The following is a 243,793-nucleotide window of genomic DNA, read 5'->3' as shown; positions in this document are numbered from 1 at the left end:
GAAGGTTTATTGTCCTCTTTCCAAAAATGTATCTGCTTTAGTCTCTTGAAAGAAAAAGTAACATGCTGCACTTACATTTTCCCAATCAAAATTGCATAGTTGAGGCAAATTCGTTTGTGCTTTGTAGCGGAACTCACAGTAGGTGTTCATATCTAAAAACTGATTTGTAAATGCAAAGTCATGGTCAAGCTCACCTTTGTCTGGAGTGTATGCTAATGATATGTTCTGCCAATACACTTCCCAAGATTTCATTAACCAGGCGCCTCTCAGCCTTATACCACCCTGGAGCACGAGCATGAAATTCACATAGCGGAAATGGTAACAAATCTGTCTAAACTCCTCCTTCTTGGAGAGAAGGGGGTAAAGGCTCTCAGTCTTGTTGAGGTATCCAGCCCTCACTCAATAGTGGCTGTGTATACTGAGTTTTGTTGGTTTGAGGATTGTGTCTTTAGACGTTAAAAAAAGAAAGAAAGAAAAGAAGGCACGGGTGTTTCTCAAGTTGCCATATTCAACTCAACCAACAAAACTAAAGTCTTCCGTTTTCAAGCTTCAGGAGGGAGGCTACATGGCAGTAGGGCTCTCTTCCAGCCCCGGGTCCGGGGAGGAGCTTATTGCTTCGGGGAAGGGCCCCGGATAGGTCTGTGCTGTGTACTGGATCCCTTTCTGCAGACCAGTCTCTTCGCGGAAATCCCCCTGGCTGCTGAAAGCTGGACATGATCTAGTCCGGGCATACTTATCCGCGTTGTCGGTGTGACCCACCACCTCACTCACAGTGCTCAGAGGGAATTCTCTCCACCGCTGCCTCTGCAGCTCGTCCTCCTTGTACTTAATGGAGTACCAGGCCAGGAAAATGAAAATAAAGCCGACAAATTTGAGGCCCGCCGCCAAACCGAAATAGACAAAACGAAACGATGTCACGTTGTACTCCCAGCAAGAGCCTTGCACTCCACATTCCTGTTGCCAGAGCATGCAGGTGGTGTCGATGACGGCGCCAAAGTAAATTGGCGTAGGAATGTATGCTAGAGCGGGAGAGAAGAAGACAAAGAATGGTATTTAGCCCATCTTTTTTTTTTTTTTTTAGCCCATCTTTTTAATTTTTTTTTTTTTAATTTTTTTTTTTTTTTTTTTTTTTTAGATTTTATTTACTTATTTGACAGACAGAGATCACAAGTAGGAAGAGAAGCAGGCAGAGAGAGAGAGGAGGAAGCAGGCTCCCTGCCGAGCAGAGAGCCCGACGCGGGGCTCGACCCCAGGACCCTGGGATCTTGACCTGAGCCGAAGGCAGAGGCCTAACCCACTGAGCCACCCAGGCGCCCCGGTATTTAGCCCATCTTATCAGAGAAAACAGATCTGTAGATGAGCAAGGTGCTTGTTTGCTCTAGGACCAGTTGAGGACAGTGGTTTTCTTGCATTAAGTGACTGTTTTAACTATGGCACATCTTATTATAATATAATATTATAATATCTTATTAAAATGTAATAAGCTATAATAAGCTATCTTATTATAATATAAGATATAGAATTATAATATAATATAATACCTATATTTTAATATAGGTATTATAAAAACATTCACCGAGTTATAAATACTTTAAATCTTCCAGTTTGCCACTCAGTCAGAATACGTTATTGATTTTTAAGACTGTAAAAATGTCGATTGTTAAAAAATTCAATCAGGCGATCCTTTTAAACTTAAAAATCAGATTTTGCCATTAAATACTTAAGAGGCTATACTAAGACCCTTATGAACCACTAAAATGCAGTACACTTAGTTCTTACGGGGTTGGGTTCTAGCCCTCGGGTGCGGGAAGAGTATGAGGAAAACACTATCCCCTATAAGCCAGAAACCACATCAAATGGCAAACTGTATAAAGACATCTGGGGCATAGAAATCACTAAGGCATAAAATTCATCTTTGAAGCTTGGGAACGTCTGTGATGAATAGTAGCTTCGTTGCTTGGGCAATGAGACAGACATTCTTCACTCTTCTAAGAAAGAAAGTCAACCCAAGTAGACTTCCTTCACCAGATGTCATTCCCTTTGCTGAAATGTGCCCCATCCCCAAATTGTTCACCTTAACAATCATCTAACCCTCCTTTAAACTCCTCACTCACTCAGGTGCCACTGTATTCCCACTGCTTTTTGTATACACCTTCATTGCACCAACTATCATGTAGCAATGAAAGTGTTTGCGGATTTGTGTCCCATAATTTCCTTGATGGCAGAGGCCAGGTCTTTTATTCCTTGAGTCCCAAGGACCCCTCAGGACAGCCCATGGATCCTCGATGAGTTTATAAAAGGAAGTGATTGGAAGGAGCAGGGGAGAAAAGGGGTAGAAAAGAGAGAAGAGAGGAAGGAAGGGAAGACGGTGGACTAAGTGATGTATTTTTAAATATATTATATTTATTTCAAATGATGTATGTTCATTACAATTAAAATGTAACATTACTAAAATACTTAAAATTCTCTTTTTGCTTTGGAATTTTAGGGAATGGAAATTGGTTTGTTGGCCCAACTATAGCTTTTTCATAATCAATAGAACTTAAGTCAAGTCTGAATTAAATAGATGCCGGAAATGTCCTCCTTTCACTTATTTCTGGCACAGCGACAACCCTCTATTGACTTACCTTTACCTCCAATTCCATATGAAACTACCCCCGCTCCATGACATCAAAGACAAGCAGAGCAAAAAGGAGGACCTATTTTTTTTTCTTTCCCTGTTCAACTACTCCTTCACTAAACAAATTTCCTTCTTTGAAAACAACTTTTTAGTTTTCAACAGGAAGTATAAGGCAAGCTTCTTAACTAAATCAAAGCATGCCAGAATTTCCTTTCGCCAGCTGGCTTTGAAAAATGGAACCTTCAAAGTTTTATCAGTACCAAAAAAAATAAGCTACCCACTCAATGCAACCAGAAACCTCTGAGGGTGACTGGAGAAAACTCCCTACTCCCAGACTGGGCCACCAACCACAGCGTAATGATAAATTGAGAATTCCAGAGAAGATTAATGTTTCAGAGGGTCAAATGATACCATTTTAAACTGTTTCACCCTTCAAAATGGAAATTAAAAATTTAAATCAAAAAACCTATTTCTTTTTCTTTGCTTTTCTTTTCTTTTTCTGTCCTGTGGACAATGATACTGATTACTGGGAGAAACAACAGCTGAAGAAAATGACAGACTGCCACTCGTGAAAGAAAAAATATGCTTGATGGTGGGGAACTCAATAATAATACATTGAAACTGATCAAGGCAATGGGCTACTTCACAAGATATTTCCCATGCATTGTCCCAAAACACGACAGAGTGAGACGGTGTTTGTCAAAATCAGAACGAGAAGGTGTTTGTCAAAATCAGAACGATGTTCTTCACGCCCTAATGCATTCTGCCATATACAGACCATGCTAATGACCTTCTCTTGTTAATAAGTAAAGGGGACTCCTGATGTATCAATTTGGGGATATTTCTTTTTTCTTTTCAGAACTTTTAATTTCTTTTCCCAGAAAACTCAATAGGTATCTTTTTTGCCTGGGGGACAAAAAAGGGGACTCCTGATGTATCAATTTGGGGATATTTCTTTTTTCTTTTCAGAACTTTTAATTTCTTTTCTCAGAAAACTCAATAGGTATCTTTTTTGCCTGGCCCAATAAAATTATTGTAAAGAAGTAAGAAATTAAAATCTTCACAAAGGATACGAGTACCAATTTCCATCACTTTCATGTGAAAAAAGTCATGAAGAGACAAAAATGCCCATTGTAATTGCTTGGTTCAATATTTCCTACGGTACCAAAAACGCTCTAGGGAATTTAGCCCACATTTATGCTTATGGTGAGAAAGAAACTGTTCTAAAGTCCGTTGTATTCTGTTTCATCAAACAACAGGACTGGGTAGCTTCTAGTTCAAATCAGAAAATAAGGAAGTTGTGCCCTCGCCACTAACCCACAAAATCCTAGCTACTACTAAGGGTAACAAATGATCGACTTGCCATTTTTTAAAAGACCATCAGAATTTGCCATCTGTAAAGAGGAACTAAGAGGCCCACGTGGAAATTCAGGAACGTACCAAGTGTTCGCAGTAAAACAAACTGCATTCCCAGTGCGAAAGGTCTCTCCTCATCTTCTACTGACCTATGGTGAAGGGAAAGAAAGAAATGTTTTATAACACTGGCCTCAAGAAAACGAACATCAAATCAAGCCTGCTTAGTACAGAGCCAGAGAGCAAGAGCGGCTGTGCCAAAATATTTATTTCCTAGAATTTATTAACAACAGCCAAACAAGACTGCTGAGGTAGCTAAATCGGTGAATGAGTTCTCCCCATCGAAGACTCAAAGAAGTCCTGATTAACTCTGTTTCTGGGTAATACTGGTGGAGGGCCAAAGGTTCATGGTTGAAGGGGCACAATCAGCTCTGAGCTTCTAAAATCATTCTGTAAGGGACGCCTGAGTGGTTCGGTGGATTAAGCCTCTGCCTTCGGCTCAGGTCATGATCTCAGGGTCCTGAAATCGAGCCCCACATCAGGTTCTCTGCTCAGCAGGGAGCCTGCTTCCCTCTCTCTCTCTCTCTCTCTGCCTGCCTCTCTGCCTCCTTGTTACCTCTGTCTGTCAAATAAATAAATGAAATCTTTTTTAAAAAATAAATAAATAAGAGACTATGGACTCTGAAAAACAACCTGAGGGTTTTGAAGGGTCAGGGGTGGGAGGTTGGGGGAACAGGTGGTGGGTGATGGGGAGGGCACGTTTTGCATGGAGCACTGGGTGTTGTGCAAAAAGAATGAATACTGTTACGCTGAAAAAAAATAAATAAATAAAAAGGGAAAAAAAAAAACAAAATAAATAAATAAATAAATAAATAAATAAATAAATAAAATCAGTTCCATGAAAAAAATAGATACAATAATTTATCCTAACTACTGCATTCTTTTTTTTTTCTATTTGCCTACACTTTCCAGAGGGCAAGTGTGTTGACTGAAAGTTATTCCCGTAATTTCTCAAGGGAAAGTATAGAGGAAAGAACTTAAAGAAAGAAGCAGAGTCCCAAGAAAGGATGCAAAACAAGTCAAACGTTAGAAAAAGGTGAATCCCTCCCACCACCTCGTGTTTTTCTTCTTTTCCCAAAACGTAGGCTCCAAGTAATTCCTATATGGCAGGAAGGCTCGTGTCTATTGATATGTAATTAGCAAAGATTAAAGGGCTCTTTTTCTGAAGTTTTGGGTTAGAAGCCAGCTGGTGATTTGCCATGACATGGGCAGCCCTGATCTGGGTTATTTAACATCTCTTGCAGAATTAAAGTTTAAAGAATGAGATTATTAAGGATTCGTTTTTTAAAATGATGAAGTGCTGATCTTTTCTGTGCTATACGCGTTGAGTTCTAGGTAAAGCATGTCCACTTCCCCGGGACCCACGCACCTGCCGTCTTCTCCCCGCCTTCCTTATCTTCTCCTAGCAAGTTGCCCCATGCTGCACACACCACTGTCACTCTGTAAGTATCCGTTGTTGGAGGAATTGAGAGATTCAACCAACGGGCCTTCCCACCCGGTGCTGTTATCATACATCTACTCAGCATCCCATAAAGAAAAGAAGCCAAAATGTGCAGAAGCAGCAGCAAACAGCCCAACTGTCCTGCTAAGAATGACATCCTAGCAAGTATGACCACCAGGTGCCCAGCGTTGGGGGGGCTGCTGAGAAGCCAGGGCAGAGGTAAAAGGAGAATGAGGACTGATTCCCTTTCCTCCTCATTCCTTCGTTTCACTGCCTCCACTGGTCCCCTGAAGCTGCTTCTGGGGGCATGCGTTTCCGTCACCATGGTGTCCCCTTCCCTCCTTTGCCCACTGCAGCCTTTACTGCAAATGCCAACACACTGATCTGAGTGGGTCCGTGTCAACATTTTTAACAGGACTTTCCATCAAAGCAATGCCTGTGTTCTCTTATAAGCAAAAAACCACAAACGGGATACCTAATAAAACACAGCATGAACAGCTGGAAAATGACATCTCCCAGTCTGTCCTTTCCTTGGCTCAACTCCAAAACTTTATATGATCGTAAAATTCACGAAATCTGCATTCTGAACTGCAGGCCCAGCGTGAAACGTCACTGATCCTGGAGGCACTACCTACCTACCAGGTTGGTGATAATATTCTTAGCTGTACGCGAGACTTAGAGACTTCGACAAATGACTTCCTGCCCCATCTGGAGTCAGGCTTCTTGTGGCTAACATGGTGAAAGCTTTCAGCTCCTGAACTTGAACCATTTAGGGCACAGACTTCAGGAACCAAAGCACCCCAAAGAAGTTTCACTAAACTGCAAACCTAGAACCCATCTGAATAAAGAACATTCTGGGGTATGAAACATTACAACCTTCCATTCCCTTCCTGATGTGGGAAAACACTTCTCTTAATAAATTCAACAAGCAAAGGTCTGAGTGCTTCCCCGTACAATCTAACTGTGCTTTCCTCTCCACCTTACTACACCAGTCCCAGCTTGGAACATGTACTCTGGCCATTCTCAGTGTACACCCCTGCCCGCCGCCACCAGGCAAGCAGAGTGCTGTTCTCACCTGAGTGTCACTATGATGGCTGATGGTTGGGCGCATGCTGTGATGAAGGTGACGATGAAGAGAAAAATTAAGAATGGAATAAGGGTATTGCAGGCTCGTTTGCACTTCCCGGACACAGCATAGCCGTTCTCGTTGAGATAGGTTTTGACAATAACCACACGGAGCTGACCGCGCTGTCCCACCGTGGGTGGAGTGATCACTTGCCGGCTTTGGACACAGGTGCATTCTGTGTAATTCCTTATCTAAGGGATAGCAAAGATGGGTTGTGAGCCAACCTAAAGCATAGGAAAATTAGGACAAAGTCAAATGTTCTAAAATAGCTCTAGTATTTAAGGATGGGTAGTATTTGCTGAGCGAAGTAAGTCAAACAGAGACAATTATCATATGGCCTCACTCATATATGGAACATGAGAAACACAACAGAGGCTCATAGGGGAAGGGAGGGAAAGCTGAATGGGAAGAAATCAGAGAGGGAGACAAGCCATGAGAGACCCTTAACTCTAGGAAACAAACTGAGGGTTGCTGGAGGGGAGGTGGGTGGGTGCCAGTGGGGTAATTGGGAGATGGGCACGTGATGTGATGAGCACTGGGTATCACACCCAACTGCTGGGTCACTGAACTCTGCGTCGGAAACTAATGATGTACTATATGTTGGCTAACTGAATTTAAATTTTAAAAAATATGCATAATATTTAACTGAAAATACAGCCTCATTGCTAACCATAACGATCTAAAGTGTGCCTCCAACAGTGTCTGCTGGCCAAATCGTTTAAACCTAAACTTTTATAAGGAGCTTTCAGCACTCTATTCTACAGCGTTCACATTCCATATGCTCATTTTGGTCACAACTCTATCCTGCTTCCACTGCTGTGCAATTCTTGGGCTGTCTGATTAGAGAAGCCCCTCGAAAACAGGAACCAAGCTTTCTGTTTACTTGTGCCCACTAGAGCACCTGGCATCAGCCTGGACACAGCATAGGACCTAACGTAAATATTTGTTAAATAAATGGAGAGAACATGCGATGCAGCCGTGATGACTCCAAGGCCAAGACCAGGGAACATATCATTGACTGTTTCATTTGAAAAAAGCTAATTCAAGGAACTAAAAAGGTATTTCAAATAAAAGCAACCACTTAATCTTTCTGCCTCTTATGTTGTTTTTACTGAACAGACATCAGCTTGAACTCCCTGTCACTGTGAGCTCTCAGCCACTTAGAGAAGCAGTAGCAACAAATATGAGAATGGGATGCCATTTGGCCATCTGTGCTCCAGGGACTGCTGGTCTCTTTTTAAGAATGAGGACTGTGCCTTAGAGGACTCCCTCGCTCACTCCCAGGGAAGGACTTAGCCACTGAGAACAGATCTTGTTGTCTCTTCCAACTTGGCACTCACCATTATATAATGGGGAGCCAGCAACAGGATTTCTCCATTTATCAGTATAGCTTAAAACTCAGAAATCAAATATGACAAACCCAAAACATACAGTCAATGGTCTAATCCCTTAACACCTACACAATACAAGCCAATGCACCTTAACTTCTTAATTAAAGCAGCCTCCTACCATCTGTTCTTATGCAAAGAATGAAATCAGGCTCAGTAGAGAACTGAGTAGAATATGAAAACCTCCTACAGTATTACAGCCTATTTATAATTCACAGGGAAGGGAATTCTCAAAATAGCCTATTCTTGAACTGACAGAAATAATCTTTACTCTGAAAGTGAAAGAAAGAGAGAGAGAGAAAGAAAGTAAGTTTGAACTCATATTTTATGAAAAACAGCCATTGCCCATCTTCGCAGACTCTGATCAGAGAAGGTGCTCGCCTATTCTCTTCTGCCAGCACCAAATGTGGTCATCTTGACCTTCAAATGCATCGCAAGGGCCCTGGCAGAGTAAGAAATGAGAGGCCAGCATTCAACCTTATCACATTTCACTGAGTTGGCACAGAATGTGAAGTGGGAGAGGGCTTATGTGGATACAAGTCACCGCACCCACATGCTCCCTTCATCCCTGGAAAAAAGAAAATCATAGCATTGCATAATTTTCTTTCCTCTGGCTTTTTGTCAAGACGTATTTTGTAGGTTAATCGAAATTTCTTGAAAAGAGGAATGGAAGCCACGTGTTAGCCTGTGAATCCTAACATGTCCTTGTCACAGGATGTTGGATCAACAACAGGAACTTGTGAAAAATACTCACCCCAGTACTAAGATTACCACTGTTAACACAGCCAGCCAGACAAGGGTTAAAATATGTAATTCCATCTGATCCGCAGACTGGCTCATACTCGTGTATCTTACAACCACAATTAACATTGCAGCTTCCTGTCAGGTTCCTGTGAGGCATGGTGAGAGAAGGTCTAGAGAGGAAAAAGCAGGTCATGAGCAACATTTACTAAAATAAAACTCTAAAGAAAGTTCTCGACGTTAAGTAGTTTGTCCATTTTAGAGAAGCTAGTCCCATTAAATCAAAGCTTGGTATTGTAAAGTAACCACCTTGGATTATTTATTATCATTTTAAACAAAGCACCAAAAAAAGTTTCAATCTTCTGGTACCATAAAATTAAGATTTCTGTATCAAATTATCTATCATGCCTCAATTCTGCCTTCCATCTTGGTGCCACAGATCTGGGCTCAGCTGTTCTAACCCCTGTATAACTACTCGCTTATTGTGGACATTAAGTTCTCTGTCTGAACAAACCCAGGCCTTGATTTCTTTAACTGTAAAAGAGAGGAAACACTTTCCTTTGCCAGATCAATAACACCATTAGGAGGCACAAGCAAAATCCATCCACCACAGTTGTCGACACAGGGTCCTCTGACCAAAAACTTGAATTATTCTGGAAGAAATTATCAAAGAAAGACATGGGACTCTAGAAATTGAGTCATAAGTGACTTTCAAAGAAGAATGGGAATCACATCACTAGTTTTGATTCAGACAACCAGAGAGGAATGAATGATTCTGTCCTTCCTTCAGAATGCCCAGATATGGATTCCCAGTCAAAGTGGTAGGTTTTGTTTTCTCATAAGATCATGATGTCTGATTCAAAAAAATGATACAATATGAAAAGTTCCAATACAATCGATCTAGGCAACAAATATAAAAGACAGGGGGAGCAAGTAAGGATACAGGGCTGGGGAGAGAAGTAGAAGAAAATGCTGTGAAGAGCAGAGGCAGGCAGGGACCCAGGAGGGACCCATGGAAGAATGAAAGGGGCTCTCCAGTGACCTCTTTCCTTGGCTTCTATGACCACTATTTTTATCACTGATGAAATATTGTTCCCAAAACCACATGAGTAATAGCAGATCCATCATTTGTCCACCCATCCAACAATATTCTAGAATGTCTCTTACATGCCAGAACTTATCTTTAATGCCTATGTTGAGTAACCACTCCTCATCCCAACTCTGTGTGCTAGTCTACACACATAAAGCATTATTTGTTCAAAGGTGTCTCTCCTGTGTCCTCTTTTACACGTTGATAACTGAGTCCTCAAACTTTAATTAAAGGAAAAAATTCATAGCCGTATTCAAACCTTATCAAGAGGGTCACCTGGGTGACTCAGTGGTAAGTGTCTGCCTTTGGCTCAGGTCATGATTCCAGGGCCCTGGGACTGAGTCCCACATAGGGGTCTCTGCTCACAGGGAGCCTACTCCCTGCAATCCTTCTCCCTCTGCTCCCCTGCTCCTGCTCTCTCTCTCTATCATAAATAAATAAATAAATAAATAAATAAATAAATAAATAAATCAAATCTTCTTAAAACCTTATGAAGAAAGGCTTCTAAGGAGGCAAAGTGAAATAAACTCTTCTTCATTTATGTGACGCTCAGAAGAAATTTTGTCATAAAACTTTGATGATTATGCTCACAAACTCTTGGATTCATATTATTTTGTTGTATGCTTTTAAAAATATGTGATTCTAGGCCAGTAATTCTCCACAGGGGCAATCTTGTTCCCTAGGGGACATTTTTGGTTGTCACAACTAAGGGAGTGCTACTCACTGGGTAGGGGCCAGAGATGCTTCTAGACATGCTCCAATACACAGAACCACTCCACACCACCCCCACATACAACAACCCTGATGACTACATTTGTGCCCCTATGCACAATTTAAACCCTCACACAACCCCCACACGACTCCCATTGCCCAAGTCTTAGTGGTCTTGAGGATGGGGTGAGAAAGCCTATTCCAGACCTACTACTACATCCCACAAATGACTAAATGGAGGTCCAGAGAGGTCAAATGATTCACTTTAATGCTGATTAGTGCTGTCTTAACTGGTACCATATGATAAGTGTTCTGTGTCCATTACTGTTCTCTTCGCTAGTTCTTTAAGAGCTACATTGCAAGCCATGACCAAATAAAAGGGGTTTTATATGTCTGCATGTTTCATCACTAAAAATGACAGGCTCCAAATCCGTACACTATCGTTCTTACTATTGCTATTAAGAAGTTATAAGGAATTTCTTATTAAGAGCATGATTCATATTCATTTATGACCACCACAAGCTTCCAAACACCTCTCTTTCATAGGTATGTCCACTCGAGAGAAAGGAATATAAACAGATGCTCAAAACCCACTGATGATAGGAAGAAAAAGCTTTCCTGAGTTCCAGAAACAGAGGCCCAGTCCCAGGTCACATTGGGTATGTTTGCTTTTCTCATGAGAACATGATGTCTGAAACAAAGAAATGATCCAATAAGGCTCTAAGAAAATCAAAACAGGTAACAAATATAAATAGCAGTGAAAAGAAGTGGGTATTCATGAGAAAGTCATTAGGGGACAAGGCCAGAGCGGCACAAAAAAGGAAAGATACCAACACGGTTAAGACTCTACACAGTGCGGATTTTACAAAAGAAATACATTTTAAAGAGTAATAATGTAAATAAAGTAATAATGTCTTGTTTGACTATCACTCGCTTTCCAGAAAACAGGCTGGGTTATAATAAGGGTATAAGTGTGTAAACATGAATAACACTAAGCAACAGCTCATGAGCCTGAAGGGAACCCACCACGGGAGGAGAAATGCACAAGGGCGGTGGGACACCACACCTCTGCTGTGCAAAGGGACGGTGCATCACGTTTCCAATAACTAAAGCAGTTCTGATAAGTTAGCTTTACAAGTAAAAGGCTCCTGGCAGCTCAGAGGCAAGGTAAGTGCTCATTTCCAAGTGAAGACAAAGGCCTCACGGGGATGCCTGGGTGGCTCAGTCAGTTAGTTAGATGTCTGCCTTCAGCTCAGGCCATGATCCCAGCACCCTGGGATTGAGTCCCGCACCGGGCTCCCTGCGCAGGGAGGAGTCTGCTTCTCCTTCTGCCTGCCGCTCCCCCTGCTTATGCATCCTCTCTCCCTCTTTGACCAATAAATAAATAACATCTTAAAAGAGAGGGCGGGGGTAGTAAAAGGCTTCACTAACAAGTGGACCAACGAACAACCGCGGGGTCCAAGATGCAAGCCTGAGAGTCACACATGAGATCTTACCTGTAAGAATCGCAGAATTACAGAACTAGACAGATGCGAGCAGTCTCTGAGATCATCGAGTACCACTTGCTGGTTTTAAAGAAAAAGAGACTATAAGAGATGTAACGACATGCCTGCCATCATTGAGGCTTCAAGAAAACCAGCCACAGGGAGACCAAGTGAACAAAAAAGGGAAAATGAGCAAGTTTGTCGCCCAGTCTTTATCAAATCAATGGCTTGAGGATCAACATTTATTTAAAGTAATATAGTAATATATAAAAATCAAACAGATCATGGTTTAACACAAGTCATAATGTCCACCATGGGGCCATTACAGCTGGGTAAGTAAGGACGCAGTTGCTCTCAAATTTATCTCCCCGTCTCTGTCTCAATCCCTCTCTTTCTCTCACTAGTGTGGGCACAAGCACACATACACACACACACACGGTATGTCAAGTCACTACACCACAAGACCTAAAGAATACTTGGACCTCCCCATCTGACATACGTCTATAGGTCACTGCAAATCAAAGAGGAGCCCCCAAACCATCTTTCTGCCTCCCCTTAAGTGTCTCCCTATTAAGAAACTTGACAGGGGCGCCTGGGTGGCTCAGTGGGTTAAAGCCTCTGCCTTCAGCTCAGGTCATGATCCCAGGGTCCTGGGATCGAGCCCCGCATCGGGCTCTCTGCTCAGCAGGGAGCCTGCTTCCTCCTCTCTCTCTCTGCCTGCCTCTCTGCCTACTTGAAATCTCTGTCAAATAAATAAATAAAATATTTAAAAAAAGAAAAAAAAGAAAAGAAACTTGACAAGTGGGCATCCATGCATCTTATGCTCAAGTCACATGGATTAGAAGAATATGATTCATGTAGCAAACACTCTTTTAGCACAATATACTAATCACTAAGAAAAAATTGATGTCTTTCTCATAATATCTTAATTGCTATCAATTTATCTCAACCTTCAAGAAGATTTCAATTAGAATGTTTCCTTTTGGTTCCACTTTATTTTTGGCTTCCTATTAAAATGCTTCCCTGGCTATATATAGCTGTTCAATTTCAGGTTTATAATTATTATTATCATCATAATCAAAGTTATCATTTAAAACTAACATTTACATAGCCCTATTTTTACTCCAGGAATTGTGTACCAAGATCTCTATATAAATTACCTCATTTATTCCTCATGAGAATTAAAATTATTATGACTGTGCCTTCATCTTTTAGATGAGGAAATTGAATATTGGAGAGGATAAATATTGTCAAAGTTCACAAAGCTAGTAAGAGCCAAAAACAGATCGAATCATATACATATAACCTGCAGCTTTTTGTTTGTTTATTGTGTTTTTTCTTTTCTTTCTTCTCTTTTTTTTTTAGAGAGGGGGAGGGTGCCGGGAGGGGAGAGGGAGAGAAAGAATCTCTAGTAGGCTCCACACCCAACATGGACATGGAGTCTGATGCAGGGCTCGATCTCACAACCCTGAGATCATGGCCTGAACCATATCAAGAGGCGGATGCTTAACCCACTGAGCCACCCGGTTTTCGGTGCCCCTTCCTACAGTTGGAATTAGGAAGTGTGCTTGGCTTCACTTGTGTGTCTATATTTCACACAGGCATGTCGGAATCATCTCAGAACTGTAAGAGTCAGGATTTACTGTGAACACTGTGGCTTAAATAAGACTTTATATAAACACATTGCATAATGTGAATTCCTTGCTCTTTACCTTTTCTTCAAGTAATTTTTTTTAAAAATGGAGTTAAATCTGATTTCCATGTACAGAATTGTTCAACGGTACCGAGTCTTGATAAATCATTTAATAATGCTAGCTTTATTATCTTTCATTTATCAAGTGTCATCTCTTTGAACTTAAAACTAAGATCTATTATATCATCTTCTGGTTGAATTACTTTGGACTTGAATTATTGGGCCAGAACTTTTCCAAGGATGATTTCTTGAGCTGTGAAGTGACAAGGAAACATTTTCTCAGTTTCCTGTGTTTGGCAGTGACTGCTGGATGGAGAGATCCACCAAGTTCAACCAAAGTCCAAAATCTCAAAGGTAGGGATTTCTCCCTGAAGTTACTTCTCTCAATATAGTTTTATTGAGCCAAAGTGCTAAGACTACAGAAATTCAATAGAGCCTGCTAATTCAGACCTTTGTTGCAACTTTTCCAAAATGCATTTCATCCTCTTTGTCATCACTCCTGCTCCTGCCATATGGTGTATATAGGTAGTACTCCACTACCAGCTCTCCAGATACCTAGCATGTCTGGCCAACCACTTCTAAATTTGCTAACGAAACCCTTCATCTCCTGTGTCTGTGTCAAACTGTGTCTCACAGACAGTTTAACCTCCTGAAGTTTTCTCCTATTATTTAAAGCTTTGGGTGCCACTCATGACCTCTTATTTATTATAGGATATTTAGAATATAGAATTCTAATATATATTAGAAATAAGAATTAGAATTAAAAAATAGAATGTATTTAGAATATAGGTTATTTAAAATATAGAATATAGAACTATTATAAAATATATATTATATATATTTATTATTATAGACATTATTAATTTTAAAAGATTTCTTTTAAAGTACTACTTAAAGTACTTTTTCTCTTTTAAAGTACTTTTAAAGTACTACTTTTTTAAATTTTTTTAAAAGATTTTATTTATTTATTTGACAGACAGAGATCACAAGTAGGCAGAGAGGTAGGCAGAGGGAGAGGGAGAAGCAGGCTCCCCGCTGAGCGGAGAGCTCGATGCGGGGCTCGATCCCAGGACCCTGAAACCATGACCTGAGCTGAAGGCAGAGGCTTAACCCACTGAGCCACCCAGGCACCCCTAAAGTACTACTTTTAAAGTACTACTACTTAAAGTACTACTGAAAAGTAGAGGACAGTTTACAAGAGATGTTAAGTAGGTGTGTCTCTGGATTATCCTAGCTACTTTTATTAGTAAGCTTATAAGTTCATTTATATATATATATATATATATAGAAAGAGAGAGAGAATATATAGACACACACACATATACATATATACATAAATTTATCTGACATACGTCTACAGTTCACTGTAAATCAAAGAGGAGCCCCTTAACCATCTTTCTGCCTCCCCTTAAACGTTTCCCTATTGAGAAACATGACAAGTGGGCATCCATGCATCAACCACTCAAGTGGGTGCTGGGAATGTAACTGAGTTGGGAATGGGCCAGGATATTAACCAGAGTGCCTAGGATCTTTCATTATGAAAATCATCAAATTCTCAAATCTGAATTTCTTTCTTTCAATTTTATTTTATTGTGATTAGAACACTGACCATGAGTTCTACCTTCTTGCAATTTTTAAGTGTACAATACAGTGGTGTACAGCAGATCCCTAGGGCTTATTCCTCTTAATTGACTGAAACCTGATGTCCATTGACTAGTAACTCCCCATATTCCACTTCCCCAAGGGACTGTCCTGCCTTAACTATTTTAGATAACTCATAGAAACAGAATCATTCTTTATCTGTCATTCTGTAACTGGCTTATTTCACCTAGCATGATGTCCTCAGGGTTCATCCATTTTGCCACATATTACAAAATTTCTTTCTTTTTTAAGCCTAAATCATATCCCATTGGATGTATACACCACATTCTCTTTACCCATTTACCCATCTATGGACGCTTAGGTTGTTTCTACATCTTGGTTGTCAAATCTGAATTTTCTAGGGGAACCACCAACAACATGTCAGGTTTGTTCCGCAAAAAGACTGTGATTCCACCTTGGCTCGACAGGAACATTTCATTTTTCTAAAACATCTCAACCCCACAGCTGGTATTCAGGTGCCTCTTGAGCATTTGATACTAATTGAAAGATGGATCATCATGAAGATTCACCCTGCTGGTGAACACAGAGCTTCTCATACAAGCTTTAATAAATGGAGGTGGCCTATACACTGAGCTTGCTTCTTTGCGTTGCTTTTTCTTCTTTCAGAACATTTTAATAATGAAAAGCACTGCATTCAGGATCAGAGAAACCTGGCTTCAAATTCTAGTTCTCCCATTTTCTGACTGTGTGACTCAACAAGTTGTTTAATCCTTCTGAGTTTCTTTCTCTTATTCCAAATGATAAAAAAAAATATATCATTTTAAATAGCTATTTATCAGGCCCCTGGGTGGTTCAGTTGGTTAAGCAACTTCTTCGGCTCAGGTTATGATCCTGGAGTCCCAGGATCAATTCCCGCATCAGGCTCAATTCTGCTTCTCCATCTAACCCTCCCCCCACCATGCTCTCTCTCATTCTCTTTCTCTCAAACTAATAAAATCTTTATTAATAAAATCGTTATTTATCAATTGCTTATTATGTATGGGTTTTCTCCCATTTTATCCTTTCTATATTTCTGAGAGATTGGTACTGTTATTAACCCATCTTAATGATGAGGGAATAGAGGCAGAGAGAGTAAGGAATGTGCCAACTACTTTATTCAGTCCCTGCAGCAGTTCAATAAAATTGTATCTGCCAGTATTTTCACCTCAAACAGGTGGAAACCAAGCACAGAAAATTAACTAATGCGCCCATCCTCACTCAGCTGGGTTTCATTCAGTCCTCCTCCTTATTAACCGAGGACTGTGGTCCAATCACTTCATCTCTAAGCCCAGTTTCTTTAATTAAAACATGGCTAGGGGCGCCTGGGTGGCTCAGTGGGTTAAGCCGCTGCCTTCGGCTCAGGTCATGATCTCGGGGTCCTAGGATCGAGTCCCGCATCGGGCTCTCTGCTCAGCAGGGAGCCTGCTTCCCTCTCTCTCTCTCTCTCTGCCTGCCTCTCTATCTACTTGTGATCTCTCTCTGTCAAATAAATAAAATAAAATCTTTAAAAAAATTATTAAAAAAACATGGATAATCATGCACATAGTAATGTTGTAAGCATTATATAAAAAAGATATACATAAATAGGTGCCAATTACCACACCTGAGTCAAACAGATGCCTAAAGACTCCCCTTTTCAGTGCCACTCCCTTCATCTCTCTCTTTTTTGGCTTTAAAGGAGAAAAAAAAGTCCCATATGAAGCCTCAAAAATCATACAGAACAGAAAACAGTTTTTACTTAACAGGCCAACTCTTACTAATGAGCAGGTTGTACACTGCACAAGAGGACCCAGCCACAGGAACAAGTAGAGACTGAAATATAGCCCACACCCTCCTTGGGTCCCCTTATTCCTCACACAAACAGAACTGCTACTCTAGAAGTGCCAAAGCCTGTTCACCTACACCATCTACCAAGTGTTTATACTAATTCCATTTTACTATATCATCGGTATTAGTATATTCTATCTTCCTAGAAGTATTTGGGAACCCAGAGGAATTTTCCAAGGAAATTGGGTTTTTTATTTTGCTGATTTATAAACTTTGCTTGAAGTCAGGCTGCAAATACTGGAATGAGTGGATCCTTGAAACAGCCTTCAGAACACCGAATCAAGTTTTTCTTCATTAAATACAATTAAATGAGAAGAAGTATACCATAAATCATGGATTTAGATGTGGAGGTAGACATTTATTCTCAAGTTCTTACAAGTTTAGCATCACTAGATGAATAACATCCCTGCATAGAGGTAGATGACAGATATTCATTCATCTTTTAAAGAAGAAAAGGGAGTTTAAAGAAGAAAAGCTTCATATGATCTAGAAGAAAAGGGAGAAGAGAGAAGAAACTAACGTTTTTGGGGCGCCTGGGTGGCTCAGTAGGTTAAGCCTCTGCCTTTGGCTCAGGTCATGATCTCAAGGTCCTGGGATGGAGCCCCACATTGGGCTCCCTGCTCAGCAGGGAGCCTGCTTCCCACTCCCCCTCTGCCTGCCTCTCTGCCTACTTGTGCTCTCTCTTTCTCTGTCAAATAAATAAATAAAATCTTTAAAAAAGAAAACTAACATTTTCAGCACATACTATGTGCTGGACACTGCACTAGGAAATATCAGAAAACCTCCTTAATACAATCCTCAAAACCAAAACTACAAACATTTGTTTAAAATATTGGAATGCTACAAACTAGAGATTGAGGATGGAGAAAAGAGATGCTGACTTCTCATTTTTTTACCCTTCTGAAGTATTTTGATTTCTCAACCACATATGTTTTACTTTAATTATGCTTGCAACTCGGTGGTACTGACATTATCACCAATTTAATAATGAGGAAGCCAATACTCAACACTATTCGGCAGTTTTCTTGCAAGGCCACACAGCTAGAAAATGGATGGCTCTGGTCCTTTTCTTTGAAAACAAACCCACCTTTGACAAAGGAGTTTGGGGGGGAAAGTGGAGATGAGGTCAAGAAGTTCTTTACTGGAACCTCTGTTTTCTCACTAACACAGAATCTGGGATGCCCAACAAGAAAATGAAGACTAAGATAGAACACTTCAAGAAAAGAATTTTTTTAAATGCAGCCATCCTGGGGCATAGGAAAGGAAGCTGAGTAGGGCCAAGAAATGGATTGCTCAGCAAAGATGAGGGCCTGCTAAGATTGGAACTCATAAATTTGTAATGGCGCCAATCAGCACAATTACATAATTTTTGCCCATGGTGCTGGAGAGCCCAGAGTCAGTTGATTCAGGATTGGCAAGACAGATACAGTGCGAAGCAAGGGCTTCACAGTCTTGAGGGGACTTGCAGTTTAAAAGCAGGTAAGTCAGTGAGTCTGCCTTCCCTCCCTGCTGAGCATGAACTGAAAATTAAAGCAAGAAAGATTAAAAGGAATAAAGCTAGCAAGGAGGAATGGAAAGTGACACCAAATTTCATGAAAATAGCAAGTGGATAGGCATAAGTTTATGTAATGAGCAGATCCCCTGCCTTGGAGGAGAGCCAGCCTGCCCCATGAACCCTCCACAAGGCTCCAGAAGGTTCTGAGCTTAAAGTCACCAGGTGTGGCAGAAGCCAAAGGTGAGGATGAAGCTGAGGCTTGAGGGACAGAAAATTGTATTGTTGGGCCCTTCCTTTCTCATATTTACTTACCTCCACTCCCACATCAGAGCCCAGACATTCTCCACAAAGCTCTTCTCTAAAGATATCGAAAAAAATTTAAAAAGCTAAAATTCCCTCATTTTTGTAGGGGGGGGTGAGGGTGGGACACATAACCTGAAGGGTGATAGACTGAGTCTTGTTGACCTGTAAAGTCCAGAATAAACAAACAGAAAAACTCACCCTTAACATTAAATGGCAAAATGTGAGGCATAAAAACAAAGTAAAGAGAAAAATCTAATTATATATACAGATCTGAGAAGATACTACTCCTTAAAAGGACTGAAAATGTTATGAAAAGGGCATACTCAGAATACAACAAAGAAAAAAGTTCTCGAAATAAAGAAAATTTACATAAAGAATAGAAGACAAAGTATGGAAGAATCTCTCATAGCAAAGGACAGAGGAAAGATGAGAGAGCAAACCACACATCCAGGCAACCAGGCTGTACGTCCCAGCATTGGATTAGCAGGAGTCCTGGTGAGTGCACAGAAAATGGAGAGAGTGAGTAAAGCTATAGCAAAAGAAAACTTCTCTGGGGTAAAGAAGACAGACGTGTTAGCGTACGATGGCTCGGAGGGTGCCTAACGTAATGAACAAAGCCCTGGACCAAAACATTCATTTGTTCATACCTTCCCTCATGCAACAAAGGTCCTGCATTGCTTCAGATGGTGGGGCTGCAACTATTATGGAGACCACTATGGTAACTGTTCTCGAGGAGCTCATAGTTTAGAAACAGGAGGCATGAGCAGAACAAATAATTAAATGAGGGAATTTCAGTAGTGGTAAGGGCTACAAGGAGACTAAGGAGGAATGATGGGATAAAGAATGAGGGGAGAGGGCACCTGGGTGGCTCACTCAAATAAATAAAATCTTAAAGAAAAAAAAAAAAAGAATGGGAGGTGAGTGGGCTCCCTTAGATTGGGCAGGGAGGGGCAGCCTCTTTGAAAAAGTGACAAGGGAAGGGCCCAGCCAAGGCAGAATCAGAGGGAGAAGCATTCCTTATGAAGTTTCAGAATACCCTGAATAAAAAATTTCCTAAAAACTTTCAAATAAAGTTGGCCACAGACAAATGAGGAGTAATATTTCTTATCTGCAACATTAGATGCTAGAAGACAAAATAAGGGCTTTGAAGTTCCCAGAAAAGCATTTTTTAACCTATAATTTATACCCACTCAAACCATCACGAAATGTGAGAGAAGACTGAAGACACTAATACACTGATGGGCTCAGAAAGTTTTACTCCCACATACTCTTTCCTCCAGCAGCATCTGGGTATTTTTCTCCAGCAAAACAAGGAGTCAACAAATAAACAAATAGTTGATACAATTGAGATCTATGAAAGGAAATCCCAGGATATAATTTATGTCCAGAGAGCAATTAGTCCAATTCAAGCAAGATCATGGAAAAAGAAAAATTCAATAAAACAAAGGATATGTTGAAAACTTTAAAAAATATACATGAGCATGGGAAAGGCCAGTAGTCAGGGAAAGAAGGGGTCTTTAGAACTCAAGGACAGACAACACAAGAAATAGGGTGGGGGCGCCTGGGTGGCTCAGCGGGTTAAAGCCTCTGCCTTCAGTTCAGGTCATGATCACAGGGTCCTGGAATCCAGCCCCGCATTGGGCTCTCTGCTCCGCAGGGAGCCTGCTTCCTCCTCTCTCTCTCTCTGCCTGCCTCTCTGCCTACTTGTAATCTCTATCTGTAAAATAAATAAATCTTTAAAAAAAAAAAAAAGAAATAGGGTGGTCCAAATATGATACAACTTTAAGCAGATTCCCACCCCCACCCTAGATAGTAGATGACTACTCTTCCCTCAACCTCTTTATTTTCTGGAGAAAATGAACCAAAGTCTATGGACTTAGGAGCCTCATACATAAAGGAGACCTTTGGTGAGGTACTAGAATGGTAGCAAGGGAATTAGGTAAAAGTCTGCAGAGTGAACAGAAGGACCCAGGCACTTTCCCATCACCACCCCACACTCCCAGCTCTAGAATGACAGCAGGTAAGCTTACAACCCTGAACCCACCCTAACAAAGCTATGGCCAGAGACAGGAGAATCCTGTGCTTAAGGAGCCAAAGCAACCCAGAGCTAAGACCTTGGGTTCTGATACAAGCACCCCAAAGAAAATGCCACCTCCTGCCCTCCTGCTACCCAACAGTGAGATCCACCAAATGGCAAGCTCTGCTGTCAGACACAGAGCACCTACGCAGCTTTTTAAATGCGTGTTCTTCCATACTAAGAGAAAGCCAAGGGTCACCAGAAATGTAAGGGAAACTTCCAACATAACTGAGACAGCAAAATAAATAGACAGCAGGTATTCAGAGGACATGGACAACCCAGGAAGGAAAAGAAACGCTCAATCATGTTGGAAAAGTAACAGAACATATTCCACCTCTGAAGCAAGAAACAATCAAAAATCAGGAAAGAAACTTGGAGTTAAAAGTACAATATCCAAAATAAAGATTTAGCAGAAGACTGAAAAAATAAAGCGTAAGAAAACTTTCCAAAAAGTAGGACAAAAGAATGAGATAAAATAGGTGATAAAGAATAAGTAGAGGACCAAAGAATGAGAGAGAAGAGAAAAAGTGGTGAGAAAAGAGTAATGGAATTTAAATTAAAAAAAAGAAAGAAAGAAAGAAAAGAAACTGAACTGAAGGACACAGTTTCCAGACAATAAAGACAAGTGCTCAGGAGGAGATAGAAAAAAAACCCATTCCAAAGTATATCATGGTGAAATTCAGAAATACCAGGAGTAAACTGAAAGCTCCTAAAAGGGAACAATAGGGCACATATGAATGACTGACAAAAACAAAGGCCAGATTTCCCACAATAGCATGAAAAATCAGATGATAAGGGAATAATAACCTCAAAATTCTGAGTGAAAATGATTCATCCAATCAAAGATTCTTTACCTAGCCAACTTGACAATCAAATATAATAGTTGCTTTTTTTTTTTTTTTAGCTATTTCATGAAAAACCTTCAAAAACAAAAAAGTGACAGCCTGCCTAGCCTTCCTGTAGCTACTGGAGGAATGTGTTCTCACGAAATGAGGAGGGAGCCAAAAAACAGACATCCACAGAGCCCAAGGAACAAAGGATCGATACAGACAGAAGCCAATGGGATTCCCGGGGTTATAGCTGGGCAGCAGGCCCAGAGATCCTTGTCTCCATATTGGAGCATGGCACTAGGGCTCCGATTTAGATGACTCCAAGGGGTGGGAAGTGGAATCAGGAGCTCATCAGACAGGTGAAAAATCACAGCAAGATATTTTGAGCCCTCAGAGAGTATGGGGAGCCAGACACACATTCAGAGAAGACAAAGATAATAAAAATAAGACAATTACAAATTCCGGGAAAATCAATGCTCTACAAAATAGGAAAGCTCATCATGACACACCCCTTGTGCCTTAGCAGTTAATAATACTGTCATAATCAAACACGAGAAATATCAAAGGAGGATTTGACCACAGTATATGAAGGGAAAACAGCACTCCTCATTTACTAAGATAGGAAGTCATAAATAATGTCCCAATTTGGTTAATTTATAGAGGTGAATACCAGAAGAGACAGCTAAAAAGAATTTTAAAATTACGGCCCTAGGAAGCAGGGTTGGTCAGGAGACTGTTAATTTTTTGCTTCTAACTTCTTAATTCTATTTGTTTTCCAGTTGTAATAAAAATAATTCAATCAAAGTAGAAATTATTCTTGATTTATTAGTGATGACTGATAACAAGAGCTAACTTTCAGGGAGCACTTGCTGTGGGCCAGGCTTCGAGCTGAGAGCTTTACACATGTTATCTATACTATCCTTGCCTGTAGCCTTGAAAGTGAGTCCCATTGCTGGAGACTAAATATTTGGGTCCCTGCAACATTCATAGGTTGAAAACGAACTTCCAATGTGATGGTATTTGGAGGTTGGGCCTTTGGGAAATATTTAGATCATGAGGGTGCAGCCCTCATGAATGGGATTGGTGCCATTATAAGAGAGACTCTAGAGAGATGCCTCACCCCTTCCACCATGTGAGGACACAGAGAAAATGACAGCCACTTATGAACCAGAAAGTGGAGCCTCCCAACACACCAAATCTACAGGTACCTTGATCCTAAACTACAGAACTGTGAGTAATAAGCTTCTGTTGTTTCCAAGCCACGCAGTCAACGCTATTCTATTTCAGTAGCCCGATGGGATGAAGACACTATTATCATCACCCTATTTTACAGATGAGGATACTGAGGCTTACAGTTAAGCAACTGGCCAAGCAAAGTGAAATGCAAATTCAGATTTAACTCAGGAACCAGGACTCCTATCTTACACTACCCTTAAATTTTTAAACACTTTATTTCCTATGCCATTCTAATAGGCACTAAAAGAAGCTATGTGTCAGTAAATGCATTACCCAGACACACATCTCCTGATGAAAAAAAGATTCTTGAGACAAGTGAACATATTCTGTCCTCTACATAAGCTCTGATTGGCAGTTCCTCTTTTTTTTTCTTTTCCTAATACTCTAGGTTAGCTAAGTGAAATTAAAGCTTTTCTTATTCAAATTTCAAGTGGAACATTTTAAAAAATAAAACACCACTAAAAATCAAAAGGGAATGGGGCTTGTTGGCAGCAAGCACCAAAATCTAGGCACTAGAGCTCTGTCCAATGAGCAGATCCTAACAAACCCAAATGTACTCAGGAAATAAAAGTTATAGTTTTCATAACTCCCCAAGAAAAATTTTCCACCCTTTTTTAGAAAGGGTGTAGGAAATCGATCCTCAGATCCACTGCTGGTAAAGGGGCAAATTGATACAACACCTGAGGAGTAAATTTGGTAACATTCATTGCAATCTCATTTCTGGGAATTTATCCCACAAACACATGGCACACAGAAGAAGTGATTATGCATGAAGTTATTTATTGCAGCATGATTTTTAATGACAAATGATAGGAAACTGCCTTTCAAATGGGGACTGGTTAAATTACAAAACAGAACTAAATGGAATATTACATGGCAGTTAAAAGGAGTGTTTAAAGCAATGTCCACAACAGCCACACAATGGAAAGAGCCCAGATGTCCGTCAACAGATGAATGGATAAAGAAGATGTATGATGACTAACATAACATAAAAAATAAATAAATAAATAAAAATAAATCGCTCACAAAATTTAAAAAAAGAAGATATGGTATATATATATATATATATATACACACACACAATGGGATATTACTTAGCCATCAAAAATGAAATCTTACCATTTGCAATGACATGGATGGAACTAGAAAATATTATACTAAACAAAACAATTCAATCAGAGAAAGACAAGTATCATACGGTTTCACTCCAATGTGGAATTTAAGAAACAAAACAGGATCACAGGGGAAGGAAGGGAAAAATAAAACAAGACAAAATCAGAGAGGGAGAGAAACCATGAGAGGGTCTTACTCATAGGAAACAAACAGAGGGTTGCCGGAGGGGAGGGGGTTGGGGGATGGGGTATCTGGTTGATAGACATTAAGGAAGGCATGTGATGTAATGAGCACTGGGTGTTATACACAACTGATGAACACTGAACTCTACCTCTGAACCTAATATTACACTATATGCTAATTAATTGTATTTAAGTAAAATAATTAAAAAAAAATAAAAAAGGAGTGCTTAGGGCACCTGGTGGCTCGGTTGGTTGAATGACTATCCTCAGCTCAGGTCATGATCCCGGAGTTCCAGGACTGAGTCCCACATTAGGCATCCCGCTCATCAGGGAGTTTTCTTCTCCCTTTGACCTAAACCTCCCCCTTCTCATGTTCCCTCTCTCACTTTCTCAAATAAATAAATAAAATCTTTTTATTTTTTTAAGAGTGCTTAAAGGTATGGACTCTGAATTGTTTGGGGTTAAGTCTGGATTAAGTCCTATGTAACAAGTATCACAGCCATCTTAGGTCACAAAATCCTCAGTTTTCAAGGATTTTGTCAACTGTTTGTTTAGCACAGCCATTATTAAAAATTAAATTATATAAACTTACAATTAAATAAATGTTACAAACAAAGATAGTAAATACTCAATTCATCACCTCCTAGCTATTTTACCATACTGTTATCTATGTCTTGACTAGGCTATTTAGGTCTAAATACCTGTATGAGAGAAATATCATATAATGGTATGTGACTGGGCATCTCCTAGCATGGTGTTCATCATCTTTACGTTGTTAGCTTGAAATCAGCCATGGTGGGGATATTTACACCTCTGAAATTGTCAAATGCTACAGATGGGAACTTTTTTCTTAGCCATGTGTTACATATTATCAGCACACCATCGATATGTGTGTTCTTTTTTTTTTTTAATAAAGATTTTATTTATTTTTTTGACAGACAGAGATCACAAGTAGGCAGAGAGGCAGGCAGAGAGAGAGAGGGAAGCAGGCTCCCTGCTGAGCAGGGAGCCCGATGTGGCACTCGCTCCCAGGACCCTGAGATCGTGACCTGAGCCAAAGACAGAGGCTTTAACCCACTGAGCCAGCCAGGTGCCCCTGGTATGTGTATTCTGTACCTCAGTTTTGCCATCTGTAAAATCAAGATAATAATAGAACCTTCCTGATAGGGTTGTTGTGAGGATTAATGAGTTAATATATGTAAAGCATTAGACGAGTGTCAATATAAGGGTTAACTATACTTTTTATTATTGTTGTTGTTGTTGTTGTTGTTGTTGTTGTTGGCGCAGAAAAATCTCCGAGCTATGTTGCTACATTTTTTTAAGCTGGGAAAAGTGTGTATGAGCTACCTTTTGGATATTAAACAGGGAAAATTTTAAATACGTATTCATAGGTTCTTATAGAAAGAAGCCTTGGTGGAAGGCACAAGAAATGAATCCAAGTGGTTACCTGGTTTGTCCTTGATTGGAGAAATGAGTTTGAGGACTTTGGTAAAAGCACAACTTTTCACTGTACATTGTATTTTCATTGACTTTTATGTTCTTAAACTATGTGAATGTATCATCTATTTAAAATGTTGCCTTTTAAAAAAAAAAAAAGAAGAAGAACAATTTTCATTCACCCAACAAGCATTTCCTCCTCATCTGCTGTAACCAAAAAACCATGGGAGATACTCTGTGAGGCTCGAAAGGGGACATGGACAAAGGAGAGACCATGGTCCCTGCCCTCCACACGTGCATGCTCCACCTGGGGGAGATGAAACGTGCACAGGAGAACACTGATGTTCTCCGCACCGGCAGGGGGGAACACTCATCCGACCCTGGGGTACAAACACTACAGTGCTTTGCACTTCTTTCACAATTAGAATGACATGAAATGGCTCTTTGAAGCTACTTACCCTGTTGTATACGGGATGTTTATGCCTCCTAGATTAATACTTTCACACCCAACAATAAATAGGGTTGAAAAACACAGTAAAGACACACCACTGCAGATCATGGCAAGTTTAGCAGATTCTCTTGCACCAAGTTTCAATTTCTTTATAATGTAGCCTCCGAGGACAATGCCAACACCAGCACTGGGGACAATAATTACGCCTAGAGAGAAGAAGGGAAGGACAGGATTAAGTGAAGTCCCATATACTACAATTTGTTTTCTAATTACTCTGTTTCTACTTACTTATTAGTATTAAAGTACAAAATAAAAAATACCGTAATCAACAAATCTTCAATGTGTATGATTTTATAGTATAATTTCTTTTCAAAGGACTCATAGCCAAAATGTAAAATAACTTTTACAAAGCAATAAAATAAAGACAAGCCACCCACTAAGAAAGTGAACAGAACTTGAATGGGCCCCTTACTGGAGAGGAAAGCCAGCTGGCCAATAAACACCAGAAGATGTTCACTCTCTTTGCTAAGAGGGAAATACAGATTAAAACATAGTAAAATACTACTCTACACTGTCTGTGTTCATAAAAATTTAGAAGTCCGATATTACCACATGCTGGCAAAGATACCAAGCAATGGGCGCTCTCCACGGCTGGTGGGACGTAAATCATGAGACCTACTTTGAGAAACAGTTTGCCCTTATCTGGTAGAGTTGAAGATATACATATCCTGTGACAGGTAATTCTATTTCTGGATCTATACCTTGAAGAAACCCAAGCACGTGGGGACCAAAAGAAGTGCACAAGATACTTGAAGCCTCATAATAGCCAAAAACTGGAAATAAACCAAAAATCCATCACTAGATATATTGCCTGTTGTAGCAAAATTCCACTACACAGCAATAAACAGGAGGGAATATAATAACATACAACCATGAGCATGGATCATACAAATACAATGTCCAATGAAAGAAGCAAACCAGAACAGAACACATGACATGATGGCATTCGTAAAATATTCAAGTGCAGGTACCACTAAATGATCTGTTTAGGAATGCATATCCAGGCAGTGCAACTATGAAGGAAACCCAGGAAGTAAGTGTCATAAACCCAAGATAGTAGGGGAATAGGTGGGGTCAGGAAAGGATACAGGGGGCTCCTCGACTACTGAAAACACTCCATGCCACGACCTGGGTAACAGTTACACAAATGTTCACATCATGATTATTCATTAGCTCTGAGTTTTGATTAATGTATTTCTGTGTGCATTATATTTCACAGTTTTAAAAAACTAAAAAAGCCTGCCGCAAGAACCTTATAATCTAAAACAGAAATATACAAATTAGAGTACAATAAAACAATTATACAAAAGACAGGGAGAATACGCCGATAAAAACCGTCTGAGCCCTACCTGGGAGAAATCAAGGAGGGCTTCACAGAAGTAGCAGTATTTGTACTGAACGAAGTATGAAGAGAAAAATAAGGTGAAGACTGAAATGATACAACTACATCACTAGAGATCTTGGCAAGAGCAATGTTAAGGATAGATATCATGAAGGAAGAACCCAGACTCCAATAGGTTGAGATGAGGATTTAGAGATTAGAATTCAGACTCCTTCTAGAACTTAGGCTATAAGAGGAAAAATGGGTATGGGTCTAGAGTAAGAGTAGAGTCAAGGTAGAGTTGGAGCTTGGGGAGTTCATTTGTTAAGACAGGAGGGGACTAAGTGTATTTATATACGGACAAAAATAGACTAAAAAGGAATGGGAGCTTGAATGTGGAGAGAAAAGATTATCTAATGCCAATGCAAGATCCTCGAGGAGTCAAGAGAATATGGAATTAACAGTACAGATAATCAGATTAGCACTGGATGGGGAGAGAGACCCCTTCATTCAGGCTGGGAACAGGAGAGGGGAGAATATGGTGGGGCATAAGTCAACAGGTGGGTGGTAGCTCCTCAAATTAGAGCTTTTCTGTTTCATTTTTTCCTCCTTATTTTGCAAACATCATGTAATACATGTTGTAAGAGAACCTGGAAAAACACAGAGAAGTATGACGGAACAAAAATCCACTGCTTTCCTTCTGGCCTATTTCACTCCAGTCTTTTTTCCGTGCTTCTCTCCTTCAAGAATTGATAACATGCGGGGCACCTGGGTGGCTCAGTGGGTTAAGCCTCTGCCTTCAGCTCAGGTCATGGTCTCAGGGTCCTGGGATCAAGCCCCACATTGGGCTCTCTGCTCATCAGGGAGCCTGCTTCCCCCTCTCTCTCTGCCTGCCTCTCTGCCTACTTGTGATCTCTGTCAAATAAATAAATAAAATCTTTTAAAAAAAGAATTGATAACATACTATAAATTCTTTTTTAGCTTTGGTTTTTATTTCTGGGTGGGTTTTTTTTTTTTTTCTGTATAACTGAAAACAAAACTAACTCTTAGAGGAAAGGGATATGGAGAACTTTAAATATAGCCAAGGATTAGAATAATCATCATAGGAAAGCAAAGTGAGTGCTAAATGAGAATATGTAATAGGCTTTGCAAATGGAGAGTCCAGTGGGTCCAGATGATACTAGATTTCAGAAGTCCGCAGCTGCCCGGGGAGCACGGTTGAATGGTTCACTCCAGCGTGTTCAGCAACCCACGTAACAGAGCAGAGAAGGATTAGATTAATCTAAAAATCTGAGCTTTGCCTGGCAACGAGTGTTCATTTTATAATCCTCACCAGAGTCCTGATTTTATAAAATCAGTAATGGCCTTTTTACAGATGAGGAAATTGACAGCTCAGAGACGTGACTGGCCAGCAGTGCACACAAGGGAGAGAGAGTCTAAGGGAAACCGAGATCTCTCATCCCCAGCCCAGCGCTCTGTCCACATCACCACAGATGTCTCCTAGAACCGACAGGTCCCTGGAATCTTTTAGGTAAATTGACCAGAGCTCTGGGCTCAAATGAGCTGGTTAATAAAGTATCATCATTATTAAGGAAAAAGTACACATGTTATCTATATGAATAAATAGGCAAAGTTTTCCTCTAAGGTGAAAGCGATACATCTATGAAATTCTTATTTCGACTGAAAAATTTATACAGTTCTAGACCCCCAGGGTAACAAACAAAACAAATCTCCATGCTCATAGCTCAAGTCTTAATTTAAAAGCAATATAATTTACTTGACTATCCATCCTAATTGGTATTCAACTCTTAAAAACAGGAAATTCGGGGCGCCTGGGTGGCTCAGTGGGTTAAAGCCTCTGCCTTCAGCTCAGGTCATGATCCCAAGGTCTTGGGATCGAGCCCCACATCGAGCTCTCTGCTCGCTAGGGAGTCTGCTTCCTCCTCCTCTCTCTCTCTCTCTCTCTCTCTCTCTGCCTACTTGTGATCTCTCTGTGTCAAATAAATAAAATCTTTAAGAAAACAACAGGAAATTCGTCATCAGTAAATATGAGGTTATATCAAACAGAGTGAAGATCCCCTTAAAATTTTCTCCTAATGTCCTCTGCCATCTAAATCTCACTGCACCATCCAAACATAATTTCTGACCATTCACCATGCTGATCTATACATCGCTCAGAGCTCCAGCTTAAGAGACCCAAACATTCCATTGTTAGAATATTAGGCATATGGGATGGTGCTGGGGAAGGGCACAGGGGACAAGAGTAGAGCCTTCTCACTCTCCCTTCTGAAAGCCCCCAGCTCTGGGGAAACCAGACTGTACAGAGCATGGAGGGGCTAGAAGTTGGTTTCCCCACCCACCACCACGCTGTTCTCTAGTCCTTTCCAGTTCCCCTCCCCCTTGGGGGGAGAGGGAAACACAGGCATCCCCTGCTTTTCCAAGTTCACATCACACCACTTCGCATTTATGGAAGACCTAAGTACTTGTGTTTGCTAACTAAAATAAACCAAAAGAAGATTTTCATTTTGGGGGGGGGGGCACAAAGGTGAGCACTGAAAATAGCACTCAGCATTTGCTTCGCAGAAGGCGTTACAGAGCCAGTGAGAGTGGCCCCGCCAAGCTCCTTCCCTGGCAACTACCTTCAGCATCTCAGCATCAGGACCTGAACTTGATTTAAGTCCGCATATTGTTAGGAAGATGTTCCAGAGGTATCCGGAACACCTAGAAGAGGTTGTTTCTTGAGTCTGGGAATGCTCAAAAATTTTTTCCATCTAAATTAACTGTAATTGCGTCTCCACTTTATGCCATTTCAGCTTAGGAAAGGTTTCATTGGAACACTCGACTCAGATAGCAAGGGCAACCTGTAAATATCTAAGATGGGCTCTCCCAGCAGAAGCTGCCCCCCTGCTACTCACCATGTCTGAGTGCAAACTCGCCTCAGTGGCTTGTGCACATCCCTTCCCTCAGTCCCCAGAGGACACCCCCTCCTAATGCCTCTACTCCTCTGAGCTTCTGCGCCCTCTCCAGCTCCTTTCCCAGCCCTGGCAGGATGGTTCCGCAGTCCCTGAGTTTCTATTCCTCGCTCCCTCTAGTGGCCAAGACATGAATGGGACCCGCGGGGTACAAAGGATGGGTGGGACAGAAGCATCAGGGACTTGAGTACCAGGGGAGAGGGAGAAGGACTGAATGTGGAAAGACGGAAATACCTGGACCAAGCCCAGGGGCCCAGCCTAAGGTACAGGGAGTAGAGGATAGAAGCCAAAGCCGTTGCAGATGTCTAAGAGACAAATGCAGGTGAGATTGCAGGCCACATGGACAAATTTCCTGAGTTCAAATCTCAACTCTGCCACCTACAAACTGTGTGTCCTTGGACAAATCTCTGAATATTCCCAGGCCTCGGATTTTCTCATCTGTAAAACGTGGGTAAGAATAGTATCTTCCTGGGGTGTCTGTGTGGCTCAGTCAGTTAAGCGTCTGCCTTCAGTTCCGGTCGTGATCCCAGGGTCCTGGGATCCAGCCACACACCAGGCTCCCTGCTCAGCAGAGAGTCTGCTTCTCCCTCTCCTTCTGCCCTTCATTCATGCTTGCCCAGTCTCTCTAGTGCTCACTGTCTTTCAAATAAATAAATAAAATCTTTAAAAATAGTATCTTCCTTACAGGTTGTTAGGTGTAAATGCGTTAAGACACATGAAGTGCTTAAAACAGGGGCACCTGCCTGGCTCAGTCAGAGGAACTATGACTCTTGATTTTGGGGATCGTGAGTTCAAGCCCCATGTTGGGTGTAGAAATTACTTAAATAAATACATAAAAACTTTAAAAATTAAATGCTTAAAACAGTATCTGACCCCCTGGTTTACACTTAATAAATGTTGGTGATCGGCATCATCAGAAGTATGAACATCATTATTATCTGTCTAATATGAATGAGCTTAACATTTGCACAAATAAATATATTGGAATTAGGCAAATTTTCTACATGCTATTTTATCTATAGGAGTGAATTTAAACTACTCCTAATGGTCCAACTAAACTTCTATGTGTTCTTTTTATATAGACCTTTATTTGATATTTAGTTACAATGTGTTAAGCACATAAACCTCTGTTAGCTGTTTAGTTACTGTGTGTATATATCTGAATCTAAAGAACTCACAGATGCATGGATTAACTGCTCACAAAGCAGAGGCTCCTGCTTTACTTCCAAAAAGGTCTGCAAACAACCTACTGGTTCCCAGTTGGAATTTATATTGGATAAATATTTATCCAACTGGATCCAATTTATCTAGTTGGATAAATATCTACTTATTTATCCAAGCAAATTGACATGTTAATTGGCCTACTTCCTTTCTTTCTCTTCTATCAAACACTGTTCCATAACATTCAGTTTTGAAGTTTTTACCCCAAGTTGCAATACTGCTTGCCCCTATAATGTATAGCTCTATGAAGCCAAAAAGTCTTTATGAAAAATGATATTCACTGAGTTATCAAATATTAAAGCTACTGGTGGAATTTTTCCTCTGTACTCTAGTTTTTGTCACTATGTAGAGATGATCTGTATTGAAAATAGACATATAGGGCTGGGCGCTTGGGTAGCTCAGTCGTTAAGCCTCTGCCTTCGGCTCGGGGCATGATCCCAGGGTCCTGGGATGGAACCCCACATTAGGCTCCCTGCTCTGCGGGAAGCCCGCTTCTCCCTCTCTCACTCCCCTTGTTTGTGTTCCCTCTCTCATTGTGTGTCTCTCTGTCAAATAAATAAATAAAATCTTTTTTTAAAAATAGACATACAAAATATACCTGTGCTTAATGCATGATTTGGGACACCAAAAAAACTTGAACTGAAAAGGGGAGGATGAGATTAGGTGACCCACTCATCATCAACAATGTTCTAGGCTCAGGGAAGGGAACTTCTATTATGCAACAATTGCTATTGTTAAGAACGATAATTTACTTTCATGGTACCCAGGGCTGACCCCTGTCATGGGCCTGCCACTGTCTGTTGTGTTTACCTCTTTCTTTCCTGTGTGACTGTAAAATTTTTGTGCATGGTGGGGACTATATCTTTATTATCTTCATACCTTTCTAGCACTTACCAGGACCTGGAAATGTAAGGATGAAAGAGCAAACTTTGTTATTTAGAATTTATTATATAAAATTATATAACAAATGTTAAAATTTATATTAAAATTATATAAGTTATATAAAATTATATTTAAAAATTATATAAAAACTTCAAATGACAGTCTTCAATTATTCCTAAACTAGGCTGTATCTTATTTTACAAAGAAGAAATCTAAAATCTAACGGGACCAAAAAAGCTGCTAATACCAGTTTAAAACTGGCAGGCACTAAATGATATCTGGAAAATTTCACTGTTATCAAAATTCTGAATTGAACATTATTAGCAAAAATTTAACTCCCAGGCCACTAACGGTGACAAAGCACGTAATGTCAGCAGCCCTCTGAGAACTCTTCTCTCTGTGAAATCACTGTGAAGTCACAGTGGTGCAGAATGCAGTGAACTAAGAACTCAAAATCTTAGATGTCCTCAACGCTCTTTTCTCTAAGTTCACCGATCCCTTTTATGTATTTCACATCCAGAGTTCTCTTTACTTAAGCTGAAAAAGAAATGGCTTGTAAACGTAAGACTATGAACAGTCAGTAAAAATATAATTGTAAGCTATTATGACTTGGAGGTTCTGCTGCTACCTTGGGGAAAGGCAGCTGGGCATGGGGGAGAGGAAGAGAAAGCAGCATAGACATCCAGAAAAGAAGGAAGTCCAGGCAGGTTCATTCTCATTCATTCATTTTCTCTTTCTCCCTCTCTCCCTCTCTTTTTACACACACACACACACAAACACACACACAGGTATAGACTATATGCCACACACTGACATTGAGTATGCCATCTCATTCGCAGAACTGCATGGATTTCAAATTGCTTTGAAACAGAACTGTCTCACAATCAAAAGTATCTCACTCTTATGTCATAATCTAATTAAAAGCATTTTCCTTTCATAATAACTCAAAATCATGGAGCATCTTATAATTAATGGTGTCTTAGATTGGAAGGAATGCAGCTTTTTTCCACATCACAGAAATATCTAATGAGTGATAGAACAGGGAAACAAACTCAAGTTTATTTAGCTTTTTCAAAGACTATGCTTGTAATCGTATACAAAATAAAGGTTTTTCCGATCACCAAGGGTAAATTATTTAACCCTTTTAAGCTTCTATTTTTCCTTGCAAACATTTTCTTATGGGAAATAAATATCAAGGAATAAAAGAACAAAAGGGGACTAAAAGAAAAGAATATTTTAAAAATGCAAACCTTTAAAATGATAGCAAATTTTAAATGCCCTGAGAATATAAGCAGACATTTTCACAAGCTATACATAAGTCCACAAAGTATCACAAAAGCACAATTCATCTCTTTCTCTTTAGTATCTCAATACTACTCTTGTGAAAAATGTCAGAAATCCCTTCATAAACCATGATTAGGTGTATCATTATATATATTATATACATATTATATATATTATCATTATATATTATATTATATATATTATAACGAATATATATATCATTATATATTATAACGAATATACATATTATAGTTCAGTGGCCGTTTTAAGGCAGAGAACAGTTTTTCATTAAATCCATAGTATTTCATAGCCTAACATCTAGTCAAATTATAAAGTAGGGGTACCATGCCCCATTTGGCTAGATTAGGAAAAGCAGCCCACGTGTATGAAACTGTTCAGTTCCCGAAGAGAAGCCTACGGGCCGGAAGGAAGCAGTTCTTTTAAGAATTCTCCGGAGGCAGATAAGCTGGCAGCATAGCTAGCCTTACACAAGGCTGCTGCAGATAGCCTGTCTCATGTTTTGCCCGTCTGTAGCTTCAGTTAGAGGACAAGGTGCCAGAAGCCGACCTCTCCGACCACAGCTTCCTCTTCAAGTACCTGGTGACAGCCACGGTGTGGCGCAGATGGGACCCCCTGCAGCCAACCAATAGAGAATGTTCTGAAATTTCTAGCCCAGCCTTGCTGGAATTACCAATAAAGGCTTTCAATGGGATACATGCTTCCAAAGGCCTCCGCCTCCATGACTTCCTCATGGAGACACCAATATAAAGCTCATATTTAATTCCCACTAAGGCGAAGGGGGTTCATTCACCCAGAATAACACTTTCTTCAATTCTGCCAACACAGGGAGACTGTGTATGGTAACTGGAGGGAAATATGAGATTCCCAATCTCGGGGATTCAAGGTCTCGAGAGCACTGACTGAAGGAAAGGTAGAAAAAAGGTACATTCAGGAGAGAAAACAACCACACTTTTCATTTCAGGTTTTTGCAAAGCTCTGGCTACAATAGTACATAAAAGCCAATGCCAAGCTGCATCATGAAAGGGATTCGAAAATCAAATCAAATTAATATTTCATCTTTTATGGCTTAGAAACCTAAGTGTTTTCTGCATCTAGGCAATAAAACCACAGAGGGCTAAAACAACTTGAAATGATGAAATGCAAAAATCAGATGTTTACTTCCATTTTTCACCAGTTCTGGGTAACTTAACGGCGAAATAGCGAAAGCTTGAACCAAATTACTGCAAAGGAAGAAAAGCCTCTTGCAGAGGAAATTTCACAGGAGAATAATAAAGTCTTGGTGACTTTTTCAGTTATCAAAATAAGCCTCAAGCAAAGACCCTGGTGTTGAGTTACTGCACTTAGTTTCCGTTCACAGAGGCAAAGCCTACAGATGTGGGCTGGTGCCAAACGCAAAGCCTCTTCAGAGGCCCTGTGGGCAAGATCCATTTTCTGTCAGCAGTTTTCAACTTCTTCTTTCCATTGTTGTCCAAACCCAGCAGCTCTTGGAGTTTTCCCATTGAGGATGGTTGACCGTCATTTCGCCCACTAATAGCTGAGCCACAAAAGTCTGACAAAGCTATCCCTCCCCTGGGAGAAGCAAGCAGATTTTTTAAAACTCTATTTATATGACATTTTGAGACAAACTTCTAAACACCTAACCGTACTTATTAGAATGCCCTTACCCCCAGGGGGCTGAGTGAAGATTTGCTCCTTAGAAACTGTTTTAATCTTACCAATTTTTTGAGGAGGACCAGAACAGCCTTTTGATAAACACAGTCAACTCACTAATCTGAATATTCTGTTCCTCTTTTTTTTTTAATTTACACTTCCTTGAGCTATAATTAACATACCATGCAATTCATCTATTTAAGTGTACAATTCAATAATATGGGATATACAACCAATCTCACAATCATGGTGAGAACATTTTCATCACCCCCCAAAAGAAATTCTGCATGCATTAGCTATCACATCCATTTCCTCCTTCAGCCCTAGACAACCACTAGTCCACTTTCAGTCTCCATGGATTTGCCTATCCTAGCCATTTCATATAAATGGAGTCATACAATACTTCTGTCTGGCTTCTGTCACTTAGCCTAATGTTTTCAAGGTTCATCCGTATTATAGCATGTATCAATACTTCATTCCTATTTATGGCCAAATAATCCATTGCACTGATATATCACATTTGATTTATCCATTCATTAATCGATGGTCATTTGGGTTGTTCCTATTTTGGGCTATTATAAATAATATTGCTATGAATATTCATGTTCAAGTTTTAATGCAAACATATGTTTCATTTCTCCTGGATATATGCCTAGAAATGGAATTTCTGAATCATATGGTGACTCTAGCATGAGGAAGTGCCAAACTGTTTTCCAAAGTGGGTACACCATTTGACATTTCTACCAGCAGTGTGTGAGAGTGTCAATTTCTCCCAATCTTCAATTGTTAATATCACAGATAATATTGACAATAGTCATCTGAGTGGGTTTAAAGCTGTATCTCATTGTGGTTTCGACTTTCATTTCTCTGATAACTAAGGAGGTAGAGCATCTTTTCATGTGACCATTTGTATATCGTTTTTGGAGAAATGTCTATTCAGATCCTTTGCCCAATTTTCAATTAGTTTATTTTTCTTTTATTATTGAGTTGTATGAATTCTTTTGTGTTTTTTTTTTAAGATTTTGTTTATTTATTTGACAGACAGAGATCACAAGTAGGCAGAGAGGCAGGCAGAGAGAGAGAGGGAAGCAGGCTCCCCGCTGAGCAGAGAGCCCAATGCGGGGCTTGATCCCAGGACCCTGGGATCATAACCTGGGCCAAAGGCAGAGGCTTTAATCCACTGAGCCACTCAGGCGCCCCGAGTTGTATGAATTCTTTATATATTCTAGATATCGGTCCCTTATCAGATATATATTTTACAAATATTTCCCCCATTTTGTGGATCTTTTTTTACTTTTTTGATAGTGTCCTTTGATGTACAGAAGTTTTAAATTTTGATGAAATCCAGTTTACCTATTTTTTCCTTTGGTTGTATTGTCTAATCCAAGGTTACAAAGATTTATGCCTATGTTTATTTCTAAGAGTATTATAATTTTATCTTCTATGTTAAGGCCTTTGATCCATTTTGAGTTTATTTTTTATATATGGTGTGAGGTAGGGGTCCAACCTCATTCCTCTGCATGTGACCAGTTATCCCAGCACCATTTTTTGAAAAGACTATTCTTTCCTCATTGAATGGTCTTGGCATCATTGTCAAAAAATCAGTTGATCATAGATGTATGGGTTTGCTTCTGGACTCTCAAATCTATTCAATTGATATTTATGTTTGCTTTAACTCAGTACCATACTGTCTTGGTTATTATTGCTTTTTACTGAGTTTTGGAATCAAAAAGTCTAGGTCCTCCAACCTGTCTTTATCAAGATTGTTTTGGCTGTTCTGTGTTGTTTACATTTCAGGGGTGCCTGAGTGGCTCAGAGGGTTAAGCCTCTGCCTTCAGCTTGGGTCATGATCTCAGAGTCCTGGGATCGAGTCCCACATTGGGCTCCCTGCTCTGCAGAGAGCCTGTTTCCCCTCTCTCTCTCTGCCTGCCTCTCTGCCTACTTGTGATCTCTCTCTGTGTGTCAAATAAATAAATAAAATCTTAAAAAAAAAGAGGGAAGAGAAACAATCAGTATAATATATACTGTACTTTTCACCAAAAGATGTTTTGTTTCAAAAGACATGCATAATTCCACTAGGTAATAATACCCACAAAATAAGTTTTATAAATAGAAACATACTCTCGTAATCTAAAGGTCTGAGCAGCTTTGGAGGACACAAAACCTACTGTCTACCAGAACTCAGGCTCCAGAAATCCATAAATTAATCAACTTTTTTAAAGGAGGCATTGGGTAGAAAGCACTAGAAAACAAACAGATGACATGGTTCTCATGTGCCTTCCTAATGCGACGACAAGAACCACCAACTGATCCATCTTAAAATCTCTCAGCAAAACACCAATAGTCTCTTTCCCTTATTGTTCAGACCTTATCTACTCTTAGTTTTGAATAATAAAATCACACATTTGCAAATAAAATTTCTTTTAGGTAGACACTAATATATCTTGAAAAGCTAAAAGAGGGGCCCCTGGGTACCTCCATTGGTTAAGCATCCAACTCTTGGCTCCGACTCGGGTCATGAGCTCAAGGTCACGAGATCAAGCCCTGAGGCCAGCTCCAGGCTCAGTATGGAGTCTGCCTGAGATTCTTGCCCTCTCCTTCTCCCTCTGCCCCTCCCTCCACTCACACTCTCTCTCTCAAATAAATAAATAAACTCTTTTAAAATAAAAAAGAAGAAAAGCTAAAAGAATAAGAAAATGCAATAAATATTTTAAGTTGCACCCAAATGACATTTGAACCAGCAAAAGAAAAAATGACAGTGTAGCAACAGTCAATGCAATGTACCTCCCAACTAATTGCTATGGACCCCTCTCACAGTGATGGTCACTCGTTCACTATCAGATCCAGATATTACACTGGGGGGTGGGGGAGCTTCACCAGGATCAAAGGTAGCCCTTTATCTTTTTGCATTTTTATTTTCACCAAGATGAAGGTTATGCAAGATACCTACCTAATAAAGTAAATTTTTACTCAAAGCTGGAGAGGAGTAGCCAACATCTTAGACAACTGGGCTGGAGATGAAAGCAACCACTATAAGATGTGGAAGTGGACAGAATAAAAAAGAAGGCAATTTAACAGGTTAAACTCAAGTTTCAACCTGTTACAGCAAGAAAGAACTTTGTGTTTCAATATTTACTAATATGTTTTAGCAACTAATGTGTTTATTAACATTTTCAAAATTATTCCTATATTATATGAAATTGATTGTTTGGTTTCCTATTTGTTTATCATAGAATCACAGAATTTGTGAGCTATGACAGAGATTCCTACTTATTCCTTGACTACCTTTTCTTCTTCTAGAAACACTAGTAGTCCCCTATTGGTGGCAAGCTTTATTTATTTATCTATTTTTATAAAAGACCAGGTCATAAATGTTTTCCACTCTATGGGTCAGACGGTGCCTGTTACAGTTAATGTTGGGGTGCTAAAGTAGTCACAGTCTTGTGTAAACAAACAAGCACTGCTATGTTTCAAAAAAATGTTATTCACAAGCAAACAAACAAAAAAACAGCAGGCTGCATGTGACCCAAGACGCTTATTCTAAAGTAAAAGTGAGGGTTATGGCTGTCTGGAATACAGACTACATTTCCCAGACTCCCTTGCCACTGGATATGGCTGTGTGATAAGTTCTGGCCACTGTGAGGAAAACAAAAGTAGTACCTTTCTTCCCCTCTCCTACCACCCCGCTGTTATGAATGTAGAGTTGATAGCTAGAGCTCTCCGTTGGACCAGGAGGGCAAGAGTCCAGATGGAACAGAAATTGGAAACGGTCTCAGTGACTGTAGTCACTACACCAACCCTGAGCTGCCTATGTCCAGATTTTTTTTTTTTTGTGAGAGTGAAATAAAAATCTATTTTGCTTAAACTTCTGTTATTTTGAGTCTCTGATATTGTCTGAAAAATTTAATCCTAACTTAATACAGGAGCTCGGAGATCATCTCTTTCTTCAACTCCTTCATTTTATGGATGACTAAAGAGAGAGAAAGAGAGAAAGAAGAGAAGATGCATGACTTTGGTCAATGGCTTGTTACTGCCGAAGCAAGGCCTAAGCTTGTTTGATTCTAAATCCAATGCCTTTTCTAAATTTATATGAGGTTAACACTCCCATAAATACACATTTAAATTACAGAGGTTTTGGTGCCTGGGTGGCTCTGTCAGTTAAGCATCTGCCTTCAGCTTAGGTCATGATCCCAGGGTCCTGGGATCAAATCCCACAATGGCTCCTTGCTTGGCGGAGAACCTGCTTCTCCCTCTGCCTGCCACTCCCAGGCTTGTGCTCGCTCTCTCTCTCCCCCTCTCTCTGACAAATAATTTTTTTTTAAAAAAGTAGTTCCCATATTTTCTAATTACCTGTTGCTCTAAAAATTCCTCTACCAGAGACTCAAAGGTCTCGATAATATGGAACCATTGCACACAATTTCTTCTATTTTATTTCCACTATTAATTATATTATTTCCTTTTATTCATCTTCATATGCATCGTAATGCCCATCAGAGTAGTTTGCTAAATGGTAGGCACTCAAAACTACTCAGTGACTTCACAGTGACTACTCTCCCTAGGTCATGATCCTGAGATAGGCTGGGAGCACATACCATAAAGCAAAATCCTCCCCAGGCAGATATTTTATCTGAACACAAAATTTCCACTGGCACCTTTTTTTGAGATTCTTAGAAATATGATCTAAAGACAAACAAGATTTATCTTTTTTACTAGTTGTCAGCACTGAAAATGTGCTTGATGCTTCTGTGGTACTTGGGAAAACTTGTAAAGTTGTCTTTAACATTTTAAACATTCTCCCGAATATTCTTCAATTAACGTGCAGAATGTTTTGCTTAGCAAAGTTAAGGTTGATGACTCTGTTCTCTCTCTCTCTCTCTCTCTCTCTCTCTCTATATATATATATATATAGAATGTCAATGTATGTGTGTGTGTGTGTGTGTGGTGTGTGTCTGTGTGTGTATGGTGTGTGTGTGTGTCTGTGTATGCGTGTAAAATCTTGTAACTATAACCACCAACACACTGATTACATGAGTAACTGTATCAGAGAGCAAGGCTGCAGTAGGAACAAAGAAGAATTTGTAATGTCGTACAGAGGTTCTATTGGAAAATCTATGGATATTTATTTATATAGCTGCCCTACTCTATCTACTTCATTACTGGATAATTCCACCAAGCTCAATTGCATTTCCACAAGAGGTTTATTTATACAGAATATATTTCAAACACATTGAAGGAAGATGTTACAAAACAATACTGAACTACTCAACATAAAACGATAATACATAAATTATTCCTTGCATAGGTAAGAGAAACATGCACCTATAATGTTTCTAAATATCCACTTTAGTCAAAACACCAACACAAATTACTCTCATCTTTATTGTAAATAGAGATATAAAAAATGTTTAATACAATGACTTGAAAACATTAACTATTGGTAACAAACCCAAATAACCCCATGTTTTACCTTCTAACCAATGAGCAGATGCCAAAAGGGGAAGCTGAGCCTGAGAGTGAGGTAAATTTTCTGTGGAACATCATGAGATGGTTCAGGTTACTAAAGGACATTACTTCAACTTCTAATAATGTTTAAGCTCCTGTTTTACTGTTTAGTTGAAAAAGGTAAGGTATTTCCTTGTCTGTGTGGTAATAACCATATCCTGACCATCCTCAAGGGCTAAGATCTTCTTTGACTCTGGGTGTGATTTTTATGACAGACAGCATCTCTGAGGAAATGAGAGCTGGTGGCATGAGCTGGGAGTCAGAATGGTTCATCTCTAGCCCCAGGATGTCACTACCTGTGGGCCAAGAATCCTTCAATTAGTGCTTCTACCTCTACTTATCTATCTATAAAACTGGGATAATATTACACTCTGTGTCCTCTCTTCCTCATCTCTTTCCATAATAGTCCTGATTCTCCTGTCCTATTATAGAGGATGGAATATTTGATGAGGAGAGAGAGGAGAGCCAAGGTCATTCTCATTAATATTGATGTTGTTCTTTACACTTAAGTATTTTTTAAAATTTTTACTTAAGCATAGTTGACACACAATGAGACATTAGTTTTAAGTGTACAACTTAGTGTTTTGGCAAGTTTACACACTATGCTATGTTTACCACAAGTGTGGCTACCATCTGTCCCATTACAATGCTATTACAATATCATTAACTGAATTCCTTAGGCTGTGCCTTTTATTTAATGAGTAATTTTTAAACTTTTTCAAACTTCAACAACCCTACAAAATGGATATGACTACATCATTTCACAACTAGTAAAACTGAGGCCAAAGGAAGTACCTAACTCACGCAGTTACACAGCTAATAAGTGGCAGAGGCGGATCTTGAACCCAGACCCTCTGACTTCAAAATCCCTATCCTTTCTCTTATAATAATTGGCCCACTACAAAGCATTTGGGGATGACCTCACTTTAGCAGGGTATGGACCTGCCAAAATGGGATCATGCCTGGTAAAAAGTTTCTGAGTTCTCAAAAGGAGAATAATTAATCTTCAAGCTACCTTACTCCTTGATAGTTCTCCCCCCAAAAAGCAAAAAGGGTAGCAATTCAACCTCAGTTCCATCACACGCAACAAAGGAGAAAAAGAAAAATAAAATGTTATATGATTTTAACTTTAACAGCCAGGAAATTCATCTTACAACACCTTACATATACCAAAGCAAAACAGTAAAACATTGACGAACTTGAATGTCTAGAAAAAGAAGTTTTCACAAAAATCAGAGGATTTTTCAGGGTTGGCTGGGGGGGGGGGTGGATGCGTTGAGATGGTGGGATGTTTGCTAGTTGATCTTTGAAGAAAGGTTGTCTAATTCAATCCTTCACTCAAGGAGAGGACCGAGGGCCAGAGAAATTAATATTTACAGTCATTCATTCATCAAATCTATTGGGTGTAGCAGCAGAAAGGCACTTACATCTGCTCCAGACATTTCACTCTCTCCCATGGGTTTTCAGTCCTTTTCAAAAGCTCCCTAATCTTTCTCAACTTTTGTACATAAATAAATCCTGCTCTGTGAATGAAATATATTAGTTTTGATGGCTAAGGCTCTCAAGGGGCTTCTGGGCCATTCTGAACATCAGTGATCATCAAGGGACAATGAATGTAGACACAAAAATGTGGAGAAAACTGGACTGAATGTCCTCTGAGCCCAGAAAAGCCCTTGTAAGTGATGTCTGTCCTCATTTTTCTCCGTTTATGAACACACAGGTGGGTATGCATGGGAAACAAATCCAAGACATAAGGACCAGTAATCATCAAAAATAAGTGAAATAAACATTTCATTTAGTTGAGAGATTTGGTCATCTGACATTTCCCTGCACCATGTTCAAATATATGACATTAAAACACTTAAAATGTCTTTTCCCTCACTAAGAGTTGTGAAAAATAGACATATTTGAGGTTGAACAATAAATGGAGACTAAATCACAGATATCAAGATTTACTGCTAGCTCAACACTGACTCAGCTGAAATCAGTTTCCTGTTCCATGTGTTACACTCGGAAAGCAATTGTACTTTAAGAATTACATTGTGTCTCAAGGCGCCTGGGTGGCTCCGTGGGTTAAAGAATTACATTGTGTCTCTAAGCTTCCCTCAGTTCAGATGAAATAATCCCTCAGCCATCACGTTAGTATCAAATCTCTTGCCTTCTCTTTCATCTTCCAGCTACCTGTTATTTTTTGTTAAGATTTTATTTATTTGTCAGAGAAAAAGAGAGGTTGAGAGAGTGAGACACAAGCTGCGGGAGCAGCAGGCAGAGGGAGAAGCAGGCTCCCTGTGAGCAAGGAGCCCGATGCGGGACTCGATTACAGACGCGTGGGATCGTGACCTGAGCCGAAGGCAGACACTTAACCGACTGAGCCAACCAGGCATCTCATCCAGTTACCTGTTAGTCACACTTTGTACCTCTCTTTTTACTCTTTGAATCCATGTCCCCCAGATAACCTCTGCTATTAATGCTTTTCCAACTGTCCTAAGTCCTGCCTTCACTCTTGTGCCCTAGATATCCCTCCCAAGAGTATGTCATAAAGCCGGTATTCAGTTATCCCTACTGGCTACTTCCCAAACACTGCACAAGCACACAATCTACATTCCCTCACTTAATCCTCACAATCTCTAACACTCATAGGCTTAATGAGCTTGTCCAGGGACATGGGCAGCCTTATGGGGTCACTACACTGCAAGATCCTTGAGGGCAGAATACCTCTGTGTTCTCCTCATGGCTTTTCTAGACCTTGCACAGTGCCAAGTCCATAGCAGAAGCTTTATAAATATTTGTGGATGGATGGATGGATGGATGGATGGATGGATATGGATGGATGGATGAATGAAAAAGATGAGCAAGAATTTCAACAAGATCTGTCTCCCTCTAAAACTGATCCTCTTAACCACCATACTGTATGTCTTACCCAATGCATAAAAAGTTGGAAGAGAGATAATTTGTACAATAAAAATTCTAAAATGTGAGCAGCTTCTCTGAGGACTAGCTCAATCTCTATATTACGGACCTGTATTAAGGCCTGCTGGGTGTACAGCTTACAAAAACTGTTCTATCTACCTGTTTGATCCACTATAAACTGCACAAAGTAGTACTGCAGCAAGAGCAGCCAACAATGCATCGAAGGGCCCCTTTGTATTGCTGCACCTCGTGAAGAGGGGAAACCCAACAAAAGCCCCGCTTTCACCCTCATAGCAAAGACGCACACTGAAGAAAAGACTCCAATTTCATTTGGAGTCCCAAAAGCTACATGGATTTCTCAAAGAACTTTCAGCAAAATTCTCTCTTTAGATCATTGTAGCAACCTGAGGGAAAATGCTAAGCCTTTCTGGGGGAAGCGGGGGGGGGGGGGCGATGGGGTGAGGGGGCGGTGGTGAAGACTGACAAACAGATCCACCAGCTCTGTTTCCCTCTCCTGTCTGGAATCAGCTTCTCCATGGGGATAAAGGCTAACTGAAAGATGGACAATTACATTAAATGGTCAAAAAGAAAATAAGTATATTGGACAAAGGGTTATTAGTATGAAATTACTTATACAGATCATGATATGTGTCATTATAGTAAAAGAATGGGAAAAAACCCCAGTGTCCTCAAATAAGGGGCCAAATAGACTATGATACTTCCATACAGTGGGACTCCTGCTGCTACACTACAGGATACCTACCCCGGGGGAAGAAAGGGGAGATACTAATACAAAATACTGATGCGTGTATTACTGCATTATTTAATTAATTAAATTATTTAATTTTATTTATTTATTTATTTATTTTTAAAGATTTTATTTATTTTTCTGAAAGAGAGAGAGACACAGCACAAGTGGGGAAGTGGGGCAGACGGAGAGGGAGAGGGACAAGCAGACTTCCACCGAGCGTGGAGCCAGGCACAGGGCTCAGTTCTACAATCCAGAGATCACAACCTCACAACTGGAGCCAACGTCAGACACTTAACTGACTGAGCCACCCTCGTGCCTCCACATACTTACTTACCTATTCAAAAAGAAGCAAGAAGGATAAACTAAGAAAGTACTGCCTATAGAAGGAGAGAGAGAACTGGATGGGAGCAGGGCCTCTTTGAATGTTCTTTATTTTATGGTTCTGACGTTCAAATCACATAAATGCGTTACATGTTTTTTTTAATTAACGTAAAAATACAAAAATAATCCCTAAAAACTGAAAACAAATTAAAGCAAATAAATTCCACTGTTTATCCAGTGGCTGGCATAACCAGATTAGAATCATTTCAAATAACTTTAGGTCACAGGATTTTGCATAGCCATAAGAGAAAGCCTGCAGACAAAAGAACTGCTTAGTCTAAAAGTGCATTTCACATTTCATGGTTGGTAATAATACTGATACTTGGTTTGAACTCATACACACTCATACATGCACACTTGGATAAATTATTTTATAGTCATTAGGAAAAAAATTAACAGAATTAGAGCAAAGAGATACAATATAATACCAAAGAAGTTAATAAACTGCAGTCTTAAGTTTGAAGAAAAATATCAGTATAACTTCATAATCTGTTTTTCTCTTTTTATTAAAAAAAAAAAAAAGATCTAGCATCCATGACAACCTTGTAGCAATGAGAGACCCTCCTGTCTGGATGGTGATCTCCAAATACCATTTTCCTCTGAAAGGAAACACAGTTGCTTGCAGTAATAACTGATCCCAAGTCTAGGGCAGGAAACATAAGATAAGTGAGTCATCTTTTGTCCTGTGGGAAACCAAGACTACCAACATGGGTGCCAAAGGACACAGGTGCTGACTTGAAAGGGCTCCCAGTGACCAGACAGTGGACAACTGCAGCATCAAACAGAAAAATCATCGCTAAAGATGAAAGGACATCAAAGATAAGTAGCCACGAGTTCATGGTAACATATTTTTAAATTTACTGGTGACTTTACAAATTTCATAGAATATAAATTTTTATTCTGAAAATTAGTAAACAAAAGGAAAGAATTAAAAGAAATAATGGGCATTTGGAGAACTGGCCAAACAGGAGGCTGATCACTTGGTGAGTTGATTTAGAGCAACTGAGAGAGATTCAGTGAGAGAGACAGAGAGAGACAGAGGTCCATGATGCATTGTGATATGAATATCCTTTCCAGCACCTTCTGGCTTTCTCTAGCTCCAGAAAGTTTACACTATTTTACTCTTATGATCAAGACTAAAAAAGAGCCTCCTTGATGAACCATGAGAGACTATGGACTCTGAAAAACAACGAGAGTGTTTTGAAGGGGCAGGGGGGTGGGAGGTTGAGAAACCAGGTGGTGGGTAATAGGGAGGGCACGTACTGCATGGAGCACTGGGTGTGATGCCAAAACTATGAACACTGTTATGCTGTAAATAAACAAACAAAAAAAAAGAGCCTCCTTATAATTTCATTTGAACGTGTTACTTTTTGTAACAGGTGGAATGTAACAAAACACCTTTGAGTTACCACTCTAAATTAGACTAATGCAAAATTTGTTTTAAATCAGAAAACCCAACGAAACTATTGAACATGAATTTAACACTGTTTCACAACAGATAAATTTTTATTGAGCATCTACCAGATACCAAATTCTTTAAAATAGAATTATCTCATTTTTTTTTTCAGTAGCCCTGGGATATGATCACTCACATTTTACAGACGAGAAACAGAGTGGTGAAATGACTTGGCTAAAATCACACATTTAGTTAAATGACAGATCTGGGATTCAAAAGAGGTCTGTCTGTGGATTACATCAGGACACCAACAGAAAGAAAAACAGATCATGCTGATGCTAGACATGGCCAAAGTTGGTGGTGATGCAACATTACCAAAAATATCACAGAAAATTAATTGGTTAATAATTAATCCTCTTCTAAGAAAATAATACAACTCTATGGGGAATGTAAGAATAAGTTTATTTGGTGCATGTGGCTTTAGGAAAAAAATGACTTAATCTAAGACTTCAGAAAAGGAAGAAATCATAGAGTTCCTTCCAGTCCAAATTATTGTTTTCTAGGGAGCCTGGTTGGCTCAGTCGGTTAAGTGTCTGCCTTCAGCTCAGATCATGACCCCAGGGTTCTGGAATCGAGTCCATATCGGGCTTCCTGTTCAGCCGGGAGTCTGCTTCTCCCTCTACCCCTCCCCTCTGCTTGTGATTTCTCTTTCCTCGGGGGTGGGAGGGATATATATATATGTATATATGTTTGGGCTCTTTGCTCAGCAGGGAACCTGATTCTCCCTCTGCCTCTCCCCCTGCTCATGCTCTCACTCTCTTTCTCTCTCAGATAAATAAAATCTTTAAAAATATATTTTAAAATATAAAAAGTATTACAAAAGTACTTTGTAACACCCATTGAGACTCCACTTTGAGCTCTGCTTCCTGGGTATTCCCAATACCTGTCAGTCGTCCCGGATATAAGAGAGGACATGGGTCCTGCCATGCCCTTCAGAGATGGTCTGTGACCGGGAAGTACATTCTCCCTTGAGTGCTGTTGTCACAGAGTACGCACAAGTACGCACTGTCATTCTGGGGCCTCTGAGCCTTCTTAAGCAATTAAACCCTGTTTAACCATCACCATCAGTGCACTGGCTTAGAACCTGCCACATGGTAGGCACTCAAACATGCCTTAAATTAGCTAGCTAATCAACAAATACAAAGAATCTAAGCATCTTGACTTAATGTCCACTATAACCTTCTACAAAAGTTCTAATTAGCACCAAAGAAAAACACATGTAGTTTAGTGTAATAAATACCTTTCTGCCCAAAAGACAAAGAGCCTATAATTGTCACTCTTAGGTCCTAATAGCCTCTCTTTATCTCAAGATTGTTAAAAGTATAGAAGTGAGAAGATGCTAGCAGCTGCTGCAGGATGTTGGTTTGTAAGGACCTTCCTCTCCTCTCCCAAAGCACATCATGTTCAGTGCCCGCTCACGCCTTCTGGAGTCCAAGGTCACTGCTTGACCTTGGAAGTGGGCAGTGATGCCAAGTGTAGCCATAGTTAATATGGTCTATTTGCACTTAAAAGTTTAATGTTAATGTTTTAAAAAATCTACGTATACATTTACAAAATTAGTACAAAAATGTATTTTAAAAAAACTCTTCTTATAAAATTAAAGAACTGTACAGAAAAGCAGAAGAATGGAGCGAATCAAAGCATGTGCATGTCTCTCTGGCTTCCAAGTATGCAGTGACTCCCAGAGGCTGAAGTCTGAGTTCAGGGGTACTACTTTGAACCTCATCAAAAAAACCCTGAAATCAGCAGCTGAAGACAGATGGCAAATATTCGGTTAAGTGGACAATCATTTTTTAAAATCACACCCCAACCTAATCCCCTTACCAAAGAAATAAGTATTTTGATTATTCTCCAATGAAAAGCAAAATAGAATTCTCCAAGACAAACTCCAAAGACAAACTATCATCTAAACCTTTATAATTCTGTACACACCAGGGCGGGACCCCAAGAAAGCAAAGGTGGTGCTGAAAGAATGCTGGTGCTCTGAAAATGAGTGTTCTTGACCATGGCTCAGTGGTGTGCGAGTGTGTGTGTGTGTGTGTGTGTGTGTGTGTGTGTGTGTGTGTGTGTGATGGAGGTTGAATCTTAGAATACTGTTTCTCCGAAATAGTAAAAAAAAAAAAAAAAAAAGCACAGACCTATAATAATATTTCAATAAAAATCACATATGGATTTTTATATACTCCGAGATACCAGCCTCCAGGTTCTAACGATTTGCATGTCTTTAACCAAGTTGTTTAACACTCCCCAGACTTTTGTTTCCTCATCTGAAAAATGGGCATAATCAAGAACACCTACTACATAGCCATTGGTTCATGGATTAAGTCATGTCCATATGAAAGAGCATGGGTAGAGTCTTCTACTTAGTAAGCACTCAGTAAAGTCAGCAACTATTTTATTATCACCATTATTATCATAGAGGTTTCAGTCTCAGACCTGTTCAAGCACCACGAATTCAAATGTAAGAGGCTACCAGCAACATCTTCAATGATAATTCCCTTTCCTATAATATATGATTAAGCTGTGTTTTTCAATTTATATTGTTGTGCCCATTTGAAGTTAGGAAAGATTCAAAACAAATCACTCCTCACTACTTCACTGGATCCTCACAACAACACTGACACGTAAAGACAGGGGAGCTCTTGTCCTCATGACACAGGTAAGCTTCCGTTTTAGCTGAAGTGCAGGAAGTAAAAGGACTTGCCAAAGTCACACAGCTAGTAACCAGCAGTGGCAGGATTCAAGGCTGTTCTGCCTCCTCCTTCAGGGCTCTTGCCATCATTTCAGCCTTTTCCAAAACATCAACCTTCAAATAGTTCATTTTGGTCAACAAATGTGACCCTAAATGGGTTAGAGGAAATAGCACAAATGGGAAGGTGTAACGTGAACTTGGATTTACAGTTACATAGATATGAACACGGGCAGATCTGTAAAACAACTTATGGTTCTGGTTTGAGTATAACACACACACACACGCACACACACACACACCACTCACACACCCCACTCACACACACACAGGGCACAGCTCTGTGAGAGCTGGTGCTCAAGGGCTAGGGGAGAGAAAGTGAGCACAGGCCTGTGTCCTGATATGTCTGGAGCTTCCTCCCTATCATATGACACAGTACAAGCAAATGGCTCTGGAGGGTCAAAGTATTTATTCAAATAATCCTTTTAAATAAAAAAAAAAGAACTTTAACTCAAAAATTTTCTCAGATGAGAAATTAAAACTATGTTAAAATTCTGGGGCACCTGGGTGGCTCAGTCGGTTAAGTGTCTGACTTGATTTCTTTTCGGCTCAGGTCATGATCTCAGGATCATGGGATCCTGGGATCTAGCCAGTGTCAGCGGGGAGTCTGCTTGTCTCCCTCTCCCTTTGCCCCTCCCCCTGCCTGTGATCACTGTCTTAAATAAATAAATCTTTTTAAAAAAACTTTATTAAAATTCTTGTTCAGATAAATTTCTTAATTCTCCAAGTCACTTACATGCATAGAAAGAGAACCAAAGACTCAATTAAACTAAGTAAGTCCTTTAAAAACACAAATCTCTGCTCACGGGGTAAGAAGGATTCAATTAATAAAAATTCAAAAAAATCAAGGCGAGCTTTCAAAGAGATTATCATCCCTGTTCATTTTACTGTAATATGACAGGCAACCTTCTACTCTTAATCAATCTGAATATCTTTGACGATTATTATTTATCTATTTAGAAAGAAAGGAAAAGGTATGAGCTGGAAATAAAAAAGCATTTTATCAGAACACAAGAGACTATCAAACATAGTATAAAAATTGCACTGACAGGGCGCCTGGGTGGCTCAGCTGGTTAAGCCACTGTCTTCGGCTCAAGTCATGATCCTAGAGTCCTGGGATCAAGCCCCAGGTCCTGGGGATCAAGCTCTGCAGGGAGCCTGCTTCTCTCTCTCCCTCTGCCTCTCCCCGTGCTTGTGCTCTCTCTCTCTCTATCAAATAAATAAATAAAATCTTTTTTTTTAAATTGCACTGACAATATTAAAAAAAAAACCTACAATGACAAAATCAGAATGGAATTGGCACTGTGTGATGCTGTTTTTTTAATCCTGATGTTGGAACATAAAATGAACAAATTCCATGAGCTAGTTTTATTCAAACCTGTATCCCCTTTAGCCAAGGGGGCCATATTCAGTGACGACTGCCTTGACCACACCACTGTGGAACTCTGTGGCCTAACAGTCCAGCTGAACATTTTGCTCTATTTTTCCACAAAGAGTCTTATGTCTAGCTGCTGCCTCTATCATAATTAAATGATGGCCTTAGTCAATATGATTCAATATGCATAAAGTCCTACCTAGCTCAGTTCTGTACCACAGCCCCAGCAACTGTTGCTTAGTCAAAATGGCACCTTTGGGGGTGGGGGTGGGGGATGGGATGATCCAGACAGCTCTGCTCCCTAGTCTGGCTGGAACAGGGACACACAGGATGGAACAACAGTGTTTCTTGATGTGCGTCCTGAAGAAAATCTCTCCTGAAGAGAGATGCCATTTAAAAGCTGGATTTCACAGTCAAGTCAATTTGGGAAAGACAGTACCTTGAGCCTGTGTCTGGGAACTTCACAATGCACACTGGCATGGTAAGGGTTGTGAAGAGTCCTACAGCAAACACCTCTGTAACATTTCAACTCAGCAAGTCCCAGATTTATTTGACTATGACTCTTCTTGACAGTAACACTTACTAATACGGAAACTTAGTTAGGGAAATGCTTGAGACTACTCTACATTTATCAGCTGTGTATCTTCATATCTAGCTACAAGACAACTCTTGGTTTCCCTGACCAAGAATAGTCACTCAAACAAAGAGTTAGTGTAAGAATTAAACTAGAAATGTGTCGTTCAGATTTTCTGGCAACCAAACTGTTAAGTAATTTGTAAATTTTACCTTAATATAAGGAAAACATATATTTTTGAAAAACAAATGGAGAAAAACATATATTTGGGTGACCATTACAATGATCCAAAGCAGTATACTCTTTACGAAAATATTTGCAATCATGGACCCACAACCCCAATGTATGTCTTTTTATGTGCAAAGTGAATGGAGAGAACAAAGTGATTACCCAAATATTTCAACTCAACTTCTCTTTTCATAATAATAATATAACTTTGCCTGTTAATTTTCAGACAATTCAAGCTTCCTAAGATTGAATGTGGATGTAGAAGATAAAGTAGGAGCCAGAGTCATCAGAAAAGTTATCATCAATCTCCACTTAACTATTTAAGTAATATTTTATTAATAAATTAAACCTTGGGTAGATACAGGCATTTGACCATCTTTGAAACCATTAAGGATATATCCAAAATATAATGATATAATGCACTGGAAATTCCCCCAATATCTGAGAATTAAGGGTCCCGCATTTCAGAACACCCAATTTACTATGAAAAAAGATTTGAGTACTGCATACAATGAGTACCTGTATCATAGTCTCCAAAAATCATTTTCCCAGACATAAAACATCTTCTAAAACAAAATTCATAGATTTCCTTTATAAGGTCAAGCATCTTCTCTAATTCAATCAAAAATCTGTTTACATTCATGAAGGGGAAATCCTGATACCATGCACCTAATCTATAGTTCAGATTATCCATTTAAAATTTTTAATTCTTTTTTTAACTTAACTCGTGCCACCCATAAAAAGATGTATTCAGATCTCAATTTGAATGCCATTGCCTATTTCCTTCTTTTTAACTGAGAACCATAAAAACATAATTATGCAAAGTTCTTCCTTTCCAAAAGACAGTTGGTAAAAATGTCACACAGTAACACAATCCAAGTCAACACGAAAACATTCAAAGACCTTCTCCTCCTAAAATGGGGGCGGGGGGGGGGCGGTGAGGGAAAGCAGGTAGCTGTTAATGAATTTATTTAACACTTTGATGTTAGAAGGAACTTTCTCTTCACTCATTGCATTTTAGTTTAGTGGTCAAAAATGATCATGTTTTCAAGGAGCTCTAACGGCAGTGCCTTACCAGTGTAGATGCTGGCATTGGAAGCTGGGATACCAAACTGTGACTCGATGAACTTGGGAATGAAGGTAATGAAAGCAGTTACAATGGCACTCTCAGCTGTGTATGACAAACTCACAAAAAGGAATGTCATGTTGCTTAAGATCCTGACAGCTGCTCTTGGTAGGTCTACAAAATGACAAAAATGACAAATGAATGTTATAAATAAGGGATGGAAATAAAATAAAATTGAATTGTTTTTGAAATGAACTGGAAATAGCCATTCAGCAATATTCAAGACTATTGAACAGAGAATAAAACCAGAACAACCTGATGACTGATTAGAAATCATCCCCTTCAAAACAGATTTGGGGTTGTTAAAAATTTTTCAACTAGGAGGAGGAAATTTTAAAAAGTAGTAAAAAAACATATCCAAACACAAATAACCTTACAAAAATAATCCAATCTATGACTCCTGTTCTAAAAACTGCTTAAGATAAATTATTCACATTTTTTATTGATTAAAACAATGTTGTTCTTTGTTAAAACCCAAGAGTCTACTAAATGGGCAAAAAACTTGCAGTACAATCCTACATTATAGTTCCCATGACATTCAACTAGCATTTCCCTAGGAAAATGCACTTCTGAAGTGTCATGTCCCTGACCCCGCACTGAAGACACCCACAGCAGGGGTACCGGTACATGATTCTGGTCATTTGATCTTCCAGCCTCATTATGAAATAGGAAATGGTGCAGCTAAAAGGGCTTAAGAGTCACATCACCAGCTCAGATACTCCCAGGGACTTTGGACTGGGGAAGGAAGAGAAATGCTCTCCAAAAGGAGGAGACCCCAGAGGTGGGGGGGCTCAGGACCGTCCAAGCTGCCTCTCAAGGAAGAGAGAAAAGTCTCGTCTTCAAGTCTTTGCATTTATTTTACAGAACTTGCCATATAGATATGTTTCAAGACGTATGCCTAGGTATCTTCATTTCAGCATTATTTACAATGGCAAAAATTTAAGGAAAAAGACTAAATGTCCATCACTGGAAAATGTTTAAATAAATTATGGCACAGCCCCATAATGAAATACTATGCAGTAGCTAAAAACAATATAGAGCTCTATGGGCTGGCATAAAAGGAACTCCAAGAAATATTTTTATAAATGAACAAAGCAAGCTGCTGCAGAAACATACATATACATGAGTACATAAATATATATACATATACGTAATATCAAAGTAAAAAACAAACCAAAACAACATATTTATATGTGGTTGAATATATACTTCCCAATATACACAACACCAAGAAATTCTGTAAGTGGAAATAAGATTGGGAAAGAGGAATAAAAGGAGATTCTTGTGCATTTTTCACGTTTATAATGTGAATTAACTCACATTAATTAAGTTTTGGAATATAGGTGAGGTTTAGTGGGATGAAGTCCAGAGCCAATGACCAAGAAAGGATCCTCGAGACGTCTTTGGTGCAAAATGGTGGTTTATTAAAGCATAGGGACAGGACCCATGGGCAGAAAGAGCTGCTGCCCCAGGATTGTGAGGGGTGGCTGATTATATACTATGGGGTTGGGGGAGATAAGGAAAAGGGAGAGTTTGAAAGAACTTTCATGTATTAAAGAAGACACACAGGATACCAGAGGCTTTGCTATTTCTCAAGTTAAGGTGGTTTTCCTTTTAGTAAGGCATTCACAGTAAGATAGTTGGGAGTTCCCTGGAGGAATGTCACACTCCTCCTATCACATGTCCTTGCCAATGAGCTTTATGGGTTTAAAAGAAATTCAACTTTATTTACATTTCCCTCTGCCTCAGCCTCCCTCATTTTATGGAGGGAAAGGTGATGTTAGTGCTTCAGGAACAGAGTTGTCTCTGGAAGTTAGGCTACTGATAAGAAAGCTTCTTCCTTATAAATCACTAGGACATTTATAAACTGAGGGAGACTCAGGTCTTGCAGGATTGTGTCTCTACAAGTTAACTGTTTTTCCTTTCGGGCAGCCAGGAGTGCCTGAGGAATGTCACATATATCCCATGGTTGGGGGTGTGGTTCGCCGGGTGTCGGCTTCCGCTTTACCCTCAGCTTGCCTTCTGTTCCCTCATCAACATTTATGTGATCTTTACATATCTTGGAATGTATCATGGAAAAAGATAAGCTGCATTATTTCTGTACCGTCATCGCAGTTATCAAAATGGTTATTCTCTAGGGTGTCTGGGTGGCTTAGTCAATCAAGCATTCCCATCTTGATTTTTGACTTAGGTCATGACCTCGGGGTGGTGAGATTGAGCCCCATGTTGAGCTCCAGGCTCAGCTGGGACTCTGCTTAAGATTCTCCTTCTCCCGGGGCGCCTGGGTGGCTCAGTGGGTTAAAGCCTCTGCCTTCGGCTGGGGTCATGATCTCAGGGTCCTGGGATCAGGCCCCATGTAGGGCTCTCTGCTTGGTGGGGAACTTGCTTTCCCCTCTCTCTCTGCCTGCCTCTCTGCCTACTTGTGATTTCTGTCTGTCAAATAAATAAATACAATCCTTAAAAAATTTTTAAAAAAAGATTCTCCTCCTCCGTCTCCCTTTGCCCCTCCCCCTGCTTGAGTGTGTACTCTTTCTCTCCCTCTGTAAAATAAATAAATCTTAAAAAAAAAAGAATAGCTATCACCTTATGCTACAACATAGTAAAATCAATTCATAAAAATTAAGCAAAACTTGTTACTAAAGCTATAATTTATAGCCTATTCACCAGAATTTAAAACTTAGGAAGTCAAGACTATTTGCTAATCATTTTAAAATGTAAATTAATGTTAATGTTCTATATCTTAATTTAATCATTAAAGCTTAAATGAACATTTAAAATAAAAATTAAGATGCATACTTCATTTTTTAACATGGAAAAACATACCATAAAAAATATATAATTCAAGTACTTCATAAAATTAACCAATATTCTCTTGTAAGTATGCAAATCAGAAGGTCATATCTAAGATTTAAAAATTAGAGCAGTGCCTGGCTGGCTCAGTCGATAGAGCATGGGACTCTTAATCTTGCAGTCATGAGTTCAAGCTCCACAGTGTGCAGCCTACTTAAAAAAAAATAAAATAAAATATTAAATAAATAAATAAAATTTAAAAATTAGAAAATTAGAAGATTTTTTATCAACATTTGGAGACTCAAATTAAGTCTATTTGGTATATTAAATCTAAATATTGTTGAATCTAAACTATCTGGTGAAATTATACAACAAATTTTTTTAATCCAAGAAGATAACATATGTATCAAATAAACATTTTAAAAGATACTAGTTATAGGGGCACCTGGCTAGCTCAGTCAGAAGAGTGGAAAGGCATGTAACTTTTGACTGAGGTCAAAAGTTAGTCGGACTGAGTTCCAGTCCCACACTGGGTGTAGAGATTACTTAAATAAATAACTTTAAAAAGAAGAAAAGATACTTGTTACAGAAAACTGATTTTTCTCTTATACCAATTTCGTGTGCTAAAATAGGCCTCTAATTTCAATGCTAACTCAAAATATATGTCATATTTGTTCTTCTCTTTCATAAATAAATAAAACAAAACCCCCCCAAAAAACCTGGTGTTATTTAAGAAGAATTTAGCAAAAGTTGAAATTCAAAAACTTTAAGTTAGCTTCCTCCTTTCTTCCACCTTCCTACTTCCCTTTGTTGGAGCTAAATCTTCACCATACATGCCCTGCGGGAACAAAGGGCCAGATATACAGACTTGGGTCTTTAGCTGGTGGGGCTGGGAGTTTGTTTAAATACAAGAAGAGTGAGTAAGTCCATTAAGATTAATGGCAGTCAGCCTTCTAATGGCCAGAGAAGGGAGTTTATAATATGTTATAAATATGGACAGTTTATAAATATGGACAGGGGATAGTTAGATATCAGATTGGAATTGAAGGTAATGGTATGAAGTCATGGGATGGATGGACAGATAGACAGATGGGTAGATAGAAGATGATGGATAGATATAATGATAGACGATAGATAAAGATGACAGATGATAGATACATGTGTGTGAATGTGTGTACACACACATTTTTCCTTATTCTGTCAACTACATGGCTTAGAAGTTTTAACACAAAGAGTACACCTAACACCCAGTGTGTGGTCTCTAAGGGCCATTTTCCACTCAATGGAGAGCTCCTTGGAGAAATGTCTAACTTCAGAGCTGAGACAGAAAATACAAGACGAGCCTGGAAAATCTTGTTTAACAAGAAAGTAAAGTGCTCAGAGAATGACGGGGACATGTCAGAAGGACACCAAAGAGAGTTCGAAGGATTCCAAATAGTCAAATATGAAGCAATTTAAGGTCAATGGATGCTAAAAGTGGTAAGTGAAAGTTTAACAGAAACAAGATACAGTCAATCTTCATTATTTACAGATCTAGTATTTTCAAATTTGCCCACTTGCTACAATTTATGTGTAACTCCCAAATCAAAACTCTCGGGGGTGGCCATTCAAGGACATGCACCAAGTGGCAAAAAAAAAATTGAGTTGTAGGACACACACTTTCTTGGCAAAGACTGCATGAGGCCTCTCCCTCTGTCTTCCTGGGTCAGCTCTCAGGCTGCAAGCAAGTGTCCTTTTCATAAGATACTGTCAAATTTTTAGCATTTTTATGTTTTTGGTGATTTCCCTGTTTCAAATGCCCCCAGACATAGTGCTGAAATGCTGTCTAGCATTCCTAAGAGGCTGTGATGTGCCATGTAGAGAAAATGCATGTGCTAGATACACTCCCCTCAGGCATGAGTCATACTGCTGTTGGTGGTGGATTCAATGTTAAGGAATCAACAATATATATTGAGTAAGGTGTCTTTGAACAGAAACATACATGAAACAAGGTTATATATTGATTGGTTGATGATTATATTGTGACAGGAATCCAGCCCTGTGTTTCTCCTAGAGCAATGCCTCCGTGTTCACCAACTCAATGTTCACATGACTTTATAGAACACAACTAGCACGAATGAGAATCAGCGGGATTTGGATAGCTTCAAAGTACTTCCCCACAGCATGCCTACAAATTACTTATTGATTTAGAACTGCAAAATATTTATTAACTTTAGAGTACAGAAACCTGGTCGATACAATCTTCTCTAAGAGATAAAAGTTCATGGGGACAGTAGCGTTACATAGCTTCTGGTACAAGGCACTGGAACAGAGCATGGTTTCAGTGGTCTGCCCACCAAGGGCATCAGTCAGGAGGCGACATTATCAAACCCAAACTGAGGGACATTCTATAATGTTATCAGCTTATACTTTTTAAAAAGATCAAGGTCATAAAAATAAGGAAATACTGAGGAACTAATTCAGATTGAAGAAGCCTAAAATACACCCCAAAGAAACACAATGTGTGATCTGTGAATTGAATTTGGACATAAAGGTCATTGTTGAAATCACTGATGAAGTTTGAATAGGGCTTGTGGTCTAGGTGGTAGCACTGGATCAATGTTAATTTCCAGGTTTTGATGGCTGCCCTGTGGTCATGCAGGACAATGTCCTTGTACTTATGAAACACACACTGAGGAAGACAGGGCAGTAGAGCACCACGTCTGCAACTTCTCCGATGGGTCAGAAACGTTAACAACTGGAGAACTGAGTACAGGACACACAGAGTTCTGTGCACTCTTTCTGCGGCTTTTATGTAAATTCAAAATAATTTCAAACACACAAGAAAAATCACACACGCAAAAAAAAATCTAAGCTGAATCCATACATTTGCAGTCCAATACCTAACGTTTATGCTGCAGAATATATTTTAGATAAATTTCTTCATGCCATTTATAACTGTCATTGTAAAATCAAAAATACAGGGAAAAGCCTCATGAAGAGAGCTAAAATAATGGTAACGAACATCATTTTTTTTCTCATTTAATGCTATGAAATCTTACAAATTCAATGATAAGGGCAAATTGACATTAAAACCACAAACTCCTTAAACATTAGTAAAGTGGGAATAGAATTCAATGCAAAGTACCAAAATTCAATAGAATGTAATATAAGAGATAGGCTACACATAGAAATCAGTTTTAAAAGAGGTGTTACTTAAGGAGTGCATTTGTGATGAGCAAGTTGTGTGTTGTACATATGTGTTGTACATAAGTGTTGTATGTAAGTGTTGCATCACTGGGTTGTACACCTGAAACTAATAATGCACTGTATGTTGGCTAGCTGGAATGTAAAAGCTTTAAAAAAAAGAAAAAGTGTTGCTGTCACTGGCAGATCCCTTACTCTTTCCCACATGCACAACCACGGCAGGGCTGGTGACCCAAGACAGCCGGCACTGCCATCAGACCAGATGGTGAGTTGCACACCCATCAAAACGGGGCTACGGTACAATAAATTTGATGTTGTCCCCCTGCCTCCTCCACTTGACCTTGCAAACCTTGAGTCAAAGTTTCAGAAAATCTGAGATGTGCGGTATGACTGGCTTCCCGTGGAAGCTGATTAAGGACAGTCTCAGCAAGGGCAGAGACCAGAGTTTCTCATTCTCCAAAGCCTTGTAGCTGACTGCCTAAGAGGAGGCAGCAGGTATGGGTATGGGGGTAAGTTTCTGCCCATCAGGTAAGCATGCTCCAGTATATGTGAATGTTTTATGCTCATTCTTTTTTTTTTTTTTAAGATTTTATTTATTTATTTGACAGAGAGAGAGATCACAAGTAGGCAGAGAGGCAGACAGAGAGAGAGAGAGAGGGAAGCAGGCTCACTGCCGAGCAGAGAGCCCGATGCGGGACTCGATCCCAGCACCCTGGGATCATGACCTGAGCCGAAGGCAGCGGCTTAACCCACTGAGCCACCCAGGCGCCCCTTTTATGCTCATTCTTAAAAAAAACTCTACAACTTGAAGGATCTATTTAGAGTAAAGTTTCTGTTTGGAAGAGTAAAGCTTTAAGTAAGCCTGGGTCTCAAAGAACCTGAAAGGCGTCAGTCATCTTTGAGAGTAGGGCAAAGGGAGAAGCACATTGGTAATACATTTAGTCTGGCATATAATGGATCCCATTCTGAAGAAAGGTCTGCGTGGCCCTGCCACACTGAAAGTCCCCTTTTCAGTGGCTCCTTATGCCAACATAGTAAGGTTTAGAGCATATGACCTGATACCCCGAAACAAGCTGGTTGTAGCAGGAAAGGAGGCTGGACTCAAAGGTGCTTCCAGAAGGCAGCCCTGCAGCCCTAAGAGGCCTGGGACACCATGCATGAACACAGACTGGCCAAGCCCTTTACTTCATGCCCCTTACTGTTGGCACCTGCCACACAATGAATTAGGCTGTGCGTATGAAGATCTGAGTGAGAACATAAGTAAGGAAAAGGAACTGAACATCAGCCTGAAGCTGAATATCCAGAGTGACTGTGGGTCCAAAGCAAGGAACGCATTCCCAGAGCTGCTGGAGGCCCCACAAGAGAGCCTTATGCTAGAACCCCAGTATCTCAGGGGGCTTCAACTTGCTTCTGTCCTTTACAAACTGAAAGCACCTGTCATGCCTATTTGTTGTCTTAAACTACTGAAATAGACTTTTTTACATAATGATATGCTTGAAAAAGATATGCCAACAGAGCGAATGAGCAAGAAAATGGGAAGGCCCAGCTGCCCAGAACTTGGCCTCACTCGGAAGGCCCTCCAGACAGGATTGCTGTCCACCCTTCCAGTTCTGAAAGTCCTATGATTCCCACCAGAAGCCTCCCTACATGGCCATGGTCTTTCTTCTCTCTACTATTTACTATATTCCCCTGCAAGTCTGCTCAGCAAATGTCAAGCTCGTCCACTGATTCTGTAAGAGATAGCTCCTTCAGACCCACAGGTGCTTCTCCTCTGTGCTCCCACAGCATGCTGTTCATACTGCTACTCATCAAGCCTTCAATAGCTGCATGTGTTTACCTGTTTGTTTCTTTCAAGAGAGTGTAAATGCTATGAAAGCAGGACTTGGTAAATCTGTATAACTTCAGCTCCCAGCATACATCTGGCATTTTGCAGGCACTCAAAAAATATATCTGGGGGCGCCTGGGTGGCTCAGTGGGTTAAGCCTCTGCCTTTGGCTCAGTAGGGAGCCTGCTTCCCCCTGTCTCTCTCTGCCCGCTTCTCTGCCTACCTGTGATCTCTCTCTCTGTCAAATAAATAAAAATTTTTCTCAGAAAAAAAAAATTTAAATATATATATTTGGAATGTGTTTATTAACATTCATTATAACATCAAAGCAACAATTTGTACTAAAACAATATCCATATACATGTGAGAAAATGAAATCTTTTCCAAAGATGCCTAATTTCCTCCTGGGTAGTTAATTATTTATTAAGAAAGTATAAGTCATAAGATAAAGGGCAGTGCATATAGTGGTGGGCTTAACAAGACCACAGAAAAATGTGAAGGACCAAATAGATAATCCTTTTTAAAATATGGCTTTCTGGAGCTAAAGAATCCTAAAAAGATTTAGATCAGATTATAAACCAAAAATTCCATTAAAGAAATAATAAAATACTAACCAGAGAAGGAGGAAATAGACAATATTTCATCCATTCAGCACATCTGGGGAAAAGAGGTGTTTGGAATGCTTGAATTTTTCAGATAACGGGGCAATTGCCTCTTAAAGCAACAAAACTTTAAGCATTTTATTTGTGTTAACTGGTATTACTAGAAAATCCATAGCATAATTTGACATTCTCTTCAAGATTCAAAGTCACAATTATGAATAAAAATATCTATGGATATTTTTAGTATATTTTTAAGCCTTCTATTTATTTTCTGATCTTTTTAAAGATTTTATTTATTTATTTGACGCACAGAGAGAGATCACAAGTAGGCAGAGAGGCAGGCAGAGAGAGAGAGAGGGGGGAGCAGGTTCCCTGCTGAGCAGAGAGCCCAATGCAGGGCTCGATCCCAGGACCCTGAGATCATGACCTGATCCAAAGACAGAGACTTAACCCACTGAGCCACCCAGGTGCCCCTATTTTCTGATCTTTTTTGGTTGCAGGGACATTCCTTCTCTGTGATGTGTTGTGGTGTTTGTTTTTGTCTGCTGACATTCTACTTCTACAACAGCTTTTTTCTTTTTTTTTAATTAAGATTATTTATTTATTTGAGAGAGAGAGAGAGAATGAGAGAGAGAGAGCATTAGAGGAGAGAGGTCAGTGGGAGAAGCAGACTCCCCGCCAAGCAGGGAGCCCGATGTGGGACCCGATCCTGGGACTCCAGGATCATGATCTGAGCCAAAGGCAGTTGCTTAACCAACTGAGCCACCCAGGCGCCCCTACAACAGCTTTTTTCTGTTATGTTCTTTTGAAGGGCCTCTGTGAAGTAGACAGAGATTTCAATTTTGTTCTTTTGGACATCAATTTTTTGAATTTAAATTGGGGGTGGGATGAGGAGTGGTGGTTTATTATTATAAAAAATAGATGAATTATTCTAACTATCGAGTTGTTGACTAAATTTTATTACCTGGAAACTAACATTATTTCCAGATATACATGATAAAAATTAAATGCCAGATAAGGGGGTGCCTGGGTGGCTCAGTGTGTTAAAGCCTCGCCTTCAGCTCAGGTCATGATCTCAGCATCCTGGGATCAAGCCCCGCTTTGGGCTCTCTGCTCAGCAGGGAGCCCGCCTCCTCCTCTCTCTCTGCCTGCCTCTCTGCCTACTTGTGATCTCTGTCTGTCAAATAAATAAATAAAATCTTTAAAAAAAAATAAATGTGAAATAAACATACTGACCGCTCTTAAAACTTTCATAATTTTTCTGATGTAGAAATTTTTGGACATAATATTTCTTCTTATGGAAAAAAAAAGATTTATCTGAAGATTATAGCCTATTCAGTTTATTTTCCTTATGTCTAAATTCAAGTAAAGTAAATATCTTTTCAAAAATAATTTGTTGAGGTCAAATTTACATAACATAAAATTATTTTAAGATGAACAATTCAGGGGCATTCAGTACCTTCATAATGGTGTGCAATCCCAATGGTACGCAACATCTATCTAGTTTCAAAACATACTTTCTGTTATAAAAATAATGTAAGCTTCTGTGTTCAGGAATGCTGTTGGAATGCACTTTTATTTTATTCTTTATATCCTTATGTACTTTCTAAATTTTCTACAACAAACATTTATTATTTTTATATTCTAAAAAAATTAATGAAACACTCTGTAATTTTAACCACTGAGCCACCCAGGCGCCGAAACACTCTGTAATTTTAAAAGAACCCAACAATATGTCATCTTCCAAGATAAGTCTCCCTGACTCAGTCAGCTAACTTAGGAATTCCTTCCTCCTCCTCCTTCAATCTTCCTTAGAATGTACATACCTCCATTTAAAGACTTATATTTTATTATGTCAATTTTCCTTTCTACCTTCTAGTTCTTTGTCCCATAGCTGTTGCTCAATAAAGATATTTGTGGAAGAGAAAAACAAAGAAAGAGATACATTTTCTTAAGAGAGATACTGTCAGCCATCTATGAATAATTAGAAGGATTTGGGAGGGTAATTGGGAGGGGGGTACAGTTGGTTAAGCATCAGACTCTTGGTTTCTCTTCAGGTCATGATCTCAGGGTCGTGAGACAGAGCCTACATCTGGCTCCACACTTAGCATGGAGTCTGCTTAAGGACTCTCTCTCTCTCCCTTTCCCTCTACCCTCCTCTCTCTCTCATATAAATAAATAAAGCTTTGAGGGTTAAAAAAAAAAAAAAAAAAAAGGAAGGACTTGGGGAGAAGAGTCTAATCCTTTCCCAAACACTTAGATGACACAGATTTCTTAAATGAAAGTAAAATTTGAGGAAAGTATCAACTGAAGAAGCAGATCTAGACAGCTTAAACAGACTAAGTCAAACAAGACACAGAATTCACCCTAGGCACAAACAAAGTGACCAAGAGTAAAAATGGGAACACCAGAGTCGGGGGGTCATTGTTATATAAAAGGTTGGGATTATAAAATAATAAATTATGTGCCAAAATACAGAGTGCTTTTCAAAGTACATGGGCAGGATCCAAAGCCTCAGCCTCGAGAGCTCCAGAAAAGCCCCACAAAGGTGGGGAGAAGGAGCGTAAAGAAAGGTGGAGAAAACACTATATGATAATAGTAGTGGAGTCAGGCCAGGTGAGTGTATGCTTTGGCTGTAACATATAAGCTTTTATATTAATCATACATTTTCATTTTTCAGTATTTTATAATGTTTGACTCTTAAAAGTCTTGCTGGCTGGGAAGAGACAAGACTACCAAGTTTTAGAGACAGCATGCATCAGCTGGGAGCTCATCTTTTACACGTGGCCTATCTGGTCCTGAGTGTATAGTCCCAACCACCTCTTTACTGTGCTCTCACCCACCCACCAGTGTTGTCCCCACCCTACATCCCCCAGGGCCAGGTACCACACAACCAGACCACCCCCACAGGCCAAAGCCCACCGAAATGACACAGACAAGCCAGTTGTAAACTATTGACTCTGCCCTGCCTTTTCTTTCCTACAGAAACCCCCACAGGGGTCTGGCCTTGGCTTTACCCTCACTCTTGTCTTTTGTTTCCTGATGAAAACCTGGTGTTTCCCTTGCAGCCCTGTGTGCCTCCTTCTCTTGGGAAATGCAAGTAATAAATCCTCCTTTCATGTCATGATTCCATCGTGATCCCATCACCCCCATAAATTAACATGCTGTGGGTATAAATTAGAGAGCCACTTCTTTTAACTCCTCTACATAAAAGTCCTTGATTCCCTTCTTCTGGAACTGCTTTTTAAAAGCATTTAATTTGTCCTTCCACCCCTAATATTTTTGAGCTATTTGTACACAGCCCAAGTATCGCCATTATCTGCTCATTCTCTTTGAAACTAATGACCACCCCCTGTACTCCCTACCCACAATTCTCCATAAAAGTGTTGCAATTTTCCTCTCCCCTCCAGGACACACTGGCAAATGGCATTCCCTGCTTGCCAATAAAAGAACAGAAGGAGCCAGATGGTCTTGCACACCACAGTCACCTCTGCCCCTGCACACGAAGCCCCTGAGCCACTTACCTACAGGCAGGGGACAGAAACAGCAGCTGTCGAGACCCCAAATACATCATTTATAGTTGCTGGCCAAGTACTATTCGCTTGCTGAAATCTAGCACAAGTGAGTATTTTCATATATAACTTTCTAAGTAGATACTACTCTGATGAGTTGATGAGTAACCTCACAGTTTGCACTGAATATAAAGAAACTGCTTTCTTTTTCAGGAATTCTCTGCCAGGCATGTTAGCATTTCCCTCCTAAGCTGGAAGTCCAAATCTAAAGGTTCAGCTTCCCACAAGGTAACATATGCACAACAAAATCAGTGTAATAGGAGAATGAAACAAAGAACCAGAGCCAGAGAAGACGTAAACAGAGCACGACGTCAAAACCAGGAAAAAAGAATCAAGTACGTCTATAAGAATCCTTGCTGGGCTTCAGATTTGGCTCAGGTCCCTGGCCACCAAAGCAAAAAGTTGTATAATCGTGATTAGCAGAAACAATCAAATTGCTTTTCCTCTGTGTGTTCCAGAGCAACGGTTCTCACAGTGTGGTCCCTGACCTACCAGCATCAGTATCACCTGAGGTGTTAAGGATGCAAATACCAAATAAATAAATAAATACAAACAAATAAAATAAAATTAATTAATTTAAATTTAAATTTAAATTTAAATTTAAAAAGAGCACCTGGGGGTGCCTGGGTGGCTCAGTGGGTTAAAGCCTCTGCCTTCAGCTCAGGTCATGATCCCAGGGTCCTGGGATCGAGCCCCTCATCGGGCTTTCTGCTCAGCCAGGAGCTTGCTTCCTCCTCTCTCTCTCTCTGCCTGCCTCTCTGCCTACTTGTGATCTCTGTCAAATTAATTAATTAATTAAATTTTTTTTTTTTTAAAAAGGGCACCTGGGTAGCTCAGTCAGTTAAGCATCCAACTCTTGATTTCGTCCTAGGCCTGGAGCCTGCTTAGGATTATCTCTTGGCCTTTGTTCCTCCCCCGTCCTCTCTAAACTTTAATTAATTAATTAATTTTTAAAATGCAAATACTCAGGCTACTCAAGGCCTCCTGACTTGAACACTGTGGGCCAGGGCACAGCTCTCTGGGTTTTGAGAAGCCCTTGTGGTGCTTCCCAGGTAGCCGAAGTTTGAGAACCACTGTTCTCACAAAATAGGGTTTTATATAAAGGATAGTGAGCATGCTCCTATGGCAAATATGGGGAGTTCAAGCAAGAGGTCAATAAAAGCTGTAAACATAAAACTAAACTGTAGTTCAGCAAGGGAGCAAAGGCAATATGCAGTGGAACTAAGACAGCATGGACCAAGCACGGCCTTGGCGATCCCTCTTTGCTGAGTCAAGGATTGACCCCAACCCATTCCACACTCTACCAGTTTTAAAATACCCAGCAAAGGGCCCCATGCAATAGTTTTGGATATTCTCGGGCAACTCAAATTTGGAATTTATTCCTTCTGTCCTTCTCAACTAGCTCTTTCCGCATTACCTAAGGTTGAAATCCTGAAACCACCTTTGATACCTACCTCCCCATCATCCCATCAGTGGCCGCATCCTACAGACACAACCTTTCCTTCCTCAATAATTCATGCATCAAATATTGACTATCTATAAGGTGGTATAAATTCATCAGGGAACATGGTGGACATGGGACACTTGCCTTCATGGGGCCTACTTTCTCAATGTGGAGACAACAATAAGATAAATAAAATATATGGCATGTTAGATAATGATATACTAAGGAGAAAAATAGAGAAGGGCAGGAGATATGATACTTTGGAGAGGGGCACCTGGATGGTTCAGTGTCTGCCTTCGGCTCAGGTTATGATCCCAGGATTCTGGGATTGAGCCCCCTGTTGGGCTCCCTGTTTGGCGGGGAGTCTGCTTCTCCCTCTCCCTCTGCCCTTCCCCCTGCTCGTATTCTCTTTCTCTCTCTCTCAAATAAATAAAATCTTTAAAAAAAAAAAAAGCTTTGGAGGAAGTTGGAGATTTTTGAATAGGGCAGCCAAGCAAGGCCTCCCTGAGAAGGGACTCTGAGTAATACCCTGCAGGAAGTGAGGGGATCTGGGGAACAGCATTCCCAGCAGAGGAATAGCAAATGCCAAGGCCATGAGGTGAGAGTACGGCTGACAGGTTTGAGGACCAGCAATAAGCCCAATGTGGCTGAAGTGGAATAAACAAATGGGGCTGCAAGAGAGAGATGGGGTTAAACAGATAAGCAGGGACCAGATGCTACCCCCTAGGAAGTCATACAGGAAAGAGACTTTTCTCTGAGTGAGACAAGAGACCACAAAAGCTGTGAGCAGAGGAGTGGCATTTTAAAAGGATCCTTCTGGCTGCAGAGTTGAAAACAACCCAGAGGGGACACGGATAGAAGTAGGGAGCCTAGTTTCACAGACTACTGTCCTCTCCTTGTTTGCCAGTCAAAACCATCATTGCCTCTCACTGGGACTCTGCAGACCCTTTACCTGGGCCCCCTCCTCCCTTCCTACCCCTTTCCCTCCCTATTCTTCCAAAAGGAGTGTGGCCAAATGCCTGCTAAAACCTCCCCACTGCCTTCTAGGGACAGAGTCAGTTAAAAGCTCCTAGAACTCAAGCTCTCTATGCACAACGGGGCCCTGCTTTACTTGTCCAACCTCATCTCCCAGGCCTCTCCACACACAACCAACACACCAACCGCAATACACTTGCTCAGCATTCTCAAATACATCTACACAGCCTGACCTTGTCTTTGCTCTCTAACTGGAACTCTCCCTCCTCCACTTACTGAAACTTTCCAAATCTGCCAAGGTTCTCCACAAATCCCACCTCCTCCATGAAACCTCTTTTGACCCCTAAACTCGATGTGCCCTTGACTGCCATTGAACATCATACCGTTGCATCTGTCCTCGTTTATGGTCTTTCCATCTGTACTCGTCCTGTCTCCCTCCATGGACTACAAGCTCCCTGAGGGCAAACCATGGCTCACACTCATCTTCATCTCCACCAAAGCATAAAGTAGCTCTTCTATAGAGTGACCAGTCATCAAATTAAATAATGACAACACAAACACAATCCAAAATTCCATAACTTCAAGTGGCCTCTTTAAATCAGTTCATCTTTTCAGAGTAACTATTTTGTTCAGTTAGAATTATAAACATATTGCAGTCTAACAGACAAAAGTCTAGCAGAGAAAAATCTGTTACATTTTATGCTAACTAGTCATGCTAAGTAGCTAAAAGATTAAAAGTGGACACAAAAATAAAATGTTTCTTATGATTAACTGCCACCAAAAGTTTTCTATTTAGGAAGTTACCCAGCTAAATTTGGAAGACTTTAAAATGCTGGACCTCAAACCTCAAGAAAATTGATCCAGTTAAATATTTTAAGGGTTTATTTTTATTGGTAAGATTTGATGCAATCAATGCTAATCTCTTTATGGAAAGGTGATTCAGACCCACTAAAAATTCTACTTTCTCCTTTGTGGTGTTTTAAAACAGCCTTATTCCTGCATAATTTATAATAAGAATCTAGAAACACTGAGTCAGATTTTCCCAATGTCTATCATTAAAATGTGGAGGCAGAGAGTGGATTTGTATGGCCCAAATCATTTTTTCAAGGAAGTATGAGTTATTAACTTAGATATTCTGCCACCTCCTCTCTGAAGAAGCTAATACTGGTATCCAAATTTCAAATATGAAATAAAGACTTAAACGAGCCCTCCTCCAGAAAGCAGGACAAGGGAAAAGAGGATCTGAGAATCAAACTCAAACTTAATTCAAAATGAAATCTTAGCAACCATTCTTTAATTCAAGGCCTTACTGATGGATGAATCTCAATTTTGTAATAAAAAGTTATGTCAACAATTGAATGACCCCAGAGATTTAATTTATCCTTTTGAAAACCAGATTAAATACTAGAGTGTCATTTCCTATAGGTGATAGGTATTATGTATTCAGGAGGAAATCAATAAGTATAAGATAAATATGAATTAATTTTAAATAATCTAATTGAATATTGTTTCTACATCACCAACATCATTTGAATCATTTTCAACAAAACATTTGCACGATATACTCCGATTAAAACAGGATTCCTTTCTAACAGGAGAAAGTGGTTCTTGAAATTCCAGACTAGATGCAATTAGAGAATTCAGTGCAAGTGAAAGTAAAAAATAAACCAGCTCTGTGTCCTAATGAGGAGATTTAGAAGCAGAAGTGAGATCAGTCATCACAATGAAGGCATAGGATGAAAAAGTTGAGAATATATCAGAAACACTGACAGGAAAATCAGAAAGGAAGCCAACCCCCATCACTGATAAAAGATTCCTCTTATTCTTTCCTTTAGAAGAAAACATCCTAATCTATTATAATGGGCGTTAAAAAAAAAAAGATGGAGAAGAGAAATTCTTAGCAGTACAAGATGATATACAATAAAATAGTATGTAGATTCAATTTGGAAAAACAATCTTAAAATTCCACGTGCCTAAAATTCCACGTGCTTTTTGAACCCACGTGCCTAAGTGTGCTTCCCCCCACAAGTAGGTCCTGAGTCAAAGATTCAAGTCCACACAATTTATCTGGGAGGCTCAGCAAACACTGCTTAGGGCGTGCGATACAGGGGATGAAGAAAGAGACCTCAGAACTGTCTCATCCCTCAAGTGGGAAGCTGGGGTGTCCATCAGCCAGTGGATAAGACTGTTGTCCATGGGGGTGAGAGAGTGTTAATTCCTTGGCACCTGATGGCAGCCTCGAGCAGAAGCCAAGAGGTTTCCCAGCCCAGAAAGAAAAAACAGACAAAAGGAGACCTTCAGGCAAGGAAGACCTACAGACCCTCAGGCAGGTACCAGTGGTCAGCAGCCCTCCACCCCAAGACAGTAAGATCTCAGAGGTAGACAGGGCATTAACATCATTGTCTACACTTTACCCTCCAAAGAAACACCATCCACATTTATAGTCGTATCTGTGGTTGGTGTCTGATATCAGTCTTCTCTTCCTTTTCTCAACTATCCAAGAGAGCATATATTTCACATTCAAGTCATCTACCCCTAAGCTATAAAGTATACAATTTTAGCTTACCTAGTCTGTATTTCTCTCCTTGAGCCTACTTTATATTCTTCATAAAGTAAGACTCTAAGTCTACTCCTGTGTGGTAAATTCTTCAATATCAATCTACTCTTAATCGACTTGTAAAAAAAAAAAAATACTTCTTTGGTAATAGACTTTATGATCCATAAGACATCCAAGAAAAATAGTGGTCCATGTGTTAAGAGCTCAGGTCACACTAGCATCCAAGGAATCCTTGATGGTATTAGAGCAGAAGTAATTTTTATAGTTCCAAAAGTACACATTGTCACAAAATAATGGGTGGGGGAGGACGAGTGCGGGAGGCAGATCTAAAACTTAGCTGGGAAGGAGCATTTTCAAAGAAAAGTGACTTCGCGTGCTTTGAACAAATATAGTCTTAAAAATAGTCCAATCTGGGCACCTGGGTGGCTCAGTTGGTTGAGCGACTGCCTTTGGCTCAGGTCATGATCCTGGACTTCCAGGATGGAGTCCCACATCGGGCTCCCAGCTCCTTGGGGAGTCTGCTTCTCCCTCTGACCTTCTCCTCTCTCATGCTCTCTCTCACTCATTCTCTCTCAAATGAATAAATAAAATCTTCAAAAAAATTTAAAAAAAAATAGTCCAATCTAACCATTATTTTTCTTTGGTTGCAGGGATAGTTCCATAATATATTAGTAACTTCCTTCTAGGCCTGAAAGGTTCCTCTTTGGCTTCAGTGTTTATATAGTCAAAGTGAGATGATAATGTGCCTAGGTAAATTTTACCTAAAACAACCCTGACTGATGTAAGCAGTTGATAAATATTATGCTTCAGAATTTAAAAAAAAAAAATCAATTCAGGGAATTTAGGAAATAGGCTGAAATTAATGGGAGCATAGCATTATAGGCTTCTTGGATTAGACAGACTTATTGTCACTCAATAGATATATTGAACACAGAACAAATATTGCCTGGTTAAAATTGTTTAGGTTTGAGATTGCCTAACCTAGTTTTAATAAAGTCCTTGTTTTTTGTTTGTTTTTCATTTCATTTTATTTTATTTTATTTCTTTCCAGTGTTCCAGAATTCACTGTTTATGAGACAAATAAAAATGAAAAAGTAGACAAGTACACATTACTGAAACTTTCTAGATGTTTAGAGGCCCATTCCTTGGCTACTCCTCTCTATGGCCACTGACAAGCCTTTGGCAGACACTGTTGGATGAGACTGCTGTCTAGTGGTAGGCTTTTTATTTAGGCAAGGATCTGGCCACACTACCAAACCCACCATGCCCCTGAAACAAATCATTCATTACAGAATGCAGTATTTTCAAAATCAGACATCTCTCATTACAGTAAACGACATACATAAAAATCTGTATCTTTAGGATCTCAATCAGTGCTTTTCAAACAATCTGTAATGAAGAACCATTTTTTTTTTTTTTTTGGAAGAACCATTTTTAAATTAAGATTTCCCGGTTATCGTGTACTGATATTTTTGTAAAATATATTAAAAGTGAATTGTAAGAAAATTAGTTTTTTTAAATATACAAAATGGAAGTCCAATTATTATTATTATTATTATTATTATATTCAGTAGGCATAAAATTACTGCCAAATTTCTTGAAAAGATTCTCAACGCTTACTCAAATTATCAGTACTTATCCTGTCACAGGTCAGTAACATTTGGTGGGGTAGCACTGACCGGGGTCCACACTTTGAGTAGCACTGATCTAAAATACTGTGCGCAAAAATAAAATAAAATACTGTGCACATATTCACTCAAAAGATATACGTTACCTCTGACATTCTTTCCAAATCCCATAGAAGAAACTTTTTTGTCCACTTGTTCACTATTGTTTGATTTCTCCTTCATAACGTCATCGTCACTAACAACATCAGCAGAAAATTTTTTCTTTTTCTTTTTCTTGTGTCGAGGAGGAAGCTTTTTTGGAAAAGTAAACATTGGGAATATCACAAGAAACATTGCAATGGCGCAAAGGAGGAATCCACTCCACCTAAAAAATCGGGAAACGTGAGCAGCATTTATGGCTTTTGCATTAGGAATGAGAACAAATTTGCAAAGTAGAAGCTCATGGTAATAAAATTCTCCAGCAAAAACTTTTGTAAAGCAAGGCAATGGTAAAGCAGTAGGACATTGGACAAACTAAGAAAACATAGGACTCCTCCCCATGTTATAAATGAGATACCTGCCCGAAAATTATACCAGTACTATAGTGAACATTGTAATTAGCAACCTGACTAGAATTTTACTGAAATATTTGTTAGCTCTGCTATAATGTGCATTTCATAATAAATCAAAAAACAAATGACTCATAACCATACAACAGAAAAATAATATAGACCCTATAGCATGCTTTGCGGACCAAAATAAACATATTTTTCTTAGAAGCAAACAATTCATATCTCATGTGAAGTGTATTTTAAATTGTTAATGGCATTCCAATATTTTTCTGCAGGCACTTAAGAATATTTTGACCCTCTTAGTTAGCTAGCCCTTACAACACTTAACCAGGAGGGCCACTGAAGATGTTTATATTTGATTGTTGCCTTCAGGAACTTACAACCTACTTGTAAGGGAGCTAAAAATACAGGAAACAATCCAAGAAACACAAGCATGTGCACAATTAAGTCTCCGATCATGTGGTACAGGCTGTGAATGCTATAAAAGTTCAGGTAAAGGAAATGTGTGTCAGAAAGCTTCCTGGGAGAAGCAGACCGTGAGCTCTGTTGAACTAAGAGTCTGTCTTTGAACCCATCTGAGGTTGCCAAGCTGCAGAGACTCAGAAGCAAATACAGAGGTAGTATTCAAATTCTAGTCCTACTCTAGAGTCCTGTGTTAAAGCCTTGGGCTTCTTGCCTGTGTAATTCCTCAAGGGCAATCTCTCAGTCCCCATTCAATCCTTTCTTAGCAAGGAGAGGCCCCTGATCCCACAGAACAGTATTGCCACTTCTTACTAGGACTCCTCAGCTCTCATCTCTGTCCTTCAAGCTTGCAAGTTCTTGATGCTCAGACTCTGTTCTCTGTCTCAGCACATTCCCATCAGCTGTAACCTGAACGCAAGCAGCATTCTAAGCATCAATGTCAAATTCAACCCATTAGGAATACAGATCAATTGCAAAGTGAAAATTCATTTTTAAAAAAATAGCGATCCTATTAAAGTACCATTATCAGCTGTTAAAGGTCACAGTTTCACTGACAGAATAATTTCATGAACCAGTCATTAATAATCCAGTGTGCTATTTTCAAAGATACTTAGAGTTACATCAAATAAAGATTTTTAAACAATTGGGGGAAAAGGGCTTTATTTTGAGAAGATTGCTCGGGGCAGACTTCTAGCAATTTTAATTATTCAGTATATAACCAAGAACCCAGTAACTGAATAAATAAACTGAATGAGATAGATTTAAAAAAAAAATTCTTTAAATGTCTGCAGAGAACGCTATGACCATATCTGGCCCCTGTAGTACTTGGCTGCTTATAAGGCCTTTACTAATCAATTGCCCCTGCTTATCTACCACCTGTGAATCCCTTTCTACAATTCTGCATTCAAGGCCCTTTGTCTCCTCCAGTTCCCAAAGCAGAACAGGACAAACAGCACAATATAGGGGACAGTTCTTGAGCTGTGGCTTCAGACAAATGTGGTATTTTTTGTCTTGTCTTTATGACTTACTGGCTATAAGATCCTGGGAAAATTATTATTTCACTTTCCCAAACCAACCTTCTCATCGGAAAGGGAAATAATGTGAACTGCTTTTTGGAGTCATCAAAATTTATAAGACAATGTATATAACAGACCTCAAAAAATACCTGCCTCCAAATCAACAATCACTTCATGGTAGCTAGTTTTGTGTTTGTTTTCTTGTGGATCTGTACTCGGCCCCCCTACACCTCCACTCAGAGCCACCAACTTAAAATTAGATGCAAACATTAAAGATACACTTATGGTAGGCCAGAGTAAGAGTAAATAACAGAAGGAGGGGAGGAATTATAGCAAATAAACAAAAATAATACAAAAACAGTATAAAAGTTTGGGGGGTTTTCAAAGCCAAGCAAACTGGCCCACATTCTTCAATGGTCTTCAGTAGCATTGACAATAATGACAATGATGAGGCCAAAAAGACCCTGAGAGAAGCTGAGGAAGACAGGAAGAGCCTGGGTGGCTCAATGGGTTAAGTGTCTGCCTTCTGCTCAGGTCCTGGTCCCAGGGTCCCAGGATCAAGTCCCAAGTCAGGCTAGGCTCCCCACTCAGCAGGGAGTCTGCTTCTCCCTCTGCCTCACCCCTCCCCACTCTTGTGCGCGCACTGTCTCTCTCAAATAAATAAATAAAAATCTTTAAAAAAAAAGAAAGAAAGAAAGTGTGAGTAATGTTAGGAAAAGACCCATCAGTAAGAGCTGAAATTGAAAAACCAGGGTCCCTAAGTCCCTTGTACAAACCACCCCTCAGAGTCTATGCACAAAGTAGGGCCAGTTAAGTAAACTAAGAGCTTTGCCCTGTACTCGGTTTCTTATCCCAGCTCTCACTGCCTCTGAGGCTTTGGGCAAGTTGTTCAAATCACAGGGCATCAATTTCCTCATCTGTAAAATGGAACTATAGTGAGTATATATCGTCGTTATATATGTAGGCTTAAGCATAAGAAGCTGAAATAAAAATGTTTGTGAAGCTCTTAGTAGAATGCTTGACACATAGTAAGTACCCAATAAATGTTAGCATTATTCATTCTTTCCTTCAATCTTTCAGCACATGTTTATGAAAAAATCCATCATTACTGCTAGGCATTGGATTAAATAATATTGCATCAAATAATTCTGTGTTTGGTCAAGGTAGAAGTCTGTTACAAACAGACCTGCTCAGTAAATAAAATTCAATTTTTAATATTAGAACATTAAAATAAATAAGAGTTCCTGAACATGGATTAAATTCAAAGGACTTAATAATAGCTAACACACAGTAGGGAGCAAGAACTATTTAAAGCCCCACCTATATAGACTCATTTATTCCTCACAACAGCCCTATGAAGTAGATACTGTAATTACTTCCATTTTATGGATTCTTTTCAAACCAACAACTGAGGCACAGAGAGGTTAAGTAACTTACCTCAGGGTCACACAGCTATTAGGTGGCAGACAGAGACTTAAACCCTGGATGGTATGGTTTTGGGGTCTGCACTTTTAACACTCTACTTTGTTACCAATTAGATCGATGTCTAGAAAATTTTTGAAAGTCAGCATAAAATACTTGTAAGCCTAAAGTTCCTGTCTCCTCCCTTCTCCCTGCCCCCAATCTCGTCCTCCTCCCCTTTCTCCCTCCCTCTAGATGTTCCCTTATTGCCATGTTCTTTTCATGGACTTCTATATAGAACACAAAATGTACACTGAATGTTCATATACATATTGTCTTTTCTATTGTCCTGCCTAATCTCCTTTTTGAGAATCAAAAAAAAAAAAAAAAATCCTTACTCTGATTTATTTCAGAACTGCAAAGAAAACAGTAGTTGAGGCCAAAAATTTCACTATTAGTCAAGAACTTAAAACTCCTGTGTTATTCCCCTAACGCTGACAAGGGAACTTCCTTTTGTTCGATTGGAAAAATTCTACAAGCCCAGGTTCATCTAGATCTCAGCACATCCATCCTCAAAAAGCATTACTTATAAAAATAAGGAGCATTATGTAACTTAATTAATATTTCTTAACTGCTTTGAAAATAGACAGTATTAAGCATTATTCCCACATATTTCAGAGTTATAAGGCTATTTTACAATGAAATGCAGAGATAACACAAGTGCTCTAAGAAACTCCTTTGAACATAATCAGTTGACACCAATTTCTAATACTGAACTATTCTCTTTGCTATAAGATGAACGTGTCTTATCAATGTATGCCTATTACTAATCTGTGTTAAATGAATTCAGGAAGCCAATACTTGTCGGTTAGTGCTTGCTATCATGAAGAAATAACTCATGTTCAAGTCGAGGATTATGAAGAACTGAAACACAGCCCTGGCTATGAGGATAAATAACATAACATCCAAAGTTGGATCCAAAGTCATTCTAAGTCCCCAAAATTACTTATTTAGCAAGACAATTAAGGGCTAGCAAGTGAGAGAACAGCTAAATCTCCAGCACTCTGTTGGAAAAACAATTACCAAGTGAAAAGATTCACTAAGAGTGTGACAGTGGGGGGGGGGGGGGGGCTGTGCTGGAGTTTTGGGCTGTAGGGGAGGGCTGACAAAGTAGAAATGCAGATATAATAAGGAAGTGGGAGAAAATATTTTTTAAAAGGCACAGGAAAGATAATGAAAGCTAGGACTCAAGTCCACAGGGAAGCCCCCACGCAGCCACCTTCTCCTCCTCTACTCTGCTATTTGTAGCAAAAAGCGCCTCAACCCTCAAGAAGGCTGATTAAGCCGATGTTCCCAAGCCCTTGGCATTAGTTTTTCGTTGCTGCTATAACAAACCACCCCACACTTAGTGGCTTCAAACAACACAGATGTGTTATCTTCCAGCGCTGGAGGTCAGAAGTCTCATGTGCGTTGGCAAGGCCGCATTCCTTCTAGCCTATTTTTCTAGGGCTTCCTAGAGCCTAGAGTCCCGAGTGTGTTTCTTGGTTCACGATACCTTCCCCCATATACAAAGAATGTCGCTTCAACCTCTGCTTCAATCACCATATCTCTTTCTTACTCTGACCCTCCTATCTCCCTGTTTCCCTAATAGGGACTCTTGTGATTATACAGGGCCCATTCCCCTCTGACATCAGGAAAACCTTCCTATCTCGAGATCCCTAGCTTAATCACATCTGCAAAGTCTCCTTTGCCATGTAAGCCAACAACATTCATAGGTTCTGGGATTAGGACAGATACCTCTGGAAGATTACTATTCTGTCCTCCACTCCCTTCTAGGCGACTTTAGCTGGTTTTCATATTCCCATGGGGGAAATTTTTATTTTAACTACAGGGATACTATGACTTGAACTATCACTAATAACAAATGAAATGAAAAATTTAGTAAACAATTCTTACCAGTTTCCAATGAAACGAGGGTCATTCTGGTCAAGGTTAACAGGATTTCTGGGATCGACATAAAAACCAATAAGAAGTCCACCTAGTAAATATCCCACTGCAGGACCAAGGGCTCCCATGACATACATGATGGCTGAGAAGACAGAAGGGGAAGCATGAAATGCAGAAATGTTACTTAAGTTTCAAGAGTTGTCTAATTTCAGTCATACCACATATACATGTCACAGTTAAACCCAGCTAACGGCATCCAAAACCAGAGAACTTCAGAGATGTGTCTATATTTATATTTGGGTTTCAAATCATGCCCTTTATTTAGCTGCTACCTGTTGTCCTTTTAGAACATCAAAATTATCTTTGGACAGCTTTTCAGTTGCCTTTGTTTTTGTTTTTTAATGTAAGTGCACACACCCTACCCCAGACCTACTAAATTTGAATTTTTGAAAGTGCTAGTCAATGAGCAGTCACTGGATAACCCAGAGAAGATAAAAGGCCATCTCAAGATTGAAAAATCAATAAATAAAAGGTCATCTCAAGATAAGAAAAAGAGGAAAAAGTAGATATAACTTGTCACAGTTGGAAGATCCCAACAGAATGAAGGAAGTCAAGGCCAGATTCTGCCATGAAGCTGGATTTAACTGAGTTGGCAAAGACGCTTAAGCACCTCAGATCATGAGTATTTTTCAAACCACCTCTTCAGTATCAAAGAAGAGCTCACAATGCATTTGGTGTATTGCTAATTGAGGAATCTTACTTAAAGATTAATAGATCTCCTTAAATGGCATCAATGAAAAGATCCAAACAATTAGCACCAACCCACAGCTGAATTAGAAAATAATTTTTTTATGACCAAAGCAGGAGAGGAGAACAACCCCTGTTGGTTGTGTCAGTAGATCAGAAAGTGTGTCATTCTACTAAAAAAAAAAAAAAAAAAAAAAAAAATTGGCCATCCAAAATGGGCTTATGGCAAAAAAATAACAATAAATTCACTTTGATTCCTTTATACTGTTTTCACGGCTGTGATTTCAAATAAAAAAAATATTTTTGTCAAATTTTAAATTTTAAGGTAGGATATGAAATTCTTTGGAAGTCAGAGAAAAATCTAGAGTGTGGCTAACATTCCAAACTTACTTTTTTTCCCCCTGTTAAAACTTATTTGGAGAGAAATCTATAAACACTGTTAAGATGTTCCTGTGTTTAAGGCATGCTGAACTCCAGTGTAACTTCTCATTTCTACTGCCATCATGCATTTAAACCACTGAACAAGTAACTGGCTTGCCATACCCTTTAAACAGTACTATATTTACCAAAAAGCAAAGTGAACTAGTCAGAATAGCTTCACCTTACTTTATCTTCTGCACCTCAATAAACTTTGAATAAACTTGTACCTCTTGTTACTTATAACTACAGACAGTAATTTAACACCTGCTCTCACTTTTCACACTATTTCAAAAGAGAAAGCACAGTGTTTATTTATCTTACAGAATCGTCTGCTTGTGACAATAAGACATTAGGTGCTTCGACTTCTCCATCTGTGTTCGGAAATGGAGAACGGAAGGAAGCAGGGCCACAAGTAATCGGTATTCTTTCAGAAGCACGATTTTTGGCATTCTTTTGGCAGCGTGCTCTCAATAAAATAAAATGAGAATTTTGATAATCATCGTGTTCACCTCTCTGTTTGTAGCCTGACACAGAACTCAAGAAGAAAAAGTGCTTTTTCAGTCCCAGGTTTTCCCATATGCATATGGAGATAAAATTTATGTTTACACCTCCGGGCAAACCAGCACCATTTCCAACTTAAAACTGTAATGAGGCCAAAATGTGACATGAATCATCTTCCCAAAATAATTCTTCTGGCATGAAAGAGACTGTCTTACAAACACAGACAGGGAAAAGGGTATTTCCGCCATACTGTTTATGCCTGGGGCACTTGGGTGCAGCATCTTGGAACGCCGAGCAGCAATGTGCGGGATGGGCGCTGGCAAGACCTCGCAATGACACAGTGCATGGAAAACCAATTAAGTAAATTCACCCGAAAACCTTAACTACTTTGTAAAGTACAGAGAAAGCTTTCTAAAATGCAGCTACATGATCAGAAGAAAAGTATTTGTAATGTGTAGCACAAACTGAGGCCAACTGAGTCATTCTCATAAATAAGTATATACATAGATCAATATAGTTGTACTGTGTGTTATACTATATATAGTGTCCTAACTATACTGCATATGCTGTATCTGTGAATCGGCACTATAGAGAGAGATAGAGAATAACTTGTTGACATAGTCCCATATCTAAATAAATCATTCTGGCCACTGAGCTAACATTTATTAATTGATTAACCAATGGCACTCATTCGGAGCTTATTAGAGGAGCAAATTGTTCATTCAGATTCCTATCACTCACTCTCCCCACTCTCTCAGGCCAAAATTCCCAATCTCTCTCTCTGTCTCTCTCTCTCTCACACACACACACACACGAACACACATGCGCGCGCACACACACACACACACACACACACACTGCCTAAAGAAAGTCTAAACTCCTCCATCCGGAGTTCAAGGGTAGGCCAAGTTGGCCTCCTGCTTCCATCTCAATCTTAAAACCTACTGCCTGTACTCAGGGCTCCACACAGACTAACTCTCAAACAGGCCTGGACAGAGCCACCTCCCTTTCTGTAAGGAGCCACAGTGCCCCCAGCTCTTCCTGTATGTGTGTGAATGCTGCCCCTTCTTCAAGGCCCAACCAAGTCCAGCACTGCCCGTCCTCCCCTGAGTGGTCTCTGTCTCCTCAGAATTCCTGATCATCTATTCCAGTAGCCTCCACCCCTTTTCATCATGCATCCCTATCAGAAAAAGGTTTTAAATATTTATCCACAGTGTCCTCTTCTATATGAATCATGTGTATTTACCACCAGCCTCATTCTCACAGCTCACACCTAATATATCAGTAAACCCTGCTGCTGCTACCATCAAATCATATCCAATAGGCAACTCCTTCTCCGTGACTCTACCTTGACCCAAGCCACCAAGCTTCCTCATCTGGAAGACTGCTCCAGGCCTTCCAACCCATATCCCTGCTTCTGCCCTTCCTTCCCTACAATCCATTTTCTAACACGGCAGCTCTAACAATCCTCTAGAAACTTGAGCCACATCATGTCACTTCTTGGTTCACACCTTCCAGTGACTTCCCACCTCACGCACAATAAAAGCCCAAGTCCTTTGATGTGGCTACCAGGACCTGCCCTCAGACTGGCCTCACCCACTAGCATCTCTCTGCTCCTCCTCCTATCCTCCTCCTTGTTCACTCAGCTCCAGTCAAATTGACCTTCTCCCTCTTCTTCACCCTGCCAGGCTCCTTCCCACCTGAGGGTGTTAGCACTTACTCGGTGTGGGTGTGGGTGTGAGCGTGTAAAGCTCTCCCCTCAGGTAGCCTCGTGGTGCACCCCCTTACTTCCTCCAGGTAGTTATTCAAACTGTCCCTTCTCACTGTGGCCTTGTGGGCCATCCTACCTAAAAATTCAAAACTTTGCCCCCAATTCTTCCCACTCTTTCTCTGCTTTCTTTTTCTCCTTAGTGTATGTTGGCACCCAACACACTCTACATTTCCTTTGTTCCTCTTGTGTATCGTCTGTCCTCCTCAACAAGAACATAAGCTCCAGGAGGACAGGGATCTTGCCAGTGGTGTTCACTGACAAAGCAGTGCAGGAGGCACTCGACCCAGTTTGCTCCCGTTATCATTACCTTCATCACAGTCAGTCCGTGAACGTGCTGCCGTTAGTAACAACAGACGTCAGTGACAAAGGTCGTCTTCCGTGTATATCAGCTCTGGAAATATTAGATAATCACTATCCAGTGGATAGTTTCATGTTTTTTTTTACTATGTGCCATCAGATCTGAGTACAACTGTCACTGGTTTTCTCTCATGATGAGGAGCTTATACTAGGAGCCCAGGCTATGCAAAGCACCAGCAACAGAAAGAGAACTAGAAGTTCCAAGTTTCAAGAGCGGTCAAATTTCAGTCATATTACGTACATATGTCACAGGTAAACCTAGGGAACAGCGTCCCAAAACAAAGAACTTTAGAGATTGTGTCTGTGTTCATATTTGGGATTCGAATTGTGCCCTTTATTTAGCTGTGGCTGTTGTCTTTTAGAACATCAGACGCATCTGGAGAATTTTCTCTTGTACCCAAAAGGACTGTCCTATATCCCCCCTGGATTGTACACAATTCAGCTTCATAACCCTTTCAGAGAACCCTAGACCATTCCATTCATTTGAAACTGAGTGTGCCCTGCTCTTCACTTCTACTTCTTTCTTCAAATGTTTCATTCATTTGAAACTGAGTGTGCCCTGCTCTTCACTTCTACTTCTTTCTTCAAATGTTTCATTCATTTGAAACTGAGTGTGCCCTGCTCTTCACTTCTACTTCTTTCTTCAAATGTTTATGTCTTACCTTTTGAAGTAGCTCTTTACCTTCGAGAGCAGGAGCCATTTTGTACACAGGTCTATGCAGGGGTTAAATCCCAGACTACAAACTCCCAGGTCTGAATCCCTGCTTCCATCACACATATGAAGTGCTTAGCATATAACAAACATGAAGAAATATTAAGTGGGCGTTTTTATATGTTGAATGCTCACCTATTCATTCTCTAACAAGTATTATTAAATATTAACTTTATATAGGCCAAATACATGCATTATTTAACAGAAGACATACTTATTTTTATATTACCTTAATAAATTATCTTTTCTGGAGTCACTATTTTTGATCCAGGAGTTAGTTTTGATAGAGGCCTGGGCAAATGGGAGTGGGAAAGAGATTACCCAGACCTTTCTTTCTTCACACAAAGGCCAGTATAGACTCCTCCCAAAGCTAAAAATATGCCTGTGGCTATTATTCTTTTTTTAACCTTCAGGTTTTTCCTAATGATTACAAAATACGATATGAATTATTTGTAGAGAAAACTCTTAAGAGCACAAAAACTTAAAAAAAAAAATCACCAACAATCCTTACCATCCAGATAATGATGGTAATAACAGTAATAAATACTTTTTACTATTCATACACTGTGTAAGTCTTTTAAGTAGGTAGAATTATACAGTAGTTATTGTTCTATATTACGTTTCCCCATAATACCTCAAACATTTCTTCTGTCAATAAATTCTTCTGGAACATTTGTTATAGCTAAATGATGTGTCATCACGTGGCTATGATGTACGTCCTTTAATAATACCTTACTAGAACCAGCTGTCCTATCACCAATATCTGATTGGGCCTATTCTTCTGAAGATTACATCAACCCTTTGTTACTACACATGATGCACGGAACTAGACCCCAACCTGAGGATTATAACCTCCCACCCCAAACCAACCTCAGCTGGGTGAGCTTTTGTAGGGTAGAGCTATGAAGTCACTATTATGTGAAGGGGGCTGAGGGGCATCTGGGTGGTTCAGTCAGGTAAGTGTCTGCCGTCGGCTCAGACCATGATCCCAGGGTCCTGGGATAGAGCCCTCATTGGGCTCAGCGGGGAGTCTGCTTCTTTCCCTCTGCCCCCCCCCCACCCCGCACCATGCATGCTCTCTCAGATAAATAAGTGAAATCTTTAAAAAATAAAAAATAAATAAATGAATGGGGCTACATGGCCCCCTCACCAGGATGGGGCCAGTTCTTGTCCTTCACCTTGGACATCACGGCCGGTTTGACGATGAAACAACCTCTGAGGAAGGCTGACCCACCAACAACTTCGTCACTGTCTCTACACCTGCTTCCAGCATCCAATCCTCCACCTTCCTTTCCCCAAGTCGTTTTACCTTTAGACTTTCCATTTCAATGTTCTTCTTAAATTATTTTTCACCCTGTTTTGTGATCATTTATGCTTCTTTACATTAAAGCACACTAACATCTATTTTTAATCCAATTTACCTTCACATTTTTAACTTTTCTCCTGTAGATTTAACCTTTATTCTAATCTAATATTTCTTTTTACTTTTACATCATGAACTGTTTTAAGATTTTTTTTTTTTTTTTGACCTCTCTTACTTTACTTTGTAATACATTTTATCTTTTTAAAAATTACTTTTCAGGGGTGCCTGGGTGGCTCAGTCCTTAAGCGTCTGCCTTCAGCTCAGGTCATGATCCCTGGATCCGGGGATCGAGCCCTGCATCAGGCTCTCTGCTCCACGGGAAGCCTGCTTCCCCTTCCTGCACTCCCTCTGCTGTGTTCCCTCTCTCGCTGTGTCTCTCTCTGTCAGATAAATAAATAAAATCTTTTAAAAGAATTAAAAATAAGTAAATTAAATAAATAAATAAAAATAAAAACCTTTTTCATAAGAATTTCGATCTAAAATTAACTATCAAGTTTTCTTTCAAATCATTTGTTACCTTCTATTTCTCATAACTTAAGTTTGCTTACATTTTTAGCCCTAATTATATTAATTTTTTTGAAGATTTTATTTATTTATCTATTTGAAAGAGAGAAAGTGTGAAAGAAGAGAGCACACAAGCACATGCACATCCACAAGCATCGGGAGGGGCAGAGGGAAAGGGAGAAGCAGACTCCCCACTGAGCAGGGAGCCCAGCCCAGGGCTCAAACCCAAGGATCCTGGGATCATGACCTGAGCTAAGGCAGACACTTACCTGACTGAGCCACCAGGTGCCCCTAGGCTAATATTTTAATTTTATAAACTCTCTTGATTTTAAACTTTGAATCTTTATTATACTCCTGGATTTTATGTTATTTTTCATATTCAGGGCTTTCTCTTTCCTTTCGTATCCTTCAGACAACAGCTTCTTTTAACATTCTTTATCTTAGTCTTCTCTTATATTTTGCTTGTTTTGTGATCGGTTTTGGCCCCGGCTCACTGGAAGCCGTGCCTGGCCTCATAGCTCAGCCAGGCCCATCTCCTCCACCATCTCTGCAGTCCTGCTCAGCTGCCCTGAGTGGCTTTTCCAGCCAGTTCAGGATGGTCGTTTGACAAAGTGAGGGTTAATTCTCCCCTGGGCTCAAGGCTCACATGGCCCGTGGCATATCTGATCAGCCGGACGCCTTGACGGCTGTCTCACATGAGCCAATCATGACAAAACGTGAGTTCTAAACCCCAGGTCTCTGATGAGTAAGCACTGACTCTAAAACAAGCCAGGCCCACAGCGTGAAACAAACATGCCAGAGAGTTCTTCCTCAGCTGCAGCTTGGCCGGGGGAAGGTCCTAGAGATTGACCTTCCCAATGGCCATCCGAGAGAGGAGACATAATAGCACCCTTCAGAGCTTGCCTGCACCCGCTTCACCCCTTCTTGAAGCTGACACCTCCATTTCTGGCAGAGTTAAAAGACACTCCTCTTCCCTTATCACAAAACCCCAACTTGACTCCACTGGTATTATCTCAAATAGGGTTGTTCTGTGGGTCAGCAGCAACCAGGCAACAGCTCTCTGAACTCTACCGAGTCCATGTTGAATAACTCAACCTGCTCCTGAACCATAAGAAATGATTCCAGAGCTCCCAATAGGGACCAGCCTGCCACGAGCCTTGCTGGACTTGGGAAACCAGGGGCCCAATCAAAATCAGCCAAGATCTTCCTGTCACAGATCACTGGAGTCACCTCCTTCCTTGCCTCACCCCAAATAGTGAGTAGGGCTCCACATTCCCAGATCAGAGGTAAGTCACTCATCCCAGGTGCTGTATGACACCAGGCCCTGGGACAAGGAAGGGCTCTTGCAAAGATCCATAAGATGGATGCACAGTTGTCTAGAAGAGGAACAGGTAAAACCAACTACGATTCAAAACTCCATGAAGAAGTGCAACAAGCACAGCGATATGCCATGGACCATGGGAGAGTAATGACTCATAATAACTAGCTGATAACTTCTCTGTCTAGGACAGAGAAGCCTTCATGGAAAAGATGACTTTTGACATAAGCCTGCGAAAGTAGGTAATAGGAGTGCCTGGGTGGCTCAGTGGGTTAAGCAGAGCTCTGCCTTCAGTTCAGGTCATGATCTTAGGGTCCTGGGATCAAGCCCCGTATCGGGCTCTCTGCTTGGCGGGGAGCCTGCTTCCCCCCTCTCTCTGCCTGCCTCTCTGCCAACTTGTGATCTTTCTCTCTGTCTGTCAAATAAATAAATAAATAAATATTTTTTTAAAAAGTGTGGAATAAAGGACACTAGAGACTAAAGGGCCCATGTGGGCAAAAGTGTGCAAGTTTGGAAGTGCAAGGCCTGCTCGGGGAACTGCAAGTGCCCCAGAGAAGAGTGACCACCACTGACTCTACCCTAGTCCAGTCCAGGGGTCTAGGGACCCAGCCTTGTGCAGGCTGCCCAGTTGTTCCTCTCTGAGGACAGTGAGGATGGATGGCAGCATTGCACTAGCTTTCCCTACCATTCAGTGGCCTTTAGAAATGCTTTTGTTGTTGTTTTTCACATAGCACTAGAGGTACAAGTCACTTCCACTGTGCGATTGAGGGTAGGCCCTGACATTGAGAATGGGAAGTCAGAGCACTGGTCCTTGGGCTCACCTGAGCACCTGATTGCCTCCCCCCGCTCTCCTTTCCTCCCTCTCTCCTTCTGTATCGGTCCTGGAATGTAGTCAGAAGTCCCAGCTACCATGTTACTATCAAAGGCCTCTCCTTCCACCTCATTCCTGCTCTCCCTAGCTCTTGGGAGAATAATTCATTTCTCTTCATTTATGGGCAGAATCCAACTGGGTGGACATTTTTTTTCTTTCTATCTGTTCAGTTTCTATGTTCCATTTCTATGCCCCTTTCTCTTAGTAAAAGCAATTCAATTTTCTTTTCGGCACCACCCACCCTTCACTGCAGAGCCTCCATGGCCCTGCCCTTCATGATTCATTGGCAGATACCACCAAATACCAACAATTACGTTTGTTTGTTTGTTTGCTGATTCACTGTCTCTCCCACTGGAATGTCAGTTCCATGAGAACAAGAGTCTTTTTTTCCACTAATGCCTTATCAATGCCTGAACAGTGCTGACCATAAGCACTAATGAATCTTGTTGAACAGAGAAGGGATGAAGACATGGACTTCCAATTTGAGTGAAGTAACAAAAGCAATCGAATGAAGTGGATTCGTCCTTGCAACATGACCTTGAAGAATCATCCATTGGTTCCTGTTCCCTAGACCCCTGGGACTGTGCTATGCTTGCAAGCCATTCCCACCCACCCTCCCCATAATGTCCTTGGTTTGACAGAGCTGGCTTCTGTCATTTACAGCCACAGAGCCCTGATTCTTATTCGTAAAACACCTCCAGGCCTGACCCTTACTTCTGCCAGGCTTTCCAAGTTTAACACCCGCCCCAGCTGGGTTTCCCCAGTTCTCAGAGCCTTATTGCAATTGGCCTGGATTTGCTGTGCCCTCATTTGAACTCGGTGTCTAATTAACCAGCCCAGCTCCGTGTTGCTCCCCACTTCCCACTTTTCACCACTTGCCGTCCACCACTTTCCCCACACGCCCTCTGGCGCAGGACCCACTCTCTCAGCTGCCTTACATGGCCAGTACATGCGTTTGAGAACAGATGACAGGGTTTGGGGTTACAAGCATAATTTAGGCTCAGTCCCAAGATCAGAGATTCACCCAGGATGGTCCCATGGAGAAACATATTGCATGTGTGCCCATTAAACCCAGTCTAGGACATAGAGATAGGAAGTCACCCTTTTGAATACAGTTTGGTGGCACAGCTACGGATAAAAGAGGACATGAAAAGCAATCCACACTTCACTGTGGTATCACAGCAATGACACCAACTCCCATTCAACTTGCACAATGTCTTGAAAATTAGCCCAAGTACTTCACAGCACCAGAGCACCCTATTTAAAGAAAGCATTCCCTTGCTCGTTCCTTCCACTCACAAGCACAGGCAGATAAGAGACCTCTGCTCTCAGTTATTTGGAACAGCAACTTTTTTTTTCCTTTTAAGTGATTCAGTTATTTTGACACAGGCCTGAGAGTCAAAAACAGCTGCCACAGCAGTCAGGGAATAGTCTATCACTTTGCTAGAACATCCAGAGAGCATCTTAGGTCACAAATGAGAAGGGAAAAGGATTCAGGTGTGGTTTTTCCCCACTACCCTAGCAACCAGTAGTTGGTTTAAATTCCCTGTCTTCCTTTAGAAATATTTTCAGAGTAGTTCATTTCTAAAAGGAAACGCACAAGAACATATAGAAGCAGGTGTTTACACTGAATTAATACCTGGGCATGGGAGGGGGATTCATGAGCTATAGCTTTAAAACATCAACTTAGCCACCTATGAGTGGCCACTATCTATCAACTCAATCCAGTCCTTAGAAAGGACCGCAGGGACAGCTGCCTTGAAAAGTCAATTTTTTTAAGTTATATTTTGGGGCAAAAAAAAATTTTATTATGAGTTAAGAATGGATTCCCTGAGGAGGAGTCAAGATGGCAGAGAAGTAGCAGGCTGAGACTACATCAGGTAGCAGGAGATCAGCTCGATAGCTTATCTAAACATTGCAAACACCTACAAATCCAACGGGAGATTGAAGAGAAGAAGAACAGCAACTCTAGAAACAGAAAATCAACCATTTTCTGAAAGGTAGGACAGGCGGAGAAGTGAATCTAAAACGACGGGAAGATAGACCACGGGGGGAGGGGCCGGCTCCCGGCAAGCGGCGGAGGAACGGAGCACAAAATCAGGACTTTTAAAAGTCTGTTCCACTGAGGGACATTGCTCCAGAGGCTAAACCAGGGTGAAGCCCACGCAGGGTCAGCGTGGCCCCAGGCCCCGCAGGATCACAGAAGGATCGGGGGTGTCGGAGTGTCGCAGAGCTCGCAGGTATTAGAACGGAGAAGCCGGCTGCAGAGACAGAGCCGAGGACTGAACTCTCAGCTCGGGGTTACCTTGAACTGGTCGCGGGCTGGGTGAGCTCGGAGCGCGGCTAGAGACTGGGGATACAGGAGTGATTGGGTGCTGTCCTCTGGGGGCACACTGAGGAGTGGGGCCCCAGGCTCTCGGCTCCTCTGGGCCGGAGACTGGGAGGCCGCCACTTTCATTCCCGTCCCCCGGAACTCTACGGAAAGCGTTGAGGGAACAGAAGCTCCCAAAAGCGAACCCGAGCCGATTACTTAGTCCGGCCGCCGGTAAGGGCGGTGCAATCCCGCCTCGGGCAAAGACACTTGAGAGTCACTACAACAGGCCCCTCCCCCAGAAGATCAACAAAATATCCAGCCAGGACGAAGTTCATCTATCAAGGAAAGTAGGTTCAACTCCTAAGACAGAAGCGCAATTCCAGAGGAGGAGAAAGCAAACCACGGAACTCATGGCTTTCTCCCCATGATTCTTTAGTCTTGCGGCTACTTCAATTTTTTTTTCTTTTTTCAATTTTTTTTTCTTTTTTCTTTTTTCTTCTTCTGCTAAATTTTTTAAAACTTTTACCCTTTTCTTTTTTAACGTTTTTTGACTAGCTTATCTAAATATATATATTTTTTCTTTCTTTTTTATATTTTTTCTTTATTTGTTTTATTTTTTAAATTTTTTTCTTTTTTTTTCTGAACCTCTTTTTATCCCCTTTCTCCCCCCCACAATTTGGGGTCTCTTCTCATTTGGTTACAGCGCATTTTTCTGGGGTCTTTGCCACCCTTTTAGTATTTTATTTGATCCTTCATATCCTCTTATCTGGACAAAATGACAAGGCGGAAAAAATCACCACAAACAAAAGAACAAGAGCCAGTACCAAAGGCTAGGGACCTAATCAACACAGACATTGGTAATATGTCAGATCAAGAGTTCAGAATGACGATTCTGAACATTCTAGCCGGGCTCGAAAAAGGCATGGAAGATATTAGAGAAACCCTCTCTGGAGATATTAAAGCCCTTTCTGGAGAAATTAAAGAACTAAAATCTAATCAAGTTGAAATCAAAAAAGCTATTAATGAGGTGCAATAAAAAATGGAGTCTCTCACTGCTAGGATAAATGAGGCAGAAGAAAGAATTAGTGATATAGAAGACCAAATGACAGAGAATAAAGAAGCCGAGCAAAAGAGGAACAAACAGCTACTGGACCATGAGGGGAGAATTCGAGAGATAAGTGACACCATAAGACGAAACAACATTAGAATAATTGGGATTCCAGAAGAAGAAGAAACAGAGAGGGGAGCAGAAGGTCTATTGGAGAGAATTATTGGAGAGAATTTCCCTAATATGGCAAAGGGAACAAGCATCAAAATCCAGGAGATGCAGAGAACCCCCCTCAAAGTCAACAAGAATAGTTCCACACCCCGTCACCTAATAGTAAAATTTACAAGTCTTAGTGACAAAGAGATAATCCTGAAAGCAGCCCGAGAAAAGAAGTCTGTAACATACAATGGTAAAAATATTAGATTGGCAGCAGACTTATCCACAGAGACCTGGCAGGCCAGGAAGAGCTGGCATGATATATTCAGAGCACTAAACGAGAAAAACATGCAGCCAAGAATACTCTATCCAGCTAGACTATCATTGAAAATAGAAGGAGAGATCAAAAGCTTCCAGGACAAACAAAAACTGAAAGAATTTGCAAACACCAAACCAGCTCTACAGGAAATATTGAAAGGGGTCCTCTAAGCAAAGAGAGAGCCTAAAAGTAGTAGATCAGAAAGATACAGAGACAATATACAGTAACAGTCACCTTACAGACTAATAATGGCACTAAATTCATATCTCTCAATAGTTACCCTGAATGTTAATGGGCTAAATGCCCCAATCAAAAGACACAGGGTATCAGAATGGATAAAAAAACAAAACCCATCAGTATGTTGCCTACAAGAAACTCATTTTAGACGCGAAGACACCTCCAGATTTAAAGTGAGGGGGTGGAAAACAATTTACCATGCTAATGGGCATCAGAAGAAAGCTGGGGTGGCAATCCTTATATCAGATCAATTAGATTTTAAGCCAAAGACTATAATAAGAGATGAGGAAGGACACTATGTCCTACTCAAAGGGTCTGTCCAACAAGAAGATCTAACAATTTTAAATATCTATGCCCCTAACGTGGGAGCAGCCAACTATATCAACCAATTAATAACAAAATCAAAGAAACACATCAATAATAATACAATAATAGTAGGGGACTTGAACACTCCCCTCACTGAAATGGACAGATCATCCAAGCAAAAGATCAACAAGGAAATAAAGGCCTTAAATGACACACTGGACCAGATGGACATCACAGATATATTCAGAACATTTCATCCCAAAGCAACAGAATACACATTCTTCTCTAGTGCACATGGAACCTTCTCCAGAATAGATCACATCCTGGGTCACAAATCAGGTCTCAACCGGTATCAAAAGATTAGGATCATTCCCTGCATATTTTCAGACCACAATGCTCTGAAGCTAGAACTCAATCACAAGAGGAAAGCTGGAAAGAACCCAAATACATGGAGACTAAACAGCATCCTTCTAAAGAATGAATGGGTCAACCAGGAAATTAAAGAAGAATTGAAAAAATTCATGGAAACAAATGATAATGAAAACACAACAGTTCAAAATCTGTGGGACACAGCAAAGGCAGTCCTGAGAGGAAAATATATAGCGGTACAAGCCTTTCTCAAGAAACAAGAAAGGTCTCAAGTACACAACCTAACCCTACACGTAAAGGAGCTAGAGAAAGAACAAGAAAGAAACCCTAAACCCAGCAGGAGAAGAGAAATCATAAAGATCAGAGCAGAAATCAATGAAATAGAAACCAAAAAAACAATAGAAAAAGATCAATGAAACTAGGAGCTGGTTCTTTGAAAGAATCAATAAGATTGATAAACCCCTGGCCAGACTCATCAAAAAGAAAAGAGAAAGGACCCAAATCAATAAAATCATGAATGAAAGAGGAGAGATCACAACTAACACCAAAGAAATACAGACAATTATAAGAACATACTATGAGCAACTCTACGCCAACAAATTGGACAATCTGGAAGAAATGGATGCATTCCTAGAGACATATAAACTACCACAACTGAACCAGGAAGAAATAGAACACCTGAACAGGCCCATAACCAGTAAGGAGATTGAAACAGTCATCAAAAATCTCCAAACAAACAAAAGCCCAGGGCCAGATGGCTTCCCAGGGGAATTCTACCAAACATTCAAAGAAGAACTCATTCCTATTCTCCTGAAACTGTTCCAAAAAATAGAAATGGAAGGAAAACTTCCAAACTCATTCTATGAGGCCAGCATCACCTTGATCCCAAAACCAGACAAGGATCCCACCAAAAAAGAGAACTACAGACCAATATCCTTGATGAACACAGACGCAAAAATTCTCGCCAAAATACTAGCCAATAGGATTCAACAGTACATTAAAAGGATTATTCACCACGATCAAGTGGGATTTATTCCAGGGCTGCAGGGTTGGTTCAACATCCGCAAATCAATCAATGTGATACAACACATTAATAAAAGAAAGAACAAGAACCATATGATACTCTCAATAGATGCTGAAAAAGCATTTGACAAAGTACAGCATCCCTTCCTGATCAAAACTCTCCAAAGTGTAGGGATAGAGGGCACATACCTCAATATTATCAAAGCCATCTATGAAAAACCCACCGCAAATATCATTCTCAATGGAGAAAAACTGAAAGCTTTTCCGCTAAGGTCAGGAACACGGCAGGGATGTCCATTATCACCACTGCTATTCAACATAGTACTAGAAGTCCTAGCCTCAGCAATCAGACAACAAAAAGAAATTAAAGGCATCCAAATTGGTAAAGAAGAAGTCAAACTATCACTCTTCGCAGATCATATGATACTATATGTGGAAAACCCAAAAGACTCCACTCCAAAACTGCTAGAACTTGTCCAGGAATTCAGTAAAGTGTCAGGATATAAAATCAATGCACAGAAATCAGTTGCATTTCTGTACACCAACAACAAGACTGAAGAAAGAGAAATTAAGGAGTCAATCCCATTTACAATTGCACCCAAAACTATAAGATACCTAGGAATAAACCTAACCAAAGAGGCTAAGAATCTATACACAGAAAATTATAAAGTACTCATGAAAGAAATTGAGGAAGACACAAAGAAATGGAAAAATGTTCCATGCTCCTGGATTGGAAGAATAAATATTGTGAAAATGTCCATGCTACCTAAAGCAATCTACACATTTAATGCAATCCCTATCAAAATACCATCCATTTTTTTTCAAAGAAATGGAACAAATAATCCTAAAATTTATATGGAACCAGAAAAGACCTCGAATAGCCAAAGGAATATTGAAAAAGAAAGCCAAAGTTGGTGGCATCACAATTCCAGACTTCAAGCTCTATTACAAAGCTGTCATCATCAAGACAGCATGGTACTGGCACAAAAACAGACACATAGATCAGTGGAACAGAATAGAGAGCCCAGAAATAGACCTTCAACTCTATGGTCAACTAATCTTTGACAAAGCAGGAAAGAATGTCCAATGGAAAAAAGACAGCCTCTTCAATAAATGGTGCTGGGAAAATTGGACAGCCACATGCAGAAAAATGAAATTGGACCACTTCCTTACACCACACACGAAAATAGACTCCAAATGGATGAAGGACCTCAATGTGAGAAAGGAATCCATCAAAATCCTTGAGAAGAATGCAGGCAGCAACCTCTTCGACCTCAGCCGTAGCAACATCTTCCTAGGAACAACGGCAAAGGCAAGGGAAGCAAGGGCAAAAATGAACTATTGGGATTTCATCAAGATCAAAAGCTTTTGCACAGCAAAGGAAACAGTTAACAAAACCAAAAGACAACTGACAGAATGGGAGAAGATATTTGCAAACGACATATCAGATAAAGGGCTAGTATCCAAAATCTATAAGGAACTTAGCAAACTCAACACCCAAAGAACAAACAATCCAATCAAGAAATGGGCAGAGGACATGAACAGACATTTCTGCAAAGAAGACATCCAGATGGCCAACAGACACATGAAAAAGTGCTCCACGTCACTCGGCATCAGGGAAATACAAATCAAAACCACAATGAGATATCACCTCACACCAGTCAGAATGGCTTAAATTAACAAGTCAGGAAATGACAGATGCTGGCGAGGATGCGGAGAAAGGGGAACCCTCCTACACTGTTGGTGGGAATGCAAGCTGGTGCAACCACTCTGGAAAACAGCATGGAGGTTCCTCAAAATGTTGAAAATAGAACTACCCTATGACCCAGCAATTGCACTACTGGGTATTTACCCTAAAGATACAAACATAGTGATCCGAAGGGGCACGTGTACCCGAATGTTTATAGCAGCAATGTCTACAATAGCCAAACTATGGAAAGAATCTAGATGTCCATCAACAGATGAATGGATAAAGAAGATGTGGTATATATACACAATGGAATACTATGCAGCCATCAAAAGAAATGAAATCTTGCCATTTGCGACGACGTGGATGGAACTAGAGCGTATCATGCTTAGTGAAATAAGTCAATAGGAGAAAGACAACTATCATATGATCTCCCTGATATGAGGACATGGAGAAGCAACATGGGGGGTTAGGGGGATAGGAGAAGAATAAATGAAACAAGATGGGATTGGGAGGGAGACAAACCATAAATGACTCTTAATCTCACAAAACAAACTGGGGGTTGCTGGGGGGAGGTGGGATTGGGAGAGGGGGAGGGGGCTATGGACATTGGGGAGGGTATGTGCTATCGTGAGTGCTATGAAGTGTGTAAACCTGGCGATTCACAGACCTGTACCCCTGGAGATAAAAATACATTATATGTTATTAAAAAAAAAAAATTTGGAAGGAGAGGTGAACCATAAGAGACTATGGACTCTGAAAAACAACCTGAGGGTTTTGAAGGGTCAGGGGTGGGAGGTTGGGGGAACAGGTGGTGGGTAATAGGGAGGGCACGTTTTGCATGGAGCACTGGGTGTTGTGCAAAAACAATGAATACTGTTACGCTGAAAAAATAAATTAAATGGAAAAAAAAAAAAAGAATGGATTCCCTTACAACATAAGCAGATAATGTATACCAGAACCGTCAAAATATTCACGAACCCATGAGAAATTAATTTGACTAATTATCAAAGAAATAGAAGGTCCAAACAATGAAAGGCCATTCTACTAGAATAAACTAGCAAAGAGTAAATTCTAAGAGGACTCAGTGCAGATATAAGTCAGTGAATTCGCTCTTCTCACCCACTGCTGGTACAGAGTAACAACTTAGGAGAAGCTTCTTGATAGCAATTCACCATATACTTCACAATGACATCTATCACTGCATAGAGAAAAACAGAAATAACATTAAAAATAGTAACTAACTGGGGCACCTGGGTGGCTCAGTTAGTTAAGCCTCTGCCTCTTGATTTCAGCTCAGGTGGTGATCTCAGGGTTGTGAGATCGAGCCCCAAGTCAGGCTCTGCACCGAGCATGAAGCCTCCTTAAGATTCTATCTCTTCCTCTCCCTCTGCCCCTCCCCATCTCTCTCTCTAAAAAAATAAAAATAGGAACTAAGTACCTTTTGATTCACAACCCAACTATTAATTTTAATGTTTACAGAGAGTTTTTATACCTTGAGAAAGTATGTATTTTTAAAATTTAAATGAAAATGAAGAGTACAAAATTCTGTGGACAGTGTGATCATGTCAAAGAACATACCCTTTATTTATTTTTTTAATATTTTATTTATTTATTTGACATAGAGAGAGAGAGAGGTCACAAGTAGGCAGAGAGGCAGGCAGAGAGAGAGGGAGAAACAGGCTCCCCACTGAGCAGAGAGCCTGACGCGGGGCTCGATCCCAGGACCCTGAGATCATGACCTGAGTCGAAGGCAGAGGCTTAAACCACTGAGCCACCCAGGCTCCCCCATACCCTTTATTTTTTAAAGATTATCTATTTACTTATGTGAGAGAGAGAGAGTGAGTGAGAGAGAATACGAGCGAGATAAGGCACAGAAGGAGAAGCAGACTTCCTGCTCAGCCACCCAGGCGCTCCAAAAAACATACACTATAAAAAAGACTGTCTACAGTAGAAAAGCTACTAGAACCAATAAGTGGATTTAACAAGCAACGTTGCTTAATACAAGATCAATAATTTAAAATTTATATTTCTATATGCAAGTAACAGAAATAAATACCATTTATAATAAAACCATAAAATGTAAAATACTTAGAAATAAACCTGACAAAATACAGGAAACACCTATACGCTTAAAATTACAAAACACTGCTAAAAGAAATTAAAGACAATCTAAATTAATGGAGAGATAAGCCTTGTTTGTGGGTCAAAGACCCAATATTGTTATGATATCAATTCTCCCGGGGAACCTGGGTGGCTCAGCTGGTTAAGTGACTGCTCTTGGCTTAGGTCATGGTTCTGGCGTCCCAGGATCCAGTCCCACGTTGGGCTCCCTGCTGTCTGCTTCTCCCTCCAACTCTCCCGCCCTCATGCTGTCTCTCTCACTCTCTCATTCTCTCTCTGAAATAAATAAATAAAATCTTTTTTAAAAAAAGATATCAATTCTTCCAAAATGGATTGATAAATTCAACCCAATTCCAGTCAAAATGCTTGCAGACTTTTTTCTAGAATTGACAAACTGATTCTAAAACTCAAAGAACATATGGAAATGCAAAGGACCTAGATTAGTCAAACTAATTTTGAAAAAGAGCAAAGTTAGAATTCTACTAAAACTACCCAATTTCAAGTATTATAAAGATACTGTAATCAAGGGGCACCTGGGTGGCTCAGTCGTTAAGCGTCTGCCTTCAGCTCCGGTCATGATCCCAGGATCCAAGGATCAAGCCCTGCATCCGGCTCTCTGCTCCGCGGGAAGCCTGCTTCTCCCTCTCCCACTCCCCCTGCTTGTATTCCCTCTCTCACTCTCTCTCTCTGTCAAATAAATAAATAAAATCTTAAAAAAAAGACAATGTAGTACTGGCTTAAAGATAGACAAGTAGATAAGTGAAACAAAAAAGGAAGTCCAAAAACTAATTAGTTGATTGATTAATTGATTAATTTAGTAAAAATAAAAAGGAAAATCCAGAAACAAACCCACATTAGATATCCACGTAGAAATTAACTCAAAATGAAGCATAGACCTAAATGTAAAACCTAAACCTATAAAATTCCTATGGGGAACACAACTGAGAAAAATATTCCTCAACAGAGAGTTTACCAAGAAAGATATATGAGTAGCAAATAAGCCCATGAAACATGGTTAGCATCACGAGTCACTGGGGAAGTGCAAATTAAAACCACAAGGAGATACCACTAAAACCCCTGTTCAGATGGTTAAAGTTACAAAGACAAATTATACCAGGTATTGGTAAGGTTGTAAAGCAGCTAGAACTCCCCTACACTGCTGATGTGGAATGGAAGATGTAACAGTCACTTCTGAAAGCAGTGTGACAGTGTCTGAAGGAGATAAACCTATGCCTATCATACAACCATTTCGCTCCAAGTATTTTCACAGGAGACATGGGAGTATATGTCCATACAAAGGGTTATGTACAAATATTCCTAGCGGCTTTATTTGTCGTTAGCAAAAAAAAAAAACCTGGAGATAACCGAAATGTCCATCAAGAGGTGAATGTTAGAGAGAGAGAGGTGAGTGGATGAACAAATCGTGGTATAGTCATACAAGGAATGCTATTTAGCATCACGAAGGAATGAATTATTGTCACATGCTAAAACATGGATAAAGCTCAAAACAATGAGGCCAAGTGAGAGAAGGCAGACATAAAACAGTATATACTGTGTGGTTCCATTTATAAAATTCCAAAAACTGCAAACTAATCTAAAACAATTAAAAAAGCAGTTATGGTGACCTGGGGGTGGGAGGAGTCTCCGGAGAAGGGAGAGGTTACAAAGAGGCTCAAGGAAGATTTGGCAATGTTGGATATGTTCAGTCTCGATTGTGATGACAATTTCTGGGTGTGTATGTCTGTCAAACCTTATTAAATCATATACTTTAATTATGTGCAGTTTGTTTTCTGTCCATTTACCTCAGGATAAAAAAAGGACAATTGTTCTTAAAGTAGGTTCTGGGGACGCGTGGGTGGTTCTGTCGGTTAAGCATCTGCCTTCAGTTCAGGTCATAATCTCAGCACCCCGGGATCCAGTCCCACATCTGGCTCCATGCCTGCCGCTCGCCCTGCTTGTGCCGGCTCGCTCGCTCTCTCTTTCTCTCTGACACGTAAGTAAATAAAATCTTTAAAAAAAAAAAAAAAGTGGGTTCTGGTGATGGTTGCATAATTCTGTAAAATTACTAAAAATCATTGAATTATACATTTTAAGTGGTTGAATTTTATGGCATGTAAATTATGCATCAAAGAGCCATAAAAAAGACTAGACTGCAACATATCCTGTATTGAAAGTTGTTAACTTGGGGTAGTGAAATTACAATGGGTTTTTGGGTGTTTTCCTTATAACTTCCCAAAAGTGCTGTCAGAAAAAAAAAAAAATTAATGTATCTTCTGGAATTAGTACTCTTAGCTCTTTCAGCTACTAATATTCAACCATCAAATATATCATCTTTTTGTCAATTTATGATGAATATATATTTTTTTTTATTAATTTATTTATTTTTTCAGCGTAACAGTATTCATTGTTTTTTTTTTTTAGCTTTTCATGATGCACTTTATTTTTTTTTCCCTTTTTATTAATTTTTTCAGCGTAACAGTATTCATTCTTTTTGCACAACACCCAGTGCTCCATGCAAAACGTGCCCTCCCCATCACCCACCACCTGTTCCCCCAACCTCCCACCCCTGACCCTTCAAAACCCTCAGGTTGTTTTTCAGAGTCCATAGTCTCTTATGGCGAATATATTTTTAAAACTTGGAGGAAGTCTTGCCAGGATAAGGGGCTTGTTTTATTTGTTCTTATATCTATAGTACTTCCTGCAGAGGCAGCAAACATATCGTGGGCTCCCAGCAAACCTCCAGTGAGTGAGGACACAGTATTTGTACAGCAGTACTCCAATTTTTCTTAAGGTTGTTCTGCCCAAGGTGCCTGGGTGGCTCAGTTGTTAAGCGTTTGCCTTCGGTTCAGGTCATGATCTCAGGGTCCCGGGATCGAGTCCCGCATCGGGCTCCCTGCTCAGCAGGGAGTCTGCTTCTTCCTCTGCCCCCTCAACACTCGTTCTCCCAATAGCTATCTCTCTCTCTCATTCTCACTCTTTCTCAAATAAGTAAATAAAATTGTTAAAAAAAAAAAAAAAGGTTGGTTTGCCAAATACTCCATGGTAACTCTTCCCAGCGTAAATTTAAATTAGGGGTAGGCAAATGGCTTGCCAAACTCCATAAAATTGTATTGGAACACAGTGACATGCCTTCGTGGACATATTTGTGTGACTACTTACATCACATCACCAGAGCTGAATAGTTGCTACAAAGACAGAATGGTCCCCAGACTAAAATATTTACCAAAGCAAATCCTTTATGTAAGAACAAGTTTGCCAACCCTTAATAAATAATGACAGTTATTTACTGCATATTTACTGTTTCAAGTATCAGCTAAATGTTTGCACACACTGTTTTTTTAATTTTCGCCTCTTTTAGGTAGTTATAATTACTTAAGTTATGGCTAGAACTCACAGAGTTATGGGTGGGTTTTGTTTAGATGAATATCTGGAAAAGCCACTCTTTTATAAATGTTTTATTTCTAACAACTTAGGTAGATTTAAAATGTTTAATGTAGAAGTAAGAAATATTTGTATAAAAAATTCATTTGTGGGGGGGCGCCTGGGTGGCTCAGTGGGTTGGGCCGCTGCCTTCGGCTCAGGTCATGATCTCGGGGTCCTGGGATCGAGTCCCGCATCGGGCTCTATGCTCAGCGGGGAGCCTGCTTCCCTCTCTCTCTCTCTGCCTGCCTCTCTGCCTACTTGTGATCTCTCTGTCAAATAAATAAATAAAATCTTTAAAAAAAATTCATTTGTGAAGTTAATTTTTCCAGAATTGGCAGTTTTAAAAAGATTCCATTTATAAGAGTGTATCTCCAAGTAATATTTCAGTTGAACTATAATCCACTGTGAAGTAAAATGACATCATAATTATTGTTTACTGACAATAAACAATATAAACTAAACTACACTAGGTACTTTATAACTTTTGTAAATCTTGTTTGCTATTCAACACTAACAGCTTTCTGGGGAAAGAATATTGCCATTCCCAATTTACAGATGAGAAACCTGAGTCCCTGAGAAGTTAAGATCAGCGATTAGTAAGTGGTAGAGCCAAAATTAGAATTTGGCTCTATCTAAAACCAAAGCCTATCCTTTTTCCATTTATGGATACGTGTCTCTGAAAAAAATTAATCCCTTAAGAACTGAAAATCCCGAAGTATTTTTGGAACTGTTGGTAGCTGGAGTCTTAAAAGCATTCTAAAGTAATGAGAAATTCACTAGTTAAATTTCCATCTCTAGTCTCATCACTAATTGGCTGTCATAAGGATGGCAGAGAAATGTACATGATATGAAAAATACATTCCAAATATGTTGTATGACATTTACTTCAATAATTACAGTGAAGACTCTGAAGAAGGTACCAGCTGTTAAGAGCAGATTGAATTTACCTCCTGGGAAGAGTAAGTCTCTGCCAGGAAGCACTTTCCAGGTAAACAGACATAGGTATGACACGCCTCCAGGTGGCTTTCCAGGCACTTGAAGAAGCAGGATTCCCACAGGAAAGCCTAAAGTAATGCTCAGGCACAGGTGGAAAACGTCATGTGCAAATGTTCTTCTAGTCACTGGTATCACCATGGCCATCTATTGGATTTTACAGGCATTCAAGTGGCATAAATGTTTTAGGACACTTTTAATATTATCTCCCTTTTCCCTCATCAATACACAGGAATTGGTTCTAGTCCGTAAGACTGCTTCCACTAGGGCTCATTGCAAAGCTTATTACTGTATTTGAAGAAGTGTTAGCAGTCAAAGTCTACAGCCACTGACAGCAGAACTATTACTAAAAGGTAACCCTGAGCATTTATTACACATGAGATACTGTGTTAAATGCCTTTATACATATCTTGTACTTCATATTCACAGCAATCTTATGAGGCAGCTACTAGTGTTGCCCTAATTTAGGGCATTTTCCTTTGTAGTCACCTCACTGATGAAATAACAATCAATTCATTTGAATTAAAAATAGATAATCCCTGCTCTTTGTTATCTAACAATCACTTAAATAATCTATAAATACAAGCAGATTTACCAAGTTAATATGCTTAAACATTTTATGTTTCTTCTATCACGCAATATTTAGAGTAGTAGAATAAATTCTCATTTGGAAAGCTAGTCCACAGTCTACTTTTATAGGAAAGAAATATGGCAGGGGCATCTGGGTGGCTCAGTCTATTAAACGTCCTATTCTTGAGAGAGAAAGCCCAAATTAATAAAATTATGAATGAAAAGGTAGAGATCACAACTAACACCAAGGAAATAGAAACAATCATCAGAAATTATTACCAACAGTTATATGCCAATAAGCTAAGCAACCTAGATGAAATGGATGCATTCCTGGAAAACTACAAACTCCCAAAATTGAACCAGGAAGAAATTGACAACCTGAATAGACCGATATCTAGTAACGAGATTGAAGCAGTGATCAAAAACCTCCCCAAAAACAAGAGCCCAGGACCTGACGGATTCCCTGGAGAATTCTACCAAACTTTCAAAGAAGAAATAACACCAATTCTCCTGAAGCTGTTCCAAAAAATTGAAGCAGAAGGACAACTTCCAGACTCTTTTTATGAAGCCAGCATTACCCTGATCCCCAAACCAGGCAAAGACCCTACCAAAAAGGAGAATTTCAGACCAATATCACTGATGAATATGGATGCAAAGATTCTCAACAAGATCCTAGCAAACAGGATCCAGCAGCACATTAAAAAGATTATCCACCATGACCAGGTGGGATTCATCCCTGGGTTGCAAGGTTGGTTCAACATTCGCAAATCAATCAGTGTGATAGAACACATCAATAAGAGAAGAGAGAAGAACCACATGGTCCTCTCAATTGATGCAGAAAAAGCATTTGACAAAATCCAGCATCCGTTCCTGATGAAAATGCTTCAAAGTATAGGGATAGAGGGAACATTCCTGAAATTCATAAAATCTATCTATGAAAGACCCACAGCAAATATCATCCTCAATGGGAAAAAGCTTGCAGCCTTCCCGTTGAGATCAGGAACACGACAAGGATGCCCACTCTCACCACTCTTGTTCAACATAGTATTAGAAGTTCTAGCAACGGCAATCAGACAACAGAGAGAAATAAAAGGTATCCAAATTGGCAAGGAAGAAGTCAAACTCTCTCTCTTTGCAGATGACATGATTCTTTATATGGAAAACCGCAAAGACTCCACCCCCAAACTACTAGAACTCATACAGCAATTCAGTAACGTGGCAGGATACAAAGTCAATGTACAGAAATCAGTGGCTTTCTTATACACTAACAATGAAAATACAGAAAGGGAAATTAGAGAATCGATTCCATTTACTATAGCACCAAGAACCATAAGATACCTGGGCATAAACCTAACCAAAGAAGTAAAGGACCTGTACTCGAGGAACTACAGAACACTCATGAAAGAAATTGAAGAAGACACAAAAAGATGGAAGACTGTTCCATGCTCTTGGATTGGAAGAATAAACATTGTTAAAATGTCTATACTGCCTAGAGCAATCTATACTTTTAATGCCATTCCGATCAAAATTCGGAATTGAAAAATTCGGAATTGAAAAATATTTTTCAAAGAGCTGGAGCAAATAATCCTAAAATTTGTATGGAGTCAGAAGAGACCCCGAATTGCTAAGGAAATGTTGAAAAACAAAAACCAAACTGGCGGCATCACGTTACCCGATTTCAAGCTTTACTACAAAGCTGTGATCACCAAGACAGCGTGGTACTGGCATAAAAACAGACACATAGACGAGTGGAACAGAGTGGAGAGCCCAGATATGGACCCTCAACTCTATGGTCAAATAATCTTCGACAAAACAGGAAAAAATATTCAATGGAAAAAAGACAGTCTCTTCAATAAATGGTGCTGGGAAAACTGGACAGCGATATGTAGAAGAATGAAACTCGACCATTCTCTTACACCGTTCACAAAGATAAACTCAAAATGGATAAAAGACCTCAACGTGAGACAGGAATCTATCAGAATCCTAGAGGAGGACATAGGCAGTAACCTCTTCGATATCAGCCACAGCAACTTCTTTCAAGATAAGTCTCCAAAGGCCAAGGAAACAAAAGCAAAAATGAACTTTTGGGACTTCATCAAGATCAAAAGCTTCTGCACAGCAAAGGAAACAGTCAACAAAACAAAGAGGCAACCCACGGAATGGGAGAAGATATTTGTAAATGACAGTACAGACAAAAGGTTGATATCCAGGATCTACAAAGAACTTCTCAAACTCAACACACACAAAACAGATAATCATATCAAAAAATGGGCAGAAGATATGAATAGACACTTCTCCAACGAAGACATACAAATGGCTATCAGACACATGAAAAAATGTTCATCATCACTAGCCATCAGGGAGATTCAAATTAAAACAACATTGAGATACCACCTAACACCAGTTAGAATGGCCAAAATTAGCAAGACGGGAAACAACATGTGCTGGAGAGGATGTGGAGAAAGGGGAACCCTCTTACACTGTTGGTGGGAATGCAAGTTAGTGCAGCCACTTTGGAGAACAGTGTGGAGATTCCTGAAGAAATTAAAAATAGAGCTTCCCTATGACCCTGCAATTGCACTGCTGGGTATTTACCCCAAAGATACAGATGTAGTGAAAAGAAGGGCCATTTGTACCCCAATGTTTATTGCAGCAATGGCTACGGTCGCCAAACTGTGGAAAGAACCAAGATGCCCTTCAACGGATGAATGGATAAGGAAGATGTGGTCCATATACACAATGGAGTATTATGCCTCCATCAGAAAGGACGAATACCCAACTTTTGTAGCAACATGGACGGGACTGGAAGAAATTATGCTGAGCGAAATAAGTCAAGCAGAGAGAGTCAAGTATCATATGGTCTCACTTATTTGTGGAGCATAACAAATAACATGGAGGACATGGGGAGATGGAGAGGAGAGGGAGTTGAGGGAAACTGGAAGGGGAGATGAACCATGAGAGACTACGGACTCTGAAAAACAACCAGAGGGTTATGAAGGGGCGGCGGGAGGGGGTGGGGTGGGGTGGGAGGTTGAGGAACCAGGTGGTGGGTAATAGGGAGGGCACGTACTGCATGGAGCACTGGGTGTGATGCCAAAACAATGAACACTGTTATGCTGTAAATAAGCAAATAAAAATAAATTAATTAATTAAAAAAAACAAAACAAACAAAAAAAAAACGTCCTATTCTTGACTTCAGTTCAGGTCATGATCTCAGGGTCATGAGATCAATCCTCGCCTTCGGCTCTGAGCTGAACATGGAGCCTGTTTAAGATTCTTTCTCTCTCCTTCTCCCTCTACCCCTCTCCCCCCACCCAACTCCCCACTCAGTCTCACTCTCTAAGAAAGAAAAAAAGAAAGGGAAGAAGGGAGAAAGGGAGGGAGGGAGGACGGAAGGAAGGTGGAAAATGACTGACCGAATATCAGATGTTTTGTTTTAAAATAAACAGTATTGCTCAATGTCTCAATGTCCTGGGGGCGATTATGATTCAACTCAATATTTGAGAATATAAGAATATAAGAGCAGTGGCTTTAGGATCAGATGTCTGTGTAGGTCTCAACTGGGGACTGGCTCCATGAACTTAGACAAGATAGCTAATCCTGCTAGACATGCTTCTTCATCTATAAATAGGGTATCATAATTTATCTACTTCTGAGAGTTATTGAGGGGATAAATGAGATAATGCACATAAAACCCTTAACACTTACTAAGTGCTCAGTCAATGTCAGCTTTAACAATTATCATTATTACTTCTATTATTATATCTAACTTCATAGTTAAAATTATGATTCTGAGACAATACAAGATTTTAAAGTATCTTCAGAGCCACCAAAGGACGACAATGTTCTACTATTATTTTAGTGTTAAGTGTATTTTGTTGTTTCCAAAGCCTTCCCATATAGAATTCACAAATCTAGTAATCAGATCATCAGAATATTCAATTACTCGAACACCTTACTCCCTAATCATTAATCAATAGTTACTAGGTAGAAAAAAAAATAGTTACTAGGTGAAATTATATTGTATGAAATAACTGGTGCTAAAATTATGAGTGATAAAAGAGCCATGCCCCTTCCTTAAAGAGTATTTGTGGAACTCTTTCTTGATGAACAAAACGAGAAAAGATAATTGCCAACATAAGACATTCTAGGACAAGAGCTAAATTGTGGTTCCAAGAAGGATGATGAGAGAAGGAGAGAAATGGAAGAAGAAAACTAATACTTTTAAGTGCCTCCTCTGTGCTTTTTAAGCACAATAGCTAATTTTTTCCAAGAAAATACCTGAAAGATTAATTTAATTAGTTCCCACTTCACAGAAGGATTCTGACCTTGGGAATGTTAAGGAATATAACCAAGCCACGAAATTAGTAAAGAGAAGATTCAAGCCCAAGTCTGTCTGACTCCAGAATCCAAAACTTTACCCTCTAGCACATGGCCTCCCATGTCATTTAAATGAGGCAAAAAATTAAATCTTACTCAAAACCCAATAAATATCAAAATCAAACCATTTTTTAAAAAATCAAATTGTTATTTGTGTTCTCCCAGAAAAAAATATTTATCATCAGCCAAATAATACATAAGAAATCTCAACAGTAAGTCCTAATCTCTAACAAGAAAATCCTGAATTGTCATTGGAGCAATTGTAATTTTCAGAGCAAAGTTACCTTAGAGATGCTTTCATGAATTTACTATGTTGAATTTTTAAATTTACTCTCACGGTTTGTCAAGCTCTCAAGGACATTTCTAGAGTAATCTCATCACTTATAGAGCCTTAATCCTGAGACCTGACTAGAGATAATATAGCTATTATGCAATATTTAATAGTTCAAAATGAGAAGTTAATATACTTCTAAAAATACCAAAGAAACTAGTATATAAAAATGCCAACTGTGATCATTAAAAATTGCTTTGAGTGCTGTCTAATTCTCTCATAATCTTTTTAAAACTTCTGCATTCTTTACCAGGGATGGTCTGAATAAATAACATCATTTGATATGTGGCAACTTATATTTTAGCCCATTCTCAAAGATACTCATTTATCACTATCTTTTAAACCCCATGAACCCATCCAATCTGTCGACTTTCAACCACCTGCAGTAAATTCCAATGATAGGTAAATATGGTGAAGGAAAAAACAGATACTTCCTAAAAGTATTTTTAAAAAATAAGATTTCTAAGTTGTACCTCGTTAGCTTCAGTGCTTAAAGTATATTTAATTAATATTATATACCAAGTTTTCATAAGTATCACGCATCTTTGCCACTTAACTAATGGAGTTTTGGTAATGCTATTGATTAGTAAGGGAATTCAGAGACAATCGATTATTGATTCCCCTCAAGACAGTAAACTTTTCATGACTTAGCAAACGTACACATATGCATGCAAAACAAAAAAATGGAGAGCTAAGTCACATATCTGGCCATCTGGAACCCCTCGAAGAATCAACTTACCCAGAAGTATCTAGATAATTGAGGGAAAACGATGTTTATGTCAAATATGTGGAGAAAGTTAAGAATCCATTTCCTTGACTGCACATGATTTTGGAAGTAAGAGTAAACATTCACTTAAAAATGTTAGTAGAGGAGGGCGCCTGGGTGGCTCAGTGGGTTAAAGCCTCTGCCTTTGGCTCAGGTCGTGATCCCAGGGTCCTGGGATCGAGCCCCGCATCCCGCATCGGGCTCTCTACTCAGTGGGGACCCTGCTTCCTCCTCTCTCTCTGCCTGCCTCTCTGCCTACTTGTGATCTCTGTCTGTCAAATAAATAAAATCTTAAAAAAAAAAAAATGTTAGTAGAGGGGCGCCTGGGTGGCTCAGTGGGTTAATGCCTCTGCCTTTGGCTCAGGTCATGATCTCAGGGTCCTAGGATCGAGCCCCCAGTCGGCTCTCGGCTCAGCAGGGAGCCTGCTTCTGCCCCCCCCCCCCAATCTCTCTACCTGCCTCTCTGCCTACTTGTGATCTCTGTCAAATAAATAAATAAAATCTTTAAAAATAAAGAAATAAAAATGAAAATGTTAGTGGAGGGGTGCCTGGGTGGCTTGGTCAGGTAACTGTATGACCCATGACTTTGGCTCAGGTGGTGATCTCACCCTCATGAGATTAAACTCCACTTTGGGCTCTAAGCTCAGTGGAGAATCTGCTTGAGATTCTCTCTCTCTCCCTCTCTGCTACCCCTGTTCTCATGGGCTTTTGCTCTCTCTCTCTAAAATATATAAATCTTTAAAATGTTAGCAGACTGGGGAGAATCTGGCTGGCTCAGTCGGTAGAACATGCAAATCATAATCTCAGGGTAGTGAGTTCAAGCCCCACATCAAGTGCAGAGCTTTAAAAAAAGTTAGTAGATCGAATTGGCAAAGCTGCCTCCATGGGAGGATGCATGGGAACGCCTTCATGACCCAGGGCTGAGTTCTCTACCACGGACATGCCCTCATCTCTTCCCTACTAAGATGGCCAACACCCAAAGAATGAAATCAAAGGGCCTTATTTCATTTCAGTTTATGGCATCTAGCACTAGACACATCCACCTCTTCTTATGAACAGGAACTAATATTATCCTTTTAATTTCTAATACAATGCTGGGGTGCCTAGGTGGCTCAGTGGGTAAAAGCCTCTGCCTTCAGCTTAGGTCATGATCCCAGGGTCCTGGGATAGAGCTCAGCAGGGAGCCTGTTTCCCTCTCTCTCTTTGCCTGCCTCTCTGCCTACTTGTGATCTCTCTCTGTCAAATAAATAAATAAAATCTTTAAAAAAATTTTTTTTAATTTTTTAAAAAGGTTTAATTTCTAATACAATGCTGATAAATCAAATTTCAGACCTATACATGCCCTAAACTGACTTATCATTTCCCCCACTTTAAGTTGCTATGATTAATTTTATGTGTCAATTTAACTAGGCCCAGAGAGCTGATAAAACATTATTTCTGGGTGTGTCTGTGGTGACGGCGTTTTCACAATATTAACATTTGAGTCAGTAGACAGAGTAAATAGGTCTACCCCCACTGGAAGGGCAGGCATCATCCAATCCTATGAGGGCAAAAATAGAATGAAAAGGTGCAGGGAGGACAAAGTCTCTCTCTCCTTAAGCTGGACTATCTTTCCCTACCCTTACACATCAGAGCTCCTGGATCTTAGGTCTTCGGACTTCAGGAATTACACCAGCAGCCCCCAACATGCCAGACTTGAACTACATTATACCACAGCTTGCCTGGCTTCTAGCTTGCAGACAGCAGACTGCGGGACTTCTCGGCCCCCATAATCCTGTGCGCTAATTCCTATAATAAATCTATCCATCTAGTTACCTACCTGTCTGTCTGTCTGTCTATCTATCTATCCCCTAATGGTTTCTCTGAGGAGCACTAACACAGATTTGCTTCAAATCTCTCTTCCTTTGTCTCATGGTTACTGTGATGCAATCATATCCAGTCACTGACCTAAAAGCGTCTATTAACTTCACAGACAGCCCTCGTCATCAGCTTCTGCATCTGCTTATGCACCACCATAATTATTCAAGAGTGTCGGTGTCAGGTAATAACATCAGCTCAGGCCCACAATCCCTCAGCCAAACCCTTGAGGCTAGGTGCAATGCAGAATTAAGAATTTTTCCATTTTTCAAAAGTAAAAAGGTGAGCGATGCTCTCTATCACATAACTCCTCCCTGCGGAGTCCAGAATGGTGCTCCAAAATCAAACACACCAATGTTCTGGCAGCAAAATGAATGAATAAGTGCAATTTATTTTTTTTTAAGATTTTGTTTATTTATTTAACAGAGAGAGAGAGAGAGATCACAAGTAGGCAGAGAGGCAGGCAGAAGGGGAAGCAGGCTCCGTGCTGAGCATAGAGCCCGATGCAGGGCTCGATTCCAGGACCCTGAGATCATGACCTGAGTCAAAAGCAGAGGCTTGGGCGCCTGGGTGGCTCAGTGGGTTAAGCCGCTGCCTTCGGCTCAGGTCATGATCTCAGGGTCCTGGGATCGAGTCCCTCATCAGGCTCTCTGCTTGTCAGGGAGCCTGCTTCCCTCTCTCTCTCTCTCTGCCTGCCTCTCTGTCTACTTGTGGTCTCTCTCTGTCAAATAAATAAATAAAATATTTAAAAAAAAAAAAAAAAGAGCAGAGGCTTTTTTAACCCACTGAGCCACCCAGGTGCCCTGAATAAGTGCAATTTAAAAACCGGTCCCTGGGGCACCTGGGTGTCTCAGTGGGTTAAAGCCTCTGCCTTCGGCTCAGGTCATGATCCCGGGACCCTGGGATTGAGCCCCACGTCTGGCTCTCTGCTCAACACGGAGCCTGCTTCCTCCTCTCTCTGCCTGCCTCTCTGCCTGCTTGTGATCTCTCTGTCAAATAAATAAAATCTTTAAAAAATAAAATAAATTTAAAAAAATAAAATAAAATAAAAACCGGTCCCTGCTCGGGCCTGCTTTTGCCATGAAATGGGTTGCAAAACTAACTTTTGGATTTCAATGTGTGTAACAGAATGAAGTAATGGTCGAGTAGTAGCAGCAATAGAAAATGTTTGCAACTGTTGTTCTAAGAACTGGAGTATGAGAACAGACGTCAAGTAACAACTACACTTCCTCTCACCTAATCTCCCCAACAACTTCTATTATCTATTATCTGAATTATTATCAAGAGGGTGCTTTACTTAAACTGATTTAAAAAATACCCTCCTAAATCCTATATTAAGCCCAATATAGTTATTAGCCCTTTATTTGACTGGCCTTTTCTCTTTGAACATTACTTCTACTTCTCTTTGATTATAGGATTTTAATATCAATAGAGGTGTACAAAGAAAGTCCAGAGGTAGTTGTTTTTTTTTTTAATCACATAATTTCAAATCACTTCAGTGCCTTCAGATAGCCACAGGACAAACCCTTAGGTTATTCACTAGTTCTGCTCCTTTGACCAGAATTAACATGGTTAACAGTCATCCCTTTGAGGCAGCTTTGCTTCCTTCAGTGAATTTCTGTATGCTCATCTCATAATTCTGAAATTTGTGTTTATTCTGACTACCCTACAAGGAAAAATTTGATTTAAAAAATAATAATAATAGAAGGTTATGAAAGGGCTCCGAGTGTTCCTATTTAATTGGACAGTAATTTGCTGAGTCCAAAACCAGCATACAGGAACCTGTGCAAATCTCATTACCTGTCCTCAGCCACAGTCACCCCAAGCAGCTTAAGCGATCCAGTCTTCTTCTCTGTTCACTCCATGTTTACCCTAGTAATTTGGATTAGTTCTCAACCAGACCCCATCAGCTCAGCCTGAGAACTGCTGGCCTACATTATATCTTGTGGGATCATCATATACATGAGACTCCAAGAGTCAGAAACCTTGTAATATCTAAGACCGGAGTGACAGTGCTGATAATCCCTTATACCTCCGGTGAGCAGTTCATCTAATAAGCCTGGTATAAACTGATTACACATGTAATTATCATTTTTAATATTCATTTATCTCAAACAATGAATCAGATACTACAACAATATAATGGATGATCATTTTATTCTCTAAATAAGATGCTTCCCCACCTTGCTTCTTAATTACAGAACAAGGAAGGCATTCTAACAAAAACCACAGTCTTCATATAATCTAAAATTTACTCCTCATAAATATGAAAGTCTTTGCTGTAGCAAGTGGCTTAGTTTGGGCTCCCCCAGAGGCAGACCTTAAAACAAGGATTTGAGTGCAAGTAGTTTAGTATGATTCTGGATATATAAATACAGTTTAGGGATAGCACACCGAGTACTGACCCATCTAAACGTTCTGAAATAGACTCAAATCTATATATTTATTTGCACACATATAATAAGCTATTTCAGTTCTGTGTGTGTGTCCACCCCCCCAGAAATATGTTTTGTTTTCCAGCAGTAGAAATTGTTATGGGAAATAACACTGCCTCTTGCCCAATGGGCTTTAGGCACCATATAGCACAATCACCCTATCTGCACAGTTGTTGGCTTCTCTTCTGTCCATTTATTTTGCATTCTGTCCACAATTTTGACTCTTACTGTCCAAAAAAGAGGATGCAAGAAAGGGGTGCCTGGGTGGCTCAGTCGGTTAAGCGTCTGCCTTCGGCTCCAGTCATGATCCCAGGGTCCTGGGACCGAGCCCCACATCGGGCTCTCTGCTCAGCAGGAAGACTGCTTCTCCCTCTCTCTCTGCCTGCCTCTCTGCTACTTGTGCTCTTTCTCTCTGTCAAATAAATAAATAAAATCTTAAAAAAAAAAGAGAGAGTATGCAAGAACTAGTACTGGTCATGTGACCCTCCCAAAAAAAATTTTAGAAGGAGAATCAGCCTAGATGTTATAAGGCAAGTAAGTTTCTCTCTCTCTCTCTATTTTAAGTTTTATGTCTCTTGAGGGTCATCAAGTAAATAGTCAAGGACAACGAGAGTGAAGTCAGCAGGCACATGGGATGGGTGAAGGATGCCCTTTGATATTCTCAGGGTGTCACAGACATAACTGCGGCTCAGGAAGACTCATCAATGACTAGGAGAGTGGAACCAGAGAGAACTAAGGCCCAAGGCAGTCATGACTTTAGGGAATTTGAAGGGAACAAAGAGCCTTTGCCAAAACTGCCATTATATGACAGTGTGTTCCGTTCAGATGTCACTATCATTAAAAAAAAAAAAAAAAAAAGGAAAAGAAAAAGAGCACGGGCTGGATTTTCCTGCTCTGCAGGCCATCGAATGGTCCAGAGCTGACGCTTCCTAGCCCTGCTCCTCAATTCCCACTCCCCAGAGATTCTCTGATCACACAAACTTGCTCTTTCATTCCTTGCTTGCTGGGTCTCCATCACCACTGACCCCCTGGGAAGTTCAGAGGTGTTTGAGGGTAAGTTTCAAAGAGGCAGAAACTAGAGGTGAAGACATGCATTATCCAGCCAGCATTATCACTCTGTAGAAAGGGAGAGATGGAATTTCAAAATCTCTTGCAAAACCAGGACAGCGGCAGTCACAGTAAACTGAGAAAGTGCTATCAATCCAATACATGAATGCACTGAGTCAGGGGCGTGTTAGCTCAGGCTGCCGTAACAGAATGCCACGGACTGGCCAACTTAAACAACACACATGCATTTTCCCACAGTTCTGTGGACTAGAAGTCCAAGATCAAGGTGCTAGCAGGACTGGATTCTGGTAAGACCTCTCTCTCTGGCTTTTTACTGTGTCTTCACGTGGCCTTTCCTCTATGTCCACGTGGGAAGAGAGAGAAACCTCTGGTGTTGCTTCCTCTTATAAGCTCACCAGTCCTATTGGATTAGGGCTTTACTCTTTTGACCTCCCTTAGCCCTAATTATCTCCACGAAGGGCCTATCTCCAGACATAATCACATTGGAGGTTAGAGCTTCAACATGATGGGGGGGAGGGCAGCAGACCCAATTTAGTTCATAACAGAAAGTGACAGCTTTTTTTTGTTGTTGTTGTTGTTTGTTTTGTTAAGATTTTATTTATTTATTTGTTGGTGAGCAAGACAGCACAAGTAAGGAGAGCAACTAGGCAGAGGGAGAGGGAGAAGCAGGCTCCCCATTAAGCAGGGAGCCTGATACAGGACTCTTTCACAGGACCCCAGAATCGTGACCTGAGCTGAAGGCAGATGTTTAACGACTAAGCCACCCAGGAATTCCCAGTGAGAGCTTTCTAAAAATCATTATATTACTAAATTATGGTCACTAAAAATTGTGCTTTGTTCATTTGGAGAAAAATAAACATTCATGATAAATATTCAGTATGTTAAAAAAAATACCTGAGATGGAGGTGCCTGGGTGGCTCAGTGGGCTAAGTGTCTACCTTTGGCTCAGGTCATGATCCCAGGGTCCTGGGATCAAGTCCTGCATCAGGCCCCCTGCTCAGTGGGGAACCTGCTTCTCCCTCTCCCTTTGCCCCTCCCCCTTCTAGTCTTCACTTGCTCTCTCCGCTCGCTCTCTCTCACTCACTGTCTTTCTCTCAAATAAATAGATAAATAAATACCTGAAATGTAATTTTTCCCTCCTTGTAAACCTGCAGTGCTGCTCTGTGGTTTCATCGCTTGACACACACAGCAATCCCATGGGGCCAGACACTGTGTCGGGTCCTTTGGGTCACGCTGATGACTGAAAAGTAGTAACTCCCCTCCAGGAGCTCGCCGTTCAGTGGAATAGCATCCAGGTCATAAACATCAGGGGAATTTGCTCCCTGTCACTGAGATTTTACCAGCTGGACTTCACTGCATTTTAAAAAATCCTGCACTCAACAGTGTAATGGTTTTCTCTAATAACTGAATTACAAAAGGCTTGCTTTGGGAGATGTCCAAGCAAATATTGATCTGACCATTAAAAGAAGCTCAGACTCTCAGGATAAACAGTATAAACAGTAAAAATCAAAAACAAAGTTAATGAAGAAACAAAGCTGAAATTCTGTCTTTTCTTTCAAAAAAAAAAGAAGCTTTTTATTCCAGCATCTATTTTTATCAAATATTAAAGATATATGAATTCATCAATCAGTATCCCATATATCACCCATCTTCTGCAGAACACTGGGTGTTAGAAATGTAGGCACCCTCAGAAACATTTCAATTTAGTTGGAGAAAGGAGATAAGCACATGAAATGCTAAAAGACACAAAGATTAATACCATTTCAATACGAGAAAATCACAAGCCAGTGTGTGATTCACTGACAAATGAACCAAGCAACACTATCGCAACTTACAAAGGCAAAAATGTGAACATTTTGGGTAAGGATGTATTTAAGCAAGATCTTCCAGGATGAGTAGAATTTGGACACAAAGAGGGCAGGAGGGCAAAGGTACTCATATACAGAAATATGAAAGGAAACGACCATAAATAGGAGAAAGAATAGAATATATTTGGAGAGAATGAGTGAATGTGGAGATCCTTCAATGTCAACCAGAGAAATTGGATTTTATCCTTAATCATGGAAGTATTTGAGCAAAGGAATGATAATAAGAAAAGTGGAATTTTAAGACATTACTCTGGCATCACTATGTAAAGATTCCAAGAAACCAATGGACAAGAAAACCCGATAATCCAGGTATGAAGTAGTAAAGAACTAAAGTAGGTTGGGGCAACGAACAGTGGTGTGAGAAATTTAGGAGAAAGAATTTCTAAGACTTGGTAAATTATAAGAAACTAAGAGGTTCACTGGTCTCGACAACGTGCAGCCAAGAGAAGGAAAGAATCACTAACAAAATTTAAAAGGTCAAGGAGGAAAGCTGGCTTCAGCACAGAAGGAAACTCAAAGGAAACAGGCTCACAAAATGGTGAGGTGGAAACAGCAATCATAGGATTTGGTGTGGATACTGCTATATATTTTCTTGGAAAATAGTCATGTAAATATGTTATTTTTAAGTAGCTTTTTTCCCTAATTATAAAGCAATCAAGTTCAGGGCAAACAAATTCAGAACCAAAACAGAACCAAGAAAATGAAAAAGCACTCCGAATCCTGCTACCCAGAGATGACTAATTTAACACTGTGTCAATCCTTTCAGTATTTTTTCTATGTCAGTACTAACGAGGGGAAAGGGAGAGAAGGGTGCGGGGAGAATGACTAAGATTTGTTGACTGCCTAGTACATTCCACACACATAGTCTAAGCTCTTGGTATGCCTTGACAGTTGAATATCCTTCACAACAGTATACATTCTTCACAACAATTGTAGGAGATATATACTATATTATCTCTTCCTGCAGATGAAGAAACTAGAGACCAGAAAGCTTAAGAAACCTGTCCAAAGTAAACAGTTAGGCTCTGAACCCAGGCAATGCAGCCTGACCTGGGATCTTAACCATCATGTATACCGCCCCATTATATATTCTTATATAAGGTATATCAAGTTGAACACATATAATGGAACCTGTATTCATTTATTCATTCTTTAGCCAAGTCTGTAAGCTTTGCTGTTCATAAGAACACCAGAATTCCTTAGGAAAAGTCCATTAAAGGAGTGGTTGCTAACTGACATATGCTCTTTAAATTAATTATTTTCCAAAAGAGGGGTGCCTGGGTGGCTCAGTCAGTTAAGCATTTGTTTTTGGCTCCTGTCATGATCCTGGAGTCCCGGGATCTGGGATTGAGCCCCGCCTTGGACTCCCTGCTCAGCGGGGAGTCTGCTTCTCCCTCTCCCTCTGCCTCTCCCCCTGCCCATGCTCACTCTCTCTTACTCACTCTCAAATAAATAAATAAAATCTGAAAGGAATGAAGGAAGGGAAGGAAAGGGAAGAAAGGAAGGAGGAGGAGGAGGGAGGGAGGAAGGAAGTAGGGAAGGAGGGAGGGAAGGAAGTCATTTCTTGTTGAGACCAGTGTTTCCCAAACTGATGTGGTAACATTTCTGCCTGTGACTCTCATCAGCGTCCTCCCCTGCACTCAGATGGCTCTCCTCTTCTTTTGCTCCTTCTACTCCCAAAAGACCAGCTTCAAACACCCCAACACCTTATGACCTGGACCATTGGACCTGCTGTAGCCTTTGCCTGGAAGCCTCATCTCCCCAGTGAGATCTTCCCTGACGCCGGTCTCCTACGGTGTCCTTCCTGATGCTCTTTGACTTCACAGCCCTTATCCCTGACCAAAATGACATGATGTACCTTAGACCTTTGACACCAGGACTCTGTGTCTCACTGTAACCCCAGCACCTGAAACCCTGTGTGAGGAGAGAGGGCCGGCAGCACATAGTTCTTGAATGCATAAACTAGTGAACCAATTAACAAAGTCTACGAAACTGGTTCTAACAAATACAGGAAATTGTTGCCAGACTGGGGGCATCAGCAATCACCTGGACACTTGATAGAAATGCAAATTCTCAGCCCCCCATCCCCCTCCCCCCGCATTTACTGACCCGGATCCACTAAGGGTGGGGACCAGCAATTCGAGTTTGAACAAGCCGTCCAGGCGATTCTGATGCTGGCTAAAGTTTGAGAACCAGAGGTCTAGATTATCTTTAAGATAAAATCATCCCGTGAAATTCTGGAACTCTCTTACCTGTAAACAATTCCCTTAAGGTGCTTTGGCCGTTTTAGGGAGGAATGGACTAAATTCTCAAGTATCCTTAGGGTCTTAGAATTAGTATACATATGGCAACATACTGTTTTTCCCTCCAGTAGAACAAAAGCCCTAATTAACAGGAAATGTCCCACGGAGAATTAATCAGTTTAAGAGCTACCCCGACACACTTGAGGGCCATTTTACTGTCTGTTATAACTTAGAAAAATCAGTTACCCAGAACAATTAAAGCTCTCTCCAATAAAGGTTAAGTTCCTCCAAAATACACACACACACATACACACACACACACACTTCCTCATCATGAATTAATCCTCAGTGATAATACAGAAAACCCAATTAATTTTAATATTGAGAAACATTCCAAAGGATAATTTATGTGCTCTCATTTTTATCTATTTCCACTTTCTGTTAAGTGAAAATGGACAATGGGGTAATTTTTAATAAAACTTTTTCTAGAAGATGCCAAGTCAAGCAAGCCTTATAAAATGCAAAAAACCTGGGGTAGAAATATCATTTACAAATCACAACACGTTGAGGCCATCCAAAATCTGGCCCAAATACGCTGTCATGCTCACCTAGGAAGACTCTCTATTCTGCCACACTGAGGACTTGAAGCCTCCACATTGTGCTTTTCACACTTCTCCGTCTTCCCTGTTTCTATTATAATGCTCTTTGGTTATAAAATATATATTATTATACTATATGTAATAAATAATAATATTGCCTTATAGTATATAAATGTATACTATAATATAATATATAATATCATAAATAGTATATGTAACATATAATATAAATAATAAAACCTTGGCCCAGCCAGAACTTGTCCCTCAGTCAAGCTGACTCCTGGGCAAACCGTGCCTACCATCCTAGGGCAAAAAGCACCTCAAGCACCTCCCCTCTTGGGAGCTTGACAGCATCCAATGACAGGACAAGGCCACCAGTTCCAGAATCACATGGACCACACTACTGTCTTCTGAGACGTGTGAGCTTCATCTCCCCTTATGATTAGTTTCAGTGAAAGCCAAGAGTGGTACTAACACATTCTGCACCCTCCCTCACCAGTTCCCCTTCGAAACCTACCCTCTCAAATCTTTGGCTCATCCCTCAGTTTCAGCCACACCCAAAGCTCTAGCTAAAAGGCCTTCTCATGGGGCACCTGGAGGGCACAGTCTGTTAAGCATCTCACTATTGGTTTTGGCTCAGGGCCTGGGATACAGCCCACCCAGGGTGGAGTCTGCTTGGGAAACTTGGGATAAGCTCTCCCCTTACCCCCCCCCCCCCTAAAATAAATAAATAAATAGCCTTCCCCATGGCTCTCAAGAGATTCCACTGACAAGTGAGTCCCGCCCTCACCTCCCCATCTCCCTGTCAGGGAAAGGGATAAGAGAGGGAGAAATCTGAGTGATTAGCCAGGAAGAAATCCTGTCATCTAGGAATCTTGTCTATAGGAAAAGCTGACAGCACCTTCCTTGTAAAGCTGGTCAGAGACCAGGAGAGATATTACATCTGACCAGGTGTATGTGAGTTTTTCACTGTCCCCTGGAAGTAAATATCAGAATTCCCAAGAGAAGGTGTAGGATAAAACCAGGCCTGGCACTACAGCGTTTTTGTTAGGATCTAAAATCTGTAACTTAAAACTCAATGAGACTTTAGTCTTCTTACAGTTTCTGACTTTATTTCCCTGTTGTTCTTAGTATTTGCAGATGCCTTTTTTGAGCTGCTATTTCCAAAGGCCAAAGAAAACCAAAGGAAGGGGACCATCTGTTCTCTAGTTAGAACATCAAACGAGAGGCTACCTGCCCCACCCCAACACCTGAGGATGAGTGTAGAAATGATGTAAAAACAGAAGCACTTGGGTGACTCAGTCGTTAAGCCTCTGTCTTCGGCTCAGGTCATGATCTCAGGGTCCTGGGATTGAGCCGTGCATCAGGCTCCCTGCTTGGCAGGAAGCCTATTCTCCCTCTCCCCCTCCCCCTGCTTGTGTTCCCTCTCTGGCTGTCTCTCTCTGTGTGTCAAATAAATAAACAAAGTCTTTTAAAAAAATGATGTAAAAACAAAAGGGAGACAACCCCAGGGGAAGATGAGCAGGCGTGTCAGAGTTCTACTTTATCTGAAGGTACTCCTGCCAGAGAAGCCTGGAGGTCCTGTCTGTGCCTTCACTGAAGGAGAGGGTAAGCCCTCAATCACAGGCTGCTTTAGAAAGATAAATCTGTTCAGAGATCACATGTTAACTCCTCACCAGAGAATGACCATCATCATTCAGACCTTCATGGTCCTAAAGGCAGCAATCACTGGCTATGAAAGATGACTTTGAGTTCATACCCTGAGACTACAGAGAATCACTCTTCACAATATTCTATACTTAAAGACAAGTTATATTCCGAAAGATTGTCACTAGCCACATCCTACCAGCCACAAAACTTTACTGATCAGCTAGCAATCAATCTTTTTAAAAATATAGCTTGGAGCACAGGAAGATTTCTAAAATAAACAATTTTTGGAAAAGCCTTTCACTGGTAGTCCCAGTTCTCAAATATATTGCTACTGGCTTCCCTGAAAACCCCTAGGAAGGAGAGAGAAAAGAGGAAGAGGCTCCTGTTTCCTTTGCCCCAAGACACGAATTGAGTTGTGTCTGTCCTCAGGATCCCAACATAAGAGCAATTCCTAGTTTCCTATTTAAAATCACTCAGTTAGATGAAATATATAGAAAGATATATTAAAGTTATACTCAAACTAGGCAGAGGGATAAGTACAATGAATCCTGCTGTGAGGTATCTCCATGCTTACGTTCATAGAATTCCAAATGTTTCCGATGTGCATAAAGTTAGGAAAACTTCAGATTTCCGAAACAATACGCAACCATCTATTTAACATACAATATTACACACCAGAATTCCAATATATGTACTACAAACAGTCCTCCCTCCCCCCACTTAAATAGCATCCAGAAGCTCCCCCATGAACCACACCTGCTGGAAACGGGGACTAGCTCTACAACAGATAGAAAGCAAGATACGAAAAGACTAAGCCACAGACAATCCTTTGAAAGGCAACTGTTGTTTCTGACTAGGATTAGATGTAGAAACTCTAGGACAAGTTTCTACATCTGACAGATCAATAGGATCATCCGGGAAGTTTTTCAGAAGTACAGACTCTAAGGTCTGACCACAGTCTGACTAAATTAGGCACCCTTGGAGACAGGTCCAGAGTTTGCATTTTTAAGGGAGCTCCCTGGGTAATTATGAGGTTCAGATATGTTTAAGAATTCCATCCTAGGGTTTTTGATGACTTGTGGACTGAGATTACATTTTACGTATCACGGTTCTTAAATATCCTTTAAGCCCTAGCTTACACGTGGCTTCCTCTTAAAGATCTTACTGGCTGAGTACCTCCTCCCCAAATGTCATGCCATGCGATTTCTTGTATTTATAGCACTTGTCATGATTTGTAATTACTCATGGTTTACTTCTTTGTTGTCTCCCTTACTAAACTAAATTCCACAAAAGCAGTCCTGCTCTGTGTCATACCCCAGCCTTTGGCACAGAGTAGGTGTCTATAAACCTTTGATGAATGAAAGGACATTGTACTCATCTCATTTCTTCTTGTTGACACCTGTGGGACACAGGTGCTGTCGAAGTTAATATTCCCAAGTTAATGAGATGAACCAGAACAGCTGGGTGGCTCAAGATCCCCAGGTGATTAAGTGGTGAGACCACATCTAACACCCAGGCTCAGTTTTCAGGTTTCCCCTCTACTCTTTCCATCCTCTCATGCTGCCTCCCTTCAGTGAATATCAAAATGTGGTTCTAATTTATTAATATCAAACTTACTAAAGAGGTGGGGCCTGTGTCTCAAAGTCTTTATTTTAGCGATGACAAGCCATTGTGCAACTCAGAAACCTTGAACACATTCTGTTCACGTAACAGAGAAACAGGTACATGAAGTAGTGGGGAAATGTAAGTTCCTTGGGAAACACCGGCATAATAAAATCTAGTTTTAGTCAAAAGAAAAAGGCATGTTATGAAAGGAAAATTATTCAGCTATTTAAAAAACTTCAAAAAACTGATAGTGAAAGAATCCTTTACCAGAAAGAAAGGAAAACACATTTAATGGAAACTTAGAATATAAGAGGAGAGGTTAATGAATTAAATATAATTAGTTTATTCTAACCCAAGTAATTTGCAGGAAACCAAAAGGAGGATCTAGAAAGACAAAATTCTGGAAATTAAGTGCATAAAAACATAATAATAATGTTCAAATGACTAAACTGGCCATTAAAAGTCTGACTTAACAATAATGAAATTAGAACCTGGTCCATTAGGGACTAGAAATATTTTGTTAAGACAGACTGTGGCATATTTGTACTATTCGTGGAGAACTGGTATTTAATCACAGCAGGTTTAGATTGTACAAAGTCACAAGGGGAATCAGTTACTAACTCTATTATCACACTGGCAATTAAAAAAAGAAAAGAAACCAGTGAATTTTTCAAATTATGTTGACATAAAGTCTACCTAGCAAAAATCTGTAATGAAAGAATAATATAAAAAAGAGAATGAATCATAACAAATTAGGTAATAAAATCAGCAATAAAATGTCTAGCCATTTTAGAAAAAAAACAGGGTTTTACTGAGTAAGTAAATGAGCAGACGCAGTAACCTTAGTAAGCATTTGACTGCAGGCCTCCTAGGGTCTTCTCTGAAACATTAATTCAAATTGACTCACATTAGAGCAATCATAAGACTTTAAATCAGTAGGAGTAAATTAAAGCAAAGGGTAATAATCAACCAATAATGTTTTAAAAGTAAGGGAAGATCCCAGTAGGAACCCATAGGCTTAGTAGTAAGCTCGAACTGTGACATCAATGAATGGATTAATAGCTCTCAAATTAAAATCCCAGATGATGCCAAATAAAAAGGGAGAAGAAAACTCAAAAGGGAGAGAACCACTTATTAGCCAGATTCTGTGACCAGTGAGAAATAAATATCTGCAATTAGAATCCACATGTGTGGGATTTTCATGGATGAATATGCTCTTAAGAGCTACAAAATACATTTTTGATAATCTTAGCTAAAGGAGTCATAAGAAGTGAAAACTTTATTATAATATAAGAAATTCATCTTCCCACCTAGTAAAAAATATGTATTCTAAGTTTTTACTTTTGCATAGCACTTTTTCTTAAAGCAAGACAAACTACAGGTTTAAAACTGAGCCAGCATTTAAAAAAAAAAAAAATGAGCAGAGTAGTATGAAATCAAGTCATTAAAGAAAATGTACAGGGGTGCCTGGGTGGCTCAGTGGGTTAAAGCCTCTGCCTACGGCTCAGGTCATGATCCCAGGGTCCTGGGATCAAGCCCCTAATCAGGCTCTCCGCTCAGCAGGGAGCCTTCTTCCCCCTCTCTCTCTGCTTGCCTCTGCCTACTTGTGATTTCTGTCTGTCAAATTAAAAAAAAAAAAAAGAAAAGAAAATGTATGATAATCAACATGTGAGCTCCTGGGTGGCTCAGTTGGTTAAGCGACTGCCTTCGGCTCAGGTCATGATCCTGGAGTCCTGGGATCAAGTCCTGCATCGGGCTCCAAGCTCCACGGGAGTCTGCTTCTCCCTCTGACCTTCTCCCCTCTTATGCTCTCTCTCACTGTCTCTCTCTCTCAAATAAATAAATAAACTCTTAAAAAAAAAAACCAACATGTACTTTTTAACTAAATAACTCAGCTAGAGTAACAATTTATCTTTTAAGCATCAAAAGGATATCAACACTAAAAAGGAAAAGGAATATTTCTTTTTTAACCTAAATACAATTGTCAATGAAATGTGTAAATATTTTGTTTGGCATCTATGTTTTCTTAAAAAATTTACAACCAACCTATTAGAAACACAAATATGCCAAAAGAAAATTTGCAAAGACCTAAAAATCATTTGAGTCATTTAAAACCAGCTTGGTCAGAACATTTAAACACCCTGCCTCCCAGGCCTACTTATAAATGATTATAATTACTATGTCATCATGATTATGCGGAGTTTAATCATTATTATTATTATACATTTTCCATGTATTGAAATACAGTACATGGGTTTTGTTTTTGTTTTTGTTCTTACAATAAAGGTGGGTGAGCATTGCTCCTATTTCTTGTCTCCTGGAGGTCAGTAAGTAACCTCACTTGCAAGTTGACAGGACAAGGGAAGAGCAGTGCATTATAGGACAGAGCAATGGCGACTGTCTCACAGTAACTCATGATCACAGGCCTCGTCAGCATTGGGCTCTGCCTAACCCAGTGAGTTCACAAGCTACAGACACAAAATAACCCCTACTGAGAATTACAGCTGTATACAGCAAAGCACCTGTGTGTGGTTTCAATGTCAGAATTCCAGGCCAGAACAGGCCATTGCCCCCAGAGACCCAAATGGAGGTTCTGAGAGCTTAAGTAGGCACTCTGTATACAGTGAAATGGGCCAAACCGCAGGAAAGAGTCCACAGAGAGCAAAGCTCAGCATCCTGGAAAAGTCATAATTAAGATCCAAACAGTCCACTAGAATCCACAGGGAGTGAGAAGGGAGAAGGTCCCGGCTGTGAGCATGAATGAGAACTACTAGGGCAAAGGCAAATTGGTTGAGAATTTAGGGTAGGAAGTGGAGTCTGTGGAGATTTTCTAAGACACTTGACTGGTTATTTTAAGTAACCAAAGCCTTAAAAGGGGTTTGGGAGGGAGCTGGTACAGTCAAGACAAAAGAAAGCCAAATAATAACACTGATAACCCAACCATTATCTGTGATAGCATGGCCCAAATCACATGGTTCATTGATATGAATCCAAACTTTATTTTAGATATCACTTTCCACTTTTTAAGCAAAAAATGTTTATAAGAGTAATTAAGTATAGAACAAAAATCAGTTAATTCAGCCTTTACTTCCTTTCTTTTGCCTGCGCAAACCCTGAATGGAGCACAGACAGATAATAAACTCACTACAGGGGCACCTGGGTGGCTCAGTAGGTTAAAGTCTCTGCCTTTGGCTCAGGTCATGATCCCAGGGTCCTGGGATTGAGCCCCACATCAGGCTCTCTGCTCCACAGGGAGCCTGCTTCCTCCTCTCTCTCTGCCTGCCTCTCTGCCTACTTGTGACCTCTGTCAAATAAATAAAATATTTTTTAAAAAATAAAATAAAATAAACTCACTACAGTCAGAGAGGGAAGGAAAAACAAAAGGTTCTGATAATAATCTATGAACTATCATTGACCCTGGAAAAATAAGAATTAAAAGAAATGCAAAAATTCCTACTCCAGCAATAGCAAGGTAAAGTCCTATTTCCGGGACACAGTATAAGCAACTTCTGAAAATGTACCCATTTCTTCCACTTGTTTTTTTTCTCCTACACCTCCAACTCTCTCTCCCTCTCTCTTTCTTCCTCTCTCTCTCTTTCTCTCTCTGTCTCATACACACACACACAATGTGCCCTCTATAAAAGAAGATAAGCAAGAAGGCCCATTTCTGTATTTCTGGGGCACTGGCTTTCTTATATAATCCACCCAAACTTCCAATCCATAATAAACCCCATGAGCCATGCTATCAGTAAGTGGGCCCAGGAAGGTGACAGGCCCACTCCAAGAACCACAAAAGGCTCTGGAGTTACCCTCATACACAAGAACTTGCTGGTTGGAGAGCTGATTAGAGATTTTTAAGTCTAGAAAAGGACTGAAAAAACATTAATGATAGCCCATGAGCATGTGGGTTTAGGGCTACCTCCCCATGCTTCTCAGCAATTAAACTTGATTATAGCCAACAGCTCCCATTATAATTATCACAAGCCCATAGCAAGAGCATCTCATCAGGAAGCTATTTATAACCTGGAAGCTTTGTCTTCTTTCTCCCCATGGTCTCTCTTCACTTTATAGGGCAGATAACAGATGCTTCAGACCCAAGGAAGCACAGAGTCCACATATCATTGTGGAGGGGAGGGAAATGGCGTGGATACCTCCAGAAAAGGTGCTGGCCAGTCAGGAACAGCAGTGGACTGATAGAACCCTCATGTCTCATCCCACCTGGCTCAGGGCTAGCCTAACACACCATGCCCGGACTAGGCGTGGTCAATGCAGACACACTGAACATAGCTTGTGAGGCAGGCAACCTGTTCAGAAAAGCCACAAGAGGTCTGTACCCTGCCAGGAACAATGAAAGCTAACACCACTCTCTTCCCGAACAGGATTAATTCTTCAAAAAAATAATAACAGCCCACTTTTTTTTTTTTTTTTTTTTTTTTTTTTAGTGTTTAACCATGTACCAGGCCAGGTCCTGTTTTGAGTGAATCCCACACATTAATTCATAACTAGCCCACAATGATCTCAGTGTTAACAGAGTTGGGATCAGGCACAGAAAGGCCACAGAACCTGCCACAGGTTCTCTACTGGCCCTGGCAGAGCTGGGATTCAAACCCTGCTCCAGCAGCCACTCTCTTAACCAGAATGAACTGCCTTGAATATGCTAGCCTCTGGACCTATGGCACAGTAGGTCCAGAAGAAATCATAGAGGACAGAGACTCTGTGTATCAGACACACATCTCTATGTACCTCTACTCAGAGAGTATTTGAAACTCTCTAATTCTAACCCATCAATTGACAAACCTGAAAAATGAAAACGCTGAGATGTTGATGGACTTGCCAGAGGTCACACAGCTCACAGATCATCTTAAACCACCCAGAACAAATGGTGATAAATAAATAGTCAAACTAGTGTATAAGTTCTTGGGGGATCAGGACCCACTTCTTAGGATTAGCTTTAGAAATACAGTATACTGTTACGCTGAAAAGAAATTTTAAAAAAAATACAGTATACGGTATATAGCCGGTCCCCTGTCCCACTGCTCCCAGTCCTAATCAAGCTTTCGAAAATCACCACAGATTAGAAGTTTTCTGGTGTGATCACTACCAGATCATTTTAAAAATTAGGGAGCAGAGGTCCTAAAATGTTACATGATTTCATCAACGTCATGTCAGTAATTATAGTGGAAGTTTGTGTCAAATTACAAATTAGCCATCTGTATATGATTTAGCATTCCTACAAAACAGGATGACCCAGAAGGTCCAAGTCCTACATTAGTCATCCCCAGAGTGGTATGAAATGTCACATAAGTGAATAAATAAATGTCCCATGAGACTCCAAATAAGGATCTCTCCCTGACAACAGCTCTAGAAACTAAAAGGAAAGAAAAGGTGAATAAAAAAGAACAATGAACACCCAAAAACCTGAACTCAGAGATTAGGAGGACTTCCCCATTGCTCTTCCTTGCTTGCATTAGCCAACAATGCCCTCCACTAATCCTAATTAAGGAAATTAAAACTAATTTCTTTGAGAGCTTCGTAAGACTGAAATACCTAAAGATACTTTTTTAATTAATCTTTTTTTTAAAGATATTTATTTATTTTTTTGACAGAGAGAGATCACAAGTAGTCAGAAGGGCAGGCAGAGGAAGAGGGGGAAGCAGGCTCCCTGCCGAGCAGAGAGTCTGATGTAGGGCTCGATCCCAGCACCCTGAGACCATGACCTGAGCTGAAGGCAAAGGCTTAACCCACTGAACCACCCAGGCACCCCCCTAGAGATACTTTTAAGACCAGCAAAACGAAATTTCAGAATAACTATTCTAAGATTTATATTTGTATTTTTTTAAAGATTTATTTATCTAAGGGCACCTGGGTGGCTCAGTGAAAGTGTCCGCCTTCAGCTCAGGTCATGATCCCAGGGTCCTGGGACCAAGGGCCACATCGGGCTCCCACTCACCCAGAAGCCTTCTTCTCCCTCTTCCTCTGCCTACCACTCACTCCCCCTGCTTGTGCTCTCTCTCAAGTAAGTATTATTTATAATAATAAGTAAACAAATAATATTTACTTGAAAGAGAACATGCACACAAGTCAGGGAAGGGCAAAGGGAGAAAATCCTTAAGCAGACTCCCCACGAGCACAGAGTCCCACGTGGGGCTCAATCTCATAACCCATGAGATCATAACCTGAGCCAAAACCAAGAGTCAGATGCCTAACCAACTGAGCCATCCCAGTGCCCCTAAGATTTATATTTGTATTTTTAAGTAAGTCTTTTCCATGGGAAATTTTTCAGATTTACCTCAGGAAAATGTTTGCATCTGTTAAAAGTTGCTGCTGCCCTTCATCTAAAAGGAAAGCCACAAAATTCAGTTCAAATCAGGAAAGTTTCCCTTTCCAGTTGAACTCCAACAGCATATTTCTAGACAAAATACTGGCAAATAGCTTTCACCCAATAATACAAAGACACTTTGAAAATGAGAATTATTGGTCTATCTTTATACATTGATCAGGAGTAGATCTATTCAGATTTATATACATAATGAAATTTATGGCCAGAAAGCCTAAGGTCTCAAATTCACTACACACAGTCTTGCTCACTTAAATTTCTCCCCTCTTCTTACAAAAAAAGAAAAGTAAAGAAGAAGAGAAAAAGAAAGAAAAACCTTAAAACTTCTATTTCCTTCATAAGAATTCGAGACCAAAAAAATAAGAAAATATCTCACAAAACCAAATCCCATTATTATTACTATTACTAGTAAAGTATTATAGCCAAGAATTCCCACATGCTAGACAGTCAGGAACTGTACAATTCAATTTCGAACAGTTGCAAATTATGTAATTTCATCCTGCTGAAAATATTAATTACATAAATATGCTCTTTTAAGCAAGAGTAACCTGCACCTGCCTTTCTAGGTTATATTAGGTAACAAGGATTAGCATTTTTGCAGGGTGACAGTTTCACAAGCAATCATAAATCCCAGGAGGGGAAGTAGACTCTGAATTTACCATCAGGTAATACATAGCTGTCTGAAAAGGAGCTTTTCATATAATTTCATAATACAGAGCTGTCTGACTCTGGCTCAGTCAGTGGAGCATGTGACTCTTGATCTCAGGGTCCTGAGTTCAAACCCCATGTTGTGGGCTGAGTTTGCTCTAAAAAAAATTTTTTTTAGGGGTGCCTGGGTGGCTCAGTCAGTTGAGTGTCCAACTCTCGGTTTTGGCTCAGGTTGTGATCTCAGGTCCTGGGATGGGGCTCCCCGCTCATCAGGGAGTCTGCTTCCCCTCTCTCTCCCCCTCTGCCCCAATCCTGGGCTTGTATGCTCACATGCGCTCTCCCTCCCTCTCTCTCTCAAATAAATTAATAAAATCTAAAAAATAAAAATAAATAAATTAGTTTTTAAAAATGCCTGGTTTCCCACAGGATAGCTGTCACATGAGATATCGGTCAAGCCACAGAGGGTAGATGAAGGGCTCAAGAGACTAGCTTCTAATGGCTCAAGGAAAAACAGAACAAACTACAACTTCTCTCCAGACCTAAGTACAAAGTTCCAGAACAAGACCATATGAAGCCAGGCTGAGAAGAAACAGAACTAGAGAACTTAAGAGATGATAAGAATCTACGACACTGGGCACCTGAGTGGCTCAGTCAGTTAAGCATCTGCCTTAGGTCATGATCTCAGAGTCCTGGGATCTCAGAGTTGTGGGATTGAGTCCCACACTGGGCTCCCTACTCAGAGGGAATCTGATTCTCCTTCTCCCTCTGTGTGCTCTCTCTTGGGTAAATAAATAAAATCTTTAAAGAAAAAAGAACCTAAGAAACCACTAGCCTTACCTCCTCACCTCCTTTATAGATAATAAAATTAAGAAACTCAGCCAAAATCACAGCAGAAGTTTATAAACTTTTCTGTCCCTCCTCTCTCCATAATGTTGATGCTTTAAGTTCAAGTTTTGGATGAAGACCTTTGGTGCTAGTTTTGCCACTTTTGAGATGACCTTGAGTGTACTTTTTAATCTGGATTTCCTCATCTGTTAAATGTATATAGGGCGCCTGGGTGGCTCACTTGGTTAAGCGACTGCCTTCAGCTCAGGTCATGATCCTGGAGTCTTGGGATCGAGTTCCAAATTGGGCTCCCTGCTAGACAGAGAATCTGCTTCTCCTACTGACCTCTCTCCTCTCGTTCTCTCTCTCTCTCAAATAAACAAATAAAATCTTTTTTTAATGTATGTAAACATACATAAAATATATAAATACATAAAATGTAAAAGTATATAAAATATAAAAGTAGCTGCCGATTTTTGACAAGGGAACCAAGACTACACCATAGGAAAAGGAGACCATGTTCAACAATGATACTGGGAAACTAGATGTCCACATGCAAAAGAAGGAAAGTAGATCCTGACTTTACACCATATGCAAAATAACCCAAATCAAAGACCTACTCATAAGACCAAAAACTATTAAACACCTAAAAGAAAACATAAGCCCTGAAACTAATAATACACTATATATTAACTAAATTGAATTTAAATAAAAATTTTTTAAAAAGAAAAAAGAAGAAAATGTAGGGAGAAAGACTCCAAAACTGGATTTGGTAATGATTTCTTGGATATGACACCAAGAGCACAGGCAATAAAAAACAGACAAATGAAACTATGCTAAATCTTAAAACTTTTGCACATGAAAGGAAACAATCAACAGAGTGAAAACTAACCCAGAGAATGGTATAAAATAATTGTAAATCATATATCTGATAAAGGATAATATCCAGAATATTTAAGAAAATTTCACAAGTCAACAACAATACAAAATAATCCAATTAAAAATGGCAAAATAGGGGCTCCTGGGTGGCTCAGTGGGTTAAAGCCTCTGCCTTCGGCTCGGGTCATGATCCTAGGGTCGGGCCCCACATCAGGCTCTCTGCTCAGCAGGGAGTCTGCTTCCTCCTCTCTCTCTGCCTGCCTCTCTGCCTACTTGTGATCTGTGTCTGTCAAATAACTAAAAAAATCTTTAAAAAAATACAAAAGAAAAATGACAAAATATTTAGACATTTCTCCAAAGAAGGTATAAACATATAAAACACATAAAAGGTATAAACATATAAAACATATATGTTCCAAAGAACATACAAAAAGATGTTCAGTATCACTAACCATTAAGGAAATGCAAACCAAAACTACAATGCAATATCAACTCACAGCCATCAAAATGGCCACTGGTCAAAAGAACAGAAGATAACAAGTGACGGTAAGTATATAGAGAAGTTGAAATCCCCATGCACTGTTGGTGGGAGTCATTATGAAATGGTGTCACAAATGGTGCAGTCATTATGAAAAACGGTGTGGAGGATCCTCAAAAAATGAAAAACAGAGTTATCATATGATCCAACAATTTCATTTGTGGGTATATATCCAAAAGAATTAAAAGCAGAATCTCAAAGAGGTATATTCACAGCAGCATTATCCACAATAGCCAAGAAGTGGAAGCAACCCAAGTGTCCATCAACAGATGAATGGATTTTTAAAAATGGTATATGTATACAATATTAGCCATAAAAAAGAATGGGAACTTGCCATTTGCAACAATATGAATGGACCTCAAGGCCATCATACTAAGCAAAACAAGGAAGTCACAAAAGAAAAAATACTGTGTGATTCTACTCAGATGAAGTATCTAAAGTAGTCAAAACATGGGAAACAGAAAGTAGGAAGGTAGTTGCCAAGAATTAGGGGAGGGAGAATTACCTTTAATGGTTACAGAGTTGCAGTGTTGCAAGGTGAGAAAGATAGAGATCTATTGTACAACAATGTGAAGGTACTGAACACTACTAACTTGTGCACTTAAAAATGGTTGATGGTGAGGCACGTGGGTGGCTCAGTTACTTAAGCATCTGCCTCTGGCTCAGGTCATGATCCCTCAGTCCTGGGATTAAGCTCCCTGTCAGGCTCCCTGCTCATCAGAGGAGTATGCTTCTTCCTCTCCTTCTGCCCCTCCCCCTGAGTGCGCGCTCGCGCTCTCTCTCTCTCTCAAATAAACAAAATCTTTAAAAAAAAATAAAATAAAAAATAAAATAAAATGTTGACAGCAAATTTAGTCTTATGTGTCTTTTACCACAATAGTAAAGAAGAAATGTAGCTGCTCCATAAAGTTGTTCTGAGAATAAAATAAGATGATAAAGAATTTAGCACAATGCCTGGCATATGTCAAACACTCACATTTCACTTAGCACAAGATTCACCCATTTTGTAGATGAACATGTCAGGATTTCCCTTCCTTTTAAGGTCAAATAGTATCCCATTGTATGCATACACCACTTTTTGTTTAGCCACCCATGTGTGGATAGACACGTGGATTGCTTCCTCTTCTTGGCTATAGTGAATGATGCTGTTATGAACTTGGGTGTGCAAATATCTATTTGAGACCCAGCTTTCAATTCTCTTGGATATATATATATACACCTGTATCTGGGATTGTTGGCTCATATAGTAATTCTATTTTTGATTTCTAGAGGAGCTACCATATTGCTACATATAGAACAGATCCTTTAATCCTAAAGCCCAGGCTTCCTTGCCTGTCAAATGATTATCTTTACAAATGGGGCTAAATGAAATGATCTCTAGGACTCATTTGGACTTGACTCTAGAGAGAACTCTGCCAGTCAGTCCAGCTCATGCCCCTTCCTGTCTGATCACCCTTTGCAATGGAAAAACTTCTGATCCTTACTCTTCAAAATCATTTCCAATATACTGAGATCTTACATTTATCTATAGTCAAACCCCCAATTCACCACAAAGTCTTCTATATTGTTTAGAAAGAAAAAAGCAGAGCCAAGTACATTTGCTTTTCCCCCACCAAAGGGGTCTCATAAGGTGAGCTCACCTGAAGTTGCACAGCTCACAGACATACCTCTGACACGCTGGGTTCCACCAACACAGAGGAACCCAACAGCACAGAGCCTTCAGGATGCAGAAAACAGTAAAGAAAGTGGCGCTCCCTTTGGTTAATGTCAAAATGAATACCATTTGTCTGAGGTCATTTTCTTTTACTAAACTGAGCAGTGATCACCGTGTCATAAGACTGTGGAATTCAAAACAGCCGCTGCAGCTTATGAAATAGCCCAAACTGACATATTCCTTTCACAAATGAGTAAGAGATGGTAGGGTTCTTCCTGATGAAGTAGAACTTCAGGCAGCAGCTGGTCTGGACACCAGGGGCTCCTTCCGCAAGCCCAGACAGCAACTTCCCACCTGGGAAAAGCACCAAAGATGTACAATCTGTAGACTCCTGCTGCTCCAAACATGGTCCTCGACCAGCAGCACTGACCTCACCTGGGAGCGGATTAGAATGCAGAATCGAAAGCCCCACTCCACACTTACAGAAGCAGCATCTGCATTTTGAAAAAACACCCCAGTGAGTCCCACGGTATTAATGTTTCAGAAGGGCTGTTTCAGACTGCATACTTAAGAGACTTCAGAGCACTAGGAGGCAAGAGATCAATAAAAATCATGCTTCAAAACTGTAGCACAAATACTACTAAAAAGGCTGTTCTCCTTGCAGGTGGGCTGAATCAATCAAGTTGCACTCAACTGTCTTTTCCACCACGAGGCACTAAACCCTTCTGCTTGCCAGTTAGAATCTGAAGTTTTTTCTCAACGTCTGAAACTGACTATCTAGTCTTAGGGGCCACAAGTGACAACCACACAGCTGGTACAAATTCAGGAGTCGCTGAGGGTACGACACAGATTAACTGCCCCAGGTATATGTGAGATGTACTGGCAACCCAACAAGACACTGTTGCAGGCCACAGATGCCATGTGGTTCTCAGTCCCTGCCCTGCATCCATTCTCGTTATTTCTCCAGGTGTCTTGGATCATTTCCTCAAATCCCTCCATCATCATTCTCCTTCCTATTAGCTTTCAGGGGAGATTATTTTTTTTTATTTATTCGTTATTTGTAGAGAGTCTACTTCCCAGAAGGATTTTATGAGGTTTACAAAGATGAACACATTACAAACAAGACAAGCAAAATTAAAAATGAGTTAAAAGTCTTAGAAGAGGGGCGCCTGGGTGGTTCAGTGGGTTAAAGCCTCTGCCTTAGGCTCAGGTCATGATCCCAGGGTCCTGGGATCAAGCCCCACATCGGGCTCTCTGCTCAGCAGGGAGCCTGCATCCTCCTCTCTCTCTCTGCCTCCCTCTCTGCCTACTTGTGATCTCTATCTGTCAAATAAATAAATAAAATCTTAAAAAAAAAAAAAGTCAGGGCACCTGGGTGACTCAGTGGGTTAAGCCTCTGCCTTCGGCTCAGGTCCTGATCTCAGGGTCCTGGGATCGAGCCTCACATCAGGCTCTCTGCTTAGCAGGGAGCCTGCTTCCCCCGCCCTCTCTCTCTCTGCCTGCTACTTGTGATCTCGATCTCTGTCTCTCTGTCAAATAAATAAATAAAGCCTTTAAAAAAAAAAAAGTCTTACAAGAGAATACATATTCCACATGATGTTTCCTTTCTTGACTCCCCACCCCCATACCCCAGGACTGTTCCTCCCCAGGAAAGCAGAGGAACATTAATGTGATGGATGAATTTTACAATAAACTGCGATGTTCTTTTTTTTTTTTTTTTTTTTGTCTCTTAGGAGTGAGTATGCACACAGGGAGTAAAAATTCTGCCCTGCTCCCTCTTGGCATAAGTCTTAACCAGGGCTGCCTCCAGACCTGGCCCCACCTGACATGGGGAGACCCAGGGCTGCTACACTGTTGAAGTCCAGCATTGCCTGTGGCTGGACAAGTAGGTCTGTTCAGTGGTGAGACACTTACAAAGTCCATCTGCACAAAGATATGAGCTTTCATTCCTCAATCTCCCTTCTATCAGTTTAAAAAAGTGATATTCTGTCCCACACTTTATGTCTTTGACTTATTTCTCAAGGAACTCAGAGCTCAAGGGAGGGAAAGGGTACTATTTATTGGGTCCTTTCCAAATCCCAACCAAAAGGTCAGGCAAATTAATGCTATAAGCCACTGATGGTAGGTTATTTTTTTTTAAAGATTTTATTTATTTATTTGTCAGAGAGAGAGAGAGAGAAAGTGGCAAGCAGAGTCAGAGGGAGAAGCAGGCTCCCCGCCGAGCAAGGAGCCCCATGTGGGACTCGATCCCAGGACGCTGGGATCATGACCTGAGCCGAAGGCAGCTGCTTAACCAACTGAGCCACCCAGGCATCCCTGATGGTAGGTTATTAATACTGGTCAGGGAAAAAAAAAAAAAGTCCTGGGTTTTCCGGCTACTGAGACAAAAAGAAAAACACAACTGGTGTGGCTGACTCCCACAGCCAGAAGTCACTCAGCACTCACTCCAGCTTCATCTTCCTTGCCTTCCTCTTCCATGTTGATGAGAAAACCTAACACTTGCCTTTCCCAAAATCATGTTAGCTAGAAGAGGCCAGGGGACTCCACCTGGCCAAGAGGACATCCTGGAGAGTAACAGGGGCTGCCTCCTCCACTTCCTCCCTGTAAGGAAAGGATGAAGTGTTTCAGGTACAGGAGTCATTGCTAAGAAGAGCCCGTCAGGAAGAGAGGAAGCTGGCTGGTTGCTGAAGATAAATGAACCCCTAACTTGTAAACCACCTTGATACATGGTTACACAGTTCGGGGAATGCTGAACAGAAAGATAAGTGTATGTATCTTTCATTGTTCTTATTACTATAAATATAGATACAAACGTAATTTGTTCTATAATTTACAAATGTAAATTGTTCTATAGAACGCTGCTAAAAACTGACAGAGATTTTTCTATACAACAAAAAAAGGTATGGGGGCGCCTGGGTGGCTCAGTGGGTTAAGCCGCTGCCTTCAGCTCAGATCATGATCTCAGGGTCCTGGGATCGAGTCCCACATCGGGCTCTCTGCTCAGCAGTGAGCCTGCTTCCCTCTCTCTCTCTCTGCCTGCCTTTCTGTCTACTTGTGATCTCTCTCTGTCAAATAAAAAAAATTAAAAAAAAAATTAAAAAAAAAAAAAGGTATGTTGAGGGAGATAGGTACTCATGTCCATGTGGAAACAGAGGATGGGAGACGTTAAGGGATTTGTCTAAAGTCTCACCGCTCCCCCTGCCACTGGTAGAGCCAGACAAGATATGTTGAAGGGTTTTCATACCCAAAAATAGTAATATATCTCCGAAAGAGCACTAGATAGATAGATAGATAGATAGATAGATATTTGCATACATATATGTTTATACTATGAAATCTTGATGAAATAGAACTCAAATGATTTCAACCTCACTGTACTTTCAAAAGACTGAGGAAACGTCAAAAAAAAAAAAAGGAAAAAAAAAAGGAGAAGACACCAGCTATTTATCTTAAGATAATATATTACTTCTGAGGATGTCCTTGGCCCAGTCTTCGTTCACCAAACCCCCTGGCAGTCTGTGTGGGCAAACGAAGACCCACAGTGGTTTAAGTTGGGCCAACACAGAGCCCCCTCAAACTTCAAAAGAGCTCTTGCTATGTTACACTAGGTACAAATATACATTCCATAAGCGTTCACACACTAAAGAAAGATAGCCATCAAAGGCTGATGCGCAGAAAGCACCGGCTATGAAATCTTGGGTTCTCAGAAAACTCAATTAATCAAAATATAACATTGCTGAAAAGCTGAGCCAATTTACCCGTACAATGTTTCTAAGGAGTGATTTCCTATACAATGTCTTCATTTCCCACACACTGTTTCTTTACTTTTTCCAACTATAAAAAGATCTGGCTAGGGCTTTTCATACGCAGAAAGAGTAAAATATCTCCCTCCTCACTCTGCCCACTCTGTAGGAGGAGTCTGATTTCCACTTGAACAGAGCAGAGTGCTGCCTCTTACAGTTGGCAGAAAGCTTGCACACATGTAATCCCATTTGGTCCTCAAAATATTACAGTGAGGGAAACAAATGTACTAATCTCCATGTGGAAGCAGAGGCTGGGAGACGTTAAGGGATTTGTCTAAAGGCTCACCCCCGATCACTGGTAGAGCCAGACTAAAATACAGATCTTCTGCCTCTCAGGGAATGCTCTTTCTGAAGCACTGTGCCAATTCCGCCCCCTCTCTGTGGTGTGAAGTCGGGGCTCACACACTGGGGAGGTAGAAGGGCTGCACCCACACTGCTTGGCCTGTGGCCAGCACATGGGCAATTATTACTTATCCTGAATATCCCTCAACCGAGTTGTGGCTTTCCATTCTAGAAATGCATCCTTTTCTTCCCTTTTCCCACCTGCTTAGCCATTCTCTCTCATTTCACTGTTGGTTCATTAATTTCTTGCCCTCAAAGGACCACGTTTTCTCTCTCTCCTTGAGGTACAATGACAAATCATGGTCTAGTTACTAACCTTGCTTCTCAATAGCTACAAAGCTTTCTCTACCCTCCAGGTCAACACTAAACCACTCTCTTTGCGGGCATTTTACAGCTAAAGCTGCCAGAATGTTAACATCAAACATTCAAAAGATCAAGACATACATTTACATTCCATTTCAGTGGTTTTAATGTTAATTCAGATCATTTGGTCGTGCCCACGATTACGAAACTGGTACCTGCTTTTATCTTTGTTCTACGGGGATAATGTGAAGCTAGAAAGACTGACAGATTAAGAAAGGAGTGGATAGTGGAAAAAGTAATATAGAACTCTTTTGTGGAAAACAACAAAGATATTAAACCGGTTATTCATTAGGAAGAAAATCCCCCACCACAGTAGGTTAACATCTGTCATGTTCTAAGAATCACTTAGTAGTCACTCACTTGAATTTATACAGAGGCTACCTATAAAACCCACTTGAAAGGTTTAAGAAGGATCTTGTTTTGATCATGTTTGATAACTGAAGGCCAGTTCTGCAACCTTCTGCAGCATTCTCAGAGCTCCGCTGAACACAGCACAGCCCTGGGGTTTCGGTTGTCTCTCAAAGCCTCCTGGCAAAAAGCAGGCAGCGAGGAGGGGAAGCTCCAGGGCTCTAGGGTCAGAGATGCTGGGTTTGAAGCCCTTAAGCAAGTCACTCAAACTCTCTGAGCTTCAGTTTCCTCATCCTTGAAACAGGGAAAACAATCCCATCTCATGAGGTCATTGAAAGAGCATTAAATAAAAAAGCACAAGTAGGATTCCTGGTACTCAAACCATTGTAGCTTTTACTGAGTTCCACTGAATATGAAGGAGAATTCTCCTGAGTTTCCCAAAGAATGTGTCCTAAGGCATTCATCAAAGTTTTTTTTTTTTTTTTTTTAAAGGAGGAAGGGGAAGATGAGGAATAGAAGAAGGAAAAAGCAAATACCCTTTGTGTCAATTTCTTCCCCTTGCATGCGTTTCACTTCACACACCTCCCTAAAATTGCCAATATTTCTTTACGACACTGAAATCTCTTCAGGCGCTGGGACAATGTCTCATTTTCGGTTGTCCCAAAAGTAGCACAGTGCCCAGCACTTGTTTTTCTTCTCAGTGGGCAACCCGAGTAGAAAAATTAATTCTCAGGGCTCTTACTAGTGGACGTTCTCCCTTTACATATGGCTCTATTCTGGTTTTGAGGAAGCAAATCTGTGTGAATGGTTTCCAAGGAGTGGGGTGGGAGATCTAAGTTTTCAAAGTAAATGGAGGCAAAGATCAGCAAAAATAAAAATAACAATTAGGATATTTGCAGAGTCAAGTTTTCATTCTAAAGATCACTTTGGATTTTCAAAGGGAGAAATGCATGTTTACAATGGGAAGACCTAGGGGCACCTGGGTGGCTCAGTGGTTTAAGCCGCTGCCTTCGGCTCAGGCATGATCTCAGGGGCCTGGGATCGAGTCCCGCATCGGGCTCTCTGCTCCACAGGGAGCCTGCTTCCCTCTCACTCTCTCTCTGCCTGCCTCTCTGCCTACTTGTGATCTCTCTCTGTCAAATACATAAAAAAAAAAAAAAAAAAAAAAAAACAATGGGAAGACCTAGCAATCACCCACTCAACCAAGTGATTAAATTTTTTTGAGATTATTTATTTATTTATTTATTTGACAGAGAGAGACTCAGGGAGAGAGGGAACACAAGCAGTGGAAGCGGGAGAGGGAGAAGCAGGCTCCCTGCAGAGCAGGAAGCCAGATGAGGGGTTTGATCCCAGGACCCTGGGATAATGACCTGACCTAAGCCGAAGGCAGATGCTTAACAACTGAGCCACCCAGGTACCCACCCCTCAAGTGATTAAATTTAACATCACTAATGAATGGCCAGATACGTGTAACATAAAACACACCACATTACCTTGAAGTAGTCTGACCAAAAATGCTTTGTCTGAATCTATTCAAACCTTTAGGCTGCACTGTCAGTACACAAGAAATAGGGGGGATGGAGGACAAGGTAAGGGACACCACAAGGAAATAATCAGATAAATCTAGAATGTAGAACATTCTACAGATTGACTAGACTTGTCCCTTCAAAAAGTCTTTATCATGAGAAAAGAAAAAAGTTAAGTCACTTTTCTAGATGATAAAACCACTAAAAAGTTTAGGAACCAAATGCAATGTATGAGAATCTTGGTTGCCTACTGGCTGGAAAAAATATAGTTATCAAAGACATTGAGGGGACTATTGAAGAAATTTGAGTATGGACTGGATGTTTGATGATATTAAGGAATGATTATGAACTTAGCATGTTAAAGTACCTGTTTGTAAAAGAAAGTCCTTGTTCTTATAAGATACATGCTGGAACCTAGGGATGTCTATAATTACTTTCAAAGGGCTTAGCCCCCCAACCAAAACAAAATATTACATACATACATACATACATACACAGAAGTTGATAAAGCAAATGTGACAAAATGAGCAATTACTGAGTCTAGGTGTGGAAATATTGGTGTTCATGGACTGTTTCAAATTTTCTAGATGTTTGAAATTTTTTGTAATAAATGTTAGAAAACAAGGAGGCAAAGTAACAAGCAAGCTAGTGCTCTCTTCCCTGAATGAAATTTTCTTTCTCTTGCATTTAGTAATAAAAATAAATTATAAAACTCTTGTCCTAATGTATTTGGGCCAGTTACTGGGGACTACACATGGTTCAGACACCCTCTACAATGGATTCTGGGGACAGCAGTTGTGCTGAGGAAAGAGCAGAGCCCTCTTAAGGGGGTAACATTTTCACTGTCCTTTGAAACCTCGTTAGTCTCACACCAAAGATCCTATCAGTGCATGGCTAGTAAAATGATAAGTATAGCTGGTATTTGCTATTTACCATTTTTTATAAAGTACAATCCTTTCTCTTCTTTGAGTGGGACTCCAGTATAGAATTATAGAAAAACAAAGATCTCATCTAGCATGACTGCTCTTCACCCTTTTCAAGGGTTCCCAAATCCACCCCTTTAAAAGCTCAATTTTGAAGGGGCAGCTAGTACAGGGAGATGCTGACAACCACACAGATTTCCAGAAACTACATTTTCCAACCTGCCACAACAGCTGCCTGGCCTCATATCAGCACCTCTATTTAACCCAAACACCCCCTCACAGGAGCGGATTCATGCAAGTCAAATCACCAAATCCAAGAGCCACTTGCTACCAAGTTCATGTACTTAAGGGCCTTCAACCAGCAGTAGAAATAGCTTTGAATTAACTTTACAACTTGTGATCTTGCTTCTGTATAAAGATAACCTAGTCATCACTCAAGGGTTTTTGTTGTTGTTGTTGTTGTTGTTTTTTAAATGGTGATGCAGGTGATATGTAAGAAATACAGCTATGGAGGCAGCAAAGCATCTTTTATGTAGTCTGGGTTCTCCATTAGGCTTGCTGTGGGGACAAGAATGAGAAGCATCAGGGCATGAAAGCAGTAAATAATCCAGGACTTCAGTCCACACACCAGGTACTTCTATTCCTTCCTGAACTTTCTAGAAGAACAGCCATTTAAAGATAAACTTGATAAAGGATGAGTTTTTACAAAGGCAGGCAGCAAGAGAAAGAAGCATGACCCCATAGTTAAAAGTTTGTATTACTTGGGAAAAGAGCGTGTAGTGTAGTCTGATGATTAGCCCACAGACCTCTCTACTATTTTGATCCTCTTCCAAACTAAAACATACCACACTGAGCTAAAACATAAAAACATAAAATAAACTGAAGCTTAAAGCTTAAAATATACATGCAATATATATGACATTATATATACTATATATAGTGAGATATATATGATGAGATCCTATGTATATGTACATATTTTACATATATGTGTGTGTGCGTGTGTGTGTGTGTATAAAACAATCTCCTTGGAAATGTGGAAGTGTTTCCTTTTCACTGTTGAGTTTAAGCTTATTTGAGAAGACAGGAAAGTCTTACCTAGGTACAAGGATGCGTTTTCTTTCTTGACATTGTCATCTAAGTAGGTTGGTCCCAAGGTATAAATAGGTGTGGAACCCATCCCAATGAGAATCTGTGCACAAATGAATAAAGCCACATAGACCCAATGATTATTTCCTCCTGAGTCCTTCAGGCAGGCGGGAGGATCCGAAGGCGCCGTGGAGTTGCCATTCTGACACAGGCCGTCGTTTGAGGCCGAGGCATTCAACTCTTGGATCTGGTAGGGAGGCGAGATGAAGTGAGGTAAAGCAAAGAGGGCAGCCCCCACGGCAATGAAAAGTCCACCCACGGCCAGCCACAGGGGCCTCCGACCCCGGCCGCCAAAGTAGCTGACAAACACCACCACCACCAGGCTCCCAATGTCAAAACAGCTGACCAGCAGCCCCGACTCGGAACTCTTCAGACTGTAGCGCCTTTCGATGGTGGTGATGACACTGCTCAGGTACCCAGACACCATTAACGCCTGGATGAAGGTCAGAAAGCACATGCAAACCAGGAAGCAACGGGAATCAGTGAGGACCACATAGAGGCACCTTCTCCCCTGGAGCGTAGCCAAAGTGGAGGACACCGACACAGCTTTGCTGACTTCCACCCTGTGGTTACATTCCATGAGCCCTGCCATCTCTGCGGAAGTGGAAGGAGCAGAGGGACTGGGGGCCAGCCGTCTTGGGCCTTGCTTCAACACCTGATGGCCCAAAGAATCTGTATAGCCCATGGCTGGCTTGGCTCCTGCACTCGCAGGACTGAGGTCTGGCCGGCAGGAGGCGCTATTCAGGACCGGTAAACTCTTGGACCTAAAGGTCTCTGGGTCGCACTTCTCGTGGACAGCTCCTACTGTGGCTTGTGCTTCCAGCTGCTCTCCCGCGGGGGGCTGCAGCCCAGTGCCTTCGTCCATGGCTCTTAGAATTCAGGTTCGATCGCTGATCGTACTCAGGGACTCCGGCGCTTTTCATCCACCAGCACGAGGGGCCGAAGTCGGGCCCACTCAGTCGTGCCCACCAGGGACCGGGGCTGGGGATGCAGAGCCGCGCAGCAGGGCATCCTCACCAGCAGAGAGGCACCCAGGGCATCCTGACCGCAGATGCGGCCCCGAGGCTCCGCAGCCGCCTGCCCCGGGTGGCAGGGGTCCGCGCAGTCCTGCGATGAGCCCTGCTTGGGGTCCACCTCGGGGCGGTAGCTCGCGGCAGGAGCTTTGCGCGTCCCGGGCGCATGCCCTCCGCCGCCGCGGCTCGGCCAGCCGCTAGGAGCGAGTACGCCCCGTGCCCGGAGTGGGGGCGCTTAGCGCTGTTGCCTGCGCCGCATACCGCCCGGCAGGCTGGGCCGGAGGCGCCCTGTCCTCGCCGCCTCGGCTTGCGACACCCTCGGGCGCAAAGATGCCAACCTGCAAAGCAGAGAGAGGGCGGTCAGCTAAGGGCAGCTGCGGCTGGGGTTGGCGTCCCGGCGCCCCGGGGGCCAGCGCTGGGTGACTCCGACGGTCCCAGATGGGACCGAGGGGCGAGCGAGGAGAGAAGCCGGGGAGGAGGAGGCGGCAGCAGGCTTGCAGCCCCTAGTGCCCGAACAATAAGCAGCAGGCGGTCTGCAGAGACCCTCCCTCATTGTCTATCGTGGACCTGCCCCCGCCCCGCCCCTTTTGCCTTAAACAGAGCATCTGCTTTTATATGTTAATAATTATCAACCTGGCAGCACTGACTCAGAAGCAGTGTCTTTTATTCTAGTGAACTAATTGCAACCTTTTGGTACTCCTACTCCATTACTCAAAATAGAAAATACCCAAAAGAACAAAGGAAAGTTTTTTTGTTTTGTGTTTTCGGGTGTTTTTGTGTTGTTTTTTTTACAAACACAGTACATTCCTAGTACCGATTTTTTAAAAAGAAAAGAAGGGGGTAAAGCTACATGTGTAGAAATGTGAGTACACACTTGTGCGCAAGCACGTGTGCACGACTGCATGCGAATCCGTCTGCTTCATCAATTAGAGACACGTATGCAAAGCCCAAAGCAGCCGCAAAAAGGTCAACGCGCCAGACTCTTTATTCTCAACACTAAAAATAAACCCCCAGCCCGAAAGAACTATTCAGTTTCAAATACCAGGGGCATTTGAGGCTGCGGCCCACACCAAGTCCCAGCGCTCAGTGTCACGCGAAACCGAAAAGCAGCTTGCTTTGCGGAGGGGTGGGGAAGCAACAACCAAACAAAGAGATGTCGGCACGTTGTCACAGAGCTCGCTAGGAGCCCACCAAGCATTCTTGGCACGAGGGAGCCGCGAAAGAGGTGTGCTGTTTACATCGAGCGCACCCCGCGAGTGTGGGCCCGGGATGCGTGCGCGCGAGCGCGCGCGCACACACACGCACGTACACACACACCGGCGAGTATGTGTCAGAACCCCTCGCGCGATCCTGCATCCAGATCGAATTCAGCAAGAGGCGAAAGCAGGTGTGTCCCCGGGGTAAACCCCAGCCCCTAATCTTGGGGACTCCCACTCCCGTCCTCCAGCTCGGGGTGATGTGCACCAGGTGGGAGACAAGAGCCGGACTTCGCCGCACTGGTTTTCATTTCGCGCTTTTGTGATGATGCTGAGAAGAAAGGAGGAAGGGTAAGGGAGAAAGGCGGAGAGCCCGGGTGGCCAGGGCGGCAGCTCCGGCGGCTCCCTCGGCTCCCTCGGCTCCCTCGGCTCCCTCGGCTCGGAGGGGCCAGACCTGCTCCCGGATTCCCGGCCTGCCAGCCGCTCACACCCCGGGCTTCCCCGCCGCCTCCTTGCCCAGGCGCCTTCCCGGGGAACCCCACCGGCGGCCGCGCGCCGAGCGGGGGAATCCCGGCAAACTCCCTCGGCGCTCCGCGGGCGACCGAACCGCTGCCTGTGCGGGCACCCACACCACAGCGCCGGCTCGGAAGGACACACGGTTCCTGGCAGGGAGCTCTCCGAGCCTGCGTGGAATCCCAGGGACACCCCTGCGCGCTCACACACACACACACACACACACACACACACACACACACGCACAACACGCGGGAGGACACCTCGCCGCGCTGCCTGGGCGCACAAGCCGCCGCTACTCACTCGCGAGTCTGTCGGTCAGAACGTCTGGCTGAGAGTGGAGCGGCGCGAAGTGGGGACTGTGGAGGTGCTGGAGTAGTTGGGAGCCGCCTGGGGAGGCAGCTTCGGTCCAGCCGCGGCGAAATCCGTGAATGAGACTGTGAGTCAGGCTGAACTCTTACCCCCACCCCTCGCCTGTCACCCAAGCCTCTCCTCTCCAGACACACGCGCACAGAGACGCGCCCGGAGTGAGCAGCAGAGGGCGCAGGCGCGCTGGCGACCGCCCAGCCCGGCCCAAAGGGTGCCCTTCACCCGCGCGGTGGGGGAGACGGGGGACCATTGAGGCCCCAAGGGAACAGGTCTGAGTTGCTGAGCCAGAGAGCCCACTCGGAATAAAGAAATTAGTTCTGTTCGTTTTTCCGTGCCACGGGCACCCACAATGTCTAGGGACCAGAGTAGGTTCTGGGGACCAAAGATGAACAGGACAGGATCCCTGGACTGAGGAAACCTCTGTCTCCTGGAAGAAATACCCCCTAAATAGAAAACAGCGAAGTAAGTTCTATACAGGATACCACCGAAGAACCTAATATCCACTAGCCTCTTCCATCTTCATTTCCAAGGCTGAAGGAAAGCCAAGTGCAAGAGCACGAGGTATGGTGCTCCAAGTGAGTAGGTAGAAGAGCCGCAGGGAGGTCGCAGGGATGCAGCAGAGGCCTGAACAGCAAGGGTGGCAGAGTGGAAAAGGTCAGCAAGGGCTTCACAGGTTGTGTGCTGTCAGCACTGAAGGGCCGGTGACATTCTGCCTTGCTCCCCACAAAGCTGTACTAGTAGTCGTGGGTGAATGGAGGCCCCACTGTGGGCAGCAAGGAGAGTTAGGAAGCATGCTCTTGGGAGAAAGATGGTTCTCCTCTCAGACAGCATTGGTTTTGACAGCGAAGTATACATGTCCCATAAACCTTTTTTTTAAAAGATTTTTATTTATTTATTTGAGAGAGAGAGAGAACACAGAGGGAGAGGGAGAGGGAGAAGCAGATTCCCTGCTGAGCAGAGAACCCGCTGTGGAGCTTGATCCCAGAACCCTGGGATCATGACCTGAGCCAAAAGCAAATGCTTAACTGACTGAGCCACCCAGGTGCCCCCAACTATTTTGATAGGCGACACACAAGAAGTCTGGGCAAGGGATATGAATTAAGAATTAGCAGCCGATGGGACACCTGGGTGGCTCAGTGGGTTAAGCCTCTGCCTTCAGCTCAGGTCATGGTCTCGGGGTCCTGGGATTGAGCCCCGCATCGGGCTCTCTGCTCAGTGGGGAACCTGCTTTCCCCCTCTCTCTGCCTGCCTCTCTGCCTACTTATGATCTCGATCTCTCTCTCTCTCTCTCTCTCTCTCTCTCTCTCTCTGTGTGTCAAATAAATAATTTTTAAAAAATTAGCAGCCGAAAGTTGGCTTTAGGTGAGTAAGGAAAATCAGGCGGACTGAGCAGAGGAAGGACAGGACAAGGGGACACCACAAAGAAAAGGAAAGGGGGGAAAGCTAAGGACAGTGATTAGAAGCAGTGGCCAGAGAGGTATGTGATGAGAGAAGTCACAGACACCATAGCAGCAGAAAACTTGAAGGAGTCAGAAAACTTGAAGGAGTTTTCAGACGAGGAAAAGGCTGCAGAGAAGTCAGAAAGGATAACTGAAAAGAGCCCATTAGCTGTAGCAGATGGGAGGACTCCTGAATTTGGAGACAAGGAAGAGGTGACCTAATGAAAGAATGAAATTGCCTTCTACAACTGCGATGCCTATGCAGGCCACTGCTGTCATGACAAAGCCACTTCACTGACCCTTGGCCTTATCCAATGAGAGCACTGTCTCCACTTTACAGACACGATGAGTAGGGTGTAGAGAGATTAAGTTGGGGAGGGCACACAGCTAGTCTATGGAACCGATGTGTTCCTAAAGCCCATTCTCTTGACTCTGACTCTATATTGTCTCTTATAATCATATAGCAGCTTGACTTTCCAGTATACCTTGTATCTGGTAATTATCCCACTTTGGTCCAACAACTACCATTCACAGTCAGTCCTTAGAGAACAAAATAGGCCAGCCGACACCAAAGAATGATTAGTGTGTGTTTTACATTCATGTTGAGACAGCACTGATCTCCTGGCAGCTTCCAGACTGACCAAACAGGGTAAATATTTTCTTTCTTCATCCCCTGCCACCATCCCCTCCTCCGGAGATCTCCATCAAGCCCACTGTTAATTTTCCACAAACAGTCCAGATGACTCCAGCTGCCAGCCCTGCCCAGATTTTAGTCCCCTACTGTTGTTAAGGTGGGCAAAAAAAATGAGTCCCTTCTTGTACCTAAATACTCCTCTGAGCTTATTCTGGATCCAAACAGATTCGATCTGCCTCCTATGACATCCTTCTAAGCTCTTTGGCCCATTCTCTCATTTCGGCCCCAGCCCCAAACATGTATTGTTCTTCAGCAAATTCAGTCTGTTGCATTTGGTGTTAGCAGAGGGTTTCCCTGCTGGAAAGTCAAATAATCATGTCCCTGGAACATGCTGTGTTTCTTCCTGGTCAATTACCATAGTTAAACTAAAAACAACTCTAAGAACCTATAGATTTTTTTTATTACCCCTAATAGAAAGATCATGATTCATAGACAGAATTTAAAAGGTCCAATTAGCTCTCCATACAGGAAACAAGACGAAAACATTCAGCAAGAGACATCTCTTTCGCTTTCCCTTCCATAGTTAGGTATGACTTCGGAAAAGGCCAGCTGTGTCTCCATCAGCCCTCATCTTCAGATTCATAGAAAGAAATGGATTCAGATCATGGGATTGTGCTATATCCATGGCTCTTTCACATAATATGAATGAGTACAATTGCTTGAACGGGGACGCCTACCTTGTTAGGTATATGGGGATAAACTCTCCTCCCATTTCCAGTTTGCTAATGCTTCTTCTAAGTCATTAATCAGTCGAACTTACACCTAAGTTTCTCCTTTCCAAACCTTCATATAGTGAAGGTAGTTTTTGGAATTACCTATGGTATTCCATGGGCTTAAAAATCTGGCTACTCTGGAGAATGGAACCGGGAAAGCAGAAGAGCCAACTCTTGGTTCCCACTCAGGTTGCGGGCTCATGTTGTGATCTCTTGGCCGTGGCATCAAGCCCTGCGTTGGCCTCAGCACTCAATGGGGGTCTGCTTAAGATTCTTGCATTTTTACCTCTGCCTCTCCCACTTGTGCATGCGAACACTCTCTCTTTCTCTTTCTCTCTCACAAAAATAAATAAATAAATCTTAAAGCAGAAGTCTCTTTAGGACCTATATGAGGGATGACCTTGAACTATCAGTAAACTTCTCAAAGTCTAGATCCAAAGAGCAATGCCAAGAAAAAGCTTGAATTCCTCTCTCCTTCCTCCCTTCTTGATTTTCATTCCCCATCTTTGGACATTTTTCCCCCCAGGATGATTGGAAAGATCCATATTTCAGGAGATGACTTTATCCCAGAGCCTAGAAGAATAATTAACACAAGATAATATAAGCCAACATACTCACTGCAATGACACACCGTCGAGGGTCCCCTTCAAAGCAAGTAGCATGGCAGCCAGGTGCTCATTTCTTTACATTTATCTAAAAGACCTGGAGATCTGTTGTACAACATCGTACCTGCAGTCAATAAAAATGTACTGTGCACTTAAATTTTTGTTGAGGGTAAAAGAAAAAAATTTTTTGAGGGTAGGTCTCACTGTAAAAGTGTTCTTACCACAATAAAATAAAATCAAAGAAAAAGAAATGAAAGACCTGAAACACTGACAGTTATAAATTACCTGTGGTGTAGTTCTGTGGGTAGCAAAAGGCAAGCTAGCCTCTGGACAGCAGCATCCTTCTCCCCCTCCCCCACCCCTCTTCAGAAGGTCTGTGTCATCGGTGGTAAACGAACACTGTTTCATCTTTGTGGTGAATGCACGGGTGTCACTTATCCGTGTTTCATCACGAGAAGATGCCCTAATTCTAAGAGGCACCATCATTTTATGTGCCACTAAGAAGAAAAAAAATGCTTCCAATTAGACTATGACATATGCCTTCATGATGAAAGAGAGGAAAAGAGGGCTCTGTTGCCACACTGCCTAAATTTAATTGTGGCTCTGCCATTTAGGGAAGTCTGGCCTTGGACAATTTCCCAAGCCTCTCTGCCTCAGTTTTCAAGCTGGGGTTCATCCTAGTATCTGTCTCACAGGGTTGTTGTAAGCCGTAAATGAGAGAACATCGGCAAAATGCTTACAATGGGGCTGGGACCAAGGCTGGTGCTCTTAATGTCAGCCTTTGCTATAGATCTGCATCACTGTCTTTTCATTCATCTTATGCACGGTTTTTCCTCTCTGGTTGTCGAAGGGCAGGGGACCAGGAATCTTTCATTTCATGCAGGTCACATACTTCTCTAGAATTCATTAACATTCCTATCTGGGAAATTATGGCCAGACTGATAAAACATCATATACCCTGTAGGATCCACTATTTGGTTGTTTCTGTTTGCTTTGTTTCATTTTTCATCTTTTAACCACCAGAATCCCTTCCATACTGGTACCCCCCCATCATTACTCAAATATGTATGAAAACTAAACAGTAATGACGCCCTTCATTTATCATAGTAGGACTCACTACCTATTTCACCTTCACTCCTCAGTATATATTATCAATTCTGTTGATAGAACAGAGAGCTGAGGTTCAAAGTGATCATCAACTTGCCCTAAATCCTTTGGCAGGAAAAGTGTGGAGATCTAAATCTAGATCACCCATGTTCCAAGACCTGTGCTCCTGGCAACCTACCTATATTTTCTTGCAATTGTGCTTTACATAATTTTTAGGAAACCATCCATTGATTAAGATAAGCATGTCTCTATAGTGAAATATTTAAGTGAACTAAAGGGTGAGGCAGTCTGAACAGAAACACTGCATCCCACCACTTTTAAGTAAAAACAGAAAATAAACTACCCAAAGAGCCGTGGTCTCTGTACTGACTAGGATTCACGTTTTTTACAGGGCTGCCCAACTGTCTCGTCACTAGCTGTAGTTTCATTCCCAGCTCATGACTCCTCCCAGCCTTCTCTGCATTTCTCCCCTTTGACTAGGGAGCATGAAGGAACGAGTTTACCATAAAGCCCATCCCCCCACCCTACTATATTCTGTTTTAAGGCTGAAAAATAACTGGACAGTAGCCTTCTTTTCTCATAGCCAGTCTTGCAAAAGAGAGCTGAAATCAAACCTGGCTTCCTGGGATTCCCAAATCACAAATGCCCATAAGAGATTTTTTTTTTCGATTTTTTATTTATTTATTTGACAGAGAGAGACACAGTGAGACAGGGAATACAAGCAGGGGGAATGGGAGAGGGAGAAGTAGGCTTCCCACCGACTAGAGAACCGGATATAGAGCTCAATCCCAGGACACTAGGATCATGACCTGAGCCGAAAGAAGACGCTTAACTGACTGAGCCACCCAGGCACCCCAGTAGAATTCTTTCAATAAAAACACCAAAGGGTAGGTGCTATGTGTGGGACGATTGGTTGCTCAGAGCTCAAACATCCTTTCCTTAATGGAAAAACACTTTAGAAGAGCTTTTCGTAGAGTTCACTCAAATTGCCTTCTCCTTTCTCTACCTTTCTCTTTTTTTTGTTGTTGTTGCTGTGAGTGACATTTTTGATAATTATCTGACTGCAAAAAAACCTCCAAAGGTCCAGGTTGAAGTGCTATACTATTTTTAATTATTACCAATATTGGCTTTGGCACATGTTGCGGCGGAGCTCAGTTTTGGCCGACTTTAAGTCTCCGTTGTCTTTGGCTGTCTGTGATACACCGATAATTGCTCCATTTGTCCTGTTGTAACTAATGAATACAAAATGACCCAATACAAATATAACATACCACTCGGGCCACCAAGGAAGTGACTTCGAAGGATTTAGTGTTCCATTTGGGGGCTACAAAACCTCCCATCAAGGAAATGGATTTAAACGAATTGTCTTCCAGCTTTCCCTTTGAGGAAATTAGAACTATTAGAGTCTTAGTTTGCCTAAAGTGGGGAATTACCTGACAGAGGCACGTGTGTACAGGGGAAATATAACATCTAAACATGGCCATCCTTCTTCCTTCTTTCAGTTGGCTTTGTTTGTGAAATTTCGCACCACAGGAAAATGTGATTTTTTCAAGCAGAAAAGAATTATTGCAAGAGTTAGCTCATTTTGGACCCAGGATGGATTGTAAACCCCAGGGAAGGAACTGGAAGGTGCTCTAAAGAGAAGTAAGAGATTTATAGGTAAGCAAAAATACACATTTTTCTCTCCATACTATGCCCATCTTTCTTCAGTCCTCCCTAAAGAAGAAAAGTCTGGGAGTCGAGGAAAAGTCTAGGAAGAAAGTCTGAAGTCCAGAAACAACTTCTACTAGTCTTAGAAAAAGTCTTTTTATTAATATCTTTCACACATAACGAAAAAGCAAAGCTGAGAATAAGCAAAGTAATCCAAGCTATCGAAAACTAACAAAACGGGGCACCTGAGTGGTTCAGTCATTTAAGCATCCAACTCTTGAACTCAGCTGATCTCAGGGTTGTCAGTTCAAGCCCCAAGTTGGGCTCCATGCTCAGCATGGAGCCTATTAAAAAAAAAGAAAAATCTAACAGAATTAGCTCCCTTAGATGCCACCAGTACAGGATCGTATTAGTCTCCTACAATTTAAAGACCAATCCTGGGGTGCCTGTGTGGCTCGGTCAGTTAAGTGGATGACTCTGGATTTTGGTCAGGTCATGATCTCAGGGTCGTGGGATTGAGCTACCTGTCAGGCTCAGCACTCATCACAGAATCTACTTGTCCCTTTCCCTCTGTTCCTCTCCCCCCACCCCTACTCTCGCTCTCCATCTCTGCTTAACTAAATAAATAAAATCTTTTAAAAAAAAAATTAAGAAAGAAAGGGGTGGGGGCGCCTGGGTGGCTCAGTGGGTTAGGGCCTCTGCCTTCGGCTCAGGTCATGATCCCAGGGTCCTGGAATCGAGCCCCGCATCGGGCTCTCTGCTCGGCGGGGAGCCTGCTTCCTCCTCTCTCTCTCTCTCTCTCTCTCTCTGCCTACTTGCGAGCTCTCTCTGTCAAATAAATAAATAAAATCTTTAAAACAAAAACAAAAACAAAAACAAAAACAAAAGAAAGAAAGGGGGGGCTCCTGGGTGGCTCAATGGGTTAAAGTCTCTGCCTTTGGCTCAGGTCATGATCCCAGGGTCCTAGATCAAGTTCTCTGCTCAGCAGGGAGCCTGCTTCCCCTCTCTCTCTTCCTGCTTCCCCTCTCTCTCTGCCTGCCTGCCTACTTGTGATCTCTCTCTCAGTATCAAGTAAATAAATAAAATCTTTTAAAAAAACAACAACAGGGGCGCCTGGGTGGCTCAGTGGGTTAAAGCCTCTGCCTTCGGCTCAGGTCATGATCCCAGGGTCCTGGGATCGAGCCCCACATCGGGCTCTCTGCTCAGCGGGGAGCCTGCTTCCCCCCCCCCCGCCTGCCTCTCTGCCTACTTGTGATCTCTGTCTGTCAAATAAATAAATAAAATCTGAAGAAAAAAAAAAAACAAAGAGGGAGATCTGAAAAGAAACACTTTGGGGCAGGACATCTCAGGCTGGTGGAATTGTTGAGGAAACTGAGACCCTTGAAGGGGACAAATAGGAAGTAAGAAAGGAAAGCTGGTCACCTCCAGCTTAGTTTAGTTTCTATTCCATAGACAGCAGAAAGCAGCGGAAGGTTTTTAAGCAAAGCAGGAACAGGATTAAGCAGAACTTCATGAAGATTAATTTCTCCGGAAAAGGTGGGTGCGATTGGAGTGGAGAGAGACCTAGAGGTAGAAAGACCACTCCCCAAACAATTAGGATAGTACAGACAAAACCATGACCTCAGGCTCTAATAGGACTAGATCCTAGACCACTGTTGTTTTATGACATGGAATTGATTATTTTAAACTGGAAAGATTTTAGGGATTGTGTAGCCAAAAATTTACAAACCTATGGCCACACTGGGCTGATGATAAAGTCTACTTATCTATACATACTTTCAGTTTTCAGATTTCACTTGAGAGATTTCAGATGAAAGGTCCAGATTTCTGCATTCTTGTTATTTGGTATTTGCCACATTGGGTTCCAGGCCCTCGGTTACCTGCCTGGAACCTATAAGCCTCTTAGTTTAAGATCTCTTGATTTAGGCCAAATTTTGTCCTGCCGTCCCCATCCCAATCTTGAAGATGAAGGAACTGAAATGAAAGAAATGTTATTTTCTTAAAGTTTCACCAGCAAAGTCAACAAGGAATGACATGGTACAGGGATAATTTTACTTTGTACAACAGCTTGAAATATATTGTCTCTTCCTCACAGCTCTAAAAGATAAACATCACTACACCCAAAACTAATGTAACATTGCATGTCAACTACACATCAGTAAAAGAACAAATGTAGACATCATTATTCCCTTTTCATAGAGGAGGGAGAGGGTTGAGAGAGGGAGAAACTAGGTAACGTGACCAAAATCACACAGCTGATCAGCAGTGGAGAGAATGTTTAATTAAACCCAGATGCATCCTAGTCCTTTTATCACACAATAATATAAGATCCTATGAGACAAACCCACAGAAAATTTGGGCTGGCCATCAACTGGCTGTGCGATAGCAGGGATGTTACTCCACCTATCTTGACTTCAGTTTTTTGGTCTCTAAACTGAACCAGAGGTGGGGGAGGGGGGGAGGGGGTGGGGACGCCTGGGTGGCTCAGTCAGTTAAGCATCTGCTTTCTGCTCAGGTCATGATCTCAGTCAGGGTCCTGGGATCAAGTCCCCCATGGGGCGCCCTGCTCAGCAGGGAGTCTGCTTCTCCCTCACCCTCTGTCCCTCCTCACCCCCCACCTTTGCTCTTGTTCTCTCTCTCAAATAAGTAAATAAAATCTCTAAAAATAAATAAATAAAAATAAGAAATAATAAACTGACATGAGCGTGTATCCAACAGCAGTTAACACACAGTAGAAATTACAGTTCCTATGTATTGAGTTCTCACTTGTGCCAGATGTTGTGCTAAGCTCCGCCCTCCATCATAAAATGGGTGCTGTTATCCACATTTTGAGGAGATTTACAAAAAACGCAACACCACTGAGTAGTGAAGAACAGTCTCAATTTGCTGCCTGGTCCAGTTTCTTTGTGTGCTCAACCACACCTGCCACTAATCTTCTGATGGGGCACAGCATATCCAGTAGGTGCTTTTCTCCTCTGATCTCAGTAATTTAGATTTTTTTTTTTAACTTAGACATGTTCTTAGAATCAAAACTATTACATAAGCCAACAAATACACTATGGTTCTTAGACATCTATCTAAATCCTATTATGGGCTGAATTATGTCCCCTTCAAAATTTATAAGTTGGGGCACCTGGGTGGCTCAGTGGGTTAAAGCCTCTGCCTTCGGCTCAGGTCATGATCCCAGGGTCCTGGGATCGAGCCCTGCATCGGGCTCTCTGCTCAGCGGGGAGCCTGCTTCCTCCTCTCTCTCTCTGCCTGCCTCTCTGCCTACTTGTGATCTCTGTCTGTCAAATAAATAAATAAAATCTTTAAAAAAAAAATTATATGTTGAAGTCCTAACTCCCAGTACCTCAGACTGTGACTGTATTTGGTAATAGGATCTATAAAGAGGTACTTAAATTGAAATGAGGTCTTTATGGTGGGCTTTCACCTAATATGACTGGTATCCTTATAAGAAGAAGAAATTTGAACACAGACAGGTACCAAGGGAAAACATTGTGAGGACTCAGGGAGAACATGGTTGGCCACCTACAAGCTGAGGAGAGAGGCCTCAAAAGAAACTAGCCCTCTGACTGACAACCTTGATCTCTGACTTCCAGCCTCCAGAACTATGAGAAAATAAATTCCTGTTGTTTAAGTCACACAGTCTCTTATACTTTGTATGGTAGCCCTAGAAAATTAATACAAGTATTAATTTTTTTAAGTCAAATATTTTAAAATTATAATAGCTAATAACTTTTTTTAGAGTTAATTCTTAAAGAAATTTCAGGATTTAAAATACTTCTGACAATAAGGAAAAGTAGTTAAAAACTTTCTCGTGGGGGCGTCTGGGTGGCTCAGTGGGTTAAGCCGCTGCCTTTGGCTCAGGTCATGATCTCAGGGTCCTGGGATCGAGTCCCGCATCGGGCTCTCTGCTCAGCAGGGGGCCTGCTTCCCTCTCTCTCTCTCTCTCTGCCGGCCTCTCTGCCTATTTGTGATCTCTTTCTGTCAAGTAAATAAATAAAAATTCTTTAAAAAAAAAAAACTTTCTCGTTATTCAATTCTTAGAATAAATTAGAAGGAAATGATTTGAGAGAAAATCCTACAGCACCTGTCAATCAGAGGATATGGTCTCATAGAGCATGGGGTTTTTGTTGTTGTTGTTTTTTAGATTTTATGTATTTATTTAAGAGAGCACAGAGGGAGAGGGAGAGGTAGACTCCCCACTGAGCAGAAAGCTGGACACGGGGCTGCATCCCAGAACCCTAGGATCATGACCTGAGCTGAAGGCAGAGACTCAACCAACTGAGCCACCCAGGCACCCCTAGGGTGTGTTTTAATATGTGATAAATGTTACAAAGATTGGTAGGAAAAAAGTAGCATTTAGGACATATTGAAAAATAAAGGCAATTTACATCAAAATAATGTAATCCACAAGTAAACAATTTAAAAGAAGAAAGAAAGTCAAACAGATGTGCCCAGTTGAAGAAGAAATGAAATACAGTATACCCATGTCTAAAATAGAAATGCTTATCACAAATCTTAGAACCTCCCTAGGAATGTCCACAATAGCCGAACTACGGAAAGAGTCTAGATGTCCATCAACAGATGAATGGATAAAGAAGTTGTGGTATATACATACAATGGAATACTATGCAGCCATCAAAAAAATGAAATCGTCCTTTTACAACACTGTGGATGGAACCAGAGGGTATTATGCTAAGTGAAATAAGTCAATCAGAGAAAGACATATGCTCATATGATCTCTCTGAATGTGAAACTTAAGAAACAAGTTAGAGGATCATAGGGAAAGAGACAAAAAAAATGAAACAAGAAGAAACCAGAGAAGGAGACAAACCATAAAAGACTCTTAATCTGGAGCAAACTGAGGGTTGCTGGAGGGAATTGGGGTAGGGGGAGGGTAAGTGGGTGATGGACATTGAGGGGGGCATGTGTGGTAATGAACACTGGGTATTATATGACTGATGGATCACAGACCTGTACCCCTGAAACAAATAAAATATTATATGTTAATTAATTGAATTTAAATTAAAAAAAAATTAGGATAATGACACAGATTTTTTAAAAAAAGAACTTCTCTAAGATCTGAAAGTATTTAAGAAAATATAGATCTGGGGAAAAGTGACAAACCCCTGATAATCAAATGGTAACATTATCAATGTATCTGGGTTCTCCCACTTCAGGCTTCTCAGACTGGGGCTATGTGTCCCCAACAGCACTGGGCAGCCTGCCTATAATAAAGCAAAATGAAGGGAGCCTGGGTGGCTCAGTTGGTTAAGCGACTGCCTTTAGCTCAGGTCATGATCCTGGAGTCCTGGATCCATGCTTGGAGTCTGCTTCTCCCTCTGACCTGCCCCTTCCTCATGCTCTTTCTCTTCCAAATAAATGAATAAAATCTTTTTTAAAAAAATAGACTTTAAAAATAAATAAAGCAAAATGAAAAATATATGCATCTTCCTAGAAACTCATCTTTATTAAACCTTGGAAGTAATATGATAACCAGAAAATATATTATGGTCTGGAAAGAAGAACTCATGTTATTTAAATAAAACAGAACCTTTGTAATAAATGTGATGCCTGCTTAAGGTTACTTAGGGCTACTGGCATCCTAGACTCCCCAGGGTATGTGACCGCCTCCTTTCAGCCAGGCCAGTTTTGTTGAAAAGTTTAAGAAGTATCTGATGCCAGTTTTATCTTCAGGAGGTGTGCCTTTGATTTAGAGAGCTCCAGGGGGAAAAAAAAAAAAAAAACTTCAATCATACAGTTCGAAATTCTCTTAATTTTGTCTACACAACTCTTATTTCAAACAAAATGCACCAGAGTAATTATGCTTACATTAAGCATTCATACTTTAGAATGGCTTATATCAGTCATATATTTTCTTAATACCTGAAACTAACTGCATTTAGAAATTGAAGGCAGAGAGGAAGACATCTAACAGTCAGGGTTCCTGGGGAAAAGAAGTTGCCAACTTCATGGTCTGGTTTTTAGTTTGTTTGTTTGTTGTTGTTGTTTAGAGAGATAAAAAGTGTGAGAGGGGAGAAGGTCAGAGGGAGAAGCAGACTCCCTGCTGAGCAGGGAGCCCGATCAATCCTGGGACTCCAAGATCGTGACCTGAGCTGAAGGCAGTTGCTTAACCAACTGAGCCACCCAGGTGACCCTATGTCTGGTTTGATGGGACTATTTACCAAAATTTGGCAAAGTAGGGGGAAACCATAAGGCACATGCAGTCCCGGGGAGGTAATAACAGTGGAATGCCACACTATTCCCATACTAGGCCTGAAGGAGTGGGGAACAGAGTAGCTTTCAAAAATGGGGAATATGGAGATTCCTCAAAAAATTAAGAAATATAGTTACCCTATGATTCAATAACTTCAGTACTGGGTATTTACGCAAAAAAAAAAAAAAAAGCAAAAAACAAACAAAAAAAAACCCACTAATTCAAAATTATATATATACACATATGTATGTGTATATATATATATCTCCCTATGTTTATTGCAGCATTATTTACAATAGCCAAGATATAAAAGCAGCCCAAATGCCCATCAGCAGAAGAGTGGATAAAGATGTGGTGTACATATAAATAATGGAACATTACTCAGTCTTAAAAAAAAAAAAAAGAGAGAGAGATTGTGCCATTTGTGACCACATGGATGGGTCTCGAGGGTATGATGCTAAGTGAAATAAGTCAGTCAAACGGGCACCTGCGTGACTCAGTTGGTTAACCCTCTGACTCTTGATTTCCATTCAGGTCATGAGCTTAGGGTTGTGAGATCAAGCCCCACCCTGGGTTCTATGCTCAACGCAGAGTCTGCTTGGGATTCTCTCTCTCCCTCTGCCCCTCCACCTGCTTGCACTATAAATAAATAAATAAATAATAAGATCTTTTTTAAAAGTCAGTCAGAGAAAGACAAATGCTATATTTCACTCATATGTGGAATTAAGGAAACAAAACACGGGGGGGGAAAGACTCTTAAATACAGAGAATAAGCTGGAGGTCACCAGAGAGAAGGTGGCTGGGGGAATGAGTGAAATAGATAAAGGGGACTAAGAGTACACTCATCATGATGAGCACTGAATAATGTATAGAACTGCTGAATCATTACATTTTCTATATACAATACACACACACACACACACACACACACACACATACACATATGACCTGAAACTAAATAACACAGTACTGGAAACTATTAATTATACTTCAATTAAAAAAAAGAATATGCGTATTCTTTTTTTATTTTTTTTTAAAGATTTTATTTATTTATTTAAGAGAGAGAGCGTGAGAGAGTGAGAGAGCACAAGCAGGGGGGTGGGAGAGGCAGAGGGAGAAGCAGACACCCCACTGAGCAGGGAGCCCAATGTGGGGCCCAATCCCAGAATCCCCAACCATGACCTGAGCAGAAGGCAGATGCTTAACTGACTAACTGACTGAGGCACCCAGGTGCCCACCTCTATATTCTTATTTTAAATTGAAATAAATAAATATATATAAAGTATATATATATATTTGGTATAAATATTTGATATATATATGGTATATATATTTGATATATATATGTATATTTAAAAAAGGGTTAAAGGAAACAATACAAAGAAAGCCACAAGATGGGATCTATTGCCTTCAGTAGAGGGAAAAGGTCAGTCCACAGGGACCCTGCAGAGAAAAAACTGGGGGAATATACCCGGTCTCAGGTCCTCCCTCCCCTGCCAGTTTCTGATCTCTACCTAGTTGGAAGCTATTAGAAGCAGAAGGCCAAGGAGCTCATGGAAGCTATGGGTACAAGTCAGCCTGCAGGGCACAGAGCAGACTGCAGGGAAGTGGAGAGTTGATCTGGAAGGAAAAACAGAAGGTGTCCAGTGTTCGAGGACTAAAGGGGGGAGAATTAAATGGGCCAGGAGGTGCTGGCAGTGGGATGGAAGGGATAAATATTAAAAAGACTGAAAATGTTTAAACAATGAAATACCTTGGTTCTGTGGTCAAAAACTTAAAGCTTTGGGGCACCTGGGTGGCTCAGTCAGTTGAGCACCTGACTTGTGATTTCAGCTCAGGTCATGATCTTAGGGTCGTAAGATGGAGCCCTGCACCAGGCTCCGTGCTCCCTGCAGAGTCTGCTTGAGATTCTCTCTCTCCCTCTCCCCTCTGCCCCTCTCCCCTCTCATTCTCTCTTTCTCTCTCTCAAAATAAATATTTTTTTTAAAATCTTAAAGTTTTAATATGAAAAAAAGATTTAGAAAATATGGATGGTAGGGTTCCTGAGTGGCTCAATGGGTTAAGGCTCTGCCTTCGGCTCAGGTCATGATCTCAGGGTCCTGGGATCGAGCCCCACATCTCTGCTCAGCAGGAAGCCTCTTTCCCCCTCTCTCTCTCTGCCTGCCTCTCTGCCTACTTGTGATCTCTGTCTATCTGTCAAATAAATAAATAAAATCTTTAAAAAAAAAAAGAAAGAAAATATGGATGGTAGGTCTCTGTGGAAAGTACAAAAGAACACTACAGATGCTAGAGGTGACTAAAATGGAAACATGCAGGATGACAAGAAACAGTCACATGTGATGAGTAATGAGTCTTCTGGATGCAGTGACTGCTCCAAGCACAGGCATGGGACCATCAGGGCAACAAGAATCCTTCCCTGGGCTTGTACAAACTGAGGCTGAGGAGAAAACCATCTTTCCTTTTGCATCACCAAGATGGAATGCTGAAAGTCTGGCACTGCCTAAAGCTAATGCCCCATGCCCCATGGAAAATTCCAACCTGCAGTGGCAGAGAATGAGGCCACGCACAGAGCAGGGTGATGAAGAAAGAGAAAAAGTCCCCATGGTAGAAACTGCATTATCTCTCAGGTTACTGCATTCTGTCCTTCCCTTTTGTATGAAGCAGTAAATTGTCCCCTTTACTAGACTGGTTTGAAGTAGGCTCCTGTTACTTGCCAAAAGAATCCTAATGTAGTCCCTATATTATGGGTTGCATTGTGCCTCCCCTCCAAAAAAGATATGTTGAAGTTCTAGCGCCCAGTATCCCCAAATACGACCTCATGTGGATATAGGGTCTTTACAGAGGTAATCAAGTTAAATTGAGGTCATTAAGGTGGGCCCAATCCAGTATGATTGGCATTCTTATAGAAAGGTGAAATCTGGAGACAGATTTATACAGAGAAAAACACCATGTGAAAAATAGAATCAGGCTGCCACGAGCCAAGAACCACCAGAAGCAAGGAGAGGGGCCTCAAAAGAGACTTCTTTCCCAGCCCTCGGAAGAAAGGAACAGTGCCAATGTCTTAATTCAGACTTCTAGACAACATAATTCTGCTGTTGGGTCGCCTGGGTGGCTCAGTCAGTTAAGCGTCTGCCTTTGGCTCAGGTCATGATCTCAGACTCCTGACATCAAGCCCTGCATTGGGCTCCCTGCTCAGCGGGGTGTCTGGTCTCTTGCTTCATCTCCCACTCACTCATGCTCACTCTCTCAAATAAATAAATCAAACCTTTTTAAAAAATTATATATATGTGTGTGTGTGACGCACACACACACACACACACACACACACACACACATAATTTCTACTGTTTAAGCCACTCAATTTGAGATACTTTGTTCACAATGGCTCTAGCAAAACTAAGACTCCCCATAACCAGGATGTAGTAGAAAGGCTTTGTATATAGAATTGAACAAGATGATTTCCAAAGTCTCCCAGCTCAGAGATGCGATCCCTTCAGATGTGGATAATTAGCCCACAGGAACCAAAAGTTGAGTCTCTTTCCCTGTGAATGGCATAGTTCAGAGATGGCCTCACAGCCCTCCACAAGGCCCTACACCTAACACTGTCCGCCAGTCACGTGGCCTTTACTGAAGGTTTGTTGTTCATATTCATTAAGTACAAACACTAAAGAAGAAAACAAAGATAGTAGAAAGCTTCAGGGATCCTTGTGAATTATATGGAGAAAATATAATAGATAGGCATAAAGCAATTTAGACAAACCAATGTTATCAAAGGACACAAACTAATATCCATGATTCATCATTTCTAGTGAAGCATCATTAGAGACTCCCTCTGCCCTCACGCACTCCAGGGCACCTGGGTGACTCAGTCATTAAGCCTCGCCTTCGGCACAGGGCATGATCTCAGGGGCCTGGGATGGAGCCCCGCATTGGGCTCCCTGCTCAGTGGGGAGCCTGCTTCTGCCTCTCTCCCTCTGCCTGCCACTCCTCCTGCTTATTGTCTCTCTCTCTTTCTTTATCAAATAAATAAAATCTTAAAAAAAAAAAAAAGAAGAAGAAGAAGAAGAAGAAGAAGAAGAAGCCCCAGGCAAAATCTTTGTTTAAATTGTTCCTGAAACTTACATAGTTCCCCAAATATGAAACTGGGAAAAATAAAATCAATACTTATTTACAATAAACTTATTTTTTCAAATGAGGTGTTTTTTTTTTCCCCAAGTTGCTGACCTGTGAGACTCCACACTTATTCTGATGATGCATTTACCACTCATTTGGAAATTGCATTAGTCCAACAACCAAATCCACTGTTGCTAGTTTAAGGAGTAAAGAATTTTTATTAGAGAGTATTAGTATTAGCCACCTTATGGAATCTCTAGGAGAGTCAAGGAAGCAAACCTAGGCATTACGCAGCCAGAAACAATATCTGGAAGTAGCCTGCAGGAATGTTCTGGCCAGAATTCCAGGGGGGCCACCTCAAGTTACTCTGCACCTCGGACTTTGTGGATCAGAACCTTGAACCTCCACCAGAACAGGCCCAGAAGAACTAAATGCTTCCACTTGGATCCCTTGCAAGGAGAACTCACAGCTCTGCTTGACCACTGCCCCCAGTGGCTTTCTTTTCCTTCCACAGCCCTTGTTCAGTGGCCCTGTTTGGCAAAACCAACCACATGTGGGCCCCCAAATCCAAAATGTCCAAGAAATGTATCTCATAGCTCCCCAGCCCTTTCCCTATGGGCAAGCATACATGAAGAGTGAACCAATCCACTCCACCTGCCACAAAATTACCTTCAGAACTAGTTTGTCATCACAGGAGAAAACTATATATCATATTGTATAGTCTCATACAGCTTTCACACACACACACACACACACACACACACACACACACACACACTTTAGTGGCTTTGATTGGACACTTTATTTTCATTATTGGCTCTGAAAATCTTTTTCGTCTCCAAAGAATATAATCCAATACCAAACAGGATTAGTTTCCACCACTGATGGCATTCAAAATCTTGTGCCGTAAGAATAAAACTTTTGATCGCTTGGGTGGCTCAATCAATTAAGTGTCTGCGTTCAGCTCAAGTCATGATCCCAGGGTCCTGGGATGGAGTCCCTCATCGGGCTCCCTGCTCAGTGGGGAGTCTGCTTCTCCCTTTCCCTCCACCCGCTTGTGCTCTGTCTTTCTCTCTCTCAAATAAATAAGCAAAATCTTTTAAAAAAAGGGGGGGGCACTAAACTTTTTTCCAAAAGATTCCACAAAAAGTTTGCACAATAGTGTCATTATTGGAAGCCATGTTTAGCATCCCAGAGCTCCTACTTTGCAAGGGATGGCACTCATCCAGACAGAGACATTCTGAAATTTTGCTTTTTTAATCAACCATATTTAGTGATAGACACTCCTCATTAGAGCTACTCTCCAGCTTCCTCCCAGGTCGACTGCCAGAACACCTGATGGTGAGCAAAGCCCATCGCCATCTGGCTTCCTGCCAGAATCCTTACAACTGTCAGCTTTGCAAAAGAAGCTTCTGGTTAATTGGTCTTCCGAGAAACAGCTCTGTAAGGATTCAGTACTTAGATGGAAGGTCTCTCCTAAAACAAGCATACATCAAAAAATCACATTGCTGTTCCCCCTTCAGTTTGGTTTGGTTTGGCCTCTTTTTAAGATTCTAATGACATGGGGCCCTGGGTGGCTCAGGTCGGGATCCCAGTGTCCTGCGATGCTCCCTGCTTGGTGGGAAGCCTGCTTCTCCCTCTCCCGCTCCCCCTGCTCATGTTCCCCTCTCTTGCTCTCTCTCTGTCAAATAAAAAAATAAAATCTTAAAAAATATATTCTAATGACCTAAAATCGATTTCATTCACATATTTCACTGTATATTCTTAGACAGTATTTAGAGACTGGGCACTTTTGCTCTGCCAATACGAAATTCTGGGCCAGATCCAAAACCTTACTCAGGGTTCAGATCTGTTCTCCTTTTAGGCAAGGGAACTCTCTTCACAGATGATTAGTAAGTGTTATTAGTTTTATTTTTAGTGTGCACATTTTCATTTTTGTAGGTACCCCTAAGATTTATATTTGGGAGAAAATGAGAAGAAATGAGGATTATTTAAATCATACCAATTTAAATTATTTGCTGATGTGATTTTATTTGTAAATGACATTACATGACCACCACCAGGACCAAGATGGAGGCAAATCAAGGAACTACAAGTCAAGACTACCTACTGTATAAACTCATCCCAGCCATTCCACTCACTTCCCAGTAACACGACGCCATTTTGTCTTACAAACTTTTCAGATTCTACTTAGCACATCATGGCAGTGTTACTTGGTACACACAATGCCCCAACCCACTGTAGATTCCCAGTAAGTACCAGCACACAAGAAGGCTAAAGAAATGACAGGCCTCATAGTCAAGTGAACTGTGAATCTAATGAAGGTGACCGTCAGAGGCCTCTCACCTGCATGACTCCTAATGATATCCTGGAGGGTCTCTAGACATGTGTCCCCATGTTCATAGATTTTTATAAAATTTGCAAAGGTAAGATGTTTTCACCATAATCCATGAAGACCCTGGTCTCCTTCCAATCTAACTGTTGGCATTGGCATCTTTGGGATCCAAGTAAGGGGAAATAGGACTGGGGAATCATTTATTTTGCATAATTGTCTGGTTCACAGTTGCATCCATGCACACTTACGTTGTAAACAGCTATTCCAGAACAGGGATGGCATCCAGGAATACATATAGAGCACACTATACCACTCACTCAACATCAAGACCCAAAGGCTATAGTGCCAGAAGTCATGTGATACCATGCCCACCAGTTTACAGGGAGTGGGTAAGAAATAAGGTCTGAAATATTCTATATTTGTTGGGGTTTTCCAGAAAAAAAATAAAAGAATAGATAGGTAGATAGATGGATAGATGATAGATAGATAGATAGATAGATAGATAGATAGATACAGAGATATAAAGAGAAAGAGAGATTTATTAAACAGAATTGGCTCATTCAACTATGGAGACTGAGAGTTCCATAATCAGCAAGCTGGAGACCCAGGAGAGCCAAAATGGATAAATTCCAGTCTGAAAGCCAGCAGGCTCAAGGCCCAAGAAGAGACCATTTTTCAGTTCAGTCCAAAGGCAAAAAAAAAAAAACAAAAACCTATGTCTTAGCTCAAACAGCTAAGTGGAAAGACATCCCTCAGATCTTCAATTGATTAGGTAAAGCCCACCCACATTGAAGAAAGCAACCTGCATTACTCAGTCTATTGATACAAATCTTAATCTCACCCAGAAACACCCTCACAGATGCACCCAGAATAATGTTTGGGCAAATGTCTGGGTGCCCAACAGCCCAGTCAAGTTGACACATAAAATTAAACATCACATATACCAAGCCGGAAAATCCTGCCAAACCTTACAAACAGCTCAGATACGATGGAATCTTAGCAGAGATTTCCCCAAATTTGACAACAATCCTAAAACTTAAATAACATTACCCATAATGAATTTTGAAACTGAAACAAACTTTTCACACTATCCATAAGCAAAGAAAGTATCAAAGATGTATGTCTGGTAATTAATAAAAATATTATCTTATTTTTCTGGATTAACATTTAGTCTATGATGTTTGTCAGCTTTTTTTTTTACTCTTTATACAAATTTATTTTTTTATTTGTTTATTTACAGCATAACAGTGTTCATTGTTTTGGCATCACACCCAGTGCTCCATGAAGTACATGCCCTCCCTATTACCCACCACCTGGTTTCTCAACCTCCCACCCCCCACCGCCCCTTCAAAACCCTCTGGTTGTTTGTCAGAGTCCATAGTCTCTCATGGTTCATCTCCCCTTCCAGTTTCCCTCAACTCCCTCTCCTCTCCATCTCCCCATGTCCTCCATGTTATTTGTTATGCTCCACAAATAAGTGAAACCATATGATACTTGACTCTCTCTGCTTGACTTATTTCGCTCAGCATAATTTCTTCCAGTCCCGTCCATGTTGCTACAAAAGTTGGGTATTCATCCTTTCTGATGGAGGCATAATACTCCATTGTGTATATGTACCACATCTTCCTTATCCATTCATCCGTTGAAGGGCATCTTGGTTCTTTCCACAGTTTGGCGACCATAGCCATTGCTGCAATAAACATTGGGGTACAGATGGCCATTCTTTTCACTACATCTGTATCTTTGGGGTAAATACCCAGTAGTGCAATTGCAGGGTGATAGGGAAGCTCTATTCTTAATTTCTTCAAGAATCTCCACACTGTTCTCCAAAGTGGCTGCACCAACTTGCATTCCCACCAACAGTGTAAGAGGGTTCCCCTTTCTCCACATCCTCTCCAACACACGTTGTTTCCTGTCTTGCTAATTTTGGCCATTCTAACAGGTGTCAGGTGGTATCTCAATGTAGTTTTAATTTCAATCTCCCTGATGGCTAGTGATGATGAACATTTTTTCATGTGTCTGATAGCCATTTGTATGTCTTCGTTGGAGAAGTGTCTGTTCGTATCTTCTGCCCATTTTTTGATATGATTATCTGTTTTGTGTGTGTTGAGTTTGAGGAGTTCTTTATAGATCCTGGATATCAACCTTTTGTCTGTACTGTCATTTGCAAATATCTTCTCCCATTCCATGGGTTGCCTTTTTGTTTTGTTGACTGTTTCCTTTGCTGTGCAGAAGCTTTTGATCTTGATGAAGTCCCAAAAGTTCATTTTCACTTTTGTTTCCTTGGCCTTTGGAGACATATCTTGAAAGAAGTTGCTGTGGCTGAGATCGAAGAGGTTACTGCCTATGTTCTCCTCTAGTATTCTGATGGATTCCTGTCTCACGTTGAGGTCTTTTATCCATTTCGAGTTTATCTTTGTGTACGGTGTAAGAGAATGGTCGAGTTTCATTCTTCTACATATCGCTGTCCAGTTTTCCCAGCACCATTTATTAAAGAGACTGTCTTTTTTCCATTGTATATTTTTTCCTGTTTTGTCGAAGATTATTTGACCATGGAGTTGAGGGTCCATATCTGGGCTCTCCACTCTGTTCCACTGGTCTATGTGTCTGTTTTTATGCCAGTACCACGCTGTCTTGGTGATCACAGCTTTGTAGTAAAGCTTGAAATCGGGTTACGTGATGCCGCCAGTTTGGTTTTTGTTTTTCAACATTTCCTTAGCAATTCGGGGTCTCTTCTGATTCCATACAAATTTTAGGATTATTTGCTCCAGCTCTTTGAAAAATACTGGTGGAATTTTGATCGGAATGGCATTAAAAGTATAGATTGCTCTAGGCAGTATAGACATCTTAACAATGTTTATTCTTCCAATCCAAGAGCATGGAACGGTCTTCCATTTTTTTGTGTCTTCTTCAATTTCTTTTTTTTTTTTATTTATTTATTTGACAGAGAGAGAGATCACAAGTAGACAGAGAGGCAGGCAGAGAGAGAGAGAGGGAAGCAGGCTTGCCGCTGAGCAGAAAGCCCGATGTGGGGCTCGATCCCAGGACCCTGAGATCATGACCTGAGCCGAAGGCAGCGGCTTAACCCACTGAGCCACCCAGGCGCCCCTCTTCTTCAATTTCTTTCATGAGTGTTCTGTAGTTCCTCGAGTACAGGTCCTTTACCTCTTTGGTTAGGTTTATTCCCAGGTATCTTATGGTTCTTGGTGCTATAGTAAATGGAATTGATTCTCTAATATCCCTTTCTGTATTTTCATTGTTAGTGTATAAGAAAGCCACTGATTTCTGTACATTGACTTTGTATCCTGCCACGTTACTGAATTGCTGTATGAGTTCTAGCAGTTTGGGGGTGGAGTCTTTGGGGCTTTCCATATAAAGAATCATGTCATCTGCGAAGAGAGAGAGTTTGACTTCTTCCTTGCCAATTTGGATACCTTTTATTTCTCTTTGTTGTCTGATTGCCGTTGCTAGGACTTCTAATACTATGTTGAACAAGAGTGGTGACAGTGGGCATCCTTGCCGTGTTCCTGATCTCAACAGGAAGGCTGTGAGCTTTTTCCCATTGAGGATGGTATTTGCTGTGGGTCTTTCATAGATAGATTTTATGAGTTCAGGAATGTTCCCTCTATCCCTATACTTTGAAGCGTTTTCATCAGGAACGGTTGCTGGATTTTGTCAAATGCTTTTTCTGCATCAATTGAGAGGACCATGTGGTTCTTCTCTCTTCTCTTATTGATGTGTTCTATCACATTGATTGATTTGCGAATGTTGAACCAACCTTGCAACCCAGGGATGAATCCCACCTGGTCATGGTGGATAATCTTTTTAATGTGCTGCTGGATCCTGTTTGCTAGGATCTTGTTGAGAATCTTTGCATCCATATTCATCAGTGATATTGGTCTGAAATTCTCCTTTTTGGTAGGGTCTTTGCCTGGTTTGGGGATCAGGGTAATGCTGGCTTCATAAAAAGAGTCTGGAAGTTGTCCTTCTGCTTCAATTTTTTGGAACAGCTTCAGGAGAATTGGTGTTATTTCTTCTTTGAAAGTTTGGTAGAATTCTCCAGGGAATCCGTCAGGTCCTGGGCTCTTGTTTTTGGGGAGGTTTTTGATCACTGCTTCAATCTCGTTACTAGATATCGGTCTATTCAGGTTGTCAATTTCTTCCTGGTTCAATTTTGGGAGTTTGTAGTTTTCCAGGAATGCATCCATTTCATGTAGGTTGCTTAGCTTATTGGCATATAACTGTTGGTAATAATTTCTGATGATTGTTTCTATTTCCTTGGTGTTAGTTGAGATCTTTCGCTTTTCATTCATAATTTTATTAATTTGGGCTTTCTCTCTTTTCTTTTGGATTAGTGTGGCCAATGGCTTATCGATCTTATTGATTCTTTCAAAAAACCAGCTTCTAGTTTCATTGATACGTTCTACTGTATCTCTGGTTTCTACCTCATTGATCTCTGCTCTAATCTTGATTATTTCCCTTCTTGCGTGTGGAGTTGGTTTGATTTGTTGTTGATTCTCCAGTTCTTTAAGGTGTAGAGACAGCTGGTGTATTCTGGATTTTTCAATTCTTTTGAGGGAGGCTTGGATGGCTATGTATTTCCCCCTTAGAACTGCCTTTGCCGTATCCCATAGGTTTTGGACCGAAGTGTCTTCATTCTCATTGGTTTCCATGAATTGTTTAAGTTCATCTTTGATCTCCTGGTTGATCCAAGCATTCTTAAGCAAGGTGTTCTTTAGCTTCCAGGTGTTTGAGTTCCTTCTGAACTTTTCCTTGTGATTAAGTTCCAGTTTCAAAGCATTGTGATCTGAGAATATGCAGGGAATAATGTCAGTCTTTTGGTATTGGTTGAGTCCTGCTTTGTGACCCAGTATGTGGTCTACTCTGGAGAAGGTTCCATGTGCACTTGAGAAGAATGAGTATTCTGTTGTTTTAGGGTAGAATGTTCTGTATATGTCTATGAGGTCCATCTGGTCCAATGTTTCATTCAATGCTCTTATTTCTTTATTAATTTTCTGCTTCGATGAGCTGTAAAACTTACAATTTGTTGTGATTTCTTTCTTTGCCCTAAATAAATATCTTTTTTCATATCTAATTTTGTGTTTGTGATTTTGGGTTCTTTCTATTAACAATGGTCTCGTTGCTTAAGACTCACAAAGCCTGGGGTGCCTGGGTGGCTCAGTGGGTTAAAGCCTCTGCCTTCAGTTCAGGTCATGATCCCAGGGTCCTGGGATCGAGCCCTGCATCAGGCAGGCACTCTGCTCAGTGGGGAGCCTGCTTTCCCCTCTCTCTGTCTCTGCCTGCCTCTCTGCCTACTTGTGATCTCTGTCAGTCAAATAAATAAATAAAATCTTAAAAAAAAAAAAAAAGACTCACAAAGCCTGTCACTGAGCAGGTCTACGTCATCCCGCAGAATTGTGTCGACTCTGGCTACACGTGATAATCAACTGGACAGCTTTTCAAAAAATTAATATCTGGGCCCCAAACAGACCAGTTAAATGGGGATCTCTGGAATAGGGCCAGCCATGATGTTTTCTAAAAGTTCCCAGTTGAGGGACGCCTGGGTGGCTCAATCACTGAGCATCTGCCTTCCGCTCAGATCATGATCTCAGGGTCCTGGGATCGAGCCCCGTGTCAGGCTCCTTGTTCAGCCGGGAGCCTGCTTCTCCCTCTCCCTTTCCCTTGCTTGTATTCCCTCTCTCGCTGTATCTCTCTCTGTCAAATAAATAAATAAAATCTTTTTTTAAAAAAGTTCCCAGTTGGGGCGCCTAGGTGGCTCAGTGGGTTAAAGCCTCTGTCTTCGGCTCGGGTCATGATCCCAGAGTCCTGGGATCGAGCCCCGCATCAGGCTCTCTGCTCAGCAGGGAGCCTGTTTCCTCCATCTCTCTCTGCCTGCCTCTGCCTACTTGTGATCTCTGTCTATCAAATAAATAAATAAGATCTTTAAAAAAAAAAAAAGTTCCCAGTTGACTCTATGGTATAGCCATGTTGAAAACCATTATCCTACCATAATCTCTTCATGTTCCAGATAATGAAATAGAAGGCCAAGCTGAGGCTGAAGTCAGGAGTCACTCAGCTAGTAAGTGGTCATAAGCCCAGACCAGAACGCAACACTGGCGCACCCCTTATTGAATCATGGGAATGATCACAAATACTATTATCGCAGATTACCGGTAGTAATCTACACTCACAGAAGGCTGCTGGCCATGGAGACCAAGAGATGAATGTTTTAAAATCCTTAGGTAGAAACATACTGCTTACATTTGATTTTTATTCTGCTGTGGTGGAGCTCTCAAGCCCATTGAATGGTTTGGAGACAAAGGGGAGAGGATGGGGCTTATAATCAGTCTTCAAACTCCTGTGTTGACTTAAATGTCAAGGTCATGCCAGACTAAAAGCTCCTAAATATAGGTGTTCTATTTTAAGCAAAATAGTTCATTCTGTTCCCATAGCTTCATGTAAAGTTTGTCCTACATTTTTTATTTTTTTAAGGCCTTATTTGGGCCTTATTATTTAGATAACAAAAGCCACTAACACATCCTAGGACTTTACTTTCCATTTAAATGCTTAGTGAGAAATCGTAACCACCTCTCCTTCCCTGGATTTCCATGGCTGGGAATCACTGGACCTGAATGATCTTTAATATCCTTTCCAGCATGAAAACTGTTTTTATTCTATAAAATAATACGAGACCATCATTTCCTTGGTATTATTATTATGACTTAGAATTTATTAGGAGTTGGGGCACCTGGGTGGCTCAGTGGGTTAAGCCTCTGCCTTCGGCTCAGGTCCTGGGATCGAGCCCCACATCAGGCTCTCTGCTCAGCAGGGAGCCTGCTTCCCCCCCCCCCCCTGCCTGCCTCTCTGCCTACTTGTGATCTCTGTCTGTTAAATAAATAAATAAAATCTTTAAAAAAAAAAAAAAGAATTTACTAGGAGTTTATAATAGGCAGGCACCGTGTTTTGTTGTTGTTTTTTTTACAGTTGGTATTTTTAAATGGTTTTAAACAGTTCCTTTACTGTACATGACAATAATTTTAAATATTTTAATATACATTGAATTTTAACAATTAATCTCATAATGTCTCACTTTACTATCTCTCTTTGAATCTTTTGTATGTCTGTCTTACCTCCACAATGAGACTGCAAACTTACCACTTTGCCTCTACCTAAATAGCAAGCACCTGAAATAAAAGGTCTCTATATATATATCTTGAATACATAAAAGCCCTAATTCTTAACAATTCCATTTTTATATTTTATCATTCTCTCTAAAGGCAACTTTTAAAGACATCTCTACAAAGTGAATAGTAGTCTACAATTAATGGAGACATCGTCACCATCTTAGTCCATTTCAGCTGCTGGAACCGAATCCCATAGACCCAAAGACTTATAAATAAGAGAAATGTGTTCCCCACTGAAAGCTAAAAAGTCTAAGATCAAGGCACCTACAAATTCAGTATCTGGTGAGAGCTCAATTCCTGGCTCATAGAAGACTGTCTTCTCACTGTGTCCTCACAGGGTGGAAGGAGCCAGAGAGCCCTCTGGGGCCTCTTGGATACAAAGGGCGCTGATCTCACTCATGAAGTCTCCACCCTCATGACCTAATCACTTCCCCAAAGCCCCACCTCCTAACATCATCACATGGGACATCTGGTTTCAAAGAACAAAATTGGGGGTGGGGGCGGGCGGTGTACATACATTCTAGAGCACCACTGAACTAGTCACCTGAGAGGGTTGATTTTCACCCTTCCTCAACCCCTACCCTCACCCAAACATCATTACCCCCACGCCATGCCGCGTCCTCGCTATCACATATTTGTCACGAAGTTTCCTTTCCACCTACTGCTGCCTCAGTCTAGGCTCTCATAGTGTCTCCTGTGCCGTTGCAGTATCTACCTAAACCTTCCCTTCTCCTGCGGCTCCCTCCAATCTTCTTCTGTATGCTAGATACTTCTTTCCAAAATTAAAGCCCCTTCTTGGGGCACCTGGCTGGCTCAGTCAGTGGTTCGAGCCCCATGGTGGGTAGAGAGATTACTTAAAAATACAAATCTTAAAATAAAAGCCTCTTCTTGTCACACTGTCACCTCCAACCTCCCCCAAGGACTCCAGCGGGCTGACAGCGGGGAATAAAGTTGTCCACCACATAGTCTGCTCCTTCTACTGCGACAGCAACTCTGAATATTCCACACACTAATACCTCCTACGTCACAGCCAAAGTAAAGCACTTGCGGTTCTTTAAACTCTAGTGGAGTTTCATCCTGCCTAGACCGTTCTTCCCCCTACTGTCTGCTTAACTAACCCATTAAAACGTCCTTTAAGAAGCAGCTCAGCATCACTTCCTCCCTGAAACTTTTCTGACCACAGCTCTCCCAGCAATTACAAAGAGCTGTCCACACCCTTCTTATTACACCAACATATATTATATATGCTTTGCATGATACCTTAATTGTCTCATGCATTTGCAGTCCATTTCCTCTTCCTAGAATGAAAGCTCCTTGAGGACAAAGAGTGTCTTTAATTATCTTTATGTCCACGACGCTTCACCCAAGAGCTGGCACATGGCAGATGTGTAATATTTATTTTTTTAAATTAACATATAATGTATTATTAGCCCCAGGGGTACAGGTCTGTGAATCGCCAGGTTTACACACTTCACAGCACTCACCATAGCACATACCCTCCCCAATGTCCATAACCCCACCTCCCTCTCCCAACCCCACCTCCCGCCAGCAAACCCCCCTTTGTTTTGTGAGATTAAGAGTCTCTTATGGTTTGTCTCCTTCCCAGATGTGTAATATTTATTGAATGAATAAATAAAGCACAGTAGAGTGAGGCTAGAGCATTAGACAAAAATCTCATGTAGTCAGGGGCACCAAGTTGGCTCAGTTGGAAGAGTATGTGATCCTTTATCTTGGGCTTGTGAGTTAGAGCCCCACACTGAGTGTAGAAATTACTTAAAAATAAAATCTTGGGGCTCGTGGGTGGCTTAGTCAGTTAAGAGTCTGCCTTCAGGGGTGCCTGGGTGGCTCAGTGGGTTAAGCCTCTGCCTTCGGCTCAGGTCATGATCCCAGGGTCCTGGGATCGAGCCCCACATCGGGCTCTCTGCTCAGCGGGGAGCCTGCTTCCTCCTCTCTCTCTCTCTGCCTGCTTCTCTGCCTACTTGTGATCTCTGTCAAATAAATAAATAAAATCTTTAAAAAAAAAAAAAAAAGTCTGCCTTCGGCTCAGGTTATGATCTCGGGTTCCTAGGATGGAGTTCTGCATCAGGCTCCCTGCTCAGTGGGGAGTCTGCTTCTCCCTCTCCCACTGTCCCTCCCCCACTGCTCATGCTGGCTCTTTCTCTCTCTCTCAAATAAATAAATAAAATCTTTATAAAAGTAAAATAAAATCTTTCTTTTTAAAGTTTTATTTATTTATGTGTCAGAGAGAGAGAGCACACAAGCAAGAGGAGCATAAATCCCTTTACTTGCAAAAAATAGACACTAGGGTACCTGGGTGGCTCAGTCGGTTAAGCAGCTGCCTTCGGCTCAGGTCATGATCCTAGGGTCCTGGGATCGAGTCCCTCATCGGGCTCCTTGCTCAGCGGGGAGCCTGCTTCTCCCTTGCCTATACTGGCTCTCTCCCTCTCTCTCTGTGTCAAATACATAAATAAAATCTTAAAAAAAAAATAGACATCAGACTAAACTGTAAACCCAATGTGGGACAAAGGCTGCCAATAAAGTAGCATTGCTTAAATGAGGAGTCAGTTCTATCCACGGATAAATAAAATATCCAGATCCAGGAAGCCCGAGGAGTGACAAAAATGTTTTTGGCTCACAGTATCCTTGTAATCAACCTGCTAAAGTTCCCAAGGTTACTACTTATACTGTCACCAATATCCCTGGGAGATAAGACTATAGAATCAGAGATATCCCATTTATTTCATCTCAACAGTATTCAACTTTTAGTAGCCGCCTTGAGCTCTGAGTTAGAACAACTCTAAGGCCAAGTGTGGACTCAGAAGGGGAACAGTGTACATGCTGATGGACAACAGCTCCTGGGTCATCTTAACATAAGCCATGACACAATGACTCTTACGCCTGAGCAGAGAAGCTGGAGAGGAAGGGGAGAAGGAGGAGGATGGCCTGAATTAAGATCTCAGATTAACATCAAAAACTTCCCAAATCAGGGGGTGTCTGCTGTTCAGTCACTAGAGCATGCAACTCTTGATCTCAAGGTCGTGAGTTCAAGCTCCATATGGGGCATGGAGCCTATTTAAAAACAAAACAAAACAAAACAAAAAACAAACAAACAGAACTTCCCAAGTCAGGACAGACTCAGCTAAGAATAGCAGTGAATAGGAAACAATGTCTACTATAATCAGGATGGTTTCTCCTAATTAGTAGTGGAAAGGAAGCTGGTTGATAAGGAAGTCCGATAATGGAGACCGAGGAGAGCCAAACTGAAATCAGTATACATAACCTGATGCTAGCTGAGTCTAAATTAGCAAATAAGAGCTAAACTGGTTCTGGGAGAAGCAAAAAGGGAGAAAGAGGCTAGGGACCAGGTGGACAGAGGAAGGACCAGGCACCAAACATCTAAGGTGCAGAGACCATGGCTACTGTACGGAACAGGCATACACAGCCTACCGATCTGCCAGCATGATAAGGAATTGCCTTGGCCCTTGACAGAGGGTCAGTGATAGGAAAAACCCTACTTTGAGAAGAGAAAAGCTAAGTGCCCAGAAGAGAACCAGGACAGATCTGGAAGGGGTTCCACAGTCTACAGTGTGGAGAACCAAGAGGCAGCATGGAGGTCTTGGGTGAGACAAAGGCAAGCACTGGCCTAAAGCAGGGAGGCACACAAATGCAGGCAAGCAGATGCTACTGTCACAAATGGTCTAAAATCTATGGCAATTCCATTGTCCAAGCTCCTGCAGGGCAGCAAGGAGATGAAGGGGTCCCTGAGATTTTCAACCATTAGAAGCTATCGATCGAGATGGAATTGATAAAGCAGACGCTGTAGCAGCCAGAAGGACAAAATGGACGTTAGTTAATTTACAAGTCCTAAAAGACCAGGGAAGGAAGGAGGAGGCTTTTGAAGAAAAGGGCGGGGTGGGGGGGACCTCACCATTTTTCAAACGTGGCTGGAGGAGGGAATCATGAAAACATGGGAAGACGTCCTTTGAATTTGGTAGTTAGGAGTGAGAGCGGGGGAAATAAAAGAAATTGAACTCAATTCCATTCATTGTGCCCATTCTTTGTGAGCTGTATTCACAGTAGAAATGATGAAGGGAACGGCTGAAACTCGTGGCTAAAATGATCCCCAGGGATTATCAGTTAACATTCATTAGCATGGGACAGCGAGAGTTCATTACACTACACAATGAGCAGGGGAGTCACGCACAGTCTCCAAATCATTTTTCCTGTGGCAGGAGGACTGCCCCGGCAGCTGGAAGGATCAGTTTTTGAATCATGTGAGGAGAAAATGTCACGATCCCATAGTAATGATAGAGCAACAAAGGAAAATGATCTCTCTCGGCTGTTTTTAAAGGGCTAATGGTGCCCTTTGGCTCTGTCTAGTTCCAGAAATTATACACTCATGATAACTACCAAGCATCCCCAAACAAAGGAGCCCTATTTTCCATTCTTCATCTACTCTTACTCCAATCTGCAGGAGCAAAAATAGAACACTGTTATAATACTGGTCATAACAGGGAACAGAACGCCTCAAGCAAGAACATCTATGGAAGAAATACATTATATTTAGGTTACAAAAATCACACTCAGTGGTTTATACAGCACAGACAGAAATAAAGCCGTATTTTAACAAGGGCAAGTGGGACTAAACATTCTTAAAACAAAGCCTCTCATAATCCAAATGAATGAATGTTCATTAAGAAAGACATACCCCCCATGATTCAGTTTTCATGATTTTTTTTAAGATTTTTTATTTTATTTATTTGACAGAGAGAGATCCAAAGTAGATAGAGAGGCAGGCAGAGAGAGAGAGAGAGAGAGGGAAGCAGGCTCCCTGCTGAGCAGAGACCCCGATGCGGAACTCGATCCCAGGACCCCGAGATCATGACCCGAGCCGAAGGCAGCGGCTTAACCCACTGAGCCACCAGGTGCCCCAGTTTCGATTCTTAATTAACAGCAGTGTCAGCTGGTGAAAAGAAAAGTTTCCACTCGTTTTTCAGAATAATGATTATGATTACCAGATTATCATAGTACTCTCCCAGTTATCACTTTGAACAGTGAAAAGTAAAATTGTGAAAAGATTTTACACTCTTAGGCCCCTATGTAAAACGGCTCCTAGTCATCTAGACATATGGATAAATGGCAACAACTGCAAAACCTAACACACACTGTTGTGCTATTATTGCTAGTACCTGTGACCACAGACGTAAGAGCCAAGAAGACTTCAAGTTAAGGTTTAAATTTAAAGTTTTCATACTGGTCGGGGTGCCTGGCTGACTCAGTCAGTAGAGCATGTGACACTTGCTTTCGGCGTTGACAGTTCAAGCCCCACATTGGGCAGGGAACCCAAATAAATAAATAGATACATACATACATACATACATAATTGTTTTCATATTGGTCAACAAATATTTGACAAGAGAGCCAAGAATACACAATGGGGAAAAGACTCAAGAAATGGTGATGGGAAAAATGGCTATTCACATGCAAAAGAACGAAACCAAATTCTCACTTATACCATTCACAAAAATTAACTTAAAATGGATTACAAACTTGATTGTAAAACCTGAAGCCATAACACTCCCAAAAAAAAATAAAATAAAAATAAGAAAAAGCTCTTTGACGTTGATCTTGGCAATGATATATTGGATATGACACCAAAAGCAAAAACAAACAAGTGGGACTGCCACAAATGAAAAGCCTTCTGCACAACAACAGAAACAATCAGCAAATCAAAAGGCAGCCTATGAAATGGGAGAAAATGTTTGCAAACCACATATCTGATAAGGGGATAATATCCAAAATATATAAGGAACTCACACAACTCAAATCTGATTTTAAAATGGGCAAAAAAAACTTGAATAAACATTTTTGCAAAGAAGACAGGCAAATAGCCAACAAATACATGAAAAGGTGCCCAACATTACTATTCATCAGAAAATGCGGATTAAAAATACAGGGAGACATCACCTTATACCTTTTAAAATGGTTATCCTTAAAGGCGTGAGATGTGGCAATGGATGTTAAACAGACTTATTGTGATGATCACTTCACAATATATACATATATCTAATCATTACGTTGTACCCCTGAAATTAATATAATGTTATATATCAAGTAGATCTCAATTAAAAATTAAAAAATAAAAAAGATAAGAGATGAAAAATGCTGGGGAGGATGGGGAAAAAATGAGTTTTGTGCACTTTGTGGGAATGTAAATTGGTACAGTCACTATGGAAAATGGTACGCATTTTCCTCAAAAAATGGAACGCATGATTCCTCAAAAAAATCAAGAATAGAGGGGCGCTTCAGTGACTCAGTCGTTACTGCCTTTGGCGCAGGTCATGACCCAGGGTCCTGGGATCGAGCCCCGCATCGGGCTCCCTGCTCTGCGGGAAGCCTGCTTCTCCCTCTCCCACTCCTGCTTGTATTCCCTCTCTCACTGCCTCTCTCTCTTTGTCAAATAAATAAATAAATAAATAAATAAATAAATAAATAAAATCTTTTTAAAAAAATTAAGAATAGAACTGCAACATGATCCATCAATCCTGCTTCTGGGTCTATTTCGAAGGAAATGAAATCACTATCTTAAATAGATATCTGCCCTCCCATGTTCACTGCAGTAGTATTTACAATAGCCAAGACATAGAAACAACCTTAGTGTTCATTGACAGATGAATGGATAATATATATATATCACATTTGTTACATATACATATACCAAAACGTATATGTTTATGTATACCAAAATGTATATGGAATATACATTGTTCAGCCACACAGATGAAGGAAATCCTGTCATTTGCAGCAACAGGAATGGACCCTGATGGTATGTTGCTAAGTGAAAAAAGTCAGAGTAAGGCAAGTACCGTATCATCTCACTTCTGTGTGGAATCTAAAACACCTGAGAGTAGACTGGTGGTTTCTAGGGGCTGGGGAATGAGGAAAATGGGTGAAAGTGGTCAGAGGGTATACGCTTCCAGCTATAAAACTTTTGAGGATCTAATGTACAGCATGTACAGTCAACTATACTGTACGGTATACCTGAAAGTTGCTCAGAGTAGATCTTTAGAGTTCTCACCACACACAAACACACACACATGTAATTATGGGAGGTGACGGATGTGCTAACTAACCCTATTGTGGCCATCATTTTGCAACATATGCATGTATCAGATCACCACATTGTACACCTTAAACGGACACAATGTTATATGTGAATTATATCTCAATAAAGCTGGAAAACATTTTTCAAACACCTTAGACAACTTCTTTAGAGTTCTAGAGAATTTAATATATCTGTTCGCTAAACGACTGTCAGAGACGTAACTGACCAGAGTCCAATGAGCAAATACATGCAAAAGGGCTGTGAGCAGTAGCGTGCTGTATGTATGGAAGGCCCCACTCTTGGTTGGTTAGTTGGTTGTTGTTGTTTTTTAAGTTTTTAAAGTTTTTAAAATTTTTAAAGTTTTTTCCAGCTTTATTGAGTTATAATTAACAAATAAAAAATGTATATTTGGGGGCACCTGGGTGGCTCAGTAGGTTAAAGCCTCTGCCTTCGGCTCAGGTCTAGATCCCTGGGTCCTGGGATCGAGCCCCGCTTCGGGTTCTCGGCTCAGCAGGGAGCCTGCTTCCACCTCTCTCTTTCTCTGACTGCCTTTCTGCCTACTTATGATCTCTGTCTGTCAAATAAATTTTTAAAAAATCTTTAAAAAATGTATACATTTAAGGTGTAAAAACATGATGGCTTGATACAAGGCTCCACATTACTAGTATCACAGCTTTGAAAGTTCTCCTGGAATATAGGGGTTAAAGAAGAAACACAGATCCGAGGAAAAGAGGTGTAAACCATATTATCATCTTTAAGTAACTCCCCAGACATATAGACAATATACTATATTTATGATGTATATCATTCTCCTATTTAACAAGGAGGAAAAATAGGACAATGAGAAATGCACTCAAACTAAGATGTGTCTAGACTCATTATGTAACTGGCTTTCTAAAAATAAAAAGTAAAAATAAGCTCAGAGTATTTTCTACAGATTATTTAGATGCCCAAGATGTTTATATCAAAAAGAGGTTTAAGCTTTAAAGACAACACACATACAAAATTTCGCTTTTTATTTAGAATTGTGAATCTAGTCACTTGTCACTTGCCAAAGAAAAAATATTTAAAGCAAGACTGGGGTTGCAGGAAAAAGAAAGAAAAAAGATTGCGGTTGCGGGCAAGCACTAACCTCCTCCGCCCCCAACAGAAAAATTCTATTAGACGTTTTGGGTTTTTTTTAAGATTTTTATTTATTTATTTGATAGAGAGGGATACAGTGAAAGAGGGAACACAGCAGGGGGGAGTAGGAAAGGGAGAAGCAGGCTTCCCCGCTGAACAGGGAGCCTGATGCCTGGCTTGATCCCACGACCCCAGGACCATGACCCGAGCCGAAGGTAGACCCTTAACAACTGAGCCACCCAGGCACCCTATTAGACACTTTTAGACACTGAGTAAATCATCTCCACACTGCTAACTATAAATGTGATGCTGAGTATAAAAGGCCATGACTCAGAGAGGAGAGGAGGTGGGGAGAAAGGGAGAGTAAGAGAGGGAGAGGGGGAGATCACCATGTGCTTATCTGAAGCACCAGCCATGTTGAAAGGAGAGGACAGAAGAGGGCGGACAGTTTTCCTAGTGCTGGGACTGTGGGTGGTGGCTGAGGACAGGCATAAAAGCCAAGGAATTAACTAGTCTCAAGACTCCAAATGGAACTCGAGCGTACAGTTGTTGTTGGCCCCAGAACTGACTCAGTCTTCCAGGTGCAAGGCAGGATTTGATTCTCGCCTGCAAAAACTTCCAGTGACCTTGGGAGGTCCGGAAGTGAATCACAACTCCAGATGCCCAGCATGCTGATTCCTTTTTAAGAAATTACCACATGTCAACAAATTAATTGGTTAGAATGTGACCCATCCAAGCGTTTTATCCCCTAATTTTAAGTGACAAAAGCAGAATACAAAAAGATGTGACCAGTAATTAGAATTGATTAGATCTGAACAAAGATACTTATGATTATCATGACTATGAACATATCTAGGAGGTAATTTTGCAAAATAAAAAGTTATATTGAAGCCATGGAATAACAGGACTTTTTCTCATTGACTTTGTTGTCATTTTACTTTTGCCATTTCAAAAATTGCAAGAAAAAGTCAAAGACAAATGATAACCTAAGAGAAAATACTTACAACTTATATCACAAAAGGCCTAATATATAAAAAAACTTAAATGTCAGAAGACCAAAATTCCTACAGAAAAAGTTTAAAAAACAAAGAGTTCTCAGAAAAAAAAAGGCCATTTTTCTGTTAACGTGTGAGAAAGATGCCTACCTTCAACTCATAATGAGAGATGCAAATTAAAACTGTACTGAGATGGGGCGCCTGGGTGGCTCAGTGGGTTGAGGCCTCTGCCTTCAACTCAGGGTCCTGGGATCAAGCACCGCAGGGAGCCTGCTTCCCCATCTCTCTCTGCCTGCCTCTCTGTCTGCTCATGATCTCTCTCTGTCAAATAAATAGATAAAATCTTAAAAAAAAAAACTGTACTGAGATATAATTTCTCACATATAAAATTGGCTAAAACCCAAAAGCTTGACAATACACTGGCCTGATGAAGTCGTGAGGAAACTGGTATTCTCAAACACTGCTAGTGGGAGTAAATGACAGAGGCATTTACAGTTAGCCCCAGCAATCTCATTTCTAGGAACTTATCCCAAAGATAAATAAATACTAAACAATATATTCTCAAGGTGAGTCACTGCAGAATCATCTGTAAAAGCAAAACATTGGAAACAACCCAAATGTTCACCAATAAGGAACTGATTGAATAAACCCACACAATGAAATATATATAGTCTCAGAAAAGAATAGTAAGATATGGACTGATAGGGAGTGGTTTGAGTGGTTTCCGCTACACAGTAAGTGAAAAAAATGCACAACAGTATATATAAATTACTATATTTTTTATAAAAAAGGAAATCAAATAAGAAAAACATATATGCAAATACATATGTATGTGTGTTTGTTTATTTTGCTTATTTTTCCAGAAATTTTGGAAAGATAAACCAGAAATAAATACTAAGAGAGCAAGCACAGGGAGGTAGAGTGAAGAACAAGAAGAGAAATTATATAGATAGAAGCAAGACTTTCTTTTTAATTTAAATTCTATTAGCCAACTTATAGTACATCATTAGCTTCAGATGTAGTGTTGAATAATGCATCAGTTGTGTATAACACCAGGTGCTCATCACATCATGTGCCTCCTTAATGTCCATCACCAGTTACCCCATCCACCCACCCATCTCCCCTCCAGCAACCCTCAGTTTGTTTCCTAGAATTAAGAGTCTCTCAAGGTTTTTCTCCCTCTCTGATGACCTTCCATCCTGTTTTCCCTCCCTTCCCCTACGGTCCTCTGCCCTGTTTCTTATGTTCCACAAATGAGTGAAACCATACGATAACTTCTTTCTCTGGTTGACTTATTTCACTAGCATAATCCCCTCCAGTTCCATCCACTTCTATGTAAAAGATAAGTGTTCATCCTTTCTGATGGCTGAGTAATACTCCATATACACCACATCTTCTTTATCCATTCATCTGTTGATGGACAGAAGCAAGACTTTCCTAAACGAGCCTTTTTTTTTTTAAGGATTTTATTTACTTGACAGAGAGAGAGCACACAAGCAGGGCAAGCAGGGGAGCAGCAGGCAGAGGGAGAAGCAGACTCCCCGCTGAGCAAGGAGCCCGATTCAGGACTTGATGCCAGGACCCTGTGATCATGACCTGAGCTTAAGGCAAGATGCATAACCGACTGAGCCATGCAGCTGCCCCCTAAACAAGCCTTTTTATATGGTTTTGATTTTTGACCCATATAAATGTTCCAAATGTTCAAAAAATAGATTAAGTTAAATCAAAAAAGGAAATCAACCCTAAAATTGGGAAGAAACAAATTTAACTCTATATCAAATGAGTACCATACTGACATACAGCAGAAATTTATTTCAAGTGACCTTTTAAACACACATTTGAACTATACATTTCTTTTTTTTTTTAAGATTTTATTTATTTATTTGACAGACAGAGATCACAAGTAGGCAGAGAGGCAGGCAGACAGATAGGAGGAAGCAGGCTTCCCGCTGAGCAGAAAGCCCGATGCGGGGCTCAATCCCAGGACCCTGGGATCATGACCTGAGCTGAAGGCAGAGGCTTTAACCCACTGAACCACCCAGGCACCCCTGAACTATACATTTCTTAATGGCATATGGTCCAGGGACTAAAAGAATTACCAAAAAATCCTCAAAATTCACTTAGTGTTTTTTTTGATGTAATGATGTGGCAATACAAATATTATAATTATGAATCCTTTTTATGTATCTAAGATAAGCAAATAAGTATGCTAATATTATTTGAAAAGAAATTTCCAGTGCAAGAGAAAAAATACAAAATCTGTAAGTTAAGAAAACTTCATAATGTTAAATTTTTTACAACAGTTTTTTGAAATATAATTCACATACCATATAATTAACCTTTTAAAATATAAAATTCAGGGGCGCCTGGGTGGCTCAGTGGATTAAGCCGCTGCCTTCGGCTCAGGTCATGATCTCGAGATCTTGGGATTGAGCCCCGCATCGGGCTCTCTGCTCCGCAGGGAGCCTGCTTCCTCCTCTCTCTCTGCCTGCCTCTCTGCCTACTTGTGATCTTCTCTCTGTCAAATAAATAAATAAAATCTTTAAAAAATAAAATAAAATATAAAATTCAGGGGCACCTGGGTGACTCAGTCAGTTAAGCATCTGCCTTCAGCTGAGGTCATGATCTCAGGGTCCTGGGATCAGCCCTGTGTTGGGCTTCCTGCTCAGGGGGGGAGTCTACTTCTCCCTCTACCTATGACCCTTACCCCACTCATGACTGCGTGCTCTCTCTCTCAAATACATAAAATCTTTAAAAATAAATGAAGTATAAAATTCAGTAGCTTTTAGTATATTCACAGAACTGTAAAACCATCACCACTGTCTAACTTCAGGACATTTCCAGCTCCCCAAAAGGAAGCCCCATATCCATGACCAGTCACTACCATTTGCCCTCATCCAAAACCCTGGCAATCACTAATCTACTTTCTATCTCCATAGATTTGTCTATTCTGTACATGTCACATAAACAGAATCGTATAACATATGGTCCTTCATAACTGGCTACTATTACAAACAACCACAAATTAAAACAACAGAAGTTCTCAAGACCAGGAGTCCAAAAACAAGATGTCAGTAGGGACATGGTCCCTTCAAGGGTCAAGGGAACTATTCGTTCCTTTTCTCTTCCAACTTCTGGTGGCTCCAGGCATTCCTTGGCTGGTGGCCACTCCAATCTCTGCCACCATGGTCACATTGCCTGCCTTTGCTCTGTCCTCTTCATGTCTCTTATTAGAACATTTGTCCTTGGTTTAGGGCCCACTTGGATAATCCAGGATGATCTCATTTCAAGATCCTAACTTAATTACATAGGCAAAGACCTTTTTACCAAATCATGTAGCATTCACAGGCTCTAGGGACTAGGAAATGGACATATATTCACTAGGCTTATTCACACTACAGACTGTCTTCAGATCCCCCAAAATTCACATCCATCCTATGTGCAAAGTTCTCTCCCCATCTTATCATCCCCCAGGGTCTCAACCCATTATAGCATCAATTCTGTCCAGAATCTCATCTAAATGTCATCAAAAGTCCCAAATCTTATCATCTAAATCATATAAACCAGTATGGATGAGACTGTGAGTATAAGCAATCCCAAGGGAAAATTCTTTTCTATTCTATCTGTGGGCCTGTGAAATGAGAAAACAAAGTATATACTTTCAAAAAACAATGATAAGACAAGACATAGGAAAACAGAGAAAATGGAAGAAATATAAGGGCCATTGGCTCCCAGCAAGTTTGAAATCCAGGTTAACTCCACCGGGTTTCAAACCTGGGAGTTACTTTGAGTTTTCTTCTCTTTTCTCTCCCCCTCTGCTTTTAGTATCACTCTGCACTCTTGGATTCTATTTATCTAATATTTATAATTATCTATAGTTATAATTCTTTTAAATGCTCATATCCTGGGGCGCCTGGGTGGCTCAGTGGGTTAAAGCCTCTGCCTTCGGCTCAGGTCATGATCCCAGGGTCCTGGGATCGAGCCCCGCATCGGGCTCTCTGCTCAGCAGGGAGCCTGCTTCCTCCTCTCTCTCTCTGCCTATTTGTAATTTCTGTCTTTCAAATAAATGAATAAAATCTTTAAAAAAAAAAATAAAAAAAAATAAATGCTCATATCCTCCCAAATTTAGCCAGTGGAGATTCCTCCCAGTTGCGGATCCTTTGGGGACAAGTCCCCAACTCCTACCCCATTAGTCTTTAATAGCTTCTAGTATTATATGCTCATTTTGTTCATTCTGATTCAGACTTGGAATCACTAATCTATCTATCTTTCTTTCTTTCTTAAGATTTTATTTATTTATTTGACAGACAGAGAGAGAAAGCACAAGCAAGGGGAGCAGCAGGCAGAGGGACAGGGAGAAGCAGGCTTCCCGCTGAGCAGGGAACCCAGTGTAGGCAGCTCGATCCAGTACCCTGGGATCATGACCTGAGCTGAAGGCAGACGCTTAACTGACTGAATTATGACTATAGATGATTATAAATATTAAATAAGCAGAATCCAAGAGTCCAAAGTGATATTAAAAGCAGAGGGGGAGAGAAAAAGAAGGAAATTCATTCCTCATCACTGCAGGTAACTATTAAACAAACTCCCCTCACTAAGAAATTGACAATAAACAGGAAAAAAAAAATAAATATTGATCACTACCTTTTAAGGAGAAACAATACTTCATCCTCATTTGATGAGGGAAAGCTCACTTTTATGGAAGAATGCCAGGTAATAAATGGAGGAGGAGAGATACAACTGAAAATTCACTGTTTTCCCAACCCTAATAAAGAAATCCATTTGGACAGGAATCACCAAGGCAGGCTAAAACCAAAACAAAAGCAAAAACAAAAACACAAACACTAGGTGAAGATGTCTGCACAATAGAAGAGTCACAAATGTCAACCAACATAATCCTTGCTAATGGTGAAGGTGAAAGTACTGGTGATTGTTACCCTAAATGCTATGGACTGCATGTTTGTCCATATACTGAAGTCCTAACCCACAGTGAGACTGTATTAGGAGATGGGACCCTTAAAGATTAAGAGGTCGTGAAGGTGGAGGCCCTGATCTAATAGGATAGTGTCCTTATAAGTAGAGATCCCAGAGAGTTCATTTTTTCATTTTCTCTACACACACACACACACACACGTACACACACATACACCAAGGAAAGGCCATGTGAGGACACAGTGAGAAGGCACCTATCTAAAAGCCAGGATGAGTCTTCACCAAGAATCAACCCTGCTGGAGGTCCTTGATCACAGACTTCTAGCCTCCAGAACTGGGAGAAAGTAAATTTCTGTTGTTTAAGCATCTGTTCTGTGGTATTTTGTTATGGATGCCTGAGCAGATTAATACACCAACTAATCAAAGTTAGCATCGCTAAGAGCAGAATAATCAGCTATGAAACAGTATGAGGTACATGGCATGACCTATAAAAGGAATTTTCTTGCCAAAAATGTTTAACCTGAATCTAAATAAGCCATTCAACCTACCTGCCAGTTCATAGGAAATACAAGTGTCTCAGTCAGGGTTCTAGAAGATAACAGATGGTATGCTCAAATCACTATTCAAAATGCAGTAAAGGGGGCTACTTTTGCTTCTGGCCAAGAGAGAAGAGCAGAAACCAGATTTGCTCTTCTGTCTGAAACAACCAAACAATGAACAAAATATATGAAAAACAGTTTTCAAGATACTGGACACCAGGCTATAAAGAACAGTAATCCATGAAAGACAATAGGCCAATTATGAATTTATTACCAAACTCACCTTGAATTGCCTAATTTTCAAACATGAAGACAGACTCTTTAAATAGTTTCCCTTTGCCAGCTGGCACAATGGTAGTGTTGTTAGTGAAGGGTACAGGGGTAATATTGCAGGAGAAAGGAGTTTTGCTCCCTGGCTCAAGTGTGCTTGCTAGGCAGACTCCTGACACATAAGTCCCCAATACCAAGCTCCTGGAGCCCAGGCAATTGTATCTACAAGAAACCTACAGCTAACACTGTATTTCACAGTGAAAGACTGAGATCAGGAATACTGTAAGGATGTCTACTCTAACCATGGCTATTCCACATTGTACTAGAGATGCTAGTCTATGAAACTGGGCAAGAAAATAAATAGAAATGCATCCAGACTGGAAAGAGAGAAGTACAACTGACTTTTTTTTTTTTAAGATTTTATTTATTCATTTGACAGAGAGAGAGCACAAACAGTGGGAGTAGCAGGCAGAGGGAGAGGGAGAAGCAGGCTCCCCACTGAGTAGGGAGCCCAGTGTGGGGCCTTATCCCAGGACCCTGGGATTCATGACCTGAGTCAAAGGTAGATCCTTAACCAACTGAGCCACCCAAGCATCTTATTTTCAGATGCAATTATCATCTATATAAAAAATTCAAAGAAATTTACAAAAAAGCTATGAGGACTAATAAATGAGTTTAGCAAGGTTGCAGAATACAAGATCAATTTATGAAAGTCAACTATATTTACACTAGCAATGAATAACTGAAAATTAAAAATTTTAAAATAATAGCATCTATAATAGCATCAAAACATTATATATTTAAGGATAAATTTGGCAAAAGGTTTATCTGTACAGTGATAATGATAAAATATTGCAGACAGAAATTAAAGAAGATCTAGGGGTGCCTGGCTGGCTCAGTCAGTAGAGAATATAAACACTTGATTTGGGGTTGTAGGGCTCGAACTCACATTGTGGGTAAAGTTTACTTTAAAAAAAAAAGAAGAAGCAGCAGCTCTAAAATAAATGGAGAGGTATAGTGTAGGGCCAAAGATGTTGACTCTTCCCAAAGTGATCTATAGTTTCAGCGTAATCACAATCAAAATCCTAGTAAGATTTTGTGTAAAAACTGACAAACTGATTCTAAATTCATATAGACATGCAAAGGACATAGAGTATCCACATAACCTTGAAAAAGAACATATACTACATACTACTGTATACTACCTAATTTCAAGACTAATCAAGACAGTATGGTATTAGCATAACAAAGAGATCAATGAGACAGACTAGAGGGTCCAAAATAGACTTACATTTATATGGAAAACTGATTTTCAACAAAGATGCAAAAGTAATCTTTTATTATCAGCATCACCTTGATCCCAAAACCAGACAAGGATCCCACCAAAAAAGAGAACTACAGACCAATATCCTTGATGAACACAGATGCAAAAATTCTCACCAAAAATCAATCAATGTGATAGAACACATTAATAAAAGAAAGAAAAGAACCAAATGATACTTTCAATAGATGCTGAAAAAGCATTTGACAAAATACAGCATCCCTTCCTGATCAAAACTCTTCAAAGTGTAGGGATAGAGGGCACATACCTCAATATTATCAAAGCCATCTATGAAAAACCCACCGCAAATATCATTCTCAATGGAGAAAAACTGAAAGCTTTTCTGCTAAGGTCAGGAACACGGCAGGGATGTCCATTATCACCACTGCTATTCAACATAGTACTAGAAGTCCTAGCCTCAGCAATCAGACAACAAAAAGAAATTAAAGGCATCCAAATCAGCAAAGAAGAAGTCAAACTATCACTCTTCACGGGGTGCCTGGGTGGCTCAGTGGGTTAAGCCTCTGCCTTCGGCTCAGGTCATGATCTCAGTGTCCTGGGATCGAGCCCCATATTGGGCTCCCTGTTCAGCAAGGAGTCTGCTTCTCCCTCTGCTTCTGACCCTCCCCTTGCTTGTGCTCTCTTACATGCTCTCTCTCAAATAAATAAATAAAATTAAAAAAAAAAAACTATCACTCTTCGCAGATGATATGATACTATATGTGGAAAACCCAAAAGACTCCACTCCAAAACTGCTAGAACTTGTCCAGGAATTCAGTAAAGTGTCAGGATATAAAATCAATGCACAGAAATCAGTTGCATTTCTCTACACCAACAACAAGACAGAAGAAAGAGAAATTAAGGAGTCAATCCCATTTACAATTGCACCCAAAACTATAAGATACCTAGGAATAAACCTAACCAAAGAGGCTAAGAATCTATACGCAGAAAACTATAAACTACTCATGAAAGAAATTGAGGAAGACACAAAGAAATGGAAAAATATTCCATGCTCCTGGATTGGAAGAATAAATATTGTGAAAATGTCTATGCTACCTAAAGCAATCTACACATTTAATGCAATCCCTATCAAAATACCATCCATTTTTTTCAAAGAAATGGAACAAATCATCCTAAAATTTATATGGAACCAGAAAAGACCTCGAATAGCCAAAGGAATATTGAAAAAGAAAGCCAAAGTTGGTGGCATCACAATTCTGGACTTCAAGCTGTATTACAAAGCTGTCATCATCAAGACAGCATGGTACTGGCACAAAAACAGACACATAGATCAATGGAACAGAATAGAGAGCCAGAAATAGACCCTCAACTCTATGGTCAACTAATCTTCGACAAAGCAGGAAAGAATGTCCAATGGAAAAAAGACAGCCTCTTCAATAAATGGTGCTGGGAAAATTGGACAGCCACATGCAGAAAAATGAAATTGGACCACTTCCTTACACCACACACGAAAAAAGACTCAAAATGGATGAAGGACCTCAATGTGAGAAAGGAATCCATCAAAATCCTTGAGGAGAACACAGGCAGCAACCTCTTCGACCTCAGCCGCAGCAACATCTTCCTAGGAACATCACCAAAGGCAAGGGAAGCAAGGGCAAAAATGAACTATTGGGATTTCATCAAGATCAAAAGCTTTTGCACAGCAAAGGAAACAGTTAACAAAACCAAAAGACAACTGACAGAATGGGAGAAGATATTTGCAAACGACATATCAGATAAAGGTCTAGTATCCAAAATCTATAAGGAACTAAGCAAACTCAACACCCAAAGAACAAACAATCCAATCAAGAAATGGGCAGAGGACATGAACAGACATTTCTGCAAAGAAGACATCCAGATGGCCAACAGACACATGAAAAAGTGCTCCACGTCAGTCGGCATCAGGGAAATACAAACCAAAACCATGAGATATCACCTCACACCAGTCAGAATGGCTAAAATTAACAAGTCAGGAAATGACAGATGCTGGCGAGGATGTGGAGAAAGGGGAACCCTCCTACACTGTTGGTGGGAATGCAAGCTGGTGCAACCACTCTGGAAAACAGCATGGAGATTCCTCAAAATGTTGAAAATAGAACTACCCTATGACCCAGCAATTGCACTACTGGGTATTTACCCTAAAGATACAAACATAGTGATCCGAAGGGGCACGTGTACCCGAATGTTTATAGCAGCAATGTCTACAATAGCCAAACTATGGAAAGAATCTAGATGTCCATCAACAGATGAATGGATAAAGAAGATGTGGTATATATACACAATGGAATACTATGCAGCCATCAAAAGAAATGAAATCTTGCCATTTGCGACGACGTGGATGGAACTAGAGGGTATCATGCTTAGTGAAATAAGTCAATCGGAGAAAGACAACTATCATATGATCTCCCTGATATGAGGACATGGAGATGCAACATGGGAGGTTAGGGGGATAGGAGAAAAATAAATGAAACAAGATGGGATTGGGAGGGAGACAAACCATAAATGACTCTTAATCTCACAAAACAAACTGGGGGTTGCTGGGGGGAGGTGGGGTTGGGAGAGGGGGAGGGGGTTATGGACATTGGGGAGGGTATGTGCTATCGTGAGTGCTGTGAAGTGTGTAAACCTGGTGATTCACAGACCTGTACCCCTGGGGATAAAAATACATTATATGTTTATTAAAAAGAAAGGATGAATACCCAACTTTCGTAGCAACATGAACGGGACTGGAAGTGATTATGCTGACTGAAATAAGTCAAGCAGAGAGAGTCAAGTATCATATGGTTTCACTTATTTGTGGAGCATAACAAATGACATGGAGGATATTGGGAGATGGAGAGGAGAGGGAGTTGAGGGAAACTGGAAGGGGAGGTGAACCATAAGAGACTATGGACTCTGAAAAACAACCTGAGGGTTTTGAAGGGGCGGGGGTGGGAGGTTGGGGGAACCAGGTGGTGGGTAATAGGGAGGGCACATATTGCATGGAGCACTGGGTGTTGTGCAAAAACAATGAATACTGTTACGCTGAAAAAATAAATTAATTAATTAAAGAAAAAAAAAGATAGAGTAAGGGGAACTATATGGAAAAGGAGATGCATTACAACTCTTGGTATAATATTTAAATATAGAAACAAAAAAGAGACAACACTTAAGGTTGCAAGATGAGAAGCAGAGAACAAGCATTTAATGAGAGCAAGACACTGGAGCTTTGCTGTCTTTGATTTTTAAAAGATATTGTGGGTAGAGGAGACCACTGGGGTGGCTTAATCAATTAAGCCTCTGACTATGGCTCAGGTCATAATCTTGAGGTCCTGGGATCGAGCCATATGTCAGGCTCCCCACTCAACAGGAATTCGGCTTCTACCTCTATCTCTCCCTTTGCCTCTCCCCCTGCTCGTGCTCTTTCTCTCTCTCAAATAAATAAATAAATAAAATCCTTTTTAAAAAAAATGTTGATAGGGGCGCCTGGGTGGCTCAGTCATTAAGCATCTGCCTTCGGCTCAGGTCATGATCCCAGGGTCCTGGGATTGAACTCTGCATCAGGGACCCTGCTCGGCAGGGAGCATGCTTCTCCCTCTCCCACTCCCCCAGCTTGTGTTCCCTCTCTCACTATCTCTCTTAGTGTCAAATGAATAAATAAACCTTTTAAAAAGCCCCGCATAGGGTTCCCTGTTTAGTGGGGAGCCTGGTGCTCCCTCTCCCTCTCCCTCTGTTGCTCCCCCTGCTTGTGCTCTCTCTTCCTCTCTCTCCCACTCTTTTTCAAATAAATAAATGAAATCTTTAAAAAAAATTTTTTTAAGATATTCTTGGAAGACGTTGAGAAGATATTAAATATTAAAAGGAATCGTAACTCCAGAGCCCTAGGGCACTGGATGGCATCTACACATGTACACACTTATGTCGCATACATATACATTCTATTTATTTCACAAAAAAAGGGAATCACAATTTTGTTGTTGTTATTGTTTAAAGATTTTATTTATTCATTTGACAGAGAGAGACACAGCGAGAGAAGGAACACAACCAGGGAGAGTGGGAGAGGGAGAAGCAGGCTTCCTGCTGAGCAGGGAGCCCGATCCCAGGACTCGGGAATCATGACTCGAGCCAAACGCAGACACTTAATGACTGAGCCACCCAGGAACCACAGAAATCACAGTTTTATGGATTTCTCTGAGACATCTTTTTAAATCAATACATATTAATCTTAGACATTCTTTTTAATAGCTGATAGAATATTTATTTCTTTATCTTTGAAGATTTTATTTATTTGAGAGAGGGGGAGAGAGCACATGAGTGGGGGAAGGGGCTGAAGGCCGGGGGGAGAGGGAGAAAGAGAATCTCAAGCAGACTCTAAGCTGAGGGGGGGAGCCCAACTCGAGGCTCAATCCCACAACCCTGAAACCACGACCTGAACCAGAATCAACAGTCAGACACCCAATCAACTGAGCCACCCAGGTGCATGAGCGGGGGGAAGTCGGGTTGTAGGGGGTAGGGGAGTGTCCCGAAGGAGAGGGAGAGAAGCACACTCCCCACTGAGCATGGAGCCCCACACTGGGCTTAATCTCACCACCCTGAGATCATATGCTTAACCTACTGAGCCACCCAGGTGCCCCTAGCTAATACAATATTTTATAGTTTGGGATGATATTATATGAATGCACCAAAATTAATTTGACTATTTCCATGTTGATCACCAAAGGTAATTCTAATCATTACTATTTTGCATATTATAATGAATAAGTACTCATACATACACACACATCCTCACACTGTATGTAGAGCAGATACCTAGACATGCTTCCTCCAGCTCACACACCAAAACCAACAATGGGTTCTGCAAGACTTACTGAGCTCAGACTTCTAATATAAACTATCATTCAAGCCTTGATTCTCCAGTTCCATTATGGTCAACAAAGGAGATAAAATCTATACAAGATATGAATCATATTTTTCCCCTCCAAGCCAATCAATAGCTAAATCTCATTTATGAAAGAATCGCTCCCTTTTCTATGGTTTGTTTCCCATCATTTCCTACCTATGATCAACTCTATTCCTCAGCCTTCCTCTGTTCCATTAATAGTTATTTCTCTTGTGGTACCAGCCCAAGTTGTTAAAATCGTTATACCGAAATACTTAGTAAGACTAGTTTCCTTTCAGTGGTTTTTTTCTAGAACATTTCACCTTTGCTGTATCTGTTAACTTATTCTTTAAACTGAATGTTAGAATCATTTTGTCAAATTTTTTTTAGTTAGGGGGTTGCATTAAATCTGTTAATTAAACTTAAGAAAACTGGCTGGCTCAGTCAGTAGAGCATGTGACCCCTGATCTCAGGGTTGTAAACTTAAGTCCCATGTAGGGTGTACAGATTACCTAAAAACAAAGTCTTCAGGGGCACCTGGTAGCTCCGTCAGTTAAGCATCTTGATCTCAGCTCAGATCTTCATCTCAGGGTGATGAGTTCAAGCCCCTCGTTGGGCTCCATACTGGGTGTGAACCCTACTTAAAAAAATAAATAAATAAAATCTTTAAAAATAAATGAAGAGAACTATCATTTTACAGCTCACACCTGGCATAGAAAAAAATAAGTGACCATTACACAGTGAACAATAATAAACACAGGGGTACCTGGGGGTACAGTCAATAGAGCATATGACTCTTGATATCAGGGTTGTAAGTTAGAGCCCTACACTGGGTACAAAGATTACTTAAAAATGAAAAAACGGAGGGCACTTGATGGCTCAGTTGCTTATGCAACCGACTATTGGTTTCGCCTCAGGTCATGATCTCAGGGTCCTGGGATAGAGCCCCCTGTTCGGCTCCCTGCTTAGTGAAGAGTCTGCTCCCCTCCTTCTGCCCCCCACCAAATATATAAATAAGTCTTTTTTAAAAATAACGAAATAAAATCTAAAAAATAAATAAATAATAAAAATTAAAACAAAAAAATCTTTTTAAAAATTTCATAAATGACAAGCATGCAGGGAAACAAGGCATCAAGAGTGAGAATCAGCAGGAGAAAAATATTCAGCAGAAAGAGACTCACAAAGACTACAAATACAGAATTTACTAATTTACTGACAAGTTTTTTTTTCAAACTATGCTTACTGTGTGTGTCAGCTTTTTCTAAATGACAAACCATCTGAAAGTCAATGGCTTAAAACAACATTTTTTAAAAGATGTTATTTATTTATTTGACATAGGGAGAGAGAGAGAGAGAGAGCACAAGATGGAGGAGCAGAGGCAGAGAGAGAGGGGCTCCAAACAACAAACATTTCTATTACTCATGAATTTGGGTTAGCTGGGAGCATTTTCTGATCTGGGCAACTCAGCTGGGGCTGGATGGACTAGGATGGCCTCACCCATATCTGGAACCACTGGGATGCCTGGAATGGTTGGAATTGCTGGGGTTTCCTTCTATGTGTCCCATCGTCTTCCAACAGGCTAGCGCAGGTTTGTTCTCATACTAACAAAGCATTGCCAATAGGATGACAAGACAAGCCCTAGTGCACTAGCCCTTTTGATGCCTTTTCTTACGAGTTTGCTACTTCCCCATTAACCAAAGTGTGTCACATGACCAAACCGAGAGACAGCATGGATATCCCTACCCAAGAGTATGGTAATTCTGGTGGCCATTTTGAAAAATTTTCTCCCTTCCTGTATTTAAAGAAATGAAATACAAGCTTGAAATGTGTGAAGATAATAGGAAACAACAAAAAGAGATCTAGCAGAGAGTATCACTCTAAGATCCAGGCAAGAAGGCAAGCAGGGCCACATCCTTCAAGGAGTCCTTATTATCACAGACACACATAAAAATAAAGAACATACAAGGACCGCTGGTCACTCAGGATCATGCATGCTCCTTTTTTACTGCTAACACCCTTCAGAATCTTTTTTTTCTTTGTCATCAGAAATCACCTGCCTCTAAGCTGCAAAGCTGTCTGTGTTCATCTTCTGCCACCATCAGGGACAGAGTAAGGAAGGGATTTACAGGACAGAAACATGCTAACGTCAGAATAAAGAAAACTTGTCAAATCTTTTCTCTCGGTTAACATAAATTCAATAAACCCTTGCAAAACTGTATTGTTTCCCAGAAGTGCCAAGCATCTGTTCATTTTTGGTAGGAATAACCTGTTAAATGATTTAAAACAAACAATGAAATAAAGAAAAAAACTGATTTTTTTTTAAATAGAAGACATAATAACAGTATTTGAAACTCGCTGGACATGTTTCAAAGGAAATTAAAGACAGAACTAATAAACTAGAAAGCAGATCAGAAGACAGAGCGCAGCTAAGAGAAACAAAAGATGCAAAATGTAACAGGGGAAAAGGTCTAACCTGCATTTAATCAGCCTTCCAGTAGGAGAGAAGATAAATGGAGCAGAAGTAATATGTGTAGAGAGAATGGCTGATAATTATCCAAAATAACGGAAAACACCAATACACAGATTCAAGGAACCTAATGTACTCCAAGAAGAATAGATAAAAACAACAAATACACAACTAAATTTATCATAATAATATAGAAGAACAGGGGCGCCTGGGTGGCTCAGTGGGTTAAGCCTCTGCCTTCGGCTCAGGTCGTGGTCTCAGGGTCCTGGGATGAAGCCCCGCATCAGGCTCTCTGCTCAGCAGGGAGCCTGCGTCCCCCACCCCTGCCTGCCTCTCTGCCTACTTGTGATCTCTCTCTCTGCGTCAAATAAATAAATAAAATCTTTTTAAAAAATAGCAGAAGAACAAAGACAAAAAAATCTTAAAAACATCTAAGAATAGGGGCACCTGGGCAGCTCAGTCAGTTAAACGACAGACTAGATTTTGGATCAAGTCATGACCTCAGGGCTGAAATCCAGCCCTGCACTGGACTCTGCACACAGCACGGAACCTACTTGGGATTCTTTCCCTAAGTCCCTCTCCCTGTTCATGTCCACACGCATTCTCCCTCTCTCTCTCAAATAATTAAGTCAATCTTTTTTTAAAAAGCATCGGGACGCCTGGGTGGCTCAATTGGTTAAGCAACTGCCTTTGGCTCAGCTCATGATCCCAGAGTCATGGGATCGAGTCCCACACCAAGTTCCTTGGTCAGCGGGGAGCCTGCTTCTCCTTCTCCCTCTGCCCCCGCTCATGTGCACACTCTCTCTCTTTCTCTCCCTCTCTCTCTGTCAAATAAATAAAATATTTTTAAAAAATAAAACTAAAAAAGCATCTAAGAATAAAGACAAATTAACTTCAGAAGAGCTAGACTGACCGACAGTTAACAGCAACAAAGGAAACAAGAAAGCAGCAGAATGAGATCCTCAATGTTGTATAGAAAATAATGGCCAATGTAGAGTCCTATACAAAAATAGCCTTAAGAAGAACAAATAAAGGGGCGCCTGGGTGGCTCAGTCATTAAGCATCTGCCTTCAGCTCAGGTCATGATCCCAGGGTTCTGGGATCGAGTTTTGCATCGGGCTCCCTGCTCAGTGGGAAGCCTGCTTCTCCCTCTCCTACTCGCCTTGCTTGTGTTCCTTCTCTCGCTGTATCTTCTATTAAATAAATAAATTAAATATTAGGGGGAAAAAGGACAAGTAAACGCCTTTACAGACAAACAAAAACAGAGTTGGTCACCAGCAAATCTTCACTAAGGAAATTCTCATAGTTATAATTTCAGGCATAAGGAACGTGACAGCACAGAAAGTCTGACGTGCAAAAAGGAAACGAGAGCAAAGAACCAGATGAATATATCAGCCTGTCTGAACAACTAGGAACTCAATAAAATGATCAAGGAATGCATCAAGGAATGAAAAACTGCATGTTTTCTCCAAGAGGCTGCAGCCCTCGCCCTGAAACTTTATACCCCAAAAAGGGGTCTAGAAAAGGATGGAATTGTTGATTATAGGACAAAGGCTCCCTTCGATCCCACCAACAGCAAGAAATAGTGAAAACACAAGACCAGAAAAGGAAGGGCCCCAGTGGACGTAGAAGAGCTGCTGTGAACGGCCACATCTGAAGCTGCAAATTCTAAGCAGGACGTCAACCCACAAAGGGAATAGGGGAAAAACTAGAGGGGAAAACACAGGAGGGGGCTTGGGGTTCTATACATCACTACAATTATTCCCCCCAGATTTGATAAATCCCAAGAATAATGCAATCTGAGGAAGTAAGGGCTTCAGTAACAGCTTCTTTATGTAGCTGTAAAGCTAAAGAAGGGAAACCCCATTTAAAATGGGCAGGGAGGGTGGTGCCTGGGTGGCTCTGTAGGTTAAGCCTCTGCCTTCAGCTCAGGTCATGATCCCAGTATCCTGGGATCAGAGTCCCCGATCAGAACCCTTGCTCAGCAGGGAGTCTGCTTCTCCCTCTGCCTGACGCTCCCCCTGCCTATGCTCCCTCTCTCTGACAAATAAATAAAAATCTTAAAAAAAAATAATAAAAATTTAGGGGCACCTGGGTGGCTCAGTGGGTTAAGCCTCTGCCTTTGGCTCAGGTCATGATCTCAGGGTCCTGGGATCGAGCCCCAAATCGGGCTCTCTGCACAGCGGGGAGCCTGCTTCCCCCTCTCTCTCTGCCTACTTGTGATCTCTCTCTCTCTCTCTCTCTCTCTCTGTCAAATAAATAAAAATCCTTAATAAAAAAATTAAAAATAATTTTAAAATAATAAAAATTTAAAGAATAAAATAAAATGGGTGGGGAAGGGCGCCTGGGTGGCTCAGTTAAGCATCTGACTGCTGATTTAGGCTCAGGTCATGATCTCAGGGTGGTGAGATCAAGCTGCTCAGCGGGGGATCTGCTTAAGATTCTCTCTCTCCCCCTCTCCCCCCACTCATAATTGATCGCATGCTCACTCTCTCTCTCTCCAAAATAAATAAATAAATCTTTAAAATAATAATTTAAAATTTTTTCAAAGGGGTAGGGAGACCAGAGTTCTTGTGTCCTACTACTTATTAATTGCGGACCCTAAAAGGAAGAGTCTTACCTTGATTTCCAACAGGAAGAAACCTACTTTACTACTCCAGGAGGAAGAATTTCTCCTTGCCCAACACCAAGCTCAGCCAATAAGAAAATACCACAGTTCACCTAATGAGGAGCTGTCATCACCCTGAACTCTCCGTTTCCTCCAATGGATTTTCATACAAAGCAGCCCCTCCCAACTCCCTCCTATTCTCCATAGAGTCACATTCCTCCCCAGACTGCCTATGCTTTGCCATCGCTGGAATGTCCCTAATCGCAATTCCTCTGCTATTCCCAAATAAACCAATTTTGCTGGTAAAAACCAAAACCAAAAACAAACAAAAAACCTGATTTACTTTTAACCTTGCACAACTAAGAAAACAGGAAGCAGGATCAAAAGTTGGTGATGAGGTATCCCCTCACCAACTGGAAGCTCTAATCCCAGCTCTGTCATTTACTATCCCCTTATGGGTAAAGTGGGGATAACCCTACTACTTACCTCATAATGTATGAAATTTAATGGTAGTTATAGTAGTAGTTTTACATGACAGGCATTGTGCTAATGCCCTTGGAGCATTAGCTCATTTAACTGAGTAAAGAGTGGCAATGTGTTGCAGATTCCAGCCCTAGATTCTTCCCACAGTACCCCTGTTGGAAGAAGTCTGCACAGTATCGCGCAAGTCTGCACAGTATCGCGCATACACTTTTTGCTGGCTTCTCTTTAATGAAATGAATCCATGAGTTTTATGTAAATAAACATATATTTTTTGCTATATAAGTATACTTGGAAACAAAATATTGCTGAAAGCAAAATTTTCCAATAAACTGGATGAGTGGCTTCACAGAAGAAGGAAATCTCTTCCAGCTTAATTTCCTAGCTCCCATTGAACTAAATTTGCTGCAGTCCTTCTGTTTGAATAAAGGTTTTTGCATGTAAAATTTCAAGACTAAAGCAGTATGTAAAGACAAGGGCCCTCTTCTGTGGGATCATTTCCTCCACAGATGACAGTTACACGCTCTGCGCGAACTCTAGAGTAGCTTTGGCTAACATCATATTGCTTTTGCTATTTTCTCATTTATAGACACATCATATGATGTTGGCAGTTTAAAATCATATTTAGTTCTTTTCCCAGAATTCAATATACACAGAACATTTGATTTCCCAGGTCATTACCTGCCTATTTAAACTTCAAAAAACTTGAAGCTTAGCCACAATAATGATTAAAAAGCTTGAAAAAAATGATTTAGAGAGATAATTAAAAGAATTAAGATTGGACGCCTGGGTGGCTCAGTTGGTTAAGCGGCTGCCTTCGGCTCAGGTCATGATCCCAGCGTCCTGGGATCAAGTCCCACATTGGGCTCCTTGCTCAGCGGTGAGCCCGCTTCTCCCTCTGCCTCTGCCTGCCACTCTACCTGTGCTCTCTCTCTCTCTGACAAATAAATAAATAAAATCTTTTTAAAAAAAAAAAAGGATTAAGGTTATTTGACAAAAGTAGGGATAATTAAAACCCTTTCCAATTGGATGAAGTGTTCTTTCCTGGAGGTCCCTTGTAAGCTGTTCTCCTAAAATGGATACACTTATAACTCTGAGCCTTTGGACAAAAAATTTTTTTCCAATTTTACTGAGAAATAATACACCACTGTGTATAAATTTAAGATGTACAGCATGGTGGTTTGATTTACATATATTGCAAAATGATAACCAAAATAGGTTTGGGTAACATCCATCATCTCAGAGATACGATGAAAAGGAAAGAAAGATGAAAAGAAAAAACTTTCCCTGTGACAAGAACTCTCGGGATCTACCCTCTTTACTACTTTCTTACATACCACACAGCAATGTTAGCTGTAGTCACCATGTTGTACATTATATCCTTAGTACTTATAACTGGAAATTTGTACCTTTGACCACCTTCTTCCAATTCCCTCTTCTTCCACCCTCTGGCTTTTTCAAAATATAAGTGAGATCATACATAGTCTGTCTCTGACTTATTTCATTCAGCATAATGTGCTCAAGATCCAGCCATGTTGTCACAATAGCAGGATTTCCTCATTTTTTATTACTGAATATATTTCATGGTATATATATACACCACAACTTCACTATCCATTCATCCATTGACGGACACGGGTTTTTTCCATGTCTTGGCTGTTGTAAATTATACTGCTATGCACAGGAGGATGCAGATAGCTTTTCAAGTTAGCTATTTTGTTTCCCTTTAATATATTCCCAGAAGTGGAATTGCAGGATCATATGGTATTTCTATTTTTAATTTTTTGAGGATCCTTCATACTGTTTTCCATGGTGGCTTCGCCAAATTACATTCCCACCAACAATGCGCAAGAATTCCCTTTTCTCCTCATCTATGCCAATACTTACTTTTTGTCTTTTTGATCATGGCCGTTCTAACAGACATGAGGTGATATCTCATTGTGGTTCTAATCTACATTTCCCTAATGACTAGAAATGTTGAGCATCTTTCCATCTTTTCTGTGGGCCTTTTGTGTATCTTCTTTGGGAAAAATGTCTATTTATGTCCTTTGCCTGTTTTGTAATTGGGTTATGTTTTTTGCTATTGAGTTGTATGAGTTCTTTATGTATTTGGATATTAACTTTTCATCAGATATATGGTTTGCAAATATTTTTCCCATTCCAGGAGAACGGGAAAATTCCAGGTTGTTTTTTCACTTTATTGATGCTTTCTTTGGCTGTACAGAAGACTTGATGTAGTCTCACTTGTTCATTTTTTATTTTTTTAGAGAGGGGAGGGGCAGAGAGAGAGAAAGAGAGAATCTCAAGCAGGCTCTGCAGCTAGTATGAGGCTTGATCTCAGAACCCTGAGATCATGACCTGAGCCAAAATCAAGAGTTGGAGGCTTAACTGACTGAGCCACCCAGGAACCCCATCACTTGTTCATTTTTCATTGTGTTGTTTGTGGGCAAACTTCTTAGAACCAGACCCTAGAGCAGCATGTAAAACATGCCATAGTCAGACACCCAGACAGACACTGATGGTTGCCTATATTCACAATCATGCCTCCATCATCTTCCTAGCTAATAGAAGCTTGATTTATTCAGATGGTACATGGTTATTGGTTTCAGAGAAGCCTAGACCTTTCCCCAATCATAAACGACTTATTCACTCTTATTTCCCTCACAATAATTAGTTTAGACATGAGCATGTTACATGATTATAACCAATGAGATATCAGAGGAAGACTGCCAAAAAAGAAAGGAGGATTTCTGGGAGATTTTCCACTGGTAAAAAGAGACAGCCCCTCTTCATCCAGTTAGAGTTAGCATCTGCTTATGAGGATGAGGATACAAAGCTAAAGCAGCCATCTTGGACCATGAAGAAAACAACCAAAGCCATACTCAGGCCAGTCAATTCATGGAGTATACAAGAAAATGAGTCTTTGCTATCACCTTTGACTCTGAGCCACTGAATTAACCAACCTCAGAACCATATTAGACTTATTTATGTTTGAAAGGATATACATTTCGTATTGTATAAGTCAGTAGAGGCAGGAGTTCTTCTTAATATCCCAAAATACAGACCCATTTTAAAACCAGAATCATCAGATCCCTGAGTAGCCCAGTAGTTTAAGCATCTACCTTTGGCTCAGGTCATGATCCCCGGGTCCTAGGATTGAGTGCTGCGTCAGGCTCTGATGCTACTTTTCCCTCTGCCTGCTGCTCCCCCGGCTGTGCACTCACTCTCTCTCTCTCTCTCTCTCTCTGACAAATAAATAAATAAAGTCTTTTTTAAAATATTAAAAAAAAAAAAACCCGGAGTCATCAGTAACTCTTTCTTGTGACCTAACCCATCACTATGTATCATCAAGCCTTTTTAGATTCTCTCACTCATCTCCCACCCCTTATACATCTCACTGCCAGTCTAGACTTGTAGAACATTTCACTTCTGGATTATTCACTAATGTAGCTTCTTAGCATATCTCCAGTGTCCAGGCCCTGTGGTTTAATATTTCTCATATACAACGGCCTCCTACGGCAAACATTTAGAGGTTCCCGATTTCGCCCAGTGAATGTTGGCTAGATTTTTCACTTAGTTTTCAAAAGTCTTAGTTGGAATTTTTGAGAACGTGGCTAACTAGCCCAGCTTCCTTTCAGGCAGACTCCTGTCCTCCTGAGCGGCACATGGTGGCACATTTCCAAATGCCACTGCTGGACATGGCCTCCACACAGCTGGCCAGCCCTGCAGGGTGTTTTCAAAGGTCATGCGCTGTAGGCAGTTCGCCCCGGAAGAAGATGCCCAGCCCCCCTCACATTTCAGCTGCTGTCAGTGGTCTGTTTCCCTCTAGAATGTCTTCACCATTTAGACTTCTTGCAGTTACTTTCTCTCTCATTTCTTTCACTTTAACTTCTTCTTTTTTCCTCTTTTGAGGACTTCTTAAAGTTTATTTTCCCTTTATTTTGACACTTAAAAAAAAACTATTTTCATTCTCAAATCCCTCTTTATTTTTAACATATTTTATAGTCTTCTCACTTTCATACTTACCTTTTTATTTCAGTAGTTGAAGCTTTTCACATCTTTTATTTATTTTTTTAGACATTTTATTTATTACTTGAAAGAGAGAATGAGAGAGATAGAGAGAGCATGAGAGAGGGGAGGGTCAGAGGGAGAAGCAGACTCCCTGCTGAGCAGGGAGCCTTATGTGGGACTCGATCCTAGAACTCCAGGATCATGACCTGAGCCGAAGGCAGTCACTTAATCAACTGAGCTACCCAGGCACCCTCACATCTTTTATTTTAAATTTTTATTTCACCTCTCATTTTTAATCTCACTCTTTTACCTGTTTTAAACTTTCAGCTTTCAGTTGTATGATTTTTTTCAATTTTTTCTTAGATGACTCTCTTTTTAATTACACTTTTTAATTCTCTCAATAGGCTATAAACATTTTTCAGTTCTCCACATAGTCCTTTTACTTACAATAAATCTTCAGAAATAAGGTTACTCTTGGATGGGTGCCACAATTTTTTTAAGTGACTCTGTACCCAACATGGGGCTTGAATTCACGACCCCAAGATCAAGAGTTGTGTGCTGGGGCGCCTGGGTGGCTCAGTGGGTTAAGCCGCTGCCTTCGGCTCAGGTCATGATCTCAGGGTCCTGGGATCAAGTCCCGCATCGGGCTCCTGCTCAGCGGAGAGCCTGCTTCCCTTCCTCTCTCTCTGCCTGCCTCTCTTGTGATTTCTCTCTATCAAATAAATAAATAAAATCTTTAAAAAAAAAAAAAAAAAAAAAAAAAAAAAAAGAGTTGTGTGCTCTCCTCACTGAGCCGGCCAGGTGCCCCTAGATGGTTCTTCATTTAAATTCCCTTAAACTTTTACCTCTCCTTATTTTTACTTTTCCCCCTTTTCTTCCTTTCTTATTTTTCTTACTTATAGTTGGGTCTTCTTATGTCTACCCAGACTATAACTAGAGCAATGTGGTAAGAAAAGCTCCACACCAGGGGCACCTGGGGGACTCAGTTGGCTAAGAATCTAACTTCAGCTCGGGTCATGATCTCGGGGTCCTGGAATCAAGTCCCACGTCGAGCCCCACATCAGACTCCATGCTCTGTGGGGAGTCTGCTTCTCCTTCTCCCTCACCTTCTGCACCTCCCCCTGCTCGTGTTCTCTCTCAAATAAATAAATAAAATCTTGAGGGGAAAAAAAAAGAAAGAAAGAAAGAAAAAGAAGGGCGCCTGTATAGATCAGATGGTTCAGCATCTGCCTTCGGCTTAGGTCATGATCTCTGGGTCCTGGGATTAAGCCCCATGTTGGGCTCCCAGCTCAGCAGGGAGCCTGCTTCTCCATCTCCCTCTCCCCCTGCTCATGCTTTCTCTGTCTGTCTCTCTTACTCTCTAAAATGAATAAGTAAAATCTTAAAAAAAAAGAAAAAAAGAAAGAAGAAGGAAAGGAAAGGAAAGAAAATGAAAAGGTACACACCACAAACGGGGAGATGAGAGTCCTCACTCCTCTACCCATAGTTCCTATACATCTTGTGCACTAGCCTACCTCCCATTTCCCCATTGGTTCACCTTCCTTCCTAGGAGGCCCCAGCGTGATTTTCTTTTTTTTCTTGTTTTTTTTAAAAAGACTTTATTTATTTATTTGACAGAGAGAAAGAGCACAAGCAGGGGGAGCAGCAGAGGGAGAGGGAGAAGCAGGTCCCCGTTGAACAGGGAGCCCAACTCAGGGCTCATGGGACCCTGGGATCATGACCTGAGCTGAAGGCATTTAACTGACCGAGTCACCCAGGCAAACCTCTGGTGTGATTTTCTTACAATAAGATTCCCACCTATCCCCCTCTTCGTCTCCTTTCTTTCTTCATTAAGATTCTGATAAATCTGGGATGCCAGACACACACACACTGATTATCTCAAAATGGATTCACAAAGTAAGTCAGCTGGATAGTTCTCCCAATGGGCAACCAGCTCACCTAAAGTATCAGGACTACTAAGGAGAAAGGATGGTTGCTTTCCTCCACATCACAGAGAAGTCCTTCAAGCACTGGGAAGTGAAAGGTAGATTCTCTCCTGCCTCCCTTCCCAAAATGGACACTATCACCCAACTGTTCAACAAAATTTGCTAAGGATCTTTTATGTTCTAGGCATTGGGGATAGAGAATTAACGAGATAGATGTGGCTTCTCCTCTTCTGACATCTATATCTTGGCAGAGAAAGAGAGGCAGTAAACAACACATGAAAAAAATAAGTGCTTTGAAGAAAAGAAAACGTGACATTGTTCCTTTAAAGGGGATGATGAGAGAGGTCAAAATAGATTCAGAAAGTGACATCGGAGATAACACAGGAGTTAAATGACTCAAGCAAGCATGTGAATATCTACAAGGGGGCAGAAAGTAAGAGCAAAAGCAAGTGCAAGGAGCCTAAGGTGGGAGGAAGCTTGACTGGTTACAAGAACAAAAAGACCAGGGGCGCCTGGGTGGCTCAGTGGGTTAAAGCCTCTGCCTTAGGCTCGGGTCATGATCCCAGGGTCCTGGGATCGAGCCCCACATCAGGCTCTCTGCTCTGCGGGGAGCCTGCTTCCTCCTCTCTCTGCCTGCCTCTCTGCCTAGTTGTCATTTCTCTCTGTCAAATAAGTAAAATATTTAAAAAAAAGAAGCTGGATATAAATGTTTAGTAACATTTAGGACGATACTAAACTTCAGGGAAATTTTTCTTTTTTTTTTTTAAAAGATTTTATTTATTTATTTGACAGACAGAGATCACAAGTAGGCAGAGAGGCAGGCAGAGAGAGAGAGGAGGAAGCAGGCTGTCCGCAGAGCAGAGAGCCCGATGCGGGGCTCGATCCCAGAACCCTGGGATCATGACCCGAGCAGAAGGCAGAGGCTTTAACCCACTGAGCCACCCAGGCGCCCCAAATTTTTCTTTTTTTTCTCAGAGCTCTTAATGTATGGAGAAGTAAAACCTGGAATATTGGAATAGATTGTTTTTCAATTTGAGGGTTTGATCAGTATATGATATTCAAACTGAATAATATTTGAAAGCTGACATTGGCAGTTTTGTCTTTGGGGTCTTAACTGCCCTTGTCCCAGAAAAGGAACCTTAGTCATCGAGAACCACATTGTACCCGGTGAACAAACATAAACGCATGTACTCACTGGCCTAATTATGTACCTCAGGACAGAGAGAAGCCACTGTTCTCTGCCAGCGAGTAGCTTCCTCCAAACTGAGCAAGCCAAGCCCAACCCCTCCCAGGGTGTGTGGTGGAGTGGGGTTTGCAGGCATTCGTGGCCTGCACTGGAATGTACCCACCAGTAACTCAGCCAAAGAGAGGTTCCCAGCCTAGCCTTGGGAAGAGAAAGTTGGACAAAGATGGGAGTAGCCTAAGGATCTCGTGCTTCCATTAGGAAATGACTGGGTGACAGGATAAAATAGGAGAAAAGTTTTTTGACACAGGTCTAGGTAATGATTGTTTTAATTCGTTACCAAAAAGCACAAATAACAAAATAAAAAATAAATGGGTGGGACTACATCAAACTAAAAACCTTCTGCACAGCAAAAGAAACAATCAACAAAAGAGAAGACAACCTTCAGAATGGGAAAAAATATTTGTGAATTGCATATCTCGTAAGGGGTTCCTATCATAAAACTCAATAGCAAAAAAACAATCCAATTAAAAATGGGCAAAGAACATGAACAGACATTTTTCCAAGGAAGATATGTGAATGGTTGATAGATACATGAAAAGGTGCTCAACATCACTAATTATTAGGAAAATGTAAATCAGAATCACAGTAAGAATTCATCTTACACCTGTTAGAATGGCCATCACCAGAAAGACAAGAGGTAACAAGTGTTGGTGAGGATGTGGAGAAAAGGAAACCCTTATGCACTGTTGTTGGGATAGTAAATTGAAACAAGCTCTACAGAAATCAGTATGAAGGATCCTCAAAAAATTAAGTAGAACTACCTTATGATCCAGGATTTCCACTTTTCCATTTCCTTATGTCAAAGAGACAGCTGCACTCCCATATCCACTGCAGCATTATTTACAATACCCAAGACATGGAAACAACCTCTGTCAACCGATGAATGGATAAAGAAAATGTGGTGTTCATATACAATGGGATATTATTCAGCCATACAAATGAGGGAAATCCTGCCATTTGTAACAACATGGTTGGATGTTGAGGGCACTATGCTAAGTGAAGTAAGCCAGACAGAGAAAGACAAATGCTATATGATCTTGCTATTGTGTGGAATCTAAAAAAATCAGATTAAATCAAAATCATAAAAAAGGAGATCAGATGTGTGGTTACCAGAGGGAGAAGGGAGAGAGAGGGGAAGTTGCAGGAAGGTGGTCAAAGGGTACTCTTCCAGTTATGAGAAAAATAAATATCGGGTATGGGGGCACCTGAGTGGCTCAGTTGGTAAAGTGTTTGCCTTCAGCTCAGGTCATGATCCCAGCATCCTTGGATCAAGCCCCACCTAGGGATCCCTGCCCACTGCCCCTACCTCCCTGCTGCTCATGCTCTCTCTCTCTCTTTCAAATAAATAAATAAAATCTTTTAAATAAATAAATACTGGATATTATTGTACAACATGATGACTGTACTTAACATAGCCATACAGTATATTTGAAAGTTGTTAAGAGAGTAAATCTTAAGAGTTCTCATCACAAGGAAAAAAAAAAACTTTTCTTCCTTTTCATTCTGTATCCATAGGAGATGACGGATATTAAGAAAACTCACTGCAGTCATCACTTCACAATATATGGAAGTCGGGTCACTGTGACGTACCCCTGAAATTTACACAATCTTGAATGTCAATGCAACATCAATAAAACTGGAAAGATTAATTATATACAAGAAAAAAGAAGATGAGGAAAGAAAGGAAAGAAGTCAGGAAGAGAAAAAAGGAAAGAAAAGAAACAAATCTTTACCAAATAGCCAGCACTGTGCTAGGTGCTTTCACAAACATTAGTTCTAAGCTACCTGCCTGTAAAGTCAGAAGTAGCCTCCCTGACATTAATCAGAAGCAAATATGGATTTTTTAAGCCCTAAAGCTCTGAACATGAATTAATTTGTCCTCTAAATCCAGGTCTCTCTCAAATGATGTTAATGCCCAAGGGGGTTATGAAATCAAGATCTGTGTGTGCATTTAAATTCCTCATCCTGCCTCAATTTCAAAATAGATGTCCAGATATCTAGCCTAAATCCACTTAAAGGGAGATAGACGCTTTTTCTCCAACTCTCCCCCTCCTGTGCGCAGGACTGGGCAGAAGGACAGATACCAAAGCCCCACTGAATGCCTGCTGTGGGACATCAAGGGTGGCAATCTTGGGAGCCTCCATGCCTATGCTGTTTAGACACTCCACATTTGGATCCAGTGAGACTTAGTTAAAGGAGCTAGACATGTTTGCCTTTTGAAAAAGGTGGACATGACTGATGTCTTCAGATGTTTGAAAGATGAAGTGCTGCCAAGAGATCAGCTTTATTCTGTGTATGGCAGGCAGACAGGGCTAGGATCTAGGGCTGGCAGGGAAGCCATCCATCAGTTAGAACTCCTCCACAGTGGGATGGGCTGCCTGCTGAGACAGTGTGTGCCCTCCATGGGAAGTATTCATGCAGAAGCTACAAGAACATCTGTCAGGGATGCCATAATTAGGATTTCCACCTAAACTGGAAAGATGAACTAAACCAGCGGTTCCCAAATATCTGTCCAGCTATGACAGTTTCTACTGATCTGAAACAAAATGATTAAAAAAAAAAAAAAAAAAGCAAAGTCATGAATTATTCCTAGAGCTCACTTTATTGAATTTAAAGGATTACCCTTTGGGATGCCTGGCTAGCTCAATCTTTGGAGCATGTGACTCTTAATCTCGGGGTTGTAAATTTGAGCCCCATGTTGGGTATAGAGATTATTTAAAAATAAAAATCTTTTGAGGTGCCTGGATAGCTCAGTTGGTTGAATGTCTGACTCTTGATCTCGACTCAGGTCTTGATCCCAGAGTTGCCAGCGTGGAGCCCACTTAAAAAATAATAATAATAATAGAGATAATAAGAAAAATCTTTTAAAAGTAAAATAAAAATGAATAAAGGGTTGCTTTTAGTTATGAGATTATACAAAATTAATCCTTCCTATCTTATCTTTTTTTAAGATTTTATTTATTTATTAGAGAGAGAGAATGAGGGAGAGAGAACATGAAGGGGGGAAAGTCAGAGGAAGAAACAGACTCACTGCTGAGCAGGGAGCCCAATGCAGGACTCTCACGACCCTGGGATCATGACCTAAGCTGAAGACACTTAACCAACTGAGCCACCCAGGCGCCCTCCTTCCTACCATTTCATCTTTAGTCTCCACTCTTCTTTAAATAACAGTCATAGGAAATGATAGCTGCTGCTTTGTTTTTGACTTACATGGCAAAGTTGAAAATAGCATCACTATTTCATCTACCCCCTAATCTTTCATCTGTGTTAATAGCTCATAGAATTCAAAAGTCAGAAGACAATTAGACTACATGAACCTATTGCTCAAACCAAAACCTTGGGGTCACTTATTGCTCAAACCAAAGGTCACTTATTGCTCAAACCAAAACCTTGGGGTAGGGTCATCTTAACACCTTGAGTCTTATTCTCTCAACCTGCACATCCATGACATACAAGCCTGTCATATCAACTCTATGTTCACAACATGTCCCCACAGTGACCCTTCTATCCTGCAAGATGTCCCTAGCCCAAGCCTCTTTGTCATGTCTCCCACCAGGACCACTGCAGCAGGGTCCTAAACAGCCTCCCTGGTCCCACTCTTTGCCCATCATTTCCATTCATTCTCCATTCAGCAACCAAAGCAATTAAAAATGTCATAAGTCATGGCCTTCCCCTTAAAGCCCTCAAGGGACTTCACGTACTGGAACAAAATCCGAATTCCTTACCATGAGAGAAGATCCTAAAAGATCGTGCCCTGCCTGCCTCTCCCAAGCCTCAATTTATCCCTTTATCTATATACACAGCCTTTCACCCCTTCCAACAAACCCATCTGGCTTCGGCTTTAGAACTTGGCACATGTTGTTCCTTCTGGTTTGAACACTCTTCCCCAGGATCTTGTAGGGCTCATTCCTCCTCCTCACCTTCCAGACCTCAAATGTCTCCTCCTTTAAAAATCTCAGACTGCCCGATATAGCAACCCCTCACCTCATCAGGCACTTCTTTAGCAAATGCCTGTTTTGCTTTCTTGTGACATATATTTATGGTTTAATTGCTCTGTGCACGTATTCATAGGTTTATTGTCTGTTTTCAATTCTAGAAGGAAAGCTTCCCTAGGGCAGTGGCCACATCTGCTTCTTCATTTCTGCAGCCTCTGGCAGTGGAATAAATGAATGAAAACCTTCCAAGTTTAAGATTCCAGGACCCATTTTCTCTTCCAAAATATCTTTCTATGAACAATTACACTTAAAGAAAACATCATTTATTGGGGGGGGGGGCAATGTGATTTATAGCTATGATCCGAAACAAAATCTGAAATAACATTGTTTCTATTTTGTTTCTGTTTTGTTTACAGAGAAATAGGGATCGTGGCAGTTTTTGCCTCTTGACAGCAAGTGGAAGCAAATGCTCAACAAAAGGCAAACCTAAAAGAGAGGTTCTCAGAAAGGCTGATGTCTCAGAACACACTGAGAGATGGCCTGAGACACGAAGTGGTGATGAGAACACTTACCACACTAGCTAGCACCTGATGACTTCGTACAATGCACTCATCTGACCACTGTGTCTGTTAACTAACTTCATGTTCTCTGCGACCCTACAATGAAAATACTATTATTAGTCTTCAAGTCAGCTACCGGCAGGGGTCGGGGGGGGGGGGGGGATGGGGGGTGGGGAGGTAGAATCAAGGCTCTGATACGGTTTCTCACACTCACTAACTTGCATTGGTTGATTTGGTGCTCCTTCAGATTCCAGCTTCTCTCAACGTGGTTTAGAAAGTGGAGAGAGGGGACCTCTTTCTTCCTTTCTCATGCAAAGATTAATTCCAGTCACAAAGACAATCTGTCACATCCTGTAATTTTCCATAACAGGAGGTGAATTTTTAACTTTTGGGAGACAAGCTGTGCAAATAAGTACACCAAAAAGGTCCAGAACAGAGCGCAATTGCCACCGGAAAATGGACCGACGAGGCCCCTTATGTTTTCTGTCATGGCAGCAATCGGCCGGAAAGCAGCCTCTTCAGCGTGTGGAGGCTCAGGGTTCTGTCAGGAAGAGCTGCACAGCTGCTCCTGATTCGGCTCCAAGAGCTGATGCGGCTGCCAGAGGCCAAGAGCTTCCTTTAATTGCCTCTCTCCTGCCCCCATTCATTAACATATGTCCCTCCACATGACAGAGGGAAAAAAACACTCCCTTTGGAAATGGGCCACTCCACTCAGAAGGACAGTCTTTAGAATCCCGCCCCGATAACACTTCTTCTGTGGTAGTGAGCAGCAATATGGCTGGCTAGCACCTTTCATTCACAGCACCACCAACATATGTTTACATGAAGGAAAAAAAAAAAAAAAGACAAATCCCAGATTAAGTGGCTCATTTGATGGAAGCAACACCTGAAGCAAGATGAGAAGGGGGCAGGGGACACAAAAGAGGGCTTTCTTCACTTATCTAAGTAACCTTAGGAGCACCTCATCCAAAACCTAAAAGGCTCCAGGTGGGCCTTGGGCACTTCCACAAAGAAGGCCACAGCTACTGAGTGGAGGCTGCTGACACGTCCTGTTGTCCTATGAGTAACGAGGACAGAAGCCACAGCTTGGTCTCTGAGTCCAGGCTGAATAAGAGAGTTTAAGAACCAGGTTTCAGATCAATTTCTAAATGGCCAGACTTAATGTATTGGCACTTAGAGCCAAGAAACACATTCCTTTTTATAGAACGCATTTGTGTTCCAGAAAGACACTACGCACATCAGTTTCAAATTACTGACTGGCTTTTGCTTCTCAGGAGTCAACGTATCATTTTTAAGCTGATCTCTGTCTTTTTCATGGCAAGCTGAACATTTATTTTATTTTTTTTAAAGATTTTATTTATTTATTTGACAGAGAGAGATCACAAGTAGATAGAGAGGCAGGCAGAGAGAGAGAGAGGAAAGCAGGCTCTGCTCAGCAGAGAGTCCGATGCGGGACTCGATCCCAGGACCCCGAGATCATGACCTGAGCCGAAGGCAGCGGCTTAACCCACTGAGCCACCCAGGCGACCTATACATTTATTTTAAAAAGTAAATGATTTATTTTAAAAAGTTATTTTAAAAAGTAAATGTATTTAATTTATTTTATTTTAAAAAGTAAATGATTAGGGGTGCCTGGGTGGCTCAGTGGGTTAAGCCTCTGCCTTCGGCTCAGGTCATGATCTCAGGGTCCTGGGATCGAGTCCCATATCGGGCTCTCTGCTTCGCAGGGAGCCTGCTTCCTCTTCTCTCTCTCTCTGCCTGCCTCTCTGCCTGCTTGTGATCTCTCTCCGTCAAATAAATAAATAAAATCCTTAAAAAAAAAGTAAATGATTAATGGGGAGCGTTGCACGACAATGCAAATGTACTTAATACTGTTGAACTACATACACTTGGAAAAAGGTCACAGATCAGTTTTATGTTACCACAATTTTTAAAAATTTTTACTTGGAAGAAAATTAAGTGCAGACATATTTAAAAGTTTCATCTTTAAAAAAAAAAGAAAAGAAAGTTTCATCTTGAATGATACAGTAAGGAGACAACAATGATACTGCCAATAGCGGTTTTCATATATTTTAATATTAAAATTGAACAAAACAACAAACAAAAAAGATTTAATAAAACTACTGTGAAATATTTTGTTTCGTGCCTAATGTTTGTATGAGAACCCACAATTTTTTTTTAAGAGTTTGTTTATTTATTTGACAGAGATCACAAATAGGCAGAGAGGCAGACAGAGAGAGAGAGAGGAAGGGAAGCAGGCTCCCTACTGAGCAGAAAGTCAGATGCAGGGCTGGATCCCAGGACCCTGAGATCATGACCTGAGCCAAAGGTAGAGGCTTTAATCCACTGAGCCATCCAGGCGCCCCGAGAACCCACAATTTTTAGTAGCACAAAGTGGAGGCATTTTTGAGTGAAAGTGGGGCTTAAATATTGAATAAGTCTAAAGGTCTTTTAACAAATCAAAGCTCAAATAAAAAATCAGACCTCTTAGGGGGCGCCTGGATGGCTCCATCATTAAGCATCTGCCTTCATCTCAGGTCATGATCCCAGGGTCTTGGGACCCAGCCCCACACTGGTCTCCTTGCTGGGCAGGAAGCCTGCTTCTCCCTCTCCCGCTCCCCCTGCTTGTGTTTCTTCTCTCGCTGTGTCTCTCTCTGTCAAATAAAATCTTTTAAAAAATAAAATATCTTAGAATCATGGTGATTTTCATTATCTAAAATGATAGGAAGGGTGCCTGGGTGGTTCAGTGTGTTAAGCCTCTGCCTTCGGCTCAGGTCATGGTCTCAGGATCCTAGGATGAAAGCCTGCATTGGGCTCTCTGCTCAGCAGGGAGTCTGCTTCCCCTTCTCTCTCTGCCTGCCTCTCTCTGCCTACTAGTGATCTCTCTCTCTCTGTCAAATAAATAAATAAAATCTTAAAATGATAGGAAATACTGTTTTAATTAAATTCTGAATCATTTTGCAAAACTCCCTTTAAAAGTTGTCAGATTTATTTGGTATCATCAATGGAACAAAACATAGTCTAGAAATAAAAACAAATTTACTCAGGAATTTAGTGCACAATGAAAGTATATTTTAAATAAACAAGGAAAAGATAGATTAATTAATAAATAATATTGTGTTGGGCGCCTGGGTGGCTCAGTGGGTTAAGCCTCTGCCTTCGTCTCAGGTCATGGTCTCAGGGTCCTGGGATCGAGCCCCACATAGGGCTCTCTGCTCAGCAGGAAGCCTGCTTCCCTTCCTCTCTCTGCCTGCCTCTCTGCCTACTTGTGATCTCTGTCTGTCAAATAAATAAATAAAATCTTTAAAAAATAAATAAATAGTATTGTGTCAACTGATTAGCTACCTGAAAAAAATTAAAAATGAGAAATAAGACATCCCTTGGGGCACCTGGGTGGCTCAGTGGGTTAAAACCTCTGCCTTCAGGGACGCCTGGGTGGCTCAGTTGGTTAAGTGGCTGCCTTCGGCTCAGTTCATGATCCCAGCATCCTGGGATCGAGTCCAACATCGGGCTCCTTGCTTGGCAGGGAGCCTGCTTCTCCCTCTGCCTCTGCCTGCCACTCTGTCTACCTGTGCTTGCTCTCTCGCTCTCTCTCTCTCTCTCTCTCTCTGACAAATAAATAAATAAAATCTTAAAAACCTCTGCCTTCAGCTTGGGTCATGATCCATGGTCCTGGGATTGAGCCCCACATGGGGCTCTCTGCTCAGGGAAGCCTGCTTCCCTTCCTCTTTCTGTCTGCCTTTCTGCCTACTTGTGATCTCTGTCTGTCAAGTAAATAAATAAAATCTTAAAAAAAAAGAAGAAGAAATAAGACATCCCTACCTTATTTACCACAAAAATGAATGCTAACTGAAGCAAAGATTTCAGTATAAACACACAAACACACACACATGCACAAGTTTGAGAAGAAAACATAGAATTTTTAAAATAATCTCGGATTTGGGGAAGCTTTAGTAGGCTACAACATAAAAAAGCCATAAAAGAGGGATGTCTAGGTGGTTCAGTCTTTAAGCAGCAGCCTTCGGCTCAGGCCACAATCCCAGGATCCTGGGATCAAGCCATACATCAAGCCCCGCATCAGGTTCCTTCTTTCTCTTCCTCTCCCACTCCCCCTGTTTGTGTTCCATCTCACTGTGCTTCTGTCAAATAAATAAATAAATAAATAATCTTTAATTTTTAAAAAGGCATAAAAGAGGGGTGCCTGTGGGCTCAGTTGTTAAGCCTCTGCCTTCAACTCGGGTCGTGATCCCAGCATCCTGGGATCGAGCCCCACATCAGGTTCCCTGCTTCTCCCTCTCCCGCTTCCCTTGCTTGTGTTCCCTCTCTCACTGTCTCTCTCTCTCTGTCAAATAAATAAATAAAATCTTTTTTTTAAAAAGCCATGAAAGAATATATTAGCAAAATTTAGAAATCACAAAATATGAGGAAAATATGTGCAACAAACATCACAGGACAATAAACCAATAATTCATTAATAATTTTAGGATATATAGTAGATAGATATACAAATCACCAAAAATAGATAAAAGGTTAGAGCACTTGGCTGGCTCATTCCAAGAAGCATGCAACTCTTTTTTTTTTTTTCTTAAGAACATGCAACTCTTGGGGCACCTGGGTGGCTCAGTGGGTTAAGCCTCTGCCTCCGGCTCAGGTCATGATCTCAGGATCCTGGGATCAAGCCCTGCATCGGGCTCTCTGCTCAGTAGGGAGCCTGCTTCCCTTCCTCTCTCTGTGCCTGCCTCTCTGCCTACTTGTGATCTCTGTCTGTCAAAAAAATAAATAAAATCTTAAAAAAAAAAAAAAAAGAACATGCAACTCTTGATCTGAGAGTTGTTTGGGCTCCACATTGTGTGTAGAGACTGCTTAGAAATAAAATCTTTAAAAAAAATAGGTAAAAGGGTAAGCAGTTTACATAAAAGAAGTTCAAAGGTCTTTTATACATATTTTTTAATGTTCAGTTTACTTACAATAATTAAAACTATAATGAGACAGCATTATCACTTTCATACTAGCACGTACCAATAATCTGATGACACACTGTTTTGGTGAGAAAATGAGCCAAGTAGCGTTTGCATATACTGTTGGTGGCAATAAAATTTATATAGCGTTTTTGGAGGCGCTATTTGGAAATGTGTGTGAAAAGTATTTAATGTATAGTCTGTTGGGCCTAGCAATTCCAAATTTAGAAATTTATCTTACACTTAGGCTCACACTTACAACAAGTGAGACTTGTACAAGAATTTCCACTGGAACCAACAAAACATCTAGCTAAAGAACTGCTTGGGTAAATGGAATATTATGTAGCTACTGAAAGGAGTTACACGGTTCCATATGTAACATGCAGAACATATCTAGAATATATAATGCAAAAAGTAAGGTGCAGAACATATATGCCGACACGTGTGTGTGTGCGTGTGTGTGCGTATGTGTGTGTGCAAGTTTTTTTTTTTAAAGATTTATTTATTCGACAGATAGAGATCACAAGTAGGCAGAGAGGCAGGCAGAGAGAGAGAGAGAGAGAGAGGAGGACGCAGGCTCCCAGCCAAGCAGAGAGTCCGATGCGGGGCTCGATCCCGAGACCCTGGGATCATGACCTGAGCTGAAGGCAGAGGCTTTTTAACCTGCTGAGCCACCCAGGTGCCCCTGTGTGCAAGTTTTTTAAAGAGATATACACACAAGCTTAAATGTGCTGTAGAATTCTCTGAAATTATAAACAAGAAACAGTGGTTGCTTCTGTGAAGAGAAAATAAATAGGGGCGCCTGGGTGGCTCAGTTGGTTAAGTGTCTGCCTTCAGCTCAGGTCATGATCTCAGGGTCCTGGGATCAAGCCCTACATCGGGCTCTCTGCTCAGTGGAGAACCTGCTTCCCCCTCTCCCTCTGCCAGCCACTCTGCCTACTTGTGCTCTCTTTCTGCCAAATAAATAAATAAAATCTTTAAAAAAAAAAAAAAAGGAAATAGGTAGTAAGGGAAATTAGAGAAAAACTTCCTTTTCAACATGAACTCTTAAGATCTTTTGAATTTCATACCATCATCACTACCCAGATGGAAGAAAAAAAAAATTTTAAGAGACAAGGCAATCAATATAAATGTCTTATCTTCCAACACTAATCAGCTCTAAGTTTAAATGGTTGAACTGGTATTTTTAGAAAGAAACTGAAACACAATCCCTACCCCAGCAATATAGGATAAAAGGAATGAAAACAGTTTTATTTGGAGTTATGAAAAAAAATGTTAAGATGTATTTATTTTTATTTTAGAGAGACGGAAAGAGTGAGCAAGCGGAAAGAGGGCCAGAGGGAGAGGTGGGAGAGAGGACCTCAAGCCGACTCCGTGCTGAGCATAGAGTCAGAGGTGGGCTCGATCCCATGACCCTGAGATCATGACCTGAGTGGAAACCAAGAGTCAGACGCTTAGCCGGCTGAGCCACCAAGGCTCCCCATAAAGAAAAATTTTAAGAGCAAAGACAAATGACTAGAATAATTTTTTTTTTTTTTTTGGCCAGTTGTGTCAAATACTCAGAGATTTAAAAAGTCTTTGAAGCAGGCGGACAACACAGTAATAATCCGTTTGTTAGAAATGAAAAAACTTTTAAGTATTTTCACATATCAGTGGGTTCTACTTAGATTTAAAACACAGCTCTCAGGTGCTCCCCCCAACATCGAGTCCTGAGCTGTCACCCCAATATGCATACACACAAGCTGTATTCTAATCCCCGGCACACAGACTTATCAATAATCACAACTTAATCTGGATAGGCAGGCAGTGTCGGGAGTCGCTGACGACACTTTGAGTGTAGCCATTAAGGATATTTGTTTTCTCTTACTGTTTATAGGAAATGTGTCCTGCTAAGGCCAGCCTGACGGCTCTAACCGAAGTATCATAAAGCTGGAGGCCAGACCTCTGTCTTGTCTCCAAGGAAAGCAAGGGAGACCCGTGCAGACCCTCCCCCAATACTGCCAGGCAGGCCCATGTCCCCTTCATTTCTCTGCCACAGAAGAGCAGGTGTGAGCGTAAAAGACGTGGGAAGGCATGCTGTCCTTGAGAAGGCAACAGAAAACACTTGACATGGTTTGGACCCAAAGAGAAAAACTATCTGAGTAACAAATTTAATTCTCCAGAACCCTTTCAAGAGATTAGTTATAATTATTGATAAGTCACTGCTGTGAAGTCTACGTGGTCTGTTTGAATTACTTTTTATTGCTATACATGAGATACTGATACGCACACGTGGAAAGAAAGCAAGAAATTGAGGCTCCCGGGTGGCTCAGTCATTAAATGTCTGCCGTCGGCTCAGGTCATGACCCTGGTGTCCTGGGATCGAGCCCCACATCGGGTTCCCTGCTCCACGGGAAGCTTGTTTCTCCCTCTTCCGCTTCCCCTGCTTGTATTCCCTCTCTCACTGTCTCTCTTTGTCAAATAAATAAATAAAATCTTTAAAACAAACAACAAAAAAGGAAACAAATTGGTTATAAGGCCTGTCCCCAACCTAAGATTCCAATCTTTTTTTTTTTTAAGATTTTATTTATTTATTTGACAGGCAGAGATCACAAGTAGGCAGAGAGGCAGGCAGAGAGAGAGAGTGGAGGAAGCAGGCTCCCCGCCAAGCAGAGAGCCCCACGCAGGACTTGATCCCAGGACCCTGAAATCATGACCTGAGCCGAAGGCAGAGGCTTAACCCCCTGAGCCACCCAGGCACCCCTAAGTTTCCAATCTTATGTCTCATTCCTCCCCAGCATGAACTCACATTTCCCTACCTCCTCATCCTTGCTTACCCTGTCTGCCTCACAAGATACTCTGAAATGGAAAAAATAAATAAATAAAGATACTATGAAATGCTTTCCATCCTTCAAGCCCCCTTTTAACTCTGGTCCCCTTCCCAAACTTCCTCTGAGCATCCAAGTCTCATGGGGTATCTTTGAATATTAAGAATAGTTAATACTTTACAGTAAATATATATGTACTCAGATGTACACATATAGACAACATCAATATCTATGCTGTGTGTGTGTGTGTGTACATCACTTTACAGGCAATTAAAATCAATAATGAACGCTGACTGGCAATCAAACATAACAGTCCCAAAATAAAAAACTAAATCTTAAAAAGAAGAAGTAATACAAAAAGAAGAAACTGAACAGAATGTATACCCAAATCAAAATATCCTTAAAACCGTTTATTAACCTCTCTAAGCCCTCTTAGAAGACCCAAATTTAAGAACGACTATTCATGAGTTCATTCACTTTGTTCATCAAGTATTTACAGAGAGTCAGTTATGTGCCGAGCCCTGGAGAATAAAATGAACAAGATCCCACCTCCGTAAGGATCTAATGTATGAACAGGATCTGTGAAATCTACAAGTAGCCTAAGTAGAGCCTAAACCATAAAAGAATCCACAATTAATGGATAAATAATTTAATGGATAAATAATTTAATGGATAAATAATAAATAAATTAATGGATAAATAATTCCAGGGGCAGAAGAATTTAGCGGATGTTTTCTAACATATGGTAAAACTCCGATTATGAAGAATATTTTGTGAATGCAATTGTGTAAATTAAATCTTTGGTGATATAAGTACATATCCTAGATTCCTAGTTGTTGTTGTTTTTTTTTAATTTTTACTTTTTTAAGTGAAGCAAGCAATTTTTATATAACCATATCCCCAGGCCACTTGGGTGGCTCAGTTGGTTAAGTGTCTGCCTTTGGCTCAGGTCATGATCCCAGGGTCCTAGGATTGAGCCCCGCATTGGGCTCCTTGCTCAGCGCGGAGTCTCCTTCTTCCTCTGTCTGCCACTCCCCCTGTTTGTGCTCTCCCTGACAAATAAATAAGCAAAATCTTTAAAAAGTATATATACAGGGACACCTAGGTGACTCAGTGGGTTAAAGCCTCTGCCTTTGGCTCAGGTCATGATCCCAGGGTCCTAAGATAGAGGCCCGCATCGGGCTCTCTGCTCAGCAGGGAGCCTGCTTCCCCCTTTCTCTCTGCCTGCCTCTCTGCCTACTTGTGATCTCTGTCTGTCAAATAAATAAATAAAATCTTTTTTTAAAAAAAGTATATATATAAACATTTCCCCTTGACTAAGTACCATATAGTGCTTTTATATATATGTTTTTATATGTATAAACAATTTATATACAAATATAAAATATATATATATATATATAAATTCATATTTTCTCAATGACTAAGGATTTTGCCAGGCCTCAGCCACAGTTCTAGACAGAAGTCCCATAATACACCCTGCCCACAATGTTACATTTGAAATAAGAAATACAAAATTGGGGCACCTGGGTGGCTCAGTGGGTTAAGCCTCTGCCCTCAGCTCAGGTCATGGTCTCAGGGTCCTGGAGGATCGAGCCCCACACTGGGTTCTCTGCTCAGCAGGGAGCCTGCTTCCCCCTCTCTCTCTGTCTGCCTCTCTGCCTACTTGTGATCTGTCTCTCTCTCTGTCAAATAAATAAATAAAATCTTAAAAAAAAAAAGAAAGAAATACAAAACTGAGAGGGGCATCTAGGTGGCTCAGTCAGTTAAGTGTGTCACTCTTGCTTTTGGATCAAGTCATAATCTCAGGGTGGTGAGCTGAGCTTGCATGAGGCTTGTGCTCAGCGGGGAGTCTGCTTAAGATTCTCTCTCTTTCTTCCCCTCTGCCCCTCCTCCTGCTCTCTCTCTAAAATAAATAAATAAACTTTAAAAAGAAGAAATACAAAAATGAGAAACTGAACTGAATGTATACACAAATCATGATATCCTTAAAATTCTTTTATTTATGTTTTGTTTATTCCTTTTTTGTTTTATTATTATTATTAATGTATAATATATTATTTGTTTCAGGGCTACCAGTGTGTGATTCATCAGTCTTACACAACTCATAACACTCACCACAACACATACCCTCCCCAATGTCCATCACCCAGCCACCCCATCTCCCTAACCCCTTCCCCTTCAGCAACCCTCAGTTTGTTTCCTGAGATTCAGAGTCTCTTCTGATTTGTCTCCCTCTCTGGTTTCACCTTTTTCATTTTTCCTCTCTTCCCCTACAATCCTCTGCCTTGTTTCTTAAATCCCACATATCAGTGAGATTCTAAGATAATTGTCTTTCTCTGATTGCCTCATTTTGTTTAGCATGATACCCTCTAGTTCCATCCACGTCGTTACAAATGACAAGATTTCATTTCTTGATGGCTGCATAATATTCCATTGTGTATATATGTACCACCTCTTGTTATCCATTCATGTGTTGATGGACACCTGGGCTCTTTCCACAGTGTGGCTATTGTAGACATTGTTGCTATAAATATTGGTGTATTTATTTTTAATAAACTTAAAAAAAAGTGAGGGGCACCTGGGTAGCTCAGTTGATTATGTGACGGCCTTCGGCTCAGGTCATGATCCTAGAGTCCCAGGATCAACTCCCATGTCAGGCTCCCTGCTTGGTGGAGAGTCTGCTTCTCCCTTTGCCTCTCCCTCCATCATGCTCTCTGTCTCTCTCATTCTCTCTCAACTAAATAAACAAAATCTTAAAAAAAAAAAAAAATCCAGGTGTTAAAAAATAAATTAATTAATAAACTTAAAATGTGAAGTTTTCTTAAGGGTGACCTGTTTCACTAAATTAATACTCAGCAAGTATTTGAGTATTCGCTCAACAATGCTCTCAGTGCTAAAAGGCAGACTTGGGGTGGGGCGAATCTGAGGACCAACTGGTTCCTAATTAATAGAAATTTTGCTCTAATTAAGGTGTCAACAATTAAGCAATAAAAATGTGATTGCCTCTTCCATCTTTTACAGGAATGATATAAAAATTACCTCCTTATTCCTACAGCAGCGTTCTCTCACTCTGTGGAACTATACCAGGTTGCAGCTATGCAAGATCCTTTTCTACCTAGCAACTGATAAACAAAAAAAAAACCCTTTGTCATTGGCCAGCCCTCCATTTGGAAACAGGCATAATTTCACTAGTCTTAATTTTAGCTACTAAAACTGAATCTTAGCAAAGAGAGGAGGAAAAGAATGTAACTTTTTAAAGCACAGTAGCCTTCAACTTGTGTGAACTCCACTGAAGAAGAGAGTCCCAGTCAATAAACGAAGATGGAGAGAAAGCAGGACTTAACGACACATTTAACTACTTAACAGAAAAGTCTGCTGTTTTCCTCACTCCTGCAGCTCACGGTGGGACAGGGGATGATAGACTCTAAAAAGCAACCGCGCCTTGGTGTGCTATTTTGTCGAAAAACAGGGTGGCTCAGCCGCTTAAGCACTTGACTCTTGATTTTGGCTCAGGTCATGATCTCAGGGTCATGGGATCAAGCCCATGTCAGGATCTGTGCTGAGTGTGGAGCCTGCTTAAGATTTGCTATGCCTCTCCCCCTCCCTCTCTCTCTCCCTCTCTATAAACAAGCAAATAAAAACAAGGATGTGATCCCATGATTGAAAAGCCTGTAGAGAAACCCCTCCGGTGTCCCTCTCACCGTCCTGAGCTCACCAGGCTCCAGGGAAGAGAACTGCACCAATACTTCAATTTTCCTTTCTAAAGATGCTTGTAAGGTTTTCAAAGCAATTTTCCTCCTCTCATATCCAACCTCCCAACACTCCTATGTTGGGTCAGTATGATTCACACAACACATTTGGCCCTCAGAGGGATTTAGTGACTTACCCAAGGTCGTAGGGAGTTTTCAACAAGTCCAGGAATCCAGCCCAGGTTTCCGGCCTCTACTGGCTGATCCCTCTCACATGTTGAAGACATTCTTTCCCTCACCCCATCTCTCCCCTTGTTCTATTCTCAGAGGATGCTGATGCCCACACTGAAAATAGAACCTCTCTACCACTGCCAAAAGCTCTTCCCTTCATCGCTGAGCACAGGGAGAGTCAAGAGAATATGGCAATGACCCATTCAGGCTTAGCTCCAGATGTCCCCCCAATTATGGCTGCCAGATTTAGCAAACTAATACAGAATGCCCAGTGGAATTTAAATTTCAGATAAGCAATGAATAATGTTTAGTATAAATATGGTCCATACAATAGTTGGGACATGCTTATACTTACACACTTACTTTTCTGAAATTCAAATGTCACTGGGCAGCCAGTACTGTATCTGGCCACCTTACCCCCAATTCATCTCCACTTCCACCCTTGTGCCCATACACAGGAACACATCAAGGGCAGGAAACTCAACCAAGACAGAGAGAACGACACACAGATACTTGGGAAGATGGTTCTCAACTGAATCATGTAAAATGCTTCTCCAGTCCAAACCTCACAGAATTAGGCTCTTAGGTATTTTATAATAAGCTTTAATAAAAAATACAGTGAAATTTATGGAGTTTATTTATTTATTAAGATTATTTATTTATTTGACAGAGAGAGAGAGATAGCAAGAGAAGGAACACAAGGAGGGGAGAAGGAGAGGGTGACCACTGTTCAGGGAGCCCAACACAGGGCTCAGTCCCAGGACCCTGAGATCATGACTTGAGCTGAAGGCAGAAGTTTAATGACCGAACCACCCAGGTGCCCCCGAGTTTTTTTAAATTGCAAGAGTAATAGGTGTATATTTTCCAAAGAGGCAGTAAGAGTATCTCTCATCTCACTTTTCTTTTTTTTTTTTTTAAGATTTTATTTATTTATTTGACAGAGTTCACAAGTAGGCAGAGAGGCAGGCAGAGAGAGAGGAGGAAGCAGGCTCCCTGCTGAGCAGAGAGCCTGATGCGGGGCTCGATCCCAGGACCCGGGGATCATGACCTGAGCCGAAGGCAGAGGATTTAACCACTGAGCCATCCAGGCGCCCCTCATCTCACTTTTCTACAGTGTGACCAAGAAGTGGTGTTTATGACCCTTCTCCCTTGAATATGGATGAACCAGGAATTGGTACCCAACAGAAGCAGAAGTAATACCACACAACTTTCAAGGCCAACTCAGAGGAAGCGACACAGCGTCTGGCTTGCTCACTGTACCACCCGCTGCATGAAGCCCCGAGCTTCAGGAGTCCGACTGCACAGAGCTCACCAGACTGAGATGGAGCTACCCGCCCCCCATGGAGCATCCACAAGGAGGCGCTCCAGTGGGTAGAGCCGTTCTTAAATTCTCCCAGCCAGGGATCTCACCTGTGAGTGAAGTGGCCTTCAGATAATACCAGTCCCCAGCTGTTAAGTCACCCGCAGACTTCAGTTTCTTCCCAGCCAAGGTCAGACACATAACGAAGCAGATACAAGCTGTCCCGCTCTGACCTTTCCAAATTCTAGGTCTTGTACACAGGAAAATGACTGATGCTCTACACCACTAAATTTACAATTGTCTGTTATGCAGCAGCCAACTAAAGTATGATACATGCTCATCCCAGAACAGTTTTAGAAAGAGCAAATAATCACCTAAAAACCATTCTACATGCAAAGGCAATTGCTTTCAAAATCAGTAGAACATGCAACTCTTAATACTGGGATTATAAATTTGAGCCCCATGTTGGGTGTAGAGATTACTTTTATTTTTTTTTAAGATTTTATTTATTTATTTGTCAGAGAGAGAGAGAGAGAGCGAGTGAGCACGAGTGGGGGTGGGGGGACAGAGGGAGAGGCAGGCTCTCAGCTGAGCAACGAGCCTGATGCAGGATTTGATCCCAGGACCCCGGATCATGACCTGAGCCAAAGGCAGGCGCTTAACCAACTGAGCCGCCCAGGTGTCCCAGGATTACTTTTAAAAAATCCAAAGTTTTGGAATATGTGCTTCCAATATTTTTCTGTGGCTATATGCATACTTCTCCTTCTTAAACAAACATGGTATCATAGCATTGATCTGATTTTTTTAAAGATTTTATTTATTTATTTGACACAGAGATCACAAGTAGGCAGAGAGGCAGGCAGAGAGAGAGGAAGGGAAGCAGGCTCCCTGCTGAGCAGAGAGCCCAATGCGGGGCTTGATCCCAGGACCCTGAGATCATGACCTGAGCCAAAGGCAGAGGCTTTAACCCACTGAGCCACCCAGGGGCCCCTTGATCTGATTTTTTACTTCAACCATATTACTTGAAAAAAAAATCTTTCCATCTCACTGAACAATTTCGTCTTTGACAATAACAACCGTAACAGCTAATACTGAACATTTAGGTTGCTTCTAACTTTTTATTCTTACAAATACACATGTGCTAAATATCTCTAAATGCACATCTCTCCACTCATCTGAATTTACCTCAGTTAAATTCCTAGAATTGGAATTGTTAAGTTAAAGGTTTACATACTTTTTAAGTCTTTGGATACATACAAACTTTGGTCTAGAAATAGCTGTTCTTTTTAATAATGGGTCAAATCATTTTATGCTGTCAACAATGGTGTATGATTGCTCACTTTTTTGTATTTTTACCAGCAAAAGGTACTCTGATTAAAGCTTTGCCAATTTTACGAGCAAAAATGATAACTCATTGCCATAATACTACAAAATATATACTTTTCCATGTTTATCAGCCAGCTGTATTTTGTTTTGGCATAAACTGCCCCATGTCTGGGGCTCCTGGCTGGCTCAGTCAGAACAGCATGTGACTCTTGATCTTGGGATTGTGAGTTCAAACCCCATATTGGATATAGAGATTATTAAAAAAAATAAACTTTTTATAAAATATAAATAAATAAATTGCCTCATATCCTTTGCCCATTTTTTTCTATTGGAATATTTGTTGTCCCTTAATGATTTATAAAAGCTTTTTGGAGATTAATTATATTAATCCTCTGACGTATATGTACAAAAAATGTTCTAGTTAGTCATTTGCCTTTTATTGACTACACATCTCAAATATCAAATACATTTGAAAGATAAAATAGCATCTATGAAGTTGAATGTTGTTATATGCTTGGTTATACCCTGAAACGCCAGCTTATTATCCCTAGAAGCATATTTAAGGATGTTTATCAAGTTCAGGGAAAGAAACTAAACCCAAGAAGCATACATAAGCAAAAAAAGCATGCATACGGAAGCCGATACGTAGCACTCCAGTTGAAACCAAAAGGGAAGTGACTGAGACCGAAGCTTTACTAATAAAAATTATTATCATGATAACAATAACCAAGATTTACTCATATACTTTGCTACGCACTTAAGTGCACTTTCTCATATAATTCTTACAACAACGCTTTATCGAGGTACAGGTTATATTTCTAATTTATAATTGAGGAAACAATACATATGATCACAAACAAATTGCAAACAAATCATAATATCTATAATCACAAACACTACAATCGAAGGAATCAAATGACTAGTAAATGCGATCCTTTGACACCAGGCCTCATGCTGGTCTGAGTTCTCAAACACTAAACATTGCTGTCTCCCCAGGACAACTTGCCTAACCTCTCCAAGCCTCAAGTTTCATAGTTGGTCTTCTGAAGACTAACTGACATCACACATACATGGTACTTAGCGTGGTCCCTAGCTACACACTACATGCTTGCTAAATGGTATGTCACAAAAGACAAGTGTTGGCAAGGTTGTGCAGGAAGTGGAACCCTTTATTATGCTGAGCGAAATAAGTCAATCAGAGAAAGACAATTATCATATGATATCCCTGATATGAGGAAGTTGAGAGGCAGAGTGGGGGGTTTGGGGAGTGGGGAAGGGAAAAATGAAACAAGATGGGATCAGGAGGGAGACAAACCATAAGAGACTCAATCTCACAAAACAAACTGAGGGTTGCTGGGTGGAGGGGGGTAGGAAGAGGGTGGTGGGGTTATGGATATTGGAGAAGGTATGTGCTATGGTGAGTGCTGTGAAGTGTGTAAACCTGGCGATTCACAGACCTGTACCCCTGGGGCAAATAATACATTCTATGTTAATAAATAGTTAATAAAATAAAATAAAATCTTTTAAAAAAAGAAAAGAAAAAAGAAAGTGGAAGCCTTGTGCACTGTTTGGGGGAATGCACAATGGCGCAGTCATTATGGAATAGTACGGAAAATCTTCAAAAAATAAAAGATAGAGTTACCATGTGATCCAGCAATCCCACTTTCAGATATTTATCTACAAGAACTGAAATCAGGATCTTGAAGAGAGATAAGCATTCCCATCTTCACTGCAACGCTATTCCCAATAGCCAAGCTGTGGAAGCAACCTCAATGTCCATTAATGGACGGATGAATAAAGAAAATATGGTAGACGCATACAATGGAATATTATTCAACCTCTAAAAAGGTAAATCCTGGGCTGGCTGGCTGGCTCAGTTGGAAGAGCATGAGACTCTTGATCTCAGGGTCACAAGTTTGAGCCCCATGTTAGGTATAGAGGTTACCAAAAAATAAATAAATAAACTTTGAAAAACAAACAAATAAAAAGATAAATCCTTCATATGCAATAATATGGATGAACCTTGAGGACAGTGCGCTACATAATTCTGCTAAATATGCTAACATGTCACAGAAAAACAAATACTGCATGATTCCACCTACATGAGATTTTTTTATTTTTTAAGATTTTATTTATTTATTTATTTGACACAGAGATAGAGAACACAAGCAGGCAGAGCAGCAGGCAGAGGGAGAGGGAGAAGCAGGCTATTCGCTGAGCAGGGAGCACGATGTGGGGCTCAATCCCAGGACCCTGGGATCATGACCTGAGCTGAAGACAGCCACTTAACTGACTGAGGCCCCCAGGTGGCCTACATGAGATTTCTAAAGTAATCAGAGTCATAGACTAAAGAGTGGACTGGTAGTTGCCAAGGGCTGGGGGTAGGGACAAATGAGGTGGTACTAATAAACAGGCAGTTTCAGTTAAGCAAGACGAAAAAGTTTTAAAGATCTGCTGTACACCATTGTACCTTTAGTCAACTCTACAGTGTTGTACACTTAAAATTTGGATAAGAGGTTAGATCTCATAATAATTGTTCTTACCACATTAAAATGATAAATAAATGGGCGCCTGGGTGGCTCAGTCGTTAGGCATCAGCCTTCAGCTCAGGTCATGATCTCAGGGTCTTGGGATCGAGCCCCACATTGGGCTCTCTGCTCAGCGGGGAGCCTGCTTCTCCCACTCCCTCTACTTGCCTCTCTGCCTACTTGACTCTCTCTCTGTCAAATAAATTTTTAAAAAACTTAAACAAACAAACAAAAAAAGGTGGGGGCGCCTAGCTGGCTCAGTCAGTAGAACATGGGATTCCTGATCTCAAGGTCTTGAATTCGAGCCTCACATTGAATGTAAAGACTACTTTTTTTTTTAAGATTTTATTTATTTTTTATTTGACAGACAGAGATCACAAGTAGGCAGAGAGGTAGGCAGAGAGAGAGGAGGAAGCAGGCTCCCCGCTGAGCAGAGAGTCTGATGTGGGGCTCGATCTCAGGACCCCGGGATCACGGCCGGAGCTGAAGGCAGAGGCTTTAACCCACTGAGCCAACCAGGCGCCCCGGATGTAAAGACTGCTTAAAACAAAAAAGTGTATGCCATCATCCTAATCATCCCCACTTGACGTCTATCACACCAGGAGAGTTGCAGTGTCATAAACACAGCTTTCTACACCAAAAGACAGTTTTTTTCCCCCATCATGCCCACCATTACGTTTTAACACTACAAATATGCTGTTTAAGGACCCCGTCCCTTTGCAAGGCCACAGGTCAATGTACTATTGAAATATCTGAGATATTTTTGTCCCCGCACCCCTTCTCCAAGAATCAGTTGTCACCCCCTGGGGAGTCATATTGCCCTCCATACTCCCAAACCTCGCTCCTTGAGAATGCACAATCTGTTTTGAAGAGAGAAACCTCTGATGGGCAGGCCCTGTGGAACCTGCAATACCCACATCCATCTTAGCATGGTTCCTTGACACAATCGTACCTCCACCAATCACAGCAGATGCAGGACAGTCCACTTAAAACCCAGCCCCGGGGCGCCTGGGGGGGCTCAGTAGGCTAAAGCCTCTGCCTTCAGCTCAGGTCATGATCCCAGGGTCCTGGGATCAAGCCCCACATCGGGCTCTCAGCTCAGCGGGGAGCCTGCTTCCCCCTCTCTCTCTGCCTGCCTCTCTGCCTACTTGTGATCTTTGTCTGTCAAATAAATAAATAAATAAAATTTAAAAACCCAGCCCCAATTCTGACTTTTTTTTTTTTAGGTATGCTCCTCATCCAGTGTGGAGCCCAACTCAGGGCTCAAACTCACCACCCTGAGATCAAGACCTGAGCTGAGATCAAGAGTCAGACACTTAACCAACTGAGCCACCCAGGTGCCCCCCAAGTTCTGATGTTTAGAGCTTTGTAAACAGAAACCTACAAATTAAGACAAAAATACTGATCATCTATTTTTTTTTTCTTCTACTTTCAAAAAGGAAAGAATTACCACTGATCATTTTTGAAAAAGATGAGGCTGGAAAAATTATCTTGTCTGGGCTAAATCAATACAGCCTTCCATGTGTTTTACCCACTGTTGTAGGATATATAATTGACCAAATGATGAAAACCGACAGAGAAGAAATACTACACACCTCTTTCTTAACAAGAGTGATTAAATCATTGGCTAACAAGCCTCCTGCCTTGCACTGCGAAATCACCAGTTCTCTGTCTTCCGCATTTCCGTTGAAATAATCTAATGTTCTGCTCAAGGTCAGAAAGAGCCTGTGTTCATTCATTGTGATGAGGTGAGGTTTTCACTGAGTATTAAGAAATAAAAATGATCATTTAACAAGTAGGACAGAAGATAATCCACTGCTTAAAATAGCATCCACAACTGGCTTGGAAGGTTGACTATGGAAGAAAATGTACTCAGACAAATGCCAGTGACTCGATGTTTTGCCAGAATATTCTCCCTGGTGTGTGTTTTGGACCAAATTCTTCTTGCACACCAAACACAACTCCACCTCACCCTCAACTTATGTCTAGTGAATTGAGCTCTGGGAGCACATGTCCTCAGCCTACAGTGAGGCAATATTAGCAAAAATAGCCTAGCCATATGAAATTCATACTTACTGTAAGCATTCTGTTGAGGATATTGTTCACTACATGACATGGTGTGATCTACAAGTAGAAATTTATCTTTGCTCTCAGTCCAGGAATAGTTGTACTTCTCCCAAGCAGCCTGTCTATTTTTAGCTATAAACCATGAACAGGAGACCCTTGGCATTTTTGCAGATTTGGTATTTGCAATTTCAACGTTCAAAAGAGACAAGTCAGATGGGTCTCAAGTTTAACTCACAGCTGCCATCAGCTGGGATGTGGTCTGAAACTCCTGCTAATAAGCCCGTCTGATGCCCCAGACTGCGCATGTCAGTTCGGCGTTGCTCATTGCGTATCAGAGAGCCTCACGGTTCTTCACCACCCGTCACGTCTGATCACGCTTTACTCCTCATGCTGGCTGCTAGAAAACCGGAGTCAATTTTATTATTTCCCTTCTGAAGTGAATAGATGTCACTGCATTGATTCTGGGCGCTAAGCCCCTTCTTCTCGAGGATTCCATCTTAATGGGAATAAGCTCAGAGTTTCCTGGTGCCCTTTGGAAGGGCCCAGTGGTCTGCACGGTGTCGCCGTGCCCTGAACAAGGTCAGAGAGCTGAGTTCTGGGGGACCCCTGAGCTGGACTCTGCAACAGGGCCAAATTGAGCAGAAGAGAAAGGCTCCCCTTGGCTTAGTGCCACCCACAACCAGAAATGCTCACTTCAAGGAAAGCGTTCTATCTTGGCTGAAGAGGGGAAGAGGAAAAACAAGGAAGTAGAAATACTCGTCTTTCACCCACACTGAGAAAAAAGGGCATCTTTCCCAGCAAATATGGCAGAAAGTGCCGATTCCAGCCTAATTGAGTTTTGAGAATAACTTCTGGGTATTTCCAGCAGAGACATTCTGGTGTAAGCAGAAAGAACAGCAAAGTGATCTACCTCTCAGAGGAAAGTCCAGAGAAAGCATATGTTGGTTGCTGACCCAGCTCCAGAATTTCAGAACACAAAGCTCTTAGCGTAACATTCCTGGTGGAAGCCATGTATTTACATGGGAGGGGAGGTGGAGTGGAAACGCCCAAGGAACCCTGTGGAACTGTAGCACCCTTCCCAACAAGCCACCCTTTAGAACAGTCACCAAAAATAGGTCAAAGAGGTGTGCTCAGCTGGTTCAGTCAGTAGAACACGCAACTCTTGACCTTGTAAGTTCAAACCCCTTGACGGGTGTAGATATTATTTAAAAATAAAATCTTTTTTGAAAAAAATAGGTCCAATATTTCCAGCAATTAAGTCCTACTGTATTAATAATTTCTCCCAATATGTCCCATTTATAGGTTCTGTCTATATTCCAGACATTCAGTCAATTAAGTTCGTTTTCAGTGCCTTTCCTGGGCAAGCAAGATGCCAGAGAGACTTGAAATATGTAAATCTAGTTTCTGTCCACAGTGAATTTATAACTAAAAGCATATTTAGACAAAGACACAAATTACCATATTCTGCAAGTCAGAACATTGCCAAGGCTATCAGAAAGGCACAAATAGGGGCGCCTGGGTGGCTCAGTGGATTAAGCCGCTGCCTTCGGCTCAGGTCATGATCCCAGGGTCCTGGGATCGAGCCCCGCATCGGGCTCTCTGCTCCGCAGGGAGCCTGCTTCCTCCTCTCTCTCTGTCTGCCTCTCTGCCTACTTGTAATCTCTCTTTCTGTCAAATAAATAAATAAAATCTTTAAAAAAAAAAAAAAAAGAAAGGCACAAATAGGTTACACAGCAGAAAAGGAAAGTTCACATGTTGCTGAGAATAATGAAGAAACTATTTGTAGTTAGGGATTCGCGATACCACTCCCAGCTTGGCCAACCATTATACTAGGGCAGTCTCCAGACACCTACAAAAGTCCTACAAACATCGATATCAAAATGCCCTCTGAGTTGTGAATGGATAAAATTCATTACAATTAGCCTTGTAGAACTTCCAGACTTGAAGCTAGGACCTTGTGTATTTTTAATCCTCATGACAACCACACAAGGTAAACATTCTTATTCTCACAGGTGAAGAAACTGAGCACAGTGGTCACCCATTAAATGCCAATTTAATTTGGGATTTGAACCCAAGTCTGTTGGAGTCAAAAGCCTAAGTTGTTCTCATTACTCCATTCTGCCTCTCCCAAATTTAACACTTCCTAGTAATTATATTTTACCAAAAGACAATACTTTGAAGGGAAAAGTGTTTAAGAGCCAAAGGAACAAAGCCTTGGTAAACATTGGGCCATTCTGGGAGAAGGGAGGGATTTGTGTTACCATAGTTCCAATGATACATCCCAAAGGCACACAGACTTCTCCATTACTTCTAGGTCTCTCATTTACCTGGCTATAATTTTTCCCTCAGCAAAACCACTAGTTTTGAGTATTTTAAAAAATAAGAATTTTTAGACGGCCTTGAAAGAGTAGCTAGGACCTTTGTACTGAAAGCTAAGGGTCCTAATAGGAAAATGCTGTGCGTCTCTTTTCCAAAAATCCTGTAGGTGGCGCCCATGCACTGGTTTTAACTGAAGGAACAGCATTGCCCATTCAGGAAGCACTACAGGCATAGCGTATACATTCAAATGCGCATCTCCTGTTACTCTCATTGAGAAAGAAAGCAGTAAGTATAGCCCAGGTAAATTCATCTAAAGATTCTCTCTTGGGGCGCCTGGGTGGCTCAGTGGGTTAAAGCCTCTGCCTTCGGCTCAGGTCATGATCCCAGGGTCCTGGAATCAAGGCCCGCATCGGGCTCTCTGCTCAGTGGGGAGCCTGCTTCCTCCCATCTCTCTCTCTGCCTACTTGTGTTCTGTCAAATAAATACATAAAATCTTTAAAAGAAAAAAATAAAGATTCTCTCTTTTAACAAGACTTATGTTCACCTGGAGAGGCTACAACCTGTGCATCGAAGGAAAAGTACCAGATTGCAGATGCCTCAAAGCCTCAGCAGATCACCCTATGACCTTGAGCTGGCAACTCACCTCTGTGGGTTCCTATCTAGAAGACCATGAGGGTGATCTAGACAGCCTCTAATGGCCCTTCTGACTCATAAATTTTATTTTGTTCCCCCACAAAAAGAATCCTGAGTGATCCCTAAGGGCAGGGTGGGGGGGAATTTGTAAAGTCAAAGTTGAAACGTGCTATGGAAATGATCCCCCTCAAAAAGCCATTAGGTTCGTGGAAGCTCTTCCGTCATTCCCCAGAGGTTGTTGACCTCCAGGCGTCCACAGCTCAGGAATTCACAGGACAGCCTATGTGACTGCTGGAAAGTTCTTAATGCTGAGTTGCCATGCTGGCCTTAATCCTATGTCCTGAAGTCTCACCCCATAGGCCCACCCTCCATTTATCAGGAAGTGGAGATCATGCCCCCGAATTCATATACTCATTAAGGCACACAAACCCCCAGAGCCTGTCTATATCCCTTTTAACTCTTTTATAAATTTTATTTTATTTATTATTTATTTTTATAATATTACCATTTATTAATTTATTATAATCTCTACACCCAGCATGGGACCCAAACTCATGACTCAAGAGTGGCAGGCTCGGGGGCAACTGGGTGTCTCAGCGGGTTAAAGCCTCTGCCTTGGGCTCAGGTCATGATCCCAGAGTCCTGGGATGGAGCCCCGCATCAGGCTTTCTGCTCCACAGGGAGTCTGCTTCCTCCTTTCTCTCTGCTTGCCTCTCTACCTACTTGTGATCTCTGTCTGTCAAATAAATAAATAAAATCTTTTTAAAAGAAAAAGAGTGGCAAGCTCTACCAACTGAGCCAGACAGGCACCCCTATTTCCCTTTTAATCCTGCAATCTAGAAGTGAATGAAATATTCCAGATACATCTAACTGAAGCGAAGTAGAACAAAACTGTCAACTTCCTCGTTCCAAATTCAGTACCTTTTATTATTTCACATCTCATGTTATTAATAGCACATTGTACTACAGATTCCTAAACAGCTCTAGCTGATTAAAACTTCTAAAGCCACATGGTCCCAAGATGGCAGCCACCAGCGACATGTGGCTATTGAGCTCTTGATATGTGACCAGTACAACTGAGGAACAGAGTTATTTTAATTTTGTATGATTTATTTTTTTAAGATTGTATTTATCCATTTGAGATACAGAAAGCAGAAAGAGAGAGAGAACACCAGCGGAGGTGGGGGTAGGAAGGGGCAGAGGGAGAGGGAGAAGAGGCTCCCCGCTGAGCAGGGAGTCAGATGCAGGACTTGATCCCAGGACTCTGGGATCATGACCTGAGCCAAAGTCAGATGCTTTACCCACTGAGCCACCCAGGTGCCCCTATATAATTTAACTTAAACTGAAAAACAGATACTCAGTTCAATTATTGGAAACCTTCTAAGCAAGTTGGGAACAACCTGGATATATGAATCTACTCTTTCACCTGTAAATTTTATGAAATCTAAGTACAGACCAAGTATTTCCAGTGAAAATTTAGCTCTAGATTGAGATGTGCTCTAAGTGTAAAATGCACACCAGATTTCAAAGATTTCATAGAAGTAGAAATTTATCAATCATTTTTATATTCATTATATGTTGAAATGATAATATTTTGATAAGCTGAGTTGATAAAATATATTATTAAAACTGACTTTTTTCTAACTTTTTACGTTTATTAAAAGACCTACTCAAGGGGCGCCTGGGTGGCTCAGTTGGTTAAAGCCTCTGCCTTCGGCTCAGGTCATGATCCCAGGGTCCTGGGATGGAGCCCCGCATTGGGCTCTTTGCTCAGCAGGGAGCCTGCTTCCCCATCTCTCTCTCTCTGCCTGCGTCTCTGCCTACTTGTGATCTCTGTCTGTCAAATAAATGAATAAAATCTTTAAAAAAAAAAAGACCTCAAAATGTAAAATTATATATATAGCGCATATTACTCTATTAGACCAAATTATTTGTTTCAAATTATTCAAAATAACTTCAATCTTTATTTCCCCTAAAAATCTATCCTGTTGGGTTTTCAGATTCTAATGCAGAACTTTATATTAATGCTCTTTACATTTCTATTTCTTGGGTCTGATTTATTATTTAACTGGGCAACATGGTCTTTTGGAATTCTGATCCCATATATTTGTAATCCCCTTCAACTTCATGTTATCCACAAATATGATAAGTAAACTTCATTTATATTCATCTAAGCCTTTGATTAAAATATGGACAAAGATGGGGTGCCTGGGTGGCTCAGTGGGTTAAAGCCTCTGCCTTCGGCTCAGGTCATGATCCCAGGGTCCTGGGATCAAGCCCCGCATCGCGGGCTCTCTGCTCAGCAGGGAGCCAGCTTCCCCGCTCAGCAGGGAGCCAGCTTCCCCTTCCTCTCTCTCTGCCTGACTCTCTGCCTACTTCTGATCTCTGTCTGTCAAATAAATAAAATCTTTTAAAAAAAAATGGACAAAGTTGGGGTGCCTGGGTGGCTCAGTTGGTTACGCACCCGACTCTTGGTTTTGGCTCGGGTCGTGATCTTGGGATTATAGGATGGAACCCCGAGTTGGGCTCCAAGCTCAGCATGGGGTCTGCTTGAGATTCTCTGTCTCCTCCTCTGCCTCTGCCCCTCCTGCATCTCTCTCACTGTCTCCCTCAAATAAATAAATAAATCTTAAAAAAAAGAGACCCATCAATTAAGCATCACCTTGGATGTGCTTTTTTTTTCTTTTTTTTTAAAAAGATTTTATTTATTTATTTGACAGAAAGAGAGATCACAAGTAGGCAGAGAGGCAGGTAGAGAGAGGGTGTAGGCTTCCTGCTGAGCAGAGAGCCTGACGTGGGGCTCTATCCCAGGACCCTGAGACCATGACTTGAGCCAAAGGCAGAGACATAACCCACTGAGCCAACTAGGCGCCCCTTGGATGTGCTTTTTTTTTTTTTTTTAAGATTTTATTTATTTATTTGAGAGACAGATCACAAGCAGGCAGAGAGGCAGGCAGAGAGAGAGGAAGGGAAGTGGGCTCCTTGTTGAGCAGAGAGCCCAATGCCGATGCTGGGCTCCATCCCAGGACCCTGGGATCATGACCTGAGCTGAAGACAGAAGCTTTATCCCACTGAGCCACCCAGGCACCCCTGGATGTGCTTTTTTTAAGCGAAATAATACTTCAGGTAATTGTAAGAGCATACAGCCTGTACTTTTCAATGGTCTACTGTATTGCTCTGATCTGCCCATCTCCTGCCGAAGAGAGGATGGGTGGAAAGCTCGGGGCAATCAGCAAGGCTCCTGGTCAGGGTCAGGGTAGCCCTGGGGCTGGGAATGAGGTTTCTACATTGACAAAAAACTGGGCAGTGTCTGACATAAGCAAGGCAGCATCTTGAGAGAGCAGACCATCCCAAACTGGATTGGACTTTCAGAGAAGGGGCTTCTGGGGTCCCTTCAGAGACCTTGAAATAAGCTTGCCAGGTGAGAGGCAGGCACGCTGGGTCGAAGTCCAGAGTGAGCCAGCCTTTCCCTTTGGCTCTTCTCTTTGACTCCCTTGTCTTAGGGTCAGGGAATCTTAGAGAAATCGGAGATGTCCTTTCCCTCAATCTTCTAATCTGTTCTGCATCATCCCTGCAAAATGGGCAATCTGGTCACTGCGGAACACCTCCACCAGCAGGGGGCTCAGGATTTCACCGGAATTTTTTTATTTCCAAAAAAAAAAAAAAGAAGAAGAAGTTGGGGCGCCTGGGTGGCTCAGTGGGTTAAAGCCTCTGCCTTTGGCTCAGGTCATGATCCCAGGATCCTGGGATTGAGCCCCGAATCGGGCTCTCTGCTCAGCAGGGAGCCTGCTCCCCCCTCCCCCGCCTGCCTCTCTGCCTACTTGTGATCTCTGTCTATAAAATAAAAAAAGAAAATCTAAAAAGAAAAAAATGAAAAAAAAAATGAAGTTAAGAAATTAAGTAGAAATTTGACTCCTTAAAACATCAACTCATGGTCTTATTTCTGCCTTTTGAGTAAACTTAATTCTTCAACATAACTGGTACACTTAGATACCAAGGTAGTAAGCAACCCTCTTAATTCTGTTCGTATCCACGCGAGCCCGGTACTTTCGATCATTCTTCATTTGAATGATATTTGAATTTCTTCACCATCCTGGGTCCCTTCCTCCAACACACAATAGACTAAGCCTATCAACATCCCTCATAAAGCATAGCACCCAGTACTGAATGCAGTCCTCCTGCAATGCATTAGCTCCCATCCTCCTGACACTATCCTTCCTCTGAAATAGTCTAATGATTTGAGGCAGTCACATTATACTGTTGACACATTGAGAACTTGCAATCTTATTCAAGCACATAGATGATTTTATGCAATGCTATTTATTGCATGGGTACCCCATGCAGCTATGTCAGACAATGCTATTCAATGTGGCATATTGGGGCACCTGGTGGCTCAGTTGGTTAAGCGTCTGCCTTCCGTTCAGGTCATGATCCCGGGATCCTCGGATCAAGCCCTGCATCAGGCTCCTTGCTCTGAGGGGAGCTGCTTCTCCCTCTCCCTCTGCCGATCCCCCTGCTTGTGCTCTCTCTCCCCCAACCCTCTCTCTCTAATTTTAACAAATAAATAAAATCTTTTTTAAAAAAATGTGGCACACTGGTCCCTGGAATCCAGAAGTATCCCTCAGGTCCCTTCTCAACACAACCTCCAGTCAGCCACCCACAGGTGACACACAGAGGCAGGCTACTGACAGTTAGGTACCAAGTTAAATCTTCCCCACCCTGACCTTTGCAACTGAGTTCCATCCAACAAACTAAGGCTTTGACATTAATCTTTGAATTTAGTGATAGTAGATTTAACCCAACAAGTGCAGTTTTGCTATCTGCATAACATAGTGCTTAGCAGAACATCGACGACACCATCCAAATACTTCCCTTCGTCTTATTTTTCTTTTAGTATGGCTCCTGGTGGTTCCTGGAAGTGATCTATTTTATTATCAATGGTTTTATTGAATGGACTTTTGTGTTCTCTTTTTAGTCTAAAATACTTCCATTTCATATTCAACAGGATGTTTTTTAAAATTCCTGTGCACTATTTTTCTATGTCCATTTCAATTATAAAACTTTCATTGGGATTCTATGGGCTATAAGCAATAGCCATCAATAGAAACCAAAATGTGCAGTGCTCACCACTCTTAAACTAGCCTGAGCCTCAATTCGTGTCAGTAATTTCTTATGGGGGTGAGAAGCCTCCAGAATCAACAATTAACTTTTTCCTGTTTCATTTTCCTCGTCAAGGAAGCCATTAGGGCCAGGGCAGAAGAGCCGAGTCCTTTTTTTGTTTGTTTGTTTGTTTACTTTAAGATTTTATTTATTTATTTGAGATGGGGAGAGCACAAGCAGGAGGAGCAACAGAGAGAAAGGTAGAGGGAGAAGTATGATCCCCACTGAGCCGGGAGCTGCACATGTGGTTAGATCCCAGAACCCTGTAATCACAACCAGAGCCAAAGGCTGACACTCAATGGACTAAGCCACCCACGCACCCCAAGACCTGAATCCTTTAAGAGCATAAACTGGTACCAAGTTTGTTTTCGGCTGCTGGGTCTCCCATAAAACTGGGCAGCTAAGCTTGCAGAGCACAGAGATGGATTCTGGTTTGGCACTTCTGCACACGCTCAGCAAGGGGGACAAAGAATCATAGCATCTCATCCTCTGGTTCCCACAGAACTGACAACTGAGCTTCAATAATTAGTAATGTAAGTTCTTAGGAGCAAACCAAATCTTTTGGAAGGTTGTACCTCAGTTTCCTGACAAGGGACAAGTCTTTGGTCCCTGAAGCAGTATTTTAATCAAATGATGTCCTGATGGCTAAGAATGCAGATTTTTTACACGCTCAGCTTAATTCCACTATTCCAGAATTCTGTGTCACAAAAGGTCAGAATACTTTAAATAGATATTGAGCTGCTGACGAGCTTCTTTTACCCCTCCACATGCAAACTGGATATTCTAGTTAACACAATATGATTCACATAATTTCTTCACCTCTCCCTATCCTTCACGCAGCCACCGTATTACTGGGGACGTGATACCCTGCTAGATAGTCCATACTCTAATTGAAATTACCCAAAGACAACAGTGTGATAAAGTGGTCTGAGCATAGAAGCTGCAAAGAGAGATCCATTTTCCAATCCAACTAGGAGGTTAATGATTATATGTCACTTTGGAAAATCATCACCTCTTTGTTGAAATGAAAACTAAGTCCAAATGCATGTTGCTTTGTGTTGGGTCAGACCCTCTAACCTTTCAAGGGGAGAGGTCAAGGCCTCATTCCTGCCTGGTACTTATACCCCTATAAAGGAGCTCTGAGAAAGGACAAAATAGTGTCTTGCAAGATGCAAAATTTAGAAGCAGCACTAGAGAGCATAACTTTCTGTGGGAGAAGAAACAGAACTTAAAAGGCCCCAAACCCAAAAGCAACTATAGGGAAGAGGGATTTTGGGACCCTCCAGCTGGTGAAGTATTTTCCCCCTGATGAGCCCAGCAGGACCCCCATGGCGCCCAGGTGAAAGGAAGCAAGCCCAGAGCAGGTCGATTCCAGCTGGGTCTTCCTTCCGCCTGAGGACAGAAGGAGGAAAGAAATCTAAGGTTCCCAGACTATCCTCCCTCAGCTTAGCATCAGGAAAGGCATGATAGGGGCTTGGGGAAGTCTTGCAGCAGGAATGAAAAAGAGTATTTGTGGGACATCTTGGTGTCTCAGTCGGTTAAGCGTCTGCCTTCAGCTCAGCCCATGATCCCGGGGTTGTGGGATCGAGTCCCACATGGGGCTCCTTGCTCAGCGGGGAGCCTGCTTCTCCCTCTGCCTGCTGCTCCCCATGCTTGTGCTCTCTGTCACTCTGATTGATTGGTATCTATATATAGATAAAATCTTTTTTTTTTTTTTTAAGATTTCATTTATTTCTTTGACAGAGAGAGAGATCACAAGCAGGCAGAGAGGCAGGCAGAGAGAGAGGAGGAAGCAGGCTCCCCGCTGAGCAGCGAGCCCGATGCGAGGCTCGATCCCAGGACCCCGAGATCATGACCTGAGCCGAAGGCAGCGGCTTAATCCACTGAGCCACCCAGGCACCCCGATAAAATCTTTTTAAAAAAGAGTATTTGCCTGCGTCGTCTTCTGCCCTCTATGCTGGGAACCAAGCATCCTCTCAGGGCTGGGAAGGGACTTGGACTATGGGATGTGGAAATGTGTCTTCCAAAATGACAGACCTTCTGGAACCAGGCAGCACGACATTACAGTGAAGAGTAGAATCCTGGTGAGGGGTTCTTCCATCTTGGCTTAGGCTTGTAGACTGTGTGACCTTGGGCCTCAGCAAACCCATCTGTAGAACAGAGATAATAATACTGTCCACCTCAGAGGAGTGAGCAGGAAAGGTCTGAAGCTCTCATAAAGAGATTATGGGGAAATGAATGCAAAATCAGAGCTCCATAAATATGAGCCATTGTGATTATAATGGAGCTTTTCTAGCTGAGGTTAGAACACATCCATTTGGTGTCTGCATAATCAAGGCCTTTAATTCATATTATAAATACCCACATGGAGCCTTAGAAAGGTGACATTCTGTGACAAACACCCTGGGGCTGCCCCCAGAGAAAATATTTAATAACCAGAGGAAGCTTCTGGGTAAAGTCACATGGATTTCTCGCTCCTACCCTCAGCAACAGCCAGAGACCCAGCAGTTCAGAACCTGATCCGTGCTTGTGGTGGACAAGTGGAAAAAACGGCATCAGAACTCCTAACCTTGGGACACCTGGGTGGCTCAGTCAGTTAAGTGTCTGCCTTCCGCTCGGGTCTTGATCCCAGGGTCCTGGGATGGAGCCCCACATCCAGGCTCCCTGCTCAGCGGGAAGCCTGCTACTCCTTCTCCCTCTGCCTGCCACTCCCCCTGCTTCTGTGCGCTCCCTGTCTCTCTCTGACAAATGGATAAATGAAATGAAATAAAGAAGAAAGAAGGAAAGAAAGAAGGAATTCCTGATCTTTTGGTGCTTATGTTCTAGTGCGGGGAGAGAAACAACATATAAATAAATCAATACAAGTATTATGTACAATGGCACAAGTATCCTGAGGAAAAACACAAGGTAAGAGAAAATAGGCTGCTGGGGTGCTTGGGTCAAGTGGGCTCAGCTGTCTCAGAGGAGACAGCATTTGAGCAACGAAGAGACGGAAGCAAGGAAAAAATATGGGATATATGGGAGATGAGTGCCAGAGAAATGGTAAGGGTGAAGGTCCTGAGGCAGAGCACTTGGTAGTCAGTGCATGGGGAAGCCCCCAGCACATGAGAGGGGCAATTAGGGGCTTGATGAAACAGGCATCTCACCACTGCACACACCTGCACTGTGTGCTTTTTTTCTTCATAGTGCTTGTCACCTTTTTAAAAAATTATTTATTTATTTATTTGACAGAAAGAAAGAGAGCACAAGCAAGGGGAGCAGCAGGCAGAGGGAGAAGGAGGCTCCCTGCTCAGCAGGGAGCCCAATGCAGGACTAGATCCTGGACCCTGAGATCAGGACCTGAACCAAGGCACATGCTTAACTGACTGAGCCAACCAGGCACCCCTGTTTGTCACCTGCTAACAAACTTTAGGTTTTACTTATGTAGCATGTTTATATTTTACTGTCTCCCCTTGCCAGAAGGCGAGCTCCTACAGCACCAGGATTTCAACTGTGGGCTTCACAGATCTCTTCCGGTCTTCAAAAACTGGTCCTAGGGGTGCCTGGGTGGCTCAGTGGGTTAAATCCTCTGCCTTCAGCTGAGGTCATGATCCCAGGGCCCTGGGATCAAGCCCCGCATCAGGCTCTCTGCTCAGCAGGGAGCCTGCTTCCTCCCCTCTCTATGCCTATTTGTGATCTCTGTCTGTCAAATAAATAAATAAAATCTTTAAAAAAAAAAAAAAAAAACTGGTCCTACACCAAGCTTAGAACACACAATAAATACTTGGTAAAAGCAAGAATGGTATGAGGGCCAAGATAAAGACTTGAGATTTGTTCTAGAGGCAGTGGGACTCTGGGGAGATTTTGAGAGCAAAATGATACGCTCAAATTCATGGTTGTGATTGCTTTAGCTATTGTGAGGGGGGAAAAAAAGACCAAGATGGAAGGAAAGAATGGAAGATTGAATGAATTTCAGAGTCCATAACTCCTGCTTTTGACGGGGAGGATCTTCCAGGTGTAATCTCATATTAGAAAGGAGAAGGGTAAAAAAAAAAAAGAAAGAAAGAAAGGAGAAGGGTATCCTCACTACACCCCACCCCTAGCCAGTGGCTCAAAGTGACTGGAGAGGAAAGCTGAGAAAACGGCTGCCTTCCACCCGGAGCCCCTCCCAGGAAACGTCAGAGACTTCCCGATGCCAGCAGACCTCGCTCTGCAGAGGTCTGAGCAAGCACAGAGACTGTTCCTGGGATTGGTGTCCAGAGCAGGTTCTGGGAAGCTCCAGAAAAGGAGCCAGAAAAGAACCAGGGTAGCCAAGGGGAACTGGGCTCAAGCAACAGAGACGTTTCCTCAGACGTGCCCAGCTGAGGACCCACCAGCTTCCTCGTGAGGAAGTGAAGGTTAGTGCCGGAGCCCTTCTGTAAGGTATTTGTGGTAGAGAAACTCGTGTTTAAGGCAATGGTTTCAGAAAGCAGAGGTCACCCGCGATCCTATAGTCCAGCCATGTTCAGTCAAACTTGTTTTTCAAATGAGCTCTAAGCCCAACATGGGGCTTGAACTCAGATCCCAAGATCAAGAGTCACATGTTCCACGAACTGAGCCAGCCAGGCACCCCTCAATTACACTGTTTTTTTTGTTTTTCTTAAGATTTTATTTTCAGGGGCACCTCAATGTCTCAGTCAGTTAAGTGTCCGTTTTCCGCTCAGGCATGATGTCAGAGTCCTGAGATCAAGCCCCAGGCTCCCTGCTCAGTGGGGAATCTACTTCTCCCTCTCCTCCTGCCACCCCAGCTCGTGTGCATGCTCTCTCTATTTTAAGTAAATAAATAAAATCTTAAAAAAAAAAAAGATTTTATTTTCAAGTAATCTCTACAGCCAACATGGGGCTCAAACTTATAACCCTGAGACCCAATCACATGCTCTCTCGACTGAGCCAGCCAGGCGCCCTTCAATTAAACTTTCTGACGTTATTATATAGAGTCCTGAATTAAAGAATCTCGTCAGGTGTTGATAAAGTGAACAATCTCATGGAGTGGAGACTAATGAAAATGTGAAAACTCTGGTGCCTGGAGTATAGCACCCCCTAGAGAACCGCGCCTTAACAGCATCTGGAGGTGCCACCGTGTTCCTCGCACTTTGTCTTCTCTGTCAGATATTTTTATTAAACAATTTTACTGGCTTACAGTGTGTGTGATAAAGAGCAAATACGCTGTGTCTCTTCCACGTGAGGCCATAGTCTCTGTTTTCCTACATTTATTTTTTACGTACACGGAACGACTACTCACCTTGTTTCCTATCAACATTTGCTCCCATCAGTGAGCAACTCATCTGCACAGTTGTTCATACACAGAAAGGAGCCGGTTAAGTTCTTCCTCTTCAAAATGTACCTATAGGGGCACCTGGGTGGCTCACTGGGTTAAGCCTCTGCCTTCGGCTCAGGTCATGACCTCAGGGTCCCGGGATGGAGTTCCCACAGCAGGCTCTCTGCTCAGTGGGGAGCCTGCTCCTTCCCTCCCCGCCCCCACCACCTGCCTCTCTGCCTACTTGTGATTTTTCTGTCAAATAAATAAATAAAAACCTTAAAAAAAAAATGTACCTATAGTCTTTCTTGGCCTCTCAGCTTCTGGTTTCCTCTTGTGGCTTCTATAATTCTAGGCAAGTGATATTTTACATTTCCTAAAACCTTTTAAAAGCTTGAAGTTTGGTAAATTAGACAGTATCATCTTTCTCCTTTGGAAGAAGAAATTGCAGTCTTGTCTTTTCCCTAAATCATTTTATGGGCCATTAATTGAATAGATAATGTTTCTCAGCAAAGACTGAAGGGCCATTTACCATTTTCAACTTGACAACTAGCCGTGATCACAAGACAGCAATATGGAGAGAGGGGATACCAAGCTTTTATGAAGAACTCGGGCCTGGTGGGATTAGAAGGCTACATGGTTTAGCCTCTTATTCTGCCCTTACACACAACATAAGTGAGATGATTACCAATCTTCTCACGACAATGAATCTTTGTTTGGGGGTTTTGGGGATTTTTTTTTTTTTTGAAGATTTTATTTATTTATTTGACAGAGAGAGAGATCAAAAGCAGGCAGAGAGAAAGGGGGAAGCAAGCCCTCCGCCGAGCAGACAGCCCAATGCAGGGTTCGATTCCAGGACCCTGAGATCACGACAACCTGAGCCGAAGGCAGAGGCTTAACCCAGGTGCCCCTGAATCTTTGTTTTAACTGGAAATTCTGAATACCAAGAAATCTACTGGTATGATAGTTTGGTTTTAGAAAAGCAGACGTTATGTTTAGCTCTTTGAGATTCAAGAATTTAGCAAGAAAGGCCAAAGATCTCATCCCAAATACCCACCCCCTTGTGCTCTTGACTGTGTCCATGTGTTTCAGCAAAGGCACCGGGGGCATTGAACTGCCTTTCTAGCCAGGAATAGGGAACTCAGGTCTCTCAGAGAGCTACTCTTCAAGTGACTGGATTAGTAGAATCAGAGAGAAAGCTACTCTCCTTTGAAGAGAGGTCAAACAAATAGAAAAAAAGAGTTTCAGGCAGCTCCGGGTGCTGAGCCCTTGGAATAAAATATGGCTCCCTCTCAAATCACCCTGCAGCACCCCTTCCCTCACCGCCCCTTCAATAACCTTTGATTGTCTGATGAGACTATGCTTCGCTGCATCAAGATGGGCAGGGAGGCTGCAACCACCACTGGAACCGTCAGTTTCTTCCATCACAGGGGACCTAGCATATCCTTAAAAAAAAGGGGGGGGGGTGCCTGGGTGGCTCAGTGAGTTAAAGCCTCTGCCTTCGGCTTGGGTCATGATCTCAGGGTCCTGGGATCAAGCCCCTCATTGGGCTCTCTGCTCAGCAGGAAGTCTGCTTCCCGCGCTCTCTTTCTGCCTGCCTCTCTACCTACTTGTGATCTCTGTGTCAAATAAATAAAATCTTTAAAAAAAAAAAAATCATGGTGGGGCACTTGAGTGGCTCAGTCACTTGGGTGTATGCCTTCAGTTCAGGTCATGATTCCAGGATCCTGAAATTGAACCCCATGCCCGGGGTTCCCTGCTCAGTGGGGAGTCTGCTTCTCCCTCTCTCTGCCCCTCCCTTCATTTGAACTTTCTCACTTGCCTATCTCTCAAATAAATAAAATCTTTTTTAAAAAAATGGAAAATCCACATAACATAAAATTTACCATTTTAATCATTTTTAGGTGTATATTTCAGTGATGTTAAGTACATTCACATTGGAGTGCAACCATCACTGTCATCCATCTCCAGAACTTTTTCGTCATCCTCAACCAAAACCCTGTACCCATGAAACCCAAACTCCCCAACCTCCCTTCCCCCAGGACCTGGTATCCACCATTCTATTTTCTGTCTCTAGAAATGTATCTACTCCAGAAACCTCATATAAGAGGAATCACAGAAGATTTTTCCTTTTGTGATTCACTTACTTCCCTAGTTTGTCCATATCAAAGCTATGTCAGAACTGCCTTCCCTTTTAAATCTTTTTTTTTTAAAGATTTTATTTATTTATTTGACAGAGAGAGAGATCACAAGTAGGCAGAGGCAGGCAGAGAGAGGGGAGGAAGCAGGCTCCCTGCGGAGCAGAGAGCCCGATGCGGGGCTCGATCCAAGGACCCCCAGATCACAACCCGAGCCGAAGGCAGCGGCTCAATCCACTGAGCCACCCAGGTGCCCCTGCCTTCCCTTTTAAAGTGAATGAAATTCTACTATATGTAGATACCACATTTGCTTATCCATTCATTCATTGATAGAAACCTGCGTAGTTTCTGGAGCGCCTGGCTGGTTCAATTGGTTAAGGGGCCAACTTTGGATTTCTGCTCAGGTCATGATCTCCGGGTGGTGACATCGAGCCCCACATCAGGCTCTGCACTCAGCTGGTAGTCAGAGCATAATTAAGATTCTCTCCCTGTCCTTCTGCCCCTCTCCCAGCTTGTGTGCACACTCACTCAAAAATAAATAATATATTTCTTTTATACTATTCTGTAAAAAAAAGTAAAAAAAAAAAAAATAATAATATATTTCTTAAAGATTTTATGTATTTATTTGAGAGAGAGAACACAAGGGGTGGCAGAGGGAAAGGGAGAAGCAGACTCCCCAATGAGCAGGGAGCCTGATGGGAGGCTCGATCCCAGGACCCTGAGATCATGACCTGAGCCGAAGGCAGATGCTTAACTGACAGAGCCACCTAGGTGCCCCTAAAATAAATAATATTTTTTTTAAATGGGGGACACCTGGGTGGCTTGGTGGGTTAAAGCCTCTGCCTTCAGTTCAGGTCATGATCCCAGGGTCCTGGGATCAAGCCCTGCATCAGTCTCTCTGCTCAGCGGGGAGCCTGCTTCTTCCTCTCTCTCTGCTGCCTCTCTGCCTACTTGTGATCAACGTCAAATAAATAAATAATTAATTAAAAAGAAAAGAAAAGAAAAAGAAATTTGGGTAGTTTCTGCTTTTGGCTATTGTGAATAATTCTGCTAGAAACACGGGTGTACAAATACCTGTTTGAGTCCCTATGTTCATTTCTTTGGGCTGTATACCCAAAAGTGGAATTACCTATCACTTGATAATTCTGTGTTTAATTTTTTGAGGAGCTACCTACTGTTCTCGCCAGTGACTACACCAATGTACATTCCCACCAGCAAAAAGACATCCTCTCCACGCCTAACTCATCCATGTATTAGTAACGTCTTTAGCTCCAGATATCACTATTTTTTAATTTCACCTGTTATCTGTCACGTTAGAGTGCAAGACACAGACGCAAGCAATGGACTTCAGTAAAATTTTCCCCTTAGGAGGACAGTCAGCAATCAGCACATTGTTGGCTTGGGTGAAAAGAAGATTTTTAAAAATAATGTTTGGTTTTTTTTTTTTGTTTTGTTTTTTTTAAAGATTTTATTTATTTATTTGACAGAGGGAGATCACAAGTAGATAGAGAGGCAGGCAGAGAGAGAGAGAGGGAAGCAGGCTCCCTGCTGAGCAGAGAGCCCGACGTGGGACTCGATCCCAGGACCCTGAGATCATGACCCGAGCCGAAGGCAGCGGCTTAACCCACTGAGCCACCCAGGCGCCCCAATTTTTTTATAAACATATAATGTTTTGTTAGCCCCAGGGGTACAGGTCTGTGAATCGCCAGATTTACACACTTCACAGCATTCACCATAGCACATACCCTCCCCAGTGTCCATAACCCCACCACACTCTCCCTACCCCCTGGCAACCCTCAGTTTGTTTTGTGAAATTAAGAGTCTCCTATGGTTTGTCTCCCTCTCGATCCCATCTTGTTTCATTTATTCTTGAAAAGAAGATTTTGACCTAGTGTTATACAAGCATAAAACAAGAAAGAGAAATCCTTTAGGTTGCAGCAAAAAGCCTCCTGAACACACATACTCCCCACCCCTTCATCTTCCTCAAGACAGAGGCAAGGACTCCGATACCAAGTCAGGAACAGAGCTCCCCAGTATAAAGTGGGGCGCGGGTAGCCTTCCTAGAAGAGAGGATGAGACCATGCGGAGATCTGAACCAGCTCAGCTAAGACTCTTCCCTCCCACGAGGGAGGTAAGCACTTCCCATCACAGGCCCCCGTGGAGTCCTTGGGAAAGTTGCCTAAAGGGGGAGGATTAAAGGCAGTTCTTGGAGGTTACCTATCCAGGGCAAAAGCTGAAGCAGGAGTTTAAGAACTTAAACTTGTTTCAGCGGATCTGTTTTTTTCTTGGAATTGTTGACACCAAAGTAGAGATGGAAGGGTACCAACCCATTAGAGAGGGGAGAGGATTGGAGCCTGTGACGGGTTGGATTGTGCCCTCCAAAAACTTAGAGTAAAGCACCACCCTTCCCTCACCTGTGAATCTGGCCTTATTTGGAAACAGTCTTTGCAGATCTCATCAGGTTAACATGAGATCATGAGAGAGGTCCCTAGTTCCGTAGGAAGTGAGACGGCCACGTGAAGACAGAAGCAGCCAAGGGAAAGGCTGGGGGCCACCAGAAGCTGGAGGATCCCGCCCCTAGAGGTTTTGGAGACTTCGTGTCCCTGCAAACATCTTGATTTTGGATTTGTAGCCTCCACAACTGTGTGAAAATAAATTTCTGTTGTTTGAAGCCACCCAGTCTGTGAGACTCTGTTACAGCAGCCTGGGAAGCTTACCTAGAGCCTAATACCTAGAAATCACATGCGATGACAAGCATCCTTGTCACCTTTCTTTACATATTTGTTATGAGGACTGTGAGCTGAGAAGGTTTTCTTAAGTAAAGGATTGCCTGTCATATCAGATTCCCCTAAGTGTTCATGGACTTTTAAATCACAACCTTTGTTAATGAAATTGTCTCTGACTGGGGTGCTTTCTTTTTGGTACACAGACACTTTTTTTTTTTTTTTTTAAAGAATTATTTACTGAGGAACCCGGGTGGCTCAGTTGGTTAGGCATCTGCCTAAGGCTCAGGTCATAATCTCAGGGTTCTGGGATCAGGTCCCGAGCCCTGTCCTTGGGCTCCCTGCCAAGCAGGAAATCTGCTTCTTCCTCTTCCTCTGCCCCTCCCCCACACATGCTCACTCTCTCTCTCAAATAGATAAATCTTTTTTTTTTTAAGATTTTATTTATTTACTTGACAGAGAGCACAAGTAGGCAGAGAGACAGACGGAGGGAGAGGGAGAAGCCCGCTCCCTGCTGAGCAGAGAGCCAACATGGGATCCCTAGACCCTGAGATCACGACCTAAGCCAAAGGCAGATGCTCAACTGACCACTCCACCCAGGAGCCCCTAGATAATTTTTTTTTATCTATTTGAAAAAGGAAGTAGGGGGAGGGACAGAGGGAGCAGGAGGGAAAGGATTTCAAGCAGACCCCCCCTGAGCACAGAGCCCAACACCAGCTCTATCCCAGCACTCTGAGATCATGACCTGAGCCAAAAATCGAGAGTCACCATTTAACCACAAGTCACCCAAGCATAGACACAAGCCACACAAGCCACCCTGGTACATAGACACTTTTAATCCCTATACTTGATTCACTTTCATATGAAAATTAACAAGCCCAGTATTGTTCAGATGATCCTAAGGCAGACTGACACAAGGTCAGGAGTGATTTAGAAATAAAAAAAAAGAAAGAAAGAAAGAAAAAATCAAAAAACAAAATGTAGACTCCATTCACTTTCTTTTCTCCTTATGCTATAACTTTGCCAGGGGGTGTTACACAGGTGGTTTCAGAAGATCATTAGTTTTTCCAAAATTCCCCTGTGCTTCCTAAAAGGTCATTAACATTTTGCAGGCACTCCC

The 243,793-nt window shown here is 41.2% G+C and overlaps 1 protein-coding gene across 2 annotated transcripts; it reads right to left on the bottom strand.

Moving 5' to 3' along the window:
* Nucleotides 1–284: 284 nt before the first annotated feature.
* SLCO5A1 (solute carrier organic anion transporter family member 5A1) lies at nt 285–139,013 on the bottom strand. 2 transcript variants are annotated; one of them, XM_046023390.1, is made up of 9 exons: nt 137,938–139,013; nt 76,728–76,860; nt 71,488–71,705; nt 52,712–52,876; nt 26,307–26,505; nt 8,743–8,902; nt 6,550–6,791; nt 4,061–4,125; nt 285–1,019 (listed from the first exon to the last, which is right to left on the bottom strand). In XM_046023390.1, exons 1-9 carry the CDS (start codon nt 138,851–138,853, stop codon nt 562–564), a joined length of 2,556 nt encoding a protein of 851 aa, XP_045879346.1. In that variant the 5' UTR covers nt 138,854–139,013; the 3' UTR covers nt 285–561. The 2 variants fall into 2 exon arrangements, with proteins under 2 accessions (XP_045879346.1, XP_045879355.1); XM_046023399.1 differs by lacking the exon at nt 52,712–52,876.
* Nucleotides 139,014–243,793: the final 104,780 nt, after the last annotated feature.

Source organism: Meles meles, chromosome 1 (genome assembly GCF_922984935.1).
Source record: "Meles meles chromosome 1, mMelMel3.1 paternal haplotype, whole genome shotgun sequence".
Lineage (NCBI taxonomy): Eukaryota > Metazoa > Chordata > Mammalia > Carnivora > Mustelidae > Meles > Meles meles.
This window is presented reverse-complemented; position numbering and strand designations above follow the sequence as displayed.

What these genes read in the sequence shown, in the direction of transcription:
- SLCO5A1 (XM_046023390.1), bottom strand. Translation starts at nt 138,853, where the DNA reads ATGGACGAAGGCACTGGGCTGCAGCCCCCCGCGGGAGAGCAGCTGGAA. An exon ending in AACATCCCGTATACAACAGG is followed by an intron (nt 8,903 to 26,306) that starts GTAAGTAGCTTC and finishes TTTCCTCTCTAG; the next exon opens with ACCTTCTCTCACCATGCCTC. An exon ending in TGTTTTACTGCGAACACTTG is followed by an intron (nt 1,020 to 4,060) that starts GTACGTTCCTGA and finishes CTCCCGCTCTAG; the next exon opens with CATACATTCCTACGCCAATT.